General features: G+C 45.1%; 1 protein-coding gene across 1 annotated transcript; it reads left to right on the top strand.

Annotated features, from left to right (window-relative positions):
- Positions 1-51,466: 51,466 nt before the first annotated feature.
- Positions 51,467-192,113, top strand: LOC121007958 (carboxypeptidase O-like). The gene is made up of 9 exons (XM_040440226.1): positions 51,467-51,519; positions 99,611-99,725; positions 103,043-103,144; positions 105,997-106,101; positions 110,289-110,399; positions 112,986-113,076; positions 145,843-146,045; positions 188,042-188,126; positions 191,714-192,113. Exons 1-9 carry the CDS (start codon positions 51,482-51,484, stop codon positions 192,001-192,003), a joined length of 1,140 nt encoding a protein of 379 aa, XP_040296160.1. The 5' UTR covers positions 51,467-51,481; the 3' UTR covers positions 192,004-192,113.
- Positions 192,114-288,358: the final 96,245 nt, after the last annotated feature.

Below are 288,358 nucleotides of genomic sequence, written 5' to 3'. Positions count from 1 at the left end.
GTTTCGCTAGGGGAGTATCCCTTCTGTGACGCATAATCGCCAAGATGTTCTCCGATCCACCTGCGGAGCTCCCTTGGTCTTTCCCACATACTCCAAACCACAGACACTATTTGCTTTATAAATGACCCCCTTGGAATGACAATTGATAAAACCTTTTATGGGGTATCTTTTAGATGCCACATTACTGGTGAATGTGCGACGCTGAATAATGTATGCACAAGCAGGGGCGTACATAGAAATCATTGGGCCCCATAGCAAAAATCTGAATTGGGCTCACTAACTCCACCGACTACCCACCCCTGGTCCATCCCACCACCTGCCCTGGCTCCTCCCCTTCAACACCCCCATCAGTTTCGCCTCAAAGGGAATGCCATAGGAGCAAAACCCTTAAAATGGTGGCGGAATTGCGTTTTTTTTTTTCAATTCCACACTATTTGGAATTTTTTGCCCGCTTCCCACTACATTGTATGCCATATTAAGTGGTGGAATTAGAAAGTACAACTTGTCCCGCAAAAAATAAGCCCTCATATGGATATGTGACCGGAAAAATAAAAAAAGTTATGGCTAAAGGCAAAAAAAAGAAAAAACCTCTGGTATCCTAACTGTTAAAGGGGTTATCCAACCCCTATTATGCACCCCAAAATGCCTGGCCACTGCATACAGGCAATACTTATGCCCGGGGGGGGGGGGGGGTGTCATGACAAGTGGGGATGAGAGGAACATCAAGTAAACAAACAGCAACAGGTAAACAGACTAGGCCCAAAGCTAGGGAGGAGGGAATGGTAATCTCCTAACAATCCCTGAGCCTCTCCCTGACTGCTGACAGTATGAGCAAGTCCTGATAATGAATGAACTCATACGCTGGAACCTAAGCCCTGCTGACACTGAAGCAAGCCCTAATTTAGGGAGCGGGGAATTAGACAGCCAGTACCTTCCACCGTGAAGGGACCAGCGTCTCCCTGAGACCTAGAAGCAACACACGCACAAAGGGGAGAACAGGAGGACTTAGCTTGAGACGAGCGGGAAGTAGAGTATCCAAAAACAACCTGTATAGAACTACAGAAGGAAAATATCAACCGCAAAGTCAGCAGTAAGAGGCAGACTTAAATAGAGCCTCTTTAACAGCTAACGAGCAGAACCTGTGGAGAGGTGGGATCCTGCCCACAACAACAAACAGAAGGGAAACACAGAAAGACCTCGAGTCTATCCGATATTCTCAGATCTCTCACAGGGCAGGCAGTGACAGTACCCCCGCTTCTACGGGTGACCTCCGGGCACCCAGGACCCACTTTATCCTGGTGCGCCCTGTGAAAAGCCTTCAGAAGGCGACTAGCACTGACATCAGTCGCCGGAACCCACATTCTTTCTTCTGGACCGTAACCCTTCCAATGTACGAGGTACTGAAGGGAACCACGAAGAATACATGAGTTAATTATTCTGTAGATCTGAATCTCCAGATTATCATCTACCAATAGATGGGGGTGGCAAGGGAGATGGTTTAGCAGGTTCCACATCGTTTTCAACAAAGACCTGTGAAACACATTATGGATCTTCCAAGCCTGCGGAAGTTCAAGACGAAACGCAACCGGATTAATAATGGCAGAGATCTTGTAAGGACCAATAAATCTTGTGCCCAACTTCCAAGAGGGTATCTTCAACTTCATGTTCTTAGTGGACAACCACACCAAATCACCCACACACAGGTCCGGACCAGTCATACGTCTCTTGTCAGCCATACGTTTATATCTTTCACCCATTTTTTTTTTCAAATTAATTAGAATTTTCTGCCAGATAGATGACTGTGAGGAAGAGAATCTTTCTTCTTTAGGTATACCCAGGAAAGGTACCAAACTGAGGGTGAAACACATATGCACCTAAAAATTGAGACTTATCAGTGGACTCCTGTCCACGGTTATTTAAGGTAAACTCAGCCAAAGACAAAAATGAAGACCACTCTTCCTGATTCTCGGAGACAAAACACCTCAAATAAGTTTCCAGATTCTGGTTAGTGCGCTCAGTTTGTCCGTTCGACTAAGAGTGGAAAGCCGAAGATAAGGACAACTTAACTCCCAGACGAGTACAGAATTTCCTCCAGAACCTGGAAACAAATTGCATCCCCCTATCAGACACCACATCAGAGGGAATGCCGTGTAATTTTACAATGTTATCAATAAACACTTGAGCAAGAGTCTTGGCATTGGGCAAACCTGATAATGGTATAAAGTGTGCCATCTTACTGAAGCGGTCAACCACCACCAAAATCACTGTCTACCCAGAGCAAATAGGCAAATCAGTGATGAAGTCCAAAGACAAATGCTTCCAGGGACGGGATGGGATGGACAAACGAAGAAGAGATCCTGTATGAGTCACCTTGGCACGTGCACAGGTCTCGCAGGCTGCCACATAACCCTACACAACTTTACGTAAACCTGGCCACCAGAATCTCCGGGAAATAAGATCCACATTGGATCTTCTTCTAGGGTGTCCCACAAGGACAGTATCATGATGTTCCTTGAACACCTTGTGCCAAAGTATTTCACACAGAAAAGATTCAAAAGATTCAACCGAATCACGTTTATAAATCAAATCAAACTAAGCATAGAAAATGAACGTGACTTAAAAATACCTTTAATATTAAAGTAATGGGTATTGGTACAACGGTACCTAATAACTAACAATACGTGATGTAATTCTCCAGGGGAGATATATATTAATAATATGGTAACGGGAAAAAGATTAATCGAGAAAGGAGGATGATCAGGGGACCACAGGGGATACTATCCCTGTAATACCCTAGTCTATCCTCAGCCCAGGGTTTCCCCCTAGTGGTGGAGGTTCCCTGTCCCCGTGCCTAATCCTAGAATATCCCTGTTAAAACCCTAAAGAAAGAGAACGTAACAAACGAAAAAAGATAAAGAAAGAAGATAATGCATAAATATATGGATAATGTCTGGTGCACCGCAGGTAATCATACACCAACACTTCCTTAAATGAAAAACCCCTACACGGGGTTGAGAAGGATAGCACAATGACGTAAAATGATGATAATGTAGATTTTTACTTAGCTCCCCGTCCGGATACAAGGAAACATTGATCTTGGCTGAATAATGATATCATGCTGCCAAGAAATTGATAGCCCAATGTTCCAGGAAAGCTTTCATTATTTTTCATCATTGTGCTATCCTTCTCACCACCTGATGATCCTTGCCTTAGGTGAAACGCGTAGGGGGTTTTTCGTTTAAGGAAGTGTTGGTGTATGATTACCTGCGGTGCACCAGACATTATCCATATACACTCACCTAAAGAATTATTAGGAACACCATACTAATACGGTGTTGGACCCCCTTTTGCCTTAAGAACTGCCTTAATTCTACGTGGCATTGATTCAACAAGGTGCTGATAGCATTCTTTAGAAATGTTGGCCCATATTGATAGGATAGCATCTTGCAGTTGATGGAGATTTGAGGGATGTACATCCAGGCCACGAAGCTCCCATTCCACCACATCCCAAAGATGCTCTATTGGGTTGAGATCTGGTGACAGTGGGGGCCATTTTAGTACAGTGAACTCATTGTCATGTTCAAGAAACCAATTTGAAATGATTCGAGCTTTGTGACATGGTGCATTATCCTGCTGGAAGTAGCCATCAGAGGATGGATACATGTTCTCATTCTGTTTACGCCAAATTGGGACTCTACCATTTGAATGTCTCAACAGAAATCGAGACTCATCAGACCAGGCAACATTTTCCCAGTCATCAACAGTCCAATTTTGGTGAGCTTGTGCAAATTGTAGCCTCTTTTTCCTATTTGTAGTGGAGATGAGTGGTACCCGGTGGGGTCTTCTGCTGTTGTAGCCCATCCGCCTCAAGGTTGTGCATGCTGTGGCTTCACAAATGCTTTGCTGCATACCTCGTTTGTAACGAGTGGTTATTTCAGTCAACGTTGCTCTTCTATCAGCTTGAATCAGTCGGCCCATTCTCTTTTGACCTCTAGCATCCACAAGGCATTTTTGCCCACAGGACTGCTGCATACTGGATGTTTTTCCCTTTTCACACCATTCTTTGTAAACCCTAGAAATGGTTGTGCGTCAAAATCCCAGTAACTGAGCAGATTGTGAAATACTCAGACCAGCCCGTCTGGCACCAACAACCATGCCACGCTCAAAATTGCTTAAATCACCTTTCTTTCCCATTCTGACATTCAGTTTGGAGTTCAGGAGATTGTCTTGACCAGGACCACACCCCTAAATGCATTAAAGCAACTGCCATGTGATTGGTTGACTAGATAATTGCATTAATGAGAAATAGAACAGGTGTTCCTAATAATTCTTTAGGTGAGTGTATTTATGCATTATCTTCTTTCTTTATCTATTTTCGTTTGTTACGTTCTCTTTCTATAGGGTTTTAACAGGGATATTCTAGGATTAGGCATGGGGACAGGGAACCTCCACCACTAGGGGGCAACCCTGGGCTGAGGATAGACTAGGGTATTACAGGGATAGTATCCCCTGTGGTTCCCTGATCATTCTCCTTTCTCGATTAATCTTTTTCCCGTTGCCATATTATTAATATATCTCCCTTGGAGGATTACATCACATATTGTTAGTTATTAGGTACCGTTGTACCAATGCCCATTACTTTAACATTAAAGGTATTTTTAAGTCATGTTCGTTTTCTATGCTTACCTTGTGCCAAAGCCCAGAAGGAACAAACAACCTCCCTGGAGGACAGAAATCAGGTGCCTCACCTTGAGCTTCCAAAACCTCTGCCTCAAGTTCGGGATACAGGGCGGAAACCACCACCCCATCAGCCAAAATCGGAGCAGGATCCTCCAATTCCCCCCGCCCAGGGCGAGAAGTGATCACAAAATTAAATGTGGTAAAAAACAATGACCATCTGGCCTGCCTTGGGTTCAGACGCTTAGCCGATTGCAGGTAAGACAGAATCTTATGATCAGTAATTACCGTAATGGGATGAATTGCTCCTTCAAAGGCCAATTTAATGGCCAGCAACTCTCTATTGCCAACATCATAATTTCTTTCGGTAGAAGAGTTAAAAAAAAATTAAAGCACAAGGGCGACATTTGCCAGGAGAAGGACCCTGCAACAAAACTGCTCCGACTCCCACTTCTGACGCGTCAACCTCCACAATGAAAGGCTGAGACACATCAGGTTGCACCAGAATGGGAGCAGAAGCGAAACATTTCTTTATTGCAGAAAAAGCATGTAATTCCTCTTCAGGCCAGACTGAGAAATCCACACCTTTCTTGGTCATATCGGTCAAAGGCTTAACAGCAATAGAATAATTCAGGATACATTTCTGTGAAGTGCTGGTCTTCTGTTCCATATTGTAAGTTGGCTTTTCATACCCTGGACGGATGCACCACGACTCTGCCAGAGGAGTGCCGACTGCTTTCCCCCTTTTAGGATACATTTTCTGTAGTAATTAGTAAACCCCAAAAACAGCATCAGCACTTTCTGATTCTCAGGTTCGATCCCAGTCCAATACTACACAGACCTTTTCGGGATCCATACAAAAACCTGAGGAAGAAAGCAGGTAACCCAGGAAATGCAGCTCCTGAACAACAAACACACATGATCCTGATGAGTTTCCATATCGGGCGAGTAAATTAGTATGTCATCGAGGTAAATAACAACAAACCTCCCCAACAAATAATGTAAAATGTCATTGATAAAGTGCTGAAAGACCACCGGGGCATTAGTCAACCCAAAGGGCATGACCAAGTTCTCAAAGTGGCCCTCAGGGGTATTAAAGGCTGTCATCCATTCGTCCCCTTCCCTGATTCTTATCAGATTATAAGCCCCTCTTAAATCCAACTTGGAAAACACCTTGGCTCTGACAATCTTATCAAATAAATCCGGGATCAAGGGAAGGGGATAAGGATCACGGACAGTTATACGATTTAACTCCCGGAAGTCTAAACATGGTCTAAGGGTCCCATCTTTTTTTTTTAACAAAAAAGATTCCGGCTTCCACCGGTGACTTCGATGGTCTAATATGTCCATTTGCCAAACTCTCAGTAATATACTCTCGCATAGCTACTCTTTCGGGTTAGGAAAGATTTTACAATTTAGCTCTCGATGAGGGGGTCACTCCTGATCTCCACCCTCAGAGAAAATGTCAGAAAAATCTGAAAGAAATGGTGGTAACATCTTAGTGGATACCACAGAAAGTGACGCGCCCCAAAACAGTTGTCCATACAGAAATCACTCCAATTACTGATCTGTCTTGCTTGCCAATCTATAGTAAGATTATGTCTGGTCAACCATGGTAAACCTTGAACAAGAGGGGCAGACGAACCCTTCAGTACAAAACAAGAAATTTACTCAACATGGGAATCACCCACCCTCAAATGAATATCATGCACCATATGAGTCAGACACTTTTGCGAGAGAGGGGCGGATCAATAGCAAACACAGATATCCCCTTGTTTAATTTGCTTGTTTTAAAACCATGACTCTGAACTAACTAATAGTTAGAGTCTAGCGCAACAATGGCAGGCAGGAGAAATCGGGTACTACCGGTAAAATACAAAAGTACCTTCTCCGACTCCCCACCCACAATGCAAAGAGTAAGAGAACTAGACCCATTAGTTACAACCCTTTTTTTTTTTCTTTTTTCACCTTGAGGTTTAATACAGTATAAGGACATACGTTAATAAAATGTCCTTCTTTACCACAGAAGAAACAAAGTCTTCTCTGAACACTGAAGTTCCTATTACCAGGGCATGAGGAGACCTGTCCCAATTGCATAGGCTCCTCACCAGACAAGATCTCGAGTGTCTCTGTACCTCGTGGGACAGAAGAGGCTGTTTCCCCATATGGTAGTGCATCCCGAGTTAGGGGAACCTTGCACCTCTCTCTCAGGCGTCTATCAATCCGTATGGCCAGGAACATGGCCACCTCCAAAGAATCAGGGTTTTCGTGGAATGCCAGGCGTCTTTTAGTCTCTAAGACAGCCATTGAAGGAATTCACTACAGAGTGCTGGGTCATTCCACTCCGAATCAGTCGCCCTTCTCCTAAATTCAGAGCAATATGATTCTGCAGAACGTTCTCCCTGACTCAAACCACACAGCTTAGATTCAGCCAGAGAAACCCGGTCTGGGGTGACTGTGGGGCTTCTGAGATGTCACTTGTAATATCTGGGTCAAGATACAAAATACCCCAGTGTTTGGAAATAATCTTTTTAACTTAATCTGTTCCCAGTGGCGTTGCGAGGGGGGTGCGGCGGGTGTGGGCCGCACCGGGTGACACCAGTCTGCAAAAGCACAGAGTGCTCAGGCGGCTCAGCAGCGTCAGTGCACTGACGTCACACGCAGTGCTGCCCTGCAGATTCGCGGAGGAGAGGAAGAGAGACTCTGAGGAGTGCTGCCGAGTGCCGAATGCGCAGGTACTGGTAGTAGTCGACTCGCTCGTTGTACTATCTGGCGAAGACTGTGCTGTTGCTGTGGCCGGGCCAGGGACTAGGGGTGCGAATTAATTTATTGCTGAAACTGAAATGGGGGAAGGTCAAGGAACAAGTCTGCTGTGATTGTGAAACTTGAAAGGGGGGAAAGACCGTCTGTGAATGGCTACTGGGCTGGTGCTGCTGAAAGGGGTTAATTATAACTACTGTGGGAGAAAAGGGGGAATAATTAACTACACTGAAGAGGGGACTGAAAGGGGTTAATAAATACTGAGAATGGGGACTGCTGAAAAAGGGGTTAATAACTACTGTGAAGGATCTTCACAGTAGTTATCAACCCCTTTCAGCAGTCTTCACAGTATTTATTAAACCCAGCAGTCCCCCTTCAGTGAAGGGGGGACTGTTGGGGTTAATAACTACTGTGAAGGGGGGACTGCTGAAAGGGGTTAATAACTACTGTTAAGGGGGACTACTAAAAGGAGAAAATTACTATGAAGAGGGGACTGCTGAAAGGGGTTAATAACTACTAGGGAGGGGGGCTTAAGGGGATTGACTCCTTCCCTTTTTGATCCTTATTAGGGTTCAGGAGTTCCGTGCGGTCACTTTTTAAAGCTCTTTAATATGCTTTCTTCAAGATATGGTCTCGGTACCCTTTCTCCCAGAATCTTGCACAAAGATTCCCTGCTTGTTCTTTAAAATACCCAAGTGTGGAACAATTTCTTTTCATCCTCAAATATTGGCCCATGGGGATCCTCTGTTTTAGTGGTCTAAGATGGAAGCTTTCCCAGTTAAGTAAAGAATTGGTAGCTGTGGGTTTCCTAAAAGTTTTTGTTTGGATCTCCCCCCTAGAGCCCCTTTCAATCAATACATCCAGAAAGGGAAGTAGGTTACTCACAATTTCGGAGGTGAATCTCAGGCCTATATTGTTCTTATTTAGGGCTGATAGAAGGTCTTTGAATCTCTCCCTTTCCCCTCGCCAGATTATAAAGATGTCGTATATGAATCTTGCCCACATGACAGTATCCATTGTATGTGGGTCGGGGGGATCGGTAAACACTATACTCTTCTCCCACCAGCCCAGAAACAAATTTGCATACGAGTCCCTGTCAGTTGACTGCCAAGCTTCGTCAGAGGGAAGGAAACAACCACAAGGGCCCTGGTATGGATTAAGATAACTTTCCCAATGTGTTTAGTTGGCCTTTGGGTAGATTTGATGGTGTTTATCTTGACGAAGACTCAATGCTTGGGTTCATCGATGTTGAGGCCCTTTATTCTTCAATTCCGCATCATCTTGGGATAAAAGCAGTCAAATCATTTCTGGTGACTAGAGGCTGTCAGTTTCAGGTTCACAACTTTTTTATCCTAAGACTATTGGAATTTACTCTCACATGTAACTACTTTGACGGTACCTTCTACCACCAGCTCAGGGTCACCGCGATGGGGAGTCCATGTGCCCCATCGTATGCAAATTTGTTCCTGGGCTGTTGGGAGAAGAGTATAGTGTTTACTGGTCCCCCCCTAACCCACATGCAATGGATATTGTAATGTGGGCAAGATTCATAGACGACATCTTTATAATCTAGCGGGGGCTGGCTTTAAAAAGCGCAGCCGCATAGCTTCTCATGCGCTGCTGCCAGACGCTGCTGCCACAAGCTCGGCTGGACACCATACAGCATGTGAAAACAGAGGGACTCCTTTTGTGGGGTGGAATGGATGGCGACTTCCAGACTGTACCTCTGCATCCAATTGAGCCTTCATCTCCACTCTGAAGTTAAAGGGAACCTGTCACCATGATTTTGCACACAGAGCTGGGGACATGGGCTGCTAGATGGCCACTAGCTCATCTGCAGTACCCAGGTCCCACAGCTCTCCGCGCTTTTATTGTGTTAAAAAAACCTTTTGAGTGATATGCAAATTACCTGATATGAGTCCTGTAGCCGGAGATGAGTCAAGGGTCAAGGAGCCCAGCACTGCCCCGCGTCCTCCGAATCTCCTCCTTGCCGGCTGACGTCACACAGCTGGAGCGCCGAAATCTCGCGATGCGCGAGCTGGCGCATGCGTAGTTCGTTCCCTGTGCTGATGCCAGCACAGGGAATGAACATGATGCCGACACTGCGCATGCGCTAGCTCGCGCATCGCGAGATTTCGGCGCTCCAGCTGTGTGACGTCAGCCGGCAAGAAGGAGATTCGGAGGACGCGGGGCGGTGCTGGGCTCCTTGACGCTTGACTCATCTCCGGCTACAGGACTCATATCAGGTAATTTGCATATCACTCAAAAGGTTTTTTTAACACAATAAAAGCGCGGAGAGCTGTGGGACCTGGGTACTGCAGATGAGCTAGTGGCCATCTAGCAGCCCATGTCCCCAGCTCTGTGTGCAAAATCATGGTGACAGGTTCCCTTTAAGTTGAACTTCTAGTTTGTTGATAAACTGCTAACATATTCTTGCGAGTCCACTGATGAGTTGGCCCAAGGCCAATGAAATGCGTTGGAAAGACATCTTTATCCATACCAGGGCCCTTGTGGTTGTTTCCTTCCCTCTGACGAAGCTGAGCAGTCAACTGGCGGGGCGAGGGGACAAGAAGGGACACCTTAGGAGTCAGGAGTGACACGGGGGGTCGCCCTTTTGAGGGTGAGCATTTTTCACCCCCTGTTTAGGGATGGATAGTGTAATAGTAGTAGGGATTTATAGGTGAAGAGGCCCAGCACGTGGATCCCCTCCTATCCCTGCCTATACCCTAATCAAGGGTCAATTACCTCAGAGAATTCTCCTGTGGTATGGTTCAGCAATTTTGAGGTTGCACAACTGAGTGGTATGTGTGTCTGCACCACTGTGTTTGATAGTTTGTTTATTGTCCTTATTGGGCTATTATTTTAATTGTACATTAAAAGCTAAGTATTAATTAAGGTCACCCACCATTTTTGTTCTACATAATTGCTTAATATTGGGTACCCATTTTGTTTGTAACCATAATTGACCATTATTTTCTATGGTTGTGTGATTAGTCTGACGCAGAACAAGGGCAGAAGCAAAGGACCTTTTTAATTGGACAAAGGCAGCCTCCACCTCAGTCCAGTCTCTGGCATTCACTTTTTTCTTAGTAAGAGCGGAGATGTAAGAGATGAAAAATTCGGGATGAACTGACGATAGAAATTAGCAAATCCAAGCAAGTCCTGTATAGACCCTGTGGGCAGGGCCAGTCCATTACTGCATTTATTTTTTCAGGATCCATCTGTAACCCAGCATCCAAGACTATGTATCCGAGGATTGGTATGGTAGATTTTTCAAACATGCATTTCTCGAGTTTGGCATTCTCTCTCAACCTCTGTAAAACCAAACGTACATGCTTCCGGTGAGTGGTCAAATCTGGAGAATAGATCAGTATATCATCCAGGTACACTATCACGCAGACATAGAGCAGGTCCCGGAAGATATGTAGTGTACGGGGACTGTAATGCCCGTCACTACCAAAAGGGTCACTTGTTGTGCTGTCGTGTCCCCTTATTCATGGGGAAGTTGGTATAAGTCATCTTTATAAAATGTAATGTAAGGTAATGCTATGTATTTCCCTGTTACTGTGATACTTGCATGTACAGGCCTGCTAGGGGTGTCATTTCAGCTCTTAGTCACTAGAGGGAGCTAGGGAGCCCTAGGTTATATAAGGCCCAGTCAGGGAAAGGAGAGGGAGTCTAAAGTGAGTCTAGTCTAAAGCCAGTCTACAGCAGTTGGAGTTTAGACTATGTCAGAGTCAAGTCCAGGCCTGAAGCCTGCGGACCAGGAGAGGGTATTGCAGTCCCTGTAACCGGGTTCCAGATCCAAGGAGAAGGTTCCCCTCCTGAATTTATATATGCAGAAGCAGGAAGACCACTGTTAAACAGCCTGGGAGTTCAGAAGTTTCTAGAGTCTGAGGAAGCTGAGAGAGAGACAGGGGCAAGCTCAGAAAAGCAAGAGGTACTCAAGACAACAGAGGAGGTACTTGATAAAGATAAAACCAAGGATATACGCCAGAGCTAGGGTATTGGGCCTTGGAGAAGATTTTCTATTCTCCAGGATCAGTCAGGAATAGAGTGCAAGCTGCCTGTACTACAAATCCTGTGTCTAACACTCTGAATGTCACCTTGCTATATATATTGCCAGCATCAACTGTATTGAAAATCAACTGTCTGCAAAGGAACTGCGTTTCCGTTAATGTCCCTATATGATGACTACTAAAGTTTGAGTTCTGCTTTAACATCACGTGGTTCCTCAGTTATTCCTGCTATCAGCAAACGGCGTGCCACCGTTTAATTGGCACTGGCGTCACGAACATTTTCTCATTATCACCTGCCCTTGCAGAGAGTCAGCCGTCTCAGGTTAGTGTCTATTGCACTACAACACCCAGGAACATTTCTACACCTAACTTGAGTACGCTGCACCTCTCTTTTGGCGTCACGAACAGGATACGCACGCTTTATAGTGCAAGAAGCGTGAACTTTGTGCCTTATACAGTCGCCCTGTGACCAAAGTGACATATTGCCTGTTTTATTAAAGTGGACTTTGTGGACTGAAAAACATATCCAAAGTGTGCCAAAAACCTCCAAAAAGCGCTGTACAGTGTTGCGCTATCAAGAGGAAGAAAATCGCCGCATTGGAGTGTGGTTTTATGGACTTTTCATCATCCTGCTTGCTGTCAGTGAATAGACAGCGTTTATACCCAAAGATGGCCGCTGAGGCTACTGAAATAACTGCTGCGTCATCTTCGTCCCGAAAAGGCGGGAAAAATTGGCGCCTTTCTGAGGAAATAGCGGGAAGGAGTTCAAGGTCAGGCGCCACTGCTTATCTGGACATTTGCATGTCGGCTAGCATGGACTCCGCCTTCCATATACTGGAATACCTGGGGGGCGGCCTCCCAGTGCAATGAAAGGAGCTGGCTGATCTAATTGACGTGACCCTATCGCTCTCCAGAGAAGGATCGAGCATGTTGGAAAGTGAACAGAGCTTTGCTGCAACGTCCGCGCCTGAGATCCCAAAAATGAATAATATTAGTGTAGAGCCAGAGGAGGCTCCACCGGCCTACTCTCCGGGACCGGAGAAACCCGCCTGCCCGCCACGGGAGAAAGAACCAGAGCCCTGCTATGGCTCTTGGAGAGACTTCTTTCAGCCCTCTTTCAAGTGGTCTTCACTAATGGCAGAGATCCGGGAGGCCGCTATAAAGAGGAATACAAAGACCAAAATCTATTATGAGGAACTGACCAAGACTATCCATGAACGACACGCCAACACCCAACCCCGCCTGGAAAGGAGAAAGGGGTTGGTGGTGTCCTTTGACAAAGCCCGTGGCTACGGGTTCATACAAGATTACCTGACTGGCAGAGACCTATATGTTAACAGAAGATCTATCAAGAGAGACTACCTCCCTTCCTATCAGCACAGCCTCCGCGAGGGAGAGGAAGTGGAGTTCACCCCTGCCGAGAGCCTGAGAGGCCCTTATGCAACTGCTGTGACCCGTCCAAAGCGAGAACCTGAGGACTGGGAGGCAGAAGAAGAAGACTACTCTGGCTGCGAGCGGGAACCGGAACGCTCTCCAGAGCCGGCCCATCACGCCTTCCAGGAGCGGAGCTCCTTCATTGGGCCTAACGTCTTCTGGCAGCCAACCGTGTTGGAAAAATGGGTGAGCCCCTATCCTTCCCCCGAGCTGCCTCGTCGGGAGAAGACCATACAAGATATGGAAAACTTAAAAGGACTTCGCAATACCTTTGAGAACATCCGGAGGGGTCGGAGACCCGATGCATCACCAGAACCTGCAGAGGCCGAGTCTGCGCCATCGTTGACTGTACCTGCGCCGGCGGCGCCAGCAGATGACAGCGACTCTGACACGGAGAGCATCGGTGAACAGATTGTCCGGCTGGAGGAGAAGTTGCGGGAGCTGCGCAAGATCGCGACCGCCAGGATCCAGACGCCGCCAAAGAAGGACGAGGTAAGGGTGCCTGTCACCACCCGTAAACCACCGTCTGCTAATGTTGCTCCGTCAAGGCCCCAAGGAAGACCCGTTATTCCTGTGAGTTGCTGCACCGAGCCCACCGGACCGCTTGCGGCGGCGGTACCCAATGCAGCACAACCCACAATCATTGTGCCGGGACCGGTACGGTCCACAAGAGTGTTTACCCCTAGGCCTATGGGGCCAATACCTATCAGGGGCCCCTTCACTTTACAGCTGCCCCCTGACACCGTGATGTGGGCACATCCTCCTGTAGAGGACTACTACAGGCCATATTTGCCAGCAGAGCCGGGCAATTATGACATGCCACTGTGAATCAGCCTGCTAGGCCTTTGATTTATTTCACCAAAGAATGAAGTTATTAACCCTTCCAGGACAGGAGTCCTATGTTTCCTGGTCGTTTGTTGCTGCTGCCAGTTCATCCATGGCTCAGTGATAGGTGTTAACCACTGAAATTACAAGGTCAACAAGGCCAAGTTTGTTTCCAGGATCTCCTGCCTGCTTTTGCTATCCCACGCCAAGTTGTGCCTGTTCCTTTGTTGCACCTTTTACCTTAACCCCCTTTTCAGGTTGATCAGGGGTATTACAGCACTTGTTTTATATTGTGCAACTTGATACTAAGGAACCGTGCCCGGAGACAGACTCAAAAGAACCTGAGCCTCTGAGATTCTTACTCTTTTTAAAGGAAATGTGCCCAGAGATGGACTCCACCGCACGAGAGCCTCTGTGATTTAATAGGAAAATAACCTGGGTACGGACTCATGTTTGTTCTTTGAGCCTCCAAGAACTTTTATACTGTTTTATCTATTTTACTGTTCTACTATGGACTTATTCATTGTCATGGACTATCCTGGTTATAATGTTACGCTGTGCCAGGTCAGCGCCCCAGTTCCATTCACTATCCTGAGAAGAAGAGAACGACGCCCCTTGTCACCAACCTTCACCTTTGCCAATTGGACCTGATATGAATGTAAATGCAGATGAATTACATATATGTATGCCTGCATGTCTCTTTTTCTGTTTCAGGTAGAGATTCCAGTTGGGCGAGCCCTGATGGAGTACGAGGTCGTACTCAGCTTAAAGCAGTGGGGTATGTAGTGTACGGGGACTGTAATGCCCGTCACTACCAAAAGGGTCACTTGTTGTGCTGTCGTGTCCCCTTATTCATGGGGAAGTTGGTATAAGTCATCTTTATAAAATGTAATGTAAGGTAATGCTATGTATTTCCCTGTTACTGTGATACTTGCATGTACAGGCCTGCTAGGGGTGTCATTTCGGCTCTTAGTCACTAGAGGGAGCTAGGGAGCCCTAGGTTATATAAGGCCCAGTCAGGGAAAGGAGAGGGAGTCTAAAGTGAGTCTAGTCTAAAGCCAGTCTACAGCAGTTGGAGTTTAGACTATGTCAGAGTCAAGTCCAGGCCTGAAGCCTGCGGACCAGGAGAGGGTATTGCAGTCCCTGTAACCGGGTTCCAGATCCAAGGAGAAGGTTCCCCTCCTGAATTTATATATGCAGAAGCAGGAAGACCACTGTTAAACAGCCTGGGAGTTCAGAAGTTTCTAGAGTCTGAGGAAGCTGAGAGAGAGACAGGGGCAAGCTCAGAAAAGCAAGAGGTACTCAAGACAACAGAGGAGGTACTTGATAAAGATAAAACCAAGGATATACGCCAGAGCTAGGGTATTGGGCCTTGGAGAAGATTTTCTATGTTCCAGGATCAGTCAGGAATAGAGTGCAAGCTGCCTGTACTACAAATCCTGTGTCTAACACTCTGAATGTCACCTTGCTATATATATTGCCTGCATCAACTGTATTGAAAATCAACTGTCTGCAAAGGAACTGCGTTTCCGTTAATGTCCCTATATGATGACTACTAAAGTTTGAGTTCTGCTTTAACATCACGTGGTTCCTCAGTTATTCCTGCTATCAGCAAACGGCGTGCCACCGTTTAATTGGCACTGGCGTCACGAACATTTTCTCATTATCACCTGCCCTTGCAGAGAGTCAGCCGTCTCAGGTTAGTGTCTATTGCACTACAACACCCAGGAACATTTCTACACCTAACTTGAGTACGCTGCAGATATTGTTTACCAACTCCTGGAATACTGCGGGAGCATTGCACAGACCGAAGGGCATGACAAGATATTTGTAGTGTCCATCACGAGTGTTGAAAGCAGTCTTCTACTCATCGCCCTTTCGAATACGGATAAGGCTGTATGCGGCGCGCAGGTCGAAGACCTTAGTTCCCGAGATCCTGTCAAAGAGTTTGGAGATTAGCGGAAGAGGGTATCGATTCTTGACTGTGACCTTATTCAGACCTCGATAATCGATACAGGGCCGTAAGGATCCATCTTTCTTCTGCACAAAGAAGTACCTGGCACTGGCTGGTGAAGTAGATTTCTGAATAAACCCCCTTTTAAGATGCTCCTTGATGTAATCAGACATCGCTTTGGTCTCAGAAAGTGAGAGAGGGTAGACTTGGCACCAGGCATAAGGTCAATCAGACAATCATAAGGACGATAAGGAGGCAGGGCCTCGGCCTATTTCTTACTGAAGACATCTGCAAAACTGGCATACTGCTGCGGAAGTCCAGGCAGGTCTACAGGTAAAGTAGGAGAGGAAGTAGGTCGAACCTCTGATAAGCAGGTGGACTGGCAGGATGATTCCCAATTCAGAATCTGACCGAAGTGCCAGTCCAGAACTGGAGTGTGCTGACGCATCCAGGGAAGACCAAGAATAACCGGATTCACAGACACTGGCAGCACATAGAAGGAGATCATCTCTGAATGCAGAACCCCTATTTGCAACTTAAGGGGCATAGTAACAGAAAGCTCAGGTTCAGGAAGTGGCAGTTCATTTATGGAAGCCACTGACAGAGGCCTTTCTAGACAGATGGTAGGAAGCCTGTACTGATGGACCAGAGCTTGCTGAAAGAGTCCAAGAATGCAGGCACAGACAGTGTGACTCCCTTGTGAGAGTCACCAGAACTGAAAGTTTCAGAGAGGATTTCTCCTTGTCTATGACCACCTTTCCAACTGACCCTAGACATTGGCGTTTCCCAGCTTCTGAGGACAATTAAGCACAAAGTGGGCCTTGCCTCCACAATACAGACACAGATTCTCTGCTTTGCGGTGTAAACGTTCCTGATCAGACAATCAAAGTGCTCTATTTGCATGAGCTCTATTTGCAGATGGAGTGGACAATAGAGGAAGAATCGGAATCTGGAAGGATGGAGCCAAACGAGGTGGTCTTCTGGTTCATGCGACCTCTTTATAATGTTCCCTGAAACACATATCTATCCTTGTGGCCAAGGTCATTCAGAGTAGACGGACGGTCGCGACCATCTAATTCTTCCTTAATCCAGCCAGAAAGGCCCTCCCATAACATGCCAGTGATGCCGGCGGAGTAACCCTTTCAAATGCAATGGTCAGCGCTAACCGCGGCATGTGCGGGGTTTACAGAGGGAGGGGGCTTTGCGCTGACAGGGGGCCGATGGTTGCCACAGCATCTAAACTGTGAAAACCCAGAAGCGCAAGCTTCCAAGTTATTACCGGCATTCCCTTGCGCCCAATGGAGATGCCAGCAATTCACTTTAAAGGGATTCTGTCACCTCTCATAACACAAATTCAGATTTTAAACCAGTTATGCTCCACAGCTTACCTTGAATTGGCTGTGCTGTTCTATATTGTAATCCGTCCAGTAGTTTTGCAGAAAAACAACTTTTATAATTATGCAAATTAAATCTGAAGGTGCCCAGAGGGGCGTTATGTTCACCTTTGTGTGCCCAGTAACGCCCTTCTTACAGTGCCCAAAACGCCTTCCTCCAGAATCCCTAACCGCCCACAGCGTCTCATCCCTCTCCTCCCCCTCCCTGACGGCCGAGCGAAATCTCTCTCGCAGACGCAGTAGCCACTGAGGGCTGCGCCAGTGCGATTTGCTGGAGACTGAGGGAAGAGCGAGCATCGGACGTCACTGGGCTCGGCGCATACCCAGTGACGACGATGAAGCTCCTGCCCTCAGTCTCCAGCAAATCGCACTGGCGCAGCCCTCAGTGGGTACTGCGTCTGAGCGAGACTTCGCTCGGCCGTCAGGGAGGGGGAGGAGAGGGATGAGACGCTGTGGGCGGTTAGGGATTCTGGAGGAAGGCGTTTTGGGCACTGTAAGAGGGGCATTACTGGGCACACAAAGGGGAACATAACGCCCCTCTGGGCACCTTCAGGGTTAATTTGCATAATTATAAAAGTCATTTTTCTGCAAAACTACTGGACGGATTACAAAATAGAACAGCACAACCGATTCAAGGTAAGCTGTGGAGCATGACTGGTTTAAAATCCGAATTTGGGTTATGAGAGGTGACAGAATCCCTTTAATGCACTGGGTCTATCTAAAGACACCCAGTGTATCAGAGCTGCAATTCTTATGTTGGCCAGCAGGTGCCAGGCCAACATAGGAAATCAGCAATTGACATATTACCATGCTCCTGCATTGAGTGTAGTAATATTGAATTAAAAACAATAGTGGATGTTGTAGCCTCCTACACGGGCTACAAAAACCTAAAAAAAAGTAACAAAAATAAATATATATATAACAATTAAATAAATATAAAAATTTAAATCACCTCCATTTCCTTAAAAAATACATAAATAATAAAAAATTATAAACATCATGGGCATCAATGTGCCAGAAAATGCCCGTACTACTAAAATATAAAAATATTTTTCCAATTAGGAGAATGGCGTAATGGAAAAAACTATCAAAATGGCCGACACCATTGTTTCATTGCTTCTCTTACTCCCAAAAAAATTATAAAAATGTGATCAAAAAGTCATACACACTCCAAAATGATATCAATAAAAACTACAGATCATCCCACAAAAAAAATTAGCCCCCACACAGCTCAGTAGATATAACTATGAAAAAAGTTATGTAGGTCAGAATATTCTGACCTACATAATTTTTTTTAGAGGTCTTTACATCCAGGCTACTGCCTACCAATTACGCTCGCCACACAGGGCCACAGAGCCCTTTATGAACGCAGCTTTCTGCTACCCACTGAGGGTACATTTCTTCCACGCTTCTATCCTATATCTGCGGCTCAAACCGGTTGTACTGAAGAAGGCTATAAGCCGAAAAACGTTTTTTGACTGGAACCGCACAATAATAAAAGCATTATTTTTGAAAATCAAGTGGAGTACAGGAATCTAAATTCTATCATTATCTGGTTTGGGAACCATCTCCGAATACCCACGCTATCAGATTGGAGTACGATCCAACCTTATACTACGACCCAGAGAATGAAGGGCACATGTCAGTTTTGTGAGGAATTGCTTTTTTTCCCAATTCTACCCAATTTGGATTTTTTTTCCTACTTCCCACTTGTCCCGAAAAAAACAAGCCCTTATATAGATACAGTCCTGATCAAAAGTTTAAGAACACTTGAAAAATGGCAAAAAATCATATTTTACATTGTTGGATCTTAACAAGGTTCCAAGTAGAGCTTCAACATGCAACAAGAAGAAATGAGAGTGAGGGAAAAAAAAATTGAGCATTCAATTAAATGAAAATAACGATTAAACTGAAACAGGCTGTTTTTCAGCTGATCCAAATTTTAGGACCATATGCCTTTAAAAGGCCAAATCTGTGCAAAGATGTAGATTCATTGTCATTTTCTGTCAGGTAGTCACACGTTGTGATGGCAAAGGCAAAAAAAGCTCTCCCTTTTTGAACGTGGTGGGGTTGTTGAACTGCATAAGCAGGGTCTCTCACAGCACGCCATCGCTGCTGAGGTGGGACGCAGTAAGACAGTCATTTGGAATTTCTTAATTGATCCTTAGGGTTAAGGAACAAAAAAGTCAAGTGGAAGACCCAAAAAAATTTCATCAGCACTGAGCCGGAGGATCCAATTGGCTGTCCGAGCCTCGACCGAAATTAAGGCCCTTACTGGTGCTGACTGCAGCCCCATAACCATCAGACGGCATCTGAGACTGAAGGGCTTCAAAAACAAAAAAACGTCTTCAAAGACTTCGTCTCCTTGAATGCCACAGAACTGCTCGTTTGGACTTTGCAAGAGAGCACCAAACATGGGACATTCAAAGGTGGAAGAAAGTTTTATTCTCTGATGAGAATTTTTTTTACCTTGATGGTCCTGATGGTTTCCAATGTTACTAGCATGACAAGCAGATCCCACCTGAGATGTTTTCTACGCGCCACAGTGGAGGGGGCGCCATAATGGTCTGGGGTGCTTTTTCCTTCAGAGGAACAATGGAGCTTCAGGAAGTGCAGGGGCGTCAAACGGCCGCTGGCTATGTCCAGATGTTGCAGAGAGCATTCCTCATGACTGATGGCCCTTGTCTGTGTGGTAACGACTGGGTTTTTCAACAGGACAACACTACAGTACACAATGCCCGCAGGACAAGGGACTTCTTCCAGGAGAATAACATCACTCTTTTGCCCCATCCTGCGTGTTCCCCTGATCTAAATCCAATTGAGAACCTTTGGGGATCGATGGCATGGGAAGTTTACAAAAATGGACAACAGTTCCAGACAGTAGATGGCCTTCGTGCGGCCGTCTTCATCACTTGGAGAATTGTTCCCACTCACCTCATGGAAACGCTTGCATCAAGCATGCCGAAACGAATTTTGAAAGTGATAAACAATAAAGGCGGAGCTACTCATTACTGAGTTCATGTTTGGAAGTTGGATTTCTGTTTTGGGGGGTTTAGTTTTTTTTGGGAGGTGTGGTCCTAAACTTTTGATCAGCTGAAAGACAGCCTGTTTCAGTTTATTCGTTGTTTTCATTAAATTGAATGCTCAAAAAATGTTTTGTCTCACTCCCATTTCTTCTTGTTGCATGTTGAAGGTCTACTTGGAACCTTGTTAAGATCCAGCCATACTAAATATGATTTTTTGCCGTTTTTCAAGTGGTCTTAAACTTTTGATCAGGACTGTATGTTAACGGAAAAAATATATATTATATATTATATTAACATATTCTCACTATAGACATTATACCGCCATCCAACCAGTACATCAGCATCCGCCCACCACTTCCAATCTGATATGAACTGACTCAGCACATCTTAGGATGCTCTCAGCACATCATAAGATGCTTTTTTTTACACAATCAGACACTAATCAAATCTCAAACACCCAATTGAATATTACTTCATCATTTACCACAGCTGTGCCGACTGCTATGCCCTTGAAAAGGGATTTCAACAGGAGTGCCCCTCAGTAAGCCTACGTTGACAATGATACAGGTACCAACAATGCACCCTTTTACTAAGTAACCTGTACACAGTATTTTTTACATAACGATATCAACCGTCCTTTTTTCCAACAAGGGGTGACAGCACCCTCCGCTAAACAAGAGTAAAAGTGTGCATGCATGTATTTATTTATTTATGTATTTATTTAGTCAATTTCTGTTTCATCCAGTCCAAATAATTATATCTTTTAAATTATGTATTTTGACGAGTTATTATGTACACTCATACTTGCTCATATTTATGAAATTTCTCATAACTAACACACCTCCAAAAGATAACATTATTTTTTATACATATAGATTTTTTTATTATTATACATATATTTTTTGTTTTAACCTAAATCTTTTATTTATTGATCCGTTTATATGTATATACATATATATATAAAAAAATATATATATTTTTTAGCCATCCCCCTCCAACTATTAGGGACCTCTCATTAATTATTCATATTATTGTATCAACCTTTGTGTTTTTTAGACTTGATAAAGGGGTCCTGTGTACCCCGAAACGCGTCTTTGCTAAATAAAAAATACTTTGTATCCACAATTGGATTGTGAATTGTGCCTTGTGTCCATCCGCTCGCCGCACGAACCCAGTGCAGACGAGCTCCCTTCCCTTTCATATATCACAATATGCACCAAAGTGGAGGCTTGGCTCCCGCCCATGGTCAACTTGGACAATATTCGGCTGCATCAACCCAGACGGCCCCAACTCTTTTATCTCCACCAGAGCTGCACTACACACAGTGCAACCAAACCAAGGTGAGTAGCAATCACTCACCCTGGTTAAGAGTAAGTAACAGGACTATAACTGTGACGAGGGGACATCCTCTGCGTCTGGAGGAAAGAAGGTTTGTACACAAACATAGAAAAGGATTCATTACGGTAAGAGCAGTGAGACTATGGAACTCTCTGCCTGAGGAGGTGGTGATGGTGAGTACAATAAAGGAATTCAAGAGGGGCCTGGATGTATTTCTGGAGCGTAATAATATTACAGGCTATAGCTACTAGAGAGGGGTCGTTGATCCAGGGAGTTATTCTGATTGCCTGATTGGAGTCGGGAAGGAATTTTTTATTTCCCTAAAGTGAGGAAAATTGGCTTTTACCTCACAGGGTTTTTTTTGCCTTCCTCTGGATCAACTTGCAGGATGACAGGCCGAACTGGATGGACAAATGTCTTTTTTCGGCCTTATGTACTATGTTACTATATTTGCATTTGGATTCTTTTGCTGTCAACTCTCAAGATGAGATCCAAAGAGCTGGTATATTAATTCAACTGTATAATGTGTTGAACTGGTATAATAACACAGTACAAAGGAGCTGGGTTTGACAAAGAAAAAGGCTCAATCGTGCATCATAGCCTGTGAAATGTATGTTGTAGTGCCGGGATTGCCTAGGAATTTGCCTATAAAGCACTTATGAACTGCAGAAACTTTAGGTTTTTAACCCATTGAGGACCGTGCAATTTAGGCTACTTTCAGACTAGCGTTCAGAGAGGATCCGTCTGGTGTCTGCACAGACGGATCCGCTCCTATAATGCAGACGTTTGGATCCGTTCTGAACGGATCCGTCTGCATTATAGTTTAGAAAAAATTCTAAGTCTGAAAGTTGTTCAGACGGATCCTTTACATTGAAAGTCAATGGGGGACGGATCCGTTTGAAAATTGAGCCATATTGTGTCAACTTCAAATGGATCCGTCCCCATTGACTTACATTGTAAGTCTGGACGGATCCGTTTGCCTCCGCACGGCAAACGGATGTCCGCCTGCTGAGCGGAGCGGAGGCTGAACGCTGCCAGACTGATGCATTCTGAGCGGATCCGCATTCACTCAGAATGCATTGGTAGCTGGACGGATGCGTTCGGGGCCACTTGTGAGACCCTTCAAATGGAGCTCACAAGCGGAGCCCCGACACTAGTGTGAAAGTAGCCTTAATTGTTTTCAGTTTTTACTCCCTGCCTTCTCAGAGCTATAACTTTTTAAATTTTCCAGTCAAATAGCCATATAGGGAATCTGGAAAAAATTGGGATGAAATTGGAAAAAAAAATCCAATTTAGCCATAGTTTCATTGGTTTTGTTTTACTGCATTCCCTGTGTGGTAAAATGATCCGTTATCTTCATTTTCAGTGTCAGTACAATATATACCACATTTATATAGTTTTTCTTGTGCTTTAATACTGAGAAAATAAATAATATTTTCTTTGCATTGCCATATTGTGTGTGAATTTGTGACCCTCATAACTATTTGATGGTCACATCTATGGAGCTATGTGAGGACTCATTTTTTTCTGAGGCGAGCTTAGTGTGAAGCGACTTAAAATGGCTAGTCGGCTATTAAATTTTTTTTTCCTTTATGACATTCACCATACGGGATGAATATATTTTAATACTACAGGAAGACATGGAATAGACGTGGAAGTATTAATATTTTTTTTATTTTATTGGCTCCCATGCTGAGCGCTGCGATTAGCCAGCGCGACAGCATGGGAGAATGAGACGCCGGCAGGTTCCCCTGGGTGGAGCCTAACTATGAAGATACCGGAGGCTATAACGGGAGAACGGAGCGGCGCCCAGGGATAATAGTAAGTGCAGGGAGATCCCTGGGCGCCACTGTATATGTCTGTATAGTTAGTTTAGATGTTTTATTCTAGCGAAAGGTCCTCTTTAAGTCCCCCTAGGGTTCCATAGGAACTACAACTGTAATATCCTTGATTTCTTCAGTGAGATCGAAGTTATAAGAGAGAAGGAATGGCTTCCCTGATCTCACAATTGACCATGGAATCTAAGAGGTTAAATTCTGTGATCTGTGTTATTGCTGATTGCAGATATTAGCACCGGGTTTAAAACGACAGAAACTTGGCTGCTATGGTGCCCACTGCTCTCAGGAGCAGGTGCCATTTTTAAAGACTGGGCTTCCACGTTACAGGTATGGTGGAAGTCCAGAAGGGGTTAAAAATAAAAAAAGGCCGGATGGCTGCTCAGTAAATTGTTGTTTCTGCAGGCACTGCAGGATTTGGTTATATTCCGTGTTGTAGCAGCTGTCCTCAGTGTAAAACACACATACACAGTACTCTGAGTGAACCTATACTTTCTGATAAAAACCTGACAGCTCGTGAGCCAATCAAGATAACCCCACCGTCCATCAATTTTAATGTGATCTTGCATCTATGTCCTCCCTGCTCTATTTCCTGTTAACTTTCACAGTAAAATGGGGTGGGCGCCATTTTGTGCGATTTGTTTGACTTTGAATTTGTTTGGCAGCAAAATATTTCTGAAATTCATAACAAATCTTATTTGTTCATTTCTAATATATACAATACAGAAAATGAAAAAGCTGAGATTGACAATATATAAACTGTTAGTGGTGTTTGGTCAATGATCAAGGTGGTGCACCATGGTATACAGTATGTTGAAGCAATATCTCATTAATACAGGTTGGCCTTTACCCTTGTTGATATACAGGCTGCCTCTCTGGCATGGTAATGTCCATACAGATGCTGGATACCCTCCTGTAGTATGTCATTCTAAGCATATTCAACTTGGACCAGTAGTTCAGCCAATTGATTTGTTCGCTGCTGTGAATGGGAAATCTGTTGCCCTAACCAGTCCTAGCCATTCTCAATGGAGGAAAGATCTTACAATCAAGGTGGCTAGGCAAGCTGCTGGATAGTTGATGGAACTTTGAACTATTCCCTACATGTATCACCCTTCAGCATTGTGAAATTTTAAAATAGGCTTTTTATCCTAACTACTCCTTGGAGCTCTTTTTTCATTTTCCAGTTTTGTATGTGTACTATTATAACTGACATGGCTAAATAGCTGTGATTCTGCAATAAACATTTTTGAAGATTCTTCATCTGCACCTGGTTGGTTCTTTGCGCCGAGGAATGTCTCTTCCTTTTACTATGTATTAATCCTCTGTGAGGGCCCAGGCATGCTCATCTTAGGAGACCTGCATCCGTGGCTGCATACCTACCTCTCTATTAGGAATTGATTTTATTCCCTACACGCCATCATTAGTGTTGTGCCTATTATTTGCACAACCATTTAAGGTAAGCCTCCAATTTGGAGTTTATTTTACCTTTCCCCAAACTTTTTCACTAGTGAGGAGCGAGCATGCTCGGCCGAACTGCTGTTCGGCTCGAGCATCGCTATGCTCAGCAGATCCGAGTGCTCAGCCAAATAATTTGGGTGCTCGAATACAATTTAATACAATGGAAGTCAATGGGAGAACCCCAGACACCCCCTGCTCGGAAGAGAAGAGGGTGTCTGGGTCATAAAAAAAGGTTAGAAATTGATGGAAACCCCATCAAAATGATTTGGCAAAAGCATTAAGAGGATAGCTGGATGCGTCTTAGACTCCTATTATGTACAACATACAATAGACAATAACAAAAAGGCTCTATGCCTAAAGCCAGGTATGTGCAAGCCATCAATCTCTCCATGAGACAGATGACAGGCTTAGTCAGCATACCTTACAATGGCAGCCTTATGCACTATGAGATATTCCAAACCAGCTCTCATCTGACTGAGAACCAGTAACCCTCAAAGTTATTTTGCATCTGTTGGATGGCTTGGGTGGACCTGGGTGGAACTGCTACAGTTCATTGAGGGAACCATGAATGCCAACATGTACTGTGACATACTGAAACAGATCATGATCCCCTCCCTTCAGAAAATGGGCCGCAGGGCAGTATCCCAACACAATAACAACCCTAAACACACCTCCAAGATGATCACTGCCTTGCTAAAGAAACTGAGGGCAAAGGTGCTGGACTGGCCAAGCATGTCTCCAGACCTAAACGCTTTTGGAACGGGAGGTGGAGGAGCGCAAGGTCTCTAACATCCACCAGCTCCGTGATGTTGTCATGGAGGAGTGGAAGAGGATTCCAGTGCCAACCTGTAGAGCTCTAGTGAACTCCATGCCCAAGAGAGTTAAGGCAGTGCTGAAAAATAATGGTGGCCACACAAAATATTGACACTTTGGGCACAATTTCACAATTTTTACTTAGGAGTTTACTCAATTTTGTTGCCAGTGGTTTAGACATTAATGGCTGTGTGTTGAGTTCGGCTATTTTCACACTAACGTTTTCAATTCCGCTATTAAGATCCGTCATAGGATCTCAATAGCGGAAGAAAACGCTTCAGTTTTGTCCCTATTCATTGTCAATGGGGACAAAACTGAACTGAACAAAACGGAATGCACCAAAATGCATTCCTTTCCGTTTGGTTGCGCTCCCATCGCGGACAGAATAACACTGCAAGCATCGATGTGGTGCGGAGCAAGACGGATACGTCCTGACACACAATGTAAGTCAATGTGGACAAATCCGTTTTCTCTGACAATAGAAAACGGATCCGTCCCAGATTGACTTTCAATGGTGTGCATGACGGATCCGTCATGGGTATATAAGACATAATACACCAGGATCCGTTCATGATGGATGCGGTTGTATTATTGTAACGGAAGCATTTTTGAAGATCCATGACTGATCCGCAAAAAACGCTAGTGTGAAAGTAGCATTATTTTGAGGGCACACCAAATGTACACTTTTATACACTTGTGTACACTGACTACTGACTATTTTATTAAAGTATCATATCTTCAGTGTTGTCCCATGAAAAGATATAATACAATATGTGACGGGTGTACTCACTTTTGTGAGATATTGTAGATCTCATAATCATTTGGTACCAGAATCCTGCTTTTAACACCTATTACCAGACAATAAAAAACGGAGTGTACTATTCACTTAGAAAATGGCAAAATTTCTACCTAACTGCTACTAGGGCACTATAACATGTACAATACCTGTACTTTGGACCACCTAGTACCAAGATGGTGACATACATGGTCCACCTGCTACCTAGACTTTATCTGTCAGACTAAAGGAGAAATCTATATTATTAGACTTATATTATTATTTTTGGTGACTGTGTTAAATGCCCCTGTACATCGACAGATTATGGGGAATCCTCATTCCTAACAATAGACCCCAATAAATGTGCACAATAAGTGAACAATGAACATTTATTGGGTGGAAGCATCACTGATGCGGCACCCAAAATGATTGTTTCTAGACAGCAGATGGGCCCATAATCAATTAATCTATATGTGTAAGAGAGATCACAGTAGCAGCAGTACAAATCCATCACTGCATTACTGTCTTAACCAGAATGTACTAATTTATTAGTGTCTTAAACCTAAGCATGTTATCTTTTAATTGCGTAGATAACAAAGATAACATTATCTTTATGACACAGGTTAACGAGGTTACACATTTATACCTGAATACATGAGCACATAACAGTCAGACTGAATGTGTTTAGTTATCTAACCTGGTACGTTAAGTCCTGAAGAGGAAGGATGAAGTATGTTTCCTGGACCATCTGCTTGCTGGGATTCCTGCTATATGAAGGGACATGTGTTAAAGTTAAGTATGATGGGTAAGTGTGAAAATATTGTTTGTCTTGTTATTTGCCAAATCATTATTATTATTCATCTGCAAAAAAAGCATTCCTTTTTTATTTTCATTTTATTTATACAATTTCAAATGTATCATAAAAATAAAAAACAGCACAGCAATGTACCTCTATTTTTTACCCAACCCCATACCCCATAGAGAGAGAGGATGGAGAAAAATAAAAAAAGGGGGGTGGGGGGCTCATATTTTGTTAAGCCATTGGTTCCACATTTGACTAAAACGCTCCTTCATTCCCCTTTTATTATATATTATCCTTTCCATTTTTATCATGTTATTAACAGATCTCTTCCATTCATTCACGGAGGGCTGGTCTTTTTCAATCCATTTTCTCAAAATAAGCAATCTTGCCTGAAACAACAGCTTACAGAGTACTTGTTTCACCACCTTCCGCAAACCCAAATGTTTTGTACCCCCTCAATATACAAGCCACAGGATCACCATATATTGGTACTCCTAGAACTTTTTATATAAACGCTGCTATTTCAGACCAATATCTAAAGTATCCGTAGTTCTTAAACCCATTCTTTTAATAATAAAGGTGAGCGATGTAACCCATGAATAAGAAAGAACTGAGAAACCCTGTGTGACACCAAAGGCCTATTGCCTAATACATCTTTCCACTTGTCATCTGACAGGTCATCAACCTCTTTTTTCCATTTTTCTTTAGCTACTATTTGTATCTTTGTATTTCCCTTAATACATTAATATTTTGTAGCTTCTTGAAATACTACATTTAATCTCATTATTCCCAAGAAAATGATTAATATTCTCAGAAGGGGATTTTTTAGATTTCTCTGGATCAGCTGATGAATTAATTGCATCCCTAATTTGTAAATACTTAAAATAATCTTTTTTTAAATCCCAAACTCTTTTTTCAAATTTTTAAAGTCCTTCAATATATCCCCCTCAAAAATGTGACTCAACAAATATATTCCTCTATTTTTCCAATTTACATACTTCAAAATTTTCTGAATTTCACTCAAATTAACGTTATTCCATATTGGATTGTATTCCAAATAACCTTTTAAACCCATTTTTTATTTTTATTTCTCTCCAAACGTAATCCATTATATTCGATTATCAGTGCTTATATTCCCCAAAATACCAGATTCTAAAACCTTCACCAATTTACCCTGTTTGGCCTTATCCCCCATTTTCATTAAATTCCATTTCAACATTGGACTTACCTACCCTTCCTTCATATTCCCAAATTGTGCTACCAAAAAATATAAATACCAATACGGGAGCGACAACCCCCCTTCCTCTTTAACAGGTAATTGAAGTATTTCTTGTTTTATCCTAGATATTCTCCCCTTCCAGATAAACTCCCTAATTGCCTTATCAATCGTCCTTAAAACATTTTTCGGCAACCACACTGGGGCATTCTGTAATACAAACAAAATCTTGGGAAGAAAACCATCTTTACCAGATAAATTCGACCCATCATTAATAGTGGTAATCTTTTCCATATATGGATTCTCTTTCTCAATTCCCTTAACAGAGGGGCCACATTTAATGTTACATACTCCCCCAATTTTTTTTATATTTATCTCTAAATACTTGAAACTATCCCCCTTACCAACTATATATACATCTAAACTTGTGTTCAAAACTTCCTCACCTAAAAGCATCAAATGTGATTTTTCCCAATTTATTTTAAATCCTGAAAAAATAAAGTACCCTTTACTTAAATCCACCTCAGTGTTCCCCAAAACCAATAAAATCATCAGCGTACAATGTTATTTTTCATTAATATTTCTATATATTATATATATTGAAATCCTTTAATCTCAGCATTTTCACAGATTAATATAGCCAAAATTGCAATTGCAAAGAGCGGCAGGGATAGGGGACAACCCTGCCTAGTGCCTCTCGAAAGGGCAAAGGGCAGGGACATCACCCCATCCAGTGATACCCTAGCTTTAGGATTTGAATATATCAACTTAATCCAATTTATAAATTATCCACAAAACCCAACATTTAAAAACCTCCCATAAGTAATCCCATTCTATACAATCAAACACTTTAATTGCATCCAATGATAATATATCTTTCCTACGATCTTTTTCTCTATTTCCCTCTATATTGGTAAACACCCTCCTAATAGTGGAATTTATCAATCTCCCAGGAATAAATCCTGTTTGATCTTCCTTTATTATTGTTTTTATTTTTTTTTGCTAATCTATCCGCCAAGATTTTAGCTAATATTTTTATATCTCAAATGGTAGTCCATCTCCTCCTGGCACTTTCCCATCCCTGACTGATCTCAAAGCCCCTGCTAACTCTTCCAGCTGTATTTCTTTCTCCAATTGTTCTTTTTGAATTGTTGTCAATTTCTTAAAGGACACTCCATTCAAATATTGACATGATTCCACTCTTTTATAGAGTTTTTTCGATTTATATAAATCTAAATGATAAGCCCCAAAAACCTCACTTATCTGATCCGGGGTTTTAACAATCTGACCCTTATTATTTCTTATTTCACCTATCCAATATTTTTTCTGTAGATTTTTAACTATGTTCGCCAAGCTCTTACCCAGTATCCTGGAAAAACAGCATTGTTTGAGATTTTTCAGTGTATATATCTTTAACTCTCTCTTGTTCCTTCTCCCATTTTTTCAGCTTTTCTAATGAGGGATTAATCGCACAACTCACTTTTGCTTCTTCTAACTTCTGTTCTGCTATCTTAATTTTTTCATTAGCTTTTTTTTCTAATAATTTATTTTATTAAATAATATTCCTCTCAGAAATGCCTTTGCCGCATCCCATATCACTTGTTTGTTAGTTGCATCTTTATTAACCTGACAAAAGACCTTCAGTTCTACCTTAATGTTTTCTTTATCTTTTAACAGGGTTAACCAATGGGGGTCAAACTTAAATAGTAAAGGGCCCTGCTTTACCATGAAATAAATCTCTATAACAATGGCACAATAATCTGATAGAGCCATGGGGACATATTTAATTTTTCTCCAACAATTTTCTATGACCAAGTTTGATGTGTTTTTGAGTAACAGGAATACACTCTTTCTTCCGGATTTAATAAATGCCAAACATCCACCCAATCAAACTCAGCTGTTAAATTACCAAGATTGGTATTATAAAATTAAATTTTACTATTAGATAATCCCTATCTTCAAAGGGTTTCTGTGACCACACTTTTCACTATTAAACAGGCTGACATTATACATATGCAAGTGTCACCTGAATTTAACTGTGCTATTCTTTTATTTCAGTGTACCCCCGTTTTTGTGCAATTAACTATTATATGCTAATTACCCTCTAGGAGCAGGCCTTGCACCTGCTCCTAGAGGCTCCGTTTGCCCACCTATTTCCACTACCTTCTACTATTGATTGACAGGGCCAGGCCAGCGTTGGTCTCCTCCTGCTGGCCCTGTCTGCGGGGAAATCTTGCTCCTGCGCCGTCTTGTTCAGTATTCGGCACAGGCGCAGTGAGGGAAGGATGCTCGCCGGCTGCCGGCTTCCTCACTGTGAGGTATTCGGCGCAGGTAGATTATGGCTGGCAAGTATCCCCTCATCGAGTCAAAGATGGCAAACCTTTTTAGTTTGTTTCTTAATTCCCGTACATTAAGTGAAATTACTCCCAACATTCACAACAATAAACAAAAAAATAAAAATAAACTCTCTCTCCTCTCCCTCCCACCCCATCTCCCGATTCCAAAGAAATTGAGAGCACCTCAACTATGCATAAGCCCCCTATTCCCCCCCTACTTAAACACCTACTAAAGAATTAACCCATAAAGATCTTAGACCAAAATATTAATTTACAGGCCCTTCAAATCTGCCCAATCATTAGCTTCTTCAGGTGATTGAAAAAAAAAAGTCTTGTCCTGATACACCACTTGTAACTTAGCTGGAAACATAAGGCTGTATCTCCCTTTGCCCTTTCTCAGTCTCTTTTTTATCTCATTGTATTTTTTCCTCCGATCACTAGTAACCATTGATTAGTCAGGAAAATATCTTATTTTTGACCCATATATTAGGAATTTTTCAGAAGCTCTAGCGTCCCTCAAGACAACATCCCGGTCCTTAAAGTGTGCAAACTTGACCAGAATTGTTCTTGGATATCCTCCTGGAATTCTTTTTAAACAATGAACTCTATAGGCTCTTTCTATTGAAAAAAAACTAGACAAAACCCCCGGCGTTACCATTTTCTAAAAGCCACGTAATTTATAAATGCAACACAGTTAGATCCTTCTATCCCTTCCGGTATAAATTATTACGTTAATTTAATCTCCATTAGTGATGAGCGGCAGGGGTCATATTCGAATTCGCGATATTTCGCGAATATTTGTCGAATATTTGCAAATTCGAATATTCGTTATATTCTACGATTTTTTTTACTCGAAAAATCGGCAAGGTAATGATCGTGTAATATGCGAATTTTCGTCATGCGATTTTTTCAACTTACAACTATTAGACAAAGAAGATTATAGCACTATATTAGCTAAATTGCTCTATATTCTTTTTTTTTTGAATATTCGCTATATTTCTATAACTTCGTTTTTTCGAATATTCTTAATATTCTAAAACAAGAATATATAGCAATATAGCGAATATTGGAAAAAATAACTAATTTAGAGCAATTTAGCTAATATAGTGCTATAATCTTTTTTTTTTTATAGTTGTAATTTTTTTCCAATCTGAACTTCAGATGACAAAATAATTACAACTATTAGACAAAGAAGATTATAGCACTATATTAGCTAAATTGCTCTATATTCGTTTTTCTCGAATATTAGCTATATTGCTATATACTCTTGTTTTAGAATATTACAAATATTATATACAAGTTATAGCAATATAGCAAATATTCGGGAAAAAAACGAATATAGAGCAATTTAGCTAATATAGTGCTATAATCTTCTTTGTCTAATAGTTGTAAGTTGAAAAAATCACAATAAAAATTCGCATTACAAAACTTCGCATTACGAAGTCAAATATACTGCAGCCTTCTCATTGGTCCACAAGCTAGAAGCAGGGAGGGATCATGTGTACTGATTTAAAAAAAAATCGAATATTCGAAATTCCGAATATACTGTATATCACTATATTCGAAATATTCGCGAATTTTCGAAGTACCTATATTCGCAATAAAAATTCGAAATTCGAATATTCGTGATCAACACTAATCTCCATATCGACTTTAAATTGCTTAAGGGACGCTACACCTTTCTCCAACTTATGTAATAAAATCTCCACAACCAATATTCTACTTTCCGTCTCCTGCAAGCGTTCCCGTATCTTTAATTAATCATCTCTGATCAAGCTCACATCTGTTTAAACCGTTCCAATCTGGGTCAATACTTTCCCCAACATACTCTCCAGCCTTGTGACAGCATATAAGATCTTTTTTACCTTTTTTGGGTCAAAATCCTCTTCTACCACACCCATTCCCTCCCTATCTGGAACATTTACAAGTGTATTATCTTCCAAACCAGAATTGTTTTCCCCCTCTATCGCCTTCCTGGGGTTAGACGATCTCAAAGGGGGAGTTGTAGGTGTAAAAAATTTGCTCAAGGCATTTTGTTTTTGCCTCGCCTCTAATCCAGCTCTAGTCCCTGCTCTAGACTGTCTATTAACACTAGACCCATGCTGGTCTTCCTTTTTCTTTTTTGCGGCACTCTAAAAAACAAAACAAAAAAACAAACAAAGGGAAATACACCCCAAAAAATATTCTATAGCTCCTTTTCAGCATTTCTATTCCTCTCCAGTGCGTTAACACCCAGTTCTTTTCACCAAACAGCACTTATTCATCCAGACTTTTCGCAAGATCGGTTTTACCAAACACAGTTAGGTAAAACAATTGATTAGTCTGTTTGTTAGTTAATTATTTGCTTGTTTTGGGGTCGGTTAGAGATTAGGGTTATACTTGGGAGTTGATGAGTTAATATATTAGCAACTGCTGTAATTCACTCGTCCTTGTGAAGCGATTAGTTCCAAGGGGTTATTAGGAGAGTGTATGCTGTTATAATAATAAAAAAACCGAGCTTCATACATTTCCCCAAGTAGTTCTTATATACTTACTTCCACCAATGGAACCTCCTCTTCTCTCCTCTCATGTCAAAAGGCCATACTCTTCACCTCTAATACTCCCTGGCCCCCATTCATATACTTATCAGCATTTTCACAACCCCATGGAACGAGGCGGCATACCCCAGGGCATCCTCCCAGTCTCGACGTTCTCACATGGCGTGCAGCGATCTCAGGACAGGTAGAGGGGGGCGGAGCTTGGCATACTACATCAGACGCTCTACACGAATGTCACCGGCGCTGGCAAAAAAGGTAATCCTAAACTGTGAAGTCATGTAGTTTCATAACACTGGATAATTCTGGGCCACAAATATATAATGTAGATATATAAGCATTGAAAATCAAATTCACCTCCAAAGTCTTGGCACATTCCTTATTATATATTTTATAAGGCAAGAACAGATTCTGCCATTCTGCCTCTTAGAGGCTTCCATTTTGCATTCCATCTAGGAATTCCATTATATTTCATTATAAAAGAACCTATAACTGAATTCTTAACCCACCCAAACATCGAACCCGGTGCGGCACCTGAGGGGTTAATTTCCGCGGTTTGGCGTATCGCATGCCCTGTTATTGAGGCCAGGTATGTGATACCGCCACCAGCACCCGCTGCCTCCTATACTTTAATTAATTACATTCATTGGTGGCGCAGTGGCCACAGCCGCTTCCATTCTCCTCCCTGCTATCTTTCCAATGGTGGCAGCGGCAGTGACGTCACAGTGGAGAGGGAGAGACTTCCTCCTTCTCCACTGTGCTAGTGAAGAGAACATGGTACGAGCTGAGAGCGGTGCATGCCATGTTCTCTATTAGGCTGCACAGCTGCTTCCCATCTCCACCGCAAGAGCCGCACTTGAAGCAGCAAAGAGCCACATGCGGCTCGAGAGCCGCGGGTTGGCCACCCCTGGTTTATGGTGTTGCTATGTGACATGTGACATGCTACGATTGCGAAGCGACAGTCACAGAAAAATTCACCTTGGATGGATTTTTGCAACTGTCATGTACAGTCATGTCACTGTAGGAAACCTGACTGAAAGGCAGAAATGCAACGAAACGATACCACAGTCACAGAGGCAGTCAGAACAGTCTCTAATACTGGAAATACAGATATTTTAAACACTGAACTGGAGACACTAGGCAAGCTTGCAGGCAGGGTAGTGGTGGATGCAGAAACGAGGCAGGCAAGAATAAAGACTGGAGTAAAGACAGGGCAGACATAACTTCATAACTTCGGCGGAACCACCCCAGCACAGGGCCTTTATTAAGACCCGCGTTTTAACAAATGTGCCCCATAGTTTGTGACTTTTTAACTCCACTTTTCAGGCACAAGGTAGATTATAAATCTCCCACATTATGTTTCCTATACATTTATAGATATAAAGCTAGAGGGCTTCTGATTATATCCCTACATTTTATGCACTGTATGTTTTTATTACATACTGTATTTCCAAATGTATGAATATATGTAATAAAATAAATCAACGGCCAGGAACTAAACGTTTACAGAGAGTACACCTATAAAAGTCCCACTCACAAACAATGTCATTTTTCCAAGATGAACCTTTTAAACTGATGGATATAAAAATGCACAAGTATGAACCTTGTGACATTTTAAGCCAAACATAGACTCATAAAATGAAAATGTTTACTGACAGGGCTATGTCAGAAGAGCATGATATGTTTCTTAAAAATATACTTATATAATCCAGTGATGCCTTTATGGTCATATTTAACCTTAATCTTCAAACATTGTGCTTAAGTATTACTAAAATATTTATTTCCTTTATGACCCTCTAAACAAGGTTTTGCAAAAGTCATTCATGACTTATTTACAAATGTATTCATTTTACACGTAAATGATACATCAACGATAATTACAGAGGAATTCAAAGGTGGGTACATTACAGAGTAATAAAACCATATCCTGCCAACAAATACTTCAAAAGCTAAACTCAATGTCTCAATAGTTAAACATCAATGACTAAGATCACTTGAAGAGTTCTGTAAATTGATCACCCTGGCACAGATTAACTCTTAAAAAGGATACTTATGTTCTTTACTTGCAATTAGGGATGAGCGAACCCGAACTGTATATTTTCGTAAAAGTCCGGGTTCGGGTTCGGTGTTCGGCGCTTTCTTGGCGCTTTTTGAAAGGCTGCAAAGCAGCCAATCAACAAGCATCATACTACTTGCCCCAAGAGGCCATCACAGCCATGCCTACTATTGGCATGGCTGTGATTGGCCAGTGCAGCATGTGACCCAGCCTCTATATAAGCTTGGGTCACGTAGCGCTGCACGTCACTCTGCTGATACAAGTGTAGGGAGGGGTTGCAGCTGCGACGTTAGGGCGAGATTAGGCAGTGATTAACTCCTCCAAAAGACTTCATTCAGGGATCGATCTAGAGTTGTGGATCATAACTGCTGCTATTCAATTGCTCACTGTTTTTAGGCTGCCCAGAGCGTTTTTCAGTCACTTTTTTCTGGGGTGATCGGCGGCCATTTTGTGGCTTGTGGTGGGCCAGCACAAGCTGCCACCAAGTACATTTAACCATCAATAGTGTGGTTATTTTTTGCTATATCCTACATCAGGGTCAAGCTTTCATCAAGTGCATTTAACCATCAATAGTGTGGTTATTTTTTGGCCATATACTACATCAGGGGCAAGTTGAGCCTGTCACTAAGTGCATTTAACCATCAATAGTGTGGTTATTTTTTGGCCATATACTACATCAGGGGCAAGTTGAGCCTGTCACCCAGCGCCTAAAAAATAGGCCTCACATTTATATTAATCCAAATCTGTCATTACTGCTTTAGCTGGTCAAGTTATTTTTAGTGACCGTCAAAGCACAGTTTTTGTTCTGGGTTGAAAACCAATTCCCAAATTTGCAATTCTCAAAATTAGTGGTTTCTGCTGTATCAGGCCTACTTTAAATCTATCCCTAAAAGGGTATATTAGATTCAAGGTGCTAATAGGGTAATTCTCAAGAACTTCACACACACGCTACAGTGCAGATCCAAGTCTAATTCTGTGATTAAACATATACCTGTCACCCAGCGCCTAAAAAATAGGCCTCACATTTATATTCATCCAAATCTGTACTGTTTTAGCTGGTCAAGTTATTTTTAGTGACCGTCAAAGCACAGTTTTTGTTCTGGGTTGAAAAACAATTCCCAAATTTGCAATTCTCAAAATTAGTGGTTTCTGCTGTATCAGGCTTACTTTAAATCTATCCCTAAAAGGGTAGATTAGATTCAAGGTGCTGATAGGGTAATTCTCAAGAACTTCACACACACGCTACAGTGCAGATCCAAGTCTAATTCTGTGATTAAACGTATACCTGTCACCCAGCGCCTAAAAAATAGGCCTCACATTCATATTCAGCTAAATCTGTCATTACTGGTGTGCCTGTATTAGTGTAATACGGTACCTAAATAGATAGCCAGATAGTGTTAGGTGTCTGTAAAAAAAGGCCTGAATTTTAATTCAATACATTGGCCCGAATAATATTTTTCTTATTGTGGTGAACGGTAACAATGAGGAAAATAACTAGTAAGGGACGCGGACATGGTCGTGGTGGTGTTAGTGGACCCTCTGGTGCTGGGAGAGGACGTGGCCGTTCTGCCACAGCCACACATCCTAGTGTACCAACTACCTCAGGTCCCAGTAGCCGCCAGAATTTACAGCCATATTTGGTGGGGCCCAATGCCGTTCTAAGGATGGTAAGGCCTGAGCAGGTACAGGCATTAGTCAATTGGGTGGCCGACAGTGCATCCAGCACGTTCACATTATCTCCCACCCAGTCTTCTGCAGAAAGCGCACAGATGGCGCATGAAAACCAAGCCCATCAGTCTGTCACATCACCCCCATGCATATCAGGGAAACTGTCTGAGCCTCAAGTTATGCAGCAGTCTCTTATGCTGTTTGAAAACTCTGCTGGCAGGGTTTCCCAAGGGCATCCACCTAGCCCTTCCCCAGGGGTGGAAGAGATAGAATGCACTAACGCACAACCACTTATGTTTCCTAATGATGAGGACATGGGAATACCACCTCAGCACGTCTCTGATGATGACGAAACACAGGTCCAACTGCTGCGTCTTTCTGCAGTGTGCAGACTGAACAGGAGGTCAAGGATCAAGACTGGGTGGAAGACGATTCAGGGGACGATGAGGTCCTAGACCCCACATGGAATGAAGGTCGTGGCACTGACTTTCACAGTTCGGAGGAAGAGGCAGTGGTGAGACCGAGCCAACAGCATAGCAAAAGACAAAGAGGGAGCAGTGGGCAAAAGCAGAACACCAGCCGCCAAGAGACTCCGCCTGCTACTGACCGCCGCCATCTGGGACCGAGCACCCCAAAGGCAGCTTCAAGGAGTTCCCGAGTAGTTTGCACGCTGTGCCATCAGAGCCTGAAGCGAGGCATTAACGTTCTGAACCTTAGCACAACCTGCATGACCAGGCACCTGCATGCAAAGCATGAACTGCAGTGGAGTAAACACCTTAAAAACAAGGAAGTCACTCAGGCTCCCCCTGCTACCTCTTCTGCTGCTGCCGCCTCGGCCTCTTCTGCTGCTGCCGCCGCCTCGGCCTCTTCCTCCGCCTCTGGAGGAATGTTGGCACCTGCCGCCCAGCAAACATGGGATGTACCACCAACACCACCACCTGCGTCACCAAGCATCTCAACCATGTCACAGGGCAGCGTTCAGCTCTCCATCTCACAAACATTTGAGAGGAAGCGTAAATTCCCACCTAGCCACCCTCGATCCCTGGCCCTGAATGCCAGCATTTCTAAACTACTGGCCTATGAAATGCTGTCATTTAGGCTGGTGGACACAGACAGCTTCAAACAGCTCATGTCGCTTGCTGTCCCACAGTATGTTGTTCCCAGCCGGCACTACTTCTCCAAGAGAGCCGTGCCTTCCCTGCACAACCAAGTATCCGATAAAATCAAGTGTGCACTGCGCAACGCCATCTGTGGCAAGGTCCACCTAACCACAGATACGTGGACCAGTAAGCATGGCCAGGGACGCTATATCTCCCTAACTGCACACTGGGTAAATGTAGTGGCGGCTGGGCCCCAGGCGGTGAGCTGTTTGGCGCACGTCCTTCCGCCGCCAAGGATCACAGAGCAACATTCTTTGCCTCCTGTCTCCTCCTCCTCCTACTCAGCTTCCTCCTCCTCTTCTTCCACCTGCTCATCCAGTCAGCCACACACCTTCACCACCAACTTCAGCACAGCCCGGGATAAACGTCAGCAGGCCGTTCTGAAACTCATATGTTTGGGGGACAGGCCCCACACCGCACAGGAGTTGTGGCGGGGTATAGAACAACAGACCGACGAGTGGTTGCTGCCGGTGAGCCTCAAGCCCGGCCTGGTGGTGTGCGATAATGGGTGAAATCTCGTTGCAGCTCTGGGACTAGCCGGTTTGACGCACATCCCTTGCCTGGCGCATGTGCTGAATTTGATGGTGCAGAAGTTTATTCATAACTACCCCGACATGTCAGAGCTGCTGCATAAAGTGCGGGCCGTCTGTTCGCGCTTCCGGCGTTCACATCCTGCCGCTGCTCGCCTGTCTGCGCTACAGCGTAACTTCGGCCTTCCCGCTCACCGCCTCATATGCGACGTGCCCACCAGGTGGAACTCCATCTTGCACATGCTGGACAGACTGTGCGAGCAGCAGCAGGCCATAGTGGAGTTTCAGCTGCAGCACGCACGGGTCAGTCGCACTGCGGAACAGCACCACTTCACCACCAATGACTGGGCCTCCATGCGAGACCTGTGTGCCCTGTTGCGCTGTTTCGAGTACTCCACCAACATGGCCAGTGGCGATGACGCCATTATCAGCATTACAATACCACTTCTATGTCTCCTTGAGAAAACACTTAGGGCAATGATGGAAGAGGAGGTGGCCCAGGAGGAGGAGGAGGAAGAGGGGTCATTTTTAGCACTTTCAGGCCAGTCTCTTCGAAGTGACTCAGAGGGAGGTTTTTTGCAACAGCAGAGGCCAGGTACAAATGTGGCCAGACAGGGCCCACTACTGGAGGACGAGGAGGACGAGGATGAGGAGGAGGTGGAGGAGGATGAGGATGAAGTAGGTTCACAGCGGGCTGGCACCCAACGCAGCTCGGGCCCATCACTGGTGCGTGGCTGGGGGGAAACGCAGGACGATGACGATACGCCTCCCACAGAGGACAGCTTGTCCTTACCTCTGGGCAGCCTGGCACACATGAGCGACTACATGCTGCAGTGCCTGCGAAATGACAGCAGAGTTGCCCACATTTTAACGTGTGCGGACTACTGGGTTGCCACCCTGCTGGATCCACGGTACAAAGACAATGTGCCCACCTTACTTCCTGCACTGGAGCGTGATAGTAAGATGCGCGAGTACAAGCGCACGTTGGTAGACGCGCTACTGAGAGCATTCCCAAATGTCACAGGGGAACAAGTGGAAGCCCAAGGCGAAGGCAGAGGAGGAGCAAGAGGTCGCCAACGCAGCTGTGTCACGGCCAGCTCCTCTGAGGGCAAGGTTAGCATGGCAGAGATGTGGAAAAGTTTTGTCACCACGCCACAGCTAACTGCACCACCACCTGATACGGAACGTGTTAGCAGGAGGCAACATTTCAATAACATGGTGGAACAGTACCTGTGCACACCCCTCCACGTACTGACTGATGGTTCGGCCCCATTCAACTTCTGGGTCTCCAAATTGTCCACGTGGCCAGAGCTAGCCATTTATGCCTTGGAGGTGCTGGCCTGCCCGGCGGCCAGCGTTTTGTCTGAACGTGTATTCAGCACAGCAGGGGGCGTCGTTACAGACAAACGCAGCCGCCTGTCTACAGCCAATGTGGACAAGCTGACGTTCATAAAAATGAACCAGGCATGGATCCCACAGGACCTGTCAATCCCTTGTGCAGATTAGACATTAACTACCTCCCCTTAACAATATATTATTGTACTCCAGGGCACTTCCTCATTCAATCCTATTTTTATTTTCATTTTACCATTATATTGCGGGGCAACCCAAAGTTGAATGATCCTCTCCTCTGTCTGGGTGCCGGGGCCTAAAAATATCTGACAGTGGCCTGTTCCAGTGGTGGGTGACATGAAGCCTGATTCTCTGCTATGACATGAAGACTGATTCTCTGCTGACATGAAGCCTGAATCTCTGTTATGGGACCTCTCTCCTCTGCCTGGGTGCCTGGGCCTAAATATGTGACAGTGGCCTGTTCCAGTGGTGGGTGACATGAAGCATGATTCTCTGCTATGACATGCAGACTGATTCTCTGCTGACATGAAGCCTGAATCTTTGTTATGGGACCTCTCTCCTCTGTCTGGGTGCCGGGGCCTAAAAATATCTGACAGTGGCCTGTTCCAGTGGTGGGTGACGTGAAGCCTGATTCTCTGCTATGACATGAAGACTGATTCTCTGCTGACATGAAGCCAGATTCTCTGTTACGGGACTTCTCTCCTCTGCCTGGGTGCCTGGGCCTAAATATCTGACAATGGACTTTTCCAGTGTTGGGTGACGTGAAGCCTGATTCTCTGCTATGACATGAAGACTGATTCTCTGCTGACATGAAGCCTGAATCTCTATTATGGGACCTCTCTCCTCTGCCTGGGTGCCTGGGCCTAAATATGTGACAATGGACTGTTCCAGTGGTGGGTGACGTGAAGCCTGATTCTCTGCTATGACATGCAGACTGATTCTCTGCTGACATGAAGCCAGATTCTCTGTTACGGGACCTCTCTCCTCTGCCTGGGTGCCTGGGCCTAAATATCTGACAATGGCCTGTTCCAGTGGTGGGTGACGTGAAGCCTGATTCTCTGCTATGACATGAAGACTGATTCTCTGCTGACATGAAGCCAGATTATCTGTTACGGCACCTCTCTCCTCTGCCTGGGTGCCTGGGCCTAAATATGTGACAATGGACTGTTCCAGTGTTGGGTGACGTAAAGCATGATTCTCTGCTAGGACATGCAGACTGATTCTGTGCTGACATGAAGCCAGATTCTCTGTTACAGGACCTCTCTCCTCTGCCTGGGTGCCTGGGCCTAAATATCTGACAATGGACTGTTCCAGTGTTGGGTGACGTAAAGCATGATTCTCTGCTATGACATGCAGACTGATTCTCTGCTGACATGAAGCCTGAATCTCTGTTATGGGACCTCTCTCCTCTGTCTGGGTGCTGGGGCCTAAAAATATCTGACAGTGGCCTGTTCCAGTGGTGGGTGACGTGAGGCCTGATTCTCTACTATGACATGAAGACTGATTTTCTGCTGACATGAAGCCAGATTCTCTGTTACGGGACTTCTCTCCTCTGCCTGGGTGCCTGGGCCTAAATATCTGACAATGGACTGTTCCAGTGTTGGGTGACATAAAGCATGATTCTCTGCTAGGACATGCAGACTGATTCTCTGCTGACATGAAGCCAGAGTCTCTGTTACGGGACCTCTCTCCTCTGCCTGGGTGCCGGAGCCTAAATATATGACAATGGACTGTTAAGTGGTGGGTGACGTGAAGCCAGATTCTCTGCTATGGCATGAAGAGACTGATTCCCTGCTGACGTGAAGACAGATTCTCTGCTATGGGACCTCTCTCCAATTGATATTGGTTAATTTTTATTTATTTTATTTTTATTCATTTCCCTATCCACATTTGTTTGCAGGGGATTTACCTACATGTTGCTGCCTTTTGCAGCCCTCTAGCTCTTTCCTGGGCTGTTTTACAGCCTTTTTAGTGCCGAAAAGTTCGGGTCGAAGTTCGGGAACTCGAACATCCAGGTGTTCGCTCAACTCTACTTGCAATGTATCAAACCTAATTTAAATCAATCTAACAGTATAAGGGTCCATTCACACGTCTGTAGATTGGGTCCGCACCCGTTCCGCAATTCTGCGGAACGGGTGCGGATCCATTCATTCTCAATGGGGATGGTAAGGATGCAGACAGCACAGATTGTGCTGTCCGCATCCGCATTAATGGTCCGTGACTCCGTACTTCCGGTCCACTGCTCCCGAAAAAAAGAGAACATGTCCTATTCTTGTCTTCAATAGTGGACAAGAATAGGCATTTCTATAGGGGTGCCGGCCCAGTGTATTGCGGATCCGCAATTTGCAGATCCGCAATACACTACGGACGTGTTAATGGACCCTTAGGCCCCTTTTACACGGGCGAGTCTTCCGCGCAGGTGCAATGCGTGAGGTGAACGCATTGCACCCGCACTGAATCTGGACCCATTCATTTCTATGGGGCTGTGCACATGAGTGGTGATTTTCACGAATCACTTGTGCGTTGCGTAAAAATCTCAGCAAGCTCTATATTGTGCGTTTTTCACGCAATGCAGGCCCCATAGAAGTGAATGGGGCTGCGTGAAAATCGCAAGCATCCGCAAGCAAGTGCAGATGCTGTGCGATTTTCACGCATGGTTGCTAGGAGACGGGGTTAGGGAAGGGATGGGGACCAGAACTTTATTATTTTCCCTTATGACATGGTTATAAGGGAAAATAATAGCATTCTTAATACAGAAGTAAATTAGGGATGGAGGGGTTAAAAATAAAATAAAAAAATTAAACTCACCTCATCCACTTGTTTGTGCTGCCCGCTCGTCTTCTTTCTTGTTCTTTGATGACCTGGGAGGAAAAGGACCTTTGGTGATGTCACTGCGCTCATAACATGATCCATCACCACGGTGATGGACCATTTAATGGACCATGTGACAGACCATGTGATGAGCGCAGTGACGTCACCAAAGGTCCTTTTCCTCCCAGGTCATCAAAGAAGAAGAAAAAAGACAATCCGGGCTGCGTGAACAAGTGGATGAGGTGAGTTTAATAAAAAAAAAATATTTTTTAACCCCTCCATCCCTAATTTACCATGTTATAAGGGAAAATAATAAAATATACACAACACCTAACCCAAACCCGAACTTCTGTGAAGAAGTCCGGGTTCGGGTCTGGGTACCAAACATGCCGATTTTTCTCACGCGCGTGCCAAATGCATTAAAACGCTTTACACTCGTGCGGAAAAATCATGCATTTTCCCGAGATGCACCCGCATCCTATCCGGCCCTCACATGCGACGCCCTTTGTGAAAGAGGCCTTATTGTTTTTATTCAGTTCTCCAGTCCCTTTATTTTCATAAAAAATCTCAGAGTTAGCAACTCAAGCTCCTATTAACTATCTGAGTGTCTATCAGCACAAATCTACAATAAATAAATAAAACACAACAAAAGGAATTATTGGCAGAATGTCCTAGTTGTTATGCTTTTATTTTTTAATTTACATCTTATCTCATTTCTTTTTACTTTTTATGTTGGGAATTACCAAGTTTTTCTTGCCTTTAATATACGGTATTATTCACCGAATTGTCATTTACTCTCAAATTTACTTTGTTTGCATTTTTTACTATGACAATATTTTTCAAATTACATACTTTAATTAATATTTTAACCCCTTGGCGACATCCATGTTTTACATACATCATTTGCACTATTTAGTTAGAACTTTCTTCAGTGTATACATGGGGCCGGCCTAAGGCCCCTTGCAGACGAGCATTCCTCCTGCAGCGAGTTTTTTTTTTTTTTTTGCATCACAGCACCCGGCCTGACCTCCGAGCACTGACGGGATTCACATAGCATTATATTGATTTATGATGCTATGTAACCCTTACAGTTCTGGAATGTATTGGATAACACTGGCAGCATTGCGGTTTGCCTGGCGGAGGCGTTTGCGATCCGGTAAACATGCGAACATATGACGATGTTCGCGCGCGCGCCATACTCTTTTGCATTGGGCCAAATTTTGACCCATGACACATCCATCAGGTGGGACAGGACAGCCAATTGAAAAGTTTTAGCACATGGACACACCCCCACCATATTACAGAACCCGATCTGGCTGCCATTTTATATTCTCTATTTTGTCAGTGTAGGGAGAGGTTGCTTTGTGGAGCAGGGACAGGCTGTTAGGGACACCAAACGCTAGCTAATAGGGACACAAAAGTCCTTTTAAGGACTAGTATAGGTGTGCTATTGATCGGTGTGAAATACAGAGGGGTGTTATATACTTATAATATACTTTCTAACATAGAAAGTATATTATAGTGCATTTGTACTGTGCAGCAGTTGTGTGCAGTTCTGCCGCGATACCGAGGCTTTATAGAGGGACAAACGTTATTGGAACATCTAATTGCAACGGGTGTCATATACCAGTTGCCCCCCCAGAAAACTGATTGAGGCAGGGGTGTGATATACCTATATTACACTTTATATATAGTGCATTTGAACTGTGCAGCAGTTGTGTGTGGTTCTGCTGCGATACAGTAGCTATATAGAGGGACGACCGCTATTGGAACAACTAATTGCAACTGGTGTGATATATTAGTTGCCCCCCAAAAAAACTGATTGAGGCAGGGGTGTTATATGCCTATAATATGCATTCTATACAGTGCATTTGTACTGTGCAGCACTTGTGTGCGTTTCTGCTGTGATACCGCAGCTATATAGAGGGACAAACGCTATTGGAACAACTAATTGCAACGGGCGTGATATACCAGTTGCCCCCCAAAAAAACTGATTGAGGGGTGTATTATACCTGCCTCCACAAAAAACAGATTAAGGAGTTAGATAGACCTGCTTCCACCAAATATTGATTGAGGCCTGCAATATACCTGCTTCCACAAATACTGCTTTTCTCTAAGGACTTAGGCACTAAGCAATTTTGAAAATGACAGGCAGAGGAAGGGGCAGGCCGTTCCACAGGGGTGGTAGGGGTCGGGCAGGTGCATCAGGCCGGAGACTAAGTGGGAAGTTGGTAAAAAGTGCGTGCGATTACTTCAAAGGACGCACCAGAGTTGGTTGAGTAGTTTACTCACCCTTCCTCTTCTGCACCCTCCTCATATTCTGTATCTGCACCCTCCTCACTCTTTGCTGTGTGCTACCCCAAATCCACCACCACCACCACCACAGTAGCCCCTCCACACGAGTCAGAGGAATTATTTTCCCATCCATTTCCAGACCATACCGATGCGCAGCCATTCGAGACATCAGATGAGGAAGAGGAGGTAGCAACGGCCGCCATCCAGCAGTCTGACGACAGTACCCAGATCAGCCCAAAGAGGGAAGTCCCCGCTGTTGCTGCCTACGCTGAGATCTTAAATGTTAGTGGTGGTGAAGGTGATGATGATGACATGTCTATAGACGTCACGTGGGTGCCCACAAGAGAGGAAGAGGAGTGGAGTTCAGAGGGAAAGACAGAGCAGCAGAGAGGGAGGAGAAGCAGGAGAAGCAGGCACAGTTCGCAGGGCACAGGAGGCAAAAAGCAGACTGTAAGTGTATCTGGAGCTAGCCATCCACCAAGCACGGTCACTTCTGGTGCTTCCAGGACACTTGCACATGCCTCCGCAGTGTGTGCTTTTTTTAACGTGTCAGCTGCTCACAATAGTGTTGGCATCTGTAGCCTGTGCTGTCGACACACAAGTCACGGTAAGCCCAACACTTACCTAGGGATGACCTCCTTAAGACGGCACCTGGCCTCCCATCACCGAGCCCAGTGGGAGCAACGCCGTCAGAACCCACAAAGCCACACTCCCGGCGCTCCACGTCCTGCCTCTTCTCCTTCTACTCTCTCCTCCCATTTGTCCTCCACTCCCCCTTCCACCGTGCCATCGTCGCGTTCATCTGGGATAAGGCAGGCTTCCATGGCCCAAATGTTTGAGCATAAAAAGATTATGACGCCGGATAACCCTCTTGCCCAACGGCTGACCAACGGCTTGTCGAAACTGATAGCCCGCCAACTACTGCCATATAAACTGGTGGACTCGGAGGCCTTTAGAAAATTTGTGGCCATTGGCACTCCTCAATGGGAGGTCCCCGGAAGGAAATATTTTCCCCAGAAGGGCATCCAAGAGCTATACGGCCACGTTCAGCGGCAAGTGAATATATCTCTGGCACACAGTGTCAGTGCCAAGATACATCTGACCACAGACATGTGGTCTAGCAAACATGGGCAGGGAAGGTACATAACTTTTACTGAACCTTCTGACAGCCATCAAGCATGTAACCTGTGGCTCCCATGTGGATTTGGCGTTACCGCCCCGGATTGCATGCAGGCCTGACTCTTCTTCTTTTCCTCCTACTCCATCTTCCATCTCCTCCTCGGCTGACTCCTCCTTTTCCACTGCTTTAGCCTCTTCCACTGCCACCCCCAAGCTCTCCAGAACCTAATCGACGTCCCAGGGGAGAGGTTACCATGCTGTCCTGTGGATGTTGTTCTTGGAAGCCAAGAGCCACACCGGTCTTGCACTGATTTCAGCTCTCCGGTCACAGGCCGATCAGTGGCTCACCCTGCTCAATTTGACAGTTGGTAAAGTGGTGTGCGACAAGGGTTCCAATCTGAGCGCGGAAACAGGGCAAAATGACACATGTGCTGTGCATGGCACACGTCCTGAACTTAGTCGTACAGCGATTCATTGCCAAATACCCCGGGGTCCAGGATGTCTTGAGGCAAGCAAGGAAAATATCAGGCCATTTTAGAAGATCTTACATGGCCATGGCTCGCCTTGCTGACGTTTAGCGGCGACACGACTTGCCCGTCAGATGTCTGGTTTGTGACAGCCCGTTGTGCTGGAACTCCACCTTCTATATGCTCGATAGGCTGCTCCAGCAGCAAAGTGCCATTAATGACTACCTGTACGAACTCTGCAGCAGGACAGGTTCTGGGGATTTTTTTTTTTTTTCAAGACACCAGTGGCTGCTCATGTGCGATGCATGCAGACTTCTGCAGCCATTTGATGAGATCACCAAACTGGTCAGTCACAGCCAGGGCGCCATCAGTGACATAATATCTTATGCCTTCTTTCTGGAGCGTGCATTGCATAGTATCATTGATCAAGCCGTCGAGGAGCAGGAGCAGGGAGATATGGAAGTTGCAATGCTGAATGAATTCCCAGGGGGGGCTACTCCATCTGAGACAAGTCAGCAGGAGTCTGAAGATGAGTCAGAGGTGGATGGTGGCCGGGAGGGAGGAGGAGCAAGAAGAGCAGACTTTGAAGGGGACTTCAAACTTTTCGGGGATCCATGGTGTTGTCTGTGGCTGGGGGGAGGAGATGAGCAGGAGCCAGGGCATTCTACCACTTCCAATTTAGTGCAAATGGGGGCCTTCATACTCCAGTGTCTACAAAGGGACCCCTGTATAAAAAGCATAAAGGGCAAGGACTAGTAATGGGTGGCAATGTACTTAGACCCCAGGTACAGACACAAAATGGCGGACATGTTACCAGCATCACAGAGGGCTGACAGAATGCAGAATTTCCAGGCCTTGCTGCGAGAGATGCTGCATTCTACTTATGCGGGCGCTGGCATAGAAATTTCCACCCACAGCGAAACAGGTGCGGGTAACAATCCTACCGCACCTGCAAGAAGAGGGCGGTTCAAAGATGTGTTGGTCACTACAGATTTGAGATAATTCTTGCAGCCAACCCATTGACAGCCGCCCTACGGATCCAGCCTCAGGGAACGCCTAGAATGACAGGTGTCAGACTACATTGGGTTAACGGCCGATGTGGACGCTCTGAGAAGCGAGGAACCCCTGGACTACTGGGTGTGCATGCTTGACCTGTGGCCAGAGCTGGCACAATTTGCCATGGAACTCTTGGCTTACCCCTCGTCGAGTTTCCTGTCCGAAAGGACGTTCAGTGCAGCAGGAAAGATCGTGTGGACTACCTCACATTTCTAAAAATGAATGAGGCATGGATCTCGGAGGAATTTAATACCTGTGACGACCACATTTAATTGAATTTACTCATGACAGCCCAAACATATCCGCCACCACCCAGAACAAAGAGTGGTCCTTGTCTTATGTATATACAGCAGCAGGGCTGGGACAAGGTCCACCACCAACAGAGGCCGAGCTGCCCAAGTGCGCCCCGCCATTTAGATATGTATGTTTGTTATTAATCAGACATCCAGCATGTACAGTGGCATAAAAGCCCTTTTCTGTCAGGTGAATGCCTGATTTTTGGGGCCCTACTCCAATGGCCTACAGTTCTATTTTTATCAAGTGACCGCCTAATGTACCTCAAGCCACAGGATCACAAAATCTTTTGTGTTAGGTGAATTCATAATTTTTGGGGCCTCTACTCCAGTGGCCTACGGTAGCATTTTTATCCAGTGACCGCCTAATGTACTTCCAGTAATAGAATCACAAGTTCTTTTGTGTCAGGTGAATGCCGAATTTTTGGGACCTGTACTCCAGTGGCATTCAGTAAAAATTTTATCCAGTGAACACCTAATATACCTCCAGCCACATCAGCCAAAGTTCTTTTCTGTCAGGTGAATGCTAGATTTTTGGGGTCTGTACTCCAGTAGACTACAGTAAAAATTTTATTCGGTAACCGCCTAATGTACCTCCAGCCACAGAATCACAAGTTCTTTTGTGTCAGGTGAATGGCAAAGTTTTGGGGCCTCTACTCCAGTGGCCTACAGTAACATTTGTATCCAGTGAATGCCTAATGTACCTCCAGCCTCATCAGCCAAAGTTCTTTTCTGTCCGGTGAATGCCAAATTTTTGGGGCTTGTAGTCCAGTGGCCTACAGTAAAATTTTTATCCAGTGACCGCCTAATGTATCTCCAGCCACATCAGCCAAAGTTCTTTTCTGTCCGGGTGAATGCCTAATTTTTGGGTCCGTACTCACGTGGTCTAAAATAAAAAAAATTATAGGGTCCAGCAGGGCATATTTTAGAGTTTCCCTTTAACACGCATAAAAATGGCCCCTGATTAAAATACATATTTTTTGTGGGAATTTTTGCCAATGACCCCCCTCTGTAATATCCCTGTTCATGTTGTGGGACTGTGTACTTCTAGTAAGTGTTTGCTGGCTTCAAATATGACCTGAAGGTTTTTCAGATTCTCCTGCCATTAAAGTGAATGGGGCCCGCCGTGACCGCAAGCATTCGCGAATTGTCCCGGTCGATGTTCGTCCATCACTACATTCCAGAACTGTAAGGATTACATAGCATCCTAAATCAATATAATGCTATGTGACCCCCGGCAGCGCTGGGAGGTCAGGCCGGGAGCTGCGTTGCAGACTTGCTGCGGGAGGAACGCTCGTCTGCAAGGGGCCTAAGAGTTAGATAAGCATCATCCGCAGCTGCGGACAGCTCTGTGTGATGATTTAGAGTCTGCAGCAATGGTTAGACTTGGACATAAGGCTAGAGCTACACGACAATGTGCGACACATAGGGCACAACTACACTGCAACATGTGTCGGGCGACATTGATGTTGCATCAATGTCGCACGCCAATTTTTAGAATGATAGTCTACGGTGTTGCACTGCGACATAATGCGACGGCAACGCGACAGTAGCAGAAAATCTATTTCGAATGGATTTTTTGCGACTGTTGTGTCGCAGTCGCAGCATGTCGCAGTGTAATACCATAGACTATCATTATAAAAATTGTTGCGCGACAAATGTTGTCGTGTAGCCCTAGCCTGACTCTGATCACAGTCATATAACATCTAGGGTGTTTTAACAGAGGAAGGTATTACCTTAAGTCACCCCTTCAGTGACACGATCATAAGCTTCTGCTGGGCTTCCCCAGCAGCCGAGAGGGACCTAACGAAGGCCCCCATGGCTGCCTTATTGTACTGCTATTATATGTGAAATGTTAAAAAATTCTGGCTGTTAACAAATGTTATAATTTTTGCCAAACGTTTACCTGGAACATTTTTATGAAGCTCACAGGTGTAAAGTCTTCTTTCAAATAGCAATGTGTAGATTAAAAGTTCACTGAGGGTTTGTTCACAGCATTTTTACAATGTGTGCACATGGTCGAGTTTTTTACATTGAAGTCAATGGAAATCTGTTGATGCCGTTCTGAATGTGGATTCAGCAGTGGAAAATGCTAGTTTTCCAGTGCTGAATCAGTAGAAGATCAGCACCCTGAGTTGTTGAAACATAGTTAATCAATAAAGGCTGTCTATAACATATTATAATACATAATAGAAATTATACATTCACATTTATAAAAATAAATTCATGTTTTATGAGTAAATAATTGCACATTTTGATCATTTTAGAGATCAAGTTCTAAAAGTCACACCACAGACACCACAGCAGGTGCAGTACCTACAAGAACTGTCAGTACAATGGCGGGTAAGAATCTTTTCACCTTCTATTATTTGTCTACAAATTTACTCTTTCGTGGAATACCATAACTTATAAAGACTGCAGGAAGCTCTACAAAGCTTCTGTAAACACATTTTGTTTTTCTTGAAAAAAAAAAAGGCATGACTTTCAAGTGCATTTTCATAGCATTTTTATAGGCATTTAGGTGTTTTTTTTTTAATTTTAGCAGTGTGCAGTGTGTTTCCCCCCCCTGGTGTTTTTCTACTGTTAAATAGATGCCTCTGGGGAAAAACATAAGCCAGGGTGTTTCCTTTTTTGCTACAAAGAAAACAAATTATAAAGAAAAACTATGTGGGAAGGAAGCTTCTGATTGTTTTTTCAGTTAAATTTTTTTTTAACAAATCTTAACTTCAATTTAAAGTGTGAAAATTATATTCAAAATGAAGCTTCCTTGTGCTTCCAAGACTCCTTTTGTTCCTATTTCTGATATACTGTATGGAGTGCGTAGTTAAATCAGATCCATGCAGTTAGGTAGCTGTCTCAGTATTAGGCCTCATGCACACAGCAGTGGCTTGTATTGCGGCCCCCAAACAGCAAGTCCGCAATATGTGGGCACTGGCCGTGTGCTCCCCGGATCACAGATGCGGATCCATTCACTTGAATGGGTCCATAATGCTGAGCTGCGGTACAGAACGGAGACATGGAACCCCACCGAAGCACTACAGAGTGCTTCCATGGTGTTTCTGTCCGTGCCTCCGCACCGCAAAAAAAAAGAACTTGTTCTATTTTTTAGGGTACGGACGGATCACGGACCCATTCAAGTTAAATGGGTCTGGATCCAACGCTGCTGCCGCATGGATGGGGTCTGTGCATTGGGGACCGCAAATTGCAGCCGCAAAACGGCCATGTGCAAAAGGCCTTGTAGAGGAGGGCTACCTAACACAAGATATCATAGACCAGCTTCATGCAATATGTCCTGCATACTGTAGTAAGCATCTATAGATATACAGTATTTATATGACTAGATTTATATAACTATTTTCTAACATGTTTTAAAATGTTATATTTATCTAGCTTGATCTGTGGAAGCCAGATATCATACAAGACATATATCCTGGAGGAGAAGCACATATCCGTGTCCAATCGGTCTATGTGCAGAAGATGAAGGAAAACCTTGTTCAACAGCATATACCATTTAAGTATGTACATTAAACAACTGTGTATTAATCCTGCCATTTAAAAGCAGGATAACGAAGAGAAACCGTTTTCTTCTAGATTTGGTAAAATTTTATGACATTTGTTGTTCCGCTTTTCAAAGCGGTTTAGGTTTAAGACTAAGGGCTTATGCACAAAATCATGGTTTTTGTCCACATCCGATCCGCATTTTGTATGGGATGCGGACCCATTTACTTCAATGGTGCCACAAAAGATGTAGACGGCACACCGTGTGCTGTCCACATCAGTATGTCCTTTCCGTTGCACCCGCAAAAAAATAGAGCATGTCCTATTCTTGTCCATTTTACAGACAAGGATAGGACTGTTCTATAGAGGGCAGGACGTTCTGTTCTACAAAATTCGGATCCACAATTTGAGGACCACAAAAATGGCCACGGCTGTGTTCATCGGCCCTGAAAGTGAGATTAGACCTAGATTATTGCACATTTACTATCTGTAACCAACTTTCACAAAATGTTGCATGCAAAATCACTTGTTACATCTTTAAAACTCAAAATCATAAATGCCCCCTATATTCCATATTAATGAGATGGGACAATTTACCGTTTGGGTATCACTTAATTGTTTCATAGTATTATATCTGTTTTAGAGAGTAGAAAGCGTGAGGTGAGCGCATTGCACCCGCACTGAATCCGGACCCATTCATTTGTATGGGGCTGTGCACACGAGCGGTGATTTTCACAAATCATTTGTGCGTTGCGTGAAAATCGCAGCATGTTCTATATTTAGCGTTTTTCACGCAACGCAGGCCCCATAAAAGTGAAAGGGGCTGCGTGAAAATCGCAAGCATCCGCAAGCAAGTGCTGATGCGGTGCGATTTTCACGCACGGTTGCTAGTAGACCATCGGGATGGTTATAGGGGAAAATAAGGGTTATAAGGGAAAATAATAGCATTCTTAATACAGAATGCATAGTACAATAGGCTGGAGGGGTTAAAAAAAATTAACTCACCTTAATTCACTTGTTCGCGCAACACGGCTTCTTTTCTGTCTTCTTTGCTGTGCACAGGAAAAGGTCCTGTGATGACGTCACTACGCTCATCACATGGTCCGTCACATGATCCATAAACATGGTAAAAGATCATGTGATGGACCATGTGATGAGCACAGTGACGTCATCAAAGGTCCTATTCCTCAAAGAAGAAGACAGAAGAGAAGCCGGGCTGCGCAAACAAGTGTATTAAGGTGAGTTAAATTATTACAGATTTTTTTTAACCCCTCCAGGCCTATTGTACTATGCATTCTGTATTAAGAATGCTATTATTTTCCCTTATAACCATGTTATAAGGGAAAATAATACAATCTACACAACACCTAACCCAAACCCAATCTTCTGTGAAGAAGTTCGGGTTTGAGTAGCAAACATGCCGATTTTTCTCACACGCGTGCAAAACGCATTACAATGTTACATTACAAAACGCAAGCATGGAACGCAATTGCAGTGAAAACTGACTTGTTTTAGTGTCAAAATCGCACCATTTTCCCTGAACGCACCCTGAACGCATCCGGCCCCAATCCGCAATGCCTGTGCGAAAGGGGCCTAAGGCTAGGGCTGCACTGCGACACCTGTCGCGGCCAGGATTACTGAGCAGAGGTGATCCAATGGAAATGAATGGGATGGCCACGGGACTCGCAAGAAATCCAACATGGCTAGATTTCTTGCAAGCGGCTGCCTCTTGTTTAACTAGTGAAGACCAGACTATATTGCTGGTCTACATTTTTAATGGGACCTTCAATACAGCACATCCATTAATAAAGCAGGCCGGCTTCACATTGCAGTCTTCATTAGTTAAATAAGGTAGGTGCGGCCTAATTGGCCGTTGTTTCAAGGAGAGTTCAGAGAGGTAACGATTAAGAAGGAATGCCACGCCAAATGCAGTGAAAACATTGAGAATAATATGCGAATAAAGCAAAAGAGTAAATAATGTGCTAAAGTGATGATTACAAATTGATTATAATGATAAAGCAAACATACAGAAGTAAGGAAGTCACTTCGATTGATCCTTAGATTAGTACAATCTTGGTATCTTTAGGCCTCCTGCACACGTGCGCCCTGTAGCAAATTGCGGGCTGCAATGCACGAACACCAACAGTGGGGCAGCCGTGGGGCAGTTCCGCAAAAAGATAGGACATGTTCTATCCTTTTGCAGAACGGAAGTACGGGACAAAACCCCACAGCAGCACTCCGTAGTGCTTCCGTAGGGTTCCATTTCGTGCTTCCGTTCTGCACCATTCCGCATCTCCGGATTTGTGGACCCATTGAAGTAAATGGGTCCGCATTCATGATGCGGAAAGCCCACGGAACGGCGCCAGTGCAATGTGGATCCGCAAATGCGGTTCGCAGTACGGCAACGGGCAGCACACGTTCATGTGCAGGAGGCCTTATCCTGGAGAGTTGTATCTGATGTTCAAAAACAATAGTGAACCCAGCAGACGTCTGAATCCAAATGCTGCTTGATGACGCAACTCAGACTGTTTTTTACCCCCCTGCCCTCCTACACGTCTCTACCGTCAGAATTTAAAACTCCTAGAAGAAATGTAAAACTCCTAGAAGAACCATGCATGCTCTAAACTTTAGCAAATTGGTATGCGGCCCAGTGCCATCCATGCAAGGCAGAACTGATAAAAAGTTTCAGTATACAGTATCTGTTAGCTGCATTAGTTGGTAGGGAGAGACATGAAATTAACCCTTCTGATTACAGCTGTGCAGTACTCAATTGCAGAATGGCCAGGCCCCAAATGCACCACTACCGCACTGTGTGGTTGTACCATAACAGGAATATTGGAATCCACAATTCATAATTATATATGGATATAGCCAATGTTATCACTTAAAGGGGTTGTGCAGTGTTATAATACTGACAACCTGTACTCTGAATAGGTCATTAACATCAGATCGGCCACACTCTTAACATCTCCTCTGCTTGCATCAGATGCGCCACAATTATAAGGAGGAGCATGCCTCATAACAGTTGGGGCGCATCTGTACAGGTCATGCTCCAAAGCGGAAATCTACACCAGCAAGGTGTAGATTTCCAATATATTCTATGCCTGTTTCTTGGACTAGATAATAAAAAATGTGATGGGCCAACTACACTGGCTCCGCACCATTCGCTGCTTTGAAAAATGGAAAGCACTGCATAAACCTAAAAATTTTGCACAAAAGCAGTGTGTGCCACACTTTTTGGTGCCAGTTATATGGCGCAAGGGGTATAAAAAATTACCCCCATTGTCTTTCCTTTTTATGATGGCATAAACTAGGCATTTTTGAAGTTGAGTTTATTTTCCACAAGGAAATTTATTTTGATGACTGATACGGTAAAATTAAGGAAATAATGTATTTCTTTTATTTCTCATTTAGTTTAATGGATTTTTTCTTTTTTTCTTATGTCCCTCTCATTTCCCTCTCTCATGATAGTGGTTGGTGTGGGTATGGGTGGCGGAGATTGAAGGGTTTCTGCCCTTTACACATAATAAAAATAATAAAAATCTTATGTTTGCATTAAAGTTGAAAGTAGTTTTGGGTCTGATTCTAACAAATCAGTTCAAAAATTTGATTTGGGTCCCACTCGTTCTGTAATTGGCCTGCAAACTGATGTCTTCTAGAACTCATATTTTTTTTGTTTTGTCTTTCAGGGTTTTTTTTCTACACCCCCACACACACACTAAATAATAGTAAATAATGTTATAGTGGTTTGTTCTTAAAAAGCTGTCCAAAACGTATGTCTTAATGTTGCAGAGACCTGCCCATGCTTATAAACATACACAGTAGTATTGGATGAAGCAGTGGTTTGTTCTGAACAGGCATACAAAAATTCTCCTTTTTTAGGAGCAATAGCAGTACGGTGTGGAGGTGGAACCTCACAGACAAGGAGATGTGCAGCTGTGTAGGGTTACTTATAGTGGCAAAATTAGCAGCACAGTATGGAACCTAACAGACAAGGCAGTAGATATGCAACTGAATAGTGGTAGCAGTCATGGCAATAATAGCCGCAGCAGTATAGTATGGGACCTGACAGACAAAGCAGGGGTTGTGTGGCTGTGTAAGGGTAATAGCAGTGGCAGCACTAGCAGCAGTTACAGCATCAATACAATATGAAACCTAATGGACCGGAGATGTGTAGCTGTGTAGGGTCAGTAGAAGTGGCAAAAGGGGGAGCAGCAGCTATGGTGGTGGCACCAGTAGTAGCAGCAATACAGTATGAAATATGATGGATAGGCAGAGACAGAAGCTGTGGCATGATTAGACTGGCAATAAATAGTAACTGTTATTGCTGCATGCTTCAATTTTGTCTGCTTGGCTGTGGCGAAGCAAGCTTCCACACTGAATACCCTGTCTGACAGTACTCTGTAGAAGACAGTACACTAATAGTAAACTGGTTTGGCATGGAAAAACTTTCTTTAGTCTAAAACACAAGTTGTCAACATACTATAAGATTATTTCCCACTAACAATATGTCCTATCACAGACTTCGGCCTACTATGTAATGTGTTTTCACTTGGAGATTTAAAATGATACCCTCTGGATTGTAAAACTTGCGTTGTACATGTATATTGCTATTTTCGCCCCAAAAAATTAAAACTGTGTGGAGATTGAAAAACACGTGTTGTACACATATATTTCCATAAAAAAAAAAAAGAAGCAAAAACGGAACTGTGTCGAGATGCCCTGCCCCAGAATTCAGACTACTATTTATGGTGTTTACACTGAGATGTGAAATTACAATTTAGTCATACTTATGAAAAGCGACTTTTTCAAAAGTCACAAAAAAGTTGCAACTCCATACCAGGCATCCCCTACAGGTGTGCTTTCACTGAAATCGGAGAAATTACTTAACACGTGGGCCAAATTTTTTATTGCCCATGCACTATTCTCATAGATTTGGAACAGATACGCAAAGTAGTTTTGATAGAGCACCGTATTGCTCGGGTGCTCAGGCCGAACACATTGTGATTTTCGGGTGCTCGACCGAGCACCCGAGTATAATGGAAGTCAATGGGACAACCCGAGCATTAAACCAGCTACCCCCCTGCTCTGAAGAGGGGAGGGTGCCTGGTTCATAAGAAAATGTAAGAAATTGTTAGTAACACCACCAAAATGGTTCTTTAACAGCATGGGGAGGGTGTATGGATGCATCTTGGACTTGCTGGTCGCTGCTGGGAACTATGTTGTCCAAATAGTATGCCACTTTTTCATAATGACAATAATACTGACAAAACCAATGGGGGGGAAAAACAATTTTTGGGTAAAATTGATAGAAAACATTCTTTCCTGAATATTTACTTATATAAAGTGCAAGTGCAGCACGCCAGACCTGCAGGGTATTGCGATTGTGAGGTCACGGTTAATGGCAAGCGAGGGTTACTCACAGTTCTGTAGGGAAACCCTGGGCAGGCGTACAGCAGTGAAGGAGAGGCTGGCACAGGGGTCCTCTGGGGCACACTCTGTATTTAGGGACCAGGCCTGGTGGTGGATGAGGTGCCCTGGATGTTGCAGGTGTTTTATGTGCCTGGGGCAAGGTCCCTTTAAGGTACGTGACGCCAGTGCCTGTAACGGTGGCACACCGATTGGTAGTATTAATAAGTGAGGTACACAGATGATATGGTGAACCAAACTTTGCTTTACTGGAATCAGTTCAACTTTATACAGTTGGATGTCAATTCAGTTCCACGTATCAGATACACTTCACAAGCAGGCTTTCACAATTATGGCAGGTATACTGTTTCCTTGCAAGATACTCAGAGGGTAAACAACAACACACTCAGAATCAGGCTGTACCTTCTCCTCAGAGATAGTGTACACTGTTCCTTAGAACTCCTGTCTGGTTTTTATCCCAAGGCCCGGATACCTCAATGCTGGCTTTTATCCTTGGTAACAATCTTCCTCAGGTACTCTTCCTTGCTTTACATTACTACTCCTTCTGCCCTTCAGCTTACTTGTACTAGCTGGAAACACTGGCTCTGCTTGACTTGGTGGGAACTGCAGGTTTTCTCCCAGGAGGCAAACTCTTCCCCTGGGGTGAATCTTCTGAGCTAACCAAGGCTCTCTTGATCAACAGGTAGGCTAGGATCCCTCTACTAGCCTCCTGGCTACCACTAGAAGCCTGGGCTGTCTAGCTGCATGTCAGGAGAAGGCCCTCAGCAGAACACTGGCTGGTGCCTTCTAGCTTGTCTCTGCAGACTCCTGACTCTGAACTGCCTCTCCCTGTCTGGGCCTGGACATTTATACTAGGGGCTCCCTATCTCCCTCTAGTGTCTGGGATGTCTAACTACACCCAACTAGGCCTGCTATTGCATCATACAGGGGAACATTGCATATAAAAACACATTATAAAATACAGTGAATGCACACTTAAATATAACATTTCTGTCCCTGGTGAGTAGGAGTAACGCGCACACCAATTGACCCTTGTGTAGTGCCCACCTTTGCCCAGTGGGACACTACATACCACCACGCTATAACGTTGCCCGTCCTCGGCGCAACATGGAGGGGCCCTGCCCAGCTGGATACTGCACCTGAAAAAGAGAGAATAACGCAAAGCAGGAAAATTTTTATCTACATTTGCAGAAGTACATTATATGTATAAATCAGGCAGTTCCACTGGCTTAGGAACAAGTAACGGTGAAAAGGGGCGTCGTTCTCTTCTCTCAGGATAGTGTGAGGGAACAGGGGCGCTGACCTGGTGCAGCGTAGCATTATTACCAGGATAGTCCATAAGTGCAAATTGTCCTTAATAGAACAGCAGAAAAATGTAAACCATTTAAAAGTTCTTGGAGGCTCAAGGAACAAATATGAGTCCGTACCCAGGTTCCTTTCTTATTTTGAGTGAGTGTCTTTCACCAGCAAGGCAAGGTAGCAAATCACAGAGGCTCGCTTACAGTGGAGTCCATCTCTGGGCACATTTCTTTAAAAGAGCAATATCTCAGAGGCTCAGGTACTTTTGAGTCTATCACTGGGCACGTTTCTTTAAAAGAGCAAAAATCTCAGAGGCTCAGGTACTTTTGAGTCTATCACTGGGCACGTTTCCTTGACATTTAATGTTGCACAATAAAAAGACAGCACCATAAAATAGCCCACAGTTTCCAAATGGCATAATATAGAAATCAGTGCTGTAATACCCTTACTCAACCTGAAAAGTGGGTTAAAGGGTTAAAGGTGCAACGTAGGAACAGGCACAACTTGGTGAGACATTGTAGAAGCAGGCAGGAGGTCCTGGAAACAAGTTGGCTTTGCAGCAATTGGTGTTTTCAGTGGGTGACCACCACCACTGAGCCGTGGGTAACTGGCAGCAGCAACAAAGGACCAAAACAAAGGACTCCTGTCCTGGAAGGGTTAAATACTCAGCAATGAGGTCCCTTGATGAAAGCAATAAATCAACGGCCTAGCAGGCTAATTCACAGGGGCATATCATAATCACCTGGCATTTCAGTGGTGCTCCCTGGCTCTGCTGGCAAATGAGGCCTGTAATAATCTTCCACAGGCGGATGTGCCCACAACACGGTATTAGGGGGCAACTGTAGCATGAATGGACCCCTAATAGGCATGGGCCCCATAGGCCTAGGGGTAACGACAGTTGGGGACCGCACCGGTCCAGGCATAATTATGGTAGGCTGTGCTGGCCTAGGTACCGCCGCCGCAAGCGGTCCGGTGGGCTCTGCGCAGCAAGTCACAGGGTGAGAGGGCCTTCTTGGGGGCCTCAACGCAGCTGTGGTAGCAGAAGGTGGCCGGCGGGTAGGGACAGGCACCCTTACCTCTTCCTTCTTAGGCGGCGTCTGGATCCTGGCGGTGGCAATCTTGCGTAACTCCCGCAACTTCTCCTCCAGACGGACGATCTGGTCGTCGAGGCTCTCGGTCTCAGGATCGCTGTCCTCCGCTGTCGCCGCCGGCACAGGTACAGTAGATGGTGCATCGGACGCAGCCGCTGCAGGCTCCGGTGACGCATCAGGTCTCTTACCCTTCCGGATATTATCCAGGGTAACGCGGAGTCCTTTCAGATTCTCATTTCTTGAATTGTTTTCTCCCGGCGAGGCAGCTCGGGGGATGGATAGGGACTCACCCATTTCTCCAATACGGTTGGCTGCCAGAATACGTTAGGGCCAATGAAAGAGCCCCGCTCTTGGAATGCGTGATGGGCCGGTTCTGGAGAGCGCGCTGGTTTGCACTCACAGCCAGAGTAGTCCTCATCTGCCTCCCAGTCCTCCGGTTCTTTCTTGGGACGGGTCACGGCAGTAGCATATGGGCCTCGCAGGCCCTCGGCAGGGGTGAATTCCACTTCCTCTCCCTCGCGGAGGTTATGCATATAATCGGAGAGGTAACTCCGCTTGACGGACCTCCGATTGACGTATAAATCTAGGCCGGTGGTGTAGTCCTGTATGAAACCGTAGCCACGGTTCTTGTCGAAGGCCACAACCAACCCCTTTCTCCTTTCCAGGCGGGGTTGGGTGTCAGTGTGGCGCTCATGAACGGTCTTTGCCAATTCTTCATAATATATCTTGGTCTTGGTATTCTTCTTTATGGCGGCCTCCCGGATCTCTGCCATCAACGCTGACCACTTGAACGAGGGCTGGAAGAAATCTCTCCAGGAGCCATAGTAGGTCTCCGGTTGCGTCCTCGGTGGCGGGCAGGCGGGTTTCTCCGGTCCCGGAGAGTAGGCCGGTGGAGCGTCCTCGGGCTCTACACCAATACAATCCATCTTTACTAGATCAGGCGCGGACATCCCAGCAGAGTAGTCTTCACTTCTCCAACATGCTCGATCCTTCTCTGGAGAGCGACAGGGTGGCGCCAATAAGTTCAGACAGATCCTCCCATTGCACTGGGAGGCCGCCCCCAGGTACTCCAGTATGGGGGAGGCGGAGTCCATTTCTGCAGACATGCAAATGTCCAGACAGGGCGGTGGCGCCGACGGGTAGCCTTTCCCGCTCTTTTCAGCAAAAAGGCGCCAACTTTTACCGCCAATTCAGGATGAAGATGACGCAGCAGTAAATTCAAGCAAGCTCAGCGGCCATCTTTAGCAAAACGCTGTCTATTCACTGACAGCAAGCGGTGGCTCAAACAAGCAGCAGACAGTCCATGCACTATAATCTTCACACCGCAAATTATTACAGTTCTCTTTGGCCCAGCAATTTTTCAATAAAGCAATAGGGCTTAGTCACTTTTTAGGTGGATAATGGCACACAGTTTTGTAATCCAACAATGGCGCAGATATGCTCGGATCCTGTTCGTGACGCCAATTTATGCGGTACGCCAGACCTGCAGGGTATTGCGATTGTGAGGTCACGGTTATGGCAAGCGAGGGTTACTCACAGTTCTGTAGGGAAACCCTGGGCAGGCATACAGCAGTGAAGGAGAGGCTGGCACAGGGGTCCTCTGGGGCACACTCTGTATTTAGGGACCAGGCCTGGTGGTGGATGAGGTGCCCTGGATGTTGCAGGTGTTTTATGTGCCTGGGGCAAGGTCCCTTTAAGGTACGTGACGCCAGTGCCTGTAACGGTGGCACACCGATTGGTAGTATTAATAAGTGAGGTACACAGATGGTATGGTGAACCAAACTTTACTTTACTGGAATCAGTTCAACTTTATACAGTTGGATGTCAATTCAGTTCCACGTATCAGATACACTTCACAAGCAGGCTTTCACAATTATGGCAGGTATACTGTTTCCTTGCAAGATACTCAGAGGGTAAACAACAACACACTCAGAATCAGGCTGTACCTTCTCCTCAGAGATAGTGTACACTGTTCCTTAGAACTCCTGTCTGGTTTTTATCCCAAGGCCCGGATACCTCAATGCTGGCTTTTATCCTTGGTAACAATCTTCCTCAGGTACTCTTCCTTGCTTTACATTACTACTCCTTCTGCCCTTCAGCTTACTTGTACTAGCTGGAAACACTGGCTCTGCTTGACTTGGTGGGAACTGCAGGTTTTCTCCCAGGAGGCAAACTCTTTCCCTGGGGTGAATCTTCTGAGCTAACCAAGGCTCTCTTGATCAACAGGTAGGCTAGGATCCCTCTACTAGCCTCCTGGCTACCACTAGAAGCCTGGGCTGTCTAGCTGCATGTCAGGAGAAGGCCCTCAGCTCGTCCCTGGCTGGTGCCTTCTAACTTATGTCTCTGCAGACTCCTGACTCTGAACTAACTCTCCCTGTCTGGGCCTGAACATTTATACTAGGGGCTCCCTATCTCCCTCTAGTGTCTGGGATGTCTAACTACACCCAACTAGGCCTGCAATTGCATCATACAGGGCAACATTGCATATAAAAACACATTATAAAATACATTGATTGCACAATTACATATGACATTTCTGTCCCTTGTGAGTTGGAGGAACGCGCACACCAATTGACCCTTGTGTAGTGCCCACGCCTATCTAGTGGGACACTACACAAGTGCTGCCAAAAATTACAAGGAAGAGGCACTCTGATACACCCTTAGTTACATATAAAGGAGGGGATCGTACACACCCTTTAAAAATTATGATTGATGGCCTGCTGGTGACCCTCAAAAACATTAGGAGCAAAGGCCTGCTGATCTGACCATCTAAAACATTATGGGCGGTGGCCTGCTGCCACTTTGGTGACTCTAGTTAACCTGGGGCCGATGGGACGTCCCCGTGACGGCGACGATCCATTAGGATGTCAGGCCTATCAACTTTCGATGTAAATGTCAGCTCAAAACCATTGTAAACTACGGGTAACGGGGAATCAGTGTTTGATTCCGGAGAGGGAGCCTGAGAAACGGCTTCCACATCCAAGAAAGGCAAGCAGGTGGCGCGCAAATCACACACTCACGACTCGTGGAGGTAGTGACAATAAATAACAATACAGAACTCTTAAGATGCCCTGTTATTGGAATGAGGAATAAAAAAAATACAGGGAATGTCACTGCAGTATTTTGGATGAGGAAACGTTATACAGGAGAGGCCCTGCTAAAGCTTTGTTGACTCTAGATAACTTCTGCTCGATCGCACATCCCCCACACGATCCATTTGGATATCTTCTCTATCTACTTTCGATGTTCTTTTATGCGCCTAACATGGTGACCACCGGTAACGGGGAATTATTGTTCGATTTCGGAGAGGGAGCCTGATAAACGGCTACGGCTACTACTTCAAAGCAAGGCAGCATGAGTTGCAGGCCTACATGTGAGGTAACCCAGTAAAAGATTTGAGTTGCGGGCCTGCATGTGAGCTGACCCTGTAAAAGATTTGAGTTGCGGGCCTGCAGCTGAGCTGAGCCTGTAAAAGATTTGAGTTGTGAGCCTGCAGGTGAGCTGACCCAGTAAAAGATTTTAGGTGCAGGCCTGCTGGTGAGCTGAGGTGGAACCAACAAACCTAACTTGATTTTGATGGCTGCATTAGGTGACCGTCATACAGCTCTACAGATTTGTTTCCATCTGTATCTTTCTTAACAATCTGTGGCATTAGTCTTTAATCTAGACTCAGTCATTGTGCCACTATGTGGCCTCCTCATGCTGCCATCTCTACACCATGTCACCTTGTCACTCATTTTTATCACCATGCTGCTGCTGATTTTGCTTAACCACTTCCCATCTGGGCCATTTGCCCCCTTCCTGACCACTACCAGGCCTAATTTTGCAAATCTGACATATCTCACTTTATGTGGCAATAACTTTGAAACGCCTTTACTTATCCAAGTCATTCAGAGATTGTTTTCTTGTGACACATTGTACTTCATGATAGTCATAAATTTGAGTCAATATTTTTCACCTTTATTTATGAAAAAATCCCAAATTTACCCAAAATTTTTAAAAAGTTGCAATTTTCTAAATTTCAATTTCTGTGCTTTTAAAACAGAAAGTGATACCTCATAAAATATTTATTACTTAACATTCCCCATATGTCTACTCTATGTTGGCATAATTTTGGAAATGTCATTTTATTTTTTTAGGACGTTAGAAGGCTTAGAAGTTTAGAAGCAATTCTTCAAATTTTTAAGAAAATTGCCAAAACCCACTTTTTAAGGACCAGTTCAGGTCTGAAGTCACTTTGTGGGGCCTACATAGTGGATACCCCCATAAATGACCCTATTGTAGAAACTACACCCCTCAAGTTACTTAAAACCGATTTTACAAACTTTGTTAACCCTTTAGGCATTCCACAAGAATTAAAGGAAAATGGAGATCAAATTTTTAAATTCCACTTTTTTGGCAGATTTTCCATTTTAATCCAATTTTTTCTTTAACACATCGATGGTTAACAGCCAAACAAAACTCAATATTTATTACCCAGATTCTGTGGTTTACAGAAACACCACACATGTGGTCATAAACTGCTGTATGGGCACACGGCATGGCACAGAAGAAAAGGAACTCCACATGGTTTTTAGATGCCATGTCCCATTTGAAGCCCCCCTGATGCAGTAGAAACTCCCAAAAAGTGACACCATTTTGGAAACTAGGGAATAAGGTGCCAGTTTTATTTATTGGGTACATATGATTTTTTGATCATTCATTATAACACTTTATGGGGCAAGGTGACCAAAAAATGTGTTGTTTTAGCACAGTTTTTATTTATTTATTTTTACAGCGTTTACCTGAGGGGTTCAGTCAAGTGACATTTTTATAGAGCAGATCGTTACGGATTTGGCGATACCTAATATGTATACTTTTTCTTATTTATTTTAGTTTTACACAATAATAGCATTTTTGAAACCCCAAAAATTATGTTTTAATGTGTCCATGTTCTGAGAGCTATATTTTTTTTATTTTTTGAGAAATTTTCTTATGTAGGGGCTCATTTTTTGTGGGATGAGGTGATGGTTTTATTGGTACCATTTTGTGGGACATAGGCCTTTTTGATCACTTGGCGTTTTTTTTTTTTTTTTTTACAGTGTTCATCCGAGGGGTTAGGTCATGTGATGTTTTTATAGAGCTGGTTGTTACAGACGCGGCAATACCTAATATGTATACTTTTTTTTTTATGTCACTTTAACACAATAATAGCATTTTTGAAACCCAAAAATATATATTTTAGTGTCTCCATGTTCTGAGAGCTATATTTTATTTTATTTTTTGAGAGATTTTCTTATGTAAAAGATTTGAGATGCGGGCCTGCAGGTGAGCTGACCCTGTAAAAGATTTGAGTTGTGGGCATGCAGGTGAGCTGACCCTGTAAAAGATTTTAGGTTTGGGCCTGCAGGTGAGCTGACCCTGTGAAAGATTTGATTTGCGGGCCTTTAGGTGAGCTGACCCTTTAAAAGATTTGAGTTGCGGGCCTGCAGGTGAGCTGACCCGGTACAAGATTTTAGGTTTGGGCATGCAGGTGAGCTGACCCTGTAAAAAATTAGATGTGAGGGCATGCTGGTGAGCGTACCCTGCAAAAAAGTTAGATGTGAGGGCCTGATGGTGAGCGGACCCTCTAAAAAATTATATGTGAGGGCCTGCTGGTGATCGGACCCTCTAAAAAATTATATGTAAGTGCCTGCTGGTGAGCGGACCCTCTAAGAAATTATATTCGAAGGACATATATGCGAGGACATTTTATGTGACGAATAAGGATTAAGCAATGCATGTTGATATGATGGAGGAGGATGAGAAAAGGAAGATTCAACCATATACCCTTTCTTGTGGTGGAAGGGGTGCATGGGAATACAATGTATTCAGTACATTAAAAACAACACATGTAAAGTTCCTTTATGTTCATCAGCATTCCTCTGGTGGAGTCGAGAAGTCATGGTCATTCCAGGCCTTGTTCATTTTTATATGAGTCAACCTGTCAGCATTTTCAGTTGACAGGCGGATACGCTTATCTGTTATAATGCCACCAGCAGCACTAAATACACGCTCAGACAAAACGCTGGCGGCAGGGCAGGCCAGCACCTCCAAAGCGTAGAGCGCAAGTTCGTGCCACGTGTCCAGCTTGGACACCCAGTAGATGTAAGGCACAGGTTGAGGACGCTGACACTGTCTGCTATGTACTCCTTCACCATCTTCCAAAATTTTTCTCTAATTGGGGCAGTAGGCCGCACATCAGAATGAGGGTGCTGGCGGGGTGTCATGAAACTGTCCCAGGCTTTGGAGAGTGTTTCCCTGCCTCTGTTGGATCTGCTGTGTGTTCCTCTTGTCTACTCTCCTCGGTTGGCCAAGGAAGTACGGACTCTGCCGCCAGTGTTGTCAGATGGAAAATTTTGTAGCAAATTTCCGACAAGGATCTTCTGGTATTGCACCATTTTGCTCGTCCTCTCCACCAGAGGAATGAGAGATGAGAAGTTCTCTTTGTAGCGGGGGTCGAGAAGGGTGAACAACAAGTAATCCATGTTGTTTAAAATGCGTATAGCACACGGGTTGCGGGAAAGGCAGCCTAACATGAAGTCATGTGTGCCAGAGTAGCAACAGGCGAGACTTCACTGTCGTCATCAGAAGGATTACTCCTAATCTCCTCATCCTCTTCCTCCTCTTCTGCCCACCCATGCAGAACAGATGTAATTAAACTTCCATGGGTACTACCCTCTGTAGCTGAGGCAACCGTCTCCTGCTCCTCCTCCTCTTTAGCCTCCAATTCGCAATGAGAAGACGAACTGAGGGTGGTCTGGCTATCATCAACCTGTGTAATGTCTTCCCCCATTTCCACCTCTTCCACATGCACAGCTTCGTCCTTAATTGTGAGCAGCGAGCGTTTAAGAAGACACAGAAGTGGGATGGTGACGCTGATAATAGCGTTATTGCCGCTCACCATCTGTGTTGATTCCTCAAAGTTGCATAAACCTCACAGAGGTCAAACATCCATGCCCACTCCTCGCTTGTGAATAGCGGAAGCTGACTGGAAAGGCGACGACCATGTTGCATGCTGTGGTATTCCACAACTGCCATCTGCTGCTCACAAAGCCTGGCCAACATGTGGAACGTGGAGTTCCAGCATGTGCTCACGTCGCACAACAGCCGGTGAGCTAGAAATTTCAAGCACATGCCGCAGTGTTGACAGACTAGCTGAAGCTGACGGTGACTTGCGGAAATGTGCACACACACGGCGCACCTACATCAGTAGCACAGGCAAATTTGGATATGTTTTTAGAAACCGCTGAACCACAAGGTTGAATATGTGGGCAAGGCAAGGGATGTGTCTAGGGTTGCCCAGCTCCAAAGCTGCCACCAAGTTACGGCCATTATCAGACACAACCATGCCTGGTTCTAGGTTGAGTGGCGAGAGCCACAGCTCAGTCTGGTCTCTTATCCCCTGCATCAGCTCTGCAGCGGTGTGTCACCAAGGCAGATCATCTTCAGCCTGGCCTGTTGCTGCTTCCCTACTGCAGTGCTACACTGCTTCCAGCTACCGACTGATGACTGGTGCTGCACGTGGATACTTTGGAGGTGGAAGTGGAGGGGGAGGTGGTGGAGGAGAAGTAGGGGTTGGAACCACTAACGTAAGGGGTGGCGGAAACCCTGCTGGAATTGGGGCCCGCAATCCTTGGCGTCTGTAGCACCTGTGCCTTCGCAGGGTATGAGTCACTCCCGGCCTCCACAACATTCACCCAGTGTGTGTGACCCGCTGACACAGATTGTGGACCCAGGGGGCCCAACTATTAGGCTGCTTTGATGACATGTGGCGGATCATGCTGGTGGTGGTAAGGTTGCTAGTGTTCACGCCCCGGCTCATTTTGGTGTGGCACAGGTTGCAAGCTACTATTCTTTTGTCAAAAGCATCTTTCCTCAAAAAAAAACGCCATATTGCCGAACACCTACCCCTTGGCAAGGGAGATTTCCGCAAGGGGGTGCTCCATGGAACAGTTGTGGGCCTGTTCGGTGGTGCCCACCTTCTACTTTTTGCCACCCCACTGCCTCTTCCAGCCTGTTGCAGTGCTGAAGATCCCTCCCCCTCTGTACTGCTCTCCTCGCTCGGCTTGCTTCCACCAACCCAGGTTGGGTCAGTGACCTCATCGTCCAGCACCTCCTCTTCCACTTCCTCACTCTGATCATCCTCCTGATTTGTTGACTTAACCACAACCTCAGTGATTGACAACTGTGTGTCATCCTCTTCCTCAACCTCTTGAGACAGTAATTGCGGTTGAGTCATTGGCAACTGTGCTAATTGTCGTTACCCAGCATCATGTTCTTGTGACTCTGGATGCTCAAGAGATTGGGAATCGTGGCACAAGATCTCAGGTCCCTCTTCAAGCGTGCTTGGCTAGAGGGCCAAATCAATTAATGGCAATGCAAAGAGGTCCTTGGAAAATCCGAGAGTGGGATCACTTGTTTGGCCATACTGTAAATGGTGGGAGGAAGGAGGATCAGGGTAAATATTGTGTGGACCAGACTCCTGGCTACTGAGACTGTACTTGGTAGAAGACAGGGTGGTGCTTAACCGACAGGAAGCACTACCTGCTGCAATCCAACCGACCACCTGCTCGCACTGGGCTGACTTGAAGAGTGGTGTCCTGAGCCGCCCTGCAAACTGGGACATGAAGCTAGGTATCTTGAATGATTGTTTTTCTTGTGCTCTTGCAGAAGACACAGTTTCACCGTGCCCAGTGCCACGGCCTCTGCGTGCACAATCAGCATCGCGCCCACTTCCCCGTCCCTTAATGCTCGCTTTATTCATTTTAAATGTTATATGTTATAAGGCAGCGTTTATAGGAAAAATGTGGATAAATTATCAGTAATATTTTTCGCAATATCTGGCCCTGACACACGCTATTGCAGCGCAGATGTGACAATTCACTGCAGGGACCGTTTATAGGCAAAGTGTGGAAAAATTATGAAAATAATATAATTGTTTTCGCTAATATTTTTCCCAATATCTGGCCCTAACACACGCTATTGCAGCGCAGATGTGACAATTCACTGCAGACACCGTTTATAGGCAAAGTGTGGATAAATTATGGAAAAAATATAATTGTTTTCGCTAATATTTTTCCCAATATCTGGCCCTGACACACGTTATTGCAGTGCAGATGTGACTATTCACTGCAGACACCGTTTATAGGCAAAGTGTGGATAAATTACGGAAAAAATGTCAGTAATATTTTTTCCAATATCTGGCCCTGACACACAGAAGGTGTTACAGCACAGATGTCACAAGTCACTGCAGACACCCTCTATCAAAAAAGTACTGTAAAGTATCTGAAAAAATATTTGCTGCCTAAATTATATTGCTGCCAGCCTGCCACCACACACAATAGTCCTCAAAAGGACTTTTGGGTCTTTGAAACGTTTTTCTATCAAATATATTGCGATCACAATCCCTACACTATCTGTCTATTCCTAAGCGCAGCTCTCCCTGACTCACAGTGAGCCAAACCCGCGTCATCGGGTGCTATATAGCACCCGATGGCGCGTTTACAGCCATGTGCCGAGCATAGCGATGCTAGAGCCGAACAGGTATTCGGCCGAGCATGCTCGTTCAACACTAACGCACAGCAAAACCAGTCTAAAAACTAGCCTCGAATACACCTACAGCAAGTTATTTTCATAGTCCCTACATTTGTGACTAAGACATGTCTTATTCTCTGGATTTGGTAATGATTTGGAATGTACAGCATGCATACAGATTTTTTGGAGGACAACGCATTATATAACAAGTCAGACACATAACTCCTACATGGACTTTTTGAAAGACTATTTTTTTAAAGACTATTTTCATTACCTTTTTGGAAAAATTTATTCTGAATCCAATACAATATACATTCAGTCAGGTACACAACTTTGATACTTTAATGGCAGACATTTTTCATAATATTTTTAGAAAAAAATTAGCATGTGGGCAGAGTCCAATAAAATAGCGGAAAGCATCCTGGATACAAATGATTACAAGACCCCACATTACCACTCCTACCAGTTCAGCTTACTGTAGGGGCTGCCCTCTATATAATCCCGAGCAGCCTCACCCTGGGGGTGGTCGCTTCGTGCTTCTGCCTCTGTCATTCTTGCATGGGTTCTCAGGTGCACAGCTGCCGCTGGGTGTCATTAGCAAACTAGCTTCTCTGGTGGTAGGATTTTTCTTTGCAGAATGGAGCTTGTTGTTTTGCTCTCTGCTACCGTAGCATGCACGCGCCATACTACGTAAGTAGGTTGGGCCGGGGTCGTCTCTCCTGGCCGGTCGGAACCGGCTTTGCTAGCGAACGGGAGGCTTCGCCTCAGAATCTGCTACCTCAGGTTGCTCATTGGGGCTAAATACTCCTATTTCTTTTCAACTTTGTTTGTTGGTAATAGGAGTTAGTTCCTATAAATCTTACAAGTTTTACTTCGCTTTGTTCATCTCGTATGAAAAGTTACTTCAGCCGGTTTGCTGTAAAGGAAGAGTTACCCGGGCTGCACGTGACGTTATGTTTGGAGATCGGACGCAGCTGTTATTATTTAGGCCTCTTGCTGTAGCTGTTCCTTGCCATGTGTCTCCCCCCTCCCCCCTCCCCCCGTTACCACCATCTTTAGACTTCATGTATTTCACTGCCCCATGTACTTAAAAACTCTGCCGCACTTTTATGCTCTTATCCTGAGCGGCATTTACACTTTCGGCTTTTATTTCATGTTTTTATGCTGCATCCGCACGTCTTTACTGTCCAGCACTTTCCTACTCTTGGTTCGTATTCACTCAGATTGGTCTCACATTCAAGCTTCGGTCACCGTTGGCTGTTACATCTCATTCCGTACCCAGCCGACAGCTTGATCCGTATTACACGCCTGTTATTTCATGTTGTGTACTCGGCTAACAGCTGCTACTGTTATTCCATTTTATTCTCGGGACGCACCACCCTGGTGTTCACACCTTGCTCCACTCACAACCAGAGCTGCATTCATGCGTCGACTGTTATTCCATGTTTGCTCTGCTCACTGTGAGAGCTGTGTTTGCACGTCCGCTGTGACAACATGTTCATACTAGGCTTGTTTCAGAGCTGCATTCACTTTCACTGTTACATCATGTTTATGCTCCACTCACATTTAGAGCTTCTGTTCTACCAATTTCATTCTCGGCCACACCCAGAGGTGCATTCACACTACGCTGTCAAATCATTTTTTGCACTCCACCCTCGACCAGAGTTTCATTCATCTGTCGATTGATATATCAGGTTTACTCTACTCGCACCCAGAGCTGCGTTCACACGTCCTATGCTACTTCAGGTTCTTTCCATGTCTGCTGTCACAGACAGTTAATATTCCGTTCACATCCAAAGCTGCGTCCGCATGTCTGCTTTTACATCTTGTCCTGCACTCCATTCCCATACTCAGAGCTGCGCCCATACCATGTTTTTTAGGTACCACTCACATCCAAAGCCTCATTTGTTGTTACATCATGTGTTGTACTCTGCTTCCACTCAAAGCTGCATTCTCTTGTTCATTGCTACGTCATGGTTTTACTCAATCTCACCGGGGCAGTCTGCACCCACCACTCTGGTACCTCTCTCCCAACAAACATAACTGCGTTCTTTTCAGGCTTACGTTCCTTTCCTTGGTGGTCTGTTACATTCCATAGGCCTACTTTTCTGTTCACCTCAGGGAGATCCTGGTTCACATTCACTCAGACTGTTCTCCTTTTAAAAAAAAAAAAAAACTTTCATTACTGCAGTCCGAGTTGTATGCGTCTCGAGGACGGGTAAGCTCCTTCCCTCAATACATACCCTCCACAGGGCTCCTCAGATCAGCGCTCATGTGTTTCCCTGCTTCCGGTCGCGGGGTCGGCGTGCGTTCCAGCGTGGAACGCATGTTGAGAACCACTGCCGAACTGGTGTGTTTTGAATCACAGGTGGTGTCCTGGTTAGTACTGTGGCATTGCTGCCCAAACTTACCTGTGCTCGCTCCTCCCGGTTCCTCTATGCTTCCTACAGCGGCATTTTGCAGATCAGGTTCACACATACTGACATCGCTCTTGATAGTGGCTTGCAGCTAAACCAGCTCCTCTATTCCTTGTTGTGGTTGCTAGGAGCTGGTCATACAGTGCAGAATCCTCACGTTGGAGCGCATGCTGGGCTGTGTTTTACATGAATACGACTCACCTGGGTTGGCAATACACAGCTTCAGCCTAAACTCTATGCGCGGTCACTGCACGTTGACCATTTGCCTGCTGTCATCTGTACCGATATGTAGTGGTAGCAGGGCCATTCTGTATGTGTATGTTGAATTGTTCATTTATTCATATGCTATGTTTCCCTATTTCCCACTGGATCGCCCAGGCTCGTACCTACCTCTGTCTCCTGGATCGCCCAGGCTCGTACCTACCTCTGTCTCCTGGATCGCCCAGGGTCATACCTACCTCTGTCTCCTGGATCGCCCAGGCTCCTACCCACCTCTGTCTCCTGGATTGCCCAGGCCGTCATCTCCTCAGTTATTCCTCCTTCTGACCCGACTAGATTTTGTTCTCCTGGGAACGAAAAAACAGGGAGTTCTCCAGTCATCTGGAGATCGGCAGTCTCCGCTTGGCTGACACACTTGATGGGGGGCAGGATTTCCCTTAACCTGGTTCTTCCCTTCCCAGGTTAGGTGGAGGTGCTATTTTCCGGTTCCTAATGTACCATTTTGGGCACATTTTTCGAAAAACCCCCGATCAGCCAAGTAGCTGCTCAACAGCTTCCTGAATTCTTCAGGTATCACGCATACGTCTTTTGTCTGTCTTCCCTGCTTCATGTCTCGCTCTCACACATCATCTGATGTCTCCCTGGATCGCCCAGGCCCACGCTGCCTCTGTCATCCTGGATCGCCCAGGCTCGCTCTGTTTCTGTCATCCTGGATCGCCCAGGCTCGCTCTGCCTCTGTCATCCTGGATCGCCCAGGCTCGCTCTGTTTCCTGTCATCCTGGATCGCCCAGGCTCGCTCTGTTTCCTGTCATCCTGGATCGCCCAGGCTCCCTGTGCCTCTGTCATCCTGGATCGCCCAGGCTCCCTCTGCCTCTGTCATCCTGGATCGCCCAGGTTCGCTCTGCCTCTGTCATCCTGGATCGTCACGTTTTGCCACCAATGTCCGTCGCCGACTTATTTTTACTAGCTAGTGGCCGTCGCCTGTTCCGTCTGTTTTATAGCTGTCTAGGCCTTCCTGAACACGTCAGGTCCACTTAGCCGGATACTTTCACCAGACTGCCTTCTACCTGCGCCTCCAAGGTTAACTTTTCTGCCTGATTCGCTTGGGTTTTCTTGTCGGCCAGTGTCCACCTGAATCACTCAGGTCCGCGTACTGGCTGTCTCTTTCCTAAAATAACTCAGACGCCAGCTACTATTAGGGTCCATCTTAGTTTCCACCTCATAACTATCCGGTGCCTTCCTGAATCGCTCAGGCTTATGTTACCTCCTGTGTCGCTCGGGTCATCTTTTCTGTTACGGCCACGTACAACCACCTGAATTGCGCAGGGTTAGGTTCTTCGTCCTGAATCATTCAGGACGTCACTCGAATTACTCAGATCCATTCGGCATTGTCACCGGAATCGTTCAAGATCCTCTAGTCGCCAAAACAGTCAGGTAGGTCCTCCCGTCGAGATCAAGTTCTTCCCCATGTCAAACAGTTGGTGTCCTGTCAAGGTGCTGGGAGACCTTGCAGAGTTTCTCCTTCCTCTTTCTCCAGTGGACCCGCTTCTTCCCCTCCAGGGCAGGCCCCTCACCGCGGTTCAGGTCATTTCCCACATCCGCACGTTAGCAGCAGGTTTGGGGTATAATCCAGATACAATTTCAGGGCACTCGTTCCGCATAGGAGCCGCCTCCTCGGCCTCCAAGCTCCAGGTGCCCGCGCATGTTATCCGCAAGATGGGGCGCTAGAAGTCCTCGTGCTGTGCTAGGTATATTCCCAATCCGCAGGTCGAGATTTTCAGGGCTTTCGTTTGTTGGCATGGTGACTTGTCCTGTTCGGTTTCAAATACATATTTCACACCTAGCAGTGTTGGTAGACTTTTTGCCCACATATTCAGGCCTACCCCGCACTGGCTCCGGGCACAGTTCAGCCAGATAGATCATGGAGGGCTGGTAGGCATCCCTCCCAACTCCACATTCTTGCACACCTCAGCCCAGACCACAAATGGTAAATGGTAAAAAATTGCAACAGGTTTTCCATTTCATCCACCATGACGGCCCACATTGAGATTGACCCTTGACCTCTGTAGGGGCAGGATCACATAGAGAGTTTAAGAACCCCCCACCCCTCCACCTCCTCAGTGCTCCATCAGAAAGGCCATGAGTCTCCTTGGAAGCCTAACCGCCTGCATTCCCTCGGTGGCATGGTGCCAAAGCCACACAAGGGTGATCCAGAATTGGATCTTAACTATTTGGGACGGAAAACAAGTAAGTTTAGACAGGATTTTCCGGATCCCACAGGCCGTGAAAACAGACTTGGATTGGTGGAAAGTAAAAAGAAGACTGCTAGGAGGCCTACAGTGGCAGAACCATCCGGCCGTTCAGGTAATCACGGACGCAAGCCTCGGAGGCTGGGGAGCAAAGATAGGAGATCATCTTCTGCAGGGTACCTGGCCTGCCGAGATAAGAGACAGATCCTCCAACTACAGAGAACTATACGCAGTCCTGGAAGCATTATTAAAAGGAGAGTGTCTTTTAAAAGGGCGACACCTAAGAATAATGTCCGACAATACCACAACGGTGGCTTATCTGCGTCACCAAGGAGGGACAAGGTCACGGCCTCTGAGCGAGATAGCAAAAAGAATCTTCTCCTGGGCAGAAGAGAACGCCTTATCTCTGTCCGCCATCCACCTAAGGGGCTGCGAAAATGCAGTAGCAGACTTTCTGAGCAGAGAGACAATAGATCCAGGAGAATGGTCTCTGAACAGGAATATCTTCCAGAAGATCTCAGAAAGATGGGGCCGTCCGGAGGTAGACTTATTCGCCTCCAGAAGAAATGCGCAGGTAGAATGTTTCTGCTCCCTAAACCCAGGAGACAGTCCATGGGCAATCGATGCCCTGTCAATACAGTGGAAATGGAAACTAGCCTACACCTTTCCCCCAATACCTCTACTACCTCGGGTTGTCCAGAAGCTCCTGAAGGAACCAACTACTCTCATCCTAATAGCCCCTCTATGGCCAAAGAGGAGTTGGTTCTCCACTCTAAAACAGCTATCGCTGGAAGATCCGTGGGAGATTCCCTTCCAGAGGGATATTCTAGTCCAGGGCCCTCTTCTTCATCCAGACCCAGGTATATTCAAGCTGTCAGCCTGGATCCTGAGAGCGAGACATTAAGAAGCAGGGGTCTTTCGGAAAAGGTGATACTTACTCTGAGGGCTAGTAGGAAAAAGGTGACTTCCTCCATCTACATTAAGATCTGGAAGAAATACTGTTATTGGTTAGGAGTTGAGCACCCAGACACCTCCTCTCCTCCCATCAATAGGATTTTAGACTTTCTACAGTGCGGCCTGGAGTTAGGCCTGAGACCTAGTACTCTGAAGGTCCAAATTTCTGCCCTCAGCTCCTTCTACGACTGCAGCCTGGCCAATCACAGATGGATCAGGAGGTTCTTCAGAGCAGTTTCAAGATTGAGACCCTCTCTGAGATCCAGAGCTCCGACTTGGGATCTTAACATCGTCCTAGAAGGCCTAACAAAACCTCCATTTGTACCATTGTCGGAAATCTCTTTAAAACACCTTTCCCTGAAGACTGCCTTTTTGATTGCTATCACCTCAGCCAGACGCATTGGAGAGATCCAGGCCCTTTCTTGTAGAGAGCCCTACCTCCAGATCAGCAAAGATCACATCCGTCTTACTCTCGACCCAGGTTTTCTCCCTAAAGTAGTCTCACCTTTCCATCGAGAACAGAAGATCTTCCTACCCTCTATCCCTAAATCCTAACATACAGGGTCTAGCGATAGGTTACATCTCCTAGATGTTAGGGACATAGTTATCCATTACCTGGATTCTACCAGAGATTTCAGGGTTGATAACAATCTTCTTATTCAGTTTTCAGGAAAAAATAAAGGAAAGAAGTTAGCCAGGTCTTCCATAGCCAGATGGATCAGATCCACCATTGAATGCTGTTACAGGATTCAGAACAAGCCCAGTCCTGGTAATGTTAAGGCCCACTCTACTAGGGCCACTGCCTCTTCTTGGGCCGAGAAAGGAGGGGTCTTGCTGGACCAGATCTGTAAAGCCGCAACCTGGTCTAGCGCTAATACTTTTGTAAAGCACTCTCGTCTTAATCTTCCGGACTCGAATGAAGCTCTTTTCGGCCGGAGGGTTTTACAGGCGATATCCCCACCCATTTAGTTATCTGATATGTCTCAATGTGGGCCGTCATGGTGGATGAAATGGAAAAACCGCAATTAGACTTACCGGTAATTCAGTTTCCTTGAATCCACCATGACGGCCCATACTATTCCCCTTCCCAAAAAAAAAAAAATATATATATATATATATGTTACATATACATGCAGAAGATTAAATAGGAGTTTAAGGGTATGAATCAATATCCTTTTACTTTTTGTTCCACCTTTCGGGTAATTGTAAAGCACTGAGGAGGTGGAGGGGTGGGGGGTTCTTAAACTCTATATGTGTTCCTGCCCCTACAGAGGTCAAGGGTCAATCTCAATGTGGGCCGTCATGGTGGATTCAAGGAAACGGAATTACCGGTAAGTCTAATTGCGGTTTTTTGAGAATAAAATACTGGCCTAATTGGACGTCCCCTGAATGAAAACATACTACACACTGGTATTGGTGCAGTAGAATATTCTTAACTGCATACTTAAGTAGAAGTATGCGGTGGAAAAATTGCAACATGCGTTTAGAAATAAAATACAGGCATAATTAGAAGTCCTCTGGCTGTGACCAAATTGCAACAGTTTTTTTTGTAAGAAATATAGGCCCAATTAAACGTCCTCTGACTGCGAACACAGTCAATTAATTGTGCACTTATTACAGTAGAAAAATTGCAACAGGTTTTTGAGTAAAAAAAGGCTCAATTGTGCAGTGAATGCAGCAAAAATATGCTGTTAGTGAAAAATGTCTATAAACATTTATGAACTGTAGAAGCTTTGCAAAGGATTTTGGCCAAAAAGGCTGGCTCATGCAGAGAAAAAAAGAATACTGTCTCTTTAAATGACATTTGCAAAGCAACACATGAAGTTATGAATAGCTCCAGTCATTGTAAGACACATAGTATACAATATATGGAATCTTTAATGATAAAAACCTGACTTCTACCTAGTAATAGGGTTGAGCAAACCCAAACTGTAAAGTTCGGGTTCATACCGAACTTTAGGATATTTGGGCACCGGACCCGAACCCGAACTTTTCAGTAAAAGTTCTGGTTCGAGTTTGGTGTTCGGCGAGTTAATGGCGCTTTTTGATAGGCTACAGAGCAGCTAATCAACAAGCGTTTAACTCGTGTGCCCTTAGAAGCCATCACAACCATGCTTACTAATGGCATGACTGTGATTGGCCAGTGCAGCATGTGACCCAGCCTCTATATAGGCTGGAGTCACGTAGCGCTGCACGTCACTCTACTCTTACTATTGCAGGGATAGGATGCTGCTGCTGTGAGGGGGAGAATAGGAAAAAATCTGTTATCAGAAGTGCTTGTTAAATCTCTGATCTACAGCGAATTTGTTTTGTCGGTGCAGTGGGCGTCGGCAGCTATTTTGTGCAAGATCAGTGCACCAGCACAGCATATGTGTATTTGTGACAGTCAAATACAAGGTTTAAATACTGCAGTTATATTTAGGGTTTAAAATTTTTTTATTTTTTTTGGAAAGATAATAAATTTTGGGTCCTTTGCTGAATTTGCAACAGTCAAATACTAACTTTAAATACTGCAGTTATATTCTTGGTTTAAAAAAAACACCCATTTTTTGCAACACCTTTTATCTGGGGCCTTTAATCCATTTGTGACCGTGAAATATAAGCTTTAAATACTGCAATTATATTCTGGGTTTAAAAAAACACTGATTTTTGCAAGACCCTACATCTGGGGCATTTGCTGCATTTCTCACAGTGAAATACAAGCTTTAACTGCTTCCCGACCGCCTAACGCAGGGATTTGTCCTGGCGGCGGTCGATTCATTTCTCCTGGACGCATATACGCGTCATCTCGCGAGACGCAGGATTTCCTGTGAACGCGCGCACACAGGCGCCTGCGTTCACAGGAACTGCAGGTAAGCGAGTGGATCTACAGCCTGCCAGTGGGGATCGTTCGCTGGCAGGTTGTAGATGCAATTTTTTTTAACCCCTAACAGGTATATTAGACGCGGTTTTGATAACAGCGTCTAATATACCTGCTACCTGGTCCTCTGGTGGTCCCTTTTGCTTGGATCGACCACCAGAGGACACAGGCAGCTCTGTAATAAGTAGCACCAAGCACCACACTACACTACACCCCGACCCTGTCACTTATTAACTCCTTATTAACCCCTGATCACCCCATATAGACTCCCTGATCACCCCCTGTCATTGATCACCCCCCTGTAAGACTCCATTCAGACGTCCGTATGTGTTTTACGGATCCATGGATCGTATCCGCAAAACACATACGGACATCTGAATGGAGCCTTACAGGGGGGTGATCAATGACAGGGGGGTGATCACCCCATATAGACTCCCTGATCACCCCCCTGTCATTGATCACCCCCCTGTAAGGCTCCATTCAGACGTCCCTATGTGTTTTACGGATCCACGGATCCATGGATCGGATCCGCAAAACACATACGGACGTCTGAATGGAGCCTTACAGGGGGGTGATCAATAACAGGGGGGTGATCACCCCATATAGACTCCCAGATCACCCCCCTGTCATTGATCACCCCCCTGTCATTGATCACCCCCCTGTAAGGCTCCATTCAGACGTCCGTATGTGTTTTACGGATCCACGGATCCATGGATCGTATCCGCAAAACACATACGGATGTCTGAATGAAGCCTTACAGGGGGGTGATCAATGACAGGGGGGTGATTACCCCATATAGACTCCCTGATCACCCCCCTGTCATTGATCACCCCCCTGTCATTGATCACCCCCCTGTAAGGCTCCATTCAGACGTCCGTATGTGTTTTACGGATCCATGGATCCATGGATCGTATCCGCAAAACACATACGGATGTCTGAATGGAGCCTTACAGGGGGGTGATCAATGACAGGGGGGTGATCACCCCATATAGACTTCCTGATCACCCCCCTGTCATTGATCAACCCCCTGTCATTGATCACCCCGCTGTAAGGCTCCATTCAGACGTCCGTATGGGTTTTACGGATCCATGGATCGGATCCGCAAAACACATACGGACGTCTGAATGGAGCCTTACAGGGGGGTGATCAATGACAGGGGGGTGATCACCCCATATAGACTCCCTGATCACCCCCCTGTCATTCATCACCCCCCTGTAAGGCTCCATTCAGACGTCCGTATGTGTTTTACGGATCCATGGATCGGATCCGCAAAACACATACGGACGTCTGAATGGAGCCTTACAGGGGGGTGATCAATGACAGGGGGGTGATCACCCCATATAGACTCCCTGATCACCCCCCTGTCATTGATCACCCCCCTGTCATTGATCACCCCCCTGTAAGGCTCCATTCAGACGTCCGTATGTGTTTTACGGATCCATGGATCGGATCCGCAAAACACATACGGACGTCTGAATGGAGCCTTACAGGGGGGTGATCAATGACAGGGGGGTGATCACCCCATATAGACTCCATGATCACCCCCCTGTCATTGATCACCCCCCTGTCATTGATCACCCCCTGTAAGGCTCCATTCAGACGTCCGTATGTGTTTTACGGATCCATGGATCGGATCCGCAAAACGCATACGGACGTCTGAATGGAGCCTTACAGGGGGGTGATCAATGACAGGGGGGTGATCACCCCATATAGACTCCCTGATCACCCCCCTGTCATTCATCACCCCCCTGTAAGGCTCCATTCAGACGTCCGTATGTGTTTTACGGATCCATGGATCGGATCCGCAAAACACATACGGACGTCTGAATGGAGCCTTACAGGGGGGTGATCAATGACAGGGGGGTGATCACCCCATATAGACTCCCTGATCACCCCCCTGTCATTGATCACCCCCCTGTCATTGATCACCCCCCTGTAAGGCTCCATTCAGACGTCCGTATGTGTTTTACGGATCCATGGATCGGATCTGCAAAACACATACGGACGTCTGAATGGAGCCTTACAGGGGGGTGATCAATGACAGGGGGGTGATCACCCCATATAGACTCCCTGATCACCCCCCTGTCATTGATCACCCCCCTGTAAGGCTCCATTCAGACATTTTTTTGGCACAAGTTAGCGGAAATAGATTTATTAATTTTTTAGTTTTTTTGTTTTTTCTTACAAAGTCTCATATTCCACTAACTTGAGACAAAAAATAAAATCTCACATGAACTCACCATACCCCTCACGGAATCCAAATGCGTAATTTTTTTTAGACATTTATATTTCAGACTTCTTCTCACGCTTTAGGGCCTCTAAAATGCCAGGGCAGTATAAATACCCCACATGTGACCCCATTTCGGAAAGAAGACACCCCAAGGTATTCGCTGAGGGGCATATTGAGTCCATGAAAGATTGAACTTTTTGTCCCAAGTTAGCGGAAAGGGAGACTTTGTGAGAAAAAACAAAAAAAAATCAATTTCCGCTAACTTGTGCGAAAAAAAAAAATCTTCTATAACCTCGCCATGCCCCTCATTGAATACCTTGGGGTGCGTTCTTTCCAAAATGGGGTCACATGTGGGGTATTTATACTGCCCTTGAATTTTAGGGGCCCTAAAGCGTAAGAAGAAGTCTGGGATCCAAATGTCTAAAAATGCCCTTCTAAAAGGAATTTGGGCCCCTTTGCGCATCTAGGCTGAAAAAAAGTGTCACACATGTGGTATCGCCGTACTCAGGAGAAGTTGGGAAATGTGTTTTGGGGGGTCACTTTACATATACCCATGCTGGGTGAGATAAATATCTCAGTCAAATGCCAACTTTGTATAAAAAAAATGGGAAAAGTTGTCTTTTAGAGAGATATTTCTCTCACCCAGCATGGGTATATGTAAAAAGACACCCCAAAACACATTGCCCAACTTCTCCTGAGTACGGCGATACCACATTTGTGACACTTTTTTGCAGCCTAGGTGGGCAAAGGGGCCCACATTCCAAAGAGCACCTTTAGGATTTCACAGGGCATTTTTTACACATTTTGATTTCAAACTACTTCTCACTCATTAGGGCCCCTAAAATGCCAGGGCAGTATAACTACCCCACAAGTGACCCCATTTTGGAAAGCAGACACCCCAAGATATTCCGTAAGGGGCATGGCGAGTTCCTAGAATTTTTTATTTTTTGTCACAAGCTAGCCGAAAATGATGATTGTAAGAAAAAAAAAAGTCTCATATTCCACTAACTTGTGACAAAAAATAAAAACTTCCATGAATTCACTATGTCCATCACTAAATACCTTGGGGTGTCTTCTTTCTAAAATGGGGTCACTTGTGGGGTAGTTATACTGCCCTGGCATTTTAGGGGCCCTAATGCGTGAGAAGTAGTTTGAAATCAAAATGTGTAAAAAATGCCCTGTGAAATCCTAAAGGTGCTCTTTGGAATGTGGGCCCCTTTGCCCACCTAGGCTGCAAAAAAGTGTCACACATGTGGTATCGCCGTACTCAGGAGAAGTTGGGCAATGTGTTTTGGGGTGTATTTTTCCATATACCCATGCTGGGTGAGAGAAATATCTCGGCCAAAGACAACTTTTCCCATTTTTTTTTTACAAAGTTGGCATATACCGTATTTTTTTCGCCCTATAAGACGCACTGGTCCATAAGACGCACCTAGGTTTTTGATGAGGAAAATAAGAAAAATAAATTTTTTTAACCAAAAGGTGTGCTTTTGGTGGGTTTTGAACTAATGGTGGTCTGTGCATGACGCTACTATGGGGGATCTGTGGATGCCACTGTTATGGGGGTTCTGTGGGTGGCACTGTTATTAGAGATCTGTGGATGGCACTGTTATGGGGGGATCTGTGGATGGCACTGTTATGGGGGGATCTGAGGGGGGCACTGTTATGGGGGGATCTGAGTGGGGCACTGTTATGGGGGATCTGTGGATGGCACTGTTATGGGGGGGTGATCTGTGGATGGCACTGTTATGGAGGGGGATCTGTGAAAGCACTGTTATGGGGGGGTGGATCTGTGGATGGCACTGCTATAAATGTGTCACCCACAGATCCCCTCCCCATAACAGTGCCATTCACATATCCCCCACCCCACAATAGTGGCATCCATAGATGCCCTAATATACTGGAGCTAAACCTGTGGGAGGGAGTAGGGGCTGGTGTCATGCAAATGCTGCGGGGCCGGTACGGTCATTGTACTCCGGCCCCACCGCTCACTCACTGCTTTATTGCCTAAACTTTTTATAATAATAACTTTAATTGAAGTTCCAATCCCCAGCCCCATCTGTACTACTTACTAAATGTCCTGTAGCAGGCAGAGCAGGGCGGCCGGCCGTAACTCACTGACGTCACGTGCCTGCGCCGCCTACTTTATGAATGAAGTTATGAATGAAGTCAGTGAGTTATGGCCGGCCGGCCGCCCTGCTCTGCCTGCTACAGGACATTTAGTAAGTAGTACAGATAGGGCTGGGGATCGGAACTTCAATTAAAGTTATTATTATAAAAGGTTTAGGCAGTAAAGCAGTGAGTGAGCGGCGGGACCGGAGTACAGTGACCGGACCGGCCCCGCCGCATTTGCATGACACCGGCCCCTCCTCCCTCCCCCTCCATCTGATACATCGCAGTCTGTGATGCTGCAGCATCGCAGACTGCGATATAAAAATGGCAGCATTCACCCCATAAGACGCAGGGGCATTTCCCCCCACTTTTGGGGGGGAAGTGCGTCTTATGGGGCGAAAAATACGGAAAGTGTTAGATACTGCTGTTATTCTGGTATTAAAAAAACATTTTGGGCAAGATAATACATTTGCGGCCTTTGCTGCCTTTCTGAAAGTCCAATACAAGCGTTAGATACTGCTGTTATATTCTGGTTTGAAAAAACACCCATTTTGGGCAAGATAATATATTTGCGGCCTTTGTTGCCTTTGTGACAGTCAAATACAAACTTTAATACTGCAGTTATATTCTGGGTTTAAAAAAACACCCATTTTGTGCAAGACCCTACATCTGGATCCTTTGCTGCATTTTTGACAGTCCAATACAAGCGTTAGATACTGCTGTTATATTCTGGTATAAAAAAACACCCATTTTGACCAAGATAATACAAATGCGGCCTTTATTTCATTTGTGGTCCTGGCTACGGTGGGAGCAGAGTGGACGAACTGAGTTGGGGAGGGGTGACTGATTGTCAACTATCAATGGCTGAGGTGTGCCGGAAGCCATGGCCGTGTGCGAGCTAAATGAGGGGGAAGCCTGATGGTGAGAGAGGTGAAGAAAGGGGAAGGGTGGGAGGGGTAGAGCGCGGCGTCCATGATGGGAGAGCGAGGCGGCGCTATATAGGTCTCCTTCGCCCCTCCCACAAACACAGGCTGATCTTCAGCCTTGCTACTTGTGGTCCTGGCTACGGTGGGAGCAGAGTGGACGAACTGAGTTGGGGAGGGGTGACTGATTGTCAACTATCAATGGCTGAGGTGTGCCGGAAGCCATGGCCGTGTGCGAGCTAAATGAGGGGCAAAAATCAATCGGGTAGGAAAGATTAATGCGGAACTCGTAAAGCTAAGCTGGTGAAGGCTCCGGCAACCTCAACCTGCGGGTTCGGAACGTAGTGCGTGAAACGGGAAGATTGCCATCTGCCCATTTTCTGGATGACGTGCGCTGGGACCCCATGACTTGACGCTGCGGATGCCGCCCCTATGCGGAATGAATGTCCCGAAATGGCCTTGGCATCGAACCCTAGTCCGAAGCTAAGATTCTGATGTGGTGAACGAACTGTGACGCCGTGAGATGTTTAGAGTTGAAAGGGAAAAGAGGGCTGCCCGGCGCGGGATCTTTTGCAGTGGCGAATAGCTTTTGAACACGGCAACCGGGCACCAGTCATTGAAGGTCTGGTAGTAGCGAATTTTGACTGGCGGTCCCACTTGAGAAGTTTTGGTGAAGTGGAGTGATAGGGTGCAATGCGTCTGCTGCCAGGCTAGTTGATCTAAAGTGGGGCCTGCGTGTCCTGGAGAGCTGCTGAATTCCCCGGGCCGTAAGAACCCGTAAAGACACTATGCTTTTATATGGCCCGAAAGGATCATTGTCTAGGGAGGTGGAAAAGGCCCTGAACATTGCCCCGGTGACTGGTTTCCTGCGGGACTCTGGCTTGCTGCTGTTCTTTTGAATCTGGCATTACCTGATGAGCTGACCTAGATTACCTGGACTTGGCGTACGAAACCGTGGAACAGGAACGACCTGGATGGAAAGGGACCTGAGACTGGTACCTGGATGAAATCACCTAAGCGAAATTTGAACAAAATAGACCTCTGGGATGACCCTGGAAAAACATGGGATGAGGCTTGAGAGATGCTGGAGATAAAGTAGAACCTGACGTGGATCAGGGAGCGGGAGCGCGCGTTGTCAATTAACTTAACCGTGCCTGATACATGCGAGGCCAGAGAGCGAAACGAAAGACCTGATCCGTGTCAGGTGGTCGAGCTCGTGAACTAGCTGTGTGGCTAGTGGCAAGTGCCCCTGAGGCGCACCAGGGTCCAACCGGGCTGAAACGGCCTGATGCGTGTCAGACGACTGACGTACCTGCTGCGTGGCAGGACCGTGGAGAAGCACATGATGCGAGTCAGGAATATGAAATATGACATGAAAGAAAACCCTGTCCCTGATGCGTGTCAGGGCGGTAAATGAACCTCATGCGTGTCAGGAAAATAAAACATGAACTGCTGCGTGGCAGATATAAAGCGAATGAACCTGATGCGTGTCAGGAAAATAAAACACGAACTGCTGCGTGGCAGACCAAATATCGAATGAACCTGATGCGTGTCAGGAAAATAGAACATGAACTGCTGCGTGGCAGATATAAAGCGAATGAACCTGATGCGTGTCAGGAAAATAAAACACGAACTGCTGCGTGGCAGACCAAATATCGAATGAACCTGATGCGTGTCAGGAAAATAGAACATGAACTGCTGCGTGGCAGATATAAAGCGAATGAACCTGATGCATGTCAGGAAAATAAAACACGAACTGCTGCGTGGCAGACAAAAGATCGAATGAACCTGATGCGTGTCAGGAAAAATAAAATGACATGAATCTGCTGCGTGGCAGACAAAGGACCGGATAAGATCGATGCGTCTCTGGAAAATAAAATCACATGAATCCGCCGCGCGGCAGACAAACGACAGAACAAACCCAAGCGTCTCAGTAAATTAATGACGTGAATCTGCCGCGCGGCGGACAGACGACCGGACCCATCTTTTTTTTTTTTTTTTTTTTTTTTGAACGGAAGTGACCTGGATGAAAAAGGGGGGCCTAGGATTGGTACCTTGAGGACTTCGCCTAGCGAATTTTTGAACCTAGACGAACCTCCGGGGTGACCCTAAAAACATGGGGTGAGGTTTGAGAGATGCAGAAGAAAGGTAGAACCTGACATGAATCAAGGAGCGGAAGCTGAGGGTCAAGCTTGACCGTGCCCGATACATGTGAGGCGCCCTTGAATGACCTGATGCCTTGCGGGCGGCCGGAACCCGTGAACTAGCTGCGTGGCTAGAGGCGAAGCCCCTGAGGCGCATCAGGGTCCGACCAGGTTAGAACGGGCCGAGTAGGGCGGCCGATGCACCTGCTGCGTGGCAGGACCACGACAGCACCTGATGCGTGTCAGGAAGTGCAAACGAGACGTGAGAACCAGACCCTGATGCGTGACAGGGCGGTGGATGAACCTGATGCGTGTCAGGAAAACTAACATGGACTGCTGCGTGGCAGACCAAAACTGAGAACCTGATGCGTGTCAGGGAAAGAAACGAGACCGGAAAGGGCATCTGCTGCGTGGCAGACGATTACGTGGATGAAACATTAAATGAGATAGAAAATTGACATGAATCTGCTGCGTGGCAGACAATTGCGTGAATGAACCTAAAGCAAGAAATTAAATTGACATGAATCTGCTGCGTGGCAGACAATAGCGTGCATGAACCTAAAGCAAGACATAAAATTGACATGAATCTGCTGCGTGGCAGACAATAGCGTGCATGAAAACCTGAAAGCGAAACCGGAAAATTGACATGAATCTGCTGCGTGGCAGACAATAGCGTGCATGAACCTAAAGCAAGACAAAAAATTGACATGAATCTGCTGCGTGGCAGACAATAGCGTAAATGAATCCAAGGAAAAGATAACTTTTTGACATGAATCTGCTGCGTGGCAGGCAATAGCGTGGATGAACCTAAGGAAAAATTGACATGAATCTGCTGCGTGGCAGACAATAGCGTAAATGAATCTAAGGAAAAGACAAAATTGACATGAATCTGCTGCGTGGCAGACAATAGCGTGGATGAACCTGAGGAAAAATTGACATGAAACTGCCACGTGGCAGACAATAGCGTGAATGAATCTAAGGAAAAGACAAAATTGACATGAATCTGCTGCGTGGCAGAAAATAGCGTGAATGACACAGACCAAATTGACATGAATCTGCTGCGTGGCGGACAATAGCGTGGATGAACCTGAGGAAAAATTGAAATGAAACTGCTGCGTGGCAGACAATAGCGTGAATTAATCTAAGGAAAAGACAAATTGACATGAATCTGCTGCGTGGCAGACAATAACGTGGATGAATCTAAGGAAAAGACAAAATTTGACATGAATCTGCTGCGTGGCAGAAAATAGCGTGAATGAAACAGACAAAATTGACATGAAGCTGCTGCGTGGCAGACAATAGCGTGGCGGACAATTTGACCTGAATCTGCCGTGTGGCAGACACTGACGTTTTAGTAGAGATCTTAAGAATGGTGGAGAACTGCATAATTGACGAGCTACCATGGAAATATGAACAATTAGCAAAGCTTGATAGCAGCAGAGGATAAGAGAAGTTGCAGGACAATGCTATATGATCTATGTACAGATAAGCAGATACATGCTGGTGAAGATCGCTGCGATCGTACCATTATAATGTAATGATATAGCAGAGCTGAGTTTGACTTTTGGAAGGAAGCATGAGAGCTGGACTGCCTGCTATGTGTGGTCCTATACAGGACGGCATTCATTACTGTGGTGCAGCACCAAAGAGAGTTCTTCAGGAACCTATCTCCACTTACAGATGAGGGAATTGATTCTAAACTAATTGGATTTGGGAGGTGGGGCCAGCAGGCAGACGTGTGGAAGCGTCGGCGTTGCCTGGAGACCAGTGCGGGGGGTGAGGCCAGCAGGCAGACATGTGGAAGCGTCGGTGTTGCCTGGAGACCAGTGCGGGAGGTGGGGCCAGCAGGCAGACAAGTGAAATCGTTTGAAGAGCGCGGCGCCGAGGCTCCCAGGAAAGGGAGCAGCTCAAGGCGCCGCTTCGCTTACCAGGGGAGCGCGGTTCGGGAAGGTTGAGAACTTCCGACCGGAGGCAGGAACGAGCAGGAACGAGCACAAGCAGGAACAGGAACGAGCAGCAGCGGTAAGCGGCAGCGTCGGCACTGAAACCGGAAGTGCAGAGACGTCACGGTAGAGCGCGGCGTCCATGATGGGAGAGCGAGGCGGCGCTATATAGGTCTCCTTCGCCCCTCCCACAAACACAGGCTGATCTTCAGCCTTGCTACTTGTGACATTCAAATGCAAACTTTAAATACTGCATTTTGTGGAAGACTCTACACCTGGATCCTTTGCTGCATTTTTGACAGTCCAATACAAGCATTCGATACTGCTGTTAAATTCTGGTTTTAAAAAAAACACCCATTTTGGGCAAGATAATACATTTGTTGCCTTTGTTGCATTTGTAACAGTCAAATACAAACTTTAAATAATGCATTCATATTCTGGGTTTAAAAAAAACACCCATTTTGTGCAAGACCCTACATCTGGGGCCTTTGCTGCATTTGTCACAGTCAATAACAAGCGTTAGATACTGCTGTTATATACTGGTATTAAAAAAACACCCATTTTGGGCAAGATAATAAATTTGCAGCCTTTGCTGCATTTCTGACAGTCCAATACAAGCGTTAAAAACTGCTGTTATATTCTGGTTTTAAAAAAACACCCATTTTGGGCAAGATAATACATTTGCGGCCTTTGTTGAATTTGTGACAGTCATAGTACCATAGTACATAAGTCAGAAAAAAGACATTTGTCCATCCAGTTCGGCCTGTTATCCTGCAAGTTGATCCAGAGGAAGGCAAAAAAAAAACAACTGTGAGGTAGAAGCCAATTTTCCCTACTTTAGGGGAATAAAAAAATTCCTTCCCGACTCCAATTAGGCAATCAGACTAACTCCCTGGATCAACGACCCCTCTCTAGTAGCTATAGCCTGAAATATTATTACGCTCCAGAAATACATCCAGGCCCCTCTTGAATTATTTTATTGTACTCACCATCACCACCTCCTCAGGCAGAGAGTTCCATAGTCTCACTGCTCTTACCGTACAGAATCCTTTTCTATGTTTGTGTACAAACCTTCTTTCCTCCAGACGCAGAGGATGTCCCTTCGTCACAGTCCTGGGGATAAATAGATGATGGGATAGATCTCTGTACTGACCCCTGATATATTTATACATATTAATTAGATCTCCCCTCAGTCGTCTTTTTTCTAAAGTGACCAATTTTGATAATCTTTCAGGGTACTGTAGTTGCCCCATTCCAGTTATTACTTTAGTTACCCTCCTCTGGACCCTCTCCAGCTCTGCTATGTCTGCCTTGTTTGCAGGAGCCTAGAACTGTACACAGTACTCCATGTGTGGTCTGACTAGCGATTTGTAAAGTGGTAGGACTATGTTCTTATCACGGGCATCTATGCCCCTTTTGATGCAACCCATTATCTTATTGGCCTTGGCAGCAGCTGCCTGACACTGGTTTTTGCAGCTTAGTTTGCTGTTTATTAAAATTCCTAGATCCTTTTCCATGTCAGTGTTACCGAGTGTTTTACCATTTAGTATGTACGGGTGACTTGCATTATTCCTTCCCATGTGCATCTGCCCAAGCCTCCAATCTATCCAGATCCCTCTGTAGTAGTATACTGTTCTCTTCAGTGTTAATTACTTTACACAGTTTAGTGTCATCTGCGAAAATTGATACTTTACTATGCAAGCCTTCTACAAGATCATTAATAAATATATTGAGTCCAATACAAGCATTCGATACTGTTGTTATATTCTGGTATTAAAAAAACACCCATTTTGGGCAAGATAATACATTTGCGGCCTTTGTTGCATTTGTGACAGTCAAATACAAACTTTAAATACTGCAGTTATCGTGTGGGTTTTAAAAAACACCCATTTTGTGCAAGACCCTACATCTGGGGCCTTTGCTGCATGTGTCACAGTCAAATACAAGCGTTAGATACAGCTGTTATATTCTGGTATTAAAAAAATCACCCATTTTGGGCAAGATAATAAATTTGTGGCCTTTGCTGCATTTTTGACAGTCCAATACAAGCGTTAGATACTGCTGTTATATTCTAGTATAAAAAAACACCCATTTTGGGCAAGATAATAAATTTGCGGCCTTTGCTTCATTTTTGACAGTCCAATACAAGCATTAGATACTGCTTTTATATTCTGGTTTAAAAAAATCCACTCATTTTGGGCAAGATAATACATTTGTGGCCTTTGTTGCATTTGTGACAGTCAAATACAAACTTTAAATACTGTAGTTATATTCTTGGTTTAAAAAAGCACCCATTTTGTGCAACACACTACATCTGGGGCCTTTGCTGAATTTGTCACAGTCAAATACAACCATTCAATACTGCAGTTACATTGTTGGTTGACAAATTAACATTTTTTGTGACTGTGAAGTAATTGTGTAAAATTAGCCTGTCACACTGTTGTGTGACCTCAAGAATTTTTTCCTCTTTATGACACGGGTACTGCCTTACTCTCAGTGAACTTAATTGTTGACTATTGGCTGTTACATTGTCGCCTGACATAAACCATCTGTTAGTTTGGTGGGTGAACGCAAAGAATGAGGAGAGCGTCAAATAAGGGACGTGGCTTTGGTCGTAGTGCTGCTGGAGGAGCTTCTGTTGCAGGGAGAGGACGTGGTCGATCTGTGACAGCTACACGCACAAGTGAAACACCTTCCTCAGCTTCAAGTAGTCGACAGAACCTTCAGCGTTATTTGGTAGGGCCGAATACAGGCGATAGTAGATTGGGTGGCTTACAGTGCCTCCAGTTCCTTCTTATTGTCTCCCACCCAGTCTCCTGCTGAAAGATCAGAGTTGGCACCTGCAGCCCATGGCCATCAATCTTTCACCTTACCCCCTTGCAAATCAGCCAAGCAGTCTGAGCCCCAAGTCATGCAGCAGTCTCTTCTGCTTTTTGATGACTCTGCTAGCAGGGTTTCCAAGGGAAATCCACCTAGCCCTGCCCCAGAAGTGAAAGAGATTGAGTGCACCGATGCCCAACCACTTATGTTTCAGGATGAGTACATGGGAAGACCACTGCATCATGTCTCGGATGATGAAAAAACACAGGTGCCAACTGCTGTGGCTTTTGAAAGTGTGCAGACCGACAAGGAGAGCAGGGGATAAGACCGGGTGGAAGATGATGTGGAGGACAATGAGGTCCTCGACCCCACATGGAATCAAGGTCATGCCAGTGACCTGTGTAGTTCGGAGGAAGAGGCAGTGGTCACACAGAGCCGCCAGCACAGCAGAAGAGGGAGCAGGGTGCAAAAGGCGGCCGTCCCCTAGACAGTACGCCTGCTACTGCCCACCACAGCAAGGGACCGAGCACACCAAAGCCAGCTCCAAGGAGTTCACTGGTGTGGCAGTTCTTCAGACAATGTGCTGATGACAAGACACGTGTGGTTTGCACGCTGTGCAATCAGAGCCTGAAGCGAGGCATAAACGTTCTCAACCTGAGCACAACCTCTATGACCATCTAAGTGCAAAGCACCAGCTGCAGTGGAGTGGACACCTCAAAAACAAAGAAAGGTCTCTGGCTCCTCCTGCTTCTGCTGCAGTTTTGGCCTCTTAATCCACCTCTGAAGTGACAGTGGCACCTGCCACCCCGCAAACAGAGGATCTGCCAGCAACGCCACCACCTGGGTCACCAAGCATCTCCAAAATGTCCCATGGAAGCGTTCAGCTGTCTATCTCTGAAACACTGTAGCGAAAGAGGAAGTACCCCCCTGGCCCTGAATGCCAGCATTTCAAAATTACTGGCCTTTGAAATGCTCTCATTCCATCTGGTGGAGATATGGAGTTTTAAAAGCCTTATGGCGGTGGCTGTCCCACAGTACGTCGTGCCCAGCCGCCACTACTTTTCCAGGCAAGCCATCTTTTCCCTGCACAACCAAGTGGGGGGACAAAATCAGGTGTGCGCTGCGCAACGCCATCTGTGGAAAGGTCCACCTCACTACGAATACGTGGACCAGTAAGCACGGTCAGGGACGTTATATCTCCATAACAGCACACTGGGTTAATGCAGTGGTGGCTGGGCCTGAGGCAAATAGTAGTTTGGCGCATGTCCTTCCACCACCGAGGATTTGCAGGGCGCTTCTCTTTGCCTCCTGTTGCCTTCTCCTCCTACTCCGCTTCCTCATCCTCTACCAGCCTCCTCATCCGGTCAGCGTAACACCTTCACCACCAACTTCAACACAGCCAGGGGAAAACGACAGCAGGCAGTTTTAAAACTTATCTGTTTGGGGGACAAACCACACACCATGCTGTGGACGGGCATGGAACAACAGACCGATGAGTGGTTGGTGCCAGTGAGCCTCAAGCCCGGCCTGGTGGTGTGCGATAATGGGAAAAATCTCGTAGCAGCTCTGGGCCTAGCCGGTTTGACACACATCCCTTGCCTGGTGCATGTGCTGAATTTGGTGGTGCAGAGGTTCCTTAAAAATTATCCCAATATGTCAGATCTGCTGCAGCAAGTGCGGGCTGTCTGTGCACGCTTTCGGCATTCTCACCCTGCTGCTGCTCGCCTGTCAGCGCTGCAGCTTAATTTCGGCCTTCTCGCCTCATATGCGACGTGCCCACAAGTTTAAAACTTGCACATGCTGGCCAGACTGTGCGAGCAGCAGCAGGCAATAGTGGAGTTTCAGCTGAAGCACGCACGGGGGAGTCGCTCTGCTGAACAGCACCACTTCACCACCAATGAGTGGGCCTCCATGCGAGACCTGTGTGCCTTTGTTGCGCTGTTTCGAGTGCTCAACCAACATGTCCAGTGCCGATGACGCAGTTCTCAGCGTTACTATCCCACTTCTATGCATCCTTGAAAAAACGCTTTGAGCGATGATGGAAGAGGATGTGGCACCGGAGGAGCAGGAGGAAGATGGATCATTTCCAAGGGTTACATGCCAGTCATTCACAAATGGCTCCGAGGGTGGGTTCCTGCTCCCACAAACTCCAGGTACACAATTGTCCAGCAAGGGCACAGTTCTGGAGGATGACGAGGTGGAGGAGGAGGAGATGGAGGAGGAGGAACAGAGTTCACAGCAGGGTGTCACCCAAACCAGCTCATGGCCATCACTGGTGCATGGCTGGGGGGATACAGAGGACACAGACAATAAACCTCCCACAGAGGACAGCTTGTCGTTGCCTCTGGGCAGCCTGGCACACATGAGCGATTACATGCTGCAGTGTCTCCGCAATGACCGCCGAGTTGCCCACATTCTTACCTGTGCTGATTACTGGGTGGCCATGCTGCTGGATCCCCGTTACAAGGACAACGTACTGTCCTTAATTCCGTCACTGGAGCGTGATCGTAAGATGCGTGAGTACAAGCGCACGCTGATAGACACGCTGCTGTTGGCATTCCCACCTGACAGCGGGGGCACAGTGGAAGCACAAGGCGAATGCAGAGGAGGAGGAAGAGGTCGTCAACTCAGCTTGGGCACCGCCAGCACCTCAGAAGCAGGGTTAGCATGGCCGAAATGTGGGAAAGCGTTGTCAACACACCACAACAACCAGCACCACCAGCTGATATGCAACGTCTAAACAGTTTGTGTGCGCACACAACAGTCATTTAGGAAAGTCACTAAGTCCTGACGCAAGCGCATAAAACAGTAATAAAAAGACACTAAGTCCTGACGCAAGCGCACATAATAGGTATACCAAATCACACTAAGTCCCGACGCAAGCGCATATAATAGTCACATAAAAACACACAAGTCCCGACGCAAGCGCACCTAACAGTTATAAAAAGCAACTAAGTACCGCACGCAAGCTCATAAGTAACATTGTAATTAGCGGACAAAGATACCGATTAGACTGATGAAACCGCATCTGATTGGTCTATCAATATGCTCCTTAACATGAGATATCATTCCATTGGATATCACTGAGCGGAAACCCGCCCCATGGATATATAAGTCACTACAAACGAAACACTCGTCTTGTTAGTAGCTCCTTACCTCCCTAAAGAAGCCGCATCTCGCGATGAAACATGTCGGGGGAGCTACATCAATAGCTTTTAAATGTGTATGGCAGGGCAAAAGAATGATTACGGAACGGCGATCTGCAGACGCCGTATAGATATTTTATTATAGAGGCAGCTAATAGGTATAAGTGTGGGCTTTAGGAGCCGCTACGAGTGTTAAAACATTGCACTTGGTCAAATAAAGCACTTTAGGTAGGGTAATAACCCCAAAACCGATAGCTGCAAGGTGTCTGATGTCGGCTGACATTACAGACAAGCACCACGCAATTCCTTGCAGGAGATAATATAGATCTCAGCTTACCCACAAGACAAGCAGTGGGCGTCAAGCCTATAGCTCCCCACTAATTGCCCTCCATATAGAGTTTTTAAATGTATATGTTTTTCTGTGGCTATTTCGTTTAATTAAAGAGAAATAAAAGTTATATTTTAATAAAAATTTGAGAAAAGGCCAGAAACAGGAATTATAGTCCCCAGACTATTGAAACCATACTTTTGACCTCCTGGGTCCAGTGGATCATTTGTAAATATTATCATCCACAGATCCCCCCATAACAGTGCGTCATCCACAGATCCCCCCATAACAGTGCGTCATCCACAGATCCCCCCCATAACAGTGTCCTTCACAGATCCCCCCATAACAGTGCCATCCACAGACCACCATTAGTTCCAAACCCACCAAAAGCACACCTTTTTTTCTTATTTTCCTCCCCAAAAACTTAGGTGCGTCTCATGGGCCGGTGCGTCTTATAGGGCGAAAAATACGGTAGTATATTAAATTGTGTAACCCTATGGGAGAAATTATGCGACACCCCGTTTTTTGCGTGTATCACCTTCTCCCAAAACTCTATCTGTTGGGGAAAAAGCTTCTGCCATTTAATGCCTAAATAGTTTGCTGCTACTTTTTTTGTCTTCTGATATAGTAGATCTCGATATATCCTTGATATCAGCTTCTTACCAGCTGTTAACTTAGATATATTTACTATAGGTTGTGGGAGGGTAGATATATATGTTCCTCTCCCTACCGACCCCCGCAGGGCTTGTTTCAATTGCAAATAGTAGAAAGACAAGTCTCTATTCCCCAGATCACAGGCTTTTCTAAGTTCTAAATAATCAATTACATCTCAATCCTTCCATACCTGTCCCAATTTGTAAATACAATTTTTCCACCACACTCAGGGGCGTAGCTATAGGGGGTGCAGAGGTAGCAGTCGCTACCGGGCCCAGGAGCCTGAGGGGCCCCAAAGACCCTTGTACCACATGAGAAGACATCTGTTTTATAGAAGGTGCATGCTGGTCAAGTTACACCTCTGGCTGGAGGGAAGGTGTTAGGTCAAGAATTTGGCATGGTGGGGGGTGCAGTTTCAATTTTTGCCTCAGGCAGCAGGAAGGCAATGTACTTCCCTGCCCCTGGCCACAAAGCAATTAGGAAAGGGGGGCCCAAGCTGAACTCTTGCACCAAGGCCCATGAACCATTAGCTACGCCCCTGACCACACTTCTTGTTCAATAGATTTTAATTCTCCAAGATAGGTGTTGTCCCAGAGTAGAGTGCTCTCATGCACTCCAGTCTGGGGCCACATATCCCTTATCTCCTTCCAAATTTTGGTCCACAACCCAAAGAGTGGTACTTTATTGATTTGCTGATGCAACAAGGTATTAGCTTCCACTAATTGAAAAATACTGCATTTATCTAAGTTTTTATTAATCCCTTCTAACATAACCTTATATATTTGTGAATTACTCCAGTTTATCATATTTCTAATTTTACCAGAAAAAAAAATAAAGTTCCAAGTCCGGGACCGATAGTCCACCTTTTTTCTCTCGAATATACAGTATTTGTGCTTTAATTCTAGGTTTTTTACCGAGCCATATCAAATCCATCAATAGGGATACTATCCTTTTAATAATTCTCTTAGGGATTATTATCGGTGCTTTCCACATAATATAATTCAAGGAAGGTAAAATAGACATTTTCGCCAGTGAGATGCGGCCTGCCATTGAAACCTGTAATTTTTACCACACATGCACTTTTTTCTTTATTTCCTGTATTTTGGAAAGCACATTTAGATGTAAGTAATCCTTGGGGTTGGAAGTGATCTGAATACCTAGGTATTTTACTGGCTCATCTATTTTCTTAATCTCCAATTGGCCCAGTATTACATTCTTTAGAGGGTCAATTTGGATACATGCTGATTTAGCCCAGTTTATTTTATGGCCGGAATATCTACCATAGTCATCAAATATCTGGAAAATCTTAGAAAGTGAACCATGTGAACCCACAAATAGCATAATATCATCCGCGTATAAGGCAATTTTTTCTTCGTGGGAACCATACCTAAAACCCACAATCTCCCTATCTTGCCTGATCATATCCGCTAACGGTTCCATGGCTATGGCAAATAATAGAGGGGAAAGGGGACACCCCTGTCTAACACCTCTACCTATTAGTATGTTATCAGATATCACTTTTGTTATTCAATATCACTTTTGCAGATATATCAGTATATAATAATTTAACCCAAGAAACAAATATATATCCAACTCCCATTTTTTTTATGTTGCCATCAAAAAGGGCCATTCCATGGTATCAAAAGCTTTTGAGGCGTCTAAGGTCAATATCATCCTCTCACCACTATTTGTGGGTTCCACCTGGGTGTTTGCAAAATATCTAATAAGGTTGTCAGTTGTTGTCTTACCTGACATGAATCCCGACTGATCCTCATGTATAAGGACCGGCAGCACCTCCCTAAGCCTAATCGCCAATATTTTTGCTAATATCTTATTATAAGTGTTAATCAGAGAAATGGGGCGATATGAATCTGGAGACGTTGGATTTTTTCTTGGTTTTAAAATAAGGGTAATTAAGGCTTCCCTCAGGGAGTCGGGCAATTTCCCTGACTCTCTCGAGGAGTCCCACATTTTAAGCAAGTTCGGGATCAGTATTTCCATATACTGGGTATAGACTTCAAACTGGATACCATCAGTACCTGGGGTCTTGTTTTTTGTTATCTTTAATAATATATTCTCCACTTCTGTTGGATCTAAGGGGATTTCCAATCTATCCCTTTGATCTATAGTAAGTATCTTAATCGTGATTTTCTCCAAAAAGTGTTGTATTTCCGCTGCACTCTTCTTTATTTTACTGCTATAAATATCTTTAAAGTATTCTTTAAGTAGATCTATTTTGGCCTCTTGTTCAACGATATTGTGTCCGGCTTTATCTACCAGACAATATATATACCTACTTTTATTTATCTGGGCTGCCACCAAGGCGGCAAATTTTTTGCCAGGTATATGTGCATGAATGTAGTTATCTCTCACAAAATTCTCTTTTTGTTGTACCGCCATCAAGAACAACTCATCCTCCATTAAAGTAACTTTATCTAACCATACTTTATAATTTTGCTCTGTGGGGTTTTCAATATATATTTTTTCAGAACTTTACACTTCGTGTTCTAATCCTGATATTTTCCCCCTTATTTTTTTTTATATATTGCCGTGTATTTTATAAGGATCCCTCTAATATAGGCTTTTGCGGCCTCCCAAACAGTGTTAATTCCCGCTGAACCCTTATTTATGAAAAAATGTTCCTTAATTTATTTCAAAATTTTGTTGTGTACACCCATTATATTTATCCAACCTGTATTTATATTCATGCCTCCTATTTTTTCCCCACACACCTATTTTCGTATTTATAACAATGGGGTTATGGTCCGAGACCCCCTGTTGTCCATACTTGACTCGTTCAATTTCTAGTGAACCCTTATTATTACTGAATACTAAATCAATCCGTGATAAACATTTGTGCATTTTGGAGAAACACGAATATTTCCTTAATTTTGGATGCATTGCTCTCCAAATATCAATCCAACCCAATTCTTGTATTGTGCTTTTTAATTTAGATCCTATACCTTTCCCTTGAGTATTTCCTATTCTACAGCTGTCTATTTTTTCATCCATTATATTATTAAAGTCCCCTAACACCATCAGTGATTTATCCCCTGCATTGAGCGTAAAGTCATGAATTTTTAACAGAGTATCTATTTTGAAAGGAGGCGGTATATAAACATTCACTATTATACATGCTCTACCTTCTAGTAAACAATCCATAAGAATATAGCGGTCCTCCTTATCTACAACAGTTTTTACTATTTTAATATCAATGTCGCGGTGTATTAATATACTCACTCCCCTCGCATAAGATGAATAAACCGAGTGAAAAGAGTGCTGCATCCATGGTCTACTTAAACCCCCCACCGTCTCATTCGTCAAATGCGTTTCCTGCAGACAGACTATGGCAGGGAGAAACCTTTATTACATTGGACACAGCAACTCTTTTTATACCCCTACTGAAACCCCTAATATTCCATGAGATTATTTTCATGAAAAACTATAATGCTGTCCCTCTCTTGCCTTGTTTGTGAGAGTCCGCAGGGAGAGAAAAATGAGAAAAAGGGAGGGGAACACAGGGGGACGGCAGGAGAGAGAGGAAAAAAAAATAGGGGAGGCATTGGGGAGGCATTGGGAATTTCCCACCCTTCACATGATCCAGGATAGCAACTAGCCCTGGGTCTCTTACCTAGCATTACCCCCCTCCGACCCCGCCCGGCCCATTGAACATCAGCTCTTTATCTTATCTTTAATCCATACGCTCACCTCCTATGCAGAACCAAAAAACCAAGTTCTATTCTCCCACTCCATCCGTAGTCTGGCTGGAAACATCATTGAATACTTAACCTTATTCAAGCGCAATATTTTCCTTACCTCAATAAACTGACTTCTCTCTTTTATCGTCTCCCTTGCGTAGTCAGGAAATAGCATTACCTCAGTGCCCAGATATTCCAGCCTACCCCTTATCCTCGACCTGCTCACTATCTCCTCTTTATCCCTCATTGATAATAACTTAATCATTATCTGCCTCTTGGTCTTGTTCCCGGGAAGGGGGGGGTTTCCCGACACCCTATAGGCCCGTTCAATAAAGTTCTTATACTCTGAGATATCCTGGCCTAGTTGTTCCATCAGCCAGTTTTGTATAAACCTACGGAGATCTCGTCTTTCCACCCCCTCCGGAACCCCCAAGCATCTTAAGTTAGACCTCCTGGACTTGTTTTCTAATTATAATACTTTATTTTTTAGTTCTCTATTATCATCCTTTAGAATATTTTTTTCCTTAACCGTTAACTGGAGAAGGTCTTCCACGTCTGATATTCTTTTTTCTACTTCTGATAATCTATCTTTGAATTTTTGTAAATCCGCTCTAAGGAGCCCCACTACTTCCCTGATACTTCCAGTCTGGAGAGAGAGGTCTTTTATTGCCGTACTACAGTTTTTTATTTCTTGAAATATGTCCTGCAGGCAATATTCGTAATATTCTAAAAAAACTAATATATAGCAATATAGCGAATATTATGTAATAATTATGTAGTAAGTCAGTGATAATATCTGACACTGGAAAAGCTGGGTAATAACTCAGTGTAGATCGCGAGTTATTACCAAGCTTTCCCAGTGTCAGATTTTATCACTGAGTTATTACCCAGCTTTCCCAGTGTCAGATTTTATCACTGAGTTATTACCCAGCTTTCCCAGTGTCAGATATCATCCTAGTGTAGATCGCGAATATTCTAATCGTGAATATTCTTATCGCGAATTTTCCATGCAAAAGGCTACACTAATAAGCTTGTCATAAGATTCAGTGTAATATTCTTGTCAGAAGACTATGAAACCAATAGATGGCGCTATTGAGTTATGAACAGCGCCCTCTATTGGTTTCATAGTCTTCTGAGAAGAATATTTGTCTTGTCATAAGACTGTGAAACCAATAGAGGGTGCTGCTCATAACTCAATAGCGCCATCTATTGGTTTGAGGTTTACTGGTTCTCAGTCAGATGAGAGCTGTTTTGGAATATCTCATAGTGCACAAGGCTTCCATTATAAGGTATGCTGACTAAGCCTGTCATCTGTCTCATGGATAGATTGATGGCTTGCACATACCTGGCTTTTGGCATATAGCCTTTGTGTGGTTGTCTATTGCATGATGTACATAATAGGAGTCTAAGGTGCATCCAACTATCCTCTTAATACTGTTTCCAAACCATTTCGATGGGGTTTCCATCAATTTCTAACTTTTTTTTATGAACCAGACACCCTCTTCTCTTCCGAGCAGGGGGTGCCTGGTTGTCTCCCATTGACTTCCATTATACTCGGGTGCTCGGCCGAGCACACGAATATAGCAATGTGTTCGGGCCGAACACCTAAATACTTTGGTGCTTGCTGTTCACTATTCTTTACTGTAAGTACTATGAATCTGTGGAATAGACTTCCTTAGGACGTGGTTACAGCAGGAACAGTGGACAGTTTTAAACAGGGTTTAGATGAATTCTTAAAAGTAAACAACATTAATGCTTATGAAAACGTGTAGAAATCTGACTCTTACTTCCTTCTGGTATTCACGTCCCCACCTACAGTTTCCCTTGGTTGAACTTGATGGACTTATATCTTTGTTGCTGTTGTTATTTTATGCTCCTCCATATTTTTTTTTATACACTGCTTATTTTTCTACAAATAAATAATTCAGCTTGTGCCAATTTTCAGTTAGCATAACCCTTATTGCCATATAATAATAATTTATTCTTGACAGAAACAAACATTTCTGTTTAATGCTTTTTAAATATTTATATACTAGGATCATGATAGAAGATGTGCAGAAGCTAATAGATCGCTCAAGTGTGAGCCTGCAAACCACTGGGCCAATATCTCTGGAAAAGTATGATTATACTATCTATCACCCAATGAATGAGGTAAGTGGGGGATTGAAACAAACATGCTTAAGAGATAAACCTTCAGGGTAAAAGCTACTTCATTGAAATATAATGACAATAATCTTACAGAACTACAGTATTTAAATTCCAGTCTGCTTCCTGCTAAATAAAATGATAGGCTGTGATTGTACGTAATCCAAAAAAGAGTATTTCATGAGGTTATTCCTAGTAAAATGCTCTCAATGGATGTACGTAGTCCATCCACTGGTACTTTCATAAGTTAATGTCAGTTTTGTTTAGTACTGTCATGCCAGACCACAGAATCTAAGATTGCAACACATCCTGAGTACAGATGAGTGAAATTGTTGAAATAAATTTCAGGTCGAATTCTAGCAAATCCATCAGATGATTCAATTCTGATGTGAAAAAAATTAAACCCTAATCAAAAGTGCTCAGATTTCTCTGAAAAGTTCCATTCTAGGGTCTCATAGGACTATATGCAACTACTTTCAAGCTCTTTAACGCCAAGACATTAGTAATATTAAAGTGACAGCAATATACAAGGGGTGTTCGATAAGTTATCTACCTGTAAATTGAAGTTACCGTACTACTTTTCAATGTAATCCCCCTTGACTTCAACACACTTATTCCACTTCACCTCCAGTGATGAGATGCCTCCAGAATAGGATACTTCTTGCTGCTGCTGGAACCCTGTGAGGCTGAGTTCATACTTGAGTTATTTGGTCAGTTTTGGCCCCGTGACTGCCCAAATAAGTGTAATGCGCAGTGATTCTAAGACTCACAGTATTATTTCACTACCAAAGCAGACTCCCTATGCGTGTTACTGCAAGGCACAGTGTTCTACACCACTATAAAGGCTCTCAGCAGCCAGGAAATAGCATTTTTTTTTACGTAATTCGCAGCAAATATATGTGGATCAAACCGAAGTTTTCCCGAAAAATTCGGCAAATCTAATTTTAAAAAAATTCGCTCATCTCTAATTTTCACAAATGAAATGTCTACATGTGATCATGTTTGTGATCCTCCATTTACATATTTACTGCCCTGCTGTGCTCACTACTGTGATATTTTAAACACAGGTATCTGGGCAGTGGGGAATTTGTGAATGCGAGTATTGGTTATTTTATGTTTACGCTACTCTGAGCCCATTACCACCAAATTCTGTTGTGCTAGAAAACACCTTTAAAAATTACACACCTTGGAATGCCATGCAAGACAGAAAGACTTTGTTGTGGATTAAAATCATGATCCATAATAAAATCCCCTTTCACAAGCAGTATCTGATACAGTCCTGATCAAAAGTTTAAGACAACTTGAAAAATGGCAAAAAAATCATATTTAGCATGGCTGGATCTTAACAAGGTTCCAAGTAGAGCTTCAACATGCAACAAGAAATGAGAGTGAGACAAAACATTTTTTCAGCATTCAATTTAATGAAAACAATGAATAAACTGAAACAGGCTGTTTTTCAGCTGATTAAAAGTTTAGGACCACATGCCTTTAGAAGGCCAAATCTGTGCAAAGATGTGGATTCATTGTCATTTTCTTTCAGGTAGTCACACGTGATGGCAAAGGCAAAAAAACTCAGCCTTTTTGAACGTGGTCGGGTTGTTGAACTGCATAAGCAGGGTCTCTCACAGCGCGTCATTGCCGCTGAGGTGGGACGCAATAAGACAGTCATTTGGAATTTCATAAATTCTTAAATGATCCTGGGGGTTATGGAACAAAAAAGTCAAGTGGAAGACTCAAAAAATTTTCATCAGCACTAAGCCAGAGAATCCAATTGGCTGTCTGTCAAGAAACTGGACGATTCTCGACCCAAATTAAGGCCCTTACTGGTGCTGACTGCAGCCCCATAACCATCAGATGGCATCTGAGACTGAAGGGCTTCAAAAACAAAAAATGTCTTCAAAGACCTCGTCTCCTTGAACGCCACAGAACTGCTCTTTTGGACTTTGCAAGAGAGCACCAAACATGGGACATTCAAAGGTGGAAGAAAGTTTTATTCTCTGATGAGAAAAAACGTAACCTTGATCGTCTTGATGGTTTCCAATGTTACTGGCATGACAAGCAGATCCCACCTGAGATGTTTTCTACGCGCCACAGTGGAGTGGGCGCCATAATGGTCTGGGGTGCTTTTTCCTTCAGTGGAACAATGGAGCTTCAGGAAGTGCAGGGGCGTCAAACGGCCGCTGGCTATGTCCAGATGTTGCAGAGAGCATTCCTCATGACTGAGGGCCCTCGTCTGTGTGGAAACGACTGGGTTTTTCAACAGGACAAGGCTACAGTACACAATGCCCGCAGGACAAGGGACTTCTTCCAGGAGAATAACATCACTCTTTTGGCCCATCCTGCGTGTTCCCCTGATCTAAATCCAGTTGAGAACCTTTGGGGATGGATGGCAAGGGAAGTTTACAAAAATGGACAACAGTTCCAGACAGTAGATGGCCTTCGTGCGGCCGTCTTCACCACTTGGAGAAATGTTCCCACTCACCTCATGGAAACGCTTTCATCAAGCATGCCGAAACAAATTTTTGAACTGATAAACAATAACGGCGGAGCTACTCATTACTGAGTTCATGTTTGGAAGTTGGATTTCTTTTTTGGGGGGTTTAGTTTTTTTTTGGAGGTGTGGTCCTAAACTTTTGATTAGCTGAAAAACAGCCTGTTTCAGTTTATTCGTTGTTTTCATTAAATTGAATGCTCAAAAAATGTTTTGTCTCACTCCCATTTCTTCTTGTTGCATGTTGAAGCTCTACTTGGAACCTTGTTAAGATTCAGCCATGCTAAATATGATTTTTTGCCATTTTTCAAGTGGTCTTAAACTTTTGATCAGGACTGTATAAGGGCAACTTGTTTGGACCAGGAGTATAGTAGTTCTCCTATAAAGACCTTCTTTAGCTTTTAATGCTGAAGTCAGATACGATTGTAAGGCCTCTTGAACACGGCCGTATGTTTTTTTCAGTATTTCGCATTCTTCAAAAAAACGGATCTGCAAAAAATACGGATGACGTCCGTGTGCATTCAGTTTTTTGCGGAATGGAACAGCTGGCCCCTGATAGAACAGTACTATCCTTGTCAGTTATGCGGACAATAATAGGACATGTTCTATCTTTGAACGGAACAGAAAAACGGAAATACAGAAATGGAAGGCATACGAAGTACATTCCGTTTTTTTGGTAGATCCTATTGAAATTAATGGTTCTGTATACTGTCCGTATACGGAACGCAAAAACGGAACGTAAACAAAAAAATAATGTTTGTGTGCTAGAGGTCTAAATCTAACACATAAGTGATACAGAGAAACATAAAATGTCTATCAATATATTTATTAGATTTATGAGTGGATGGACCTGATTAAAGATAAATATAACGATGTGGTAACACAACACCTTCTGGGACACACATATGAAGAGAAACCAATCTACTACTTCAAAGTAAGTTCAGAAACCATCAAATGCCAAGAATATGGTTGCATAGTATATTTTGTATATCATATTTATGTAAACACTATAATAATAATGGCGGTAATATAGAAAATTAACTATATACTGTATAAATATGATGGTGTTACTGTACTTCTGTTTGTTTGATCACCAATAATGACTAATAACTATAGCTGCCTCTTTTTCCTCTCCAGAGGATACATTCTAACAGTACTTTTACACGCAGCAGATTTTGGTGCAGAAAATTCTAATCAGTTCCATTCATCTGATTTCACACTTTGCAATCAGTGATGGCCAGTTCTCAGTGTTTCGCCGACGAACACATGCGATCTGCCATCTTTATTCCCAAACCCGGCGATGCAGAGGTAAGTCCTTACCTGTGCCTGCGCCGCAAGACGCTCTTAAACACATGCGGTCACCGGGAGCAGGCAGTTCCGAGAACAGCCCGATGAAGGCTGTTCTCGGAACTGCCTGCTCCCAGTGACCGCATGTGTTTCAGAGCGGCTCGCGGCGCAGGCACAGGTAAGGACTTACCTCTGCATCGCCGGGCTTGGGAATAAGGATGGCAGATCGCATGTGTTCGTCGGCGAACACTGCGAACTGGCCATCACTGTTTGCAATGTATATAGCATAGTTGTCAACAGTCCAGAAAGGGGGGGTGGTGGTCTGAAAATTTAGTCCTTTGTAGGTTGTTTATGGTAGTTTCATGGGTGTTTCTGGGTGGTCATTGTGATGTGGTGGGGTCGTGTCAGGGGCGAAGCCTACATGTCCACGGATATGATGGCAAGCATGATATAGTGATAACAACAACTAATTTTGACCCAGATTTGTCACTAATTTCTTACACTCAGTTTACATCCTTTGTAGTTGTACTCTAAATCTAACTATAGCCATCAGTGGATTTGTTTTTAAGTCCTGAGTATAGTTGGAGTTCCACATTCAGACTTTTGTACACACTTTTTGCAGCTAAAGCCAGGAGTGGATTGAAAAAGAGAAGACAGTCTCCATGTAGAAGCCAATCTAGCTTTGGCTTAAAGATTTGCATAAAAAACCTGAATGATGAAACACAACAGGGGGACCTAGTATGTGTCATGATAGAAGGTTAATTGAACTCGGTGAGGTGTGATAGCTAAGGCCCCTTTCACACGAGCGAGTATTCCGCGTGGGTGCAATGCGTGATGCAAATGCATTGCGCCCGCACGGAATCCGGACCCATTCATTTAAATGGAGCTGTGTATATTAGCTTTTCACAAATCACTTGTGCGTTGGGTGAAAATGGCAGCAGCATGTTCTATATTCTGCGATTTTCATGCAACGCCGGCCCCATAGAAGTGAATGGGGCTGCATGAAAATCGCATTGCATCCGCAAGCAAGTTTTTCATGGATGGTTGCTAAGAGAAATTGTTTGTAAACATTCTGTTTTTTATCACGCGCGTGCAAAACGCAGTAAAGCCTTAGGCCTCATGCACACGGCCGTGTTCTGCGGCCGAGAGCGGTCCGTGGTAACCCGGCCGGGATTCCTTCTGACAGCAGGAGCGCACAGCGTCATTGGTTGCTATGACGCCGTGCGCTTCATGCCGCCGCTGCTGTACAGTGATACACTTGTATGATCTTTACGAGTGTATCACTGTACAGCAGCGGCGGCATGAAGCGCACGGCGTCATAGCAACCAATGACGCCGTGCGCTCCTGCTGTCAGAAGGAATCCCGGCCGGGATACCACGGACCACTCTCGGCCGCGGAACACGGCCGTGTGCATGAGGCCTTTTTCACACGTCAGTGTTTTGGTCGGTAATTTCCATCAGTGATTTTGAGCCATAACCAGGTGCGGCTCTAAAGACAGAACAGGTGCAGATCTTTCCCTTATACCTTATGTCTGTGGAGGCTCCAATCCTGGCTTTGGCTCACAATCACTGATGGAAATCACTGACCAAAACACTGCGTGTGAATGAGGCTTAAATCGCATTGCACCCGCGCGATAAAAACTCAACAACTGAATGTGATCGCAAACAAAACTGAATGGACTTGCTTGTGAAATCGCGCAGTTTTCAGTGAACTCATCCGCAACGCTTTCGGACCAAATCCGGACACGCTCGTCTGCAAGGGGCCTAAGAGAGTCAAACAAGGATTATAGGGCAGGGAACGCAAGAAACATTATGAGGAATGGAGAAGGACTGACATGACAAATAAGTGAGACTGCGATAATGTGAACAGCAAGTGACAGAATAAAATGAGACAAGTATGATGGAGCTTAGCATAACAGATGGTATGACTGAAAATCATATCATGGCATTATACAAATAAAATGTTACATTATGATGAATAAAAACATAAATGATATACTTTTGCCCTTAATTGAATACCAGAGGTCACATGACATATGTAAGGGTCACATGACTTACACCGCTCTCCTGTCCATGCATTGCACAGGATTAAAACTGGCCATACCATCTTTTTTTTTTTGCCAGCCACTGACAGGTCTATTCATTGGCATCAGCTGCAGGTGTGTGAAAATCCTCACAGATCCATGCCTGATGTAAATCTATATGTGATTATGTCATGTGATCCTCCATTTTCACATTCACTACTGTGAGAAGTAAAGTGACAGACACCATGTTGGACTTATGTGGCGCCTTCTAAGTTGTCCTTGCACAGCAGCGCTTGAATGGGCTTCTGCTGCAGGTTCCCGTACAGTGATGGTGAACATGTTGTTAGTAAGAGATCATAACATTACTGTGCTCCAGCATGGTAATGAGGTTACAAATACCACTATTTTTTGGGTTGCTGCATGGATATAATCAAGGTCATACATATTTGCACTCTTTAAAGAGTTATATTTTACAGATGGGACGGCCTTCAAAAGAATCTAAGAAAGTTGTGTTTCTGGATTGTGGAATTCATGCTCGAGAATGGATTGCTGTAGCTTACTGCCAGTGGTTTATGAAAGAGGTACATTCTTGGGAAAGATCATTTAAAGGGAACCTGTCATCAACTTTATGCTGACCGTACTGAGGGCAGAATAAAGTACTGACAGAAATGCTGATTTCAGCGGTGTGTCACACATCAGCTAAAAGCAGGGATGGACTGGGACAATAAAGTGGCCCTGGACTTCAGCCAGACCGGCCCACTTTATTTTTCCCAAACACACTCAAAAAAGGGGTTATGTCTCTTCAGCAAGTGGCATTTATCTTGTAGAGAAAGTTAATACAAGGCACTTACTAATGTATTGTGATTGTCCATATTGCTTCCTTTGCTGGCGGGAGTCATTTTTCCATCACATTATGCACTGCTCGTTTCCATGGTTTTGACCACCCTGTAATCCAGCAGCGGTGGTCATGCTTGCACACTATAGGAGTAGCCGGGATTGTGGGAGTGCACATAGTTTGGTGCTTTTTTCGACCACCAATGCTGGATTACAGGGAGGTCGTAACCATGATGACGAGCCATGTATAATGTGCTGGGAGACATTTTGTCTCTATGGCACTATCTGCCCTAATAGTGATACAGTGCCCACATAGAGCACGATAGTGCCCTCCTATTCACAGAAAAATAGCGCATTTGTACCCATATAGTACCTACCTAGGTGCATAGAAAGTGCCATACTTTGGCTCTATGTCGGCACTGTATGACTGTGGCCAAAGTACTGTAGGTTTTCACTTTAGGTAGGTACTGTATGGCACCATAAGCAAGAAATACACCATTTATCTGTGCATAACATGGCGCTATCTGAGCACTGTATGACCGTGGGAAGACCTGGGCATACTATGCTCAGATAAGTTGTGTATTTAGTGTCTACAGTGCCCACAAAGTGCCATATCATACCTACCTAGAGCTAAAACGTGGGCAGAAAGTGCCATACTTTGCCTATAATTATACTCTGTCTACACAAGTATGGCGCTTTCCGAGTATGGGTTCTATATGGCACTATGTGGGCACGACAGGCACTAAATGCGCCATTTATCTGTGGATAGTATGGCACTATCTGCCCACAATCATACAGTGCCCACATAGAACCAAATATCGCCGTACCGTACCCACACTATTATATGGCAGTGCCCAGAGCGCCATATGTTGACTATGTGGGCAGATAGTGCCCTACTATGCCCAGATAAATAGTGCCCTTAGTGACTGCAGTGCCACACTGTACCCACCTAGAGCCAATCTGTGCACAGAAAGTGCCATACTTTGTCCACAGTGACAAAGTGCCCTTTCTGTGCACAGTCTGGCACTGGCTCCAGGTAGGTATTCTACTACACGTGGGGGCACAGCGCTCATCTCTTTAGTAAAGAGTCTTTACTACCTTACATATTCAGCTCCCGCCTCCAGCCTCCAGTAACAAGTGCGGGCGGCAGCGCTCACTCCCTGACGTCACGCGCCTGCGCCGCCTAGTGGGAGGAGCAGGCTTGTGACGTCAGTGAGTGAGCGCCGCCCCCACACTGCCTGCTGTTACTGGAGCTTTACCCCCCTGATGCCTGGCGGCCCTGGCCGGCCCATAATTCGATCGGCCCACCGGGATTCTCCCGGTACTCCCGATGGCCAGTCCATCGCTGGCTAAAAGTAAGTGGTTGCTGAGAACCAGCATCATAATCATTGCAGACTGGACCTGGAAAAGAGTCACGGCCACCTGAGAAGAGTCCTGGCTATTCATGAAGTCCTGCTCTCCTGCCCACCTGATGACTGACAGTCTTCTACCTAGTTTTCTCCCTTTCTCTCTAGGAGAGAACTGACAATCATCAGCAGATGGGTGAGAGAGCAGGAGATTATGTATAACCAGGACTCTTCTCAGGTAGATTTGACTCTTCTCAAGGCCAGCATAAAGTTGATGACAGGTTCCCTTTAAAATGTTATTGTCAATTTCTTCAAATATTGTCAAGCATCACATTTATTTGGCAAGCCTTTCAGTTAATATTATAAAATAAAAATAAAGTAATAAAGACATAAAAAAAGATTGCTTCAGGTGTATAAAAATGTAATCTTCAGATAACCGTGATCGTCAGATAAGATACCAGGACATCGTTGTAAATCACTCCTTGCATATTAGTTACTCTACTTTTTAATAGCAATGGATACATTGGCCAGTGCACCTGTTTATTGTGCGTAAGGCCTCACAGAATGCCATAATATGTAAGCAAACTGGCAGGATCTTAATTCCCTATAAGGGTACATGCACACGTTCAGGATTCATGTGCGGAGAATCAGCACTGAAATCCGCAGGTGTTCGCTGGCAAATCTGTGCGCTCAATCCGCATCAATTGGTGCAGATTTGCGTGCAGATTTGGTGCAGATTTTCCACATGCGGATTTTACTAAGTGAATGAAGAAAATCCGGTCAGGTCAAAATCCACGCGAAAAAAATCTGCATTGTGTGCATTGAGATCTTAAAATTCTCATAGAATACAATGTACATGACTTTTGGTGCGGATTTTCCACACGCAAATCTGCGTGGAAAATCTGCACGCAATCCTGATCGTGTGCATTTAGCCTAAGGGTCCATTCACACGTCCGTAGGTGTTGTGCGGATCCGCAAGTGCAGATGCGGACAGCACATTCCAGCCCCATTGAAAATGAATGGCTAAATTGCGGAACGGATGCGGACCCACTTTGCTGACGTGTGAATGGACCCTAAGGCCTCTTGCACACGACTGTATGGCTTTTTCAGTATTTTGCGGTCAGCTTTTCACGAATCCGTTGTTCTGTTTTTTGTTTCCGTTGTGTTTCCATTTGCGTTCCGTTTTTCCGTTCAGTTTTTCTGTATGGCATATGCAATATACAGTAATTACATAGAAAAAATTGGGCTGGGCATAAAATTTTCAATGGATGGTTCTGCAAAAACGGAACGGATGCAGAAGACATACTTTTTTTTGTGGACCCATTGACTTGAATGGAGCCACGGAACTTGATTTGCAGGCAATAATAGGACCTGTTCTTTCATTCAACAGAACGGAAAAACGGAAATACGGAAATGGAATGCATACGGAGTACATTCCGTTTTTTTTTTTGCGGACCCATTAAAAAGAATGGTTCCGTATACGGACCGTATATGGAACGCATAAAACGGCCCAAAAACGGGGGAAAAAAACGGTCGTGTGAAAGAGGCCTAATGGTGTTAGTTTGGGTCATTACCTGTAGGTCCTTTGTCAGGCAAAGATTTGGAACACTGAAATGTGACCACATTACAGCCATCAAAATGAGATGTAAGGGCAACCTGACAAGTGCACTGTTGGTGTAGTTTTTTAATTGATACTGCTTTTTAACTGATTTGTTTTTATTATGCTATTGAGAAAACTTAGTGATGTTCTGTTCTGTAATGAGGGTGTCTTCACATGTGCTGTTTTGATGCAATTTTTTTAAAAAATAGGCACAGTTTAAAAAAAGGTGTATAATCTATCCTATAGAACTTCCCTCCCGATTCTATACAGTCCTTGCTCTGACTTCAAAAACTGCATGTGCGAAGGCACCCTCATTAAGACATAGAACGTCACCTTGTTTTCTCCATACCATAAAGGGAAGGACACATCCAGCAGCATTGGGGTGGTTGAGACAAGACCGAGAACCACACAAAGATACATTTGTTGTCATTTTCAAGCTGAGCATTAGGTGGCTGCACAATTTTTCCAGCAATCAGTGGTTTCAACCACAAAATTGTGCAGGCACTAAACAATCAATTTTAAAGCTTCATTAAACATACAATATCTCTGAACAGTTCGTGATTGGCTGCCTTAATGCAACTACGTATGGCTTTACACTCACAAATATCTAATTAATTTAAGAGCAGCATAAATTTAAAAAATGCACCAAAAAACGGCATGTATGAAATGTGGAGTTTCCCAAATATACATCCGAGTACTTGTGTTAATAGAAAAGTGGGGTAAGGGTTTTGCCACACACAGATTTTTGTGGTCGTTTTGTAATGCAGTTTCTGGAGCCAAAGCCAGAAGTGGGTTAGAAGGGAATGAGAAATATAATGGAAGGACTTATACTTCTCCTTACAGCTGGATCCACTTCTGGCTTTGACTCAAAGAAATTGCATTAAAAACGGACACAAAAAGCAGATGGTGGTGCGTGACACCTCCCTTAACTGTAATACCACTGGTGGACTTTTTTCATTGTATTATCATCCATTTATTTCTTCTATAGATTCTAGCAAGACAACAGAGTGATCGTTTAATCAAAAAGCTCCTCAGACAAGTTGATTTTTATGTTATACCTGTCTTAAATATTGATGGATATGTTTACACATGGACAGTGGTAAGAATCTGAAATTTGATGAATAATGATTTCTCCTAGTTATACAGTAAAGATCACATAATGACTACATTTTGTAGTTTTAAATATAGATGATAAAAGTCAGTGTCCTATATTTTATGCATCTCTTATATTTCTGTCACGATTTGCTTAATAGCAAACCGATTTTAATTTACTTAAACTTTTTAAAATATATATCTTTCTCTTTTGTCTGGAAAGACCTGACTATGACTTAGGCCTCATACACATGACCGTTGTTTTGGTCCGCATCCGAGCCACAGTTTTTGTGGCTTGGATGCGGACCCATTCACTTTAATGGGGCCGCAAAAGATGCGGACAGCACTCCGTGTGCTGTCCCCATCCGTTGCTCCGTTCCTTGGTCCGCAAAAAATGTATAACCTGTCCTATTCTTGTCCATTTTGCAGACAAGAATAGGCAGTTATATCAATGGCTGTCCGGACGCCATCCGTGTTTTGCGGATCCGGAATTGGCGGACCGCAAAACACACAATGGTCGTGTGCATGAGGCCTTAGGCCGCATTCACATGTCTATTTAGGAGACCTGGCTGCCTGATCAAGCGCAAATGCTGGATCTTGGACGGACAAAACTGTTGCACGCAATGGTTTTAGTCCAGCCAAATCTCGGCATTTATGCCGGAAATCAGCCAGATCACCATTGAACATCATTGCTAGAGACGAGAGAAGTTCTTAAAAATTTGATTCAGCTGCTTCACCGAATTTTACTAAAAAATTTGCTTAGTAACGAATAAGGGAGAGTAACATGGTTATAACGGTAAATAACTGAATTCGTCAGGCGGCATTCAAAACAGAAACCTTTAGAGGCATTCCGTTTTGATCCGTCATCATAGAGGTCTACGGGCAAGCATAACGTATCCGCCTGGTTTCCGTTATGCTGGACGGAAAAGAAAGTCCTGTTGATATTTTTAACTCCATTTCAGGGAAAATATATTAGTTATCACAAAGCACGGGGAAATTCGACTTTACAACTAATTGAATTTTCCCTGAAATTCGGATCAAAGCCCACTTCAGATACTTCAATTTGTTCAACACTAACATTGCAGTCAATAGGGAACAAGCAGTGAAGGATGGATCCTGCGAGATCTGGCAGGCTACTCTGTGCCAGAACAGCCTACAGGATATCCTAAACGGACATGTTAATGCAGCCTTAGGGCTCATGCACACAAACATATTTTCTTTCCGCTTACATTCCGTTTTTTTGCGGACCGTATGCGTAACCATTCACTTCAATGGGTCGGCAAAAACAACGGAAGGTACTCTATGTGCATTCCGTTTTCGTATTTCCATTCTGCAAAATAGTAGTGCATGTCCTATCATTGTTATCAAATCACGGTCCAAGTCCCAATTCAAGTCAATGGGTCCGCAAAAAATACGGAATGCATACGGAACATATGTATTTCATCCGTATTTTGTGGATCCATACTGTAGAAATGCTATGCCCAGCCCATATTGCTCATGTGTTTGGTGATTAATAAGTTACTGTTTCCAATCCGCAAAAAACTGATCGCATACGGAAACCATACGGATATGTTTTGTGGGATAACGGAACGGAAGAGGACTTAAATCAGATTTTAAAAAACTCAGATACGGAACAACGGATCCGTGAAAAACGGACCGCAAAACAACAACGGTCGTGTGCATGAGCCCTTAGAGTGTTGCCTCACTATATTTTTAAAAATGTTTGACTTTTTTTAACTTAATTTTTCTAAGACTTTTCTTACCAATAGAGAAGCCTGTGAAAAATGGTCTGAAATGCCTCACACAGAGCATTAAAACATTAAGGGACCAAAACAGGTAAAGGCCACATGGTCAGGTTCCTGATGCAGTTTTGGTATCCAAAACAAGGAGTGAATACCAAAAAGAGGAGAAGTTGCATCTGTCCTTTATACTTTCTGTCCTTTCTTTTATGATCCATTCCTGATTTTGCCTTCCAAAACTGCATCAGGAAACCTGACCATATGGCTTTACGCTAAGACTTGTTTCAGACAAGCATGTCCTGTGCTTGTTTGGCAGGAGTGTATGGCATTATACTGAGTTATAATGCTGTGTGTCTCTGCATGACTTTACATCTACTGAATTATACTGACAGCATTATGTCAGTGTAATTCTGTAGAAGTAAGGTCAAGCAGAGACGCATAGCATTATGAATCATTATAATGCCGTGCGCTCCTGACAAACCAGCAGTGTCCATAACGGGGAATCACGCTCGCACACAAAGTGTGATTTCCACACAGAACATGCTCGTCTGAAACTAGCCTAAGGCCTCTTTCACATGGTCAGTATTTAGCCGGTATTTTGCATAAGTATTTTGTCAGTATTTGTAATACAAAATCAGGAGTGAAACCCACAGAGAAAAGGTATAATAGAAATATCTGTGCCCTTCTGTGTTTTGGACCCACTCCTCGTTTTGGCTTATAAATACTGTTGCCAAAATACTGACCAAATACTGACTGTGTGAAAGAGGCCAAAGAGTAACCTCTTGTAGAGGATTGTCAGCTGAATATGTTGGAGCTATATAAGCAACCAAAATAAAATTTAAATTCCCAACTAGGAACGCCTGTGGAGAAAGAATCGTTCACCTCAAAACAACGGAACCTGTTTTGGAGTGGACCTTAACCGCAATTTTGATGCGCATTGGTGTAGTAAGTTGTTTACAGATAGATATTGTAATGATAAATTGGTTTATTTCGGTTTAAAATGTAGGTATTTTGAATAAGATGTTATCCACTATCCATTAAATTATGTGTATGATATCGCTAAAAAGCCAAGTCATTGTACATTTTAAACAGTGCTATTTTGACACATAGAAAGCTTTGCACTGGCCCCACCAAAAGTCGGCCCTTCCAAGACCATTGTTAATTGTCTTAAAGTGTATCCCGGTTACATTAAATGATCCTCTATCCATAGGATACGGGATAACTATTGGATCACAAGAACGGGTGTCCTGTATCCCCTGCAGCCCAATGTCGGGCATGCGCACAGCCACTCTGTTCATTTCTAAGGGAATTCCAGAGATAGGCGAGTGCTGTACTCAGCTATCTCCGGAACTCCCATAAAAATGAATGGAACAGTCACACGATTGCCCGACTGGCTGCTCCATTCATTTCAGGGGGCTGCAGGGAGTACGGTGCAACCTTTCTTGTAATCAGTGGAGGTCCCAGCTATAGGACCCCCAATGATCTAATAGTTATAACTTAATGTAACTGGAATACCTCTAAGGGTACTTTCACACTTGCGGCAGAGGATTCTGGCAGGCAGTTCCATCGCCGGAACTGGCCATCGGGTCCGACAAAACGTATGCAAACTAATGGCATTTGTCAGACGAATCAGGATCCTTATCCGTATGACAAATGCATTGAAATGCCGGATCCGTCTCTCCGGTGTCATCCGGGAAAAACCGATCCGGCATTTATTTTTTTTCACATTTTTTTGCGGTCTGAGCATGTGCAGACCGCAATGCCAGATCTATTTTGCCGGAACACTCGGAGCCGGAGTCGGCATTCAAGATCCAGAAAATTTCCATTGTTCTTTAGTTTTCATTTTTTACTCCCTGCCTTGCCAGAGCCATACATTTCTATGTTCACATAGCCTCATAAGGCCGTGCCGTGCTTACTGCTGTCTTGTTGTTCTGGGCAGCCGTTGACGTTGCTCCACTCTCCCTGTATGAATTGGGAATAGTCCTCTGTGAACTTTGCTTCAGCACTACAAGAGTTGATCCCTTCATCCTGCCCCTGTGCAGGGGCTGGTTAAGTTGCTGATCAGTCTTCCTATTTAGCTGGGCTGTGGATCCACCTCCTTGCCTAAGCTATGAGGTTTTCTAGTTGCTTGAAACTAGCAAAGGTTATCCCTTGTTTGTCTACATGCGTATTGAACCTTGTCTGTCTATCAATTCTGCTCCTTTATACCTGCCCTGACCTTGGAACTGTGACCTGGATTACGCATGTACTCTGCCAGCCCCAAACATTTAGGCTAGGTCTACACGACGACATTTGTCGCGCGACAGATAGGGCACAACTACACTGCAACATTTGTCGCGCGACATTTTGTTGCACCAATGTCGCTCGACAATTTTTATAATGCAGTCTATGGTGTCGCACTGCAACATGCAACATGCTGCGACTGCGACGCGACAGTCCCAGAAAAATCCATCTCAAATGGATTTTCTGTGACTGTCGCAGTCGCAGCATGTCGCATGTTGCAGTGTGACACTATAGACTGCATTATAAAAATTGTCGCGCGACATTGGTGCAACAAAATGTTGCACGACAAATGTCGTCGTGTAGACCTGGCCTTAATTTGGTTTACACAATTATTCAGCCTGCCTTGACTTTGGACTGTGTTCAGTCTATATTTTTTGCCTGAGTCCTTGGTGCTTTGCATCGTTGTCTCTGATCCCGAAAGGTCAGTGGCCAACTACACCCCACATAACAGTGTGTCATCCACAGGTCCCTCATAAATGTGTGTCATCCACAGGTCCCTCATAAATGTGTGTCATCCACAGGTTACCCATAACAGTGTGACATCCACAGATCCCCCATAACAGTGTGACATCCACAGATCCCCCATAACAGTGTGACATCCACAGATCCTCCATAACAGTGTGTCATCCACAGGTCCCCATAACAGTGTGTCATCCACAGGTCCCCCATAACAGTGTTTCATCCACAGGTCTCCCATAACAGTGGGACATCCACAGGTCTCCCATAACAGTGGGACATCCACAGGTCCCCCATAACAGTGTGTCATCCACAAATCCCCATAACAGTGTGTCATCCACAAATCCCCATAACAGTGTGTCATCCACAAATCCCCATAACAGTGTGTCATCCACAGATCCCCTATAAGTGTGTGACATCCACAGATCCCCCATAACAGTGTGTCATCCACAGGTCCCCCATAACAGTGTGTCGTCCACAGGTCCCCCATTACAGTGTGACATCCACAGGTCCCCCATAACAGTGTGTTATTAACAGATCCTCCATAACAGTGTGTCCTCCACAGATCCCCCATAACAGTGTGCATGCGCAGCATGATCTCCATTCACTGCTATGAAATTTCGAAAAATAAAAGAGCCAGTGATCAGCTATTATCAGAACACTCATAGCATAATGGAGGATGACCATGCATGCACACTGTGCTCTCCCTTCACTTGAGGGACCCGGATGGGACAGCCCCTTTTTTTCAGCTTGTAGTTTTATAAACTGCACCATGGAAAAACAGAGGTGCCCTGGTCATTCATAACTCGGGGTCCATGTCCAGAATTCCCATTGAAAATGGGGAGTAATAAAAAATCCATGCCAAAACTGCAACAAAAAGTGTTAAAATTAGTCAGAAAAAAAACTCAGAAAAAAAAACCTGATGCAGATTCTGCATTAGGTTATTTTAAGCTCAGAAAATACTCTGTCTGAACATACCCAAAGAGGCTGCAGGATCCACAGTTTAAAGTGGAAAGGCTAAAGAGATATGATGTGGTTGCAACTGCTGTCCGTGCTTACAAAGTTCTGTCAAACTTCTAGTTTAATATTTCAGGATTTGGGGCCCCACTATCAATTTTGCCCAGGGTCACACCTTGTCTAAAACCGGCCCTGGGTACAATGTTGTGATAGCTTGCTCTCAGTGGCACAATTAGCTGAAATTAAAGTTAAAGGGGTTCTCTGTGCTCTCCTATATTGCTGACCTATCCTCAGGATAGGTCATCAATATCAGATCGGTGAAGGTCCGATACCATATTGATAGGTCATCAATATAGGAGAGCCCAGAGAACCCTATTAAGGTACATGCACTCAAAAACATGCCAAATGCAATTCACTGTTAATGTTGGTAGAGGCAGAAAAATAATAGCCTTTTTAAAAGAATAACTTTTATTAATACCCTGTTAAAAAAACAAGCTATAATAGGTGATAATTAGAGAAAAATTTGATTCACCTGTTCGCCAATTTTTTGGGGAAAAATTATTTTCGATCCGATATTCGCGTCAAATTACATTAAAAAACTGCTATTTCCTGGCTGCTTAGAGATTTATAGTAGTGTGGAACACTGTGCCTTGTAGTAACATGCATAGCGGGTCTGCTTTGGTAGTGAAATAATACTGTGAGTCACTATGACATGCAGATGACAGTCGTCGCTCTTAGAATCACTGGACATTTCACTTATTAGGGCAGTCACGGGGCCAAAACTGACCAAATAACTCAAGTATGAACTCAACCTTACAGGTCGATGTTAGTGCCAAGAAGAAGCACACTCCTTTTACACCGTCGCCAGCTGATTCCACATAGATGTCTATAGAACCTGTTCTATTAAACGCGTATACAAGTAGAGCCCCCCGGACAGAGTGGAGAGGGTGTCAGCAGTAAGTTTGTGTTGTCGGTCACTGACTAATTTGCCCTTCCTCTGATCCATCAGAACAATAACCCACAAAAAACTGATCCTGTCTGTGGAGCATATGCCTTTACTCGGTCAGCATTTGTTTTGTACCCACTCCTGCTTTTGGCTACCAAGTCATAAGCCAATTCTGATGGGACCATACAGGCCTTACAGCTGCTACACAGACAGGATCAGTTGTGCGTCTAAATTTTCCTTCCATTTGACAGATCAGAAGAAAGGTCAAATAAATCATGATGTCAGCCAGGCCAAAAGGCAAAATAGTGTCCCAGTCATGAAGTGGGGAGGGAGGGAACAGCATGAGAAGTCCACAGAGTGGACCTGTGACATAGTGCTGAGGTGGAAGCAGCATAAGGAGACCACAGAGTGGCCCAATGACAGAGTATGGAGTTGGTGGCAGCAGCAGCATCAGGAGGCCACAGAGTGGCACAATGAATAAGTCTGGAGGTGGTGACAGCAGCAGAATAAGGAGGATACCACACCGTGGCAAGGTGACATAGTGTATAGATGGCAGCAGCAGCATCAGGAGACCACAGAGTGGCACAGTGACAGAGTCCGAAGGTGGCGACAGCATCAGCATCATCAGGATACCAAAGAGTGGCAAGGTGACATTGTGTTGAGATGGCAGCAGCAGCAGGAGGATACCACAGAGTGGCAAGGTTACATAGTGTGGAGATGGCAGTAGCAGCAGCAGCATCAGGATACCAAACAGTGGCAAGGTTACATAGTGTGAAGATGGCAGCAGCTTCAGGATACCACAGAGTGGCAAGGTTACATAGTGTGGAGATGGCAATAGCAGCTGCACCATCAGGATACCACACAGTGCCAGAGTGACATAGTGTGAAGATGGCAGCAGCAGCAGCATCAGGAGACCACACAGTGGCAAGGTAACATAGTGTGGATATGGCAGCAGCAGCATCAGGATACCACAGAGTGGAAAAGTTTCATAGTGTGGAGATGGCAGCAGCAGGGTGCCCCAGAGTGGCAAGGTGACATAGTGTGGAGATGGCAGCATCAGGAAACCACAGAGTGGCAAGGCGACATAGTATGGAGATGGCAGTAGCAGCATCAGGATACCACACAGTGACAAGGTTACATAGTGTGGAGATGGTAGCAGCAGGATACCACAGAGTGGCAAGGTGACATAGTGTGGAGATGTCAGTAGCAGCAGCAGCATCAGGATACCTCACAGTAGCAAGGTGACATAGTGTGGAGATGGCAGCAGCAGCATCATGATCAGGATTTAATTTATTTTCATACGCATACATCCACATTTACGGATCCGCACTTCCGCATCAGTGCTTCCATTTCTGCAAAAAAATTGAATATGCCCTATTCTTGTCTGCAATTGTGGACAAGATTAAGCATTTTCTATTATAGTGACGGCGATGTGCGGTCCGCAAATTGTGGAATGCCCATTGCCAGTGTCCGTATTTTGCAGATCCGCAGAACACTAACGGATGTGTGAATGGACCCTTAGGCCTCATACCGCACACAACTGCCGCACAATACAAATGCACTATAATATACTTTCTATGTTAGAAAGTATATTATAACATTGTACAAGGAAAGCAATCCATTAGAACAGTGGTCCCCAACCACCGGTCCGCGGCCCAGGCCTGGGCCCTGGATGATTGTTTGCCGGGCCGCGGCAATACAGACAAGGAGAAATGCAGGAGCCGACAATCTCCATACCAGTATGACAATTCCTCAGGCAGCTGCTCCCAGCCAATCCCAGTCCTTCTTTCATGTACACCTGATGTGAGAGCAGCTATAACAGGCCCGCTGATTGGTTAGTGGTAAGACAAATGCTGATTGGCTATAAATGGATTGGGGGCGGGGCTTAGCGCAGTCGGAAGTGTAGTGTTTTCAGGTTAGTGTGGCTTGCTGACTGTACATTACTCGGGCTGGTGACTCCTGCAGTGCATGACCCTGTGTGCTGTGTGGGCCCTAGCTGCTGTCATGGGGTTGTCACTGTTACTGCCTGAGGTAGGTGATGCTTTGTGTTTGCATCATACAATAAGTTGGTTAAAAAAGCAACCTATGGCCTTAAGTGCACTATAAAGCCCTGCAAGCACTCAGCTATTTATGCCATGCAGACACTGAATATATATTGTATGGGGGGAATGGGGGGGAATTGTTGCCCTATGCAGTATAATGTCACCATTTTGCCCACCCCATGCAGTATAATGTCACCATTTTGCCCACCCCATGCAGTATAATGTCACCATTTTGCCCACCCCATGCAGTATAATGTCACCATTTGGCCCACCCCATGCAGTATAATGTCACCATTTGGCCCACCTCATGCAGTATAATGTCACCATTTGGCCCACCTCATGCAGTATAATGTCACCATTTGGCCCACCTCATGCAGTATAATGTCACCATTTGGCCCACCCCATGCAGTATGATGTCACCATTTGGCCCACCCCATGCAGTATGATGTCACCATTTAGCCCACCCCATGCAGTATGATGTCACCATTTGGCCCACCCCATGCAGTATAATGTCACCATTTGGCCCACCCCATGCAGTATAATGTCACCATTTGGCCCACCCCATGCAGTATGATGTCACCATTTGACCTACCCCATGCAGTATAATGTCACCATTTGGCCCACCTCATGCAGTATGATGTCACCATTTGGCCCACCCCATGTAGTATAATGTCACCATTTGGCCCACCACATGCAGTATAATGTCACCATTTGGCCCACCTCATGCAGTATAATGTCACCATTTGGCCCACCTCATGCAGTATAATGTCACCATTTGACCCACCCCATGCTGTATAATGTCACCATTTGGCCCACCCCATGCAGTATAATGTCACCATTTGGCCCACCCCATGCAGTATAATGTCACCATTTGGCCCACCCCATGCAGTATAATGTCACCATTTGGCCCACCCCATGTAGTATAAAGTCACCATTCGGCCCACCTCATGCAGTATAATGTCACCATTTGGCCCACCCCATGCAGTATAATGTCACCATGTGGCCCACCTCATGCAGTATAATGTCACCATTTGGCCCACCTCATGTAGTATAATGTCACCATTTGGCCCACCCCATGCAGTATAATGTCACCATTTGGCCCACCTCATGCAGTATAATGTCACCATTTGGCCCACCACATGCAGTATAATGTCACCATTTGGCCCACCCCATGCAGTATAATGTCACCATTTGGCCCACCTCATGCAGTATAATGTCACCATTTTGCCCACCCCATGCAGTATAATGTCACCATTTGGCCCACCCCATGCAGTATAATGTCACCATTTGGCCCACCTCATGCAGTATAATGTCACCATTTGGCCCACCTCATGCAGTATAATGTCACCATTTGGCCCACCTCATGCAGTATAATGTCACCATTTGGCCCACCTCATGCAGTATAATGTCACCATTTGGCCCACCTCATGCAGTATAATGTCACCATTTGGCCCACCCTATGCAGTATAATGTCACCATTTAGCCCACCCCATGCAGTATGATGTCACCATTTGGCCCACCCCATGCAGTATGATGTCACCATTTAGCCCACCCCATGCAGTATGATGTCACCATTTGGCCCACCCCATGCAGTATAATGTCACCATTTGGCCCACCCCATGCAGTATAATGTCACCATTTGGCCCACCCCATGCAGTATGATGTCACCATTTAGCCCACCTCATGCAGTATGATGTCACCATTTGACCTACCCCATGCAGTATAATGTCACCATTTGGCCCACCTCATGCAGTATGATGTCACCATTTGGCCCACCCCATGTAGTATAATGTCACCATTTGGCCCACCACATGCAGTATAATGTCACCATTTGGCCCACCTCATGCAGTATAATGTCACCATTTGGCCCACCTCATGCAGTATAATGTCACCATTTGGCCCACCCCATGCAGTATAATGTCACCATTTGACCCACCCCATGCTGTATAATGTCACCATTTGGCCCACCCCATGCAGTATAATGTCACCATTTGGCCCACCCCATGCAGTATAATGTCACCATTTGGCCCACCCCATGCAGTATAATGTCACCATTTGGCCCACCCCATGTAGTATAAAGTCACCATTCGGCCCACCTCATGCAGTATAATGTCACCATTTGGCCCACCCCATGCAGTATAATGTCACCATGTGGCCCACCTCATGCAGTATAATGTCACCATTTGGCCCACCTCATGTAGTATAATGTCACCATTTGGCCCACCCCATGCAGTATAATGTCACCATTTGGCCCACCCCATGCAGTATAATGTCACCATTTGGCCCACCTCATGCAGTATAATGTCACCATTTGGCCCACCTCATGTAGTATAATGTCACCATTTGGCCCACCCCATGCAGTATAATGTCACCATTTGGCCCACCTCATGCAGTATAATGTCACCATTTGGCCCACCCCATGCAGTATAATGTCACCATTTGGCCCACCGTATACAGTATAATGTCACCCCATGCAGTATAATGTCACCCCATGCATTATGTCACCTTGTCCCCAGCGACCTCATATAGTATAATGCCTTTGTAGCCCCGTGCAATATAATGTCACCTTGGCCCCAGCCGCCTCATACATAGTGTTATATATTTTAATATGCACCTTTTTGTTATGCGCGTGAATCAGTCAGTGCCGACTAAACCACAACCCTTCCCCCCCCACCCCACCCCCAGGTCCCTGGGAAAATCGTCTTGCATGAAACCGGTCCTTGGTGCAAAAAAGGTTGGGGACCACTGCATTAGAATATACATAAAGATAAAACGTAACCTTTAATAATGTTAGTATTAAGGGCTCATTCAGACGGCCGTATGCTGTCCTCAAAAATGCGGATCCGTTTTTTGAGGACAGTTCAGCATGTCTGTAAAAAAACTGATAGCATTCAGTATTTTTGCTGACCCATAAACTTCAATGGGGCCATGTCCTGATTTTCACGGACACGTATAGGACATGTATCATTTGTTTTGCAGAACCGTGAAATAGAAAAGGGCCCCATAGAAGTGAATGGGTCCACATCTAATCCACATTTTTGCGGATAACATATGGCAGTCTGAATGAGCCCTTAATACTTACATTATTAAAGGTTACGTTTTATCTTTATGTATATTCTAATGGATTGCCTTCCTTGTACAATGTTATAATATACTTTCTAACATAGAAAGTATATTATAGTGCATTTGTATTGTGTGGCAGTTGTGTGCGGTTCTGCTGCGATACCGCAGGTATATAGAGGGACAAGCTTTATTGGAACAAATCATTTCTACTGGTGTGATATACCAGTTGCCCCCCCAAAAAAGTGATTGAAGCAGGGGTGGTATATACCAATAATATACTTTCTATATTGTGCATTTAGGTAGCGCAACAGGGCACATTTAAGAGACTTTCCCTTTAAGACGCATAAAAATGTCCCCTGATTAAGACACATTTTTTGTTGGAGTTTTTATCATTGATCCCCCTCTAGTATGTCACTGTCCATGTTGTGGGATTTGTGCTCTTCTACAAAAAATTTGGCGGCTGCAAATATTAGATGAAAGTTTTTCAGGTTCATCTGCTATTAAAGTAAATGGAGCCTGCCGCAAACTTTCAGTTCGCGAACATTTGATCGCATTCGCGAACCGTCCCGGCTGATGTTCGTCCATCACTAGTGGCAAGGTTACATAGTGTGGAGATGGTAGCAGCAGCAGCAGGATTCCACAGAGTGGCAAGGTGACATAGTGTGGAGATGGCAGTAGCAGCAGCAGCATCAGGATACCACACAGTGGCAGAGTGACATAGTGTGAAGATGGCAGCAGCATCAGGAGGCCACACAGTGGCAAGGTGACATAGTGTGGAGATGGCAACAGCAGCAGGATGCCACGGAGTAGCAAGGTGACATAGTATGGAGATGGCAGCATCAGCATCAGGATACCACAGAGTAGCAAGGTGACATAGTGTGTACTTGGCAGCAGCAGCATCAGGATACCACACCGTGGCAAGGTGACATAGTGTGGAGATAGCAGCAGCAGCAGCAGCAGCATCATGAGACCACACAGTGGCAAGGTGACATAGTGTGGAGATGGCAGCAGTAGCATCAGGATACCACAGAGTAGCATGGTTACATAGTGTGGAGATTTCGGCAGCAGGATACCACAGAGTTGCAAGGTGACATAGTGTAAAGATGGCAGTAGCAGCAGCATCAAAATACCACACAGTGGCAAGGTGATTTAGTGTAGAAATGGCAGCAGAGGCATCAGGAAACCACAGAGTGGCAAGGTGACATAGTGTGGATATGGCAGCAGTATCAGGATACCACAGAGTGTCAAGGTTACATAGTGTGGAGCAGATAGGCAGCGGCCAACTGACTACATAGGATGTCTCTGTAGTAGTTCAGTTTGTCCCCCCTCTCAGTGGGTGTAAAAAAGATTCTGGACCGGTAGCAAGGGTCCAACAAGGTGGAGAGCCAGAAGTCATCCCCCTGCCGAATGGTGACAATTCGGCTGTCACTATGTAGGCAAGTGAACATGCATCGGGCCATTTGTGCAAGTGATTCACAGGGACTCCCTGCCTCCATCTCCACTTCATACTGCCACAGTGTGTCTGGGTCATCTGTCTCGTCTTCCTCATTGCCCTGTAGCTCCTCTGGCTGCCCCTGCTCCTCTTCTCCTGTCACCCCAGTAGAAAAATGACCCATTTTGCTACACATTGCCTGTGCTCCAATGTCCTCCTCCCCTCCTCCTCCTCTTCCAGTTCAGCCCCCACAGGGCTTTATTGGAACAAATAATTTCTACTGGTGTGATATACCAGTTGCCCCCCCAAAAAAGTGATTGAAGCAGGGGTGGTATATACCAATAATATACTTTCTATATAGTGCATTTAGGTAGCGCAACAGGGCACATTTAAGAGACTTTCCCTTTAAGACGCATAAAAATGTCCCCTGATTAAGACACATTTTTTGTTGGAGTTTTTGTCATTGATCCCCCTCTAGTATGTCACTGTCCATGTTGTGGGATTTGTGCTCTTCTACTAAAAATTTGGCGGCTGCAAATATTAGCTGAAAGTTTTTCAGTTTCATCTGCTATTAAAGTAAATGGAGCCTGCCGCAAACTTTCAGTTCGCGAACATTTGATCGCGTTCGCGATCATGTGGCCATGAGATCTAGGTGTCACGTCTCAAGTTCCCTGACCAGCCATTGTTACCAACATCTGTTCCAGGACATGAAGCAGTGGAATAACGTTGTTCATCTTGTAGTCCTTGCGAATGACAAATAACGTGGCGTCCGCAAAGGGCCGGAGCAAACTGCAGGCGTCATGCATGAGCTGCCACTAGCTAACATCAAAGTTACACAGGGGAGTACTCCTATCCGCTTGCATCATCAAGAAACCGTTGAAGACCTTTCTCTGTTCGTATAGTCGGTCCAACATATGGAGTGTGGAATTCCAACCGGTGGAAACATCGCATATCAGCCAATGTTGGGGAATGCCGTTCTGCGGCTGCAGCTCAAGGAAGATTTGCTTTGCAGTGTACGAGTGGCTGAAGTGCATGCAGTTTCCTGCCCATTTTTAGGATGTCTTGCAGATGTGTGGAAGACTTCAGGAACCGCTTGACAACCAGATTGAACACGTGTGCCATGCAGGGCACATGGCTCAGCCCTCCTTGACGCAGCGACAACACAATGTTCTTCCCGTTGTCGATCACCATGGTTCTGATTTTGAGTTGTCGTGAAGAAAGCCAGGAATCGATTTCTTGACGAAGGACACGGAGCAGTTCCTTCCCTGTGTGACTCTGTTCGCCCAAGGAAACGAGGTTCAGAACAGCATGACACCGCCATGCCCTGCACATGTGGTATGCTGGAGTGGCACTGTGATTTGTCCCTGCAGTGGAGGCTGAGGACATGGTGGAGGAAGAGGAGGCAGAGGCGGACATTGTCTCAGGACCAACAGCGTGACAACATGGAGGCGGAAGCGGCGTGATTTGGCCAAGTTGCTGGTGTGGCTGTGCAGGAACCACATTCACCAAGTGGGCTGTAAAGGACATGTACTGTCCCTGACTATAGTTACAGCTCCAGACGTCGGCGCTGACGTGCTCTTTGGCAGACACCGACAGGCTTAAGGACTGGCACATCTTCTTTTCTACATATTTGTGCAGGGCTGGTAATGCCTTTTTGAGAAAGAGAAGGTGACTTTCCCCCTAACAGTCTGCGACTCCTGCTGCCAAGCCCCTTTACTCTGCTGCGACCCCTGCCTACTCCAGAAACATTCATGCGTCTGCCACTCCTCTGTGCATGGCATGGCCCTTCTCTGTCAGACATACTTTTAACTGATTATTTACTGCCTATCTAAAGTACGCTAAAAACACTTTTATTTAGTAATGTTAACAATAATAAATCTTCACATGAATAGGCTGATAGGGTGAACTGGAATTTTTCAGACTAATTATATGCTGATTCCTAGTACCACCCTACCACAAGGACTCCTTTATATTTAGGAGTAATAGATGATGGTATAAGTCCTCTAGTGATCCTAAAGGGGTATTTATACACTTCATACATAGGGCTGTGCACCCCTTAGTAAGTGTTGTGTAGGATCTCACACTTGGAGGACTAATCACTAATGTGTGCCTGTACTGCAGTCAAATGCTCGACGCGTTTCCCTATCCGACTCTTGTCAGTATTTCATCAGGAGCATTAGACCTGGTGCTTGGCCGGCGTCATGTATTGCAACCCTGATGGTGGGTATGCAATATTATTGCCAAGCACTTTTTGGTCTGCTGACTAGAAAGACGCTGCACGCCTCTGATATCGTGCATGCAGCAGTGAGCCTCCCGGCATTATAGTGGCCGTAGCGCGCGAGAGATGTGCGCTGTTTAAATTAAGTAAGGTCCTCCCCTTCTCTTGCCAATCCTCTAACAGGCATCCAATAGGTGCACGATCGCTGCATGGCTGCGCCTACTACTCAGTGGCGGATTATAATAGGGTCGTTCGGTTCGGTAGCCCCAGGCCCGGCATCCCTGGGGGGCCCAATGCCGACCCGAACACCCACATACTGCGAAGGGGCACGGGTGAGAATAGTTCCCTGCCCTGCCGCCGATCACCACCATAGGCTTCATGCCTAGTAGGCCTGAGGCTTATGCGGTAATGAAATCCAGGTGCAGACGTGCTTGATGATGTCATTGCGTGCCTGTGTCGGGAGGGACGCAGGACAATGATGAATGCGCGCCTACCTCACCATGCCGGACACAGGTAAGTATTAGCTTTTAATTTTTGTTTTTGTTTCTGTGTGTGCCAACTTTTGAGGGGCAGGGGACGACATGGGGCAGTGTGGTAGCAAATCAGTTTGGGGGGGCAGATTATTAAATGGGAGCAAATTACTTCATGTAGGGCAGATTATTTCTGGGGCAAATTACTTCAGGGGGTGCAGTGTGGGGGAAAATTCTTCATGGTGGGCAGTGTGGGGCCAAATAACTTCAGGGGGTACAGTGAGGGGGCAAAATACTTCAGGGGGTGCTGTGTGGGGGCAAATTACTTCATGGGGCAGTGTGGGGGCAAATTACTTCAGGGGGTGCAGTGTGGGGGCAAATTACTTCATGGGGTGTAGTGTGGGGGCAAATTACTTCATGGGGGCAGTGTGGGGGCAAATTATTTCATGAGAATGCAGTGTGAGGGCAAATTATTTCATGGGAGTGCAGTGTGGAGGAAATTTCTATATGGGGCAGTGTGGGGGAAATTTCTATATGGGGTAGTGTGGGGGAAATTACTATATGGGGCAGTGTGGAGGAAATTACTATATGGGGCAGTGTGGAGGAAATTACTATATGGGGCAGTGTGGGGGAAATTACTATATGGGGGTAGTGTGGGGGAAATTACTATATGGGGGTAGTGTGGGGGAAATTACTATATGGGGCAGTGTGGGGGAAATTACTATATGGGGCAGTGTGGGGGAAATTACTATATGGGGTAGTGTGGGGGAAATTACTATATGGGGCAGTGTGGCGGAAATTACTATATGGGGGTTGTGTGGGGGAAATTACTATATGGGGCAGTGTGGGGGAAATTACTATATGGGGCAGTGTGGGGAAAATTACTATATGGGGTAGTGTGGGGAAAATTACTATATGGGGTAGTGTGGGGGAAATTACTATATGGGGCAGTGTGGGGGAAATTACTATATGGGGGCAGTGTGGGGGCGTTTCTATTAGGTGACATTATTTTTGGGGACACTATACAGGCATTATTACCTGGAGCACAATATAGGGTGTTATTATTACTGGGGGCACTCTAGGGGACATTATAATTACTGTAGACACTATAGGAACCTTTGGGGTAATTTATCACACTGGTGTAAAGTAGAACTGGGAGTTACCCATAGCAACAAATTTCACCTTTCATTTTTCACAGAAAATTTAAGGTGGAATCTGATTGATTGCTATGGGCAACTAAGCCAGTTGTACTTTACACCAGTTTGATAAATGACCCCAATTATGGGAAATCTGTGTCTGTAACAAACTCTGTAGAGACGAGATGCGGCTGAAAGAATTTGTGGTCTGGGTCAAACGGAGGAGAAGAGGAAAGAGAAGATCTACATGACAGGAGATGTTACTGGATGTAACAGGTATGTGATGTTGCATTCCCCTATATGTAGAGCTGGCTCACTACTGTGACCTGTGTCTCATCTTCTCCTCCAAGTCTTTTTTTTAATCAAAATTGTATGTATTTTAAATTTGGCAACCAAAATTTTAATTTGTCACCTGCAGTCCTATGTAACAGCCCATATAACAGTGATAACTTTCTGTGTGCAGTTAATGTAGTAGATGTTCCATGCAGTCCTATGTAACACCCCACAGTTCCCTGTGTTATGTGGGGTGTTACATAGGACTGCAGGCAACATATATGAAATCTGTACTCAGAGAGTTATGAGATGGTGGGGGTCTGACTCCTGGCACCCCCACCAATCAGCTGTTTGAGGAGACCGCAATGTTAAAGTGAGCGCTACAGCCTCTTTGCTCCTTACCAAGCACAGCTCTGTCCATTTGATATCACTGTGCTTGATATTACAGCTCAGACCCAATCACTCAGATGAGACAGAGCTGCACCGAGACCATGTGAACGATGTCATATGGCCTAGGAAGAGACTTTGTCTCGAGTTGGGCAGACAGCCCCGGGCCTATCATGCACTTAATCTGCCCCTGCTACTACTATCGTCATCACCAAGAGACAGACAGCCCATTGCACAGTCATCCGCGTCGACTCCGCCTGCTCCTAAACATCACTCATCGCTATGGCAAGGGGGAGTGAAGGTTTGTGACGTTTGCTTGAGTCACCATCTGGGCGGGGACATATAGTCCATGGATTGACTTGATGTTCAGGTAGCACCAATGTATAAGAAATTGGAACAGATATTTATTGTCATAAGTGGTAACCAGGATGGAAGTAGAGAGGGTCAATCCTGCCAAAAGCAGAAAGAATATATATACAGAGAATCCAAAAACTACTTGAATAGGGGTGGTGTCATACAGTCCCTAAAAAAATCCCCATAAATCCCCACATATCCCACTTCCTAGGTATGTTCAGGACACTAGGGACACCTAAAAGTCCCAAATCATGTATAGCCAATAGTCAAATCAGTATAAATCAGTATAAAGGAGAGTCATCAGAGCAGACAATATATGCAAAATAGGGACAGGAGATAAATCTCATGTACTGGCCAAAAAGGGGGGAATATCTCTTATTCAATAAAACATGCGTAAGAAATCGCATCATTAAGACCTTTTGGCTTGACAGTGTTTAGTGTGAAAATCCACTGCGCCTCTTTTCTGAGAAGCAGTGTATCAATATCACCTCCCCTGGGTGGTGGTCTCACATGTTCAATACCCTGAAATTTAAAGCAATCGGTTGTACTGGGATGGCAGGTTGCCACATGTTGCGCCATAGGGGTATCACCAGAGTTTCTGATCTTCAATAAGTGTTCCCCTATTCGCCTCCTAAATTTACGCTTAGTTTTCCTTACGTATTGTGAACCACAAATGCAGGTCGCAAGATATACCACCCCAACCGTCTTGCAATTGATAAAGGATTTGATGTTGTACTCATGGCCTGTGGTTGAGCTCCTAAAGTGTGTGCTCTTTAATATCACTTTGCATGCTATGCAGCTCCCACATTTATATGTGCCATTTGGTATATTTGCCCCTAGCCAAGTCTCATTCCTAGGAGAAATGAAGGCACTATGGACCACTTTGTCCTTGATGTTTCCACCACGACAGTACGTGATCATGGGATAACTACCTACTAAATGTCCGACATCTGGGTCAGTTTTTAAAATTTCCGTGTTCAGTCAGCAAAGCCCGCATTTCCTTATGCGCCGTATCAAAAGTTCTTATTATGCGTAGCTGCGCATCCACTGATGTCTTATTTTTAGGATGCAGTAGATGTTCCCTATCACATGCAGCCCCATGTTGATAGGCCTCTTTCAAAACGGGTTTAGGGTATCCCTTCTCAACAAACCGTTTTCTTCAAGGTCATCCGATGATGCCTTGAAATCAGACCACTGAGAGCAGTTCCGTCTCATTCTAAGGTACTGCCTCTTAGGAATGCCCCTCTTGAGTGGGTACGGATGTCCACTCCACCACCTCAAGAGGGCATTAGTGGCCGTGGGCTTACGAAACACTTTTGTTTTAAGATGTCCAGAGGGGTCAATCTCGATTGCAAGGTTCAGAAAGGTGATATGTTTTTCATCAATTTCAGATGTAAAGTAAAGGCCTAAGGTGTTTATATTCAGCCTCGATACAAAGTCCATGAATTTCTTCTTTGTACCTTTCCATAGGATGAATATATCATCAATGAACCTCATCCATAATAGTATGGATGAGGTCCATTCTTCCATCTACTCGTTAAAGACAACCTCTCTCTCCCACCAGCCCAGGTAGAGGTTAGCGAAGGTAGGGGCACAGGGACTGCTCATCGCCACCCCCCTGAGCTGCCGGTAGAGAGAACGGTCAAACAAGAAGATGTTATGGTACAGAATGAAGTTCAGCAATGTAATTACGAGTTCATTATGCTTGTGAAAATGAGACCCTCTCTCTAGTAGAAAGGTCTGAACAGCCTCACAGTCTCGTTGATGTGGGATGGAGCTATACAAAGCTTCTACATACAAGCTGGCCAATAGTGTGTCATCATCACATCTGATATCATTCAATCTCCTCAAAACGTCCATAGAGTCCCTAACAAAAGACGGTAAGCTGAATACAAAAGGCCTAAGTATTTTATCTACATAAACACTAATTTTTTCAGTGAGACTGCCAATCCCCGACACTATCGGCCTTCCCAGTACAACCGATTGCTTTAAATTTCAGGGTATTGAACATGTGAGACCACCACCCAGGGGAGGTGATATTGATACACTGCTTCTCAGAAAAGAGGCGCAGTGGATTTTCACACTAAACACTGTCAAGCCAAAAGGTCTGAATGATGCGATTTCTTACGCGTGTTTTATTGAATTAGAGATATTCCCCCCTTTTTGGCCAGTACATGAGATTTATCTCCTGTCCCTATTTTGCATATTTTGTCCGCTCTGATGACTCTCCTTTATACTGATTTATACTGATTTCTCCCTATTGACTATACATGATTTGGGACTTTTAGGTGTCCCTAGTGTCCTGAACATACCTAGGAAGTGGAATATGTCCCTATTGTCCCTAGTATGAATTATAGTGGTTGACGCCTCTGCGATTTATGGGGATTTTTTTAGGGACTGTATGACACCACCCCTATTCAAGTAGTTTTTGGATTCTGTGTATATATACATTCTTTCTGCTTTTGGCAGGATTGACCCTCTCTACTTCCATCCTGGTTACCACTTATGACAATAAATATCTGTTCCGATTTCTTATACATTGGTGCAGGGCCGTCTTTGCCGCAGGGCAAAAGGGGCAGCTGCCCCGGGCCCAGTTGCTCCTGGGGGCCCAAGGGAGCTCCGTTTCCCGACTCCCATTCACTAGTGCCAGGGGCATCGCTAGGTTAAAACATTCGGGGCCTGGGCCCCGGATGTTTTGTCCCAGGCCCCGAATGTCCTGCCTGCCTGCTAGATACAACTGTATTGCCGTACACAGAACGGCAATACAATTGAATCTAATACACTGGGAAGAGGTGAAGGACCTGTGGTGACATCACAGGTCATGTGATCAGCAAAACAGGCTGTGATAGGATGACCTGGATGATGTCACCATCATGTGACCAGTGCAGGATTGGACCGGAGTGAAGAGGAGAAGGAGCCTAATGGTGATGTCTGTACATGAGGAGAGGTAAGTTAAGGGAGAGGCAGAGCAATGCTGGGAGTTGTAGTTATTTAACTAGGATGTATGTTAGGGCTGAAGGGAGAGATGTTATTTACATGGAACTGTGTGCTTGAGGTGGCTGGGGGAGGGAGTGATGTTATTTACATGGGACTGTATGTTGAAAGTGGACGTTGGGGGGGAATGATGTTTATGTACATGGGACTTAATGTTTAGGCTACGTTCACACTTGCGTTTGGGGATCCGCTTGTGAGATCTGTTTCAAGGCTCACACAAGCAGACCCAAATACATCAGTTTAACCCCAATGCATTGGAGGCGGCTGGGGAGGAGGTGATGTTATTTACATGGGACTGTATGGTGGAGGGAGGATTATAACTGCAGGGGGCACTGCAGATCCAGGGGACATTATAGGCGGTCTTATTACTACTGGGGGCTCTATAGGAGGGTCTTATAGATCTGCCTTATTTCTACTAAGCGTACTATGGGGGCCTTATTACTACTGAGGGGTCTGTAGGGAGCTTTATTACCACTGGGGAAACAATAGGGGGCCTTATTTCTACTGGGGGGCTCTGTGAGGGTATTATTAATATGGGAGGGCTCTTCTAATAATGGGGGCATTGTTGAGGAGCATTATCACGGTTGGGGCAGTGTTACTAATGAGGGCATTCTAGAAGGGAATTACTATTGGTGGGACTATGAGGAGCACTATTACTATGGGGGGCAGTAATGTTTCTTCAGGATAGTATTTGGGGGTATTGGGGGTGGGGGGGGCACAGGAAGCAGCAGGATAACACTGTGGGGACTCCAGTTGGGGGATAATGATAGAATGTGAGGAAGCTAAGATGTCTGTGTGTCACACTCTGCAGAGACGAGGCGGCTGAGAGAAGTTGTCCAGACCGAGTGGAGAAGATGATGAGAGAGAAGATCTACAGAGAAGATATGACAGAGAGGAGACGTCACCTGGAGGCCCTGGACGTGATAGGTAAGTGCTGCTGTATAGCAAGTACAGCAAAGTGCGGGGGCGGGATCCAGGGGGCCCAAGTAAATTCTTGCCCAGGGTCCAATCAATATTAAAGACGGCCCTGCATTGGTGCTACCTGAACATCAAGTTAATCCATGGACTATATGTCCCCGCCCAGATGGTGACTCAAGCAAACGTCAAAAACCTTCACTCCCCCTTGCCATAGCGATGAGTGATGTTTAGGAGCAGGCAGAGTCGACGCGGATGACTGTGCAATGGGCTGTCTGTCTCTTGGCGATGACGACAGTAGTAGGCGCGGCCATGCAGCGATCGTGCACCTATTGGATGCCTGTTAGAGGCTTGGCAAGAGAAGGGGAGGACGTTTCTTCATTTAAACATCGCATATCTCTCGCGCGCTACGGCCACTATAATGCCGGGAGGCTCACTGCTGCACGCACGATATCAGAGGCGTGCAGCGTCTTTCTAGTCAGCAGACCAAAAAGTGCTTGGCAATATTATTGCATACCCACCATCAGGGTTGCAATACATGACGCCGGCCAAGCACCAGGTCTAATGCTCCTGATGAAATACCGACAAGAGTCGGATAGGGAAACGCGTCAAGCAATTGACTGCAGTACAGGCACACATGCAGACTGACTTTCACTTCCATATTGAGCCTATTAGTGATTAGTCCTCCAAGTGTGAGATCCTACACAGCACTTACTAAAGGGTGCACAGCCCTATGTATGAAGTGTATAAATACCCCTTTAGGATCACTAGAGGACTACTTATACCATCATCTAGTACTCCTAAATATAAAGGTACTAGGAATCAGCATATAATTAGTCTGAAAAATTCCAGTTCACCCTATCAGCCTATTCATGTGAAGATTTATTATTTTTAACATTACTAAATAAAAGTGTTTTTAGCGTACTTTAGATAGGCAGTAAATAATAATTTTGAACAGTACATCCATAAAACTATTATATTTAAAGGGAGTCTGTCACCACATTTGGGCATATTAGACTGATCAAATAGCGTTATATGTGCCACCCAGAACTTAAAAACGGTACCTTTGTTGTATGTAACAGAGTTTTCTTTTAGCCGAAAATGAACTTTTAACATTATGTAAATGAGCCCTCTCAAGTGCCCAGGGCGGTGTCTCAATCCTCCGAGCCCCAGGCAGCACCTCCTCAACGGCTCATAACCCCGCCCTCCGTGTGCCTCTACCCGCCCGTTTACTCCCCTCCTCTGTCCTTTTCCACTGCAGCTGCGTGGTCAAATTCGTAGCGGGCGCATGCGCAATGCGATGCCCGCTCCTGGCAGGGCATTGCAATACCTACTGCGCATGCGCCCGCTACGAATTTGACCGCGCAGCTGCAGTGGAAAAGGACAGAGGAGGGGAGCCTCTTTCCGATTGTTTGGGGCATCTAAAAAAAAGGCTTGTCCGGAGAAGAAAAGGTGAGCACTACCATCAGTCCTGTGTCATGCCAACAGTAAAGCATCCTGAGACCATTCATGTGTGGGGTTGCTTCTCATCCAAGGGAGTGGGCTCACTCACAATTTTGCCCCAAAACACAGCCATGAATAAAGAATGGTACCAAAACACCCTCCAACAGCAACTTCCAACAATCCAACAACAGTTTGGTGAAGAACAATGCATTTTCCAGCACGATGGAGCACCATGCCATAAGGCAAAAGTGATAACCAAGTGGCTCGGGGACCAAAACGTTGACATTTTGGGTCCATGGCCTGGAAACTCCCCAGATCTTAATCCCATTGAGAACTTGTGGTCAATCCTCAAGTGGCGGGTAGACAAACAAAAACCCACTAATTCTGACAAACTCCAAGAAGTGATTATGAAAGAATGGGTTGCTATCAGTCAGGAATTGGCCCAGAAGTTGATTGAGAGCATGCCCAGTCGAATTGCAGAGGTCCTGAAAAAGAAGGGCCAACACTGCAAATACTGACTCTTTGCATAAATGTCATGTAATTGTCGATAAAAGTTTTGAAACGTATGAAGTGCGTGTAATTATATTTCACTACATCACAGAAACAACTGAAACAAAGATCTAAAAGCAGTTTAGCAGCAAACTTTGTGAAAACGAATATTTGTGTCATTCTAAAAACTTTTGGCCACGACTGTACACAGCCCCATTGAAATGAATGGGTGCGGATTCCGTGCGGGCGCAATGCGTTTGCATCACGCATTGCACCTGTGCGGGATACTCGCTCATGTGAAAGGGGCCTAAGGCTGCCTAACCATGGGTTCAGGTAAACATGAAGATGATCAGCACAAAATTCCATATTTATATTTCTGCACCAAAACCACCCCGGTGCAGATTTGAAGTGGTTTTGATGCAGATACTGTGTCACTCTTTGTAATGACCGGTGTCACGCAAAGGGAGGGAAATGGGAAGGCCCTGTCCAAGGGAGAGGGAAAGGTGATGACCCCTGACTCACCTTGCGGCTGGCACCTGACTGCCCTGACATCCCTAGACGGGTTCCTCACCCGTACGCCGATCATGTGCCTAAACCCTGGCTTTCCCTAAGATGAGCCCTATGTAGTGAACGGGGCGGTGGGATCACTAGTCCGCACCACTGACACTAAGAGGAAAAAGGAGAGGACAGACAATACAGACAAACATATAATCCCAGGTGGGCGACAACAGCAGACCACGAAGGCCCAACAGGGATCCGGAGGGTAACGTTCTGGAACAACAACCAGGGAACACAGTTACACAGCTCCAGTGGGTCAGTATAGAAGTCCAGGCAGGAAGCTCTATATCTGGCAACCAGAGAAGGTGGGAGAGGGGAATATAAGAAGGTTGGGAGTGCTGGACAAGAAACAGCTGAGGAGAAGGAGCTACGGATCCCTGAGTGAGCCAAAAAGGGTTGCAAGGCAAACCCAGAAAGCTACCATAAAGAAACAGCACAATCTTTCTAAATAGAGAGCGCAGCCACCCGCTGCGACTTCCTGACCCCGGGTATAACGGAGTCAGGCGTGGCTCTTGACACCCTCGTGACAGTACCCCCCTCTCTATGAGGGGCCTCCGGACACTCAAGACTAGGTCTCTCAGGATGAGAGGCATGAAAAGCCCGAACTAACCTGTCGGCGTTTACCTCAGACGCTGGAACCCACATTCTTTCCTCGGGACCGTAACCCCTCCAATGCACCAGATATTAAAGAGAGCGGCAGACCCGACGGGAATCAACTATTTTGGATATTTGAAACTCTAGATTACCATCCACAACAACAGGAGGGGGTGGCAGCGGTGACGGTTCTAGAGGTGGAACATATTTCTTGAGTAACGACTTATGGAAGACGTTATGGATTTTAAAAGTCTGAGGTAGCTCCAGGCGAAAAGCCACGGGGTTAATGATGGCTACTATTTTGTAAGGGCCAATGAACTTAGGACCCAGTTTCCAAGAGGGAACCTTTAATTTAATATTCCTAGTAGACAACCACACATAGTCATTCACTCCTAGGTCCGGACCTGGCGACCGTCTCTTATCAGCCATGCATTTATATTTACCTCCCATATTTTTCAAGTTAGCTTGCACCTTCTGCCATACCGATGAAAGAGATGATGAAAACCGTTCCTCTTCGGGAACCCCAGAATTGGCCCTTACAGAATTGGGGATGAAAACCATATGCACCAAGAAATGGTGACTTACCAGTAGATTCCTAACGGCGATTATTTATGGCAAACTCGGCTAACGGTAAATATGATGACCACACCTCTTGGTTTTCAGACACAAAACATCTTAGATATGTCTCAAGGTTTTGGTTGGTAAGCTCAGTCTGTCCATTCGACTGAGGATGGAAAGCTGAGGAAAAGGACAAGTGTACCCCCAAACTGGAACAAAAAGCTTTCCAAAACTTAGAAATAAACTGGGTTCCCCGATGCGAAACAACATCGGAAGGGACCCCGTGAAGCTTCACGATTTCACTGATGAATACCTGAGCAAGAGTCTTAGCATTAGGTAGTGCGGGTAACGCAATGAAGTGCACCATTTTGCTAAACCTGTCCACTACTACCAAGATAACTGTTTTACCCGCAGACAAAGGTAAGTCAGTGATAAAATCCATTGACAGATGTGTCCATGGCCTATTGGGAATGACAAGTGGCAATAAAGACCCTGCAGGACGTGTATGAGAGACTTTCGCGCACGCACAAGTAGAACAAGAAGACACAAAATCCATTACATCCTGACGCAACCTTGGCCACCAAAAGCGATGAGACAATAGCTCCAAGGTTGCTTTACTACCCGGGTGCCCAGCAAGTGCCGAATTATGATGTTCTTTTAATAATTCGAGACGCAGGTTCAACGGTACAAACAATTTCTCTGAGGGGCAAGAGACCGGGGCGTCCCCCTGGGCCTCTAACACCTTCCCCTCCAGAACAGAGTGTACCGCAGAGACAACCACTCCTCTTTGTAGAATGGGTACTGGATCACTCACATTACCCCCTCCAGGGAAACAACGAGATAATGCATCTGCCTTGGTATTTTTTGCCCCAGGACGATAGGTAATAACAAAGTTAAACCTGGTAAAAAATAGCGACCACCTAGCTTGTCTAGGGGTGAGACGCTGAGCTGATTCGAGGTACAGAAGGTTTTTGTGGTCCGTAATCACAGTGACGGGGTGGATTGCCCCCTCTAAAAAGTGACGCCATTCTTCAAACGCTAGTTTAATAGCTAATAGTTCCCTATTGCCAATATCATAGTTCTTCTCTGCTGCAGACAGTTTTTTAGAAAAGAAAGCACAAGGACGCCATTTGCCAGGAGACGGACCCTGAGACAGCACAGCCCCCACTCCCACCTCTGACGCATCGACTTCAACAATAAAAGGCTGGGAGACATCAGGTTGGATTAGTACAGGTGCCGAGGTAAACCTCTCTAGCTGCATAGGCTCGTCTAAGTTCGTACAGACTAACTGCTGCTTGGGAGGGGTTACCAATTGCTCCGGTTTTTTCAATCTGTCCCTAAGACGTCTATCTATTCTGATAGCAAGGGACATAACCGCATCAAGGGAAAAAGGAGTCTCATGCAGCGCAAGCGCATCCTTAATCCTTTCGGATAACCCAGAGCAGAACTGATTCCTGAGAGCCGGGTCGTTCCACTGGGTATCCGTAGCACACCTACGGAACTCTGAGCAATACTCCTCTACTGGCCGCTCTCCCTGTAGGAGTCTCCGTAATTTTGATTCAGCCAGTGCGACTCGTTCAGGGTCGTCATATATGAGACCCAAGGCCCCAAAAAATTCATCCACTGACCGGAGAGCCTGGGAATCAGCTGGTAAAGAGAACGCCCAGGATTGCGGGTCCCCCTGCAGCAGGGAAATAACAACCCCCACCCGCTGTTCTTCATTACCAGAGGAGTAAGGGCGCAACTTAAAATATAATTTACAGGCCTCACAGAACGTCACAAATTTGTCCCTTCCCCCAGAAAATCTGTCAGGAAGAGCAACCTTGGGTTCCGCAACAACCTGGTTACCTGTAGCAACCGCTGGGCTTGCGGTCTGTTGTAATTGCTGCTGTTGCTGGAGGACCGACGCCTTCAATCCTGCCACCTCCAAAGACAGGCCTTGAAGTTGCTTTGACAAAGCAGCAATTGGATCCATACTGGAATCTAAGTAGGTAGAAAGAAATTTTTTTTTTTTTTTTTTTACCTACACAAAATAAGGGCCAGATATAATGTAATGACCGGCGTCACGCAAAGGGAGGGAAATGGGAAGGCCCTGTCCAAGGGAGAGGGAAAGGTGGGGTGACCCCTGACTCACCTTGCGGCTGGCACCTGACTGCCCTGACGTCCCTAGACGGGTTCCTCACCCGTACGCCGATCACGTGCCTAAACCCTGGCTTTCCCTAAGATGAGCCCTATGTAGTGAACGGGGCGGTGGGATCACTAGTCCGCACCACTGACACTAAGAGGAAAAAACCAAGGAGAGGACAGACAATACAGACAAACATATAATCCCAGGTGGGCGACAACAGCAGACCACGAAGGCCCAACAGGGATCCGGAGGGTAACGTTCTGGAACAACAACCAGGGAACACAGTTACACAGCTCCAGTGGGTCAGTATAGAAGTCCAGGCAGGAATCTCTATATCTGGCAACCAGAGAAGGTGGGAGAGGGGAATATAAGGAGGTTGGGAGTGCTGGACAAGAAACAGCTGAGGAGAAGGAGCTACGGATCCCTAAGTGAGCCAAAAAGGGTTGCAAGGCAAACCCAGAAAGCTACCATAAAGAAACAGCACAATCTTTCTACATAGAGCACGCAGCCACCCGCTGCGACTTCCTGACCCCGGGTATAACGGAGTCAGTCGTGGCTCTTGACACCCTCGTGACACTCTTCTATTGAAAAGAGTGAAATCTGCACCAAAAATCTAAATTAAACATAATTTATATGCTGTGGATGAAAAAGCAAAGTATACATGGCTGATTTGCATAAGTGCACCTAGAAAGAAAAGACAGAATTAATTTAGGGTTATTAGGGTTGATCCTTAAAGGGGTATTCCAATCTGGGATATTAATGGCATATTGCTAGCATATGACACCAATGTCAGATAGGTGCAGGTACCATCTCCAGGGTCTGCTCTTTTTTCCAGAACAGGGCACCAAAGTGAAGCCGGAGCATACACGGCCACCCTCGGTTCTCTGTTATGGGAGTTCAAGAAATAGCCAAACACTGCCTCAGCTATTTTTAGCAGTCCCAAAGCAACGAAAAGAGAATGTGGTCATGCTTGTGCGGCACAGCTGGGGATTATTTTTTTGCAGGATGAGTATTATTTTTTGATGGACTAATTTTGTAGTTTATATAACTTATTAAGTTTTTTTTTAGCCCTTTCTGGGTGAGAAAAAAAAAAAATGAAATTCAAACCTTTTAGGGTGCTCACTAAGGGACTTTGAGCCAGGGCACATCACAGTGGCGTCTTAGCCTAAGCTAATTGAAGAAAAGTAAATCAAAACTCTGCACCATCAGCTACCAGCAGATATTTCTCTGGTCACTCCTTCACCACCACCCAATCCCCCACCTCTGCACAGAAAACAAAATGGTGTACACGTGCAGCAGTTTACTTGTGGGCAGACTGCTTAAGCTGCCTCTGGAACAGCAACAAATCTACTGTAAGGATGAGGAAACCAGTTTGTACAGAACCAGGTTTGTTATGAATTTCGCAAAAACTCATTCGAAAAGCGAACCAACTTTTCAGTTTCGCTTTGGAAAAACCCAGTAAAAAGGGGTTCACCATTTTACTGCATATATTGCGTAGGAAAAAGTATGAAGGCGGAAGAAGACGCTCACATGACCTTGAGAGAAAGTGGGGAGGAGGGCTTGTGTTTATTGGCTCATCCAGGTTGTTTGTCAACCTGTGAGCCGATCAATGGGGTGGCAAGCAGGGTAGTGCACTAGAAGAACAGGCAGAATGTCATTCTGTTTTGGGCTGTGAATGACTGTGCACGGGTGTAGCAGTCTCTGGCAGAAAACAAACTTAAGGACAGTGTACAGTCACAATCAAGCTTCTAGTCTAGTGTCAGGAAAGCGAAGGAAAAGACTAGAAAGAAGAATATTTATGTAGAATAATACATTTAAGCAGGGAAAGCTTTCAGGGTGTGAGTAGCTGAGGCTGACCGTGGCTGGCACAGAAACAGGCAGTGCCTTCTAGCTGCAGTTACTGCCATATAATGCAGCTGCTGCAGAACATTAAAAGTAGCCACCTGCAAGAATTCTTTTTTCTTATACTTGAACAGAAAGAAAGATATGTTTGTTTTTTCCAAACCTTAAGATTCTACATAGGTTCATTGCCAGCTTATTGCTAGTACAGCAATAAGCTGGCATTCTGCTGCGGAGCAATTAATTTACATTGTTTCAGTGTATCATATTTGCATTGTATTTAAACATTATGCATTGTATCAAAAGCAATAAAAAAATTTTTTTTTTACCAGCAAAATTAAATGCAAATTATACTATACAAAGAAAAGAAACCTCCTCCCTGCACAGTTCATTTGTTGCTGTTATGGTGTGTGTGATGGAGGGGGCCGGCTGATAATCGCAATACAAGTTTGCAATGCACGTTTTACAATCCAGAGAATATGGTTTTTAATCTCTGTGTAAATGCAAATCAAAAAGTAGGTCCAAATCTGTTACAACCAAAACATCTCCTGGCAGGTCTGTCATCTCCTGACCTTGTTGGTGTGTGTGTGTGTGTGTGTGTGTGGAGGGGGGGGGGGGGGGGGGGGTCATACTCATTCCTGTTGATGCAAGTGTTGATGTGAGTGGGGAATAATCGCATAGCAGTTTGACAGCTTTTTTTCTGAATCTGTGTATTTGAATGCACATAAGGCCAAAATCCGTTACTGGCATTGATACTAAATTATTCCCAAAGTAAACTGTCAAAAGCTGTGTTTGTAAAAAGGGAAGGACATTTAATTGTGCCTCTCTGTCTTTAAGTTGCAGAAAACCTACTTGCAAACCGTTCCACACTTTGTGTGACACTGTACATTAGGAACATTTCTGAAATACGAAAGGGTTCCAAATGAAAGACACAGGGCCCCGCCTTGTCACTCCATTGAACCACATGAAGCAGCATCAACTGATCCAGTGGGAAAACTGAGCTGGCCACCAGCTAGCGTAATAACAGATTCCTCTTTCTTACAGTCTCCTATATTTTTTGTCAGGCCGCATCCACATGCAGTACTGTGTCATCGTCATCATCAGTTACTGCTTCTTAGACTCCTCCTCTGCGTTCAGCCATTAATAACAGAATGCATGGTCAGGAAACAACTGTACATGCCAAGCAATTCAATGGTGCGCAAGGTTAATTCCTACCTGGCCAGGTTGCTGGCAGCACAGTCGCTGCTGTATCATTTTGTAGAGTCTGTTACTTTCAAGGAGCTGATGGCGTGCACCCAGCCTTGCTTGAAAATACCTAGCCGTCATTTTTTCTACCAAAAAGCCATCCCTGCCTTATACTCTCATGCAGAAAAGCAGTGGACGTGTCGAGAAAAAACGAGAGTGGACACAAGAGAGCGCAAAATAGGGTAGTACATTTCGTAATCAAAGGATGTCAGACAAAAAAGTGAAGGCTCACCTTATGAGATTGTGCTATAAATAGGCACAACTCTATTGTAGCCATGTAGAAAATTTGTGAACCGGAAGCAGGATATGCTGCCATAGGAGTAAATCCTTGGTAAAGAGAGTGTCCAATCCTTTAAGGCAACAACATGGAAAAAAAGAAGCTCCTCTTCCGGCGCAAAGAATCCGATGCCAATGGAATTTAGGATTAATAATTCTTCTTTATTACAGGTATAATAGTTGTCACAGGTAAAATACAACGTGTTTCGGGGGTACCTGGCACTGGCCAGGACACCCAATTGTCTCAGTGTGGGGCAGAGCCGGAAAGAACTGGCTCCTCGGGCACACTGAGCAGAATGACGAGCTGTATGCTTGCTTGCTTACGTACTGACAAATGTATCATTCACATGAAGCAGTGATGTTTACTGGATAGCCTTGCTTTTAGACCCTTGCTATCAGTAAAAATGGGGAATGTTTTCCTCCTGTTGAAATGGAGGCCAAATTATTTTATTACTAGGAGACACTGCATATGCAACTTGTCGCAGATTTTAACGAGCAGACTTCTGCCACCAGCCTGTCTGTAAGGGAGGCCCCACTCCGCCCTCCATAGGGTCACCCACTACAGGCAGCAGAAGCCACAGCAACCTCAGTCTCAGCCTTAGTCTACTCAATGTGATGGAGCAGTTTTTTCACATGTCGCACCAGGCGGATGGTAATCAGCAAACAGAGAACTACCAGCTCAATGCCCAGGTTCAGTCTTACCTAGACTCTGTCCTGTCTTTGGCACATGCCCTCTTCCCTGACCCAATGGACTTCTGGCAGACTACAACTGTGGTGTGAACTGGGCCAGTTTTCTTTCTTGCCTAGCCTCCAGGTCATCTTGGAAAGGATCTGACCTGTCTCAGTTATATAAACATAAGTACCCCAAATCAGACCCACATTCTTTCAGACTTCAGATCAGACACCCCAATTAGATCACCAATCTTTATTAGACCTCAGGTCAGACTGCACAAACTTTATCAGACCTCAGATCAGACCCCCAATCTATATCAGACACTGCAATCAGATTCCCAAACTTTCAAACACCTTAGATCAAGCATAAAATAAATAAATTAACTTTTCTGCTTGCACTCTTCCTGCACTCACCATTACCTGGTCTTCTTCTAGGCCCGCACTGCACTTTGACCTGACGATGTACGTCAGATCATAGTGCACACCTACCTTTACTACAGCCTAATGCTGTATGCAGTCAGGACAGTGCAGGCAGGGGCCTGGAAGAAGATCAGGGAGTAGTGAGTGGCGGCTACACATGTGAGGACATGGGGCAAGGAACTCTGGTAAGGCGGGATGACCCATAATGCCAGGCATGCAGCCAATCAGCAGCCAATATGCCCTATAAATACGGTGGCCATCTTGGATTCAAACATTTTCCAGCGTTCGGAGTGCAGGGACAGACGTGAGAAGGCACTAGGGACAGCAATAGGAAAAACTTTATTGTGACAAAAAAACTGAAAAAAAGATTTAGAAGTGCAGGGAAAGGATAAATCATTTAACAGCATCTTAGTGCAGGAGGAGAAAACAGAAAGCGCTAGGAACTGTGCTAGAAAAGCGATTTACAAGTGCAGGGAAAGATTATTTGGGGTTCCAAATGGCCATTATACAGCTCTGTCATTCCAGCAATTTTTTATTGGAGTGCAAATGCTATGTTGAAAAGACTTTAGTGGCTTATATGTGTGTAAAAATAAAAATATATACACAGTTCACTTCTGGAGCTATATGTGTTGAAAGTGTTTAGTGGCGTATTTCATTAGAAAAAGAAAAATATATTCTTAGTTCACTTCTGCAGCTATATGTGGTGAAAGCGTTTAGTTGCGTATTTCAGTAGAAAAAGAAAAATATATTCTCAGTTCACTTCCGCAGTTATTTGTGTTAGAAGTCTTTAGTGGCCTATTTCAGAACAAAAAGAAAAATATATTCTCATTTCACTGTTGCAGTTATTTGTGGTAAAAGCAGTTTGTGGCCTATTTCAGTACAAAAAGAAAAATACATATGCATTTCAATGTTGCAGTTATATGTGTTAAAAGCGTTTGGTGGTTTATTTCAGTACAAAAATAAAAATATATACGTACTTCACTGTTGCAGTTATTTGTGGTGAAATCGTTTAGTGGCCCATTTCATTGCAAAAAATATATATATATACGCACTTTACAGTTGCAGTTATTTGTGGTGAAAGCCTCTACTGGTCTATTTCAGTACAAAATGAAAAAATATATTCTCAGTTCACTTCTGCAGCTACATGTGGTGAAAGCGTTTAGTGGCGTATTTCAGTAAAAAAAGAAAAATATATTCTCAGTTCACTTCTGCAGTTATATGTGTTGAAAGCATTTAGTGGTCTATTTCATTACAAAAAGAAAAAAATATACGCACTTCACTGTTGCAGTTTTTTTTCTGGTGAAAGCGTTTAGTGGCCTATTTCAGTACAAAAAGAAAAATATACTCTCAGTTCACTTCTGCAGTTATATGTGTTAAGAGCGTTTAGTGGCCTATTTCAGTACAAAAATAAAAATATATACACACTTCACTGTTGTAGTTATTTGTGGTGAAATTGTTTAGTGGCCTATTTCATTACAAAAAGAAAAAAATATACGCACTTCACTGTTGCAGTTATTTGTGGTGAAAGCCTTTAATGGCCTATTTCAGTACAAAAAGAAAAATATATTCTCAGTTCACTTCTGCAGTTATATGTGTTGAAAGCGTTTAGTGGCCTATTTCAGTACAGAAAGAAAAATATATTATGAGTTCACTTCTGCAGTTACCGTATATGTGTTGAAAGCGTTTAGTGGCCTATTTCAGTACAAAAATAAAAATATATACGCATTTAACTGTTGCAGTTATTTGTGGTGAAAGCGTTTAGTTGCCTAAGTTCCTGCAGATATACAAATCTTTTCAACTGGTCTTGATGTTTTAACAAAAGTAGGCGTAATTACCATTTAGAAAGAACTAAAAACATCTGTTCAGTGCAGTCATCTTAATAGATTATTATATAACAATTTTATACAGAAATATAGTACTATTTTGTGGGCTTCTGACTACCAAAGATCACTGACGTAGTTGGAGATGATTCTGGATTAAACTCGCCCACATAAGAAAGTTATTTCCAAAACATACAGACAGCTGCAGTTATCTCACCCCACCACTAAACTGCATTTTTTAGCAGCTTGGTAATTCACCTAAATGTATTTGAATCCAAGATTGTGGCTATAAGACCACCAGGTAGCATTTGACCCCACTTACACAACAATAAATATAACCTAGATTACAATCCTAACTGTTGTGGATGTGGAACAGACTTAGGCATGTATTTCCACTTACAATGGTTGTGTCACCACATAGTGCCATATTGGTTAGAGATCATACAAGTCTTACAAATGCCGGGGTATTGCGCTTCCATTATCTCTTGAGATATTTATTACACTTATTTACAGGCAGTATCCCAAAACTCAAACTAATATTAGTGAGATGCCTACTGTCAGCTGCCCAAATTCTCATCCCTACATTCTGGAAATCCAATACCCAACCAAAATGGGTCCATAGGGTTGATCTAATTTTCCAGTTAGAAGAACTAGCAAGATGGGAAAATAAAACACATAAACTCTTTCAATTTGGTCCCCTTAGAAATCCAAACTGATATTATCAAATTATTTCTTACACTACAGCTTAACTGGTCCCCCCCCCCCCCCACCCTTCCATCGTAAATTCATTTAACCTCATTATTGGCCTCTTGGTAAAGCCTACTATCTTACTTTTCATAACTAGAATTATCATACCTTCTCCTGATCTCTTGGATTATTGGTAACTAGCAAATCAAATTGGTATATTGCAATCTAGGATTATAATAATACAGATTGGAATTTATACAGATATCCCGTATACCCCTTTGTCTCCCCTTACCCCAACCTCTCTCTATTCAACAGATACTTATTCTATTTGTATATTTTATTCACATTTTGTCTATACTTTCTTGTATCTTCCAATGTTTGATCAACTGATGTCTCTTTATATCCTGAAAACTGTTCTGCTCATTTTTGTTTTTGTCTTAATAAAAAAAGACACTGAGCCTTTAATTTTGGACCTTGCAATAAGATTAGGGCCACAATGAGGATATTTCTGTACATAGGGGAAACAGAGTGATACATTTTGGGATGTATTTCTTCATTTTCATTTCCTTTCTCCTTCCTGTCCTGTGAATATTTGTCTCCTTTCCAAAGTACAATGGATGGCCAGTCTCTCCTCCTCACAATTTATGTAGCCCCCATTGCTCCTCCTACCCACAATGCAACCTTGTCCATTGTAAGCAGGTTGCCACCCACAGGTGGCAGAGTCCAGTTGTAAGGAATAGTGACATGAACATCCTGATCTCCACCATGGCACTAGCCTGTTGGCATCCACAGCCCTCCTATGCAGGCTGCAGAAAGAGGATTGGGGTTGTAAGCTCCAGCAGGACAATTTATTTATTAAAAACGACATCCAGGGGACGCAGGTTGTCTCTTTTTAGAGCACTCTGCTTCATCCTAGCATCCATCCATTCTTTCTTCCAATAATGTGTAATTTGTTAATTACGGTAAGCTTTTATAACAAAGACAAGACAGATTTTGCTGTTAAAACTTTATGATATATTTATGCCTGATTGTTTTTTGCTATAATTAAATCCTTAGCTGTTGGAGCAGATGCTGACTGTGAAAGTTATGTATTCTGTGGCCCAAGTGCTGCATCAGAACTTGAAACCAAAGGCGTGGTCAAACTATTTGAGCAGGTGAAGTCCAATATGCTTATGTACCTTTCAGTTCACAACTATGGAAAATATATTCTTCTTCCTTACGGATATACAACAAACCAATCTGCATATCATAATGAAATGGTAAGTATTAAATCATATGTCTACATTCTAACATTTTACATAAAAAATGTATATACTGTATGTTGATTGACTTATCAGAGTTATCCAGGGGAAGATATGCATGACTTATCCTCAGGATAGCCGAATTTCTGAAAAATTTCTATTCGCAACGAATGGGAATTTCCTCACGCTTCATGATAACGAATCACAATTTTTCCTAAAATGGCGGCTAAAATGGCGGGGAGGACATGGGGCAAGGAACTCTGGTAAGGTGGGATGACCCATAATGCCAGACATGCAGCCAATCAGCAACCAGCCAGCCCTGTGATGTCACAGCCCTATAAATACGGCGGCCATCTTGGATTCAGACATTTTCCAGCGTTCGGAGTGCAGGGACAGACGTGATAAGGTGCTAGGGTCAGCAATAGGAAAAACCTCATTGTGACAAAAAAAACTGAAAAAAAGATTTATAAGTGCAGGGAAAGGATAAATCATTTAACAGCATCTTAGTGCAGGGGGAGACGTCAGAAGGTGCTAGGGACAGTGCTAGAAAAGCGATTTACAAGTGCAGGGAAAGATTATTTGGGGTTCCAAATAGCCATTATACAGTTCTGTCATTCCAGCAATTTTTTCTTGCAGTGCAAGTGCTATGTTGAAAAGCCTTTAGTGGCTTATATCTGTGTAAAAAATATATATATATATACAGTACGCAGTTCACTTCTGCAGCTATATGTGTTGAAAGCGTTTAGTGGCGTATTTCATTAGAAAAAGAAAAATATATTCTCAGTTCACTTCTGCAGCTATATGTGGTGAAAGCGTTTAGTTGCGTATTTCAGTAGAAAAATAAAAATATATATGCAGTTCACTTCTGCAGCTATATGTGGTGAAAGCGTTTAGAGGCCTATTTCAGTAGAAAAAGAAAAATATATTCTCAGTTCACTTCTGCAGTTATATGTGGTGAAAGTGCTTAGTGGCCTATTTCAGTATAAAAATCAAAATATATATGCATTTCACTGTTGCAGTTATTTGTGGTGAAAGCGTTTAGTTGCCTATTTCAGTAAAAAAAGAAAAATATACTGTATTCTCAGTTCAATTCTGCACCTATATGTGTTGAAAGCATTTAGTGGCCTTATTTATTACTGAAAGAAAAATATATACGCACTTCACTGTTGCAGTTATTTGTGGCGAAAGCATTTAGTGGCCTATTTCAGTACAAAAAGAAAAATATATATGCATTTCACTCATTTAGAATGCATTAGGATAAAACTGAAGCATTTTTTTCTAGCATTGAGCCCCTGTGACGGAACTCAATACCGGAAAACTTTAACGCTAGTGTGAAAGTACCCTAAAATAGACAAATCACCGGGACAAGATAACATACACCACCGTATTCTAAGAGAATTAAGTAGTGCCATAGACAGACCCTTATTTCTGATATTTAAGGACTCTATATTGACAGCGAGCATTCAATAGGATTGACGCAAATGTGGTGCCAATATTCAAAAAGGGTCCAAAAACAGAGCCTGGAAACTATAGGCCGGTAAGTTTAACATCTGTTGTGGGTAAACTGTTTAAAGGTTTTCTAAGAGATGCTATCTTAGAGCATCTCAACGGAAATAAGCAAAAAAAGCCATATCAGCATGGGTTCATGAGGGATCGGTCATGCCAAACTAATTTAATCAGTTTCTATGAAGAGGTAAGTTCTAGACTTGACAGCGGCGTATCAATGGATGTCGTATATCTGGACTTCTCCAAAGCATTTGACACTGTACCACATAAAAGGTTAGTATATAAAATGAGAATGCTTGGACTGGGAGAAAACGTCTGTATGTGGGTAAGTAACTGGCTGAGTGATAGAAAACAGAGGGTGGTTATTAACGGTACAGACTCAGATTGGTCACTGTCACTAGTTGGGGTACATCAGGGGTCAGTATTGGGCCCTATTCTCTTCAATATATTTATTATTGATCTTGTAGAATGCTTGCATAGTAAAATATCAATTTTCACAGATGACACTAAACTGTGTAACGTAATTAACACTGAAGAGCATAGTATACTGCTACAGAGGGATCTGGATAGATTGGAGGCTTGGGCAGATAAGTGGCAGATGAGGTTTAACACTAACAAATGTAAAGTTATACACATGGGAAGGAATAATGCAAGTCACCCGTACATACTAAATGGTAAAACACTCGGTAACACTGACCGGAAAAGGATCTAACAATTTTAATAAAGAGCAAACTAGGCTGAAAAAAACTGTGTCAGGCAGCTGCTGCCAAGGCCAATAAGATAATGGGTTGCATCAAAAGGGGCATAGATGCCCGTGATAAGAACATAGTCCTACCACTTTACAAATCGCTAGTCAGACCACACATGTAGAGTTGAGCGGACACCTGGATGTTCTGGTTCGACGGGTTCGGCGGACCATCACAAAAAAGTTTGAGTTCGAACTTGACCCCGAACCCGATTGAAGTCAATAGGGACCCGAACTTTTGAGAACTAAAATGGCTGTAAAAATGTCATGGAAAGGGCTAGAGGGCTGCAAATGGCATCAAAATGTCGTTAAGAGCATGGCAAGTGCTCTGCAAACAAAAGTGGATAGGGAAATGACTTTAAATAACATAAAATACGTTAAAATAAAAAATAATAATCTTGATCTAGGAGGACGAGGTCCATATGGAGTAGGAGTTTGAGGAGGCGGTGGATGTGGCGGTGTAGGTGGAAGCGGCGGTGGATGAGGTAGCCTACACTGCTTTTTGGTTTTTAAATTATTTTTCTTATTTTAAATTAGGGTACACCCCAAAACATTGGGAAATATAACCTGTGATAACCCCCTGCAGTCGTGCAAAACACGCGTTCAGACAATACACTGGCTGCAGGGCAGGCCAGCACCTCCAAAGCGTAAAGGGCAAGCTCAGGCCATGTGCCCAATTTGGAGACCCAGAAGTTGCAGGGGGCAGAACCATCAGTCAGTTCATGTAGGCATATGCAAACATACTGCCCCACCATGTCGCACGTCCCTGTGATGTTCACGATCCAATTTGATATCTGCTCTACCAACTTTCAATGTTCTTTTCTGGGCCTAACATGTTGATCACGGTTAGCGGCGAATAAGGGTTCCACGCCGGAGTGGGAGCGTGAGAAAGAGAGACCACATCCAAGGGAGGTCAATGTATGAAATTTAATGTAATCGAGCGGAAATGTGGGACAAAGTATTGAAGCATATGCTTTCAAGTTAAGGAGGGGGTGCACGGCAATTACCCACTCCCGACTCAAGGAGGTAGTGACGATAAATAACAATACAGGACTCTTAAGATGCCCTGTTATTTGAATGATTAATTAAAAATTACAGGAAATGTCACTGCAGTATTTTGGATTAGGAAACGTTAGACAGGAGAGGCCCTGCTGCCACTTTGTTGACTCTAGATAACTTCTGCCTGATCGCACGTCCCTGTGACGTACACCATCCATTTGGATATCTTCTCTATCAACTTTCGATGTTCTTTTCTGAGCCTACCATGTTGATCAAGGTTATCTGCGAATCAGGGTTCCACGCCAGAGAGGGAGCGTGAGAAAGGAAGACTTCATCCAAGGGAGTTCAATAAGGGCCAATTAAAGACGAATTTTAGAAATTTAAGTTACTGTCACCTATGCAGAGCAGAGGTTTTTCATCGCCAGAAATGGGTTAATGTCACCCACCAATGGAACAGATTATTGTTAAAAATTTTGGTCCCTGTCCCTGGTTTATTCACGTCAAAAATTTTAAATTGTCAACCCAAGAATGTGACAGAAAAATTTATGAAATTAATTAACCTGTCTACTAGGTAGAGCAGGGGTCTATCACAGCCAAAAACTGCTTAATGTCACCCGAAAATGTAAAAGAAAAATTAGTGAAATTTATTAAGCTGTCAACTAGGTGGAGCAGGAGTATATGCCAAAAGCCAAAAATTGGTTAATTTCACACAAAAATGTTACAGACAAATTAGTGAATTTTTCCCCCCTGTCTAATAGGTATAGCAGTAATATATCACACCAAAAAAAATTGTGAATTTCACCCAAAAATGTTACAGACAAATTAGTAATTTTTTTTACCTGTTTACTAGGTAGAGCAGTGGTATATCACAGCCAAAAATTGGTGAATTTCACCCAAAAATGTAACAGACAAATTAGTGATTTTTTTAACCTGTTTATTAGGTAGAGCAATGGTATATCACACCCAAAAATTGGTGAATGTCACTCGAAAATGTAAAAGAAAAATTAGGGAATTTTTTTAACCTGTCTATGTCACGAGGGTGTCAAGAGCCACGTCTGACTCCGTTATACCCGGGGTCAGGAAGTCGCAGCGGGTGGCTGCGCGCTCTATGTCTAAAGATAGTGCTGTTACTTAATGGTAGCTTTCTGGGTTTGCCTTGCAATCTTTTTTGTCTCACTCAGGGATCCGGAGTTTCTTCTCCTCCGCTGTTTCTTGTCCAGCACTCCCAACCTCCTTATATTCCCCTCTCCCACTTCTCTGGTTGCCAGATATAGAGCTTCCTGCCTGGACTTCTATACTGACCCACTGGAGCTGAGTTGCTGTTATCCCTGGTTGTCGTACCAGAGCATTACCCTCCGGATCCCTGTTGGTTGTTTGTTGTCGCCCACCTGGGACTATATGTTTTGTCAGTATTGTTTGTCTTCTCCCTAGTGTTTCCCATTAGTGTTAGTGGTGCGGACTAGTGTTCCCACCCCCCTATTCACAATGTAACAGACAAATTAGTGATTTTTTTTAACCTGTCTACTAGGTAAAGCAGTGGTATATCACAGCCAAAAATTTGTGAATTTCACCCGGAAATGTAACAGACAAATTTGTGGATTGACATAAAATAAAATACGTACAAATAAAAAAAAAATTGATTTATAAGGTGAAGGTCCATATGGAGTAGGAGTTTGAGGAGGCGGTGGACATAGCAGTGTTGGTGGAAGCAGCGGTGGAGGAGTACGAGGTAGCCAACACTGGTTTACACTCCAAAAGAGTGTGAAATATCCAAAATACAAGAATAAGCAATTGCACTGTAGTATAATAATGGCTGGTTAAGGCCGGTATACATGTATATTCTGCACAAGGCACAGACAAGTCCTGTGGGATCCATGCCTGGTTCATTTTAATGAATGTGAGCTTGTCCACATTGGCTGTGGACAGACGGCTGCGCTTGTCTGTGATAACGGCCCCTGCCGTGATAAACACACGTTCAGATAATACACTAGCTGCATGGCAGGCCAGCACCTCCAAGGTGTAAAGGGCAAGCTCAGGCCATGTGCCTAATTTGGAGACCCAGAAGTTGAAAGGGGCAGACCCGTCATACAGTTCGTGTAGGCATGTGCACCCATACTGCTCTACCATGTTGCTGAATTGCTGCCTCCTGCTAAGATGTTCCATATCAGCTAGTGGTGATGGTTGTTGTGGCATGCTGACAAAGCTTTTCCACATTTTGGCCATGCTAACCCTGCCTTCTGAGGCGCTGGCGGTGCCCCAGCTGCGTTGGCGACCTCTTCCTCTGCCTTTGCCTTGTACTTCCACTGTGCCCCCACTGTCAGGTGGGAATGCCACCAGCAGCGCGTCTACCAGTGTGCACTTGTACTCGCGCATCTTACCATAACGCTCTAGTGACGGAATTAAGGACTGTACGTTGTCTTTGTGTTCGGTGATCCAGCAGTGTGGCCACCCAGTAATCAGCACAAGTTAGAATGTAAGCAACTCGGCGATCATTGCGGAGACACTGCAGCAAGTAATCGCTCATGTGTGCCAGGGTGCCCAGAGGCAACAAAAAGTTGTCCTCTGTGGGAGGTGTATCGTCTGAGTCCTCTTTATCCCCCCAGCCACGCACCAGTGATGGCCATGAGCTGGTCTGGGTGCCACCCTGCTGTGAACAAGGTTCCTCCTCCTCCATCTCCTCCTCTTCATCCTCCACCTCCTCATCCTCCTGAACTGTGCCCTGGCTGGACAATTGTGTACCTGGCATTTGTGGGTGCAGGAATCCACCCTCTGAGCCACTTGTGAATGACTGGCCAAAAATCCTACGAAATGATCCCTCTTCCTCCTCCTCCTCCTGTGCCACATCCTCTTCCATTATAGTCAGCAGTGTTTTTTCAAGGAGGCATAGAAGTGGGATAGTAATGCTGAGAACGGCGTTATCGGCACTGGCCATGTTGGTGGAGTACTCAAAACAGCGCAACGAGGAACACTGGTCTCGCATGGAGGCCCAGTCATTGGTGGTGAAGTGGTGCTTTTCCGCAGAGCGACTCACCCGTGCATGCTGCAGCTGAAACTCCACTCTCGCCTGCTGCTGCTCGCACAGTCTGGCCAGCATGTGCAAGATGGAGTTCCACCTTGTGGGCACGTCACATATGAGGCGGTGAGCGGGAAAGCCAACTTTACGCTGCAGCGCTGACAGGCGAGCAGCAGCAGGGTGAGAACACCGAAAGCGCGCACAGACGGCCAGCACTTTCAGCAGCAGCTCTGACATATCGAGGTAATTTTTAAGGAACTTCTGCACCACCAAATTCAGCACATGCGCCAGGCAAGGGATGTGCTTTAAACCGGCTAGTCCCAGAGCTTCTACAAGATTTCGCCCATTATCGCACACCAACAGGCTGGGCTTGAGGCTCACTGGCACCAACCACTCATCGGTCTGTTGATCAAGGCACCTCTACAGCTCCTGCGCGGTGTGGGGTTTGTCCCCCAAAACAGATACTTTTTAAAACTGCCTGCTGTCGTTTACCCCTGGCTGTGCTGAAGTTGGTGGTTAAGGTGTTACGCTGACCGAATGAGGAGGCGGTAGAGGATGAGGAAGCGGAGTAGGAGGAGGAAGCAACAGGAGGCAAACTGAAGCGCCCTGCATTCCTCGGTGGTGGAAGGACATGCGCCAAACTGCTATCCGCCTCAGGCCCAGCCGCCACTGCATTTACCCAGTGTGCTGTTATGGAGATATAACGTCCCTGACCGTGCTTACTGGTCCACGTATCCGGATGGCGTTGCGCAGTGCACACATAATTTTGTCACCCACTTGGTTGTGCAGGGAAGGGATGGCACGCCTGGAAAAGTAGTGGCGGCTGGGCATGACGTACTGTGGGATAACCACCGCCATAAGGCTTTTAAAACTCTCTGTCTCCACCAGACGAAATTACAGCATTTCAAAGGCCAGTCATTTTGAAATGCTGGCATTACGGGCCAAGGATCGCGGGTGGGTAGGGGGGGTACTTCCTCTTCCTGTTTGGGAGATGGAGAGCTGAACGCTTCCATGGGACATTGTGGAGATGCTTGGTGACCTAGGTGGTTGTGTTGCTGGATGATCCTCTGTTTGCGGAGTGGCAGGTGGCACTGTCACTCCCGAGGTGGATGAAGAGGCCGAGACTGCAGCAGAAGAGGAAGCAGGAGGAGCCAGAGACCTTTCTTGGTTTTTGAGGTGTCTACTAGTGATGGCCCGAATAGTTCGCCGGCGAATAGTTTCCGGCAAACATAGCTTGTTCGCGTTCGCCGCGGCGGGGGCGAACATATGCGATGTTCGGTCTGCCCCCTATACATCATCATTGGGTAAACTTTGACCCTGTACCTCACAGTCAGCAGACACATTCCAGCCAATCAGCAGCAGACCCTCCCTCACAGACCCTCCCACCTCCTGGACAGCATCCATTTTAGATTCATTCGGAATCTGCATTCTCAGTGAGAGGAGGGACAGTGCTGCTGCTGCTGATTCAATAGGGAAAGCGTTAGCTAGGGCAGTGTTCTGTGTCCACAGACCTATCTGCTGTAAGGACAGCGTCCTGACAGCACCCCAAAAAGCCCTTTTCAGGGCTGGTACATCAGTCTGCTTTTTTTTTATATATATATATATATATATATATATATTGCAGTTGCCTGCCCGTGTGTGAGAGGCTGCAGGCTCAGTCACAGACAGTACTGTGTGCACACCATTCATACAGCGTGTGACAGAAAATACCTCGCAGATAAAAAAAAATTCTATTTAATCTTTTTCTGTGATCTAATCACAGTTGCAAGCCCGTGTGTGTCAGGCCCACACAGACTGTATTTTGGCCACTGGCTAGTGGCTAGGCCTCCAATTATACCGTTACAGAGTGTCACTCTCTCACAAATACCTCGCAGATAAAAAAAAATCTATTTAATATTTTTCTTTGATCTAATCACATTTGCAAGCCCGTGTGTGTCAGGCCCACACAGACTGTATTGTGGCCACTGGCTAGTGGCTAGGCCTCCACTTATACCGTTACAGGGTTTAACTCACTCACAAATACCTCGCAGATAAAAAAAAAATTCTATTTAATATTTTTCTGTGATATAATCACAGTTGCAAGCCCGTGTGTGTCAGGCCCACACAGACTGTATTGTGGCCACTGGCTAGGCCTCCACTTATACCGTTACAGGGTGTCACTCACTCAAATACCTTTCAGATAAAAAAAATTCTATTTAATATTTTTCTGTGATCTAATCACATTTGCAAGCCAGTGTGTGTCAGGCCCACACAGACTGTATTGTGTCCACTGGCTAGTGGCTAGGCCTCCACTTATACCGTTACAGGGTGTCACTCACTCCCAAATACCTCGCAGATAAAAAAAAATTATATTTAATATTTTTCTGTGATCTAATCACATTTGCAAGCCCGTGTGTGTCAGGCCCACACAAACTGTATTGTGGCCACTGGCTAGGCCTCCACTTATACCGTTACAGGGTGTCACTCACTCAAATACCTTTCAGATAAAAAAAATTCTATTTAATATTTTTCTGTGATATAATCACAGTTGCAAGCCAGTGTGTGTCAGGCCCACACAGACTGTATTGTGGCCACTGGCTAGTGGCTAGGCATCCACTTATACCGTTACAGGTTGTCACTCACTCACAAATACCTCACAGATAAATAAAAATTCTATTTAATATTTTTCTGTGATATAATCACAGTTGCAAGCCAGTGTGTGTCAGGACTTTTTATTTTAAATCGTAACAAAACAATACCATGACTATTCCCAAAGAAGGACTTAACCCGGCCAGACTCCCACCCCACATCCCCCTTCTACATTCATAGTACCCATTCATGCACATCCATACACTATTTACATATTTACAGATCAACATATTTAGATGACTGAGGCAAAACTAAAGAATAAATAAATTAAAAGACAACAATATATACAATATATACAAGACCTATCCACAACCCTAAATCTAACTTATAACCCATCACCCGTCCCCACATAACACACCAAACCGGTCTCCCACAGAAGTTCAAGAGGATAACCCCGAGCTTCTCCAGTTCCATAGTTCTCCCCAGTCGGACTGGGGCTGACCAGTTTGTAAGGAAAAAAAAAGTTGTTTTTTTTTTTTTTTTTTTATATTATTATTTTTTATTATTATTATACACACACACACACACATAAAAAAAAAAAAAAATATATATATATATATATATATATATATATATATATATACATACATAACCCCCCCCATTCTCCCCTCCCAACCTGACTAGCCCCAAAACATTAAGTCCCTAAATAGTCAACTTACAGATATACAATATACTTATCATATAATACATGATACATGACACAAAATCAGACTTTTCAGCTATGGTTCAGTGCCTGTAAACCAAACCATCCTGCTTCATCATTAAACAAAACAAAAATCTAATAGTGTCATGCCAGCCCACCACCAGGGCTGAGAGTTACTCGGTTAGTGTACCCTGAAACAAAAGCCCCTCCACAGATGAGAGACTTTAGGGCCACCCAACCTTTCGTTCTCAAGAGAGCGCACTTTATCCAGGTCACCCATGATGTTCCTATATACCGTCTCCACCGGGAGGACTTTAGAACTCGTCGAAACTAGACACCTTGCGCACCAAATGTGATACCTGACCACTGCGCTAACTAGGAATAAAGTGCTACGGTCCCGTCCACCTAAGTCTTTGAACGCACCATAGGCCCACTCTGCATAGGATAGGGCAGCCAGCCTAGGCCAGCCGATGGAAGTCCCCACCGTTTTGTAGACCTCTATATTAAAAGGACAGTGAAGCAAGAAATGGTCCATACTTTCCAGCACAGCACCGCACTCCTCCCGGGGACAACCCCTTTCCTCAGAGTTTCTACACTTCACATTATCCCTTACATATAGCTTACCATGGAAGCAGCGCCAAGCCACATCCCAAACTTTCAAGGGGATCCTCACCGAATTTAATAAAGTCAACCCCCCCTCTAGATCCCTACTTGGGCAATCCCTCAAGGCCAACGGAGGCTGGAAGAAAGTAGACAGGACCTTAAAATCAAGGTCGAACCTCGACTTGGTCTCTATCTCTCCCCTCCTGAGTCCCCATCGCTTTATAATTCTCAGGACCGGGGCAACATAAGCCGGGAGATATCTCTGCCTTGACGAGCGTAGGTCTTTCACACGCCCTCCTGTCTCCCATTCCTGGAAGAAGGGCCGAAACCATTCCCTACAGGATTTCACCCACCAAGGAGCCCTCTCCATCCAGAGGATTGCAATGTTAGCTTTTAAGAAGGTATTCGTTAGGAATACCACTGGGTTGACCATATCCAACCCACCTAGTCTCCTTGGTCGGTAAGTGACATCTCTCTTGACTGGGTTCAGCCTGTTTCCCCATAACATCTGGAAAAACAGGCTGTAGACCGTAGCCCAGAGAGAGCCTTGCAGGACACAGACAGTGCCCAAGTACAATAGTACCGGGATCAGATAAGCCTTGCACAGGTGAACCCTTTCCCTGAGGGTCAAAGACCAACCCTTCCAGCGGTCCACCTTTTGACCGACATCTTTCAGTCTGCCTTCCCAATTTTTCTGATGATAGTCCTCATCCTGGCCAAAATTGATGCCGAGAACTTTGACAGTTTTCTGAGGTTCTGGGAGAGTGCCCTGGAGATCAAAAGCAGGATCTCCTTCTCCCAACCAGAGAGTTTCGCATTTATCAAGGTTGATCTGAGACCCAGAAACCTCTGAATAACGGTCCACTTCCGACATCACCCACCCCACCTCCTCACCAGAAGAGGCGAAAATGGTGACATCATCCACATACGCTACCACCCTCAAAGACGGCCCCCTTGCCCCCGCCAGTTCCATCCCCACCCCTGCTAATGGTCCACGATCTACCCTTCTAATGAAGGGATCGATCGCAAACACATACAACAAGGGGCTTAAGGGACATCCTTGACTGACACCGGAAGTCACCTCGAAGGGCTGTCCTGACCAACCATTAACCAACGGGAAACTCTCATCCCCTTTGTACAAAGCCTTTAGCCAATTCACAAACCTCCCCGGTAGACCGTACCACAAAAGGACGGACCACAGGTACTCGTGGTTCACCCGGTCAAAAGCTTTAGCCTGATCCAAAGTCAAAAGAAACCCCTTCCAAAGGCCCGCCCTGCCCCGCTCCACGGCCTCTCGGACACTGAGAACGGCGCTAAAAGTGCTCCGACCGGGAACTGTGCAGTGCTGAGCCCCTGAAAGAAGTCTCGGTGCAAACTTCACCAATCTATTAAAAAGTATTTTTGCCAGGATCTTTCTGTCCGTATTGAGAAGCGATATGGGTCTCCAATTCTCAATACGGAATGGATCTTTGCCCTTTGACAGAATAATCAGGGCTGACTTACCCATTGACTTTGGTAAAGTGCCCGAGGAAAGACACTCATTAAAGACCTCAGTCAAAGGAGGAACTAACTGTTCCTTGAAAGTCCTGTACCACTCAGATGTTAAGCCATCCGGACCTGGCGATTTCTTGGGCCTAAGCCCTTCAATGACCAGTCTCACTTCCTCTTCCCTGATTAGTTCAGACAAAACATCAAGAGAGGGGTCCATTCCTGCCTTGGGAACAGCTTCAGCCAAGAAAGCTGAAAACTTGTCCCGATCTAGTTCTTTCCTACTCAAGAGGTGAGAGTAGAAAGACCTGACCACCTCCAGGATCCCTGATTTGGACCTATTCAGGGATCCTGTACTATCAATCAGGCCTGTCACCAGCTTACGTTTTACTGACATCTTACAGTTGCCGTAAGGGTTGGGCGAGCGGTACTTCCCGAAATCCCTCTCGACAACCAAAGATGCGTACCTATCGTACTGACACCTCTTAAGCAAGGACTTCACATGAGAGATATCCTCACGGCTACCTCCCGTCGAGAGCAGACTTTCAAGTTTCTTCCTCAGTTCCTGGTACAGATTATTTCTGTCTTGGCACCTGAGGTACGAAAGCTCTCGGAAAAACCTCGCCGTCCTTGTTTTAAACATCTCCCACCACTCTGACTTACTGTTGCAGAGGTCCACTAACGGTTCCTGGCCCTGAAAGAACTCCTTGAAGGATTGTCTTATTGTCGCATCTTCCAGTAGAGATGAATTCAACTTCCACAAACCTCTGCCCATACAGGGGGTCTCTGCAACATTCAAAGAAAAACAAATTAAACAGTGATCGGAGAAAACCACTTCCTCAGTCTCCAAGACCGAGAAAACAGCTTCCCCCTTCAAATAAAACCTATCTATCCTAGACCTATTGCTACCTTGATGAAAAGTGAAATCCACGTGGTCTGGCTTATGCTTTAAATGAGCATCCACCAGACTAGCTTCCTCAACTATCTTACTCAATACGACGCCATCAGTATCCAGCCTGACTCTGGAGCCTCCCCTATCACAGACTCTTGTCACATTGTTGAAGTCTCCACCAAAGATCACCTGACGGCTGGAAAAAAGGTAAGGTTTAATCCTCATGAGGAGACATTTACGATCCCACCTAGTTTGTGGACCATAGATGTTAATGAGCCTCAGCTCTTGTCCTCCCATGAGCACATCCAGGATCAGGCACCTTCCCATTTCTAGTTCAATTACTTTCCTGCATTCCACTCTTCCAGCGGTTTTAAAAAGTACCGCTACCCCGCTACGTGGTTCGGCCGCAAGAGACCAGAAAGATGGACCGTGCCTCCACTCTCTCTCTGCTTTCTCCATCAACTCCGTGGAAGTCAACCAGGTCTCTTGCAAAAATAAAATATCAGCATCAAAATGGCTGAAAAAATCAAAGGCCACATAACGAGCCACGTCTGACTTAATGCTAGCAACGTTAATGCTTGCTAGCGTCAACAGGGTGAGTTCCGCCATCATAAGTGATTGAACTAGATAGCTTTCTTCTTAACCCCACCGCCACCCTCACCATCACAACCATCTGACTCCTCACTTTCTTTCTGCCTTTTCAGGCATTTGGAGACATCCATATCACATTTCTCTTTGCCCACAGGATCTGACTTGGCCCCCCCTCCAGAAGGTTTCCCCTCTGAAGGGCAGAGCCCGGCAACCCGCGAGGAGGCCTTCTCACCCTCCGGCACAGCATCCTTCGCTTCCCCCTCAGCCAAGCCAGCCTCGGAGGTATCGCTTAGGACGCCATACCGGTTGGAGACCTCCACAAGAGGGGCACCAGCCGAAACCTTCCTTGGTATCTGGTCAAGGGAGAGTGGGATGGACGGATCCCACTCAAGAGAGGCCTTCCTGCCCTCTCTCTTGCTGTTTCTATTCTTACCCTGCTTGTTCCTCCTCCTCACCAACCATTCACTGTCCTTCTCATCCACACTATCCCCACCTGAGGAGACAGAGACAGCGGAGAGGTTGGCCTCTTCGGGATGAACTCCGGGGTTCCCATCATCATCACTGTCATCTTGGCCACTGTTGGCCGGATTCTCAACTCAGGTACCAGTTGAGGGATCAGCTGCCTCCTGCTCCCTCTGTTTGCGACGTTGTTCCTGCCGCCTGGCTCTAGCTGCCGTAATTTTTTTTACCTTATCGGAATCCTTTTTGCTTCCTCCAGTGCTGGGATCCCCGGAACTTGTCCCCTCACCAGCCTGCCCAGTCCCGGCAGCAGACTCTTCACCAACTGCAGGTCCAGCCTTGCGGCTAGTATCTGCCTGGTTCTGAGCCTGTCCCTGAGCCTGGTTGGCAAAGGCAAGCGGACAGCGACTAAACGGGTGACCCAGGTCTCCACACAGGTTACACCTGATCTTCCGACAGGTTGCGGAAAGATGGTCACTCCCCCCACACCTCACGCACCTCTGGGTCTTACATTGTGAACTGAAGTGTGTGGGGTCGCCGCACCTGTGGCAGACCTTTGGCTGCCCCTGGTAAAAAACCATTATCCGATCCCTCCCTATGAAGGCCAAGGAGGGGATATGGGTAACAGAATTTCCCTGGGCCCTCAACATCACGTTAAAGGTCCAGGCCCCTGACCAAATACTGTGCTCATCCAGGACCTTGGCTGGTTAGCCCACTTCACCGTAGCGACCCAGCCAGGTCGCTATGTCTACACTAGAAAGAGACTCATCACAAGTTAACACAGTCACTTTCTTCACCTTGTTCTGGCGGGTGATAGCCTGGACGGCAAATCCCTGCCACTCCGGGGTGTTCTTTATCAGCTCATATCTGGACCAGAAGAGCTCAAGCCCCTCTGATCGGACAAAGCTAACGTCAAAGAACTTGGTCCCGTAGGGATGGATGAGGGCATAGATGTCTTTCGCCTCAAAACCCATCTGCAGGAAAAGCTCCACACCAGTCTTCCTGGAAGGTGTTGCTTCCTTACCTTTCCAAAACAGACGGGCCACATTCCTACGGTCCCCCCCCCGGGTGTGGGGTGAGTCCAGACGGTCTCACCCCCCTTTTGCTCTCGGAAGGTTCTCAGCCCGTGTCTATCCGTCCAGAAAGACAGGTCAACCGATTCACCCTCTACTTGTATGGAGGTCTCCGCACCCTCTTTCAAGGCCCCCAAGAGGCGCCGTTGCAAGTTACCCTTGCCAGATCCTGTGGGCAAAGAGTCCCTTGTTCCCTGCTGAACGATATTTGAAATCGTACGTTTTGCATTTTTTCCCTGTCTCACCCTTTCTTCCTCCTCCTCCTCCTCTTTTCTCAATTTCTCCATATCCTCAGCAGTCAAAATCCTTACATCATATTCTTCCATATCCACATTTTCACCACCTACAGTAGGTGTTTGTGAGATTGTGCTTTTAGCACGACAGCGTCGCGCTGATACTCGGCAACATGGTGCCGAGATCTCGCACTCACTGGAATAGTGACAGCACATCCCAGGAAGCGCGTCATAGAAGCGACGGGAGATCCGACTTGGATTCCCGCCAATTCTACACGTGTGCGGCGTTTGTTATGAATCCTGAGGGGGAAGTCCCCGCCGGATTTTAAATAAAAATCCGGCCTGGGTCCCCCCCTCAGGAGCATACCGGGCCCTTAGGTCTGTTATGGGTTGTAAGGAGAGCCCCCCCTACGCCGAAAAAAATGGCGTAGGGGGTCCCCCTACAATCCATACCAGACCCGTATCCAAAGCACGCTACCCGGCCAGCCAGGAAGGGAGTGGGGACGAGCGAGCGCCCCCCCCCCCTCCTGAGCCGTACCAGGCTGCATGCCCTCAACATGGGGGGGTTGGGTGCTCTGGGGCAGGGGGCACACTGCGGCCCCCCCACCTCAGAGCACCCTGTCCCCATGTTGATGAGGACAGGGCCCCTTCCCGACAACCCTGGCCGTTGGTTGTCGGGGTATGCGGGCGGGAGGCTTATCGGAATCTGGGAGCCCCCTTTAATAAGGGGGCCCCCAGATACCGGCCCCCCACCCTAAGTGAATGAGTATGGGGTACATCATACCCCTACCCATTCACCTGCAAGAAAAGTGGTAAAAACACAAATAAACCACACAGTGTATTAAAATATTTTATTTTTCTGCTCCGGAGGCCGCCCCCTGTCTTCTTTATTAGCTCTTTTACCAGGGGGGGCTCTTCTTCTTCCGCTATCCCGACGGGTCTTCTCCGCTATCCGGGGGGTCTTCTCAACTCTCCGGGGTTCTCCTTCTGTCTTCTCCGCTATCCGGGGGGGTCTTCTCAACTCTCCGGGGTTCTCCTTCTGTCTTCTCCTTCTGTCTTGTTGACTCGGCGCACCCCGGTTCTTCGTCTCGCGAGACGTCTCGCGAGACGAAGAACCGGGGTGCGCCGAGTCTCGCGAGACGAAGAACCGGGTGCGCCGAGTCAACAAGACAGAAGGAGAAGACAGAAGGAGAACCCCGGAGAGTTGAGAAGACCCCCCCGGATAGCGGAGAAGACAGAAGGAGAACCCCGGAGAGTTGAGAAGACCCCCCGGATAGCGGAGAAGACAGAAGGAGAACCCCGGAGAGTTGAGAAGACCCCCCGGATAGCGGAGAAGACCCGTCGGGATAGCGGAAGAAGAAGAGCCCCCCCCTGGTAAAAGAGCTAATAAAGAAGACAGGGGGCGGCCTCCGGAGCAGAAAAATAAAATATTTTAATACACTGTGTGGTTTATTTGTGTTTTTACCACTTTTCTTGCAGGTGAATGGGTAGGGGTACGATGTACCCCATACTCATTCACTTAGGGTGGGGGGCCGGTATCTGGGGGCCCCCTTATTAAAGGGGGCTCCCAGATTCCGATAAGCCTCCCGCCCGCATACCCCGACAACCAACGGCCAGGGTTGTCGGGAAGGGGCCCTGTCCCCATCAACATGGGGACAGGGTGCTCTGAGGTGGGGGGGCCGCAGTGCGCCCCCTGCCCCAGAGCACCCAACCCCCCCATGTTGAGGGCATGCAGCCTGGTACGGCTCAGGAGGGGGGGGGGGGGGGCGCTCGCTCGTCCCCACTCCCTTCCTGGCTGGCCGGGTAGCGTGCTTTGGATACGGGTCTGGTATGGATTGTAGGGGGACCCCCTACGCCGTTTTTTTCGGCGTAGGGGGGGCTCTCCTTACAACCCATAACAGACCTAAGGGCCCGGTATGCTCCTGAGGGGGGGACCCAGGCCGGATTTTTATTTAAAATCCGGCGGGGACTTCCCCCTCAGGATTCATAACAAACGCCGCACACGTGTAGAATTGGCGGGAATCCAAGTCGGATCTCCCGTCGCTTCTATGACGGCTCTGTCTCCATCGCGGCAAGCCAGCTCGGCGCTGGCTCCCGCGATGGGGCTCGTAGGTGCTCAATCTCGCCGAGAAAGAGAGCGAGATTGACACAAAATCGGGTTCACCTACTGTACAACATTCCCACTTACATAATTTCCACTCACTTCCATATTTTCACTTACTTTTGTATTCCCACTTGTATCCACAATTGCACCCACACTTACATCCACATTTGGTCCTGCATTACTGGCTCCATTCTCCCCTTCTTTCATACTACCGTTCATATCTCTTTTTTCATCATTCACTCTACTTTTCACCACATGCTTATCACTTTCTCCCTGGGAACCACCACTCACTCCCCCTAGACTGGCCGGGTTCTCCCCACACCTCAGTGATGCCTTTGCAGGCACCACCACCCCTTCTACCGCAGAAGGAGCTACCTTGTCCGCAGCCAAACAACTCTCCCGCTCTGTATGGCCTAGCTCCACTACAGGAGGCTCATATACCAAGAGCTCCCTCTCCACAGTCTTGCTTTTATTTATTTGTCCCTTTACTGTCTCATCTTCAGGAATCTCTTCATTACAAAAGTATAATTTCCCCATTGGGGATTCCAACTGTTTTATTTTTTTTAGAATCAGCCCTCCACCAGATCCACTTTCTTCTCCAGATACTGCTTCCTGGCTCCAGGAAGGTTCTCCCTGCCCTGCTGGCAAGGAGTCCTCCTCAGATTCCTCTATTACCTGTTTTTTTCCCTCACTCCTGATCTGTGGCCCTGACAGCCCAGGAGAACCAGACTCAGTTCCAGACATGCATTCAAATCGTTTGTCATTATTAAATTTTTCCATGAAGGGGCCACCGTTTTTCTCTATGGCCAGTTTATCCTCTTCTAGAAACATTATCTCTTCTTCTAACTTGTCTAGCTTAGCAGAGAGAATAGATTGTTTGCAGTTAGGCAATGAGCCCTCCTGCAGCTTCATCTTTTTATGCTCCAGTTTGACTTTCCTTAAGTCTCTTTTAACATCATCATATAGTCTTAGGTAGTATACCACTCTAGTGGCCAAAACGTCCGGGGTCTCCGTGGGGCCTTGTATCCCCCAGTTGCGCATCACTCTGGCCCCCTTACTTCTGGACTGGGGCACATCAGGGCAAGATACACCAACCTCCCCTGGAGGAGATATGCCGGACACACCAGGGCAAGATACAGTCTTACAGTCTCCAGACTCACGCACCTCAGCCCCAGACACCACATTTTTTGATACCTTTACCGGCGCCTTCCCCACCGATTTCTCTGTCGCCACTTTATGGCTAACCAGAACTCTCTGAGCCGTTTGCTCAGCGGCAGTCGCCTTTTTCCCTGCGCCCACTACTTGTTCAGCAACAGGCATTTTCATGCTGCAAGGCTTTACCGGATGGACGCCAGCCCTATCCAAGGATGAGTCCAGGCTGCTTCCCTTCCTAATGTTACCTCTGCTCTTTTCAGAGGACCGGGTCTCCGAGCCTCTCTTATTTACTGTGCTCCTTACTGGAGCGCTTGATTGCAAAACAAAGGTCCCATGTCGCTTACCTCCTGGCTGCGACACTACCCCCGATCTTTCCATGTCCTCGGGCATCACATCCGAGCTCTCCGGACTTTCCGGTGTCTCCACTCCTTCAACTTCCACCTCTATTGCCCACATCACAGACGCATCCTGTGACGGGCCTCTTGCAATTCTTTCCACCGCTGTACCTCCATCATGGCCGCCTGATGTAGCACGTCGCAAGGCAGTAGACCTGGTAGCCATACCAGGAGAAAGCGCTACCCCCTGGGGAAAGGGCAGCGCTCCCCCCGGCAAACACTGTTGGCCTCCAGGCCCTGCCTCCAAGCCTTTCCTGCAGCTCTCACCTTCCAGGACCTGGGATGATGTCACACTGGTCAGCTGACAGGAAGTGATGCAAGCAGGAAGGCCCACACAGACTGTATTGTGCCCACTGCCCACCACTTATATATAGGGTGACACAGTACCTTGTACGCATAGTAACACTTAATTAATAAAAAATGACAGGCAGAGGCAGGCCACGCCGCAGGGGCCGTCGTGTTCGTGGTGCTGTGATTTCCACTGGCCCTGGAATAATGCCCAGTGTTCAGAGGCCACGTACCCTGAACCCAAAAAATTCTGAGAAAATAGTTGACTGGCTTACACAGGACACCCAATCTTCAACAGCTTCCGCTAAGAACCTTGACGCACCATCCTCCTCCAGCTCAGCTTTGGTCACCTGCACTCATATCGGGTGTGAGAGTAAATTGCACGGCGCAGACGCAGTGACCGTGGCGTGGATTCAAACAAAGGGGAGGGAGCCAGCATTTTTTTAACCATCTCCCCGTTCGAAAAATCAATTTAATAAATGGACCCCAGAATGGGGACGTAACAGGGATTAAATTGATGAGAAGAGAGAACTACAGAAAATAGCACTCAAATTGGGTGGGACTGTAAATTGCACGGCGCAGACGCAGTGACCGTGGCATGGATTTAAACAAAGGGGAGGGAGCCAGCATTTTTTTAACCATCTCCCCGTTCGAAAAATCCGTTTAATAAATGGACCCCAGATTGGGGACGTAACAGGGATTAAATTGATGAGAAGAGAGAACTACAGAAAATACCACTCATATCGGGTGGGACAGTAAATTGCACGGCACACACGCAGTGACCGTGGATTCAAACAAAGGGGAGGGAGCCAGCGTTTTTTTTAACCATCTCCCCGTTTGAAAAATCAATTCAATTCACCTTTCCGGGACCCTTGGTGTTGTACGTGGCTGGGTGGAGGATGAAACCTTCAATGACATCAACGGGACATGGCTAGCTTGGTATCCAACCTTGTACAAATGGGGAGTTTGCGGTTGGGCAAATGGACTGTTTGCGGTTGTTTGCGGTGCATTAAAAGGGGAGTTTGGTCTGTCAATGTCTATGAAGCGGGCGTAACCCTTACACTACCTGATCGATACAACATCATACCTGATCGTATACACACACTGGATGTTTTAAACCACGTTGTTCAAAAAAAAATTGGATTGTTAGGTGATTTATGCCCTTTATGGATTAAAATCCAACTCTGCGTCAACTATGTAATTTTCCATGGGAGTTTTGCCATGGATCCCCCTCCGGCATGCCACAGTTCAGGTGTTAGTCCCCTTGAAACAATTTTTCCATCACTACTGTGGCTAGAAAGAGTCCCTGTGGGTTTTAAAATTCGCCTGCCTATTGAAGTCTATGGCGGTTCGCCCGTTCGCGAACATTTGCAGAAATTCGCGTTCGCGAACAGAAAATTTTATGTTCGCGACATCTCTAGTGTCTACTCCACTGCAGCTCGTGCTTTGCACTTAGATGCCTGGTCATGCAGGTTGTGCTCAGGTTGAGAACGTTTATGCCTCGCTTCAGGCTCTGCTTGCACAGCGTGCAAATCACTCGTGTCTTGTCAGCACATTGCCTGAAGAACTGCCATGCCAGGGAACTCCTTGGAGCTGGCTTTGGTGTGCTCAGTCACTTGCTGCGGTGGCCAGTAGCAGGCGTACTGTCTAGGGGACGGCCGCTCCGCTTTTGCACTCTGCTCCCTCTTCTGCTGTGCTGGTGGCTCTGTGAGACCACCGCCTCTACCTCTGAACTACACAGGTCACTCGCATGACCTTGATTCCATGTGGGGTCGAGGACCTCATCGTCCTCCACATCATCTTCCACTCAGTCATCACCCCTGCCCTCCTTGTCAGTCTGCACACTTTCAAAAGCCCCATCAGTTGGCACCTGTGTTTTGTCATCATCCGAGACGTGCTGCGCTGGTCCTCCCATGTACTCATCTTGAAAAATAAGTGGTTGGGCATCGGTGCACTCAATCTCTTCCACTTCTGGGGCAGGGATAGGTGGATGGCCCTGGGAAACCCTGCTAACAGAGTCATCAAAAAGCAGAAGAGACTGCTGCATGACTTGGGGCTCAGACTGCTTGGCTGATTTGCAAGGGGGTAAGGTGAAAGACTGATGGACATTGGCTGCAGGTGCCAACTCTGTCAGCAACCCAATCTACTATCACCTGTACTTGTTCTGGCCTCTCCATTCGTAGAGCCGCATTAGGCCCAACCAAATACCGCTGCAGGTTCTGTCACCTACTCGCACCTGAGGAAGGGGTTTCACTTGTGCGTGTAGCTGGCACAGATCGACCACGTTCTCCCCCTGCAACAGGATCTCCACCAGCAGCACCACGAACTTGGCCACGTCTCTTATTTGACGCTCTCCTCATAATACAAAATTCTTTTTTTGCCCTAAATGGGTGTTTTTTTTACAGCAAAATTGAACAACAGTATGTAAAGGGTGTATCTCACAATGACATATGCAGCAAAGGCTGAAAAATTATGTTTTTTGCCCTAAATGGGTGTTTTTCTAATAGCAGAATAGAACCACAGTATGTAAAGGGTGTATCTCACACGTACAGATCCAGACTAGGCTGCAATTTAAGTTTCTTGCCCAAAATGGTTGTTTTTCAAATAACAGAATAGAACCACAGTGTCTAAAGTGTGTATCTCACACGTACAGATGCAGACTAGGCCGCAATTAAAGATTTTTGCCCAAAACTTGTTTTTAACAATCACAGATGCAGCAAGGGCTGCAACATTAAGTATTTTGCAAAAAAAAAAAGGTTTTTTTACTAATAGAATATGAAATCTGTATATAACGCTTGAATTTCACACTTGCAGATGCAGCAAGGGCTGTAAAATTGTGTATTTTGGCAAAAAAAGTGTGCTTTTAAAAACCCAGAAAATTATAGCTGTATTTCTAGCTTAAATTGCACACTGACTAATCCTGCAAAGGCACTAGATGTTGGATATTGCCAAAAAAGGGTGTTTTTTTAAACCAGATTATTATTGCAGTATTTCAAGCTTGGATTTGAATGTCACAAAAGCGCAGCTGCTGTTCTGGTGCACTGAGCTTGCATAAAATGGCCGCCACCACCCACCTAACTAACAGACGAATAAAAGTTATTTTTCTCTGTCAGGGCAGGGTAAATAGAGTGTGCACTGCACCCACACAACTAAACCTATGTAGATCGCTGAGTTCAATTGGAGTTCTGATAACAGATTCTGTCCTATTCTCTCCCTCACAGCAGCATCCGCTCCCTTCACTGAGCACAGCAGAGTGACGTGCAGCGCTACGTGACTCCAGCTTATATAGAGGCTGGGTCACATGCTGCACTGGCCAATCACAGCCATGCCATTAGTAGGCATGGCTGTAATGGTTTCTAAGGTCGCACAGGTAAACGCTTGTTGATTGGCAGGCTCAAGCGCTAAGAAATCGCCAAACACCGAACCCGAACTTTTACTGAAATGTTCGGTTCGGGTCCGGGGTCCAAAACTCCTATGGTTCGGTAGGAACCCAAACTTTATACAGTTCGGGTTCGCTCAACTCTACACACATGGAGTACTGTGTACAGTTCTGGGCTCCTGTGAACAAGGCAGACATAGCAGAGCTGGAGAGGGTCCAGAGGAGGACAACTAAAGTAATAACTGGAATGGGGGAACTACAGTACCCTGAAAGATTATCAAAATTAGGGTTATTCACTTTAGAAAAAAAGACGACTGAGGTGAGATCTAATTACTATGTATAAATATATAAGGGGTCAGTACACAGATCTATCCCATCATCTATTTATCCCCAGGACTGTGACGAAGGGACATCCTCTGTGTCTGGAGGAAAGAAGGTTTGTACACAAACATAGAAGAGGATTCTTTACGGTAAGAGCAGTGAGACTATGGAACTCTCTGCCTGAGGAGGTGGTGATGGTAAGTACAATAAAGGAATTCAAGAGGGGCCTGGATGTATTTCTGGAGTGTAATAATATTACAGCCTATAGCTACTAGAGAGGGGTCGTTGATCCAGGGAGTCATTCTGATTGCCTGATTGGAGTCGGGAAGGGATTTTTTATTCCCCTTAAGTGGGGAAAATTGGCTTCTACCTCACAGTTGTTTTTTTTTTGCCTTCCTCTGGATCAACTTGCAGGATGACAGGCCGAACTGGATGGATTAGGAGAGGTGGGGTCTTTTTTTGGCCTTATGTACTATGTTACTATATACGCATTTCACTGTTGCAGTTATTTGTGGTGAAAGCGTTTACCACCTCGGCTTAGGAGAGAAACTCTATGTTTACTAAAAACTAAGGGAGGGATAGGAATACCAGACATTAAAAGCTACTACATCGCAGCCCACTTAACAAGAATTTTGTATTGGTGTCAGCAAGCTCATTGCAAACTGTGGGTAATAATCGAACAAGCCAGTAGCAACATCCCTTTTGAATGTGCCCCTTGGTGTAGAGCAGAATATATTAGAGAACTTAAAAAACATGTAACTGTAGGCCCCTCCCTAGAGCTATGTTCAGAGAAGAGGGTGAGAGAATATATGTTACCTTATAACTCAGATCTCTTTCCGATCCTCAGCAAACCCAGCGTTTCCCCCAGGGGTCAAAGATCCATTTTTTCGAGCAGAGGTAAAATCAGGGAGGTTCAGGGTGCTTCATTTTAGGTCAGAGCAGGGGTGGATACAGGAAGCACCTATTGTGGGAGAGTCAGAGGGGCATCTAAGGGCATGGCGTAGCTTGCAATTAGGCCATTATTTAAGATCTTTGCCGCCTAAAAAAAGTTTTGTAGAACACCCGACAAATTTTGAGACTCTATTGATCCAAGAAGAGCCAGTGAGACCTAAACTCTCAGTAACATACGAGTTGTTGATCAACTCAGTGAAACCAGATATCCCTTTGTTCGCACGCAAATGGGAGAGAGACCTTCAAATGGTGATATCTATTATTATAAAACGAGTTCAAGAAATAAATCCAGAGATAAGTTCGGCCTGTTGGAGGTGCAATGAGGCAGAGGGCAAGATGCTACATATTTTTTGGGCTTTTCCAGGTTTGACCGCTTATTGGGAGACAGTTACTAATGTGATATGTAAGTTAACAGACTTAGACATACAGCCCAATCCAGCATTATTTTATTTGCAACATAGCAATATTCCAGTGAAGGTCTACAAACGTTCCTTACAACGCTTTTTGATAATAGCGGCACAGGCATGTATACCACAGTTATGGAAATAAAAGAAAGCACCTACAAATAAGCAATGGATACTAAAGGTTAATGAGTTTATGCATATGGCAAACTCAATAGCATACTGTCAGAACACACAGAAGGCCTACTTAACCACATGGGAGAGGTGGATACAGTTTCAGGAGTCTCAAGAATATAAGGATTTAATATAAAGAGTGCTACGTGGGGGTGCAACCTAGGAGAGGTGGGGACAGATGGCAAGGGATGGCAAGAGGCAGGAAGGGAGGAGGGAGGGGGAGGGGAGGCTAGGGAGGTTTTTTGGGGAGGTTGGGATAGGGGGTATAGTATTACACAGGACTGAGTATGGAGTTCAAGCGTACATAAGAATACGACTCTGGCAGACACTTGTTTTTGTTATATGATGGAATGTTGTAATTTACCTTACGTTTTAAATATTGGCATGTCATGGAGACTGTGTATGATTTAAAATATTTAAAAAATAAAGAATTGAAAAAAAAAGAAAGCATTTAGTTGCCTATTTAAGTACAAAAAGATAAATATATACGCACTTCACTGTTGCAGTTATTTGTGGTGGAAGTGTTTAGTGGCCTAATTCATTACAAAAAGAAAAATATATTCTCAGTTCACTTCTGCAGTTATATGTCTTAAAAGCGTTTAGTGGCCTATGTCAGTACAGAAAGAAAAATATATTCTCAGTTCACTTCTACAGCTATATTTGTTGAAAGCATTTAGTGGCCTATTTCAGTACTGAAAAAAATATATATACACACTTCACTGTTGCAGTTATTTGTAGTGAAAGCCTTTCATGGCCTATTTCTGTACAAAAAGAAAAATATATTCTTAGTCCACTTCTGCAGTTATATGTGATGAAAGCATTAGTGAACTATTTCAGTATAGAAAGAAAAATATATGCGCACTTCACTGTTGCAGTTATTTGTGGTGAATGCGATTATTGGCCTATTTCAGTACAGAAAGAAAAATATATAAACACTTTACTGTTGTAGTTATTTGTGTTGAAAGCCTTTAGTGGCCTATTTTAATACAATAAGAAAAATATATTCTCAGTTACCTTCTGCAGTTATATGTGTTGAAAGCATTTAGTGCCCTATTTCAGTACAAAAAGAAAAATATATACGCATTTCACTGTTGCAGTTATTTATGGTTAAAGCGTTTAGTGGCCTATTTCAGTACAAAAGAAAAATATATTCTCAGTTCACTTCTGCAGTTATTTGTGGTGAAAGCGTTTATTGGCCTATTTCCGTACAAAAAGAAAAATATATACGCACTTCACTGTTGCAGTTATTTGTTGCAAAAAGCGTTTAGTGGCCTATCTCACTATAGAAAGCAAAAAATATATGCGCATTTCGCTGTTGCAGTTATTTATTGTTAAAGCATTTAGCGGCCTATTTCAGTAAAAAAAGAAAAATATATTCTCAGTTCACTTCTGCAGTTATTTGTGGTGAAAGCGTTTAGTGGCCTATTTCAGTATAAAAAGAAAAATATATTCTCAGTTCACTTCTGCAGCTATATGTGTTGAAAGCATTTAGTGGCTTATTTCAGTACTGAAAGAAAAATACACACGCACTTCAGTGTTGCAGTTATTTGTTGCAAAAGCGTTTAGTGGCCTATTTCAGTACAGAAAGAAAAATATATATGCACTTCACTGTTGCAGTTATTTGTGGTGAAAGAGTTTAGTGGCCTATTTCTGTACAAAAACACAAATATATTCTCAGTTCACTTCTGCAGTTATATGTGTTGAAAACGTTTAGTGGCCTATGTCAGTACAGAAAGAAAAATATATACGCACTTCAGTGTTGCATTTATTTGTGGTGAAAGCGTTTATTGGCCTATATCAGTACAAAAATAAAAATAGATTTGTCACTTTTTGGGGTGTTTTAATTTGATTTTACCTGTGAAAAATTATATCAGCGGTACATGGCCATGTACTAAAGGACGGAGACTTTATCCACTTATCTACGCAAGACAAACGAAGTGTTGGAAAACTCACGCAAGCGCAGTAGGCAATTCAGATCTCTCACGAGAGTTGAGACGGGACCCAGGCAAAGACCGGACCCGAAGCAAACGTAGCGGAGAAAGGCTGAAGCGTGGGACGCCACGGCAGAAGTCTTTCCGCAGACCGGAGTGAGTGAGCCCACAGAAGACGCAGTGAGTAACAACACAAGTGGAAATATACCGAACCGCTACAAGCGGTATCAGCACCGACTTAACTAAAGTGCTAGACAATTGACTCTATTCATCCAGTATACTGAGGCCCTGATAGCGCTATATATGACGGACAATTGATCTCCGTTTGAAATATTACCTTCATCCTAGACCCTTCAAGATTTTGTATTTCAGATGATGATATAAGACTCTAATCATATTATATATTTAGAACTGTGAGACTATGAAGTGGTGATTACATCAGATAACTGTCATTTAACCCATTGAAGTACTATATTTATCGGCTCCTGCCTGCTTCTCAGACGACTGTGATCCAATAGCCCTACCTAATAGGAGGGACACGGATGCAGTCTGCTGCGTCCGGCGGTCAGAACTTGATAGATTAGAGACACCTATCTCTCTGGCTTATACACAAGCTACATTTTATAGATTTTATGTTATTTTATGAATTTTATCCTGGTGCACACAGGACACATGTTGATTGTTTAATAAATAATTTTATCTGATTTCCACGTGTATTCCGAATCGTTGAGTGCCGGTTCCATTCTAATTTTAATTTGATTTTAATTTATTTAGTTCAACTAAAAGTATGTTAGACAGAGAAGTGTCAGGCCAGGAGTCGCAGCAACCCACTGGTTCTTGATTGGTTAACTCGGTCATCCACTTCATCCCAAAGTGACATCAGACACCCCCAAACAAGAGTCGTGGTTTCATCAGACACAACCCTTAGTTGGCATGGCCCAGGAGCAGGCCCTGTGCTCTCACCTGTTATCAACCTGCCTCTGTCCTTTCCTCCACTAGGTGAGCAAATAATGATGAGGAGAGTGGCGTGGGAGCTGGTGTTGCGAGCGGTCAGGCTCCTGACCCAGAGACAGTTGAGGAGGACATCAGTGACGTGTAGACAGTACTCGATGATGAAGATGTAGCTGATCGCACTTGGGAGTCGGGTGACGAAGGGGCTTAATTTTTTTTTTTTTACATAATAATGTAATATTATAAAATATGGTGTCTCCATGAAAAATCTGCAACATGGGGGGACCCGTGTGGCTTCTACACACTTTCAAAATAATCCTGCAGCGGGCGAATAGATGGCGGATGAACGGGACGCTCCATGACCTTCCAGGAGCTTCTGTTGGGAGCATTGGTTCATTTCTGAGACATCCGTATAGTGCGGGGGGGAATTCGAAGACCCTCTCCATCTCTGTGCAACATAGGATGTACTGCTTCCCATCCATGATAACTGTGAACTCATGATGTTTTCCCTGACAAAGAGACTAGGGGCTGGTAGTTATGGTTTGAATCTTGATGAAATTCGCTACCCTTCCAGGCTCCAAGCAATCTTATAGCCTGGAAGAGTAGCCGATACCGCACTTGCATCAATCTTGACAGGATTTGTCTCCAGGTGGAGAGAAATAGTTTTTTGGAATGCTTTCTCCATTGCAACCACGTTTTTTGAATAACCAGAAGACTGGCCGATTTGTGGAAAGTCAAAAAACAATTGACCTCTGCCCAATAAAGGCCTTTTCGGTGCGGGTACAATCTGCCCTGGATGGTGTACCCGTCCTATCATGATGGCATCCTCACACACCTCTGATGCCATATATTTTTCAACGTTAATTCTAAGCTTTTTCCATGATGACTCGGAATTCGTGATGTTTTCCCTGACAAAGAGACAAGGGGCTGGCAATTATGGTTTGAACCTTGATGAACTTAGCAACTCTTCCGGGCTCCAAGCAATCTTGAAGCTTTGTCTTCTCATTGTCTGTAGCTACTAGAGGCCTGTTCATGCCAGGCAGGTCCCCCAGAAGTATCTGGCTCGATGAGCAGAGGATACCACATTTGCATCAATCTTGACAGGATTCGTCTCCAGGTGGAGAGATATTGATTTTTAGAATGCTTTCTCCATCGCAACCACGTCGTCGAATAACCAGAAGACTGGCCGATTCTCTCCTGTCTTAGGCCTCATGCACACAGCCGTGCCGTTTTTTTGCGTCCGCAAAAAGCGGATCCGCAAAAAACGGAAACCGCCCGTGTTACCTTCCGCAATTTGCGGAACAGAATGGGCGCAGGCAATATAAATGCCTATTCTTGTCCGCAAAGCGCGGACAAGAATAGAACATGTTATATTTTAATGAATTGAATGGGTCCGCACCTGAGCTACCAAAATGGCGGCTCGGATGCGGACCCAAACAATGGTCGTGTGCATGAGGCCTTAGGCAACACTTAATTTTTTTAATTAAATATTTAATATTAAATGGAACCAAAACTTGATTAAATTATAAGAAACTAAACTTAAATTTGCCAATATGTTATCCCAATCTTCGATGGAAATTACCGGATAATCAATTTGCCAAGCCTTTTGTGCCGGAGAACGTGTATTATTAAATCGTGCAGAACTAAAGTGGCCTCCTCATGCTGCTGCAACCACTACACTTTGCCGTGGTGCCACTCTGTGGCCTCCTCATGCTGCTGCCACCTCCAGACTCTGTCATTGGGCCACTCTGTGTTCTCCTCATGCTGCTTCCACCTCACCACTATGTCATAGGTCCACTCTGTGGACTTCTCATTAGTGATGGCCTTGCGGTTCGCCCGGCAGTCGGTTCACGGCAAACTTTGAGCGTTCGCGATCCGCCGAACATGCAAACATATCGCGATGTTCTCGCGCGCCATATTCTTTTGCATTGTGCCGAACTTTGACCCATGACACATCCATCCGGTGGGACAGGACAGCCAATTAAGACGTTTCAGCACATGGACATACCCCCACCCTATAACAGAACCCGATCTGGCTGCGATTATACATTCTGTATTTTGTCGGTGTAGGGAGAGGTTGCTTTGGGAAGCAGAGACAGGCTGTTAGGGACACAAAAAGCTAGCTAATAGGGACACAAAAGTCATTTTAAGGACTGGTATAGATGTGCTATCGACAGGTATGATATACAGAGAGGTGTGATATATTTATAATATACTTTCTAACATAGAAAGTATATTATAATGCATTTTTACTGTGCAGTAGTTGTGTGTAGTTCTGCTGCAATACTGCAGCTATATAGAGGGACAAACGCTAATGGAGCAACTAATTACAATGGGTGTGATATACCAGTTGCCCCCCCAAAAAAACTGATTGAGGCAGGGATGTGATATACCTATAATATACTTTCTATATAGTGCATTTGAACTGTGCAGCAGTTGTGTGCGGTTCTGCTGCGATACCGCAGCTATATAGAGGGACAAACACTATTGGAACAACTAATTGAATCGAGTGTGATATACTAGTTGCCCCCCAAAAAACCTGATTGAGGCAGGGGTGTGATATACCTATAATATAATTTCTATATAGTGCATTTGAATTGTGTAGAAGTTGTGTGCGGTTCTGCTGCGATACCACAGCTTTATAGAAGGACAAATGCTATTGGAACAACTAATTGCAGTGAGTGTGATAAACCAGTTGCCCCCCAAAAAAAACTGATTAAGGCAGGGGTGTGATATACCTATAATATACTTTCTATATAGTGCATTTGAACTGTGCAGCACTTGTGTGCGGTTCTGCTGCGATACCACAGCTAGGGACTTAGGCTTAGGCACAGGGTCATTTTGAAAATGACGGGCAGAGGAAGAGGCAGGCCGTTCCGCAGGGGTGGTAGGGATCGGGCAGGTGCACCAGGCCGGAGCCTAAGTGGGAAGTTGGAGAAGGCGCATGCGATTACTTCAAAGGATGCACCAGAGTTGGTTGAGGGGCTCACTCAGCCTTCTGCTTCTGCACCCTCCTCATCCTCTGTATCTGCACCCTCCTCACTCTCTGCTGTGTGCACCTCCAAATCCACCACCACCATAGCCCCTCCACACGAGTCAGAGGAATTATTTTCCCATCAATTCCCAGACCTTACCGATGCACAGCCATTCTTGACATCGGATGAGGAAGAGGAGGTAGCAATGGCTGCCTCTCAGTGGTCTGACCACAGTACCCAGATCAGCCCAAGGAGGGAGGTAATCGCTGTTGTTGCCTACTTTGAGATCTCAAATGTCAGTGGTGGTGAATGTGAATATGGTGACGTGTCGATGGACATCACGTTGGTTCCCACAAAAGAGGAACATGAGGGGAGTTCAGAGGGAGAGAAGGAACAGCAGGGAGGGAGGAGGAGGAGGAGAAGCAGGCAGAACTTACAGTGCACAGGAGGCAAGAAGCAGACTGCAAATGTATCTGGAGCTAGCCATCCACCATGGATGGTCACTTCTGGCACTTCCAGGACGCTGGCACATGGCTCCGCAGTGTAGACTTTTTTTTAACATTTCAGCTGCTGACAATAGTGTTGCTATCTGCCTTTCAACGCATAAGTCGCGGTAATCCCAACACTCACCTAGGGACGACCGCCTTAAGAAGGCTCCTGACCTCCCATCACTGAGCACAGTGGGAGCAACGCCGTCAGTACACACAAAACCACACCCCCGACGCTCCACGTCCTGCCTCTTCTCCTTTTCCTCTCTCCTCCCATTTTTCCTCCACTCCACCTTCCACCATGCCATCATCGCGTTCATCTGGCATAAGGCAGGCCTCCTTGGCCCAAATGTTCGAGCGTAAAAAGATGATGACGCCGGATAACCCTCTTGCCCAACGGCTGACCGCTGGCAAGCCAACTACTGCCATATACACTGGTGGACTCGGAGGCCTTTAGAAAATTTGGAAGGTACCCGGAAGGAAATATTTCTCCCAGAAGGGCATCCCTGAACTATATGGCCACGTTCAGCGGCAAGTGAATATATTTCTGGCACACAGTGTTGGTGCCAAGATACATCTGACCACAGACACGTGGTCTAGGATACACTGGCAAGGAAGGTACATAACTTTTACTATCCACTGGGTGAACCTTCTGACGGCCTTCAAGCATGTAGCCTGTGGCTCCCGTGTGGATTTGGTCTTCTCTTCCTCCTACTCCATCCTCCCTCTCCTCCTTGGCTGACTCCTCCTTTTCCACTGCTACCGCCTCTTCCGCTGCGCCCCCCAAGCTCCCCAGAACCTATACGACATCACCGGTGAGACGTTGCCATGCTGTGCTGCGGATGTTGTGCCTGGAAGTCAAGAGCCATACCGGTCCTGCACTGTTTTCAGCTCTGTGGTCACAGGCCAATCAGTGGCTAACCCAGCTCAATTTGACAGTTGGTAAAGTGGTGTGCGACAACGGTGCCAATCTGCTGAGCGCAGGGTAAAATGATACACGTGCCGTGCATGGCACATGTCCTGAACTTAGTTGTGCAGCGATTCGTTGCCAAATACCCCGGGGTCCAGGACGTCTTGCTGCAGGCCAGGAAAATCTCTGGCCATTTTAGAAGATCTTACACGGCCATGGCTCGCCTTGCTGATATTCAGCGGCGACACCACTTGCCCGTCAGACGTCTGGTTTGTGACAGCCCGACACGCTGGAACTCCACCTTATATATGCTTGATAGGCTGCTCCAGCAGCAATGTGCCGTTAATGACTACCTGTACGAACTCTGCAGCAGGACAGGTTCTGGGGAGCTTGGTTTCAAATCACTGCGCCAGTGGCTGCTCATGTGCGATGCATGCAGACTTCTGCAGCCATTTGATGAGATCACCAAACTGGTCAGTCGCAGCCAGGGCGCCATCAGTGACATCGTACCTTACGCCATCTTTCTGGAGCGTGCATTGTGTCGTGTCATTGATCAAGCTGTTGAGGAGAAGGAAGATGAGGAAGTCGCAATGCTGAATGAATTCCCAGGGGGGGCTACTCCATCTGAGACAAATCATCAGGAGACTAAAGAGGAGTCAGAAAAGGATGGTGGCTGGGGGGAGGAGAAGAAAAAAGAGCAGGCTTTGAGGGGGACTTCAAACTTTTCGTGGATCCACGGTGTTGTCCGTGGCTGGGGTGAAGAGAACGAGGATGACATCCTCCTGGGCGATGAGCAGGAGCCAGGGCGCTCGACCACTTCCAATTTAGTGCAAATGGGGGCCTTCATTTTCCAGTGTCTGCAGAGGGGCCCTCTTATTAAAAGCATAAAGGGCAGGGACCAGAAAATGTTACATGCATCACAGAGGACTGGCAGAATGCAGTATTTCCAGGCCTCTGGATCTAGCCTCAGGGAACGCCTAGACCGACAGTTGTCAGACTACATCAGATTAACTGCCGATGTGGACACTGTGAGAAGCAAGGAACCCCTTGACTACTGGGTGTGCAGGCTTGACCTGTGGCCAGAGCTGGCACAATTTGCCATGGAACTCTTGGCCTGTCCAAAAGGACGTTCAGCGCAGCAGGGTGGATCGTGACAGATAAGCGCACTCGCCTAGCTCAATACAGTGTGGACTACCTCACATTTCTAAAAATGAATGAGGCATGGATCTCGGAGGAATTCAAAACCTGTGACGACCACATGTAATTGAATTTCCTCATGCCAGCCCACACATATCCGCCACCACCCAGAACAAAGAATGGTCCTTGTGAAAAAAGAAGAGGTTTGTCCAGCTTGTAGTTGTGGTAATTCAAAAAGGCTCTTTATTCAATATTCAATATAAAATCCAGGTACAGAAAAGCAGAGTCTACATGTTTCGGGCACAATACAATCTTAGCCCTTACTCAGACAAAGAATGGTCCTTGTCTTATGTTTATACAGCGACATAAAAGTTATTTTGTGTCAGGTGAATGCCTCATTTTTGGGGCCTCTACTCCAGTGGCATATAGTGCAATTTTAAGCAAGTGACCGCCTAATGTAGCTCCAGCCACAGAATCACAAGTTCTTTTGTGTCAGGTGAATGCCTAATTTTTGGGGCCTCTGCTCCAGTGGCCTACTGTAAATTTTTTATCCAGTGACCGCCTAATGTACCTCCAGCCACAGAATCACAAGTTCTTTTGTGTCAAGTGAATGCCTAATTTTTGGGGCCTATACTCCAGTGGCCTACAGTTCTAATTTTATCCAGTGACTGATTAATGTACCTCCAGCCACAGAATCTCTTGGCTTGCCCCTCGTCGAGTGTCCTGTCCGAAAGGACGTTCAGCGCAACAGGGGGGATCATGACCGCCTAGCTCACTACAGTGTGGACTACCTCACATTTCTAAAAATGGATGCATGGATCTCGGAGGAATTCAACACCTGTGACGACCACGTTTAATTGAATTTCCTTATGACAGCCCAAACATATCCGCCACCACCCAGAACAAAGAATAGTCCTTGTCTTATGTATATACAGCGACATAAAAGTTCTTTCGTGTCAGGTGAATGCCCAATTTTTGGGACCTGTACTCCAGTTGCCTACAGTAACATTTTATCCAGTAAATGCCTAATGTACCTCCAGTCACATCAGCCACAGTTCTTTTCTGTCTGGTAAATGCCAAATTTATGGGGCCAGTACTCCAGTGGCCTACAGTAAAATTTTTATCCAGTGAATGCCTAATGTACCTCCAGCCACATCAGTGAAAGTTCTTTTCTGTCAGGTGAATGCCAAATTTTTGGGGCCTGTTCTCCAGTGGCCACAGTAACATTTGTATCCAGTGAACGCCTAATGTATCTCCAGCCACATCAGCCAAAGTTATTTTCTGTCCGGTGAAGGCTAAATTTTTGGGGCCTGTACTCCAGTGGCCTACAGTAACATTTGCATCCAGTGAACGCCTAATGTATCTCCAGTCACATCAGCCAAAGTTCTTTTGTGTCCGGTGAATAGTGATGAGCGGCAGGGGTCATATTCGAATTCGCGATATTTCACGAATATTTTGTAGAATATTCGTAGAATATTCGCAAATTCGAATATTCGTTATATATTCTACGATTTTTTTGCTCAAAAAATCGGCAAGGTAATGATCGTGTAATATGCGAATTTTCGTCATGCGATTTTTTTCAACTTACAACTATTAGACAAAGAAGATTATAGCACTATATTAGCTAAATTGCTCTATATTTGTTTTTTGTTTTTTCGAATAAGCAATATAGTGAATATTTGAAAAAAAAAAGAATTTAGAGCAATTTAGCTAATATAGTGCTATAATCTTTTTTTTTATAGTTGTAATTTTTTTCCAGTCTGAACTTCAGATGAGAAAAAAAATTACAACTATTAGACAAAGAAGATTATAGCACTATATTAGCTAAATTGCTCTATATTCGTTTTTTTTTCTCGAATATTCACTATATTGCTATATATTCTTGTTTTAGAATATTACGAATATTCGAAAAAACGAAGTTATAGCAATATAGCAAATATTCGAAAAAATAATTAATATAGAGCAATTTAGCTAATATGGTGCTATAATCTTCTTTGTCTAATAGTTGTAAGTTGAAAAAAATCGCAATAAAAATTTGAAAATTCGCAAACAACACTACTCCTAAAGTCAAATATACTGCAGCCTTCTCATTGGCCCACAAGCTAGAAGCAGGGAGGGATCATGTGTACTGATTTTAAAAAAATTAGAATATTCGAAATTACGAATATATATCACTATATTTGAAATATTCGCCAATTTTCGAAGTACCTATATTCGCGATAAAAATGCGAAATTCGAATATTTGTGATCAACACTACCGGTGAATGGCAAATTTTTGGGGCCTGTACTCCAGTGGCCTAAAGTATAGATTTTATCCAGTAAATGCCTAATGTACCTCCAGCCACAGAATCACACATTCTTTTGTCAGGTGAATGCCTAATTTCTAATTTTTGGGGCCTCTACTCCAGTGGCCTACAGTTCTATTCTTATCCAGTGACAGCCTAATGTACCTCCAGCTACAGAATCACAAGTTCTTTTATGTCAGATGACTGCCTAATTTTTGGGGCCTGTACTGGCTGACAGTAACATTTTTAGTCAGTGACCGCCTAATGTACCTCAAGCCACAGAATCACAAGTTCTTTTCAGTCAGGTGAATGCCTAATTTTTGAGGCCTGTACTCCCGTGGCCTAAAATAAAATTCTTCTAGGCTCCAGCTTTTGAGAGTTTCCCTTTAGTGCGCATAAAAATGGCCCCTGATTAAAATACATATTTTTTGTGGGAATTTTTGCCAATGATCCCCCTCTGGTATATCACTGTCCGTGTTGTGGGACTATTTGTGTACTTCTAGTAAGTGTTTGGTGGTTGCAAATATGACCTGAAGGTTTTTCAGGTTCGCCTGCCATTAAAGTAAATGGGGCCCGCCGGGAAACGCATGGTTTGCGAACATTTCATCCGGCCGATGTTCGTCCATCACTACTTCTCATGCTGTTCCCACCCTCCCCACTTCATGACTGGTCCACTATTTTGGCTTTCGGCCTGGCTGACATCATCATTTATTTGACATGTCTTCTGATCTGTCAGAAGGGAGGAAAAATGAGACGCACAACAGATCCTGTCTGTGTAGCAGCTGTAAGGCCTGTATGGTCCCATCAGAATTGGCTTATGATTTGGTAGCCAAAAGCAGGAGCAGGAACAAAACACAGACAGACATCTTAGATCCACTCCTGTTTTTTTTGGCATAAGCAATACTTATGGCTTATTGAGCAAATTCTGACCGAGTGAAGGCGTATGCTCCACAGACAGGATCTGTTTTTTGTGGGTTATTGTTCTGACGGATCAGAGGGAGGACAAAGTATTAAGTGACGTCAACATAAACTTACTGCTGACACCCTCTCCACTCTGTCAGGGGGCTCTACTTGTATAAGCGTTTAATACAACAGGTTCTGTAGATCTCTATGTGGAATCAGCTGACGACAATGTAAAAGGAGTGCGCTTCTTCTTTGCGCTAACATTGACCTGTAAGGCTGAGTTCATACTTGAGTTATTTGGTCAGTTATGGCCCCATGACTTCCCAAATAAGTGAAGTGTGCAGTGATTCTAAGAGTGACTCCTGTCATCTGCATGTCATACTGACTCACAGTATTATTTCACTACCAAAGCAGACTCCATATGTGTGTAACTGCAAGACACAGTGTTCTACACCACTATAAAGGCTCTCTGCAGCCAGGAAATAGCAGTTTTTTAATGTAATTTGCCACAAATAAATTGGGATCTAACCAAATTTTTCTTTAAAAATTTGGCGAACCGGCAAATCAAATTTTTGACAAATTCGCTCATCTGTAGTGATTAGTATCAGATCTGCTGGGTTGCGACACTATGGACTCCTGACGATCAGCTGTTAGAAGAGGCCTTCAGTGCAGCTGCCTCTTTCCAGACCAGTGACATCACTGTACAGTACATCGGTCACATAACCTAGTTGCAGCTCAGCCCCATTCAAGTCAATGGGGCTCAGTTGCAATACCAAGCACATCCACTATATAATGCATGGTGCTGTCCTAGAAAATCTGCAGCGAGCTGGCTGCATTTACCAGAGCTTCGGTGAGTGCAGTGGCTCCCTGAAACAGCTGATCATGGGGGGGCTGGGACTTGGACCCCCGCTGATTTGATAATGATGACTTTTTCTCAGCATAAGTCATCATTAGCATTTCCTGGATAACCCCATTTAGGTATTTCAGAATTCCCTTGGTCTGCACATAGCTGTTTTGGTGATTGAATAATGTGAAGTGCAGAATTTACACCCATGACATTTGTAAATTATTAATTTAAATCTGTTTTTTCTGAGCTTAGGAGTCCAGTGGGCGGCCCTCTTAGTCACTTGACAGCTATCTGAGTATGTACAGTCAGTTGTCAATCTCAAGTTATACTGAATCCTTTTCAGCTCCTCTTGCTCTATAAGATGCTGTCTGCAGATTGGACAGCATATTCATAGTGTCAGGTTACCTTTATGCTCCATTTAAAAGTAGCAATTATAGTAGCATGCAACATGTACTGGAATGAATGATCATTAGTATGATCATTCATTCCTAGTCACCTTGCCTTTGTTGGCAGCACATCCCTTGTGCCTCCAACAAATAATTATTTTTAGGCACAAATAAAAGAAGTAACTTTTAATAATTACGAATGAAAAGTAAAGAAAATACCAAACCGTTCTCAAATAATGCAGTGAGAACATTTTTAATATATATACTGTATAGGCTTCACCTGAACCTCCAAAAGGTAATTGGAAAGGTCTTACCCGACCCAGGAAAACAGGTGGCAGTTTTTCTTCAGTTCCAGATGCCCGTCCTTCTGTTTGGTGACGGTCAGTTAGAAGTAGCAGGAGCCCGTGATATTTCTGGCAATGTGGGGATTATGCACTAGCTATCCCTAAACTTGTGTCCCTACCTGGAAGAGGGTTGGGGGCTAGTTGTCCCTGCCTAGCGCACACAGAACACATGACCCCGTCAGGAACCTGTCCCTGATTGGGGCCTATTCCCTAGCGATGTCCCTTGGCTCCCTACACAGGGGCGGACATACCGCCTGTGCAGCCGGTTCAGCTGCACAGGGGCCCAGTGTGGCAGGGGGCCCTCCAATTAAGCTGTCTATGCATCTACAGGACGCACAGACAGCTGATTGTAATGGTGAAGCAGAGAGCCGCACGCTTCACCATTCATCATCACACCATCCAGCATGTAGAAGGGGCCCACCTTACTATCTGACCTCAGTCTCAGGACGTACTGCGTCCGCAGCTCTGAGGAGCAGGAGCAGGGCCAGGGCAGCACATCCCCCCGCCCATACAGCTCAGTCCTGCTGTGTAGTGGGCAGGGTCAGCCAGGTCTGTGCTGAGCCACTTCACTGTGTCGTAGCTCCGCCTCCGTGTGGTAAGGTCAGTAGCCCCGCCTCCTGATGGTAGCCCAGCCCCCTGGTGGTAGCCCCGCCCACATGCGGTCCTCTCCTAGCGCTTCTGGTGCTTAATGTGTGAGGCCTGCAGCAACTTAGGAGGAAGTAAGTGAGGACCGGAGGCTGCCCCAGTGACCACTGTCTCTGCCAGACACTGAACTTGGCTTGGTATGTTGTTTTTTTTTACCCCACCCATCCCACCTGTCCCCCTCTGGCCCTCCTGTGACTGTCCCTTACCCACATACTGTGAGGCTACATTAACAATGTATTTTGCGGTCCGCCTATTGGCAAGATATGTATGCCGTCCATATGCGATCTGTATATTTTTGCAAACCCATTAACTTAAATGGGTCTGCAGTCGCATTTTGTAGAGAAATATAGGACACGTCACATTTTCCATCTTGTGCAGAACGGACGTACAGATGCAGAAAGCACATGGAAGTCATTTGCTTTCCGCATCCGTATGTCTGTTCCGCAAAGGATAGAAAATGTGACATGTCCTATACTGGTCCGCAACATGCAGGCTAGGTAATAGGTCTGCAAAAAAATGCAGATGGCACATGGGCGTCATCCGTAATTTGCAGATTATAAAATACATATGGTCCTTGTCAGGTAAATGGGTTAAAAGTGTTGCCCAGACATGCAGGGGGTCATTTATTAAGACCAGTGTTTTAGACACTGATCTTAATAACCCCTAAACTGGAAGTGGTTCTGCTGATGTTATGAAGAGGCGCCGGCCTCTCCATAACTTCAGCGCATCCAGAGCCAGTGTAAATGCATATCATCCAGACTGAATCCTGACCCGTTCATTTCAATAGGTCTGTGTGAGGAGGCATATGTCTGGCAATAACTACTGTGAGGGGCACATATCTGGCCATAACTACTGTGAGGGGGGCACATATCTGGCATAACTGCTGTGAAGTTGGCACATATCTGGGCATAAATACTGTGAGGTGGCACATAATCTGTCACAATTACTTTGAGGGGGCCCATAATCTGGCATAACTACTGTGAAGGACACATAATCTAGCATAACTACTGTGATGGGCAAATAATCTGGCATAACTACTGTGGTGGGCACGTATCTGGGCATAATTACTGTGAGGGGGCAGATATCTGGCATAACTACTGCGAGGGAGTACATATCTGTCCATCGCTACTGTGGAGGGGGCACAATGTGGATATTACTACTGTGTGCTGGCACAAAGGGGCAAAAATTACTATGTAGGAGCATTAAGAGGACATTAATACGCACCACAGTATCTGAAGGGTTTCCCCTATCTTTGATGCGACTGATCACCCCTTCCTCTCCCTGTAGGATTAGGGGAAGATGACAAATTGGGGTCCCTACTGCTGCCACACCTCATTGTATTAATCTTTACCTATGGCCTATGTTTATTTCTATATGTGTGGTTGGGGGGCCCAGGCACATTCTTTGCACAGGGGCCCTCTGCTGCCAATGTCCGCCCCTGTCCCTACATGGCATGTTTCATCCCATAAAAGGGAATCCGTTTCATCAGTACATTTGATGAGGCCGCATCCAGTGTGCGAGATATTATCTCAAAAGCAGTACCCTAGTATCACATACAGAAGAGGGAGGAGTATACGTGACAAATTAGTCAAGAGCCATTACGTAGGGTCACCAGTACCTAGGACATGGCTTAATAAACTGATCTTAGACTATTTCAAATGTGGAGGGTTTAGCGCCTGTAAATATAGATGTGAGGTGTGGCAAAAAGTTTAAAAGCAATGTCACTAGGGTGGCCACTGGCTTCACCCAAGAAAGCCGGACCTCATTGGCCATGCCCCAAGCCATGCGTACATCGATGAAGCCATGCCCCATAGCCATGAAGCTACGCCCCCCATTGCCACCCACAAAAAAAACAAGGGGAGAAGAGGGAAGAAGGGAGGTGAGCTGGGGGCAGCCGGGGTGCTTCTGTCCCCCTCAGTCAGCCACAGGGAGCCATGTCTTTGGCTCTAGTGACTGACTGGTGGTGAGAGAAGCCTCAATCAGTTGCTGCAGCTCACGCTCACACAGCACAATGCTGCTGTCTGAGCGTGAGCTACTGAGAGGGGGGACATCCCTGTGTGCGTCCAGGCTCTGCGCCAGATGGAGGACAGGGAACCTAAAATCCGGACTGTCCGGCCTAGAACCAGACGTCTGACCACCCTAAATATCACTAACAGAGAGTATGGGATCAGAGAAATGATCAATTTCAAATCTAAGGCGGTCATTTATAAGGTGACATGCGTTTGTGGAAAGGAATATATCGGCAAAACAACAAGAGATTTGAGACAGAGGGTTGGGGAAAATATTGGAGATGTAACTAATCAAAGAGATACTCCTGTATCACGTCAGAAATAAACATGAGGGTAGGAGGAATTGTCTTAGCTTTATGGCAATTGAACTCATCAAACAGACAGGGAGAAGGGGAAACTGGGTTAGAAGAATTCTACAATATGAAGCGAAATGGATCTTCTATCTGAAAACGGTGTATCTAAGTGGTCTTAATAAACAACAAAACTGTAGTTGCTTTATATAGCCACTCTGTTCATCTAGATTTAATGAAGGGGTCATCTTAGGAATAATTGGAGTTTGCTTGATATCATGTAGCCCAAGTTTAAACCATCTACTGTATTATTATTGGGGACTTAGCATGTTTATTGCCTCCTCTCTCTCTCTCATCTTTGACTTCACTATATGTTACACTGATGCACATACCTGGTATTTTGTATACTTTGAATATTAATATTTGGTGCTGGATCCTGGCTTAAATCTGTTTATGAGTTATTAGCTCTTCATGTTAAATAGCTATCCTTATTCAGTGATAGCCAGTGAGCGTCGATGCCTGGTGTCATCTGGTCGCTTAGCGACCTATTACATACGTAACGTCCGCTTCCTAGGGTGAATATACCGGGAGGATTTAAAAGGGCTGATGGGCGCGATGTATGGCGCTCCCCTCCCTTGATACTAACATCGGCGGTGAGACAAGGGTTAGGTGGGGGCACTTCCCCTTAACCGGGAACGGACCACTGTTCTTGTAGTGCCTTATTATTTATTTTTTGCAGGGAGTTTCTTTTTGTTGAGGACTTTATACCTCAGGTCCCTCACCCTCCCTCCCTCCAATAATAACCAGTGTTTGTTGTGTTATCTGACAAACTGTGGAGTTTTTTATGGTTTATCAGGTACTGTCCTAGTCTATCTGGGCATATACACTTTGCCCCTATTTCAGTTTTTCCCCCCACTTAATAAGTCCCCTGAGGATTCCCTTTTATGGGATGAAACATGGCATGTAGGGAGCCAAATGGGAATTAAGTAAGGGACATCTCTAAGGAATAGGCCCCAATCAGGGACAGGTTCCTGACGGGGTTTACCCTATCGGGGCGGGTGCTCTGTGTGCGCTAGGCAGGGACAACTAGCCCCCAACCCTCTTCCAGGTAGGGACACAAGTTTAGGGATAGCTATTGTATAATCCCCACATTGCCAGCAATATCACGGGCTCCTGCTACTTCTAACCTTCACCAAACAGAAGGATGGGCATCTGGAACTAAAGAAAAACTGCCACCTGTTTTCTTGGGTCGGGTAAGACCTTTCCAATTACCTTTGGAGTTTCAGGTGAAGACTATACAGTATATATATTTTTAATGTTTTTCTCACTGCATTATTTGAGCACATTTTGGTATTTTCTTTATTTTTTATTCCTAATTGGTAAAAGTTACGTTTTATGAGATTATATCCATGACTTTGAAGCTTTGTTGTATAAATTAGTGGGAGAGAATCTAAACCTATACATATTCACCTTGTGTATGGGGTAATATTGGTTGGTTTACACATAAAAGAAGCAAACAGCTGTCAAATTGTTGTTTGCTTTGCTTGTTTGTGGTGGTCATGTCTCCAAGTGGCAATCATCAGGAACAATCATTCACATGAATGTTCATTTGCCAAATCATGAGCCCATATAAGAGGACAAAGAAAGAAAATATAACTTTTCTGTGAATTGCAATTGTTATAGAAATTGTAAATTGTGTCCAATGGTGGTCTTTAATGGCAATAACTAAATGGTAAGTGGGAAAATTTATTAGTCATGTATATTGATCAACATGGGATCTTTTTGGTCATAGAAGTCTACATTTAAAGGTTTATTATAATTATTTATTATATTCAATAGGACCTTACCTTATTTTCATTTCTTGTTAACCAGGAAACCGCTGCCAATAAAGCTATTGAAAAAATGAAAAAAGAACATAATAATGAATACACAGTAGGATCTACATCTTTGATATTATGTAAGTACTGTACAATTATGCAAAAACACTGACAACTAGCCTTTTTAAACTTTTTAGGCATATTCTGAAGCATTTTTGTTGCATTTTGATGACCTTTATCATTAGCATGTTTCATGTGGCCACTGTAAACACTTCCATCAGGAAAGAGTAGTATTTTAAACTCAATATACATGATATGCCATTAAAAATAAAATACAAAAACTGTCCTTTGGTAGCAGGCAATGTGAATTATGAAACCTCCTAAGCAAAAAGGTAATCGATTGTCAGATTTCTGCTGGTGTGAAGGGAAGATTTTAATCCTCATTATAATAGTAGGATAGTAGGTGTATTATTAAAACACCTATGATACACATCGGTCCCACTCTCTTTGGTCACAGTGATAGTCTCATCGAGGGAGTTGAGTGAGACTCTCTATTGTGCTAAAAGTCAATTAAAATGTCATTAAATCAGATCGACACACTTTCCATTTATTACAAGAATTTAAAAACAGCTATAAAACATTGTGTGAAGGAAGCTTAAAAGGGACAGCTATTGTGTTAGTAAGTAGCATGCCCCATTCATGATTGCTTCCTTCGTAGTTTTCCTGCTGTGTCCAGTAATGATATTTAAAACCAGATGCAGATTGCGAATATTAAAGAGATTATTCCATGAAGTATATTTCTTATAGTTATATCTAGTCCATAATTATACAAATGTTTTGTATTTACACTAATTTCCAAAATGCTTATATCTTCATATCAGGAATAATGTTAGTATAGCGCCACTTGCTGTTTTTATGTTCCTGTGCACCTTCCTGTGTTAGGAAATGTTCTGAGAAACACATGCTCAGTCTTACTTCTCTCTCTCTCTGCTCCTTTGGGTGTACAATAGAATCTTGGTGTGGGGAGCTGACTGCTTCTGGAGCTGCAACGCTAAGCAAGCAATAACAGAATGAGTGTTATGGTAGGGAGCAGTGAAGCCCTGAACACCACCTGCACCACTGTCCATACCTACTTGCATGATTCTCCCTAGACTGTGACCCGCAACTGGATGGCAATCCCGTCTTAACTAAGTGCTGAAGCCTATAAAGAAAAACAACCTAGAAGAAAATAATAAACATAGTGACAGACAGGCACTAGATATACCGAAATATAGACGGCAAAGCAGAGGACAATAAGCAAACAGACCAGTTCAAAACCAGGAGGATCAAATGATCCCAACACAGAATTCCAAGAGCAGAAACAATGATAAACAAGGTGAAACACTAGAGGTTGTGTCAGGGTGCAAATCATAAGTAAAAGCAAGGTCAAGTCCAGGCATGGGTTAGGAATTCCAAAATCAGAACAATGCAGAGTAAATACCAAGCCAAGATCAATACAAGAATAATGAATCAAAGGCTAAATCAGAATCTACAGGCGTGCTCAGTAAACAAGCAAGATCAGAGTCAGGGATCACCAAATGTTAGAGTAGCTAATGAGGTCCAGAACAAACTAATCACAGGCAACTACTGAAGGCAGAATCCTCTTTAAATATACCGCCTATCTGCATGTAGAATACCAGCACAGATTCCAGCTGGTCCTGCAACCCATGCGACCTAGAGTTGACATCAGTAAGCCTGGGTCACCGGTGGTGGATACAAATGGCCCATGGACTGAGTGACCCCACCATGACACCAGGCCCCTTGTAATAGCCTGGAGACGAAGATGTCACCACCCAGTGACAAGCCCCTTTGTGCAAAATGGACTGGTTAGTATATTAAAGTGAGACAGCTTTACAAGCAGCTGTCTCATCACAAAAAGAATCCCTTACACACCCGAAGGAGCAGAGGCAAGTTACTAAGGTGGACACAGAAAAGTTGTTCAATAGAAACAGTAGCTATCACTATTCTAATGTTATTTCAGCAATATCTCTGGATAAAAGCAGTTTTGAAATATATGTATATACAAAAAATGTTTATCATTATGGGGTGTATTTATCTATAAGCAATGTTCTTTGTGGAACAACCTCTTTAAGCCAAAACAGATTAGGGCATTGTAAGTCCCTTGTGGAAGAGAAAAATATAGAGAAATATATAACTATATCTACATTTTATGTGCATTCAGTGGGCATATTTTGTTGTATCATGATTGGTTTAAGTGAAGGTGCAGATCCTGCACTGCATGAGAGGAAGAGAGATTACTGTAAGGTCACCTACATGGACAGGACAAGATATTTTGACACCAATGGATTAAAACTGTGTCCCCTCTACATATCCCAGCGTCTTAGCTATCAAATATTGCAGCTTGCACACAACACCTTCAGTTAAACAAAAGTGAATATTGTGAAAGTCCCTGCAAACATTTAGACTGTTTTCATATGGGTGTAACGCTGGTGCATTTCTAGACCCATACTGCAGCTGAGTGTCCCAGTCCGACTACAGGTCCTAAAAAGAAAGCATCATAGATCCCTATAATACTGTCAGTTTGGGTTATAGGACCCATGGATTGGGCCAAGCTATTCAGCCATAATATAAGCACAGTAACCACTAATATGAAACTATCCTTATCATGCATACACCCCGAACACTCTTATAAATCTATACAAGGTGATTCAAAAGTCTCAGGGCACTATTTATTTCAGAGACGAAAGGAAAAGGGTATCAACACAAAAATTTGCAACAACAACCAGGAACGTTCCCTGTGATGCACAGCTTTTTGATATGTTCAATGTGTTCTTTCATATGCTACATAACTCACTTACCATTGGAAATATTTGCCATTGATTCAATATGGCAGCTTTCAAGATAGCCGCCATTTTCCCGACATAGCCTAAAAGATAGGTCCCCTCTCCTATTACTTGCTAGAGTATTCAGATATTAAATTTCCTCTTTTGTTCCCGAAATAAAAGAGTGTCCTGCGACTTTTGACTCTGTCAGCTAGGTAGGTAGATAGTAGGTAGATAGGTAGATAGATAGATAGCCCACAGGCAAAAATGTCATCCTCTAGATATGCTGGTAGAGACATACCCCAAAAGACTTGCAGCTGAAATTGCTGTAAAAAGTGGTCCTACAAAGTATTGACTCAAGGGTGCTGAAAACAATTGCACGCCACACTTTCCAGGGTTTTATTCAAATTTTTGAAAACCATGTTTCATTTTCTTTTCTTTTCACACATACTTGCTACTTTGTGTTGGTCTATCACATAAAATCCAATAAAATACATTTAGGTTTGCTGCCGTAATGTGAAGAAATGTGGAAAAGTTCAAGGGGTATGAATACTTTTTCAAGGCACTGTATACCGTATACTCCTTCGGGCACTGCAGCTAAAGGAATAAATAACACTGCATATTGTCCACCATATATTCTAATAGTAATCATTCCTACAATTCTAGGCAAAGTTGCTATACAAAAATACCATCTGGATGTAAAAGAGTTATTAACTGATCAAATAATTTCAGTTATCAAGGTTATTTTCAGTGCTGCACATACAGGATGGACAGCAACACACATGAATAGAGATATTATAGGCCAAGTGTCTGATGGATAAAATAGCATATGATCAATAAGTCAATGGTATGATTTTTGATGCATTTTGTCTTCTAAATGTCCCATCTTTATTTCTTTCATTCAGATTCTACTTCAGGAACTTCAGGAGACTGGGCAGCTGACAACAATGTAACATTTTCATATACTTATGAACTAAGAGATGATGGTGAATTTGGATTTGAATTACCACCTGATCAGATTCAACCTACTTGTGAAGAAACATTCACTTCTATGTTAGCCTTGTTTGAATACTTAGATGAAAATTATCTAGAGCCACTTGACGATCTTGACGGCAGTGCAGTTGCTATTGGTTCACTGTGGTTGAATACACTTGTTTCAATTTCTGTCTGTGTATTCTATGCTCTCACTTGGTAATTATACATGTTTTCTCTTGCTTATTATCCTTTTTATGTTATTTGACTGGCTATATTAAATACAAAATAGCAAATATACAATGTTGCTTTATAATAATTCTGACAGTAACAACGTAATGTTCATGTTTCTCAACAATCAATTATGTTTCATTGACATTACATGTAGAGTCTGTATATAATGAACTCACATTTTAACTGTAAAAATAACGTACAGATTTCTGTAATTGTTTATTTGATTTCAAATTACTACATTCTTCAAATATTAAATAGCATTGCAAATCTAGAGGCATTGTCTACTTTATGTGCCAACTACCAGACCAAATAACCACAGCATCTCAAGCCTCATTAACATTTTGAACAGGCATCAAGGTTTCACTATATCCAGTCCAACTAAATAGTCTACAAAGGATGCAATAAATGAGAAATATAGACATTATAAGAGATAATGTAACAATAAGGGAAAAAATATCCAGATAGCAAATGAAAAATAATGAAATAAACTAGAGATGATCAAAACTTTTCAAATTAAGTTGGTTTCAGATTCACTACATTTATCAAAAAAGTTGTTTCTGACCCAAACCAAAGGTGCTCAAATTGCCCTGAAAATTGGTATATACCATTTTCTAGTCTCCAAGATTTTTAGGAAAAGATCTTATCTCCTTTTGTTAATTTTTTTAAAATTTTTGCATTTTCTCTCCCAACTCTTGAACACAATGACAAAAAATATCAATTAAGGTCAGAGTGATACTGACATACATAACTATGGGTAATGGCATGGCTGGGTGAAAATAAGGGTATGTCCGGTTCAACTCTGCCAGCCATGCCATTACCCATAGTTATGTATGTCAGTATCACTCTGACCTTAATTGATATTTTTTGTCATTGTGTTCAAGAGTTGGGAGAGAAAATGCAAAAATTTTAAAAAAATTAACAAAAAGAGATAAGATCTTTTCCTAAAAATCTTGGAGGCTAGCATTGGAGCATCTCATGCTCCGATGCGCTCCCTTGCCCTGCGCTAAATCGCACTGGGCAAGGTCTCTTGTTTTTAATAACACACTGTCAGGCGGAAACTTCCGCCCAGCAGTGTGTTCGGTGACGTCACCGTCTCTGATGGGCGGGCTTAGTGCTGCCCTAGCCGTTTTACTGGTTAGGGCAGCACTAAATCCCACCCATCAGTGTCGGTGACGTCACCGGGCTTCCTGGCAGCCCCATGGAGAGCCCCGGTACGTCACCGGATCTCAAAAAAATGCCTTTACCCTGCGTGATTTAGCGCAGGGAAAAGGAGAGCATCGGAGCATGAACTGCTCCGATGCTCAAGTCAGGGGGACTGCCGGGGGGAAAATGGAGGTATGTCCGGGTTCAGCTCTGAACCCAGACAACCCCTTTAACAAACAGTGTTTTTAAAAACACATCATTGTCCCTTATCGGGGCATGGTGGTGTTCAAAACACATACAGTGTTTTGAGAAAAAAAGTGACTTTTCGGGAGACCAAGCAGCCAAAAATAATGCCTGCCCATATTTATGAATGCACAAGTGATAACTGTCAGAAGAAACAAAAGCTTGTTCTGAACAAGCTAAGAAAAATTCTCCCTTTTAATTGGAAGCAGCAGCAGTACAGTGTGGATGTGGAACTTTTTTGACTGTAATATAATTTCAGTTAGTTGCCTGCAAGCGTGTGTGTTAGGCCTACAGTGTGTACTGTGCCAACTACTGCCAGTGCACAGTGCCACTAGTGCCACTCATATCTGGTGTCACAGTAGATTACATTTAAAAAAAATATATCTTTTTTGACTGTAATATAATTGCAGTTAGTTGCCTGCAAGCGTGTGTAAAAGCCCTACAGTGTGTACTGTGCCAACTACTGCCAGTGCACAATGCCACTCATATCTGGTGTCACAGTAGATTACATAAAAAAAAAGGTATGGATGTGGAAAGGGTAGGTAATCATTGCATATGGTACGAACCATGTTGGCAGGCAGACAGCAGCAGTGGCATGATGGTGGCAGCAGTAGCTAAATGGTATGAAACATGATTGTAGGTAGGCAGAGAGCGGCAGTGGAATGATTGCAGCAGCAGCCATATAGAACTAAATATATTGGTAAGCAGCCACAGGCATTATGAGAATGAGACAATTTGAAACAATTTTTTTGATAAATAAAATGGACAGCTGGCGAGAAGTATAAATATCATATATCAGAATTACATTCAAAGTGCGCCACATTTACATATTGATGAGAGAAGTTTAGGCAAGGGGCGTAGCAGCGGAAAAAAAAATTGTTCCATCTTGTAACAACTAACAAACTGAACTGGCTGTTGCAGGTTCTGCTACTTGTAGCAGAAACAGATGGAAACAGGTGACTAAAATATGGGTGAATATCTGGAAGTGCGGCACATATGCGGACCACCGAAAGTCAAATTTTTCTGAATGGAGTGGCATACATGCTTGCCAGGTGAAGAGACCCACCATATCACTTGGGCCAGAGGCAAGAAAATTTTATTTCAGGCCCAGGAGCGGAGGTGCGTCATTTTTGAGGATGGCTAAGGGTAAGCCTGTTGAGCCTGTTATCCTGCAAGTTGATACAGATGAAGGAAAAAAACATGTGAGGTTTGGTACAATTTTCCTCATTTTAGGGGAAAAAACTTCCTTCCCGACTCCAATCAAGCAGTCAGAATACTCCCTGGCAGGGCTGGGACAAGGCCATTTGGTGCCCAGGGCGAAGATGGCAAACTGCGCCCCCCCCCCCCGTTTTTAAGAAAGAATCAATGTTGTTTCAAAACAAGAATATACTTAAAGCAATAGAACAAAGGACTGTGGGACTATGAACTTTGCCCCACGATAGCTCTTTTGTAGAACCCCCATAAAAACTTACAGTTACTTGACTTGGCCCTTGGGGATCTCGGACGCCACTTCAACACTTGGCCGGGGGCTCGGCGGAGCTGATGTTGTGCTTTATCCTAATGAGAAAGATTTCATAATAAGGATTTGGAGAAGGGGCAGAGGGATAGCAGAGCAGGGAGAGGCTGGTGCTGCTACTAGGGGGTCATACCATGGGGGAGTAATAAAGCCCACCATAATGCCCCCCCCAGTAGTAATAATTCTCCTTATAATATGCAAAACATACCCCTTTGTAATGCCCCCAGTTGAGCTAATGTTCCCATAATGTGCCAACATAAAATACCCCTTCTCAGTGCCCCCGTAGATGACCCCCATAGTGCTCCCCCCTTCCCCATAGTACCCACCATAATGTGTCCCAGTATAAAATGCCCCTATACAGAGCCCCCCATATAAAATATCTTCTTTTTAGCCTCAGTAGATGCCCCTAAATAATCTGCAGTAAGATGTGCCCCCATAGATGCCCCCATATCATGTGCCAGTAGCCAGAGTGCCCCCATATCATGTGCCAGTAGCCAGAGTGCCCCCATATCATGTGCCAGTAGCCAGAGTGCCCCCATATCATGTGCCAGTAGCCAGAGTGCCCCCATATCATGTGCCAGTAGCCAGAGTGCCCCCATATCATGTGCCAGTAGCCAGAGTGCCCCCATATCATGTGCCAGTAGCCAGAGTGCCCCCATATCATGTGCCAGTAGCCAGAGTGCCCCCATATCATGTGCCAGTAGCCAGAGTGCCCCCATATCATGTGCCAGTAGCCAGAGTGCCCCCACATCATGTGCCAGTAGCCAGAGTGCCCCCATATCATGTGCCAGTAGCCAGAGTGCCCCCATATCATGTGCCAGTAGCCAGAGTGCCCCCATATCATGTGCCAGTAGCCAGAGTGCCCCCATATCATGTGCCAGTAGCCAGAGTGCCCCCATATCATGTGCCAGTAGCCAGAGTGCCCCCATATCATGTGCCAGTAGCCAGAGTGCCCCCATATCATGTGCCAGTAGCCAGAGTGCCCCCATATCATGTGCCAGTAGCCAGAGTGCCCCCATATCATGTGCCAGTAGCCAGAGTGCCCCCATATCATGTGCCAGTAGCCCCCCATATTGCCAGTAGCCCCCCTTATTGCCAATAGCCCCCCTTATGTGCCAATAGCCCCCCTTATGTGCCAATAGCCCCCCTTATGTGCCAATAGCCCCCCTTATGTGCCAATAGCCCCCCTTATCATGTGCCAGTAGCCCCCCTTATGTGCCAGCCCAGTAGCCCCGTAGTCCCCCCTTATCATGTGCCAGCCCAGTAGCCCCCCCTTATGTGCCAGCCCAGCCCAGCCCAGTATTGTACCTATATAAATAAAAAAAATAATAAAAAAAACTTATACTTACCTCCAGCAATGTGATGCGATGCAGGCCGCCTCTTCCGTCTGTGTCCCTCGCTATACGGCAGTCAGGCGACGCGATGACGTCATCGCGCCGCCTGCACCGGCCTCTGATAGGCTGCCAGCACTAGGCCGGCAGCCTATCAGAGGAACAGGAGGGGACACACCTCTCCCTCCTCTGCCGCAGCGCAGGCATCTGTATTGCCGTCCTGAGGACGGTGTCACGGCTGTATGTGGGCAACAATAGTTATACACAGTACAGAGCTACTGACTGGACCCAGAACTAGGGAGGATAACGGGTGACCCCTGTCCGACCCTCAACGCTCTCCCTATTCTGCTAAAGCACATGCCCGGATCCAAATGGCGGAAAGAGGCATGCCCACGTGCCTAAGACTAATGACCACTGTAACCCCTACAATAGTGGAAGGGGCACGGCCACCAGTGCCCTACTCAGTATATGGAGGGAACCGTGGCCACCTCAGATCCAGTCAGAAAATAAACAGGAACACAACAATGTCTGCACACTTAGCTGACGGTGTTGCAGCCGCTGAGAAGACGGATCCAAGGACAGGCTGGCAATATCCGGAGTGCTAGCTGCAGCAGAACACAGGTCCAGTGAACTGATAGCTACAAGTGAAGAAACTAAAGCCAGAGCTACAACTGAAGTGAGAACTATAATCCACATCCTATCATAGGAGGAGGGGTGATATAAAGAGAGGAAAATCAAACACATGAAGGACAGCTGTGGTGAAAGAAACCAAAAGTAAACAGAGTAGTGAGAACTCCTCCCAGCTCTAGTAGTGACATCATCACAGGGGTGGAGAAACAGAGCTGTGAGAACGTCCCAAAGCTCTGGTAGTGACAGTACCCCCCCCTCTACGGGTGGACTCCGGACACCCAGGACCCACCTTCTCAGGATGAGCCCTATGAAATGCCCTGATGAGGCGAGTGGCTTTAATGTCCGACACCGGAACCCACATCCTCTCCTCAGGACCATAACCCTTCCAATGAACGAGGTACTGAAGAGAACCGCGGACCATGCGAGAGTCCACAATTCTGGAAACCTCAAACTCCAGATTGCCATCAACCAAAATCGGAGGAGGAGGCAAAGAGGAGGGTACCGTGGGCTGGACATATGGTTTTAAGAGAGATCTGTGAAATACATTATGTATCTTCCAAACCCGTGGAAGATCAAGACGGAAGGCAACAGGATTGATGACTGACAAGATTTTATAAGGCCCAATAAACTTGGGACCCAATTTCCAGGAAGGAACCTTCAACTTAATGTTTCTAGTAGACAACCACACCAGATCACCCACATTCAGGTCCGGACCAGGCACACGTCTCTTATCAGCCACACGCTTATACCTCTCACTCATCTTTTTAAGATTACCCTGAATCTTTTGCCAAATGGTAGACAAAGACGAGGAAAATCTCTCCTCCTCAGGTAAACCAGAAAGAGCCCCTCCCGAGAATGTCCCAAACTGTGGATGGAACCCATATGCACCAAAGAATGGTGACTTATCAGAAGATTCCTGACGACGGTTGTTCAGAGCAAACTCAGCAAGAGGGAGAAATGAACACCAATCCTCCTGGTTCTCTGAAACAAAACAGCGCAAATATGTCTCCAGATTCTGATTGAGGCGCTCAGTCTGACCATTCGACTGCGGATGAAAAGCAGAAGAGAAGGACAGCCGAACCCCCAGGCGAGAACAGAAAGCCTTCCAGAACCTGGACACAAACTGCGTGCCTCTATCGGAAACAATATCAGAGGGAATGCCGTGCAATTTAACAATATGGTCGACAAAAGCTTGCGCCAACGTTTTAGCATTAGGTAAACCAGGGAAAGGTATGAAATGAGCCATCTTGCTAAAACGGTCCACCACCACCAGGATCACCGACTTCCCCGAGGAACGAGGAAGATCCGTGATAAAGTCCATGGACAGGTGTGTCCAAGGACGGGAAGGAATGGGTAACGGGAGAAGGGAACCTGAAGGCCGTGAACGAGGGACCTTAGCGCGAGCGCACGTCTCACAAGCAGCCACAAAACCCTCCACCGACTTACGAAGAGCCGGCCACCAAAATCTCCGAGCAATGAGATCCACCGTGGCTCTACTCCCGGGGTGACCAGCAAGAACCGTATCATGATGCTCCTTAAAGAGTTTGTGACGTAGCTCAGGAGGCACGAACAACTTCCCAGAAGGACAACGGGCAGGTGTCTCAGTCTGGGCAGCCTGGACCTCGGCCTCCAAATCGGAATATAGAGCAGAAACAACTACCCCCTCCGCCAAAATGGGACCCGGGTCCTCGGAGTTTCCTCCTCCCGGAAAACAGCGAGAGAGAGCATCAGCCTTCACATTTTTTATCCCAGGTCGGAATGTAACAACAAAATTGAATCTGGAGAAGAACAGAGACCATCTGGCCTGTCTCGGATTCATACGCCTGGCCGACTCCAAGTATGCCAGATTCTTATGGTCGGTAAAAACGGTGATAGGGTGCCTGGCCCCCTCCAACCAATGGCGCCATTCCTCGAAAGCCAACTTGATGGCCAACAACTCCCTATCGCCCACATCATAGTTTCTCTCTGCCGGGGAGAGTTTTTTAGAGAAAAAGGCACAGGGTCGCCACTTGGCAGGGGAAGGGCCCTGGGACAAAACCGCACCCACACCCACCTCGGAAGCATCCACCTCAACAATAAAAGGTAAGGAAACATCGGGATGCACCAAGACGGGAGCAGACGCAAAATTCTCTTTAATCTTAGAAAAGGCTGCAAGCGCCTCCTCCGACCAAGAGGAAAAATCCGCCCCCTTTTTTGTCATGTCGGTGAGGGGTTTGACAACAGAGGAATAATTCAAAATGAACTTTCTGTAATAGTTCGCAAAACCCAGAAAGCGCATCAATGCCTTCTGATTCTCAGGAAGCTCCCACTCAAGTACAGCACGGACCTTCTCGGGATCCATGCGAAAACCAGAAGCAGAGAGGAGAAAACCCAGAAATTTAATCTCCGATACCATAAAAAGACATTTCTCCAGCTTGGCGTACAATTTATTTTCCCGCAGAATCTGCAGAACCTGAAAAAGATGATCCTGATGGGTCTGAACATCAGGGGAAAAAATCAAAATATCATCAAGATACACCAATACAAATTTCCCCATTAAATGATAGAAAATACTATTAACAAAATGCTGAAAGACGGCCGGAGCATTCATCAGGCCGAAAGGCATAACGAGATTCTCGAAATGCCCGTCAGGGGTATTAAAGGCCGTTTTCCATTCATCCCCCTCTCTGACCCTGACCAAGTTGTACGCGCCTCTCAAATCCAATTTGGAAAACACCTTGGCCCCAACAATTTGATTGAAGAGGTCCGGGATCAGAGGAAGGGGATAGGGATCGCGAATCGTGATACGGTTCAGCTCCCTAAAATCTAGGCAAGGTCTCAGAGAGCCATCTTTCTTTTTAACAAAAAAAAAACCCGCGGCCACAGGTGACTTTGAGGGACGAATATGCCCCTTTTCGAGACTCTCGGAGATGTAAGTTCGCATAGCGATTCTTTCCGGTTGTGAGAGATTGTAGAGGCGTGCTTTTGGCAGCTTGGCGCCGGGAATGAGGTTAATGGGACAGTCAAACTCCCGGTGAGGAGGTAGCTCCTGAACACCGCTCTCGGAAAACACGTCCGAGAAATCAGAGAGAAATGATGGCACCGTTTTAATAGACACCTCTGCAAAAGTCGCTGTGAGACAATTCTCTCTACAAAAGTCACTCCACTCATTTATTTGCCTTCCTTGCCAATCAATAGTGGGGTTATGTCTAGTGAGCCAGGGTAACCCCAAAACTAGAGGAGACGGCAATCCGTTAAGGACAAAACAAGATATATCCTCCACATGAGTGTCACCTACAGCTAGCCGGATATTGTGAACAATGCCTTTCAGAGATCTCTGTGAGAGTGGAGCAGAGTCAATAGCAAAAACAGGTATATCTTTATCTAATGTGCAAACCTGAAAACCATGCATGGCTACAAATTGAGTGTCAATAAGATTGACGGCCGCTCCACTATCGACAAAAATCTCACAAGAAATGACTTTGCTCTCTAGCGCCACCCTGGCAGACAGGAGAAAACGGGAACTGCAGGTCAGAGGAAAAGCATCAAATCCTACATCAACTTTGCCCAAAGTAGCAGATGAAGCAGAACTTGATGATTTACCTTTTGAGATTTTTCTCTTATTATCGCTCTTAGAACGGTTCAAGAATCTCCTAGATGGACAAACATTTGCCAAATGACCTATGCCCCCACAACAAAAACAGACCATACTCTGAGGACTAAATCCTCTTTTATCAGGGGCAAGTCGAGCTAGCTGCATGGGCTCCTCCTCAGAGGGGAGCGAGACAGGATGAGGCCCCTGCACACTGAATGAGTCCGCACCACTTCCCCTAGACTGACAATGGCTGGACAGAGAGGTCTCGTTTCTTTCTCTTAGACGCCTGTCAAGGCGTACCGCCAATGACATGGCAGACTCTAAGGACGTTGGTCTCTCATGGAAAGCAAACGCATCTTTTAATCTCTCCGAGAGACCATGACAGAACTGACTCCGGAGTGCAGCATCATTCCAACCCGAATCAGCTGCCCATCTCCGAAATTCAGAACAATAAAGCTCCGCAGACCGTTTGTTCTGGCATAAAACACGTAGGTTAGATTCGGCCAGAGCAACACGATCCGGGTCATCATAAATCTGCCCCAGGGCCACAAAAAATCCCTCCACGGATCGAAGGGAGGGATCCCCTGATGGCAGCGAAAAAGCCCAAGTCTGAGCATTACCCCTGAGCAGGGAGATGACAATCCTCACCCTCTGCTCTTGATTACCAGAAGAGTGAGGACACAAGCAAAAATGGAGTTTGCATGCCTCTCTGAAACGAACAAAATTCTCACTGCCCCCGGAGAACGTCTCCGGAAGTGAGACCTTTGGCTCGCAACAGACTCCATGAGCCGGAGCAGGGCCCAATGCTTGAAGCTGAGTCATAGATTGACGGAGATCCGCTACTTCCAAAGAAAGACCCTGCATGCGGTCAACCAGGCCAGAAAGCGGATCCATGTCAAAAAAGGACGGTTTTGGTGGATTATAATGTCACGGCTGTATGTGGGCAACAATAGTTATACACAGTACAGAGCTACTGACTGGACCCAGAACTAGGGAGGATAACGGGTGACCCCTGTCCGACCCTCAACGCTCTCCCTATTCTGCTAAAGCACATGCCCGGATCCAAATGGCGGAAAGAGGCATGCCCACGTGCCTAAGACTAATGACCACTGTAACCCCTACAATAGTGGAAGGGGCACGGCCACCAGTGCCCTACTCAGTATATGGAGGGAACCGTGGCCACCTCAGATCCAGTCAGAAAATAAACAGGAACACAACAATGTCTGCACACTTAGCTGACGGTGTTGCAGCCGCTGAGAAGACGGATCCAAGGACAGGCTGGCAATATCCGGAGTGCTAGCTGCAGCAGAACACAGGTCCAGTGAACTGATAGCTACAAGTGAAGAAACTAAAGCCAGAGCTACAACTGAAGTGAGAACTATAATCCACATCCTATCATAGGAGGAGGGGTGATATAAAGAGAGGAAAATCAAACACATGAAGGACAGCTGTGGTGAAAGAAACCAAAAGTAAACAGAGTAGTGAGAACTCCTCCCAGCTCTAGTAGTGACATCATCACAGGGGTGGAGAAACAGAGCTGTGAGAACGTCCCAAAGCTCTGGTAGTGACAGACGGCAATACAGATGACTATGGAGATGAGCGCTTCCGCAATGGAAGCGCTCATCTCCTGCTCTGCCCTGCCGCCGGCCGCGGCCGCCCCCACTTGTCACCAGGGCCGCGGCCTTGCGGCACTCAGGCTTGCCGGCCCACCGGGAAATTTCCCGGTATCCCGGCAGGCCAGTCCGGCCCTGCTGCGCCCCCCTCCTTGTAGCGCCCAGGGCACCCGCTCCTTCGGCCCCTGCCTTGTACCGGCCCTGCTCCCTGGATCAATAACCCATAGTAACTATAACCTGTAATATTATTACACTACATAAATACATCCAGGCCCATATTGAACTCTTTTAGTGAATTCACCATCACCACCTCCTCAGGCAGAAAGTTCCATAGTCTCACTGCTACTACCGTAAAGAATTCTCTTCTGTGTTTGTGTAGAAAACTCAGAGGATGTCCCCTCATCACAGTCCTGGGTATAAATAAGTGATGGGAGAAAACTCTGTCCTGACCCCTGATATATGTATATTTGGTTATTAGATCTCTCCTCAATTATCTTTTTTCTAAACCCCTAATTTTAATAATCTTTCTGGGTATGGGAGTCCACTCATCCAATTATTACTTTAGTTGCCTTCCTCTGAACCCTATCCAGTTTTGCTTTGTCTGTATTGTCCACTAGAGATGTCCCGAACTATTCGCCGGCGAGCAGTTCCCGGCGAACATCGCTTGTTTGCGTTCGCCGCGGCGGGCGAACATATGCGATGTTCGGTCCGCACCCTATGCGTCATCATTAAGCAAACTTTGACCCTGTACCTCACAGTCAGCAGACACATTCCAGCCAATCAGCAGCAGACCCTCCCTCCCAGACCCTCCCACCTCCTGGACAGCATCCATTTTAGATTCATTCGGAAGCTGCAGTGTTAGTGAGAGGAGGGACAGTGTAGCTGCTGCTGATTTAATAGGGAAATCGATAGTTAGGCCAGTGTATTCAGTGTCCACTCCAGTCCTGAAAGACTCATCTGATCTGCTGTAAGGACAGCGTCCTGACAGTACCCCAATAAGCCCTTTTTAGGGCTAGTACATCAGTCTGATTTTATTTTATTTTTTTCTCTGTAATCTTACTGCAGTTGCCTGCCAGCGTGTGTGTCAGGCACACAGCGTATACTGTGCCCACTTGCCCAGTGCCACCACTCATATCTGGTGTCACAGTAGCTTGCATTTAAAAAAAACTATACTTGGCCAGTGCACAGTGCCACTCATATCTGGTGTCACAGTAGATTACATAAAAAAACTAAAACTTTTTTGACTGTAATATAATTTCAGTTAGTTGCCTGCAAGCGTGTGTGTTAGGCCTACAGCGTGTACTGTGCCATCTACTGCCAGTGCACACTGCCACCAGTGCCACTCATATCTGGTGTCACAGTAGATTACATTTAAAAAAAACAAAAAACTTTTTTGACTGTAATATAATTTTAGTTAGTTGCCTGCAAGCGTGTGTGTTAGGTAGTGATGTCGCGAACATAAAATTTTCCGTTCACGAACGACGAACGCGAATTTTTGCAAATGTTCGCGAACGGGCGAACCGCCATAGACTTCAATAGGCAGGCGAATTTTAAGACCCACAGGGACTCTTTCTGGCCACAATAGTGATGGAAAAGTTGTTTCAAGGAGACTAACACCTGGACTGTGGCATGCCGGAAGGGGATCCATGGCAAAACTTCCATGGAAAATTACATAGCTGACGCAGAGTCTGGTTTTAATCCATAAAGGGCATAAATCACCTAACATTACTAAATTGTTTGGAATAACGTGCTTTAAAACATCAGGTATGATGTTGTATCAATCAGGTAGTGTAAGAGTTACGCCTGCTTCACAGTGACAGACCAAACTCCCCGTTTAACGCACCGCAAACAACAGCAAACAGTCCATTTGCACAACCACAAACTCCCCATTTGCACAAGGTTGGATACCAAGCTAGCCATGTCCAGTTCCTTGTCCTCACTGATGTCATTGAAGGTCTCTTCCTCCACCCAGCCACGTACAACACCAAGGGTCCCCGAAAGGTGACAACAAGCCCCCTGGGACGCCTGCTGTGTTTGGTCTTCCACCTCCTCAAAGCCACCTTCCTCCTCTGACTCCTCTTCTTCAGACTCCTCTCTCTGCGTTGCCTCTCTCTGCGTTATTATAAGGTGTGTTAAGTTGTACTATTCCTATCAGTTTAATCCCTGTTACGTCCACTAGTATTATTATTATTATAATAAGGTGTGTTAATTAGTACTATTCCTATCAGTTTAATCCCTGTTGCGTCCCCTTTCAGGGGACGTGTATATGGCATCGATTTTAGGAACCGGGAGATGGAAAAATATGCTTGGTCAGTCCTCCTACTTCAAATTTGGGGCACTGCGCGTGCAATCTAATGTGCCACCAGATATGAGTGGTGTGTTAAGTAGTTCTATTCTTATCAGTTTAATCCCTGTTACGTCCCCTATAAGGGGACGTGTATATGGCATCAATTTTAGGAACAGGGAGATGGAAAAAGATGCTTGGTCGGTCCTCCTACTTCAAATTTTACGGCACTGTGCGTGCAATCTAATGTGCCACCAGATATGAGTGGTGTGTTAAGTAGTTCTATTCTTATCAGTTTAATCCCTGTTACATCCCCTATCAGGGGACGTGTATATGGCATCGATTTTAGGAATGGGGAGATGGAAAAAGATGCTTGGTCGGTCGTCCTACTTCAAAATTGGGGCACTGCGCGTGCAATCTAATGTGCCACCAGATAGTTGTGGTGTGTTATGTTGTTCTATTCTTATCAGTTTAATCCCTGTTACGTCCCCTATCAGGGGACGTGTATATGGCATCGATTTTAGGAACGGGGAGATGGAAAAAGATGCTTGGTCGGTCCTCCTACTTCAAATTTGGGGCACTGCGCGTGCAATCTAATGTGCCACCAGATATGAGTGGTGTGTTAAGTAGTTCTATTCTTATCAGTTTAATCCCTGTTACGTCCCCTATCAGGAATAGATTTTAGACAACCGCAAAGAGTTGTCAATAGTTGACACACTCATGACATAAATTTTATACCTCTATGCGTCAATCTTGGTGTAGTTATGATTGTGCTCGTGCGCACGTTTGGGAGATTGCAGGCGATGGGTGTTTTACAAAGCCTATGGTTGTGCTGATGTAGTTCAGTGACAGTTAAGTGACCCAGAAAACAATGATTCTGCAGTGTGGGCCCATTGTTGGCCTAGTAGGCTTTGATGATCACCTTAGATGATCACAAAGAAAATTAATGTTTTTTCTATGCAAGATTATCTAGCCGATCGCTTTTGGTCTGTTCACAATAAAGCAGTGACCTTATCATCTGGGGTGTGCCAACATTGCCATTGCCAACACACTCATAGAGGTGGTCGCTTCATTGTGATACGCAAGCCCCTTCACCACGACAAGGTAACGATCACGAAGGGGAATTGACACATGTATGTGCCTTTTTTGGGGGGGGTTTTGAAAGCCACAGTGCAGCACCAGAGGCCGGAAAAATTAGGCATGTACACATGCCTGAAAAATTAGGTATTGTTGCAGCCGCTGCTGTAGCAGCGGCCAGAAAAATTGATGTTTGTTTCCCAGGCAGAAAGTGCCCTAAAACATTACGGCTTGAACCCTAGTTGGTGGCGGATAAGTCACGCAAGTCATCCGGCATTCAGAGATAAAATACAGCAGCGTATGGACCATTTTTAGCCCAAGGCATCTCATCTCATCAGGCCTTTTTTAGTCGAATGTATCGCCCACTGTCAGTCCCTTCGGGATCCATCCCTCATTCATCTTAATAAAGGTGAGGTAATCTAGACTTTTTTGACATAGGCGACCTCTCTTCTCAGTGACAATACCTCCTGCTGCACTGAAGGTCCTTTCTGACAGGACACTTGAAGCGGGGCAGGCCAGAAGTTCAATCGCAAATTGGGATAGCTCAGGCCACAGGTCAAGCCTGCAAACCCAGTAGTCAAGGGGTTCATCGCTCCTCAGAGTGTTGATATCTGCAGTTAAGGCGAGGTAGTCTGCTACCTGTCGGTCGAGTCATTCTCTGAGGGTGGACTCCAAAGGGCTGTGGTGATGTGTAGGACTTAAAAAGCTCTGCATGTCCTCCATCAACAACACGTCTGTAAAGCGTCCTATCCTTGCCGGCGTGGTCGTGGGAGGAGGAGGATTACTTTCACCTCTTCCCCTGTTAGATTCTCGGTGTGCTGTGACATCACCCTTATATGCTGTGTAAAGCATACTTTTTAATTTATTTTGGAACTGCTGCATCCTTTCCGACTTGCGGTAATTCGGTAACATTTCAGGCACTTTCTGCTTATACCTGGGGTCTAGTAGCGTGGACGCCCAGTACAGGTCGTTCTCCTTCAGCCTTTTTATACGAAGGTCCCTCAACAGGCACGACAGCATGAAAGACCCCATTTGCACAAGGTTGGATGCCGAGCTACTCCTGTCCAGTTCCTCATCCTTAGTGATCTCACTGAAGGTATGTTCTTTCCCCCAGCCACGTACAACACCACGGGTACCAGGTAGGTGACAACGAGCACCCTGGGATGCCTGCTGTGGTTGGTCTTTCTCCTCCTCAAAGCCACATTCCTCCTCTGACTCCTCTTTCTCACAATATTGTTCCAGCGTTGCCGCAGGTCCAGCAAGCGATGCTGATAAGGCTGTTTCTGGTGGTGATGGTGACCACAACTCTTCCTCTTCACGCTCATCTAAGGCCTGATCCAGCACTCTTAGCAGGGCACACTCCAGGAAGAAAACAAATGTGATGATGTCGCTGATGGTGCCTTCAGTGCGACTGACTAGGTTTGTCACCTCCTCAAAAGGACGCATGAGCCTACAGGCATTGCGCATGAGCGTCCAGTAACGTGGCAAAAAAATTCCCAGCTCCGCAGAGGCTGTCCTAGCACCCCGGTCATACAAATACTCGTTAACGGCTTTTTCTTGTTGGAGCAGGTGGTTGAACATTAGGAGTGTTGAATTCCAACGTGTCTGGCTGTCGCAAATCAAGCGCCTCACTGGCATGTTGTTTCGCCGCTGGATATCTGAAAAGTGCTCCATGGCCGTGTAGGAACGCCTGAAATGGCCACACACCTTCCTGGCCTGCTTCAGGACGTCCTGTAAGCCTGGGTACTTATGCACAAAGCGTTGTACGATCAGATTACACACATGTGCCATGCACGGCACATGTGTCAACTTGCCCAAATTCAATGCCGCCAACAAATTGCTTCCATTGTCACACACCACTTTGCCAATCTCCAGTTGGTGCGGAGTCAGCCACTTATCCACCTGTGCGTTCAGGGCGGACAGGAGTGCTGGTCCAGTGTGACTCTCTGCTTTCAGGCAAGTCAACCCCAAGACGGCGTGACACTGCTGTATCCGGGATGTGGAATAGCCCCTGGGGAGCTGGGGGGGTGCCGTTGATGTGGAGCAAGACGCAGCAGCAGAAGAGGACTCAGCCGAGGAGGTTATGGAAGAGGATGGAGTAGGAGGAGTAGAGGAGGTGGCAGCAGGCCTGCCTGCAAGTCGTGGCGGTGTCACAAACTCCTCTGCAGAGCCACGCATTCCATGCTTGTCAGCCGTCAGCAGGTTTACCCAATGCGCAGTAAAGGTGATATACCTGCCCTGACCGTGCTTTGCAGACCAGGTATCAGTGGTCAGATGGACCCTTGCCCCAACACTGTGTGCCAGACATGCCATTACTTCCTTTTGCACAATCGAGTACAGGTTGGGGATTGTCTTTTGTGCAAAGAAATTTCGGCCGGGTACCTTCCACTGCGGCGTCCCAATAGCTACAAATTTTTGGAACGCCTCAGACTCCACCAGCTTGTATGGTAAAAGCTGGCGGGCTAAGAGTTTCGACGCCGGGGGTGACTTTGTGACATTGGCTTCTTACGCTCAAACATGTCCTTGACAGACACCTGACTGTGGGCAGATGAGCAGGAACTGCTCAAGGCGAGAGACGGAGTGGCGGATGGTTGAGAGGGGGCAAGGAGGACAGAAGTGGTTGACGTGGCTGAAGATGCTGGACCAGGAGGAGGATGGCGACTTTGAGTTTGTGTGCTGCTTGTACTCATGTGTTGATCCCATAGGCGTTTGTGATGTGTGATCATGTGCCTTCGCAAAGCAGTTGTACCTAGGTGGGTGTTGGACTTCCCACAACTCAGTTTCTTTTGGCACAGGTTGAAAATGCCATCGCTGTTGTCAGAGGCAGACACACACAAAAAATGCCACACTGCTGAGCTCTGCAATGACTGCATTCTGGTGGTGGCAACAGCATGCGTTGATTGGCGTGCTGTCTGGCTGACCCCGGGTGCCGATGCATGCTGTCTGACTGTGCCACTAGCTCCTTGCGACGACCTCCCCCTGCTTCCAACTCGTCTCCTCCTCCTCTCTGTCTCCCCATCTGAACTTTCTCCCTGTTCTTCTTCTCTTCGCTTCTCTTCGAGCGGGCACCCACGTGACATCCACGGACACATCGTCATCCTCAACTGCATCACTTGTATCTGACAACTCAGCAAAGGAAGCAGCAGCGGGTACAACATCATCATCATCACACCGTACGTCCATGTGTGTAATGCTGCCTGACTTAGACATATCCCTGTTATCTACATCCTCTGGCAATAATGGTTGCGCATCACTCATTTCTTCCAACTGATGTGTAAATAACTCCTCTGACAGATCAAGTGAAGCGGCTGTGGTGCTAGTGGTGGTGGTGGCGGCAGGCGGGTGAGTGGTAACTTGAGAGGTGCCCGAAGCTAAGCTGGAGGAGGATGGTGCGTCAAGGTTCCGAGCAGAAGCTGTAGAAGATTGGGTGTCCTGTGTTAGCCAGTCAACTATGTCCTCAGAACTTTTCGAGTTCAGGGTACATGGCCTCTGAACACTGGGCATTATTCTAGGGCCAAAGGGAATCACAGCACCACGACGGCCCCTGCGGGGTGGCCTGCCTCTGCCTGTCATTTTTTTTTAGATTAAGTTGTACTATGCGTGCAAGCTACTGTGACACCAGATATGAGTGGCACAGTGCACTGGCAGAGGTTGGCAGAGTAGACGCTGTAGGCCTGACACACACGCTTGCAGACAACTAACTGCTATTCAATCTATTACAGTCAAAATGTATTTTATTTTTTTAATGTGCACTACTGTTACACCAGATATGAGTTGCACTGGTGTGACACTGTGCCCTGGCAGGCCCTGAAACGCACACATGTGAAGGAAAATGACTGCTATTATATTACAGTCAAAAAAGTTTTTATTTTTTTTTAAATGCAAGCTATTGTGACACCAGACATGAGTGGTGGCACTGGGCAAGCGGGCACGGTATATACGCTGTGAGCCTGACACACAAGCTGGCAGGCAACTGCAATTAGATTACACAGGAAAAAAAAAAGCAGACTGACTATTACAGTCCAAAAAGAAGAAGATTGGGTGTCCTGTGTTAGCCAGTCAACTATGTCCTCAGAACTTTTCGAGTTAAGGGTACATGGCCTCTGAACACTGGGCATTATTCTAGGGCCAAAGGGAATCACAGCACCACGACGGCCCCTGCGGGGTGGCCTGCCTCTGCCTGTCATTTTTTTTTAGATTATTTAAGTTGTACTATGCCTGTAAGCTACTGTGACACCAGATATGAGTGGCACAGTGCACTGGCAGAAGTTGGCAGAGTAGACGCTGTAGGCCTGACACACACGCTTGCAGACAACTAACTGCTATTCAATCTATTACAGTCAAAATTTATTTTATTTTTTTAATGTGCACTACTGTTACACCAGATATGAGTTGCACTGGTGTGACACTGTGCCCTGGCAGGCCCTGAAACGCACACATGTGAAGGAAAATGACTGCTATTATATTACAGTCAAAAAAGTTTTTATTTTTTTTTAAATGCAAGCTATTGTGACACCAAATATGAGTGGTGGCACTGGGCAAGTGGGCACGGTATACACTGTGAGCCTGACACACACGCTGGCAGGCAACTGCAATTAGATTACACAAAAAAAAAAAAAAAGCAGACTGATGTTCTAGCCCTAAAACTGGCTTTTTGGGGTGCAGTCCTTACAGCAGAGATCAGATGAGTCCTTCAGGACTGTAGTGGACACTGAATACACTAGCCTAGCTATCGATTTCCCTATTAAATCAGCAGCAGCTACACTGTCCCTCCTCTCACTAAGAATGCAGCTTCCGAATGAATCTAAAATGGATGCTGTCCAGGAGGTGGGAGGGTCTGGGAGGGATGGTCTGCTGCTGATTGGCTGGAATGTGTCTGCTGACTGTGAGGTACAGGGTCAAAGTTTACTCAATGATGATGTATAGGGGGCGGACCGAACATCGCATATGTTCACCCGCCGCGGCGAACGTGAACAAGCTATGTTTGCCGGGAACTATTCGCCAGCGAACTATTCGGGACATCTCTAGTGTTAGGCCTACAGTGTGTACTGTGCCAACTACTGCCAGTGCACAGTGCCACCAGTGCCACTCATATCTGGTGTCACAGTAGATTACATTAAAAAAAAAAATATATATATTTTTTGACTGTAATATAATTTCAGTTAGTTGCCTGCAAGCGTGTGTGTTAGGCCTACAGTGTGTACTGTGCCAACTACTGCCAGTGCACAGTGCCACCAGTGCCACTCATATCTGCTGTCACAGTAGATTATGTTTAAAAAAATATATATACTTTTTTGACAGTAATTTTTTTTAAGTTAGTTGCCTGCAAGCGTGTGTCTTAGGCCTACAGTGTCTACTGTGCCAACTACTGCCAGTGCACTGTGCCACTCATATCTGGTGTCACAGTAGCTTGCACGCATAGTACAACTAATCTAAAAAAAAATACAGGATGAGACAGGCCACCCTAAAGGGGCTGTCGTGGTCGTCTTGCTGTGATTCCCTTTGTCCCTAGAATAATGCCCAGTGTTCAGAGGCCACGTACTCTGAACTCGAAAAATTCTGAGGACATAGTTGACTGGCTAACACAGGACACCCAATCTTCTACAGCTTCCGCTCGGAACCTTGACGCACCATCCTCCTCCAGCTCAGCTTCGGGCACCTCTCAAGTTACCACTCGCCCGCCTGCCGCCACCACTAGCACCACAGCTGCTTCACTTGATCTGTCAGAGGAGCTATTTACACATCAGTTAGAAGAAATGAGTGATGCGCAACCATTATTGCCAGAGGATGTAGATAACAGGGATATGTCTAAGTCAGGCAGCATTACACACATGGACGTATGGTGTGATGATGATGATGATGTACCCGCTGCTGCTTCCTTTGCTGAGTTGTCAGATACAAGTGAAGCGGTTGAGGATGACGATGTGTCCGTGGATGTCACGTGGGTGCCCGCTCGAAGAGAAGCGAAGAGAAGAAGAACAGGGGGAAAGTTCAGATGGGGAGACAGAGAGGAGGAGGAGACTGCAGTACGCAGCCCTGCAGGGTGAGCTAATGTGAGGTCACAGGGGTAGTTAACAAACCGAGGGTTGCTCTTGGTACTCACAGTTTTTATATACCCTGGGCAGGCGTACAGCAGTGATGGAGAGGCTGGCACATGGATCCTCTGGGGCACTCTCTGTGTATAGGGACCAGGTCAGGTGGTAGGTGAGGTGCCCTGGGTGTTGTAGGTTTAGTGTGCCTGTGGCAAGATCCCTTAAAGTTCATGACGCCAGTGCCGGGAACGGTGGCACACCGATTTGTTGTAGGAATAATTGAGGTACACAAAGTTGCAGTGAACCAGAACTTCTTTTTACTGAACAGTTTAACTATATACAGTCTTCAGTTAGTTCCACATGTAATGTTGAATACAGGCAGGCTTCATATAAATGGCAGGCAAATTCTTTGTAAGATACTCAGAGGGAATAACACTTACAGATCAGGCTACACTTTTCCTCAGATCCTGTCTATTTTCCTCCAAGGCCCATATGCCCTATTGCTGGCTTTATCCTTGGGTAAAGAAACCTTCCTCTGGTATATATCCTCTTGCTGTAAATATCCTTCTGCCCTTCAGCTTTCTATTTGGCTGGATGAAAGGTGGCTCTGCTCTGTACTGTTAAAGGTGCTTATAAATCTTCAGGAGGTAACTTCTTCTCATGGTGGAAAGCTAGGAGCCTGGGCTATCTAGCTGCATGTCAGAAGCTGCTGCTCAGCTACTCTCTGGCTAAGGTGCACACTTGGCTTCTCAACACTCAACCCCCTCTCCCTGAACAGGACCTGACTATAAATACTAGGGGGTTCCCTAGCTCCCTCTACTGCCTAGGAGGAGGAACTACACACCTAACAGGCCTGGTACACAGGAGATAACATAAATAACATGACAATATACATTAAAATGCAATATAAAATACAATGACCATGTTCCACAGGAGAACAACGTGACCCAATTGACCCTTGTGTAGTGCCCACCCTTACGTAGTGGGACACTACAAGTCGAGTTGGAAGCAGGGGGAGGTCGTCGCAAGGAGCTAGTGGCACAGTCAGACAGCATGATTCGGCACCCGGGGTCAGCCAGACAGCACGCCAATGAACGCATGCTGTTGCCACCACCAGAATGCAGTCATTGCAAAGCTCAGCAGTGTGGTATTTTTTTTGTGTGTCTGCCTCTGACAACAGCGATGCCATTTGCAACCTGTGCCAAAAGAAACGGAGTCGTGGGAAGTCCAACACCCACCTACGTACAACTGCTTTGCGAAGGCACATGATCTCAAATCACAAACGCCTATGGGATCAACACATGAGTACAAGCAGCACACAAACTCAAAGCCGCCTTCCTCCTCCTGGTCCAGCATCTTCAGCCACGTCAACCACTGCTGTCCTCCTTGCCCCCTCTCAACCACCCGCCACTCCGCCTCTCACCTTCAGCAGTTCCTGCTCATCTGCCCACAGTCAGGTGTCTGTCAAGTAAATGTTTGAGCGTAAGAAGCTAATGTGTCACGACCATGGTCATGGTCGTGACTCTGGATCTGCATGCAGTTGCCTGCGGTTTGATTTTATTGTCAACCACATGGTGAGGGCTGCTGGTATGTTGCCTCACTTGTGGTTGCCATTGGCAACATGTTCTTATAATGTATGTGGCAGTATAGCAGCCTGAGTTGGTGTTAGGTAGCTAGCTGTAATGTGCATGCGGTTGCACCAGGCACCTGTGTTTGTATGTGTACACTTTTGTTGTTTTGGTGTGCACGGGATTTATGTTATGAGTACACTTCCCCTTTAAGTTGCGGTCTTCCCTTCCCTGGGTTGAGAAGGGTTAATTCCCTTCCTAGACTGTGAGCACTGGGTGTGTCTGCGTGGGTGTGGCTACTTGGGCCTATATAGCCTCTGCTGAGAGCAGTAGTCAGAGGGGTACTTCAGCCATGGTCTGCTAGAGTCATCCTCATACCTAATACCATCTGCCAGTGAGGGCCCCCTTGTGGTCATAGCAAATGTTATGCATGATGTTTAGTTGATGATGTTTTATCTTTCATGTTTAATGCACCTATGGATCTGGGTTCCTGTGTGGTTATGTGTGTGTGCTGTGTCCATTTATGTTTGTGTGTGGACATCAGCTTGTTAGCATGGGATCCAGTCAGTGTGTCTGTGGCAGGTAGGGGTGGAAGTGCTTTTCATCCTCCTGCCATATCCATAGGCTGTTCATGTTCCTATTCCCCTTGCAGCTCGGCCAGTTTAGACTCCTGTTTCTCCGCATCCAGGAGGAACAGGTGGTCTACCCAGCTCCTAGTCCAGGGATCGGCGGAGGGTCAGTAGGGATCCGAGGTTCCGGAGCATGAGCCCTCCTACCATCAAGGTCGGCTCATGCAGCTAGGAGTCAGGGTCAGATTAGGGATGCGTTAGGAGGTGACCTGCTCCCTAATTCTGTGGTCCTGGCCAAGCAGCGACCTGACATCGCACGGCAGAGGGTTTTCCCCATCCTCAGCCGTGACACAATGTCACAGAGTCACCCCCTTGCCTGGCCTCTGACAGCTGGCTTGTCGGAACTCTTAGCCCGCCAGCTTTTACCATACAAGCTGGTGGAGTCTGAGGCCTTCAAAAAATTTGTAGCTGTTGGGACACCGCAGTTGAAGGTACCCGGCCGAAATTTCTTTTCACAAAAGGCAATCCCCAACCTGTACTCTATTGTGGAAAAGGAAGTCATGGCATGTCTTGCACACAGTGTTGGGGCAAGGGTCCATCTGACCACTGATACCTGGTCTGCAAAGCACGGTCAGGGCAGGTATATCACGTACACTGCGCATTGGGTAAATCTGCTGATGACTGCCAAGCATGGAATGCGTGGCTCTGCAGAGGAGTTGATGACACCGCCACGAATTGCAGGCAGGCCTGCTGCCACCTCCTCTACTCCTCCTACTCCATCCTCTTTGCTAACCTCCTCGGCTGAGTCCTCTTCTGCTGCTGCGTCTTGCTCCACATCAACTGCACCCCCCCAGCTCCCCAGAGGTTATTCCACATCCCGGATACGACAGTGTCATGCCGTCTTGGGGTTGACTTGCCTGAAAGCAGAGAGTCACACCGGACCAGCACTCCTGTCCGCCCTGAACGCACAGGTGGATCAGTGGCTGACTTCGCACCAACTGGAGATCGGCAAAGTGTTGTGTGACAACGGAAGCAATTTGTTGGCGGCATTGAATTTGGGCAAGTTGACACATGTGCCGTGCATGGCACATGTGTGTAATCTGATCGTACAACGCTTTGTGCATAAGTACCCAGGCTTACAGGACGTACTCAAGCAGGCCAGGAAGGTGTGTGGCCATTTCAGGCGTTCCTACACGGCTATGGCGCACTTTTCAAATATTCAGCGGCGAAACAATATGCCAGTGAGGCGCTTGATTTGTGACAGCCCGACACGTTGGAATTTAACACTCCTAATGTTCGACCGCCTGCTCCAACAAGATAAAGCCGTCAACGAGTATTTGTATGACCAGGGTGCTAGGACAGCCTCTGCGGAGCTGGGAATTTTTTTGCCACGATACTGGACGCTCATGCGCAATGCCTGTAGGCTCATGCGTCCTTTTGAGGAGGTGACAAACCTAGTCAGTCGCACCGAAGGCACCATCAGCGACATCATCCCATTTGTTTTCTTCCTGGAGCGTGCCCTGCGAAGAGTGCTGGATCAGGCCGTAGATGAGCGTGAATCAGAAAACAAAAGGGCGACCCCAGGGGTGCCACAAGGAAGAAAGGGGAGGGAGGGAGGGACAGTGCCCACCCTAGTATACCAACAATCACACCCCTATAGAATAACTCGGCAAAAGCTCCCGAGTGCACATATTAGAAAAAACAGAAAAAAGGAGCCAAAGCGCCAGATAATGAATGTAATAAATCCTTTATTAGAATATGACAAGTATAAAATACATATAAAAAATGTGCGGGGGGACAAGAAGAAGAGGGAGCAGGGAGGAGAAAAGAGGCGCCACCCTGGGAGGAACGCTCCGGTCTGGATAGTAAAATATATGAGAGGTCAGCGGGATAAGAATCTACAATAAGTAAGTAACCTGCCCGCAGACAACTCTGATTGTATAGTAAACAGGTGGGTCGAAATGAATGACAAAACCCAAAACCAAGCTGGATGTTGGCGCCCGGCCATGTAAGGATCAAACATAAAAATAAATGAATAAATAAATAGAGACTGGGAGAAACAATGAAGCAAAACCTCACCTCAAACAGACCAGAAGTGGACCGACCAGGATGGCGCTACCCCAACGCGCGTTTCGGCGTGCCTTCGTCAGGGGGTAACGCCATCACTGCAGATCGGATGTTTTATTGTTTTGTACCAACCAATCCAATGTCAGCAGTTGCTGGTCCCCAGGTGCATCTGATTATCGGCACGCAATCATTCCGATGTAACCACGTCCGGCCACCCCACAGCCGGCGTCAGGTCAAAGACACGCCCACATCACGTGACTACATGACCGGGCGGAAATGACGTATGACGCACGGGCATGGGGCGCCGGAGGCGACTCCAGATGATGCGTGCACACATCACACCGGGGGAGGAGCAGTGGATATCCATCCACCAGAATCAAAGTATAGGAACACCACAATTCATAAAATATACAGAATAATAATAATAAGGAGGAGCATATATATATAATAGGCAATTGGACAAACAAAAAGGCGGAAAGACTAGAAACGAAAGGATATTAATATAGCCACATATGTCTTATGTACATGTTATCTAGTCCGTTATGAATACAATAATAATAATAAAACGAAATAAAAGTAAAAATGGAATAATGGGGATACAGAAAACGGAAAAAATCAACAATGCCATAGACCAAGAGTGAATGTGAATATAAATAAATATGTAAATAAATATAAATATATATACATATATATGATAAAAATAGTAATACATATGAAACATATAAAAATATATCACATTGATAGATCCAAATTATGTGCATACATATACGATAATATGAAGAAATACAAAAATAATAAGGAATAGTGAATGAAAGATAATAGAAGTAATTGTGAAATAAAAGTGCATATTAAATAAACCAATGCATGAGAATATGCATAAAGGGATATAAACATGATTGCTAGATCACACAGGTGAATCAATAAGTACATGATAAATACAATGTATGAGCAAAGAAAAGGGGATGATAATCACAAAGGTGAGAAAACAAACGAATATATATATGCGCATATATACACAAAAATATGTGACACATGTCATCTGACGTGTGAAAAAACAGACAAAATGTGTGGTGAATATACATTTTGCATAAAGTGCTATGTGCAGAATAAAGTGTGCAGAATAAAAATGAAAATATATATGTCGATGGTGAAAAACCATCGAAAAAGGGAGTATGTGAAAAGTCTTCCTCCAAAAAATAATGATAATAATAATCACAATAATAATAGAAGGGAGGAAAACTGGTGCTTGGGAAGACAGGGGGAGGAAAAAAGGGGGGAGGGGGCAAGGGAAAAAGGGGCCAAGGGAGAAGGAAAGAAGAGGAGGAATAGACACATATACAACAAAATGGGTCACTAAATTAATTTGAAGGAACAAAGAACAGCAGAAAAAAGGAACAAATGCATGTTGTAAAAGTCCAAATGTATTGCCAAAACATTAGGAGAGGAGCAGCATGAAGAAATCAGATGAATGAATCGAGAGCAGAGAACAGTAAAAGCGGCGTCCTGTAGAGTACTGGTGGAGTGCTGAAAAAAGGATAAAATGAACAAAATGACAAAGGTCAGTGCAAATTATAGTAATTACATACAAGCTGTTAAAAGAAAAATGGAAGAGTGGAATCCACAGTTGTGGACCCAGCGACTACAAAAATGCAGAGAAACCCAGGTTTTCATTAAGGCCCCTGGGACGAAGTGTCCCCAGGGTCCATATCCAACGGCTCTCCCGTTGGGCCAGCCTCTTAGATGTGTTACCAGCACGCAAATCCACCCGAACACAGTCAATTCCCCTCACTTTAAGGAGCCTCGGGTTGCATGAGTGAAAAGCCTTAAAGTGTCTAGCAATAGGTTTTGTGGCTTCAACTTCCTCCAATTCCTGCGCCTTCAGAATGTCCCTCACGTGCTCCCGCACACGGACCCTTAGCTCCCGTGTGGTCAACCCCACATAAATCATTGGGCATGGGCATAAGGCATAGTATACCACCTGAGTGCTAGAGCACGTGAGGGACTGATTAATTCTGAAGGTCCTGGTGCCGGATGAATTAACAAAATCAAAAGAACGTTCCATATTTGGACACGCGGCACATTTACCGCATGGTCTAAAACCATTCCTGGGACCCCCCTGTCCGGAAAAAAGTTGGGGAGGAGCCGGCTGTAAATATCCTCTTACCAAATTATCACGCAGGGTATTGGCCCTGCGTGCCGTGACAAGGGGTTGTACAGACAACAATTTCTCCAGGACTGGGTCCGTACGCAGAATAGGCCAATGTGTAGCCAAGCAATTCTTCATTACATCCCAATACGAATGATAAGTACTGATGAATCTTATTTTTCCATCCGATTCTCTCTTGTCACGAGTTGGAGGTCCCAGGAGAGACCACCGCGTCGTCATGCAATAAACAAACGGAAATCAGGTACAGACACATAAGAGTTTATTGCACAAACAGAAACATGGAAAGCAGCACAGATAAAACATGAGCTCTATGTACCGTCAGCACAGTGGGAGAAAACCCCCACTGCGCCACTGTCTAGTAATACTCCAGAGGGGCGTAACTAAGCAACTCCTGTGTTTCACTAGAGCCCTAGATGGTAGGGTTAGACTTAGGCGCAGGAAGTTGCCAGGGTCCACTCTGGAGCGTGAACTAGACAGTGACAGCAGGAGCGAATAGACAACAGGTACCAGAAGGTACCGACGGCACATAGGCATACATAACATACAGGCAAATACAAAACAGAGCAACTAATGATACAAGCAGGAGTTCACGCAAGCGAGCAGGAGTGGCAATGAGCAGAGAAGGACTTGCTCCACCAGTAGTAAACTGCATGGCCTTGTCATGCCACTCTGCTGCAAAGGCTTGCTGAACACAGACATCAGAATAAACACAAAGTAACTAAAACATAACTGACAGAACAGATAACAGAAAGACAGGAAGGAAGACATCAAAATGGACGGGAAAGAGGACGCAAATGAACAAGTAGGGAAACCCACAGAGCACAGGCAGACAGACACGGATCCCATGGGTCAGCAGCATGGGAGAGAGAGTACAAACCAGGAGCAGGACAAGACAACACACACCAGGAGAGCTGACACAGAACTGAAGAAACCTCAGGCTTATATACAGGTTCCATGGGTGCAGCAGAGAGACCACACCCATGGAGCAGACAGAGGATTAACTCCTAATAGACACACAGGGGAGTTAACCCATAAAGAACCACAAATTACACACAGGAACGGAACTTCAGCGAGGAGCGCCGAATGAGCAAGAACGGAAGGTCACAGTCAAAGGTAACGACTGTGACATCTCTCTTTTTTAGGGAGCAACAGTTGAGATTGGCACTGTTTTTTTGCCCGCCAATAAGCTTTTTTAATTGACCGGTGACTATATCCTCGCCTGAGGAACCGATCCTTCAAATCACTGGCCTGTCTCTCAAACGTCGCATCGTCGGAACATATCCGGCGAATGCGCAAAAATTGGCCCACAGGGATTGCGGAGATGGTGCTCTTGGGAGCGTGTAGATACGCAGACAGCTGTCTCTTTGCGAAAGACATTAGTCCTAAGTCGACCACCGGTATCTCTGAACACTGATACATCCAGGAAGTCAACCCTATGTGTATGGTATGTATAGGTCAACTTTATATTTCTGGAGTTAGTGTTCAGAAGTTTGAAAAAATCGTGAAGTTGTGTCTCCGTGCCCTGCCAGATTAAAAAGACGTCGTCTATGTACCGCGCCCATAAAATGGCGCGGTCCATGACGACGTGTCTATCCGACAGGAACAGGTCCCTTTCCCACAGCCCCAGGAACAGGTTGGCGTAGGCCGGCGCACACGCCGCCCCCATAGCTGTCCCCTGGAGCTGCAGGAAAAAGGACCCGTTAAAAGAAGAGAAATTTCTCATAAGCACAAATCTAAGGAGTCTAAGCAAAAAAGATGCAAAGTCTCCCGGTAGATTGCTAGCAGAGAGGAAAAACTCCACTGCTTGCAGGCCATCTACGTGTTGGATGCTAGTGTAGAGAGACTCTACATCACACGTAACCATGATGTTATCCTCATCTAGAGTAATCCCCTGTATCCTCTGTAGGAAATCAGAGGTGTCTCTGACATAAGACGGCAGGGTTTCCACAATGGGTTTTAGATGGAAGTCCAACAGTTTGCAGATGTTTTCCACCATGCTATTACATCCAGATATGATGGGCCTACCTGGGGGTACTGAGGCGTTCTTGTGGACCTTGGGTAAGAGGTATAAGGTTGGTATAGACGGTTCCTGAATAATAAGGGCTTCATGCATTTGTTTGGAGATGACGTTCCTCTCCAAAGCGGTGTCCAAAATGTCCGTTAGCTCACCTCTGAAAGAAATAGTAGGATTAAAGGTGAGTTTTTTATAACATGTAGAGTTGCTAAGTTGTCGGTATGCTTCCGTCAAATACATGCTCCGTGGCCAAACCACCAAGTTCCCTCCCTTGTCGGCCGGTTTATATATCACATCATTGATGCCCTTGAGTAAATCAAGGCTAGATCTTTGGTCCCTGTCAAGATTGTCATGTCGGATAGACGTAGGGATTTGTTCAAAATCCCTACTGACCATCTTGACGAAAAGATCAATTGCCTGACATAGCGATAAGGGAGGGAACTTCGCAGATTTTTTTCTAATCACTGGAGGGACTACATTAGTGGCACACACCGCTGTTCCAGCCTGTTCCGCCAATAGGTCCTCCAAAACACGGAAAGCCTGTTGCTCATCCTCAGTGCCCAAAATCCCGGTGGAGTCTGTCCTTGCGTACCATCTCTTCATCATCAGCGACCGCCCAAAAAGATGCAGGTCCTTGATGGCAGTAAAGCAATCAAATCTGAAACTGGGTGCATAGGAAAGACCCTTCTCTAACAGAGAAATATCTGTGTCAGAGAAGGTATGCCCAGATAAATTAATCACCTTAGGTTCATTCACTGGCTCCTTTGGATGTCCAACTTGTTCAGGTTGTCTTTTCCTCCCAGTTCCATTGCCCTGTTCTATCTTTCTTCTATAGCGGGTCAAGCGGGCGGAATTGGTGCATTGTTGTTGCGATTCTCCTGCTGAAGATACAGAGGACACCGAAGCCGATCTGCTGCGGGACCTAGTCCTATTATTCATATAGGATCCTTTATTTTTCCACTTATACACACGATTTTGTTGTGCGTCGTTGTTGTCTCGAGAAAATTTCTGAATTTTCACTTCCTGCATTTCTTTTTCCCAGACCGGATATTTGATGTCAAGTTGGTCTTGGAAACTTTTAATGCTAGCTGTACTGCAATCACTGGTTAAGCGTGCCTGGAGCAGATCGATTTCACTATCCATCTGCTCTGAACGCACAGGTGGATCAGTGGCTGACTTCGCACCAACTGGAGATTGGCAAAGTGTTGTGTGACAACGGAAGCAATTTGTTGGCGGCATTGAATTTGGGCAAGTTGACACATGTGCCGTGCATGGCACATGTGTTGAATCTGATCGTACAACGCTTTGTGCATAAGTACCCAGGCTTACAGGACGTACTCAAGCAGGCCAGGAAGGTGTGTGGCCATTTCAGGCGTTTCTACACGGCTATGGCGCACTTTTCAAATATTCAGCGGCGAAACAATATGCCAGTGAGGTGCTTGATTTGCGACAGCCCGACACGTTGGAATTCAACACTCCTAATGTTCGACCGCCTGCTCCAACAAGATAAAGCCGTCAACGAGTATTTGTATGACCAGGGTGCTAGGACAGCCTCTGCGGAGCTGGGAATTTTTTTGCCACGTTACTGGACGCTCATGCGCAATGCCTGTAGGCTCATGCGTCCTTTTGAGGAGGTAACAAACCTAGTCAGTCGCACCGAAGGCACCATCAGCGACATCATCCCATTTGTTTTCTTCCTGGAGCGTGCCCTGCGAAGAGTGCTGGATCAGGCCGTAGATGAGCGTAAAGAGGAAGAGTTGTGGTCACCTCACCACCAGAAACAGCCTTATCAGCATCGCTTGCTAGACCTGCGGCAACGCTGGAAGAGGAGTCAGAGGAGGAATGTGGCTTTGAGGAGGAAGAAGACCAACCACAGCTGGCATCCAAGGGTGCTCGTTGTCACCTATCTGGTACCCGTGGTGTTGTACGTGGCTGGGGGGAAGAACAGACCTTCAATGAAATCAGTGTGGATGAGGAACGGGACATGAGTAGCTCGGCATCCAACCTTGTGCAAATAGGTTCTTTCATGCTGTCGTTCCAGTTGAGGGACCCTCGTATAAAAAGTCTGAAGGAGAACGACCTGTACTGGGTGGCCACACTACTAGACCCCCGATATAAGCAGAAAATGCCTGAAATGTTTCCGAATTCGGAAAGGATGCAGCAGTTCCAAAACAAGTTAAAAAGTATGCTTTACACAGCGTTTAAGGGTGATGTCACAGCACAACGGGAATCTAACGGGGGAAGAGGTGAAAGTAATCCTCCTCCTACCACGACCACGCCGGCAAGGACAGGGCGCTTTACAGACGTGTTGTTGATGGAGGACATGCAGAGCTTTTTAAGTCCTATGCATCGCCACAGCCCTTCGGGGTCCACCCTCAGAGAACGACTCGACCGACAGGTAGCAGACTACCTCACCTTAACTGCAGATATCGACACTCTGAGGAGCGATGAACCCCTTGACTACTGGGTGTGCAGGCTTAACCTGTAGCCTGAGCTATCCCAATTTGCGATAGAACTTCTGGCCTGCCTCGCTTCAAGTGTCCTGTCAGAAAGGACCTTCAGTGCAGCAGGAGGTATTGTCACTGAGAAGAGAAGTCGCCTAGGTCAAAAAACTCTAGATTACCTCACCTTTATGAATGAGGCATGGATCCCGAAGGGACTGACAGTGGGCGATACATTTGACTAAAAAAGGCCTGATGAGATGAGATGCCTTGGGCTAAAAATGGTCCACACGCTGCTGTATTTTATCTCTGCATGCCGGATGACTTGCGTGACTTCTCCGCCACCAACTAGGGTTCAAGCCGCAATGTTTTAGGGCACTTTCTGCCTGGAAAACATAAATTTTTCCGGCCGCTGCTACAGCAGTGGCTGCAACAATACCTAATTTTTCTGGCCTCTGGTGCTGCACTGTGGCTGCAAAAAAAAAAAAAAAGCCACATACATGTGTCAATTCCCCTTCGTGATCGTTACCTTGTTGTGATGAAGGGGCTTGCGTATCACAATAAAGCGATCACCTCTATGAGTGTGTTGGCAATGGCAATGTTGGCACACCCCCGATGAGATAAGGTCGTTGCGATCGGCTGGATAATTTTGCATAGAAAAAACATAAATTTTCTTTGTGATCATCTAAGGTGATCATTAAAGCCTACTAGGCCAACAATGGGCCCACACTGCAGAATCATTGTTTTCTGGGTCACTTAACTGTCACTGAACTACCTCAGCAAGACAATAGGCTTTGAAAAACCGCCCTCGCCTGCAATCTCCCAAACGTGCGCACAAGCACAGTCATCACTACACCAAGATTAACGCATAGAGGAATAAAATTTATGTCATGAGTGTGTCAACTATTGACAACTCTTTGCGGTTGTCTAAACTCTATTCCATACACGTTCCCTCATAGGGGACGTAATAGGGATTAAACTGATAGGAATAGTACTACTTAACATACCACTCATATCTGGTAGCACAGTAAATTGCACGGCGTACGCGCAGTGCCCCAAATTGGAAGTAAGAGGACCAACCAAGCATTTTTTTCCATCTCCTGGTTCCTAAAATCTATTCCATACACCGGCCACAGATAGGGGACGTAACATGGATTAAACTGGTAATAACAGATTTCTTTTATAAAAAAAAAAGAGGACAGCCTCTGCGGAGCTTGGTATTTTTTGGCCGTGTTACTGAACGCTAATGCACAATGGCTGTAGGCTCATGCGTCCTTTTGCGGAGGTGACAATCCTGGTCAGTCAAACCCAAGGCAACATCATCGACCTCATCCCATATGCGTTTTTTCTAGAGCTTGCCTGCGAAGAGTGCTGGATCAGGCCGTAGATGAGCATGAAGAGAAAGAGTTGTGGTCACCATCACCACCAGAAGCAGCCTTGTCGTCGTTGATTGCTGGACCTGCGGCAACGCAGAGAGAGGAGTCTGAAGAAGAGGAGTCAGAGGAGGAAGGTGGCTTTGAGGAGGTGGAAGACCAACCACAGCAGGCGTCCCAGGGGGCTTGTTGTCACCTTTCGGGGACCCTTGGTGTTGTACGTGGCTGGGTGGAGGAAGAGACCTTCAATGACGTCAGTGAGGACAAGAAATGGGACATGGGTAGGTTGGTATCCAACCTTGTGAAAATGGGGAGTTTGCAGTTGTGCAAATGGACTGTTTGCGGTTGTTTGCAGTGCGTTAAACGGGGAGTTTGGTCCGTCAGAGTTTGGTCTGTCACTGTGAAGCGGGCATAACCCTTACACTACCTGATCGATACAACATCATACCTGATCGTATACACCCACTGGATGTTTTAAAGCACGTTATTCCAAACAATTTAGTAATGTTAGGAAATTTATGCCCTTTATGGATTAAAACCTGACTCTGCGTCAACTACGTAATTTTCCATGGGAGTTTTGTCATAGATCCCTCTCCGGCATGCCACAGTCCAGCTGTTAATCCCCTTGAAACAACTTTTCCATCACTATTGTGGCCAGAAAGAGTCCCTGTGGGTTTTAAAATTCGCCTGCCTATTGAAGTCTGTGGCGGTTTGCCCAGTTCGCCCGTTCGTGAACATTTGCGTAAATTCACGTTTGCCGTTCGCGAATGGAAAATTTTATGTTCGCAACATCTCTATTGTTCACAGGAGCCCAGAATTGTACACAGTACTACATGTGTGGTCTGAATAGTGATTTGTAAACTGGCAGGACTATGTTCTAATCATGGGCATCTATGCCCCTTTTGATGCAACCCATTATCTTCTTGGCCTTGGCAGCAGCTTCCTGATGCTGTTTTCTGCAGCTTAGTTTGCTGTCCACTAAAATTCCTAAGTTTTTTTCCATGTCAGTGTTACCCAGTGTTTTACCATTTAGTATGTACTGGTGACTTGCATTATTCCTACCTATGTACATAACCTTACATTTTCCAGTGTTAAACCTCATCTGCCACTTCTCTGCCCAAGCCTCCAATCTATCCAGATCCATCTGTAATAGTATACTGTCGTCTTCTGTGTTAATTACTTTACACAGTTTAGTGTAATCTGCAAAAATATATAAATATATTGAAGATAATAGGGTCCAATATTACCCCACTAATGACAGTGACCCAATCTGAGTGTATACAGTTAATAACCACCCTCTGTTTTCTATCACTGAGCCAGTTACTTACCCACACACACTCATTTTCTCCCAGTCCAACCATTCTCATTGTATATATTAACCTTTTATGTGGCTCAGTATCAAATGCTTTGGAGAAGTCAATATACTGTATATGGCATCCATTCACTCACCCCAGTCAAGTCTAGAACTTACCTCCACATAGAAACTGATTAAATTAGTTTGACATGACCGATCCGTCATGAAGCCATGCTGATATGGCGTTATTTGCTTATTTTCATTGAGGTACTTCAAGATAGCATCTCTTATAAAACCTTCAAACAATTTAACCACGACAGATGTTAAACTTACCGGCCTATAGTTTCTGGGCTCTGTTTTTGGCCCCTTTTTGTCACCACATTTGCTAAGCGTCAATCATATTGAATGCTCGCTGTCAATATAGAGTCCTTAAATATCAGAAATAAGGATCTGTCTATGGCACTACTTAAATCTCTTAGAATACGGTGGTGTATGTTGACTGGTCCTGGAGATTTGTCTATTTTAGGGTACTTTCACACTAGCGTTAAAGATTTCCGGTATTGAGTTCCGTCACAGGGGCTTCAGTTTTATCCTAATGCATTCTGAATGGAAAGCATTCCATTCAGTATGCTTCAGGATGTCTTTAGTTCAGTCCCTCTTACGGTATTTGGCCGGAGAAAATAATGCAGCATGCCTGCCGAAATCCAACCACGCAAGTGTTAAAGTACCCTAAATATTTTTAATCTTTTCACATCTGCACTTATGCTGTCCAGTTTTGAGATCCGTCATGGGATCTCAAAACCACAGCAAAACGCTTCCGTTATAATTCAACCAGCTGCATGCATTCTGAATAAATCCAGTTGTATTATATCAAATAAACTGGATCCAGCAGTAAAACCACGGTCATGGGGTGCCAGTTCAATTTTTTGGTGTGCAAAAAAAACCAAAAAACGGATCCAGCACCATTGACTTACATGGTTTTTGGTGCTGGATCCGGTTTATTCAGTTTCCCATGATGCACACAAAAGCGCTGCTTGTGTCCAGCATGGGAACGCAACTGTATTCTGGTGCACTCCGTTCTAGTTTGTTCAGTTTTGTCCCCTTTAACAATGAATGAGGACAAAACTGAAGCGTTGTGCTGCGGTTTCGAGAGCCTGTGCTGAATCTCAAAACCAGACATCACAACGCAGATATGAAAGTAGCCTAAGCCGCCGTTGCACTTCTTCCTGGGTCAGACAGGCTACATTTAATGAGGAATTTACTTTTACATTTTGCATTTCATTCCTCAGTGAATACAGTGGAGAAAAAAAATATTGACTAGATTTGTTTTCTCCTCATCGCTCTCTGCAACTCTCCCATCATCACTCTGTAAAGGGCAGACACCTTCAGAATTATACTTTTTACCATTTACAGTATATAATTGAAGAACATTTTAGGGTTAGTTTTACTCTCTTTGGCAATGAATCCCTCTGCCTCCAGTTTGTCTTTTACATATTCTATATTTTTAGTTGCAGTGTTTATATGCGACATATATATGTGATTGTTTTAAAACTTAAAACTCGTGTGGGGCCCACATTCATAATATAGCCCAGGGCCCATGGTAGTTTTGATCCACCCCTGGCATTGTTTTATAATGAGAACAGACCAGGACATGCTGCATGCACTGCTCTATTGAGGTGCGGCACATCCTGACTATTTTACCTGCATGAAAGGGAGTGCTGTCACCGCCAGTCCTGTGAGAAGGTCTGTTAGACGTTCTTCTCTACCTCTTGCATGATGTTCTTTGTTTTGGTTTCACTTTGTCATCTCCCAGCTGTCACCTATTTACACTAATTGTCTCCCTTTATATTCCCTCCCATACTGCCTCACTTTGCGGTTTATACTTCTTCCTGGATGAGTTGTTAACTGCTGGAGGCTGCTACTGCTGATTCCTCAGATAAGTGTTTTTCCTTTATTTGTGTTTCCTTACTGGCTCGATTCTAGGTGACCCTGAATCCGTCCGTATTAAGTGCAGGGAGCCGGTGGTCGTGTCCCCTCACTATTATAGGGTTTTCAGGTGACACACAGTATGAGGTACGCGAGCATGCAATCGTCTACCATAAAGACCTTTGCATGGGCATAGCAGTCAGGGATCCAGTCGGATGTTTATTTATAAGTTCCAGCTTTCTGCAACACCATCCGTGACATTATAAACCGCCATAACCATCTTAAGCATGGATCCGGTTTCAGCCTTGATTGACCGCTGTAAGGTCTTTCGCTGGAGGTAGCAGATCTCCGTAAAACTGTGTCTCAGTTTCAGGTGACTGGTTCTGCTGGCGTTCATGGAGTTTGTTCCGAGCCTAAGATCACGCTTCCGGATACGTTCTCCGGGGGTAGTGAGAATTTTGTTCGCTTTAGAGAGGCTTGCAAACTCCATTTTCGCCTACTTCCCCATTCCTCTGGTGATGAGGCGCAGAGGGTGGGGATCATCATCTCGCTGCTCAGGGATAACGCTCAGTCTTGGGCATTTCCGCTGCCGGTGGGGGCACGGCCCCTCCGATCGGTGGATGAATTTTTTGTAGCCCTGGGGCAGATATATGATGACCCGGATCGTAATGCTCTGTCTGGATCTAAACTGCGTCTTTTATGCCAGGGTAAACAGTCCGCAGAGATATATTGTTCTGAATTTCGGAGATGGGCAGCTGATACTGGTTGGAATGATGCTGCACTCCGAAGTCAATTTTGCCATGGTCTTTCGGAAAGATTGAAAGATGAATTTTCTTTTCATGAGAGACCAGCCTCGTTAGAATCTGCCATGTCTCTAGCTGTTCGTATTGACAGGCGTCTTAGAGAGAGAGAGGAGTCTACTCCTTTCTGTCATATTCAGTCCAAGAACAGTTGGGCTTTCTCATTCAGTGCACAGGGGTCTGAATCTCTCTCAATCCCCTCTGAGGAGGAGGCCATGCAGCTGGGTTTGCTTGCCTCTGATAGTAGAGGATTCAGCTCTCAGAGGAGGGTTTGTTTCTGTTGTGGGGGTATAAATCATTTGGCTAATGTTTGCCCCTCTAGGAGATTCATGGAGTTTTCTGAGGGTAATAAAAGAAAAACAAAAATAAATAAACCCTCTAAAAACTTTCCATTTGCTACTATTGGCAAGGTTAATGCGGAAATTGAAGGTTTGCCGTTTACTTGTAGTTCCCATTTTCTCCTACCTGCCAGGGTGGCGCTAGACAGCAAGAACATTGTTTGTGAGATTTTTGTAGATAGTGGAGCAGCTGTCAATCTCATTGATAATCAATTTTACAATAATGCATGGTTTCCAGGTATGCACTTTGGAAAAGGATATACCTGTTTTTGCTATTGATTCCGCTCCACTTTCTCAAAGATCGTTAAAGGGCATAGTTCACAATATCCGTTTGACTGTGGGTGACGCTCATGTTGAGGATATGTCATGTTTCGTCTTAAGCGGATTACCTACTCCTCTAGTGTTGGGGCTACCCTGGCTCACTAAACATAACCCCACCATTGATTGGCAAGCAAGGCAAATAAATGGTTGGAGTGAGTTTTGCAGAGAGAATTGCCTCACGACGTCTCTTTCAGAGGTTTCTACCAAGACTGTGCCATCTTTTCTCTCAGAATTTTCGGATGTGTTTTCCGAGAGTAATGTCCAGGAGTTGCCCCCGCACCGGGAGTACGACTGCCCTATTAATCTCATCCCAGGCGCCAAACTACCAAAATCACATTTATACAATCTCTCCCAACCTGAAAGAGTCGCTATGCGTGCTTATATCTCTGAGAGCCTGAGAAAGGAACACGTCCGACTCTCGAAGTCACCTGTTGCCACTGGGTTTTTTTTTGTTAAGAAAAAAGATGGTTCTTTAAGACCTTGTCTGGATTTCAGGGAGCTGAACCGTATCACGATTCGTGACCCATATCCGCTTCCTCTGATCCCGGACCTGTTTAACCAGATTGTTGGGGCTAAGGTTTTTTCTAAGTTGGATTTAAGAGGGGCATACAACCTTGTCAGGGAAGGGGACGAATGGAAGACGGCCTTCAATACCCCTGAGGGTCATTTCGAGAATTTGGTTATGCCCTTTGGTTTGATGAATGCTCCGGCCGTCTTCCAACATTTTGTGAACAGCATTTTTTATCATTTAATGGGAAAATTTGTACTGGTGTATCTGGATGACATTTTGAATTTTCCTCCTGATTTCAAAACTCGTCGAGACCACCTACGTCAGGTCTTGCTGATTCTGCGGGATAATAAATTGTACGCTAAACTGGAAAAATGTGTGTTTGCGGTTCCGAAGATTCAATTTCTTGGTTTTCTTCTCTCCGCTTCTGGTTTTCGCATGGACCCTGAGAAGGTCAGCGCTGTGCTTGATTGGGAGCTTCCTGAGAATCAGAAGGCGCTGATGCGGTTTTTGGGTTTTGCCAATTATTACAGAAAGTTCATTTAGAATTATTCCTCTGTTGTTAAGCCACTCACTGATATGACTAGAAAGGGGGTAGATTTTTCTTCGTGGTCGGTAGATGCGCTTAAAGCCTTTTCTAGTATCAAAGAGAGATTTGCTTCCGCTCCCATTTTGGTAAAACCTGATGTCTCTCTACCTTTTATTGTTGAGGTGGACGCTTCTGAGGTGGGTGTGGGTGCGGGTCTTATCTCAGGGTCCCTCTCTGCCAAATGGAGACCCTGTGCCTATTTCTCAAGGAAACTCTCCTCTGCAGAGAGAAATTACGATGTTGGAGATAAGGAGTTGTTGGCCATCAAATTAGCTTTTGAGGAATGGCGCCATTGGTTAGAGGGAGCCAGACACCCTATTACCGTGTTTACAGACCATAAGAATCTGGCCTACTTGGAATCGGCCAAGCGTCTGAACCCGAGACAGGCCAGATGGTCTTTTCTAGGTTTAATTTTGTTGTTACGTTCCGCCCTGGGGTTAAAAATGTGAAGGCGGATGCCCTGTCACGTTGCTTTCCTGGAGGGGGAACTTTGAAGACCCGGGTCCCATTTTGGCTGAAGGGGTGGTCGTCTCTGCTCTTTATCCTGATTTGGAGACAGAGGTTCAGGCAGCCCAGGCAGAGGCTCCTGATTTTTGTTCCGCTCGGAGGTTGTTTGTGCCTCTCGCTTTACGACACAAGGTTTTTAAGGAGCACCACGATACTGTCCTTGCTGGGCACCCGGGGAGTAGAGCCACAGTGGATTTCATTGCTCGGAGATTCTGGTGGCCGGCTCTTCGTAAGACGGTTGAGGGTTTTGTGGCAGCCTGCAAGACCTGCGCTCATGCCAAGGTCCCTCATTCACGGCCATCGGGTTCTCTCCTCCCATTACCCATTTCTTCCCGTCCTTGGACGCATCTGTCCATGGACTTCATTACGGACCTCATTCCTCGGGGAAGACTGTGATTCTGGTAGTAGTGGACCGTTTTTTGCAAAATTGCACATTTCATTCCCTTTCCTGGGTTACCCAATGCTAAGACGCTGGCGCAAGCGTTTGTTGATCACATTGTTAAATTGCATGGCATTCCTTCAGACATCGTTTCTTATAGGGGCACGCAATTTGTTTCCAGATTCTAGAAGGCCTTCTGTTCTCGCTTGGGGGTTCGGTTGTCGTTCTCTTCTGCTTTTCACCCGCAGTCGAATGGTCAGACCGAACGCATCAATCAGAATCTGGAGACATATCTACGCTGTTTTGTGGCGGAGAATCAGGAGGATTGGTGTTCTTTTTTGTCCCTTGCTGAGTTTGCTTTAAATAACCGTCGCCAGGAGTCCTCTAATAAGTCACCATTTTTTTGTGCACATGGGTTTCATTCGCAGTTTGGGACATTCTCTGTAGAGGGGTCTTCTGGTTTACCTGATGAGGAGAGATTTTCCTCGTCTGTCATTTATTTGGCAAAAGATTCAGGGTAATCTGAAGAGGATGAGTGAGAGATATAAGCGTGTGGCGGATAAGAGACGTGTGCCTGGTCCGGACCTGAATGTGGGTGATCTGGTGTGGTTGTCTACAAAGAATATCAAACTGAAGGATCCTCCTGGAAGTTGGGTCTAAGTTTATTGGGCCTTATAAGATCTTGTCCGTCATCAATCCCGTTGCCTTGCGTCTTGATCTTCCTCAGACTTGGAGATCCATGATGTTTTTCACAGGTCCCTATTAAAACCTTATGTCCGGGGGGCGTGGCCTGACTGAGCTTGATGGCGGCTGCTTGTTAGCAGAGCTCTCGCCACCAGATCCTATCTTAGCCTCTATTATAACACTATCCTGCGTCCGGCATGAAGATTCAGCCGAAGGACTGCACACAGATCACTTCAGGGCACAAGGAAGACCCGAGCCCGAGGTCAGACATGGAGAAAATACCTCAGTAAGTCGTCCTCACAGCCGCCAGCGTGGACCTCTAAGATGGCGCCGGCCTCGTGTGACCCTGCAACACTCCAGGCATCCAGGCACCGAGAGATGAAGAAGCTGCAGGGGGATAGCAGCTCACTACATGACGATGAGAGGGTCTGACCTCACCAGAGAGTTTCTGGAAGGAGCCTTTGCAGAGAGCGCTGCTCAGCTGCAGACCTAGTGTCTATAAAAATGGACATTCACCACATCGGCGATCGTGTTGAAACACTTGAGCACTCCCAAGGCACCATACTCACGTTTAACTTGGCAGTAAAAGAGTCCTGCACTCCCATACCAGAGCGATGAACACTCTCCTGCTACAAATGGAGGTTAGGAGAACAGAAACAGGCGGATAATATTAGGCTCAGGGGCCTGCCAGAAGCAGATGATAAAGAGGATCTATTCCAAGTCATGGACTCCCTCTTCAACATACTAGGTTATAGGTTACTAGGTCCAGATCAAGCGGTCCATGTTACAGTTGAGAGAGTACACCGGGCCTGAAACGAAACCGGCACCCCGTGACAACCCAAGGGATATAATCTGTGGTATCTGAGCTACAGAGATACCGAATTAATATTACAAGCTGCAAGGAAGAAAGGTGAAGTGAAGCTCCAGGGGGTCAATGTCCAGATTTACCAAGATTTGGCTGCCTCTACCTGCAAAAAGGAGACTACTAAAACCTCTCACCGATATTCTACGCTCCTCAAAGTTCCCATACAGGTGTTTTTTTCCTTTTGGGATCCTGATTACAGGGGGAATCGTCGTAATCACTGTTCGCACACTTGAAGATCTTCCGCCGGTTTGGGAAGCGCTACAACAGTCGTCAATAGAGATTCCTTCCTGGCTGCCTATCCACCTATGGAGGACTTACCACCGCTACCATCGGTGTCAAATGGATGAAGCCGAAACCCCAGAAATCCAGGAAGCACAAGAAGGCCTGGTCCCAAGGAGCACCAGACTGAGGGTTTGCCGCAAGTGTTATTTTTTCTGGACTGCTTCATTGTAGTTAGTGACCCACCTGTGATTGCAGTTTCTCAGGTTTCGCAATTTTTTTTCTCTCTTAAAAGAGCACAATGCTAATATCGCATTTAAAAGTAATGTGCTTATAGTGTTGAATTACTTCAGAATGTCTCTTTATACCTAGCTAAGATGTCGCAAGGATAGTATTAGTATATCCTGTATTATGGAAGTTGAGGCTAGGAGTAGGGGTTCTGGGCTGGTCGGGATACATGTGATATTATCATGTGTATTTATTTTACTCCCCCCAGCACAAATTCCGAATATATCAGGAATTTACCTTTTTCTTTTGTTTATTGGATTTAAAGTTTTAACAGATTTGATATATACACCCTTGACATCGGTCAGTTATATGGACTCAGTCCGTGGTTATGTACCCAGCTCCAATGGCTCCATTAACACTATGTTTTCCACCTGTAATGTGCACGGATGTAATAACCCCATGAAACGTAGCAGAATCTTCCAAGTCCTTAGAAAATTGCGGCCGATATAGTACTCCTTCAAGAGACCCATTTTTCTAACTCACACGTGCCTAACCTTAGCAACTCCCCTTTTAATGTTTGGTACCACGCCACTTCTGTTAGCTCTGCGGCTAGAGGAGTCAGCATCTGCTTTAAGCAAAGTACTATGTTACTATGTTACTATCCCCTTTACACTGCTCTCTGAAGTAAAAGTCCCGGAGGGTAGATATCTTCTCTTGAAAGGAGAGATCGGCCATCTTACAGTACGATATGCAATGTATATGCGCCTAAGTAAAATCGTTTAGCTGGTTAAAGGATGTATTAGGCAAAATTAGCGCATTCACTTCAGGCATCCTTTTGGTGGGGGGAGACCTCAATCTCACCCTGAACCCCTTGATGACTCCTCCACCCAGAAATCGGCCATCTCGTTCCGCGCCCTCAAATCGGCCCAATCACATCTTAGAACTCTTCACCTCAGCGATGTCTGGAGGTCGGTGCATGGTGGACAGGCTGATTACACGTTTCTATTCAAATCCTCATAGGTCAATACCAGAGGTTGGACTACTTCTTTATATCAGACAGATACTTTCCAGCGGTACAATCTTCTACAGTCCACAACATCACGGTCTCTGACTGTGGCGAAAACCACCTCGCCACTGGTTTTGGAGAGGCCTGTTTATCCGCCTCTTGCCCCAGGTTATGGGCCATATACTAACTTTTAAACCCCTGAACCTATTCAAGTGAATTTGGATAGGTATTTCCCAAGTTATACTGTTTAAATTAATGTAAGTTATATGTATGGCCAATTGTAAACTCACAAAGTTGTAACAATTTATAATAAGTGTAACTTGTCAGCTTGGGAGGAATATGCGGTTGTGTTTCTATTGTGCCATTGTCCCTTGTGTGTTTAAAATGGTGATGTCTGTTCTGTTGTCCTCACATGTGTATTGGCGATCTCCCTTTTGTCCTGAGAGATAATTGGATTGCTCCTCAGGTTGTCTCCGGGACAGAGAGGAGGAGACATGATGCATTGTGGGGATATGTTGTCCTATGTCACAGTCCTCATTCTGGTCCCTCTGGGGGCTGAACGATGGTTGCTGTAATTACATTGTATGTGATGTAAATTACTGATTGGTTGTATTTCAAACCCCTGTGGGCAGTACTATGTTTGTGGTTTATGAATAAAAGAGGCTGTACGTGAAGTACAGTCAGACCACTGCTTGACCCTCAACACGGAGCCTTGTCTCGTTATTGGGGGGATTCACTGTATGCTGTTAGAAGCCCCAGGATTATGGGCCATATACTAACTTTTAAACCCCTGAACCTATTCAAGTGAATTTTGGATAGGTTTGTCCCCAAGTTATACTGTTTAAATTAATGTAAGTTATATGTATGGCCAATGTAAACTCACAAAGTTGTAACAATTTATAATAAGTGTAACTTGTCAGCTTGGGAGGAATATGCGGGTGTGTTTCTATTGTGCCATTGTCCCATTGTGTATTTAAAATGGTGATGTCTGTTCTGTTGTCCTCACATGTGTATTGGCGATCTCCCTTTTGTCCTGAGAGATAATTGGATTTCTCCTCAGGTTGTCTCCGGGACAGAGAGGAGGAGACCATGATGCATTGTGGGGATATGTTGTCCTATGTCACAGTCTTCATTCTGGTCCTCTGAGGGCGTGAACGATTGGTTACTGTAGTTACATTGTATGTGTTGTAAGTTACTGATTGGTTGTATTTCAAACCCCTGTGGGCAGTACTATGTTTGTGGTTTATGAATAAATGAGGCTGTACGTGAAGTACAGTCAGACCACTGCTTGACCCTCAACACGGAGCCTTGTCTCGTTATTGGGGGGATTCACTGTATGCTGTTAGAAGACCGATTGCCAGAAGTGTAAGCTGATCCCTGTTCGTCTGCTAGCAGCTATTCGTGAGGTTCCAGTTTGGAGTGCTACTTTGTATCCAGTTCGGGAGTTTGGTGTATCCTGCAGTAGCTGTGCCTGTCTCTCAGAAAGGGGCTTATCGCCTAAACGGATTTTAACCCCTTGTCTGCTGAAACAGTCCGTTACACTGACCATGCACCGGTCTCCTTTGTCATCAGTTTCCCTGACCTATGTGGTAGAGAATGGACCTGGAGACTGAATCATACCCTTCTGGATTCACAGACTCAGGTGGAATCCATATCACATAAATTGCAAGAGTATTTCACTTTGAATGTAGAGCCCACTAAATCCAGTGCTATAGTCTGGGAGGCGCATAAAGCGGTAATCAGAGGGGAATTCATTGCGCTTGGTTCTCACATTAAAAAGAGTAGAATGAGTAAAATGTCAGACCTGCTATCCCGCATTGCCATCCTTGAAACGTCACATAAACGCTCACTTGCACTTAGAGACTTGGAAGATCTAAAAAGCTTGAGACAGGAACTTAAGGGGCTGCTGAACATAAAAGCATCTAGGGCCTACTTGAAAGTTAAACACAAACATTATGTTCATGGAAATAGAGGGGGTAAAATTATGTCAGCGCTCATCAAAAAACGGAATGATCAAGTCTTCATCAAGCATATGAGATCGCAGGAAGGGTCTATCACGACAGACACTCAAAAGATATCTAAAATATTTAGAGATTATTACCATGCTTTATACAACCTTAGACAAAAGGAGCAAATGAAAGTAAAGCTGGCAAGGGAGGAAGACATAGGGAATTTCTTGCAGAAACTGAATCTACCAGTTATCAATGATTCTTCAAGAATATCCCTGTTAGCCCCTATAACTCTGGAGGAAGTTAAAAAAAAGTCCTTAGATCTACACCATCGGGCAAGAGCCCAGGTCCAGACGGACTTGTGGTGGGTTTCTCCCAGTCTTAGGCCCACAACTGGTAGCCTTCTTCAACTCTCTGATGAATGGTACTCCCCTGACTACACAGGCATTGGAAGCACATATTATTGCATTGCCAAAACCGGGCAAAGACTTAGAAGTCCCATCTAGCTTCAGACCGATCTCACTGCTAAATGCAGACGTGAAACTATGGGCGAAACTCTTAGCCAATAGAATATCCCCTCTGTTGCCAGAGATTGTCTCTCCTGAACAATCTGGCTTTGTGGGGGGCAGGGAGTGCAGAGACAGCACTTTGAGTCTTACAGGCCCAGCAATTCGTCTTGAAACAGGGGAAGAAGCTTGTGTTCCTCAGCACTGATGCTGAAAAGGCGTTCGATAGAGTGGATTGGAATTATATGAAAGCCACACTGCTAAAATTTGGCCTCCCCTCTCAGTTTGTGGATGCGGTGCTGTCTCTGTACTCTAACCCCTCCGCAAAAGTCCAAGTCAATGGCATACTGTCACCCACTTTTAAGATATCAAACGGGACGGGTTGCCCTCTCTCGCCCACATTGTTTATATTGTGCTTGGAGACATTCATTCAGGCTTTGAGACAAGATCCCGCAATTCAAGGTCTAACAGTAGGTAAGGAGATTCTCACTGTGGCCGCGTTTGCGGATGACATGCTACTCTTCTTAACAAAACCGGAAGAGGCATTACCAGCCCTCCTAAAACAGCTAGACATTTATGGATCCCTGTCCAATTTTAAAATCAACCTCTCTAAATGCACAGCCTTAGGCATTAACATCCCCCGTTCGGCAGCAGAGAAATTTAAGAGAGATTTCCCCTTCCAATGGCATGACGCCCACATTAAGTATTTAGGCATCAACGTAACAAAAGACCCTAACCAATTATTTTCCCAGAACTACTCACCACTACTATCCAGTATTAAACAACAACTGGCAGATATAAAAATCCCCTTTCTATCTTGGATAGGGAGGAAAAATCTATTAAAAACTTATATCTTGCCCAAATTATTATATACTATGCAGACCCTACCTATACCTCTTCCTCAATCATTCCTAGCACGAATTCGCAGTCTTTTCTCCTCTTTCATATGGGGTAGCAGTAGACCTAGGCTGGCATACAAAGTCTTAGCTAAACCCAGATTTAGAGAGGGTTTTGGACTCCCAGATGCGGCCACTTATTACAGAGCAATTCAGCTTAGACTACACTCTGAAATTAACAACCCTAAGATAAACAAGCTAGGATGCAAGATAGCCAGGGGTTTATTGGGCCCTAAGGGCTTGGCAGGCTTATGGGATCCCAAAATAGTAGTAAAAAGTAGCAATGGCAAGGACAAACTTGACCTCCTTAATGGAGTTCTGGCCTCTTGGTCTAAAATATCAGCACTTATGTGCCCCTCTCCATGTTTGTCACCGTTTACACCTATCTGTTACGTACCATACTTAATAATAAAGGGGTTCCAGGACGACTTGGGATTGTGTGCGGCACTAGGCACGGACGCGATAGGAGACATTTTAAAACAACGGATAGTCCCCTCCATTCACAGCCTTAAATCAAGTTTCCCACATACTCCATGGTCACCACTATACTACACACAATTCCTGAAGATATGCAATCAATACATAGCATGCACCCCTGATCGACTCGATCCTTCTTGGTATGACACGATCTTGTTACACCAAACAAACAAAAAAGGGACCGCTTCTAAGATCTATAATAAGATATTGGAAAATGAAGATCCCTCTAAACCCCTATTTATCTCCCAATGGGAAAGAGACATGAATGTCACCTTTGATAGTGACACGGTAGACAGGATTTTATGTCACTCACACGGGTACTCCAGGTGTATCAGGATCCAGGAAAATGCCTACAAATTGGTTACCAGGTGGTACAATACGCCGGTCAAACTTCATGCCATGGACTCCTCACACTCGGATCAATGCTGGAGATGCAAAGATGCTAAAGGCACTTTGTTACATATTTGGTGGGAATGTCCTCTAATCTCCCCATTCTGGGATATGATCTCCAGACATATTCAAGAAATTACCCCCTCCTCCTCTCCACTTACCCCCTTAGTGGTTTTGCTTAATTTGCCTAACATCAAGTTTGTACTAACAAAGCATTCCCTGCTGGCCTCACTAGTCGCTGCGGCAAAATGATTAATTCCTATGTTTTGGCTCACCAACAAAATACTGCATCTATCAGACTGGATTGAAAAGGTACAAGAGATTCGACAATTGGAAGAGTTGTCTAGCTGGGAATCCTTGTCCCATGACAAGTATCTAATGGTGTGGACTCCATGGCTGGAGTGGCATATTAATCATAGCGTCAATCAATAGAAGCATTGGTGGCACCTCTACAATTAACTTAGGACAAATTGATAAGTAAGACAGTCAGGGCATTAGTGGAGTGGCTAATTACATAATTGATGTACTTAACATATACTGTATCTGAATGAGTTGTTACATTCATAACAAGATGGCGTTGTGATATGTTTGTGTCACATATCTATATATAGGGATTAAGGGCTTGTAAGTAGAAACTGCGATTTGTTAATTTACGACCAAATCCTAACTAATATTGTGGAGATGGAATTGGTAAATTTCTCCTTAGCTAACAGCCACGAAGAATTACTATTATTATTATATAAATTTTGAACATGTACTTTATATGCCCTGTACCAGATCAAGGATGTACCCTTTTTGTTTACACTTTACTGTTTTGCTATGCAATTGTACATTGCAATTGTACATTGTTTTTCTAAGGATACAGTACAGACCAAAAGTTTGGACACACCTTCTCATTCAAAGAGTTTTCTTTATTTTCATGACTATGAAAATTGTAGATTCACACTGAAGGCATCAAAACTATGAATTAACACATGTGGAATTATATACATAACAAACAAGTGTGAAACAACTGAAAATATGTCATATTCTAGGTTCTTCAAAGTAGCCACCTTTTGCTTTGATTACTGCTTTGCACACTCTTGGCATTCTCTTGATGAGCTTCAAGAGGTAGTCCCCTGAAATGGTTTTCACTTCACAGGTGTGCCCTGTCAGGTTTAATAAGTGGGATTTCTTGCCTTATAAATGGGGTTGGGACCATCAGTTGCGTTGAGGAGAAGTCAGGTGGATACACAGCTGATAGTCCTACTGAATAGACTGTTAGAATTTGTATTATGGCAAGAAAAAAGCAGCTAAGTAAAGAATAACGAGTGGCCATCATTACTTTAAGAAATAAGGTCAGTCAGTCAGCCGAAAAATTGGGAAAACTTTGAAAGTAAGGGCTATTTGACCATGAAGGAGAGTGATAGGGTGCTGCGCCAGATGACCTGGCCTCCACAGTCACCGGACCTGAACTCAATTGAGATGGTTTGGGGTGAGCTGGACCGCAGAGTGAAGGCAAAAGGGCCAACAAGTGCTAAGCATCTCTGGGAACTCCTTTAAGACTGTTGGAAGACCATTTCAGGGGACTACCTCTTGAAGCTCATCAAGAGAATGCCAAGAGTGTGCAAAGCAGTAATCAAAGCAAAAGGTGGCTACTTTGAAGAACCTAGAATATGACATATTTTCAGTTGTTTCACACTTGTTTGTTATGTATATAATTCCACATGTGTTAATTCATAGTTTTGATGCCTTCATAGTCATGAAAATAAAGAAAACTCTTTGAATGAGAAGGTGTGTCCAAACTTTTGGTCTGTACTGTATATTTACGAATGAAAATCTTAAATAAAGATTTGTTGAAAAAAAATAAAAAATTATGTCCAACCCACTGTACCCTCCTCTTTGCCTCCTCCTCCGATTGTTGTTGATGGTAATCTTGAATTTCAGGTCTCTAGGATTGTGGATTCTCGCATTATCCGCGGTTCTCTCCAGTACCTCGTTCATTGGGAGGGTTATGGTCCTGAGGAGAGGATGTGGATCCCAGTGGCGGACATTAAGGCCACTCGTCTCATCAGGGCTTTCCATAGGTCTCATCCTGAGAAGGTGGGCTCTGAGTGTCCGGAGTCCACCCGTAGAGGGAGGGGTATTGTCACCGCCAGTCCTGTGAAAAGGTCTGTTAGACGTTCTTCTCTACCTCTTGCATGACGTTCTTTGTTTTGGTTTCCCTTTGTCATCTCCTTTCCTTCTCCCAGCTGTCACCTATTTACACTAATTGTCTCCCTTTATATTCCCTCCCATACTGCCTCACTTTGTGGTTTATACTTCTTCCTGGATGAGTTGTTCACTGCTGGAGGCTGCTACTGCTGATTCCTCAGATAAGTCTTTTTCCTTTATTTGTGTTTCCTTGCTGGCTTGAATCTAGGTGACCCTGACTCCGTCTGTATTAAGTGCAGGGAGCCGGTGGTCGTGTCCCCTCACTATTATAGGGTTTTCAGGTGTCACACAATATGAGGTACGTGGGCATGCAATCGTCTACCATAAAGACCTTTGCATGGGCATAGCAATCAGGGAGAGCTCTAGGGGTTTTATAGGGCTCACCCATATACTCCTTAGTTTGGGATCAAGCCAGTCGGATGTTTATTTATAAGTTCCAGCTTTCTACAACACCATCCGAGACAAGTGCTTTGTCCACCATCATAGGGCAAAGGACCTTTGAGAAGAACAGAAGCAGATACAATGTGTTATGACATCACCTGATTACACTGAGAACATCCTGAGGAGGACGTGACTGACTGTCAGTGAGAAGAAATGCTATATAATAGGCTTTGTTCCACCTTTCATGTTCTCAGGAGTGCCAAACAAGGTCCAGGGCATCTAGTCTTCTGCAGAAGAGAAGAGTACGCTGTGCACAGGGTCAGGAAGCAACGGGCGCACGCCCCTATGGGACACCAGCATGGGATGGAGCCCAGAGGCAGCATGGCCAGAGGACTCGTCTGTCAGGCACATGTCTGAAACATCTTGTGGAGACTACAGTGGGCAGTGAGGCAGGAGAGCATACCATGGAGCAACCCGCTTTGATAAGGGCCACCCTGTGCAGAACCTTGCCCTACCTAGTTTATAGTCTTGTACCCTATTATACCCTTAGCTACTCCCGACATGCGATGTTTTTGTAGTAGTTGTGACCCATCAGGGGACCTAATACCACAGGAGCATGAAATAGCGATGTGCCTAAGATTTTGTTATAGAAGAATATGCTCAGTATTTAATAAGTTTAATGGTGGAGTGTTACAGCATAACTACTTGGTTGTCTAGTTGAACGCTGACATGAGTGTATATAGTATAATGTTCTCCAGTGTGCATAACCAGCTTACTGTTAATAAACAATGTTAAATAGATATATTACAATAGTATGATATATGGGTTCTTGGAGGTCAAGATTCACTGTTGTAAAAGTCTATGGAGGGTTAATGATTAGTTATCATGCTATGTAACTTTAATACACAGCCCCAATAGTATCTCTATAGTATGATGCTGATTGGGAGCAATTCTCTCTATAAATTTAGTGCTTTATTTTGTTGGACCGTAAAAAATTCAATAGAAATCTACTATCCAAATGTCAGCTATTTAAAACACACACAAATATAGGACTTAGTCCCCACACATGTTTCACCACAGCCACAGCTTCCTCAGGGGGATCAGGACTAAGACACTGTGCATGTGGTAAGAGGGAATATTTATAGGCTTCCTCTAATGTCATCATTTGCCAATCATTGAACATCATGCTCTGGGGATGTGATTATGTCACTTGACAGGCAGCTTCTATGCACAATTGGAGGATCCTTGGGCATTTGCTAGTGTCATGTGTAGTGCCCTAGAGCAGGGGTACTTTGAAGGCTGGACATTAGTGGAGATTTGCACATTAGTTATAAACTTGTGATTTTATTTCACTTGAAAGGGTTAACTTGAATTGACTTATATGGTGTAATACTGTGTAACTGCATTTTATATATTGTGATTTGTATCCTGTTCATTTGCACTGTGTTTGCGAGGCTGTGTTGCAAGGGTTAATGAAGACTGAGAGACTTTTTGGACTTTGAATGAGAAGCTGGCAATTTTCCACAGCTACAATAGAGTTTAAAGAAGGGCATGTTTTGGAGGGAAAAGGCCTGACTTTTTTCTACTGCCTAAACCAGACAGACTGACCTTTTGTTTAGCTAAGTTGTTATGTCTGAAAACTTGTTTTGGTCTAGAAAACCTGCTGTGTCATTGAGCATCATTGAAGCTCTAATCTAAGTCTATGATAGATGAAAGTGGTAACTTTGTAATTGATTGTGCTGAGTTTCTCCACCCCACCCTTCCCACTAGAAGGTTCCAGTCTAGCTACAAATTGTATATAAGGAGTGCAGTCAGACAGAACCTGCAGTTAGGGATCAGTTCTTTGAGGGGGAGACTCATGCCAGTCTGCATGAGTGACCAGAAGAAGATGCTGAGATAAGGACCCTGAGCCACAGACGATGGGTCACCAGCCCTGTGACCAAGGAGCCACCTGGACTACTGAGCAATAGACCGTGGGCCTTCAGCCTTTGACCAGGGGACCAGCCTTCTGAGAGAGAGGGACAGCATTGAGCCCTTCTTCTGCCAGGGAGGAGACTGGAGAAGCCATCCCTATACCTTGTCTATATTGTTTTGCACCTGAATTCTTCCAGTAAAGAAGTACACTGGTTTACTGCAGACCCTGACCCTCTGGACTGTTTTCCCATTGGGGTGCAACATGCCTTAACATCCTGTCCGGAGAGCAGCAATATGTAGTGACACCTCAACAGTGTCCGGGGGAACCAGCGTAGCGTTGGGGCCACCCGGTAACCAGCCACTGCACATACACAAAATTTCACTTTTTTGGCAGATTATCCATTTTAATAATTTTTCTCCAGTTACAAAGCAAGGGTTAACAGCCAAACCAAACTCAATATTTATGGCCCTGATTCTGTAGTTTACAGAAACACCCCATATGTGGTCGTAAACCACTGTACGGGCACACGGCAGGGCGCAGAAGGAAAGGAATGCCATACGGTTTTTGGAAGGCAGGTTTTGCTGGACTGTTTTTTTTTACACCATGTCCCATTTGAAGCCCCCCTGATGCAACCCTAGAGTAGAAACTCCATAAAAGTGACCCCATCTAAGAAACGAAACCCCTCAAGGTATTCAAAACAGATTTTACAAACGTCGTTAACCCTTTAGGTGTTCCACAAGAGTTATTGGCAAATGGAGATTTTAATCAGTTTTTCCCAGTAACAAAGCAAGGGTTAACAGCTAAACAAAACTCAATATTTATGGCTCTGATTCTGTAGTTTACAGAAACACCCCATATGTGGTCATAAACCACTGTACGGGCACACGGCTGTCATGCCCCGCTCTGATGATATGCAGAGGTCAGCCAGGATAGCAGCACGAGTTTAGTGTTTGTTTTGGAGCCGTGCTGGATCCGCCTCTCATCAGGTGCACTGGGTGGGGTCATTAGTTTAAATAGCACACCATCCCAGTGCTCTGAGCGGATTATAGGAATCACTGTGGTCTTGGAAGCTAGGAAGGAAGGTTGTCTGTTCCAGCTCAGAAAGATAAGTGTGGTTTTAGTTTGGTTGTTTTGTGTCATCTCTCCCATCCAGGTTCTGTGCAAGCAGGCTGCTCCTATTTCCCCTCTTCACCATCTCAGGGAATTTAGGGAGTTTCAGCCCAGGCACGGGGACACATCATACCTTCCACCAAGGTCTGCATGTGGGCTGAGCAGTGCAGGGAAAGAGGTTAGGGATTAGCTAGGAGGTGACCCTTCCCCTGTCTCTCGCCCAGAGCCTGGTTGGTGGTTTATTTGTGAGTCTGAGTGCACGTCCGTCGTGAAAACGGCAGAGCGCAGAAGGAAAGGAATGCCATACTGTTTTTGGAAGGCAGGATTTGCTGGACTGTTTTTTTTTTACACCATGTCCCATTTGAAGCCCCCCTGATGCACCCCTAGAGTAGAAACTCCAAAAAAGTGACCCCATTTTAGAAACTATGGGATAGGGTGGCAGTTTTGTTGGTACTAGTTTAGGGCACATATGATTTTTGATTTCTCTATATTACACATTTTGTGAGGCAAGGTAACAAGAAATAGTTGTTTTGGCACCGTCTTTATTTTTTGTTATTTACAACATTCATCTGACAGGTTAGATCATGTGATATTTTTATAGACCAGGTTGTCACGGATGCGGCGATACCTAATATGTTTACCTTTTTATTTTAATGTAAGCCAATTAAACCAAAAAAATCATGTTTTAGTGTTTCCATAGTCTGAGAGCCATAATTTTTTCAGTATTTGGGCGATTACCTTGGGTAGGGTAGGATTTTTGCGGGATGAGATGACGGTTTTATTGGCACTATTTTGGGGTGTGTGACTTTTTGATCGCTTGCTATTACACTTTTTGTGATGTAAGGTGACAAAAAAATTGCTTTTTTTTACACCATTTTTATTTTTATTTTTTTACGTTATTCACCTGAAGGGTTAGGTCATGTGATATTTTTATAGAGCAAGTTATTACGGACGCTGCGATACTAATATAGAGATGTCGCGAACATAAAATTTTCTGTTCGCGAACGGCGAACGCAAATTTTCGCGAACGGGCGAACTGCCATACACTTCAATAGGCAGGCGAATTTTAAAACCCACAGGGACTCTTTCTGGCCACAATAGTGATGGAAAAGTTGTTTCAAGGGGACTAACACCTGGACTGTGGCATGCCGGAGAGGGATCCATGGCAAAACTCTCATGGAAAATTACGTAGTTGACGCAGAGTCGGGTTTTAATCCATAAAGGGCATAAATCACCTAACATTCCTAAATTGTTTGGAATAATGTGCTTTAAAACATTAGGTATGATGTTGTATCAATCAGGTAGTGTAAGGGTTACGCAGGCTTCACAGTGACAGACCAAACTCCCCGTTTAACGCACCGCAAACAACCGCAAACAGTCCATTTGCACAACCGCAAACTCCCCATTTGCACAAGGTTGGATACCAAGCTAGCCAGGTCCCGTTCCTTGTCCTCACTGACGTCATTGAAGGTCTCTTCCTCCACCCAGCCACGTACAACACCAAGGGTCGCCGAAAGGTGATAAAAAAAGCCCCCTGGGACTCCTGCTGTGGTTGGTCTTCCACCTCCTCAAAGCCACCTCCCTCCTCTGACTCCTCTTCTTCAGACTCCTCTCTCTGCATTGCCGCAGGTCCAGCAATCGACGACGACAAGGCTGCTTCTGGTGGTGATGGTGACCACAGCTCTTCCTCTTCATGCTCATCTACGGCCTGATCCAGCACTCTTCGCAGGGCACCCTCCAGAAAAAATGCATATGGGATGAGGTCGATGATGTTGCCCTGGGTTTGACTGACCAGGTTTGTCGCCTCCGCAAAAGGACGCATGAGCCTACAGCCATTGTGCATGAGTGTTCAGTAACGCAGCCAAAAAATACCCAGCTCCGCAGAGGCTGTCCTCTTTTTTTTTAATTAAAAAAAATCTGTTCTTAACAGTTTAATCTCTGTTTTGTCCCCTATCAGGGGCCGGTGTATAGAATAGATTTTAGGAACCGGGAGATGAAAAAAGATGCTTGGTCGGTCCTCTTACTTCCAATTTGGGGCACTGCGCGTGCGCCATGCAATGTACTGTGCCACCAGATATGAGTGGTGTGTTGAGTAGTACTATTCCTATCAGTTTAATCCCTGTTACGTCCCCTATCAGGGGACGTGTATGGAATAGATTTTAGACAACCGCAAAGAGTTGTCAATAGTTGACCCACTCATGACATAAATTTTATTCATCTATGCGTCAATCTTGGTGTAGTGATGACTATGCTCGTGCGCACGTTTGGGAGATTGCAGGCGATGGGGGTTCTTCAAAGCCTATGGTCGTGCTGAGGTAGTTCAGTGACAGTTAAGTGACCCAGAAAACAATGATTCTGCAATGTGGGCCCATTGTTGGCCTAGTAGGCTTTAATGATCACCTTAGATGATCACAAAGAAAATTAGTTTTTTCTATGCAAAATTATCCAGCCGATCGCTTTTGGTCTGTTCACAATGAAGCAACGACCTTATCATCTGGAGTGTGCCAACATTGCCATTGCCAACACACTCATAGAGGTGATCGCTTCATTGTGATACGCAAGCCCCTTCACCACAACAAGGTAACGATCACAAAGGGGAATTGACACATGTATGTGCCTTTTTTTGTTTTTGTTTTTGCAGCCACAGTGCAGCACCAGAGGCCAGAAAAATTAGGCATGTACGCACGCCTGAATAATTTGGTATCGCTGTAGCAGCGGCCATTAAAATTGATGTTTTCCAGGCAGAAAGTGCACTAAATCAATTTGGCTTGAACCCTAGTTGGTGGCAGATAAGTCACGCAAGTCATCCGGCATGCAGAGATAAAATACAGCAGCGTGTAGACCATTTTTAGCCCAAGGCAGCTCATCTTATCACCAGGCCTTTATTAGTCAAATGTATCGCCCACTGTCAGTCCCTTCGGGATCCATGCCTCATTTATCTTAATAAAGGTGAGGTAATCTATGCGTAGGACAGTGTGGAAATTTTTGATCAAGTCGCTGGGGGATGTTAGCGTTGCTGTATACAGGATATGTGGGCAGAAGGTGAGATGCGGCCATGGTGCTAATGAAGGCTCAATGGTCCGGTGTCAACACATGAAGTGTCACCATAAAGTGACGTGGGAAAACCGTGCCACTTATTTAGCTGCATCTCCCACCGGCCCGCACCCCCTCTCCAGCAGTCAGGGCTTGACAACGTCAGCAGAAGGAAGCTTCCTTTCCATCGACTTCAATGTAATCTATTGCCCCTAATGCTTCTCCTCTTCATCCTCGTAACTTGTTTCGACAGCAAATGAAAAAAGACAACAGTATGCGTACAATCATTTGAGTTGCCCCAGTGCTGACATATGGAGTTGTAACTATGGTCAAGGACAATATATTTTGTTCACAGCGCACTGAGTAAATGTCGTTCTGGGCCAGGCACACCAGCAACTTGGTCAGGTGATGGCAATGCCGCCTCTGCGTTGTAATGCTGAGATTTCTGCGCCAATGTCCTCCTCTGCCTCCTCATCCCCCACCTTGTCATCATCCTCTCCTCTAGACACAGTTCAAAGTGGTCCTCCAGCATATGACCTATGCAAAGCTAGGCATTGTTACACGGTTCTGCACCTGGTCAGCACTGGTGAACAGAGCCACACTGGGGAGGAACTGCTTTAATAAAGAAATTGAGCACTGGCCATCTCCTCACCAACTGGAGATATGGACCATGTTTACTGATAATGGAAGAACATTTGCGTCAGGGAGAGAAGACCCACGTGTCTTGTACAGTACATGTCTTCAACCCCATTGTCAACCGGTTGCTCAAGTCTTCCAGTAAACTGAAATGAAATGTTAAAAATGTCCAGGAAACTGTGCATGCACGCATTTCCTTGAGATGCAAAGGCAAAATGCTCTTCCCCAACATCACCTGATATGCGACGTTTCCACCTGTTTATACTCCACACTCCATATGTTAGACTGCCTGTATGGTCTGTGAGGCAGTGACAGGCCTCATATTGTCACGGCTGAGGATGGGGGAAATCCTCAGCCGTGCGATGCCAGATGCTGTAGGCCTACTCGGCCAGGAGAACAGGATAGGGAGCAGGTCACCTCCTAACAGCGTCCCTACCCTGACCCTAACTCCTAACTGCATGGGCCGACCTTAAAGGTAGGAGGACCCATGCGCAGGAACCTCGGATCCCTAACTCACCCTCCGTCCGGTCCCTGCGCTAGGAGTCAGGGTAAGACGACCTACTCCTCCTAGACGCGGAGGAGCAGGAGTCTCACTGGCCAAGCTGTTGGGAAAAAGGGGAACACAAACAGTTTTACGGGTATGGCAGGCGAACTAGAAGTTCCACCAACCTGCCACAGCCTTGCTGACTGGATCCCTGAGCAACAGGAATCCAGAACCGTAAACTGCACAAAGTGACAAGGAAGGACCCAACAGAAACATCACATACAACATGACATACAAGAGACATAAGCATGAACTTAAACTTAAACTTAAACTATGACCACAGTGGTGGCTCTCACTGGCGGATGACAAACACAGGAGGCTGCTATCAGCAAGCATGCTGAAACAACCTACTGAGCTCTGCAAGAGAGAGGGTCTTTATAGGCCCAAGTGGCCACACCCAAGGATTGGACACACCCAGTGACATCACACACACACTGGGAAGGAAGTTAACCCTTCCAGTAACACAGAAGGGAAACTCACAAAAAGGAAAAGTGTCCAACAGAACACACTGTGGCCGTTGCCGCAAGCAACGACATGGGTGGCACACGTGTCCAGGGAGTCAGCCCGAAGGCCGGGACACTGCCACCACATGTACATAATACCACCTAAGGTTGCCACGGGTAACCACAGTGCGGGGAATGATGTCCGTGCGCACACAAACATAAAACACAGTGCACACCAGACATACAAACGTGCATCCAAAACAACTCCCCGGGAACCGCACACAAGGCTGTTGTCCGCGGCAACCGCACCGATGCCATCTACATAATGCCTCAGCTGCGGTTGACACAACAACCAAAACCGCGGGCAACTGTATGCGACTCCCAAGGAGTCACGACCATAACCGTGGCCGTGACACATATATGAGGCAAGAGATGTGTCTCCAAGATGTATGTTATATTTGCTGTGTTTTACCCACGATCACCTGGCCTGAGGTGAGGCCAGGTGCTATAAGGTTAGGCCCCAGGGAACAAACCTGCAGAGGGCCTGTGTGGTCCCAGTCAGGAGGGCTGGGGGGGACCACAAAGCTGAGGAAGCTTGAGAGAGGGAATTGAGAAGGAAGCCTGAAGAGGCTCTGTGTGGTTCCAGCCAGGAGGGGCGACACCTGAAGAAGAGATATGTCGCACTGTCAGAGTCAGGAGGACTACTGGACCATATCTCCCCAATGTATTTTGCTGCTTCCACCAGGAGGACTGGTGGGTTGCGCTGGTCACAGCTAGGAGGCTGGGTGACCGAACCAGTGTGAACACTGACCTAGAGGTGAGTTAGGGAGACCTCTGTATAGTGAGTGCCTAGCCGGGCAAGCGTTTGTTGTTTTGTGTTGATGTAACACATTGTGAGGTAAAGCTTTGACTTCATTGTGCCAAGTGTTGCCAAACTTGGAAGTGCGATGTGCTGTGTGACAGATAAAGCACTGTTTGAGTTTGAAAACCACCTGTTTAATGAGAAGTCTGTCATTGCCAATCCGTGCGAGAGAGCGATCCATTACAGGACAGAGGAAGGTGGTCAATGATTTCTTAATGCTGCAGACAGACAGGTCTACCTGCCGGCAAAACTACAGGATGAATAATATCATTCCACTCCTTCACGTCCTTGGTGGGGGACGCTGACAAATCTGATTGGTGAAGGGACAGAAGACTAGTGATGAGCGGCATGTCCCATATTCGAATTTGCGATATTTCGCAAATATTCGAAAGAATATTCGTTAAATATTCGCGAATATTTGAATTTGAGATTATTTTGCATTTGCGATTAATCGTAAATGTAAAAAATCGCTTAATGCGAATTTCATTAAAAAAAAATATAGCATTAAATTTCGTTCTATATATTAATTTTAAGAATATTCGTTTTATTATAAAACATTAATATATATCAATATAGCGAATAGACTATAGAAAAAGATTTAACCACTATATTAGTTAAATTACTATATATTTGTATTTAGCGAATATTCTCTATATTACTTACTATATATTCTTGTTTAAGAATATTACGAATATTCTAAAAAAACAATATATAGCAATATAGCGAATATATTCGTTATTTAGAATATTTGCTTTTTTTGTTTCTATCTCTACAGTTTTTAGCATACTCCTCCCCGACAAGCGTCACGTCACCATGTGATCGCCTGTGGGTTAGTTAGTTTTCCATGCGATCGTGAAAACTCTGATCCGAAGGTATATTCTAACTACTGCGGCAGGGTTAATAATATTTCTCAAATATTTGCTTAATCGCTATTCGAGAATTCACATATTCTCTATTCGAGAATTCGCGTATTCGCTATCACAACCTTAATATTAGTGTGATGCGCATGTGCGTGTGCATTGTAGGCGTGGTTTAGCATGCATGACTACGTTTTTAAAAATCGGCGACGGTCTACAGACTGAAAATGGTGGGCAGCAAATTTCGAGACAAAGGGGATGAACTCCTGCTAACTGTAAGTACAACACTTTATGTGATTACATTTTTGATGCATGTTCTAACAATATTTGTATAGTAAGCAATAGTGTTTTTAAATATTCGCGAGTGCGCAAATAATAATAAATGTTGCAAATATATTTGCGTAATAAATATAACTTAATCTTTTATCAAGTCTGATTAGATATTCATCATTGTTGTAATAAGTATTGTTTTGTCATCACAGCACTTTGTCTGTAGCAAGTATGTATGTATGGACAGCAAAGAAATATCAATTACATGCACATTGCATATCAATTTTCCTGCCACACACTATATACCACACACTGTATACCACACACTGTATACCACACACACACATAGTCTATATATTAGAGTTTATGTCTTGTTGGTCTGGAGAAAAAAAAATATTCTTAGGCTCCATTCACACGTCCGCAAATGGGTCTGCAATCGTTCCGCAATTTTGCGGAACGGGTGCGGACCCATTAATTTTCTATGGGGACGGAATGGATGCGGACAGCACACAGTGTGCTGTCAGCATCCGCATTTGCGGAGCGCGGCCCCAATCTTCAGGTCCGCAGCTCCGCAAAAGATAGAACATGTCCTATTCTTGTCCGCAGCTTGCGGACAAGAATAGGCATTTCTATAGGGGTGCCGGGCGGGTGTGTTGCGGATCCGCAATTTGCGGGTCTGCAACACACCACGGACGTGTGAATGGAGCCTTACCAACAGTATTTGCTGGTTCATTTAGCGTTACCCAGGGTGCACCACGGGGAGGCGAACCAGCTGTACACCCCATACCGTACCGTCACTTCACTAAACAGGTACATCTCAGCTCAGCAATATATACGATAGCTCAATTAAATACCTTTTGCTGTGTTGTTGATGATATTCATTAAAAATCCTTGTATTTAAAAAATTTTGGATTATATGCTTGCATCTTTATCCTGCAGCGCATGTTGAAGAAGGGGTACGACCATACTCGGAAGCAGGCAGAGGAGCAAGCCATAGTGACGGGGGTCAAGAAGCTTCTTGAAAAAAAAATTCTGGCGGAGTCACACCGAAATTGCCATTGTTAATAAATGGTCAGATCTGAAGCGGAGGCACCTGGACTGGGTCAGAGCTCAGTCAGAGAGTCTGCCCAGGTACTTCTTTTTTTTTTCACCCATTACAAATTATTACTTATTACCTGGTGTGACACATAGCAAATCATCCATTTACCTCATACATCTCTCTCTTGCTGAGAATGTGTGTATATATATATATATATATATATATATATCCACACAGCGTGGCAGTGATGTATGATGTACCCGGCTGATTTCGTACTTTGCACACACACATAATAATAAATATATGTGTGTGTGTATATCTAGATAAACAGCAATCATCAATCTGTATTACAGTAAAAGCCATGATTACTTTACATACATCACCCACTTAGTCTAGTTTCACAATAGCGGCATGGACGTCCGCCAGGCTGTTCCGGCGGGTGAACAGCTTGTCGGATCCGTCCTGCCGCTAGTGTACGTGTGGCCCCAGACTACAGCTCCAGCACCATTGACTATCAAGGGATCGTGGCGGAGTTCCGGGGCAGGAACTCCGCAAACCATGCCGACATGTTGTAGTTTTATTCTGTCCGCCTCTCGGCATGGTTTATCGTTGCAGCCCCGGAATGACGCCCAGTTCCCACTACAATCAATAGGGCCGGAGCGGTAGTCCGGGGCACACGTACACTAGCGGCAGGACGGATCCGACCGGCTGTTTTGGCGGTTCCAGAGGTCTCTGCTGCTAGTGTGAAACTAGCCTTAATTAGCATTTTGTTATTAGATCAGATTTTTTGTCTAAGGCCCCATTCACACGTGCGCAATTTCGTTATGCATTTTTGTGAACGGAATTGTGGACCCATTCATCTCTAAGGGGGTTGCATGATGTGCTGCCCATCTCCGGAAATGTGAACCCGCACTTCAGGGTCCGCATTTCCATTCCCGAAAAAAATAGAACATGTCAGAATGTTGTCCTCAATTGCGGCCAAGAATAGTCATTTTCTATTAGTGCCCGCAATGTGCGGTCCGCAAAATGCGGAATGCACATTGCCGGTGTCCGTGTTTTGTGGATCCGCGGATCTGAAAAACACATTACAGACATGTAAATAGAGCCTAAATCGGAACGTTGTGTGATTACAGGGCTTCCTGTGCCAACCGTCCGTCGCCGTGTGTCCCCTGCCGATTTGGATGTGGTGGAGGTCTCCGCAGAGGAGGAGGAGGATGATGATGAGCATGCGGGCCCCTCCCACAGTATCATTGCCAGTGCCACTAAGGCCTCTTTCACACGAGCGAGATTTCCGCGCGGTTGCAATGCGTGAGGTGAATGCATTGCACCCGCACTGAATCCGGACCCATTCATTTCTATGAGGCTGTGCACATGAGCGGTGATTTTCACGCATCACTTGTGCATTGCGTGAAAATCGCAGCATGCTCTACTTTGTGCGTTTTTCCCGCAACGCAGGCCCCATAGAAGTGATGGGCCTGCGTGAAAATCGCAAGCATCCTCAAGCAAGTGCGGATGCGGTGCGATTTTCAAGCACGGTTTCTAGGAGATGATTGGGATGGGGACCCGATCTTTATTATTTTCCTTATAACATGTCTATAAGGGAAAATAATAGCATTCTTAATACAGAATGCATAGTAAAATAGGGCTGGAGGGGTTAAAAAAATAATAATAATAATTTAACTCACCTTAATCCACTTGTTCGCGCAGCCCGTCTTCTCTTCTGTCTTCATCTTTGCTGTGCAGTAGGAAAAGGAGTGTCGTCACTGCGCTCACCACATGGTCCGTCACATGATCCATCACCATGGTGATGGATCATGTGATGGGCCATGTGATGAGCGCAGTGATGTCATCAAAAGGTCCTTTACCCAGGTCCTGAAGAAAGAAGAGAAGCCGGGCTGCGCGAACAAGTGGATTAAGGTGAGTTAAAAAAAAAAAATTTAACCCCTACAGCCATATTTTACTACGTATTCTGTATTAAGAATGCTATTATTTTCCCTTATAACCATTTTATAAGGGAAAATAATACAATCTACACAACACCTAACCCAAACCCGAACTTCTGTGATGCACCCGCATCTTATCCAGCCCAAATCCATGACGCCCGTGTGAAAGAGGCCTAACCCACCTGATGTGGGCAATGATGTCGAGGTGGCAGAGGAAGAGCTCGGACCCTCGAAAGGGCAGAAAACCTCCACCCCAGCTCCTGCTGAGGAGGATATGCCCACCCCAGCTCCTGATGAAGAGGAGGAGGAGGACTTAATTACACCCCAGTACCAGGTGGGTAAATATGTGCACACATCATTCAAATGATGTATACATTATATATTTAGAAACATTAACCCTCTCTACCCCAGGCCCATTTTTACCTTCATGCTCATTAAAATTTTTCGTAAATATGAAATGTATCTATTTATGTGCTAATAATTTTTAAATGCTTTGAATTATCACGGGCATAGGTCTATTTTATCGTCACACATTGTACTTCATGACAGTGCTAAAATGTAGTCCAATTTTTAATGTCTTATTCTTTCAAAAATTAACTAATTCAAAAAATATGAATTAAAAAAAATATTCTAAATTTAAATTTCTCTTTGTGTTACAATAGATATTAATAGAGAGAAAGTAAATGCCTATTTCATGTTTAGATAATTTATTAAATTAAATATCAATTTATTGTGACGTTGGAAGGCTTAGAAATTGTGAAGAAAACTATTTAATAATAACAGTTCAATTATGCAGTCACTTATTGTGCCTTACAAATAAAATCACCCCATTTCAGAAACTACACACCCTCTCGCTAATCAAAATTGATTCTACAAACTCTGTTAACCATTTAAATGCCCGACGCTAATCTAAAGAAAAGTTTAAAAATCTAAATTATTTCAGCAAATTATACATTTCTATATATTTTAAGTATATTTAAGTGTTAAGATCATACAAAAATCTTAAACGTATTACCCAGAATATGGATTTTACAAAAAGAACATTAGTGTGCACAAAAACTGATCTTTGGTCGCACAGCAGGCTTCAGAGTGCAAGGAGCACCATATGGCGTTAGGCTAGAGGATTTAGCTTAATGGTAATTGGGAGCTATGTCGCATGTTAAGAGAAGACACCCTTACGTGCCCCTAGAGTGGAAAACCAAACAAAGTGACTCAATTACACAAACTACACCCCTCAATGAATATACTAAGCACTTAGATCAATCTGCCATTTACTGTCACGGATTAGAGTGGGGGTAACTCTAATCCGTGTGATGTTAACATAAGTGGAAGTTGCTTGACCAGGACAACAGATTTAGGGAGCAGGACACCTCCTATCGCTTCCCTAATCTGACCCTGACTCCTAGCTGTATGAGCCAACCTTGATGGTAGGAGGGCTCATACTCAGGAACCTCGCTTCCCTACTAGCCCTGGATCCCTGAGCTAGGAGCTGGATAAGACAACCTGTTCCTCCTGGATACGGACGAACAGGAGTCTAAACTGGCCAAGCTGCCTGGAACGAGCAACATAAACAGCCTATGGATATAGCAGGAGAGTGAAAAGCACTTCCACACCTACCTGCCACAGAAACACTGACTGGATCCCGTGCTCACAAGCTGATGTCCACACCCAAACATAAAAGGACACAGCACACACACATAAACACACAGGAACCCAGATCCAAAGCTGCAGTAATAACAGACACCACATAAACATAAAATAACATCATACATAGGTTTATGACCACAAGGGTGGCCCTCACTGGCAGATGGTATTAGAGACCAGGAGGATGCCTCCAGCTTACTACAAGGCTGGAGTACCCCTCAGCTACAGATCTCCACAGAGGCTTTATAGCCCAAAGTGGCCACACCCACACAGACACAGACTGGAAAGGGAATTAACCCTTCCAACACCAACCAGGGAAGTGAAACCACTTAAAGGGGAATACATACATACAACAACCTCGTGCACAACAAACAAGGGGAGGTTGCCAGGTGCTACCACATGCCCTTCACAGCAAGCTGCCTAGCAACAGCTCAGGCTGCTATACTGTGAATAATAGCATGTTGCCAGCGGCAACCACATGTGAGGTAAAATACCAGCAGTCCTCACAATGTGGTTGACAACAGACCAAACCGCAGGCAACTTCATGCGGGCCCAGGAGTCACGACCATGACCATGGTCGTGACATTTACATAATCAGGAAACAATTGGCTGTTAAAAAAGTAAAAAAAAATGCAATAAAAAAAAAAAGGATTATGCCCACATTTTTTAATGCACCCCACATTTAGTTCCACTTTTCACCGAGAATACACCTAAACCCCATCCCATATGTGAAGTTCTGCCTCTCCCTGTGCAGCTATAGCGCTGGCATTGGCTGTAGAGTTGGAACAGCCAATAGCAGCGCTTGCAGGGGAACAAAACACTGGTGTCCCCTGCCTCACCTCTGAGGAGACAGGTGCTGTCGTACAGTCTTTTTTAGCATCGGTCACCTCCACATGACACCTCCTGCTTCCCCTTCAGCTTCGTAGCTGCATTGCTCATGTCAAAGTAATCCGGCCAATAAGAGAGATCAGGGCAGCAGGCGTTTGCCAAAAACTCCCAAAGCCCTTATTTAATATCATTGGCTACCTGTTCAGTAGATCAGCTATTGGACCACGGTCCATGAGCGATTTTGTCCAGGGGACGTTTTTTTTTTTTTGCCGCCCAAATAGTACGGTGCTGTGCCGAAAGTTAGGAAACGCTGCAGCCTACAATTATATAGCAGGTCATGATGAATATAAAAGTAACAACAATAAGGCGACAACAAACAACAGTAATATAAAACAGCCATGCACAATAACTCTTTAATCTACATAAACTAATATTATATAACACAACAAATTGAATTCTACACTACTAAACTGTCACTAAATAATCTAATATACAGGGTGGGCCATTTATATGGATACACCTTAATAAAATGGGAATGGTTGGTGATATTAACTTCCTGTTTGTGGCACATTAGTATATGTGAGGGGGGAAACTTTTCAAGATGGGTGGTGACCATGGCGGCCATTTTTAAGTCGGACATTTTGAATCCAACTTTTGTTTTTTCAATAGGAAGAGGGTCATGTGACACATCAAACTTATTGGGAATTTTACAAGAAAAACAATGGTGTGCTTGGTTTTAACATAACTTTATTCTTTCATGAGTTATTTACAAGTTTCTGACCACTTATAAAATGTGTTCAATGTGCTGCCCATTGTGTTGGATTGTCAATGCAACCCTCTTCTCCCACTCTTCACACACTGATAGCAACAGTGTTGGATTTGCCAAAATGTGGACGCATGAAATCTGTCTCTAATGAAGAAACATCAGTGGCTGTCCTAGCTTCATTCAGCAAGAGCCCACAGCGTAGCACTCGCCGCATGTCACTGGAGAGTGGCATTAGTCGAACATCCCTTCGGCGTATATTAGCTACTCACAATTGGCACCCTTACAAACTCCAGCTACTGCAGCATCTCAATGAGGATGACCCAGATCGGCGCACTGAATTTGCAGAATGGGCAAAACAAAAATTGGAACAGGACCCAAAGTTTACGCAGAAGATTTTGTTCAGTGATGAGGCAAACTTTTATGTGAATGGTGAAGTTAACAAACAAAACCACCGCTATTGGTCTGACACTAACCCACATTGGATAGATCCCTCCAAGACTGTTGGAACAAAAACATTTATGGTATGGTGTGGTATATGGGGTACAAAGATAGTGGGGCCATTCTTCATCAATGGAAACCTCAAGGCCACTGGATATGCAAAATTGCTACATGATGATGTGTTTCCCTCTTTATGCACTGAAGCTGGCATGTTCCCTGAGTTTTTCCAGCAAGATGGTGCACCCACCACCACATTATGGGTGTCAGGTCCGAGCATTCCTAGATGAACAGTTTCCTGGAAAGTGGATTGGTCGTCGTGGGCCAGTTGAATGGCCCCCAAGGTCTCCCGATCTGACCCCCTTAGACTTTTATCTTTGGGGTCATCTGAAGGCGATTGTCTATGCTGTGAAGATACGAGATGTGCAGCACCTGAAACTACGGATACTGGAAGCCTGTGCTAGCATTTCTCCTGCGGTGTTGCTATCAGTGTGTGAAGAGTGGGAGAAGAGGGTTGCATTGACAATCCAACACAATGGGCAGCACATTGAACACATTTTATAAGTGGTCAGAAACTTGTAAATAACTCATGAAAGAATAAAATTACATTAAAAGCAAGCACACCATTGTTTTTCTTGTGAAATTCCCAATAAGTTTGATGTGTCACATGACCCTCTTCCTATTGAAAAAACAAAAGTTGGATTCAATATGGCCGACTTCAAAATGGCCACCATGGTCACCACCCATCTTGAAAAGTTTCCCCCCTCACATATACTAATGTGCCACAAACAGGAAGTTAATATCACCAACCATTCCCATTTTATTAAGGTGTATCCATATAAATGGCCCATCCTGTATATTATTAGACTTATATTATTATTTTGGTGACTGTGTTAAATGCCCCTGTACATCGACAGATTATGGGGAATCCTCATTCCTAACAATAGACTTGAATAAATGTGCACAATAAATGAGCAATTGCACATTTATTGGGTGGAAGCATCAGTGATGCGGCACCCAAAATGATTGTTTCTAGACAGCAGATGGGCCCAGAATCAATTAATCTATATGTGTAAGAGAGATCACAGTAGCAGCAATACAAATCCCTCACTGCATTACTGTCTTAACCAGAATGTACTAATTTATTAGTATCTTAAACATAAACATGTTATCTTTTAATTGCGTAGATAACAAAGATAACATTATCTTTATGACACAGGTTAACGAGGTTACACATTTATACCTGAATACATGAGCACATAACAGTCAGACTGAATGTGTTTAGTTATCTAACCTGGTACGTTAAGTCCTGAAGAGGAAGGATGAAGTATGTTTCCTGGACCATCTGCTTGCTGGGATTCCTGCTATATGAAGGGACATGTGTTAAAGTTAAGTATGATGGGTAAGTGTGAAAATATTGTTTGTCTTGTTATTTGCCAAATCATTATTATTATTATTCATATGCAAAAAAGGCATTCCTTTTTTATTTTCATTTTATTTATACAATTTCAAATAGATCATAAAAACAAAAAACAGCACAACAATGTATGGTAACTCTATTTTTTACCGAACCCCATACCCCATAGAGAGAGAGGAGAGAGAAAGAAATTGGGGGGGGGGGGGGGGGTCATATTTTGTTAAGCCATTGGATCCATATTTGACTAAAACGCTCCTTCATTCCCCTTTTATTATATATTATCCTTTCCATTTTTATCATGTTATTCACAGATCTCTTCCATTCATTCACGGAGGGCTGGTCTTTTTCCATCCATTTTCTCAAAATAAGCAATCTTGCCTGAAACAACAGCTTACAGAGTACTTGTTTCACCACCTTCCGCAAACCCAAATGTTTTGTACCCCACAATATACAAACCACAGGATCACCATATATTTGTACTCCTAGAACTTTTTCTATAAAGGCTGCTATTTCAGACCAATTTCTAAACAGCTTGGGTCATCTCCATATTAGTTGAATCAGACCTGCCTGTTCTTCACCATATTTTAGACACTCATCCCTAGTTCTTAAACCCATTCTTTTAATAATAAAGCTAAGCGATGTAACTCTTGAATAAGAAAGAACTGAGAAACCCTGTGTGAGGCCCTTAATGACACCAAAGGCCTATTGCCTAATAAATCTTTCCACTTGTCATCTGACAGGCCATCAACCCCTTTTTTCCATTTTTCTTTAGCTACTATTTTTACCTTTGTATTTCCCTCATTAATATTCTGTATCTTCTTGAAATACTACATTTAATCTTATTATTCCCGAGAAAATGATTAATATTCTCAGAATGGAATTTTTTATATTTCTCTGGATCAGCTGATGAATTAATTGCATCTCTAATTTGTAAATACTTACAATAATCTTTTCTTAAATCCCAAACTCTTTTTCAAATTTTTAAAGTCCTTCAATATATCCCCCTCAAAACTGTTACTCAACAAATATATTCCTCTATTTTTACAATTTACATACTGCTAAATTTTCGGAATTTCACTCAAATTAACATTGTTCCATATTGGAGTGTATTCCTTTTACACCCATTTTTTTTTTTTTTTTTCTCTACAAACGTAATCCATTATATTCGATTATCAGTGCTTATAGTCTCCAAAATACCACATTTTAAAACCTCCACCAATAAAATCCAAACTTATTAATTATACTTATTACTTTACTTAAATCCACCTCAGTGTTCCCCAAAAACAATAAAATATCATCAGCGTACAACATTATTTTTCATTAATATTTCTATCTATTATATATTGAAATCCTTTAATCTCAGCATTTTCACAGATTAATATAGCTTAAGGCTCTATTGCAATTGCAAAGAGCAGCAAGGATAAAGGACAACCCTGCCTAGTGCTTCTCGAAAGGGCAAAGGGCAGGGACATCACCCCATCCAGTGATACCCTAGCTTTAGGATTTGAATATATCAACTTAATCCAATATATAAGTTTTCCCCAAAACCAAAACATTTAAGAACCTCCCATAAGTATTCCCATTCTATACAATCAAACACTTTAATTGCATCCAATGATAATATCTTTCCTACAATCCTTTTCTCTATTTCCCTCTATATTGGTAAACACCCTCCTAATATTGGAATTTATCAATCTCCCAGAAATAAATCCTGTTTGATCTTCCTTTATTATTGTTTTTGCTAATCTATCCGCCAAGATTTTAGCTAATATTTTTATATTACTGATCAACAGTGATATAGGTCTATAAGATTCTGGTTTTAATAAATCCTTTCCAGCCTTAGGAATTAAAATAATAACAGCAACTGTTATCAATAATCAGGCAACTTTCATGTCCTCATAGCCTCACACAGGGTTTCCCTTAATTCTGGTAGGAGTATTTCAATAAAATCTTTATATATCTCAAATGGTAGTTCATCTTCGCCTGGCGCTTTCCCATCCCTGACTGATCTCAGAGCCCTTGCTAACTCTTCCAGCTGTATTTCTTTCTCCAATTGTTCTTTTTCAATTGTTGTCAATTTCTTAAAGGACACTCCATTCAAATATTGACATAATTCCTCCTTTTCATAGAGTATTTTCGATTTATATAAATCTAAATAATAAGCCCCAAAAACCTTACTTATCTGATCCGGGGTTTTGACAATCTGACCCTTATTAATTCTTATTGCCCCTATCCAATATTTTTCATGTTGATTTTTAACTATGTTCGTCAAGCTCTTACCCACTTTTTCGCCCTCGGAAAACAACTTAGTCTGTAACCCTGGAAAAACAGCATTGTTTGTGATTTTTCAATGTATATATCTTTAACTCTCTCTTGTTCCTCCTCCCATTTTTTCAGCTTTTCTAATGAGGGATTAATCGCACAACTCACTTTTGCTTCTTCTAACTTCTGTTCTGCTATCTTAATTTTTTCGTTAGCTTTTTTTCCCAATAATTCACTTTATTAAATAATATTCCTCTCAGAAAAGCCTTTGCCATATTCCATATCACTTGTTTAATAGTTGCATCGCTATTAACCTGAAAAAAGACCTTCAGTTCTACCTTAATGTTTTCTTTATCTTTTAACAGGGTTAACCAATGGGGGGTCAAACTTAAATAGTAAAGGGCCCTGCTTAACCATGAAATAAATCTCTATAACAATGGCACAATGATCTGATAGAGCCATGGGAACATATTTTTTTTCAACAATTTTCTATGACCAAGTTTGATGTGTTTTTGAGTAACAGGAATACACTCTTTCTTCTGGATTTAATAAATGCCAAACATCCACCCAATCAAACTCAGCTGTTAAATTAGCAAGGTTGGTATTATAAAATTAAGTTTTACTATTAGACAATCCCTATCTTTAAAGGGTTTCTGTCACCACACTTTTCCTAAATAAACAGGCTGACATTATACATGTGCAAATGTCACCTGAATTTAACTCTGCTATTCTTTTATTCAGTGTACCCCCGTTTTTGTGCAATTAACTTTTATTATATGCTAATTAGCCTCTAGGAGCAGGTGGGGCCTTGCACCTGCTCCTAGAGGCTCCATTCGCCCACCTATTTCCACTACCTTATACTCTTGATTGACAGGGCCAGGCCAGCGTTGGTCTCCTCCTGCTGGCCCTGTTTGCCGGGGAAATCTCGCTCCTGCGCCGTCTTTTCAGTATTTGGCACAGGTGCAGTGAGGGAAGGACGCTCGCCGGCTGCCGGCTTCCTCACTGTGACGCATTTGGCACATCCTCGTACATAAAGTGAAATTACTCTCAACATTCACAACAATAAACAAAAAAAAAACTCCTCTCTCTCCTCCCCCTCCCACCCCATCTCACGATTCCAATTGAGAGCACCTCAACTATGCATAAGCCCCTTATTCCGCCGTCCTTAAACACCTACTACAGAATTAACCCATAAAGATCTTAAAAGACCAAAATATTAATTTACAGGCCCTTCAAATCTGCCCAGTCATTAGCTTCTTAAGGTGATTGAAAAAAAAAGTCTTGTCCTGATACACCACTTGTAACTTAGCTGGAAACATCAGGCTGTATCTCACTTCACCCTTTCTAAGTCTCTTTTTTATCTCATTGTATTTTTTCCTCCGATCACTAGTAACTATTGATTAGTCAGGAAAATATCTTATTTTTGACCCATATATTAGGAATTTTTCAGAAGCTCTAGCGTCCCTCAATACAGCATCCCGGTCCTTAAAGTGTGCGAACTTGACCAGAATTGTTCTTGGATATCCTCCTGGAATTCTTTTTAAGCCCGGAACTCTATGGGCTCTTTCTATTGAAAAAAAACTAGACAAAACTGCGGCCTTACAATCTTCTAAAAGCCACTTCTCCATAAATGCAACACAGATCCTTCCATCCCTTCCGGTACTCCCACTCAGATTTGCTCTTCTTGACCTATCATCCAAGTCTGTTTATTTAATCTCCATAGACTTTAGATTGCTTATAGGACGCTACATCTTTCTCCAACTTATGTAATAAATTCTCCACAACCAATGTTCTACTTTCCATCTCCTGCAAGCGTTCCCATATCTTTAATAAATCATCTCTGATCAAGCTCACATCTGTTTAAAAGCATCCCAATTTGGGTCAATACTTTCCCCATCATACTCTCCAGCCTTGTGACAGCATATAAGATCTCTTTTACCATTTTTGTTCCTGCGGTTAGACGATCTCAAAGGGAGTTGTAGGTGTCAAAAATTTGCTCAAGGCATTTTGTTTTTGCCTTGCTTCTAATCCAGCTCCAGTCCCTGCTCCAGAGCGTCTATTAACACTAGACCCATGCTGGTCTTCCTTTTTTTTTTGCGGCATTCTAAAAAGCAAAAAAAAAAAACGAACAAAGGGAAATACACCCAAAAAAAATGGTATAGCTCCTTTTCAGCATTTCTATTCCTCTCCAGTGCGTTAACACCCAGTTCTTTTCACCAAACAGCACTTATTCATCCAGACTTTTCACAAGAACTGTTTTTACCAAACACAGTTAGATAGAACAATTGATTAGTCTGTTAGTTAATTATTTGCTTATTTTGGGGTCGGTTAGAGATAAGGGTTATACTTGGGAGTTGATGAGTTAATATATTAGCAACCGCTGTAATTCCCTCGTCCTTGTGAAGCGATTAGTTCCAAGGGGTTATTAGGAGAGTGTACGCTGTTATAATAATAACAAAACCGAGCTTCATACATTTCCCCAAGTAGTTCTTATACATTTACTTCCACCAATGTAACCTCATCTTCTCCCCTCCACTCTCGTGTCAAAAGGCCATACTCTTCACCTCAAATACTCTCCAACCCCCATTCATATACTTATCAGCATTTCCACAACGCCATGGAACGAGGCGGCATACCCCAGGGCATCCTCCCAGTCTCAACATTCTTACATGGCGCGCAACGATCTCAGGACAGGTGGAGGGGGACGGAGCTTGGCGTGCCACGTCAGACACTCTATACGCATCTCACCGGCGCTGGCAAAAAAGGCAATCCTAAACTGTGAAGTCATGTAGTTTCATAACACTGGATAATTCTGGGCCACAAATATATAATGTAGATATATAAGCATTGAAAATCAAATACACCTCATTGCAGTTTTGAATAGTGGGTAAGGAAGTGAGCATGGTTAGATATGTTAGTTTCCCTCCAGATTTATCACAGCGACTTTTAAAAAATTGTAAAAACAAGCCGCAAACTTGCTCCAGTATGGGAGTAGTATAACAAACGTGTGCCATTTGCTAAATATGATGCAAATTACACCAATGCAAACTCCAGCAAAGCTGACTTCAAATATTAGCTTCATGATAAATTTCCCCGGATATGTTTTTCACATGCAAGATAGTGATAATACACATGAAAAATAGGGATGTTCGGGTGGGTTAGGAATTCCGTTATAGGTTCCTTTGTAACAGAATATAACAAAATTTGTAGACGGAATGCAAAACGGAAGCCTTTAAGAGGCATTCTGTTTTGATCCATCATAATAGAAGTCTATGGCCAAGCCGCAGGACGGAAAACAAAGTCCTGCATGACAGAAACCTGACGGATTCGTTATGCTTGGCCATAGACTTCTATTATGATGGATCAAAACAGAATGCCTTTTAGAGGCTTCCGTTTTGCATTCCATCTACGAATTCCGTTATATTTCCTTATAACAGAACCTACAACGGAATTCTTAACCCACCCAAACACCGAACCCGGTGAAGTTTGGGTTCGCTCATCCCTAATGAAAAAGTAATTTTTTTCATTTTGTTAATTGCTTTTCACAAAACACCATACACATACGGTGAATCAACCAATTTTGTTTGGATCTGAATCAATTCTACCCAAATCCAAATGATACTCTGAGGACTGAGGTCTCTCTTGTTTCTCACTTTTGTATATTCTCTCCCTCTTTATCTCTCCCTCTCCAAACTTTGCTTGATTCGAATTACCAAAATTTAGATTCATGTCCACATTAAATTTTTACTAAATTTACCTTGAATACGATTTGTTTGGGTACCTGGAGCTGGACCACAGGTAATCTGATAATGAGGACCTAACCTAAAGATAGGTCAGCAATATTACACCACTGCACAACCCCTTTCACCCCTTCCTGACATCCGCTTTACATGTACAGCAGATGATGTATTTTTAAAAATGGGGCCTATTCCAGAGTTGAGCAGACATCATAGTTGCCAAGTGCAAAAGTTTTTACAAAAATAAAGAAATGTAATAAATATATAAAAATTCAAATCACTCCCCTTTCCCCATTTCAAAAATAAGCAAAAATATTAACAATCAATTGCATCGCCTCCTCCCAAAATGCCCATACTATTAAAATGTAAAAATATTTATCTCATATGGTAAACATAGTAGCAGAAAAAAAATTGTCCGATTTGCCATTTTTTCATTGCTTCACCTCCCCAAAATTTAAAATTAAACAAAAATTGACCAAAAAGTTATACACTCCCAAAACAGTATAAATGAAAAATACAGATCACCACACCAAATAAAAGAGCCCTCATACAGCTCAATTGACATAAATAAGTTAGGCCTTGTTCATACGCCACTTATTTGATCAGTTATTTCCATCAGTTATTGTGAGCCAAAACCAGATGCGGATCAAAAACACAGAACAGTTACAGATCTTTTCATTATACCTTATCTCTGTGTAACCTCCACTCCTGGTTTTGGCTCTCAATAACTTATAGAAATAACTGATCAAATAACTGAAGTGTGAAGTCAGCCTTACAGTGGTCAGAATATGGTGATGTAAATAAATAATTTTTTTCCAAAGTTTAATTTTTTTTAAAGTATTAAAACACAAGGCAAACTATACATTGTGGTATTACTGTAATCATACTAACCCACAGAATGAAGTTGACTTGTAACTATAGTGAACGCCTTTAAACCGAAACCTATAAAACTGTGGCAGAATTGCATTTTTTTTTTTCCAATCCTACTCCATTTGGATTTTTTCCTGCTTATCACTACATTGTATGCATAAAATGGTGTAATTAGAAAGTACAACTTATGTCACATAAAACAAGCCCTCAAACGTCTATGTGCAAGGAAAAAAAAGTTATGGCTATGGGAAAGCAATGAGTAAAAAAAAAAAAAAAATTGAAAAAAAAAAAAGAAAAATGGTGACAGGAAGGGATTAAGGACAAAGCAATTTTGAAAATTTCCTTGGGGTTTTTAACTTTTAGATTTTTTTATATAGTCATATGAGAGGGGGTGGAACACTTTTTGAAATGGCATGATTTTAGGTTAAATACAATATACTTTGTTGATTGCTGTCTCACATATTGTATATGTTTTTAATGTTTACCATGAGTTAAGGGCTCATGCACACGACCATTTTTTTTTTCCCCATTCACTCCACGCAAAAAAAATAGAACATATCCTATTCCTGTCCATTTTGCAGACACGGATGGGACATTTGTAAAGGAGTGAAAAAAAATGGCTACAGGCTCTTGGCTGGTATCTATGCTTTGCGGATCCACAATTTGCCAACCGCAAAAACTGCTAGTGCACGAGCCGCGTGCACGAGCCCTAACTTTGTTCTACGCAATAATTTGTTTTTGCACAATAAAAATATGTTTTCGATAAAAGTTATTATGTAGCTGCTTTTCAAGTGCTATAACTTATTAATATATATATTGAAAGACTTTTACTTATAAAACTTTATTAACCGTAACAGTAAATTTTCTCCACCTAGTAGATTTAAAGCAGGGATTGTTTAATTTCTTTTATAATGCTTTGAAATATAAAGCATCTCAGAGCATCAGTCTTAAGTCTCATGCACATGGCCATTGTACGGCCGTTCCATGCATTGGGGACCGCAATTTGTGGTCCTCAATGCAACTTTCCTATTGGTTGGCTATGGCTATGGCTATGGCTAATATGTATATTTTAAGACTATTCGCTATACTGCTATATATTCTTGTTTTAGAATATGACGAATATTCTGAAAAACAAAGTTATAGCTATATAGCGAATATTCCTGAAATACACATATAGACTGCAATTTAGCTAATATAGTACTATAGTATTTTTTTTTTAATAGTGGCGATTTTTTCCAAATCTGAACTTCAGAAGAGACAAAAAAAATTAGACTATAAAAAAATACTATAGCACTATATTAGCTAAATTGCAGTCTATATGTGTATTTTGCGAATATTCGCTATATTGCTATATATTCTTGTTTTAGAATATTACGAATATTCTAAAAAACTAAGTTATTGCTATAACTTCATTTTTTGGAATATTCGTCACATTCGTCATATTCAAAAAATTTTAATATGACGAATACGACGAATATTCTAAAAAACGAAGGTATAGCAATATAGCGAATATTCGTAAAATACACATATAGACTGCTATTTAGCTAATATAGTGCTATAGCATTTTTTTTTATAGTCAAATTTTTTTTGTCTCTTCTGAAGTTCATATTTGGAAAAAATGTACACTATTAAAAAAAAATACTATAGCACTATATTAGCTAAATTGCAGTCTATATGTGTATTTCACGAATATTCGCTATATTGCTATACTTTTGTTTTTTAGAATATTCTTCATATTCTAAAATTTAGAATATGACAAATGTGACGAATATTCCAAAAAACAAAGTTATAGCAATATAGCGAATATTCATTATTTAGCATATTCATCTTATTTTTTTTTTTAATCTGTACAGTCGTTCGCATACTCCTTCCCGACAAGCGTCCCCGTCACCATGGGAACGTCTATGGGTTAGAATATACCATCGGATGTGAGTTTTCACGATCTCAGGGAAAACTCAGATCCGATGGTATTTTCTAACCCACAGGCGTTCCCATGGTGACGGGGACGCTTGTCGGAGTGGAGTATGCGAACGACCGTACAGATTGGAACAAAAAAAATACGAATATTCTAAATAACGAATATTCGCTATATTGCTATAACTTTGTTTTTTAGACTATTCAGCATTTTTTTTTTATATGAAAACATGATTCCTTCCTAAATGGTGTTGGGACCATCAGTGGCGTTGAGGAGAAGTCAGGTGGATACACAGCTGATAGTCCTACTGAATAGACTGTTAGAATTTGTATTATGGCAAGAAAAAAGCAGCTAACAGTCTATTCAGTAGGACTATCAGCTGTGTATCCACCTGACTTCTCCTCAACGCCACTGATGGTCCCAACACCATTTATAAGGCAAGAAATCCCACTTATTAAACCTGACAGGGCACACCTGTGAAGTGAAAACCATTTCAGGGGACTACCTCTTGAAGCTCATCAAGAGAATGCCAAGAGTGTGCAAAGCAGTAATCAAAGCAAAAGGTGGCTACTTTGAAGAACCTAGAATATGACATATTTTCCGTTGTTTCACACTTGTTTGTTATGTATATAATTCCACATGTGTTAATTCATAGTTTTGATGCCTTCAGTGTGAATCTACAATTTTCATGAAAAAAAAGAAAACTCTTTGAATGAGAAGGTGTGTCCAAACTTTTGGTCTGTACTGTATATATATATATATTGTATTTTTCGCTTTATAAGACGCACTTTTCCCCCCCAAAATTGGGGGGGAAATGGCCGTGCGTCTTATAAAGTGGACACTTCTACTGTAGTACCTTATGTATAGCATTAAGACGGCGCAGACCGGCAGCTCCCTCGGTCATGCGCCGCCTGCCGCAGCTCCCTCCTCATGCACCACCTGCCCCGCAGATAAGCAAGCAGGCGACGCATTACCGAGGGAGCTGCGGCAGGCGGCGCATGACCGAGGGAGCTACTGGTCTGCGCCGTCTTAATGCTATACATAAGGTACTACAGTAAGTACAGTAATTGCGGACCCATTCAGATTGAATGTACTTAACAGCTGCGGGGCCCGGTGTATTAGAGTAGAATCACTGCACTGGGCCCCGCCATGAGTTTCTCCGCCTCCTCCATCCACACTGATGCATCTGATGGGGGATCTGTAGATAAGTGTCATCCACAGAGCCCCATACGTGTCATCCACAGATCCCCCATCAGTGTAATCCACAGATCCTCCATCAGTGTAATCCACAGATCCCCCCATAACAGTGCATCATCCACAGATCCCCCATAACAGTGCGTCATCCACAGATCCTCCCATAACAGTGCGTCATCCACAGATCCTCCCATAACCGTGCATCCTCCACAGATCCTCCCATAACAGTGCGTCATCCACAGATCCCCTATAACAGTGCGTCATCCAGTGGCGTCGCCAGGGGGGGGCCAGAGGGGGCCAAGGCCCCCCCCCCTACATCACGCTGTGCCCCCCCATGTGCCCCCCCAACTAAAATGCCCCCTCAAGTGAGCCGCCGCAGTCGGGCACAGGGAGATGAGCGCTTCCATTCAGTGGCGTCGCCAGGGGGGGGGGGCAGAGGGGGCCACGGCCCCCCTTATATCATGCTGTGCCCCCCCATGTGCCCCCCCAACTAAAATGCCCCCCCCAAGTGAGCCGCCGCAGTCGGGCAAAGGGAGATGAGCGCTTCCATTCAGTGGCGTCGCCAGGGGGGGCCAGAGGGGGCCATGGTGTCATCCACAGACTGAAGTAAAGACAAGGCAGACATAACTTCATAACTTCGGCGGAACCACCGCCAGCACAGGGCTTTTATTAAGACCCACGTTTTAACAAATGTGCCCCATAGTTTGTGACTTTTTAACGCCACTTTTCAGGCACAAGGGAGATGATAAATCTCCCACATTATGTTTCCTATACATTTATAGATATAAAGCTAGAGGGTTTCTGATTATATTCCTACATTTTATGCACTGTATGCTTTTATTACATACTGTATTTCCAAATGTATGAATATATGTAATAAAATAAATCAACGGCCAGGAACTAAACTTTTACAGCGAGTACACCTATAAAAGTGTAAAACCTTTATGAAAAAAAGTCCCACTCACAAACAACGTCATTTTTCCAAGATGAACCTTTTAAACTGATGGATATAAAAATGCACAAGTATGAACCTTGTGACATTTTAAGCCAAACATAGACTCATAAAATGAAAATGTTTACTGACAGGGCTATGTCAGAAGAGCATGATATGTTTCTTAAAAATATACTTATATAATCCAGTGATGCCTTTATGGTCATATTTAACCTTAATCTTCAAACATTGTGCTTAAGTATTACTAAAATATTTATTTCCTTTATGACCCTCTAAACAAGGTTTTGCAAAAGTCATTCATGACTTATTTACAAATGCATTCATTTTACACGTAAATGATACATCAACGATAATTACAGAGGAATTCAAAGGTGGGTACATTACAGAGTAATAAAACCATATCCTGCCAACAAATACTTCAAAAGCTAAACTCAATGTCTCAATAGTTAAACATCAATGACTAAGATCACTTGAAGAGTTCTGTAAATTGATCATCCTGGCACAGATTAACTCTTGAAAAGGATACTTATATTCTTTACTTGCAATGTATCAAACATAATTTAAATAAATCTAACAGTATAAAGTTCTATTGACATGTCCGTAGAATGGGTCCGCACCCGTTCCGCAATTCTGCAGAACAGGTGAAGATCTTTTCATTCTCAAGAGGGCCGCATTTCCGGTCCTTGACTCCATACTTCCGGTCCACGGCTCCCAAAAAAAATAGAACATGTCCTATTCTTGTCCATTTCTATAGGGGTGCCGGCCCAATGTATTGCGGATTCACAATTTGCGGATCCGCAATACACTACAGACGTGTGAATGGACCCTTAGGACATTTTCAAGCGGGCGCGTTTTCCACGTAGGTGCAATGCGTGATGTGAACGCATTGCACCCGCACTGAATCCGGACCCATTCATTTCTCTGGGGCTGTACACATGAGTAGAGTTGAGCGGACACCTGGATGTTCGGGTTCGACGGGTTCGGCCGAACTTCACAAAAAAGTTCGAACTTGACCCGAACTTTACCCCGAACCCCATTGAAGTCAATAGGGAACCGAACTTTTGAGCACTAAAAAGGCTGTAAAAATGCCATGGAAAGGGATAGAGGGCTTCAAATGCCAGCAAAATGTGGTTAAGAGCATGGCAAGTGCTCTGCAAACAAAAGTGGATAAGGAAAATACTTTAAATAACATAAAATATGTAAAAATAAAAAATAATAATCTTGATCTAGGAGGATGAGGTCCATATGGAGTAGGAGGTTGAGGAGCCGGTGGATGTGGCGGTGTATGTGGAAGCGGCGGTGGAGGAGGAGGAGGAGGTAGGCTACACTGCTTTTTGGTTTTAAATTTATTTTTATTTTTTAAAATTAGGGTACACCCCAAAACATTGGGAAATATAACCTGTGATAACCCCCTCCAGTCGTGCTAAACACACGTTCAGACAATACACTGGCTGTAGGGCAGGCCAGCACCTCCAAGGGGTAAAGGGCAAACTGAAGCCATGTGCCCAATTTGGGGACCCAGAAGTAGCAGGGGCTGACCCCTGTCAGTCAGTTCGTGTAGGCGTGTGCACACATACTGCTCCACCATGTCGCACATCACCGTGATGTTCACGATCCAATTTGATATCTGCTCTATCAACTTTCAATGTTCTTTCATGCGCCTACCCTGGTGATCACAGGTGGTGGGGAATCAGGGTTCCAGGCCGGAGAGGGAGCCTGAGAAAAGGATACCACATGCAAGGGAGGTCATTGGATGAAATTAAATGTAATCATGCGGAAATGTAGGACAAAGTATTGAAGCATAAGCTTCCAAGTTAAGGAGGGGGCGCGCGGCAATTACCCACTCCCGAGTCGGAGAGGTAGTGACGATAAATAACAATACAGGACTCTTAAGATGCCCTGTAATTGGAATGATTAATAAAAAATTATAGGGAATGTCACTGTGGTATTTTTAATTTGTAAAGGTTAGACAGGAAAGGCCCTGCTGCCTCTTTGTTGACTCTAGCTAACTTCTGCCTGAACGCACGTCCCTGTGACGTCCACCATCCATTTGGATATCTTCTTTATCAACTTTCGATGTTCTTTTCTGAGCCTACCATGTTGATCACAGTTATCGGCGAATCAGGGTTCCACGCCGGAGAGGGAGCGTGAGAAAGAGAGACCACATCCAAGGGAGATAAATGTATTCATTTTTTTGGGGATTGAGCGGAAATATGGGAAATGGTATCGAGGCGCAAATGTAGGAAAAATTAATAAAGCGCCAATATGGGAGAAATTATAGAAGCGCAAATGTGGTACAACTTGTTAAAATTTAAGCATTGAATGAAAGGAGGTGGCGTGCATCAATTAAAGAAGAATTTCTAAAATATTATTCCCTGTCACCTATGCAGAGCAGGGGTTTATTCATGTCCAAAATTGTAAAATGTCAACACAATAATATAACAGAAAAATTACTGAAATGTATTAACCTGTCTACTTGGTAGAGCAGGGGTCTATGACAGAAAAAAATAGTTTATTGTCACCCGAAAATATAAAAGAAAAATTATTGAAATTTATTAAGCTGTCTAGAGTTGAGCGAACACCTGGATGTTCGGGTTCGAGAAGTTCAGCCGAACTTCCCGGAAATGTTCGGGTTCGGGATCCGAACTTCGCCCCGAACCCCATTGAAGTCAATGGGGACCCGAACTTTTCGGCACTAAAAAGGCTGTAAAATAGCCCAGGAAAGGGCTAGAGGGCTGCAAAAGGCAGCAAAATGTAGGTAAATCCCCTGCAAACAAATGTGGATAGGGAAATGAATTAAAATTAAAATAAAATAAATTAAAATTAACCAATATCAATTGGAGAGAGGTCTCATGGCAGAGAATCAGGCTTCATGTCATAGCAGAGAATCAGGCTTCGCGTCACCCACCACTGGAACAGGCCATTGTCAGATATTTAGGCCCTGGCACCCAGACAGAGGAGAGAGGTCCCATAGCAGAGAATCAGGCTTCATGTCATAGCAGAGAATCAGGCTTCAAGTCATAGCAGAGAATTGCATGATTTTCCTATTTTATGACGTAAAGTCATGATTTTATTAAAGACACGGAGGCGAGTATTGCATAACTCCTTCTTTACTGAAAATCCACAGCAGCAAAGAATTAACATAAAAAATCAAGGACAACCCCAAACAACCCCTCCCAATAGATATTCCATAAATAGGCCCTCCTCTGTCATCTCTTCCTCTTTCTTTGATGTGAACCACTTGAATACTGGACCGGACATCTTGTAACAGAAACTTCAACCGGAAACCATGAACCGAGAAACTGGAACCAGAGCTCAACCGGAACATCGGCCAACTGGCCTCAAGAACTTCCTGGGTATGGGAATCAACCTACGGAAAGAAAAAACAGGATAATACGATGTAATTCTCAGAATTTAAAATTTTATCGAAGCATGTGGGAGACAAAGCGTCAATCATAAATAACATAATACAATCATCTGGTTATCAGCTATAAATAACATATAAGCAACACAAGAAAGGGAGGGAAAAAATTAGGGTGGGCAATACTCGCCTCCTTGTCTTTAATAAAATCATGACTTTACGTCATAAAATAGGAAAATCATGCAATTTTATAACAAGACACGGAGGCTTCGTATTGCAAGTTTAAAGCGACGAAATCACCGCAGAAAAAGCATGTGGAGGTGGTCTGAAATAGAATTCCCTAAACGTAGAAGCTCTAGACCAATCAGCTAAACGCAGAACATCCTCCAGACGGGCTCCTGCAACGGTCATGGAGGTAGCCGAAACTCCCCTAACCGAATGAGCCGTGAATACCGACGTATCAACTCCAGCTTGAGAAAGAATCCACTTAACCCATCGGGATAAGGTGACACTAGCAACCGGGAGAAACGGTCTGCGGAAAGAAATGAACAATTGCGGGGTAGAAGGAATACGTAAGGAAGTCGTGCGGTCTAAGTACTCCTTCAAACATTGCATCGGGCAAAGAGCTTGGTTATCAGGAAAAGCCGGGTAAGATACCGACCGAATATTAGCCTTTGTGCGGCGAGATATATTAAAGGAGACACCACTTGGAGTAAAAGACAGAGCATCGAAATCCAAAGCTCGCACATCTGAAACCCTTTTGCAGGAGATCAAACACAGCAGGGTGACCAGTTTCGCCGAAAGTTGGCGTAGAGTCAAAGAAGAATTGAGGGGCCAACCAGAGAAAAATTGAAGAACCAACGTAACATCCCAGGAACTAGTGAAACGGGGTCTAGGAGGACGAGATAACCGTGATCCCTTCAGAAGTCGACACACCAAAGGGTGTTGACCCGCCGGGCAACCCGCAAATCCTTGGTGCCGAGAAGATATGGCTGAACGGAAAAGGTTAATGGACCTATAAGCTTTACCCTCTTCATAAAGAGACGTCAAAAACTCGAGCATGTCAGTCACAGGAGCCAAAAAGGGATCCAGACTCCGCCCCACGCACCAGCTAGACCAACGTTTCCAGGCTGACTGATAAGTGCGTCGGGTGCCGGGGGCCCACGTGCTCTCCAGAAGGGTACGAGCCGTTCCCGATAAGCCTGTGACGCCCCAATGTTCCCTGAGACTCTGCACACAAGTAGGCGAAGAGAGCCGTCCGTCACCAGCGGATGAAGTTTGTCCAGAAGTCCGCGAAGAAGATCTGGAAACGATGGAAGAAGACGGGGGTCCTCCACTAGAAGTTCCAGGAGTTGAGGGAACCATGATTGGGCTTGCCAAAAGGGAACTATCAACACCAAGTCCGCCAGTTGACGACGGACCTGTGAAAGCACTCGTGGGATGAGCGCAAATGGGGGAAAAGCGTAAGCCAGTTGACCCGACCAATCCTGTAGAAGGGCGTCCACAGCCACCGACAGAGGGTCTGGTCTCCAACTGTAGAAGTGCGGGAGCTGGGCGTTCCAACGTGAGGCAAAGAGATCCATAGAGAAAGGTCCCCAAATCGACATGATGGAGGAGAATACCGCTGGATCTAATCTCCAATCGCTGAAGTCCGATGAGTGACGAGAACTCCAGTCCGCGAAAGTATTGTGTAGCCCTGGGATATATTCCGCGACCACCGTGAAGCCTTTGTCTAGGCAAAAGGACCAAAATTCTTTCGCCAGATGGGTTAGGATTGATGAATGGGTGCCCCCCATGGCATTGACATAACGCACGGCCGACACGTTGTCCATCCTGAGTCTGATACATGCCGAGATCCTGTCGTTGGTGAAACGGCGGATGGCGAAGGAACCCGCCAACAGTTCCAGAGCGTTTATGTGGAGGTGAGATTCGTTGCCTGACCAGGGTCCTCCGGTGGAAACCCCATTGCAGTATGCACCCCAGCCGAGGAGACTGGCATCCGACTCCATGATCAGATCCGGTTGAGGTCCCACGATGGCCTTGCCATTCCACGCGTCGAGGTTGGAGATCCACCACATGAGTTCGTCCCTCATCTCGTGATCCAGGGTCACCACGTCCGCATAGGATGCTCCCGCTTGTAGGTGGGCGATCTTCAGTCGTTGCAACGCTCGATAATGAAGAGGTGCTGGAAAAATCGCCTGGATAGAAGAGGATAGAAGACCGATAATGCGTGCCAGGTGACGCAGTGACATCTGAGGAAGTTTCAGGGCGTGACGTAGTTCCTTGCGTATGGACCTGATTTTGGGCCCAGGGAGGCATAGGGTCTGTTCGCTGGAGTTCACCACAAAACCCAGAAATTCCATCGACCTGGAAGGATGTAGGCAGGACTTCTCGGTGTTGATGACGAATCCAAGACCTGTAATAAGAGACATCGCAGACTGCAGGTGAGTTAAAAGCTCCGATGGGGATTGAGCCATGAAGAGGATATCGTCCAGGTAAATCACAAGACGAATACCCTGACTGCGAAGCCAAGCCACCACTGGTCTCATCAATTTGGTGAAACACCAAGGGGCTGACGAGAGGCCAAACGGAAGGCACGTGAATTGCCAGAGGAGGTCGTGCCAGCGAAATTGGAGGAGCGTTCTGGACTGAGGAGACACAGGAACAGTCAGATAGGCATCTTTCAGGTCCAACTTCACCATCCAGTCCCCTGGAAGTAAAAGGTCTCTGAGTAAATGAATCCCTTCCATTTTGAAATGGCGGTAACATACAAATCTGTTCAGATTCCGTAAATTTATTACTGGTCGGAATTTGCCTCCCTTCTTTTCCACTAAAAACATATTGCTGACCACCCCAACGGAGTGAGGAGGAGCTCTCTCTATTGCTCCTTTGTCCAAAAGGGAACGGAGCTCTTGGTCCATGCAAGACCGGGCCGGTTCTGATAGGACTAGTGGATGAGGATCTGGGAGTGACAGATGAGAAACCACTAGATCTATTCGAAATCCCTGGACCGTGGCTAGCACCCACGGATCGGAGGTAACCCGGTTCCAAGCGGGTAAAAAATGTTGGAGTTTGCCCCCATACAAGGGTTGGAAGAAAAACATAGGTTTTGAGGACTTACCAAGTGGACGTCTTGATCCAAGGTTGCCTCTGAATCCTCTGGAGCGAAACGCCTGACCCCTGGACGGGAAGAAGGAGGACTGTTGTCTCTGATCTTGGAACGATGGTGGTTGATTATAGGGACCTCGAGCGTTTCCACACGTCTGGAAGTGGACACGGCCGGACAGTCGGCCCCTGAAACTGCCGGCCCTATTAGAGACACGCCCGTGGAACACCCTATGCATGGAGCTCTGAGCTTTATCAAGCGCAGTAAAAGCTCCCACAAATTTACCTAAGTCCTTAATAAAGCTATCGCCAAAAAGGAGCCTCTGAGCCTCCTTACCCGTCTCCGTTAGAGCCATGTTAGAGAGTTTGGGCTCAATCTTCATGAGCAACGCTTTCCTATGTTCAATGGAGAGCAAGGAATTAACGTTCCCTATTAAACAAATGGCGCGTTGCGCCCAGCCACTGAGTTCTTCTGGGTCTATGGCCGTACCCTCAATTCTGGCAGTTTCAGCCAATTCAAATATTTTTGTCATGGGTCCTAGACTGTCTAAGAGCTTGTCTTGACAAGCCCGAAGAGTGGAGTCTAGGCCTTTGCGGGGATTAAATCCTGATTTTGAAAGGAACTGGATCATCTTAGGATCCACATTAGGCGTCTCACATACCTTATTTGGGACTAAGGGGCGGGGGCATTCAGCCTTTAATTTATTCCGGGTTTCTTTGGAAAGAGGTTTCCTCACCCTATTCTCCAGATATTGGGCCACATGTGGAATGGGCAACCATTCGGCCGACCTTGGATGGTGGAGGTTGTCTGGATCAAACAGGGGTTCGCCCTGCGGATCAATAAGGGAACTAGATCCCGGAGAATTAGCATCTGGACCTGCACTAGAAGGGGGATGAAGCGGTGGGAAAAACCCTTCTAATTCGTCAGCCACCCGGACCCCTTCAAGGTCTACATCAGAGGTATAATGATCCTCACTCAAAACCTCCTCATCAGACTCAATTTCAGAGTCAGAACTGAGTTCGGGACGAGCCCGAGCAGACTTCCAGGGGCGCGCTTTTTCAGCCTGGCGCGGGCAGGCTCTCTTACGTGACCTATGCACGCTGTCTTTTGATGGAGCTAAGCCATCATTGCAATCAATTCTGGAGGTAACCGGGGTAATAGCATTAGACGGGGTGGTGACAGGGTTTTGCGCTCTAAGCGCCTGGGAGATAGACTGAGAAATAATAGAAGAAACATTGCCCATGGCATTAGCAATTGCTGTAGATAAAGATTGTTGTAAATCTACAACATGGGGCTCAGTATGGATAAGATTTGATCCTGCAGGGAGCAGGGCAGAGGTAGTGGAGGGGCCCACTAGAGCAGAGGGAACAGAAGGAACATCGCTAGGTAGGGACATGATAGAGGAGTTAGTCACTCCTGAGGAGAGCAGAAAACAATAAGGTAATAAGGAACCTAACTATGGTCAGGGCAGGCAGGAGCAGGCACCGATGTCCGAACGTGCGGTGAGATGGCGCCGTCGGAACAAGGAAGAAGGTGAAGGGGGAGGAATCCGACACGCCCCTCTACACCCAAGAAGAAAAAGAAGCACTAAGATGGCGGCCGAGATGACCGATCTCGGCGCCGCAAGGCATACAAGTGAGTAGTAAGATGGCGCCCTAGAATCTCGTTCTTCGTGCGCCCCGCAAGACGCGAGACTTCGGGCGGCAAGAAGCGCGAACGGCTAGCCGAATAGAGAAGAATGGCGCCTGAAAAGTAAGTAGAGAAGGGGGGGAACGGAACAGAGGGCATGATATGAGACGATAAGGTTCGCAGGAAGAACCCGCGCAGCAAGAGAGAAGGAATTAAATCTTAGGTGGGATGAAGAATATAGGACAAAAACCAAAACAAACCAAACCAAACCAAAGAATCATGGTAAATACATAGGGATGTAGTCAAAAGATAAACGGATAAACATTTATAAGTAATTAAACATTCATAATAATGCGGGTTAAGAATAAATCCAAGTAAAAACCGAGAGGCACTTATCTGCTGTGGGCAGCAGCAAAGAAAGAGGAAGAGATGACAGAGGAGGGCCTATTTATGGACTATCTATTGGGAGGGGTTGTTTGGGGTTGGCCTTGATTTTTTATGTTAATTCTTTGCTGCTGTGGATTTTCAGTAAAGAAGGAGTTATGCAATACAAAGCCTCCGTGTCTTGTTATAAAATCAGGCTTCATGTCATAGCAGAGAATCAGGCTTCACGTCACCCACTACTGGAACAGGCCATTGTCAGATATTTAGGCCCCGGCACCCAGACAGAGGAGAGAGGTCCCATAGCAGAGAACCAGGCTTCATGTCATAGCAGAGAATCAGGCTTCAAGTCATAGCAGAGAATCAGGCTTCAAGTCATAGCAGAGAATCAGGCTTCACGTCACCCACCACTGGAACAGGCCATTGTCAGATATTTAGGCCCCGGCACCCAGACAAAGGAGAGAGGTACCATAGCAGAGAATCAGGCTTCATGGCATAGCAGAGAATCAGGCTTCACGTCACCCACCACTGGAACAGGCCACTGTCAGATATTTTTAGGCCCTGGCACCCAGACAGAGGAGAGAGGTCCCATAGCAGAGAATCAGGCTTCATGTCATAGCAGAGAATCAGGCTTCAAGTCATAGCAGAGAATCAGGCTTCAAGTCATAGCAGAGAATCAGGCTTCATGTCATAGCAGAGAATCAGGCTTCACGTCACCCACCACTGGAACAGGCCATTGTCAGATATTTAGGCCCCGGCACCCAGACAGAGGAGAGAGGTCCCATAGCAGAGAATCAGGCTTCATGTCACCCACCACTGGAACAGGCCATTGTCAGATATTTTTAGGCCCCGGCACCCAGACAGAGGAGAGAGGTCCCATAGCAGAGAACCAGGCTTCATGTCATAGCAAAGAATCAGGCTTCAAGTCATAGCAGAGAATCAGGCTTCATGTCATAGCAGAGAATCAGGCTTCACGTCACCCAACACTGGAACAGGCCATTGTCAGATATTTAGGCCCCGGCACCCAGAAAGAGGAGAGAGGTCCCATAGCAGAGAATCAGGCTTCATGTCATAGCAGAGAATCAGGCTTCATGTCACCCACCACTGGAACAGGCCATTGTCAGATATTTTAGGCCCCGGCACCCAGACAGAGGAGAGAGGTCCCATAGCAGAGAATCAGGCTTCATGTCATAGCAGAGAATCAGGCTTCATGTCACCCACCACTGGAACAGGCCATTGTCAGATATTTTTAGGCCCCGGCACCCAGACAGAGGAGAGAGGTCCCATAGCAGAGAATCAGGCTTCATGTCATAGCAGAGAATCAGGCTTCATGTCACCCACCACTGGAACAGGCCATTGTCAGATATTTTTAGGCCCCGGCACCCAGACGGAGGAGAAAAGGTCTCATAGCAGAGATTCAGGCTTCATGTCATAGCAGAGAATCAGGCGTCATGTCACCCAACACTGGAACAGGCCACTGTCAGATATTTTTAGGCCCCGACACCCAGACAGAGGAGAGGTTCATTCAACTTTGGGTTGCCCCGCAATATAATGGTAAAATGAAAATAAAAAAAGGATTGAATGAGAAAGTGTCCTGGAGTACAATAATATATGGTTAAGGGGAGGTAGTTATAAATGTCTAATCTGCACAAGGGATAGACAGGTCCTGTGGGATCCAATCCATGCTTGGTTCATTTTTATGAACGTCAGCTTGTCCACATTGGCTGTAGACAGGCGGCTGCGTTGGTCTGTAATGACGCCCCCTGCCGTGCTGAATACACGTTCAGACAAAATGCTGGCCGCCGGGCAGGCCAGCACCTCCAAGGCATAAAAGGCTAGCTCTGGCCACGTGGACAATTTGGAGACCCAGAAGTTGAATGGGGCCAAACCATCAGTCAGTACATGGAGGGGTGTGCACAGGTACTGTTCCACCATGTTAGTGAAATGTTGCCTCCTGCTAACACATTCCGTATCAGGTGGTGGTGCAGTTAGCTGTGGCGTAGTGACAAAACTTTTCCACATCTCTGCCATGCTAACCCTGCCCTCAGAGGAGCTGGCCGTGACACAGCTGCGTTGGCGACCTCTTGCTCCTCCTCTGCCTTCGCCTTGGGCTTCCACTTGTTCCCCTGTGACATTTGGGAAAGCTCTCAGTAGCGCGTCTACCAACGTGCGCTTGTACTCGCACATCTTCCTATCACGCTCCAGTGCAGGAAGTAAGGTGGGCACATTGTCTTTGTACCGGGGATCCAGCAGGGTGGCAACCCAGTAGTCCGCACACGTTAAAATGTGGGCAACTCTGCTGTCATTGCGCAGGCACTGCAGCATGTAGTCGCTCATGTGTGCCAGGCTGCCCAGAGGTAAGGACAAGCTGTCCTATGTGGGAGGCGTATCGTCATCGTCCTGCGTTTCCCCCCAGCCACGCACCAGTGATGGGCCCGAGCTGCGTTGGGTGCCACCCCGCTGTGAACATGCTTCATCCTCATCCTCCTCCACCTCCTCCTCATCCTCGTCCTCCTCGTCCTCCAGTAGTGGGCCCTGGCCACATTTGTACCTGGCCTCTGCTGTTGCAAAAAACCTCCCTCTGAGTCACTTCGAAGAGACTGGCCTGAAAATGCTAAAAATGACCCCTCTTCCTCCTCCTCCTCCTGGGCCACCTCCTCTTCCATCATCGCCCTAAGTGTTTTGTCAATGAGACATAGAAGTGGTATTGTAACGCTGATAACAGCGTCATCGCCACTGGCCATGTTGGTGGAGTACTCAAAACAGCGCAACAGGGCACACAGGTCTCGCATGGAAGCCCAGTCATTGGTGGTGAAGTGGTGCTGTTCCGCAGTGCGACTCACCCGTGCGTGCTGCAGCTGAAACTCCACTATGGCCTGCTGCTGCTCGCACAGTCTGTCCAGCATGTGCAAGGTGGAGTTCCACCTGGTGGGCACGTCGCATATGAGGCGGTGAGCGGGAAGGCCGAAGTTACGCTGTAGCGCAGACAGGCGAGCAGCGGCAGGATGTGAATGCCGGAAGCGCGCACAGACGGCCCGCACTTTATGCAGCAGCTCTGACATGTCGGGGTAGTTGTGAATGAACTTCTGCACCACCAAATTCAGCACATGCGCCAGGCAAGGGATGTGCGTCAAACCGGCTAGTCCCAGAGCTGCAACGAGATTTCGCTCATTATCGCACACCACCAGGCCGGGCTTGAGGCTCACCGGCAGCAACCACTCATTGGTCTGTTGTTCTATACCCCGCCACAACTCCTGTGCGGTGTGGGGCCTGTCCCCCAAACATATGAGTTTCAGAATGGCCTGCTGACGTTTACCCCGGGATGTGCTGAAGTTGGTGGTGAAGGTGTGTGGCTGACTGGATAAGCAGGTGGAAGAAGAGGAGGAGGAAGCCGAGTAGGAGGAGGAGGCAATAGGAGGCAAAGAATGTTGCCCTGCAATCATTGGCGGCGGAAGGACGTGCGCCAAACAGCTCTTCGCCTGGGGCCCAGCCGCCACTACATTTACCCAGTGTGCAGTTAGGGAAATATAGCGTCTCTGGCCGTGCTTACTGGTCCACGTATCTGTGGTTAGGTGGACCTTGCCAGAGATGGCGTTGCGCAGTGCACACTTGATTTTATCGGATACTTGGTTGTGCAGGGAAGGCACGGCTCTCTTGGAGAAGTAGTGGCGGCTGGGAACAACAAGCGACATGAGCTGTTTGAAGCTGTCTGTGTCCACCAGCCTGAATGACAGCATTTCATAGGCCAGTAGTTTAGAAATGCTAAACTAGTGCCAGGGATCGAGGGTGGCTAGGTGGGAATTTACGCTTTCTCTCAAATGTTTGTGAGATGGAGAGCTGAACGCTGCCGTGTGACATGGTTGAGATGCTTGGTGACGGAGGTGGTGGTGTTGGTGGTACATCCTCTGTTTGCTGGGCGGCAGGTGCCAATGTTCCTCCAGAGGCGGAGGAAATGGCCGAGGCGGCGGCAGCAGCAGAAGAGGTAGCAGGGGGAGCCTGAGTGAGTTCCTTGTTTTTAAGGTGTTTACTCCACTGCAGTTCATGCTTTGCATGCAGGTGCCTGGTCATGCAGGTTGTGCTAAGGTTCAGAACATTAATGCCTCGCTTCAGGCTCTGATGGCACAGCGTGCAAACCACTCGGGTCTTGTCGTCAGCACATTGTTTGAAGAACTGCCACGCCAGGGAACTCCTTGAAGCTGCCTTTGGGGTGCTCGGTCCCAGATGGCGGTGGCCAGTAGCAGACGGACTCTCTTTGCGGCGGGTGTTCTGCTTTTGCCCACTGCTCCCTCTTTTGCTACGCTGTTGGCTCAGTCTCACCACTGCCTCTTCCTCTGAATTCTGAAAGTCAGTGGCACGACCTTCATTCCATGTGGGGTCTAGGACCTCATCGTCCCCTGCATCGTCTTCCACCCAGTCTTCCTCCCTGACCTCCTGTTCAGTCTGCACACTGCAGAAAGACGCAGCAGTTGGCACCTGTGTTTCGTCATCATCAGAGACGTGCTGAGGTAGTATTCCCATGTCCTCATCAGGAAACATAAGTGGTTGTGCGTTAGTGCATTCTATCTCTTCCACCCCTGGGGAAGGGCTAGGTGGATGCCCTTGGGAAACCCTGCCAGCAGAGTCTTCAAACAGCATAAGAGACTGCTGCATAACTTGAGGCTCAGACAGTTTCCCTGATATGCATGGGGGTGATGTCACAGACTGATGGGCTTGGTTTTCAGGCGCCATCTGTGCGCTTTCTGCATAAGACTGGGTGGGAGATAATGTGAACGTGCTGGATCCACTGTCGTCCACCCAATTGACTAATGCCTGTACCTGCTCAGGCCTTACCATCCTTAGAACGGCATTGGGCCCCACCAAATATCGCTGTAAATTCTGGCTGCTACTGGGACCTGAGGTAGTTGGTTCACTAGGACGTGTGGCTGTGGCAGAACGGCCACGTCCTCTCCCAGCACCAGAGGGTCCACTAACACCACCACGACCATGTCCGCGTCCGCGTCCCTTACTAGATGTTTTCCTCATTGTTACCGTTCACCACAATAAGAATAAAATTATCTGGCCCAATGTATTGAATTCAAATTCAGGCCTTTTTTTACAGGCACCTAACACTATCTGGCTATCTATTTAGGTACCGTATTACACTAATACAGGCACAGCAGTAACGACAGATTTAGCTGAATATAAATTGTAGGCCTAGTATTTAGGCGCTGGATGACAGGTATCCCTTTTACGGACAGAATTAGACTTGGAAATCACGCGATAACCCTGTAAGTTAGCCTGTTGAGGATGACTCTATCCGCACCTTCAATCTAATATACCCTTTTATGGATAGATTTAAACTTGGCATGATAGAGCAGAAACCACTAATTTAGGGAATTGCTAAGTTGGGAATTGTATTTCAACCCAGAACAAAAACTGCGCTTCGGCAGACAGCAGACAGTATTACAATTGGCTAGCCACAGCTGAAACACCAGATTTAGGGTACTGCTATTTTGGCAATTGTATTCTACCCCTCAATAAAATAGCAAGCACAGCCAAGCCCCTGATGTAGGATATAGCAAAAAAAAACAACACACTATTGATGGTTAAAAATGGACTTGGTGGCAGCTTGTGCTGGCGCACCACAAGACACAAAATGGCTGCCGATCACCCCAGAAAAAAGTGACTGAAAAACGCTCTGGGCAGCCTTAAAACAGTGAGAAATTGAATAGCAGAGGTTGTATGATACACAGCTGTATATCGATCACTTCAGTAAATAAATCCCTGCCTAATCTCGCCCTAACAGCAGCAGCTGCATCCTCTCCCTACACTGATCAGAGCAGAGTGACGTGCGGCGCTACGTGACTCCAGCTTAAATAGAGGCTGGGTCACATGCTGCACTGGCCAATCACAGCCATGCCAATAGTAGGCATAGCTGTGATGGCCTCTTGGGGCAAGTAGTATGACGCTTGTTGATTGGCTGCATTGCAGCCTTTCAAAAAGCGCCGAACACCGAACCCGGACTTTTACGAAAATGTACAGTTCGGGTTCGCTCATCCCTAAAGCTGTCAGCTAGTTAGAGGAGGGGTATATTACACATACCCAAAAATTTGTGAATTTCACCCGAAAATGTAACTGACAAAGTAGTGAAATGACATATAATAAAATTAACTTTGTACAAATAAAAAAAAATTTGATTTATAAGGTGGAGTTCCATATGGAGTAGGAGTTTGAGGAGGCGGTGGACGTAGCGGTGTAGGTGGAAGCGGCTGTGGAGGAGGACGAGGTAGCCAAAACTGGTTTTAATTTTATTTATTTTTTTAAATTAGGGTACACTCCAAAGGAGTGTGAAATATCCAAAATACAAGAATGAGCAATTGCGCTGCAGTATAACAATGGCTGGTTAAGGCCGGCATACATGTCTATTCTGCACAAGGTACGGACAAGTCCTGTGGGATCCATGCCTGGTTCATTTTAATGAACGTGAGCTTGTCCACATTGGCTGTGGACAGGCAGCTGCGCTTGTCTGTGATGATGCCCCCTGCCGTGCTAAACACACGTTCAGATAATACACTGGCTGCAGGGCAGGCCAGCACCTCCAATGTGTAAAGGGCAAGCTCAGGCTATGTGCCCAATTTTGAGAACCAGAAGTTGAAGGGAGCAGACCCGTCATTCAGTACGTGTAGCCCTGTGCACAAATACTGCTCTACCATGTTGGTGAAATGCTGCCTCCTGCTAAGACGTTCTATATCAGCTGGTGGTGCTGGTTGTTGTGGCGCGCTGACAAAGCTTTTCCACATTTCGGTCATGCTAACCCTGCCTTCTGAGGTGCTGGCGGTGGCACAGCTTCATTGGTGACCTCTTCCTCTGCCTTCGCCTTGTGCTTCCACTGCTTCGCCTTGTGCTTCAGGTGAGAATGCCACCAGCAGCACATCAACCAGCGTGCACTTGTACTCGCACATCTTCCGATCACACTCCAGTGAGGGAATTAAGGACGGTACGTTGTCCTTGTAAAGGGGATCCAGCAGCGTGGCCACCCAGTAATCAGCACAAGTTAGAATGTGGGCAACTCGGCGGTCGTTGCGGAGACACTGCAGCATGTAAATGTAATCGCTCACGTGTGCCAAACTGCCCAGAGGCAACGAAAAGCTGTCCTCTGTGGGAGGTGTAGCATCTGTGTCCTCTGTATCCCACCAGCCACACACTAGTGATGGCCATGAGCTGGTCTGGGTGCCACCCTGCTGTGAACATGGTTCCTCCACCTCCATCTCCTCCTCCTCCTCATCATCCTCCAGAACTGTGCCCTGGCTGGAAAATAGTGTACCTGTCATGGCTGTGAGTGGGGGAAACCCTCAACCTTGCGATGTTATATGAATAAGGAAGCTGCTAGGCCAGGACAACAGAATCAGGGAGCAGGTCACCTCCTAAAGCGTCCCTAACTCTGACCCTGAATCCTAACCGTATGAGCCAACCCAGATGGTAGGAGGGCTCATACTCAGGAACCTCGGGTCCCTACTAGCCCTCAGGAAATTCCTGGACTAGGAGCAGGGTAAGACGACCTGTTCCTCCACATGACGGACGAACAGGAGTCTAAACTGGCCAAGCTGCAAGGAAAGGGAAACATATACAACATATGGATATGGCAGGTGAGTGAAACCACTTCCACACCTACCTGCCAGATGCACACAGACTCGAACGGGTCTTCAAATGCTGATGTCCACACCAAACACAAAGGGAGACAGCACACAGACATTAAACACACAGGAACCAGATCCATAGCTGCAAAAAGGTAAAACACCACACAAACATAAGCTTAACATCAGTACGTGTTTTATGACCACAAGGGTCGCCCTCACTAGACAGATGGTATAAGACCAGGAGGATGACTCCAGCATAAGGCATGGCTGGAGTACCCCTCAGCTACAGGGATGCAGCAGAGGCTAAATAGCCCAAGTAGCCACACCCACACACACAAACTAGGAAAGGAGTTAACCCTTCCAACACCAGACAAGGTAAGTGTTACTTAAAGGGGAAATGCACACATAACATAAATCCCGTGCACACCAAACATAGAAAGTGAACACATACATACATATGTTGCTAGATGCAACCGCATGCCTTGACAGGGAGCCGCCTAGCAACCAGCTCAGGCTGCTACACTGCCAAACCTAATTATGTTGCCAGCGGCAACCACACGTGAGACAAGTGGTAGGCAATTAAGAGTGCCGTGTTTGTGTGAGGGGAGGCGGGGCTTTAATTATTTAAACCTGGCTCTCCTGCCCCCACTTGTCGGTTCGAATGCTTTCGAATCGGCTCGTGGGTTGGCTGTCCTTCCAGAGAGGTTGCGTGTCTCATTGTTAGTTTGTGCGGTCGGCGGCGTCGGGCTCATCGCTGCGGAGAATAGGTAGGCCAGGTGGCTGCACACCCGTCTCGTTATTTATGTCATGTCATGCTGCTGGGCGTGCCCGCCGGTCCCCAGCCGCACCTGTGACTGCCCGCACTTCTGATCCGCTCCAGGCACCCAGCTCCCACATGCAGCGTCCCCCAGGCTAAACTGTACAACAGCCTCCTCGGTCACCCCTCACCTGTGGCTCTGTTGCGGCGAGTCACACTCCCGCTCTCATACCATCGCGCGCAGCGCATCCGTCACGCCGGCCATCGGCTCCACAGTGCGGCTCACTGCCCTTCGGCGCTCTAGCAGGTCCTGGTCTGAGAGAGGGCGACACCTACAGGCCATGCTGGTACTGCAGTCCAGGTACTGGGCTCCTTGCTCAGCACCAGTGGCTAGGCACTAAGGCAGGCGTCAGTTGAAAAAAAAAAATGAAAAAAAAAGAATAAAAAATATTTTAAGTATTAAATAAAAGAGGGTTCAAGGAAGGGGGATGGCCACTACGCCTTGCGCACTCAGCCTGGCCGCCCATAGCCCATACGGTACGTCGGGAGTCAGTGGGTCGGTTTTGAGCGCAGCCGCGACAAGCCGGTGGTTAGCTAGGGAGCGGTTGCGTGGGTGAAGGATCACTCAGCCGGGGTTCGCTCACTCACATGTCTGTCCTTGTTTATTCAGGTCCACAGGTGGTTGGCTACTTTGCGATACTGTGGGGTTTGTGGCTGTTATGGCCGCCAGGTGAGTCAGGCGTGGTGCGCATGCGTGGGCCACCCCCCTTTTTACTCCTGCATGGGCTTGGGGGACTGGGTATGGTGGCCTATCAATGCTCAGGCCACTGGCGCATGTCTTGCAGGGTGGCGCCTACAGTCGTGGCCTTTGGTGGGAAGGTGGAAAAAAAAAAAATATATATATATATATATATATATATATATATAAATTTTGTTTTGCCAGGTCTGTCACTACAGACTCGTTATAAAGCCCTGCCACGACTGCAGGCATTTAGTCTGTCACGACTACAGACTCATTATAAAGCCCTGTCACGACTGCAGGCATCAGTCTGTCACGACTACAGACTCGTTATAAAGTCCTGCCACGACTGCAGGCATCAGTCTGTCACGACTACAGACCCGTTATAAAGCCCTGCCACGACTGCAGGCATCAGTCTGTCATGACTACAGACTCGTTATAAAGTCCTGCCACGACTGCAGGCATCAGTCTGTCATGACTACAGACCCGCTCTAAAGCCCTGCCACGACTGCAGGCACAAATCTGTTACGACTACAGACTCATTATATAGGCCTGCCACGACTGCAGGCATTAGTCTCATTTCAACAGACTCGTGAGGTAATACTACCACGTCTACAGGCGATGGTCCGTTACCGCTACTCTCGATGTAGGGTCCCCTCACGACTACAGGGGCTAGTCGGTCACATCCACAGACTCGGTCGCACTCTCGTTGACTACAGGCACTGGGTGGGCATCTACGGGTAGTTGCGTCACGACTACGCACGCGGGTCAGCCACGGCCTGGGAGGTCAGCCTTCACGGTCACAGGTAGGTCCGGTCAGGCTTCAGTCTCCCAGCAGGTTCCAGTCACAATAACCAGCCCCTAGGTGAGGGGGGGCACTCCTGCACCGGCGCACATTGCCAGGGAGCTGTGCGGCTCCTCACGCGGCACACGGTTCAAACCAGCGGGGGCCGGGGCCCACGATAAAGGAAGTGCTTCCTCTGATCCGGTGCACATTGCCAGGGAGTGCCGCTGCTCCCCACGCGGTACGAGTGTCCAGCCGGCGGTGGGTCGGCCCTAGCTAAGGAGGGGGGCTCCCCCGCACTGGTGCATTCTGCCAGGGAGCAGCGTGAGCTCCCCACGCGGCTGGGGGTAAAGGCTCCTCGTCTTCAATAAAGTCTGGCACGGGCCGCCGTGCCGTTAGGTAGGCAGGGATCAGGGGAAGGAGTACTAGGCTCGGTCAGGGGGAGCAGATCATAGGCGGCGGCTGGCTTCCTGCTGCCGGCCGTACATAAGGTTCCAAGGGGGTTATTTAGGCACAGGATATTAGTTAGTCCGTGCAGGTGATCTGCTTTATACCATGCTCTTCATGCTCGTACTCAGAGCTGGGCCCATACGGGAGCTGCTTAAGTGGTTTATAGTTAAAAAAAATAATAATAATAATAATTTTTGAGTCTCTCACGCATGGCTTCTCTGTTTTAGGTTACACATATGACTCCTCCATTAGAGTCTCTCACGCATGGCTTCTCCGTTTTAGGTTTACACATATGACTCCGCCATCTGAGTCTCTCACGCATGGCTTCTCCGTATTAGTTTTACACATACGACTCCGCCATTAGAGTCTCTCACGCATGGCTTCTCCGTTTTAGGTTTACACATATGACTCAGCCATTAGAGTCTCTCACGCATGGCTTCTCCATTTTAGGTTACACATATGTCTCCGCCATTAGAGTCTCTCACGCATGGCTTCCCCGTTTTAGGTTACACATATGACTCCGCCATTAGAGTCTCTCACGCATGGCTTCTCCGTGTGAGTTTTACACATACGACTCCGCCATTAGAGTCTCTCACGCATGGCTTCTCCGTTTTAGGTTTACACATATGACTCCGCCATTAGAATCTCTCACGCATGGCTTCTCCGTTTTAGGTTACACATATGACTCCGCCATTAGAGTCTCTCACGCATGGCTTCTTTGTTTTAGGTTACACATGTGACTCCGCCATTA

Source organism: Bufo bufo, chromosome 7 (genome assembly GCF_905171765.1).
Source record: "Bufo bufo chromosome 7, aBufBuf1.1, whole genome shotgun sequence".
Taxonomy (NCBI): domain Eukaryota; kingdom Metazoa; phylum Chordata; class Amphibia; order Anura; family Bufonidae; genus Bufo; species Bufo bufo.
This window is presented reverse-complemented; position numbering and strand designations above follow the sequence as displayed.

What these genes read in the sequence shown, in the direction of transcription:
- LOC121007958 (XM_040440226.1), top strand. Translation starts at nt 51,482, where the DNA reads ATGAAGGAAAACCTTGTTCAACAGCATATACCATTTAA. An exon ending in CAACAGCATATACCATTTAA is followed by an intron (nt 51,520 to 99,610) that starts GTATGTACATTA and finishes TTTATATACTAG; the next exon opens with GATCATGATAGAAGATGTGC. An exon ending in ATCTACATCTTTGATATTAT is followed by an intron (nt 188,127 to 191,713) that starts GTAAGTACTGTA and finishes TCTTTCATTCAG; the next exon opens with ATTCTACTTCAGGAACTTCA.